The sequence below is a fragment of the Mesoplodon mirus genome (genome assembly GCF_964341445.2).
Source record: "Mesoplodon mirus genome assembly, chromosome: 2".
Classification (NCBI taxonomy): Eukaryota; Metazoa; Chordata; class Mammalia; order Artiodactyla; family Ziphiidae; genus Mesoplodon; species Mesoplodon mirus.
The window spans coordinates 199506062-199720987 of NC_138977.1; the positions used below are offsets into that span (position 1 = coordinate 199506062).

Consider the following 214926-nt stretch of genomic DNA (forward strand, 5'->3'; position numbering starts at 1 on the left):
CTGAGTGAATCAATTTCATGTTCACAGGAAGACAACAGACAATATCCAACATATTCTAAAATAACACGTCTCAGGACAGGGCAGGTGCGGCTTCCCCAGGGGCTTGTTCTAAACCATTCTCTTTAAAAGAGTGATCCAAACAAGACTACAGAACCCCCCCACCCCAAACCAAACCAAATGTCACAACTACCTAGCATCTGAAAAGCGAAGCAAGACACTGGATATTGACGTTAACATATAAAAATACTATAACAAAATGAAATACAAATATATATTAGAATCTGTTAAGTATTCTGTGTAAAGAGATGCTTTCATGGTTAGGCTAACAGCAGGCAAAGAAGAGACAAAGCCCAGCCTTTTCCATTTCCTGACACCTGCACGGGGAGCCGAGGCCACTGTCGCCTGCAGTGCTGCCAAAGCAGCAGCAACTTTGGGACTTGCCCTGCTTATGTCTCTTCAGTGGAATCAGCCGAGGACGACGTCCAAGTGAACTGGAGTCTTTACCAAAGGGGTGGCAAGGCTCAGAAATGATTTCTCAGATGATTTCGCGGTAGCCTTCTTCTGGGATTCGGCAGGCCCAAACGTGAACAGGCAAGGTGTGTGGTGATCCAGTTCCTTAGCAACTTTCGGGTCAGTGGTTCAGTTGCGGAAAACTTGATCCTGGGGCGCATGGGTCTCTTGGCCCCTTGCTGCCCTCACCCTTGTGGTGCATCCCAATCTTCTGGCTCGATCAAGGGTGAGTATGGAGCTGGGCTGGGGCGCGGGGTGCTGTGGAGGGGTGGACCGGGGTGGCAGCAAGCTCGCAGGGTGCTCCCTGCAAACCAACACTCCATCCTCTGCCCTCCCAAACCCATGGCACTGGGAGTGCAGGACTCCTGGCAGCCAGTACCTGTCTGCAGGTGCCCTTTCCACTTCTGCAGAGCGAAGAGGTCCTGCCAGACATCGCCCCTCAAGCCCGGGGAACGGTTTCTGCAGGTCAGTGAGGAATGGTGGTGGCCAGGGGAGGGTGTGTGTCTCAGGGTTGGCGGATTCCAGAACCCTCTCTTCCGTGGAAGGGGCAGGCTAGCTACACTTGAGCTTTCCTTCTTACCCAGCCCGGTGCTGGCTGCTGTCCAGGCGCCCGCAGGGGCCCAGAAAGTCTAGGTAAGAGACGGATGCTGTGCAGCCCTAGGAGAAGCCCCGAGGCCCAGGCTGCTGCCCATGAGTGTGAGGGGTGCTGTGGCCTTGCTCAGAGTTACAAGAAAATAGAGCCTGGCCCCTGGTGAGGGGCAGATCCAGCCTTCAGGACACCTCCCCAGATGGACAGGGCAGGGTCCTCTTCCCATTACAGGGGGCCCAGGACTCAAACTCACTGGCCTGAGTCCCAGGGTAGTGGAGCACACCAGGTGCTCAGTCGTAGGAGGCTCCAGGACGCTTGGTATCAAGGGCTCCGCCTGCTGCCCCCAAGCACAAGGCCACCTCAGCCCCAACACAGCACACTCCCCCGACCCTGCCTTCTGTTTGCAGACGGAAGGAGCCAGGAAAGGGACATGCTCACCCTCCTTGCCCCCCAGGATCCCCCAGGGGCACATGCTCTTGGGGAGACACTGGGACAGGAGAGCGTGACCTATCTTCCTTCCAGCCAGCTCGCTATTTAGGCACAAAGATCATCTTTCTGCGTTTTCATTCTGCATGAAGAGAAGCATCTGTAGTCACAGGGCCACATGTTCGATGACGCTTCAGACACTGAGTCCTTCCTTGCAAACACTTGGAGTAGCAGTTCTGGCCTGGGCCGGTGTCTGTGGTTGGAGCCCTCACTCGCCTCAGATCCCTTCCCAGGCATCACAGGTCGCTCCTGTGATGTTCTGTGGTCAGTCCCATCTGTCCGTGAGGGGAGAACACCCGCAGTACCCAGCCCCGGTTAGGCACATGAATACTTGTTGACGTGATTAATGAAAGTAGATCTTCTAACTCCTCCAGCTTCCCTCCTGGAGCCACAGTGGGAGGGTCTACATTGCTCGCCCCCATTTGATAGCTGAGGAGACTGAGGCCCATGAGGAAGAAGTTTGCCCAGAGTGGCAGAGCCAGCGGAGGTTTCCTGATGTCTGGACCACTGCTCCCTACTGGTCTGTGGCGTGAGGTGATCTGAACCCAGTCTACATGGGAGGAGACCCCTCCTTGGCCTAGCAGCCTAGCCCAAGCCCCCTACACCCCCAAGTCCCCCTCCTAGCTAGCAGCTGATGGCTGGCTAATGGCTGGGGAAGCCCAGGACCAATGCCCCCTTGGTGGCTAGTGTCTGGAGGTGGTGATGTTTATTCAGTTGGAACCAAGAACCCCTCTGTCCTTTTTGGTGGTGTTCCCCGCCCCGCCCCCACCAAGCAGTCCCAGCGGTTGTTTCCTCCGCATGAGCACCCTCCTTGAAATTACAGTGCTCATCCCATAACTCTGGGATTCAGAGGTCTGGTCCTAAAACCACCTCCACCCCCTGGCCCATTCCCAAGCAAGCAGTGGCTGCAGCACCGCCAGGCAGCCCAGGGGGCAGCGCTTGGTCCCTTCCTGGCCAGCAGGAGGGGGGGGCCCTTCCCCTTCGCAGCCTGGCCTACTGCCAGCAGACGCTGCGGCAGCAGAAGCTGAGAGCCAGGCCGGCTGCCCCAGCGCAGGCTGAGAGTACTTCAAGGTTATCTGCAGGGGGGCAAGGGGCTTCTGGGGCCCGCACAGGCCACAGGCGAGAGGGAAAAGCTGGTTTGGGAAGGGGCAGTCCCATCTTCAGACCCAGGTAGCAGGCAAGGAGGAGGTGTCACTAGTCTGCACTTCTCGGCCTGACCTCACGCACACATTCATTCAACAAATATTTATTAAGCGCCTATTATTTGTACAAGGCACTTCCGGAGAGGGCGGCCTGCGGCCCGGGCCACGCCCACCCGCCCCTCCCCAAGCTGCGGCGCCGTCGGCTTTAGAAAGGTGGTTCTTGCGCCCCCGCCCACGGGAGGGTCGGTAGCCCAGGCGTCGCCGTGGTGCTGGCCCGCACCCCAGCCCAGCTGCCCGCCACTCGGTCTCCGCTGCGGCCGCGCCCCCTCGCCCGCCCTCTCCCCTCCCCGTCCACGCCGGGCGCTAAGCGCAGAAGGCACAGCCACACTTGGTGGGCTTCTCCACCTCCTCGGCAAAAGAGGTCCCGTCGCTGCACTCAAAGGTGAACTTCCTCCGCTTCAGCCGCAGGCCCTGGCAGCAGCCCTGGCCGGGGCATGAGCCCCGGCACTCCACCCACGACAGCGGGCGCGTGGTCTGGCAGATGGCATAGCCCCTCTGGACCTGGTGAAAGTCCCGGACAGGGTCCCCCCGGCACTCGGACTCTGGATGGGACAGACACCAAGAGAAAGCCTCAGGGCACATCCATGGGCCAGCGCTGCCCCTGGGGAGGCAGGAGGAGGAGAAAAAGGAGGAGGAGGAGGAGGAGGGTGGGGCAGCATCCTTGGACCTCACCTCCATCCCCACCTCCTCCCTGCCAGACATGCACATGCACAGGCTTCCTCCTGGGCCCACAGTGAGGTCAGTGAAAAGGAAGAACTTTCTAGCTGCCAAGGCCCCCCAGGACAGATTGGGCTGTCAGGGTACAGTGGCCTCCAGAGGAGTGCAAGAGGTGGCTGGAAGCCTGGGAGGCGATGACATCAGAGAAGAAATTGGAGCCAGAGGGTATGGCCTAGGGGACCTGAAGGTGCCTGAGTTTTGGATTTCTCAGGCTCTTTCCTGCCCCCTTCAGCAGAAGTCCCTTGACCGTCTTGGTCACGTGGGCCAGGAGGACCTGGGAAGGGTCCCCAACTCTCAGACTTCCTGCTGCTCTCCAGGTCCCTAAGTGATGTGGCCAAGATGCTGTTACTCTGGTGGTCTCTTCTGTAAGGAGAGACCCCAGCCAGAAGGGGCACTTAGCCCAGATAAAGGGGCTACAGGGCAAGCTGGGCCAGGGGGAGATGGGCATCTGTCTGGGGGTGCGGCTCAGAGCCCAGAGGATTGGGGGCACTACAGCCCAATAGCAGCCCAAGGTGCAGGAGGGGAGAGGGGGCACGGAGGGGTTGCTGAGGCTGAGAAAAAGAAAAGTCAAGTCACTAAAGCACGTTGTGGGGAGGGACCCTAGAGAGGGCATGTCAGGAGGGGGGCCCCTGACCTTGCTCGCACAGCTCGCCCGAAAAGCCGGGGTCACACACACAGTGCGCCCCCTTGGTGGCTGAGGCCTGGCAGTGGCCGTGCAGGCACCGCAGGCCCCCACAGGGGTCTGCAGGTGCCCCAGCCTGGTTGCACAGGGCCCCCGAGTACCCATCCTGGCACTGGCAGCTGTAGGAAAGAGCATCCAGAGGCATGCACTTCCCGTGGACACACCTGGAGGGGACAGAGAAAAGGCATTGTGAGGACAGGCCAGAGCCAGCCCAAGCCCACCCGAGGGCGCCCCACACCCCCGGCCTTGGGCTAAACAGGGTCTTATTCTGTTCCCAAAATTGAAACAAAGGGAGTAAAATGTGATTCTGTTTGTCCCTAGGGTCCTTTTCCTGTTAATAAAAACAGAAAGCCAGAAAAAATTAATAAAACCCTGTGTTAGGCCACATGTTCCAATTTTGGAGTTTAAAGACACAGTCTTTCCTCACCATGGGAAAGTGGAACTTGCAGGTGGGCAGTGGGGGAGGGTTCCCTGAGCCCAGCCCAGGCTCACTTGTGGCCATGGCAGGGGCCGTCGGCTGGCTGGTCGCAGTGCAGGCCCTCCCAGCCGGCCTCGCAGTGGCACACGGGCCCTGGTGTGGCATCGGGCTGGCAGATGCCATGCAGGCAGTAGAGCTTCCGGCAAGGCTCACAGCCTGGCACCACCCCTGGCTTCATCCTCGTCTTGGTGAAGTCCTGCAACTCGTTGTTGATGTACAGGTTTCGGATGCAACCGTGGAAGCTCGTGCCATTGAGGATCTGCCACAGGCGGAAGGCAGCCGAATTCACGTCCACTGGCATCCCTGGAGTGGAGGGGAGGGGGCAGAGCTGGGCTGAGTTAGGCTCAAACCCTGCCTGGCACCCACCTCTGAGGCCCACTGGGCATCTCTGCAGTGTTCCCTCTTGCCCTCGGCACCTGTCCTTCAGTCTCTGCAACTCTGGGCCAATGTCTTTTGCCACCTTGGAGGGTCCAGACTCCTTTCCCAGAAGAAATGGAAAAGCTGCTTCCTCTGTGATCAGAGCCTGGGGGTGTCAGGCCTGGCAGCAGCCAGCTGACAAGTGATGCTCTGGGTGCCTGAGTCTGGCCGCCCTGGCCCAGGGCTCCTGCCCAGAACACCAGCTTTTACCTCCCAGAGACCCCAAAAGCAGCAAAGGACTTGGGCCCAGAACTCATGTGTATGGCACTTTGTCCCCCACTTTTGTGGTCATTCCTTCACAGCAGCCCTCTGACGTCGGAACTGCTGAAACCCCTTCGATTTCAGCGCTCAGGGACCTAAGCAAAGTTGCACAACTAGTAAACAGCAGAGCTGGGATTAGAATCCAGGGCTCCATCCCTCACACCCTCCTGGCCCAAGTCTCGGCAAGGCCCTCTGCGGCCCTGAGGCAGTCCCGCTGCATCTAGAAACCTGTCTCATCGAGACCCAGAAATGTTCTCGGGTGCTGGATGGGGTCATCTAGCCACAAAGCCTGTAAGTCCAGCTGGGAGGTCCCCAGTTGAAGCAGGGAGTCCATGCCTGGGCCTCTGAGGGACCCGAGAATGGACCCTGAACAATTGACAAGCCCCTTCTGGCCCTAAGCCAAGAGGAAAGGTGCCTACCGTGCAAAAGATAGCTGGGGAAGTCCAGGCCCCCTCCCAGGCCAGGCCAGGCCTCAAGCCCAACCCACATTTCCATCTTTCTTTGTCAGTCTTGGCTGGGCAGAGAGCAGTGCGGGCTCTAGGCAAGGTGGACAATCCGCCAGCAGCTTGGCCATTCACTAGGATCCTCCCCCACTGCCACCTTGGAATGTCCCCCACAGGGCAGTTCTCCTGAGCCTGGCAAGGCTCAGGCCAGAGAGCAACAGAGGCCCCACCTGGAATGTCTGTTGCCACTACCTGATGGAGTGGCCCGGGGAGGGCCAGCTGCAGCTCCACCCAGGCCAGGTCCTCACCTCCCACATAGAGGGGCGCCTCGCTGTTTAGTGTATAGTGTTTGCCGAAGTTGTCCATGGTCATGGGGCTGCCGCCATCGATGGAGAGATTCACCATCTGGTCAAAGGTGACCAGCTCAACGGTGTGGAACTGCCCATCATTGATCGTCTCGGCACTGGAAGAAGATGAGGTGCCCCCGCCCCAGGGAATGGCCTTCAGCTGGACCCATCCCCGCCTAGGCACTTCCCCAGAAAGGCCACTGGTCCAGCAGCTGATTCCCAAGAAACCAAATATCTAACAGAGGGGACTGTGGGGACTTGATGGCCTCTGACCTGGTCCCTCCTGCTCCCCTTTGGGCACTCTCTCAGGAAAGCTGAGAAGTTTGGGGCAGGGGTTTCCAACTAATCAGCCTCCCCTCCCCACTGAGGAGCTCCCTGTGTGGCGGGTGTGGGACGGGGAAGGATGGGACCACTGCTCAGGCCCCAGGGAGCCTCGGACCCAGCATGGGGCTGGACTCGGTGGTCTGAACGCCCTTTCCGCTTGGGCAGCCCAGGTCTCTGGTAGTGCCGATAACCACCTGCTCTTGGCCCAGGAGACCCCTCCCTGGCAGTCCCCCAGCCCCTGAGGGCAGCTGGGGGGCCTGAAGAAGCCCTCCCTACCTGTAGATGGCAGAGCTGGGGTAGCTGCCCGGGTCATAGCTGACACGTACATGGCCCTGGTAGAGCTCCACTGCAATGTGGTCGTTGTCCCCATTGTACAGCAGGATCCCATTGTCCTCTGCTGTGGAGACCTATGGCAACGGCACTTTCTCTCCCACCCCACCCCACGCAGCAGCAGCACAGGCTGGCGGGTGGGGCAGACGAAGGACCCAAGATTAAAAGAGAGGTGTGTGCAGAACTGTCCTCCCCTGCCTCCCCAAGGGAAACATCCTCCAGGGGGCGCTGGCAGCCCCCCACCACCACCACCACCCCCACTCAAATTCCATCCACAGCCCGTCTGGCCAGGGCCAGGCAGGGGAGGGCAGATGGGCCAGCTGAGGCCTGGAAACTCTGTGCCAGGAGGTAAGACAGCTTGGGACCACCTGCCCAGAGAGGACGGTTAGACAGGATGTGGGGTATCCTGTTCTGTGGGCCTCAGGGAGCTGCCTTGGGGCCAGGACGGGACCTACAGAGGACAGATTCAGGAAGACTCTCCAACAGCCAGAGCCACCCAAACCTGGAAGGTAGCACCTGTCGCTGGAGCCATGCGAGCAAAAGCTGGAACTGTGCCTTGGGAGGGAGGTGCCTCTATGACGCTGTAGGAGCCATGATCTTTTTTTCCTGCCTTGTTCCTCTCCTGGTAAAGACCCTGACCCCCTGGTCTGTAGAGCTGGCACATGGCCCAGTCTGGACCATGGCACCCCATCTCCCTGGACTCAGTCGTTGGTCCAGGGATGGGCATGTGACCTGAGGCAGGCCAATCAGAGATCTTCTCCGATCCGAGGTTGTTGACTGTTGTCCAACTAGAGCTATCGGGGAAGAGCCTGCGGTGGGGATAGCGGGATAAACTGAGCCTCTCCAAGGATGTGCCTGAGGCAATGGCTGGGCAGGGTTTTGGTGAGTTTTATTCTGTTGAGCAGTTAGGCTAGCTGTGGTCTTGCTGTGTGGACAGTGTAGTGGACAGAATTTATGAGAGGTGATCAAGGGAAGGAGAGCAGAGTGGGCATGTTTGAAAGGCTGAAAGGTTCTGAGAGAAAAGAAGGAGAAGAGGACAAATAAAGGAGAGAAGAAAGATGTGGCAGTTGGGATAAGGAATGGAATTTGGGGGAAAGAAAGGGATGACTAAAGAGGAGTTTAATTCCTTTTCATGTGAAGTGCAATGCAATCCGCTGTCCCTCCCCAAGAAATATTTAGCAAACAATGCTGCTGAAGTAGAACTTGCTTCTTTTTCCCTCAACATAACGATGTTCTGAGATGGAATTCAAGACATGAAATGGAAAATAAGGGCTCCCAGCGCTAGCTGTGGCCGTGTTCCAGCCACATGGAGAAAGCCAGTCTGCAGCATTGGAGGCTGAAGCTGAGGGGAGTCTTTGAGACAAGAGATGGTGGGAGAGGATCCTGGTAAGTTTGGTTTTCCGGATCCAGTCACCCATGAGACCACCTCCACCCCTGCCCTTCCCTGAGACTGGTTTTGTGACCCAATAACCTTTCCGACTGTGCCTAAACTAGCTCAAGCTGAGATCCTGATACCCACATCCAAAGAGTGTTGACTAACACAGGGTGCTCCCAGCTGTCCTGATACTCTGACCTGAGGCCAGGGTCCCCTGCTGCCGGACCACCCTCTGTGACGGGCGCCCTGGGCACGCACCTGCAGTGTGATGTTGGCCCGTGGCCAGTTCTGCAGGTCGGTGAACTGTAGGTAAGTGTCCCGATCCACGAAGTTGACACTGAGCAACTTCTCACACTCGGGGCCGCCAAAGCCCGGGAGGCACTGGCACACAGGCTGGCTGCCCTGGTCCACACAGTTGGCCCCGTTCTGGCACTCAGTCCTCTCACAGGGGCTCCTGGGGGCAGGCGGGCGGGGAGGGGTCTCGCAGAGCTGCCCACTGAGAGGGAAAAGACACGGGTCAGAGAAGGCAGGGCCAAGGAGCAAGGGGTCATCTTCCTCTCCCACAGTCCTGGAGAGAAACTCACTAAACATCTTGGGACACTGTTGCTTTAAAGTAACAGAAGATGCTCCTAATGGACACTTTCCCTAAGAGAATTAAGAGCCAGAAAGATGCTGAGGAACAAGGTGAGAAACAACTGTGGTCCCGGCACCAGCAGCATCCACATCACCTGAGCACTTGACAGAAATGGAAAGCCTGGGCTTCCCCGGTGGCGCAGCGGTTGAGAGCCCGCCTGCCGATGCAGGGGACGCGGGTTCGTGCCCCGGCCCGGGAAGATCCCACATGCCGCGGAGCGGCTGGGCCCGTGAGCCATGGCCGCTGAGCCTGCACGTCCGGAGCCTGTGCTCCGCAGCGGGAGAGGCCACAACAGTGAGAGGCCCGCGTACCGCAAAAAAAAAAAAAAAGAAGACACAAGCGGAGCATGGGAGGTGGGTGACCGGAAGGAGGGCAGGTGCCCTCCCCTCGCAGCCTCCCAGAGAAACCAAGATGCAAAAGTAAATGACCTTTAATGCAGGGCATATCATCAGGGGTTCACTGGGCAGGTAGGTGATGGGGCGCCGCCCAGTAATCTGTACCCACCTCCTGCTCCCTCCGCCAGTCAGGGTAGGGACCCTCTGCCTGTGCTCTGAGCTGCTGATGAACTTTCCCCAGACCACACAGATGGTGACTGGCATAGCCACGGTGAAAGCTCCCAGGGTGGCCCCTGCCAGTCCCAGAGCTGACAGCTAAGAGGAGTCAGTCACTCATGGTGCCTCCCGGGGCCGCTCACCTGTAACCCTCAGCACAGAGACAGGAGTAGCCGTTGACTCCATCCACGCACTGGGCCCCATTCTGGCAGCGGTGGTCCTCGCAGTCATCCCGGTTCTCCGTGCAGTTGTCACCCACATAACCAGGTGCACACTCACACCTGGGGTGGGGGTGGGGGGGGTGTGGGTCAACAGCCCCACACACAGCCCAGAGCTCGGCCAGGAGCCTGTGCGGCCCCAGGGCTGTGTGTGGCAGAGAGTCTCATGGCCCTGGGGGGACCCCACGAGGTCACATGGAGCCCTAGATGTCAAGATGCCCCCACCCGTCCTGAGACCATTTTCTCGTCCAGGAAGAGAGCTTATGTGGGCTGCAGGCGGGGGAGGGGGCTGCTCTGGGCTGGGAGGGTGGACACGCAGGAGCTGGAGGAGACGGGCGCTTGTGGTGGAGGACCACCCTTAGCACCAACGGCACAGCCAAGGCCAACCTTCAGCCCCTTCTCAACCTGCCCCGCTGCCCCCGCCCCCCTCCCCACCCCCAGCCAACGCATGGCTCTGAGTCACACGGGGCTCATCCATCCCTCTTCCCCAGCCTCCCAGCTGCACCGGCCCAGCCTCCCAGGCCTCAGACGCTAGTGCCCGCCTCTTCACAGCCTCCTGACTCCAGGCCAGGCCCCAGCTTCCCGGCTGGGGAAGCTGTGGCCCACTGCTCACCTGAGTCAGTCCATTTCTGCCAATTGTTTGCCCATCAAATAAAGAGCACGCTCCTCCACCCCTGTTCGGTCACAGCCCTGCCAGATGCTCCCCATCCGGCTGCCCCCATAACAAGCCACCCCGTGGTCAGACCTGCTTCCACAGGCAGCAACCCGCACCTCGCTACACTTCTCTGCCTTCACACCTGTTGATTCTGGACTACCCTCTTCTCTCTCCCTGCCTCGGTCCAGCCAGGCCAGTACCTCATCTCCTCCAGGAAGCCTCCGGTGAACACCCCTTGCCAGAAACCCTTCCAAACTACAAAATACAAACTCCACAGCTCAACCATACAACCTGGCAGGTAGGTGCTCCTGCCTGATTTTTTAACTCATTCCCAGTGTTTTTCAAGAGGTAAGAAATACCTTTGTACCCAGTGCACACACGCACACGCACACACACACACACACAGCCCGCTGCAATCAGTTTCATGCCAAAATATTTATCCTCACTATATAAAAGGGCATGATGCTCTCTGATATTTTCTGGTTTATTTTTTTAACATTAACCTTGACCCACCCAACTGATCACAATCTATTACTGGGTCTTGAGCTGCAGTCTGAAAAATGTTACAGTAGCTAAGCACCCACAGACTCGTTCACTGTCATTCCCTTATCCATTCATCCAGTGAGTGTGTACTGAATACTTGCTGGGTTCCAGGTACAACATCAGGCACAGCTGAGTGTCTGTCAGTTCCGTCCTTCCTCCAAGACCGGAAGTTGAGTGAAGGTGCACTATACGCCCACCGAGTGCTCCTTCTCTGTGGTGTGAAGGACCATCTGAGCAGTATCCAACCGGACAACGTGCAGTCCTGCTTTATTCCACCCTCTGAGGTCCAGCCCCTCTGAGGAGCATGCACGCCACTGCTCCTTGGTCTGCTGTGCCCACCCCACCTGGCAGCTCAGCCAGCAGTACAGCATCTGTCCACCATTTGGATGGAGGCTCCTGTGCGACCCCTTGACCTAGGATCTGGGCCTCAGTGTCCCCCGGCTCTCACGTCCTGCCCAGGAGGCTCTGGCAGCTCCTGCTGGACTGAGTCCCTGGGGGACTCCATCCCCTACCTCTGCCCGAGCAGCTGGGCTTGGGTCCCTCAGCCACAGACCTGAAGAAGGCCTGACCACTGTGCTGCCCTGACTGCTGGAACAGGGTCCCAGAAATGAGACTATGTTTGCAGAACTGCAGATGGGAGCAACATCTGAAAAACCCCGTGACCGTCACATCCCAGTCTTCCGGTGACAAAGCACTTCCACATATGCCAGTAACAACGATGGTGACAACAGTCAAGGACCCCTTATCCAACCCTCCTGAAGCCAGACAGGTTTTGAAATTCAGAACTTTTTGGATTTGGGAAAGGTAATACAACGCCTATAACTGTATATTATGTAACATGCCAGTTGGATCTGGGGCAGCCCCTTAACTAAACATGTTCACATTCTGCTGCAAAATCTACACATATTCCCACTACATGGGATGAATGGTGACTGTAAGTAGCTTCGTATGAGTGCAGGTCAGCTTTTAATATGAAATACATTGATCAGATCAAATTTTGCTAGCAGATGGCTTTTGGTTTTCAGAGTTTTGTGCATTTTGTAATTGGCGATGAGAAATTGTGGACCTGCAATAGTTCTTTATCGAGCACTTTTCAAATGTCAGACGTGGAGGTAAGTGCTTTTCATGCATTTGCTTATCTAATCCTTACAACCACCCCAGGAGGAAGCTACTGGTGCACCCAGTTTGCAGATGAGAAAACTGAGGTTCAGAGTGGTCAAGCCACCCATTCCGGGTCATGATGTAAACCCAGGTCTGTCCAACTAAAACTACCACCACCCTGCCCCTGGCACTGACTGTCAGGAACTGAACAGCCAAGACCAAACGCACCTGACAAGTGAGGAAACAGTCTGGGGAGGGCAGAGGAGAGGTGACATGGGGGCCCATGCCCTTCCCTGGCCTTAGAAATGGGCAACACTGACCTGGGCCCATCTGGGGTGCCCACACACTGGGCCTCGTGCTGACACGGGTTCAAATCCGAGGAGCAGAAGTCCACCAGCTGCTCACAGGCCGTTCCTGGGGGAAGAATGGGGGAGAGGCAGGAGAGAAGCTGCCTCCTGTGCTCCGCCAGGCAGCCAGCCCGGCAGAAACTTCCTGCAGACACTGAGGCAGGGTCCCAGCCCTTCCGCCCATGGAACAGGGGCTCAGGGCACGTGCACTGGCCCCCACCTCGCTGCAGATGCTCGAACCCTGCCACGCTTACCCGAGTACTGCAGGGGGCACTGGCAGGTGTAGCTGCCCATGCCGTCCACACAGGTGCCCCCGTTGGCACATGAGTGTTCCACACAGTCGTCCGTGTTTACCCCACACGTCGGTCCTTCAAAGCCGGAGGGGCAGGAGCACCTGTAGGGAGCAGGGGAGGAGGGAGAGGCATGTGGGCCCACGGCCAGGGTGGCAGCCTTCCTGAGGCACTGATGGAAGCCTGTGGCCAACGGTCAATAGCATCATCCTGGAGTTTTGGTCCCTACTCTGCGTCAAGCCCTGTTAGATGCTGGGGGTTAGAGGTGACCAAGACCAGCCCTGTGCTCCTATGCTCATGAGATCACTCACAGTCTAGCAGGGGAGACGACAAGGAGACTGGCAACCAAAGGAGAGACAATGAGTATCAAAACGTTGCGCAACTGAGGCTGGGGAGGGTGGACAAAGGGGCAGAGGACACCTAGCTCCTCCCTGGAGGGAGTGGTCAGGGCAGGCTTCCTGGAGGAGGTGATAAGTTAGCCAAGGACTCTGACAGGGGAGAAGAGGAAGGGGAGGGAAGGCGGTGGGAGTAAAAGCCTGGGGGAGAGAGAGCCTTACAGTCCATCCTTCAGGAGGGTACCTGCTCATCTAAATAGTTCAGGGCTTGGGGAGCACATACTTCAGGGATGGGGTGATAACAGGACTAGGGGTAAGCAGGAGTCAGGTCTCGGAGAGCCCTGGAGATCAGCGATCTTCAAACTGGGGTACACTTCCCCCTGGGACAACTGTGGTTTTCCAAGGGGTTTGTGGGTCAGAGAGGTCTGAGAAATTAATTTCCACATCTTCATGTTGTGCACGGAATTCCCCCCTTAACTGACCTGCCCCAGAGCTCCAGAAAGGCTCATGCGCACCTCTTCCAGCATGAGGCCAAGGTGGGCTGTGCCTGGGGCCTAAGATCCTTGGGTGCCAAATGAAGGGACAATTAGGAATATTGATGTTTCCAAAGTGAATGAACAAACACTTTTGCAAGTCATGAGGTTTCCAGTTCTGTGCATTAAAAAATAATTGAAGGAAGGCCTCATGGAACTGTCAGCTGATAGAGCATTAAAAATAATTTTTGATGACAGATCACTTGGGATTTTTAGCATATAAACTTGACAGGGTTTCAAGTAATTGAGTGACATGGCTATAATAAAACTCCTAATCTCATTGGTTTATTTATGTGAACAAACTTTCTCAGCATTTACAGCTACACACACACACACACACACACACACACACACACATTTTTTTTAAGGGAATAGATTGGCTGCTAAGCCCTCTCACACTCTATAATATTCACCTCTGGACACATAAACCAATTAGGAGAACACACACACACACACACACACACACACATTCAAACACACAAACAAAAGCTCCATCTAATTAAGAGATACAGTCTAATAAAATTTACCTTTTATGTGTAATAATCATCAAATTTTGGAATACAGTTATGTTGTTCTGATCAACTGTATATTATTGATCATTGTAATGATAACTCAATGCAAAAGAAACTTTTAATCAGAGGTTTATGGTGACAAGAAATAGTAAAAAAAACTTTAAATTTAAACTTATATACCCATTTTGGTGGTAGGAAAGTATGGCAGGGTGCTCAAGGAAAGCCTCTAGTATGAAAACAGATTACATTAGAAGAAAATCGGGGGCAGGTGAGGGGAGTAAAACAGAAATACTAGTTTGAGTAGAAACGAGAATGATGCAAGATGTTGCAGCTGTTCAAGAGGAGTTCCTTCACGTGATTTCAAAATGATTTTTCCCTGGAGAATAATAAAAGAGTGATTTAAAGAGTCATAGCTTTCATTTTAAATGTTGGGCTTCCCTGGTGGCACAGTGGTTGAGAATCTGCCTGCTGATGCAGGGGACACGGGTTCGAGCCCTGGTCTGGGAGGATCCCACATGCCGCAGAGCGGCTGGGCCCGTGAGCCACAACTACTGAGCCTGCGCGTCTGGAGCCTGTGCTCCGCAACAAGAAAGGCCGCGATAGTGAGAGGCCCGTGCACCACGATGAAGAGTGGCCCCCGCTTGCCACAACTAGAGAAAGCCCTCGCACAGAAACAAAGACCCAACACAGCAAAAAAAATTAATTAATTAATTAATAAACTCCTACCCCCAACATCAAAAAAAATGTTAATAATATGTACAGCGTTCTGGAAATGACCTTCTTTACAATGAAAAATTAAACTTACCATGAAGATTTTTAGCTGTCACTTAAGAATGTGTGAGGCAGTTTGTAGTTTTAAAAATTCGTTTGCGGCGGGGCGGGGGTGTGAACAAGAAGGTGTGAAGCCTACTGTTGCAGGCTGTGTCCTGGAGTTTAATTCCCCCTGCAAGGTGGTGGCGGATCTCAGCTAAGTCCCCTCTGGCGGGGTTCGGGGAACAACTGAGGAGTTCCTTGTAAGCCTTAGGTTTGAGGGGTTACTCAGGGAGGCACCCCTTTCGCCCAAAAGGGTCCTTCCCACAGCGCCCCCACAATCTGCAGGCATGCCAAGTGTGAGGGGCTACTCCCAGCTGCACCCCTCCCGGCCTAGCAGGGAGAGCTCCTAGGTGCGTCCTCTCAGCAGCCCCTCTCCGTAGACACGCCCCCTAGTAGTCCAGCCAATGAGGAGGGGGCTTTGATGGAGCTGGTGCGGAAGCCCAGAGGAGCACAGAGCCTATTATAAGGACGCCGTTTCCAAGGCGACACCTGCCGAGAGGCCATTTAGTGTTTTCTTTTTTACAGCTGGTAATTTGGGTTTGCAGAGACAGGTTTGGCCATTTCTGCCAGGAGATTCAACATCATTTTCTGAAGAGTCAATTTGCTCAGCTGGCAATTTATCTTCAGCCACTAAATACCATGTGCTCCTCAGAAAAGCTCTGGGTGCAGGAGAGCTCTGGGAAGCTAGGGGGCTCGTTGAGAGGCTCTGGGGGGAGCAGGTGAGTGGGGGGCTTGAGTGGCAATGTCAGCACCGGGAGGACTTGTGAGATGAGCTGTGGAGGACAGTGGGAAACTGATGCCCGTGGTGCGACCAGAGTGACCCATGAGCTGGGGGGGGAAGGCCCCCGGAGGGCGTGACCAGGACTTGCTCCACCTCGGGGCAGGACTCCCCGCCCCTGTCCTGGGGGCTCGGGGTGGACGCCTGATCCGGAGCAGCTGGCTGAGGGCCCTGCCTTCAGGCAACACTGGCCCAACAAGCAGGTGGATGGCTTCAATTGGAGGCCTTGGGGGTTAATGGAGATTACAGGAGATGAAAACACCCCCAAGCTGCCTCGTGGCACTGCCGCTGCCGCATATGCCCTAGGCTATGGACTCCAGTGCCACAGAAAGACTCTCCTGGCACCTGGCAAGAGCAGGCAGAAGCCTGGAGCAGGGGCTCCAAGCCCCAGCCCCACTGCTGCCTGCTGTGTGACCTAGGCAGCCCCTAGTCTCTGTGCTTTCACTGCCTCTGGGCAGCGGAGGCGTGGCCTGGGTGGACACGGAGAGGTCTCTGGCTGCCGTTTGGAGTGAGTGGCTATTCCCCCTGGGCCTGTCCCTCATCTCCCAGAGCTCAAAGGGCCTGGGCCATCCCATTCGGAGGAGGAAGGCTCCGAGGCTTGGGTGCCGGATCCCATTAGCACTCACCCACCACGTTCCAGCACCCCCACCCCCCAACCCGGCAACTCACGTGAAGCCGGCATCCTCGCCCTCCTGCGAGTGGCAGGTCCCGCCATTTCCACAGGGGCTGCTGGAACAGCTGTCCAGGGACACCTCGCAGTCTCGGCCCTGGGGAAGAAGTTAGTGATGGGGACCCCAGGGAGACCCAGGGGCCAGTGAGCCAACAGGGACAGCTGGCCCCTCAGCAGCTCGGCCTGCCGGTCCCGGGGGTTCCTTATTCTCTCATCCACATGTTAGGTCATGGATGAAATGCTCACTTGGGCCCCCGCTCTGAGCTCACCCTGGGCCCTGAGGGCTGAGTGGCCAACGAGACAGCCCCAGCCCTGCCCTACCACGCCCTCGAGCAGCCCTCCGCCTCCAGCCTCAGCCTGCACTCACCTTATAGCCGCTGGGGCAGGCACACCTGTACACCCCAAGGGGGTCGTTATGGCAGGTGCCCTGGTTCTGGCATGGGCTGGACAAGCAGGGATCGCACTTGGCCTGGACAGCCAGGCTGGGCGGACCTGAGGCAAGGTGGGAGTGGTGTTAGCGCAGGGAGGGGGTGGGGGGACAGGGCTGGGCATAGAGCCCCGTGGCCCCCGGCCCGGAATCCTGGCACTACAGGGACGGGTGCGCGAAGCCCTCTCCCCAAGGAGATGTTTGCCTCTCCTGGTGTTCCCTATGGATCGCGCTCACCCCCTTTCAGAGTCCACCTCTCCAGCCTCTGGACCCTCCTCTGTGAAATGGAGCTAAAAACAGCTCCTGCCTCATGGGGCTGGAAGGACTAAGTGAGATAATCCGAAAAAGGGGCCTCAGGGGAGCCCCCATGTGGCGGTCAGGGCAGGACCATCGGTGTGACAGAATCATGGTCACCATTACTGAAATCAGCTGATGTTTTCTCCATCCCCTCACACCCTCCTGAGGCAACCACCCCCGGCCCTGTCACCTGCTGGCCTGGACAGCAAGGGCGGCCACCCCAGCAGGGAGGAGACATGGCTCTGAGAGGAGGCCACGCTTAGGAGAAAAAAGGTCCATGGCCTTGAACTTGTTTCTCTCCAAGGCTGAGCAGGGAGGACCCTTTCCCGTCACCTCTCTGGCTACAGGCATGACCTTCTCCAGCCCCTTCAGGACTCACTGGTGGCCCTTCCTTGAACTTGGAGGTGGGGGAGGAGCCGGCAGCCAGGCTGCCTGGGGTGCCGCCTAGGAGGAGCATTAGGGCCTCACAGGAATAAATAGTAGCACCAGCCAGTTCAATTTGTGAAAATTCAGCGAGCCATTCATTTACGATCTGTACTTTCCTGTTATGCATGTTATACTCCAATAAAAATTTTTAAAAACACACAGACAAAAACCTTTCACCAGTACCAATCCCACCGCATTAAATAAATACTGAGCAAACGTTTCAACCTACATTGGCCTGCTCCCAGCAGCCATCAGCCAAGCCACAGATCGGGGCCCCTCTGAAGGGTCACTCCTGTGATAGCATCCTGCACACAGGGCGGCCCGGGGCTGCCTCATTAACCCCTGGCTGTCAGCTTCATTTTCCCTGGTGGTCTGTGAGATTGCAGAGGGCAGGAGTCATGCCCCACGGCCTCCTGTGCCCTCCCACAGCTGCCCCCCTGCTGGGGGGGGACACAAAGCTAGGCCTGGGCCAGCCACTCGGCCACCTCCTCCTGCTCAGCAGGGGCCCCAGGGCTTGGGCTGTCAATCAGTCAGTCAATCCCTGAACGAGTATTTACAGATGCCCAGGGTGAGGCCTCCAATCACACTCAGGCCTTGTATTTCCGCAAATGTCAGGAGAGTGGCAGCTGGGTCCAGTGGCTCAGGCGTTTAAGCTAATTGCTGAGCACAATTCCGACCAAGGGGAGGCCTGAGTGCTTGTACTGCTGAGACGCTTGCAGCTTCCAGAAACACTGCTATTTTTATTTTCCTTACATAACCCCAGGGAGGGATTAGAGCCCTTACGGCCTGGGATTTTCCGCCTGGCTTTCTTTTGTTCGTTGTGTGGCAGGACAAGAGGGCGGCAATGCTAACAAGCAGCGGGCGCCTCATTCCTGCCACCTGTTCCCCACCCAGCCGGTCACCTCGGGGACACAGGAGTGTCTAGAAGGCTCTGCCAGGGTTGGAGGGGGAAGCAGGAGGTGGGGGGAAGCAACCCGGTACCCACCATCCCCTCTCGTGCTCCTGGGCTCACCTAGGCATTCAAACTTCTTGGCAGGCGTGGTGAGGAGCAGCTTGCCCTCCATATCCGGGGGCCCGGCACAGCGGGCAATGCCAGGTTCCTTGTAGCCTGTCTTCACCCAGCTGGACAACCAGCGCAGGTGGCAGTCACAGTACAGGGGGTTGGCACCAATGGCCCTGGGTCAGAGAGTGGAGAGAAGTAAGCATTATGGCTTCATGGGGTCCTTTGCCCACTGGGTGCCAGGCATTATGCCAGGAGCTGGCAAAACCCTAACCGCCCCCATTGCATGAGCACTCACTGTGTAGGCAGTCAAGTTGTAAGCGCTCCTTATCTGTTGTCTCGATTAGTCCTCATCACACCCTACCATCCCCATTTTACATGTTGCAACTGAGACTCATAAAGGTGGAGGCACTTGCCCAAGATGCACAGAGAAAGTGGGGAAGTGCGATCTGAACTCGTGCTGTTGAGGCCAGAGCCTCTGACTGCACTGCCTCCAGAGTGCACTGGGGAGAAAGCAACCGAGATTTACTGCTGTGATGAACCAGCTGCTTCTCCCAAGTCAGTGCATCTAATCCTCTCATCAGCCCCACAGTGTAAGTTTTCTCTCCTCCATCTCAAAGATGTGGGAACTGAGCCTCATGTGGAATAAGTAATTTCCTGGGGTCACACAACCAGTGAAGGGAAGCCCCCAGATCCAGAACCCAGCGCTGTCTGAAGCTGAAGCCTATACTCTTTCTTTTTTTTTTTTTTTTTGCGGTACGCGGGCCTCTCACTGTTGTGGCCTCTCCCGTTGCGGAGCACAGGCTCCGGACGCGCAGGCTCAGCGGCCATTTCTCACGGGCCCAGCCGCTCCGCGGCATGTGGGATCTTCCCGGACCAGGGCACGAACCCACATCCCCTGCATCGGCAGGTGGACTCCCAACCACTGCGCCACCAGGGAAGCCCCTGAAGCCTATACTCTTTAATTTTTCTTTTCATTTTCAGTTAAACAAGAGGCACATGAATGCATTCTCACTGTAAACCATTTTCAGACCCGGCACACAATAGTCTCCACCTTACACAACACTGTGAATGTCCTCAATGCCACTGAGGTACACCCATTAAAACGGTTAATTTTATATTCCGTGAATTTCACCTCAATTTTTTTTTTAAAGGTACATTCCTATGTTACTGATGGGAATGCAAGATGGTATAACTCCTACGGAGGGGGATTTTATGATATCTATCTAAGCAATGCAGTTGCCTTTTGACCCAGCAATTCTGTTTCTGGGAGTTTATCTCACAGATGTGCCTGCACAAGTGTGTAAAGGCATCTGTGCAATGGTATGGATCGCAGCATTGTTTGTAACAGAAAGACTGGAAACCTCCCGTGTTCATCAGTGGGGGAGTGGTTAAGTAAACTACAGTACATCCACGTTACATGAAAGTCTACACCACTGTCCCTGCCAACCACAGGACCCATGATCACATGGTCACCACACTCAGTGCGTAGCCTTCCAATCCTTTCCCATATTTACACATGCAGTTCTTCGTGAGGAAGAGATTACGGCCCTCCAGCACACATTGTTTCTGAGCAGCCTGCTTCTTGTCATTAAACAGCATGTCTTGGAGACTTTTCCAGGTCAGCAATATGGATCCACCTCATTTTATCAAACTGCTTCATAGCATCCCAAAGAATGGACACTTCATAGCTTTTGCTGCCAGACATTCTGGTTGTTTCCAAGGTCAGTGAACACTCTGTTCATGCCTCTCTGTGAGAAGCGAGCATTTCTCTAGAACAGATGCCTAGAAGGAGGATTCAAGTCGCAGAGGAAGCGCATGTAAAATGTTAACAGCCGCCCTCCAGAAAAGGCTTATGGACTTACACTCGCCTGCGGTGTAAGGCTGTGCCTTCTCCCTCACATCCCCGCCCCACACTGACACTGCGCACCGCCAACCACTTAGGCTTTGACCAATCCCGTGGGCAAGCTCATAATCTTCTCACTAAACCACAGTGAGAGATTCAGAGACGAACTAGGCATGTATTTGAGGGAACGAAGGGGCCAGCGGTCTTTGAGCCAGCAAATAGAAAAACCAGAGCCTCCTGCCTGAAGTTCATTTCTATCAACACTATGGTGAAAACATAAGGCTGTATACTGCTCACGAGAAAGGGCACATTTCTTAAGTACCAAATGGATGTGCTGCCATTTTCCACCTGTGTCTGGGCAATACAGAGGAAGTGGTTCCCCTGGAGATGTGTTGGGTCTGATGACAGCAACAGCAACTCTGAGCAGGAATTCCCCCAGATGGCACAGCTGATGACGGCCGATCTCATAAAGCAGGCTCAACAATCTTCGACTCCGGCCCCCAGCGCAGCTGCTCACTGCCCGGGTGACCTTGAGCAGCTCACTTAACATCTCTGGGGCTCACTTTATGATTCGATAAAGAGCCTGCAATCTGGAAGGGGAAGAAAGACAAGCACATATAACCTGAAATGGGCGCCGAGGGAATAATGCAGCTTGGAAAAGAAAGCCGGTTCAACCTCCACGTGTATTTCATTTTTTCTGTCCTGATTTGCTGACAGCATCCATCCTGATTAATGGGACAGGGAATACACCTTCCTCTTTTCCCTGAACATTTATTACCAGGGCTTTTCAGAGGTAGAGGAAGCTCAGACGCTTTGATTTTTTGAAGCTTCATTGTGTTAAAAAAAAAAAAAAAAAAGACTTAAAAAAAATAACAGGAATACAAAACAGTGGTATGTTTAAAATGTCTACATTCACCAGACTAATATTTTTAACATAAAAAGTATGAGGTAATGTAATTATGTTATTCAAAAGATAAATACAGAATTTATTTGAAAGAAGGTTTTTGTAGCACACTGCAGGAGTGTGGTCTGCTAATGAGCCATGAGTTGAGAGTTTATTATGAAGGGTTTCTTCTCTCCATCTTGTAGCTCATTTAGAGAAAATGCCAAAAAGACTAAATCTGAAGCCACTGCGAATGTGGAGGCCCTTGACCGTTTTAGGATGTCACAATTCCCAATTCCTGCATAAATTTCCCCCATAAATAGCAACAAAGTTGCACCTCAAATGTAAGTGTCCCTTTCCGACTCAATATAAAAAATAATAATAGAGAATAATAAAAACTACCAAAGTCACATACAAAGCTATTCAAAACTATGCCTTCTGGCTTGACCAACACACGCTTTACTTGTCGCTGTATAGAGCAGATGGCGAGCGGCTCCTGAATTCAACATTTCAAGCTTTAATTTCTCCAAAGGCAGGGTTTTTGTGGCTACTTCATTAGTTCAAGTAGTTCATTTTCACCTGGAGTCCATTCTTCCCAACAAAAACTGCTGTGAACTCAGTGGGGAGGGGAGAGCCACAGGCCCTGCTGAGACCAGTGGTGAGGACAGCAGCCAAGCTGCTCATCAATCCAAAAGGACTGCAGAGTCAGGTTCATCCCCCAGCAGAAGTATAAATAACCCTGTGTTGTTGCTCTTTGGTATAACTTGGAAATAGTTGAAACAGTAGCTATTCGGTCTGTTCCTGCCAAGGACCGGCTGAGCTTCTTCTATTAACTTAACCAGGACAGAAATAGATCTCCTGTGGCTGTTTCAGAGGTGCCAACTAAACAGTTTAGCATACACTAAAACTTCAAAATCTCTTCACCTCAGCTATTCCTCCTCTACCCATCCTCCTCCCAGGCAATTTATTTGTGTGCATCACTGTCTTCTTCTTCTGGAATGAAGCTTCCTGAGAGCAGGAATCATTAATCCCCCACTGTGCCTGACACTAGCCGGCATCCTGTCTTCTGAATGAATGCCTGCCTAAAAGCACGAGAAATGCACAAATCTCAGTATGAAAGCAAAAGAACTTCAAAAAGAAAAGAATCATCTATCATCCCATAAATGTAACTAATTTAATTTTCATTTATTCCCTTCTAGTTCTTGTGCTCATATATATACATCACTGAAATCAGAGTACACCGTCTTCTTTATTCTGCGTTTTTTTTAAAATTAATTAATTAATTTATTGGCTGCGTTAGGTCTTCGTTGCTGCGCGCAGGCTTTCTCTAGTTGCGGCGAGCGGGGGCTACTCTTCATTGCAGTGCGCAGCCTTCTCCTTGCGGTGGCTTCTCTTGTTGCAAAGCATGGGCTCTAGGCACGTGGTCTTTAGTAGTTGTGGCTCACGGGCTCTAGAGCACAGGCTCAGTAGTTGTGGCACACGGGCTTAGTTGCTTCATGGGATGTGGGATCTTCCCGGACCAGGGCTTGAACCCGTGTCCCCTGCATTGGCAGGCGGATTCTTAACCACTGCACCACCAGGGAAGTCCCTATTCCGCGTTTTCATCAAATATAAAGAACAGTGCCATAACTATTATAATTAACTACTTGCTATTCTGTCATATGGGCATACCATGATGTACCTAATCATTCCATGTTTACTTTTCACATTGAATTCTTAATGAATTCAGAAATCTAGTTTTCCAACATGCAGCAGATTAGGGGCAACAAAATGTCAGATTATAGACATGAAGAATGATACTGGGGAGCCTTGGCACAGGATCTGGCACATAGTAAATATTTGCTGATGGATGGATGGATGGATAGACAAATGGATGAAAGATGAGCTAACTGTAAAAGTAAATATTAAAGTAAACAGCAGCAGAGATGTGCAGGGTATTGAAGCCCGAGGCAGTGACGAGTGCTCACAATCATTATGGCATGTTAGAACTATAGCGGACCTTAGTAATAACCTGTGTACAGGTGAGGAAAGAACCTAAAGAGATGAATGAATTGTCTGAGATCCCACTGCCAGTTGATGGCAGGACAAAGACCTAACGCCACATGTCCTGATTCCTAGTCTAAAGTTCAAGGGGTTTAAATACGGTGGACCTCACCCCCTCAGCACGCATGCTTGGCCCACCCCCGCATCCTGCATACTGCTGGTGAAGAGGAGAGGCCCAGGTTAGAGTCACAGTAGGAATGGGGGCATCTCTGGGAGCCAGGAACACTGGATGCTAACTCTTGGGCAAACCCTGACTTGTTACACAGCCATGGGCGCCTACTTCCCTTCAGACTGCATGTGGCCTTTGTGAAGCCCAGAGTGAATGTGGTGAGTCTATGCTATCCTTGTCCCATTCCTTGACTCTTTGTAAGTGCTCACGGAATCCTTATGGAATAATTGCAACTCTTCATGCAGAGGAAATAATGGCTACATGTGTGCACGTGTACATATATTCCCTCAGTATTACATGTGCACACACCTAAATACAAGCACATGTACATTTCCCAGGCTGCTGCCTAGTTCCATTCAAAACCCTGGGTATAAAGGGAAGAATGTATTCACGAGGTTGCTTCATAATAATGGAAGATTTCTTCTACATAGATGCTATTTTATAGAGAAATAGGGCTTAGATGCAATTAACAAACACCTCTAATCAGTAATGCTGATGCCCTGTTTTGCATTTACCACTTAACTGATCTCTACTTATTGTTTTTTTCTTTTTTCTTACAAGTTGGATCTGGCTTCTGGCCTGATGTTACTGTTATCCTAAAGAAAGTCTGAATTTATAGATAGGCATGGGCTCAAAATCTGGTTTTGCAGCTTCAGGTTTTTGTTGACACAAAACATATGTTCATTTCCCATTTGAAAAGCAAAGCCTCTAGATGTTGAGCTAGAGACAAGATCAGAATGTCCTTGAGTCTTATTCAGTTTTCACAGGGAAGGAGAAAAGGTAAAGCCCAATGATAAGAGATACAATACATGAAGGGGGGCCCCAAAGGAGGGAAAGGTGGACCAGATGCTTGAAAAGGCCTTTCCTGGCAGGGGGGGATCTGGAGCGGACACTTGGCACAGCCCAGGGGTAAGCAAAGGAGCTGAGAACAGTGTGGGCCCAGAGCAGCAGCAGACCCTGGCCCAGCAAAGACATGCACAAAACTCTCTGGAGAGAAGTATCTCCAATACAGGTCCTCAGAATTCCCAGCATCAGCAAAAAATGAGCTCACAACCGAAAATGACTAAACACAGATAGAAACAAGCCCCTGTGAGTGGGAGTCATTGAAACAGTGAACAATACCATCCTTGCCTGGCCTTTGTCCAGAGCCACAGTCTCCAGCCAGGCTCCCTCCTGCCTCATACCATCCCATCCAGCCTCCATAGGTCACCACGGCTTTCCAGGAGTTTTCACAATTTAATTCTTCCACGATTCCCTTCTATCTACAGAACAAAGTCCAATCTCTATAGCATGGCACAAAGGCCCTTCACAATGGAATTCCAATGTCCCTTTCCAGATTCTTCTCTTCCCACCCCACACTCCTCACCTAACCACACCCCCTATATCCTATGCTGGACAACACAGCATCCCTGAATATGTCATCCACTTTCTTGCCTCCATGCCTTTGCACATGCTATTCCCTCTTTCTGGAACGTCCAAATGGCAAATTCCTAGTGCCTTTTCAATGGCAGCAAAGAGGCACCTCCTCTCTGAAGGTCGTCAGACTTCCCCAGAGTTAGTCACTGCTGCCTTTGAGCTTGTTTTATAATATCCCAGATGGTCACAGAAGGCAGAAACCTTGTGTTAGTAAATTCTTCAGCATTTGACTCACTGTGGTTACTCAGGACATATTTATTGAGGCAATAAAGAATAAATAAAGAGCTTTGGAATCAGACACACCTAAGTTCAAATCCTGTGTCTGTCATTTCCCAGCTTTATGACCTAAGGAATCTGCTTAACTGAACCTGGGACTGTAAAATGGATATAATAAATCCTGCCACCTAGGACAGAGCCCCCTTACCCATTCCACTCCCAAGCAGACATAACTAATCAATCACTGCACTCTGCCCACTGAGTCCTGGAATCTTCAGTGTGGGCTCAAGACAGTCCCTGTCTTACTTGTGAAGCTGGCTCACAGCACAATAGCTACTTCCCATTTTGGTTATGGAGTAAACAAGACATCACAGATAGTAAAGTACTTGTCCCAGGAAAACTCTCAATGAGTGGCACTTATTACTATTTTACTTCCTCAAGTCTAAGATTGTTAGACGTCCACTAATTTAGCATGTTCTGGGAGGGGTGGAGAAATGTTACTTTATTAAGTACATACAGATCATTTGTAAGATATACTCTGATCTCAGAGATTAAAATGCGGAAAAGATGAGCCTTAGAGCTAAGAAAATCCAGTGAGATTGTTGAGTGAATGAACTTCAAGTAGAGATGCTGGGGACCCCAAAAGACTCCCTGATCTGGGTTTGCCTGTCCACTCGGGCCCTGGGCACTTGGCTGTGAGGCAGAGAGCAGGAGGACACGGTAACACCCCGGGTCCCGGCTGCAGTCCATCTGGCCTGAACATGACCTGGACCTACAGCCGAGATGCTAGGAAGGAATGTGTTCACTCTGTGCCTGGCCCCGCCTCCAGAATTAGGATGACCCTGCCATGGCCCATTGCTTTTATATTCCTTCATTTTTTAAATTGTGGTAAAAAATATATATATAATTTGCTATTTTGACCATTTTAAATGTACAATTCAGTGGCATCGATTACATTCACAATATTGTGCAACCATCACCACTATCTGGTTCCAAAACTCTTTTTATCACCTTAAACAGAAACGCTGTACCCATTAAACAAAAATTCCCCTTTCCTCCTCCTCCCATCACCTGGCAACCACCATTCTCCTTTCTGTAGGTATGAATCTGACTATTCTGGGTACCTCATTTCAGTGGAATCGTACAATATTGTCCTTTTATGTCTGGGTTATTTCACTTAGCACGCTTTAAAGATTCGTTCATGTGGTAGCATGTGTCAGAACTTCATTCCTTTTTATGGCTGAACAATATCCCACTTACCATATTTTGTTTATCCATTCATCTGTCAATGGACACTTGGGTTGTTTCTACTTTATAGCTATTGTGTGAACCATGCTGCTATGAACATGGGTGTACAAGTATCTGTTTGAGTCCCTGCCTTCAATTCTTTGGGGTATATACTTAGGAGTGGAATTTCTGGGTCATATGGTAATTCTACATTTAGCCTTTTGAGGAATCGAGTATACTGCTCTTTAAGAATCCTCTTGGCGCTGCCAGGTAAACAGTTTTGGAAACAAGTCTACATCCAATTATGCCAATTATACTTCTTTTGGGTAGTAAATTTCCGGAGCTTATCCCCCACCATATGAAGTCAGAGGCACAGTACTGGCATCGTGCTTCAGAGCATGGGCTTTTGAGACGGAAGACTCTCGCCTCTACCAGCTACGCAACTTTGGGTGAGCTTGTCACATTTTCTGGACCTGTTTCCTCATGTGGAAAATGGGAATAACAGTAGCTATGTTGTAGGAGAGCTGTGAGGATTAAATTAGCCGATGCACGTACAGCGCTTGGCAATCAATATATGGTCATCACTACTTTTATTATTGCTTGTGAAGAGCTGTTCTCAAAGCCCATTACTGTGACTGATTGTACACTGAATGTGTAAGAGTCTGAAACGGGGAGCATCTGAAGTTCACAAGCTAAACTAAAAGTAATACTCTCAGGAGGAGGGGTCTTTCTTGGAATCCAAGTTCCATTTAAATCCAAAGAGGTGCCGAGAATTGGGCCAGAGTTACTTACAGGTGAGACAGGGAGGTCACATCTGTGAAGATGCCCTCTTGGAGGGTGGAGATGTCATTACCATGCAGGGACCTGAAGAGAGAAGAGGCTGTCAGGACTCATCCCAAGAGAGAAAACTCAGGAACCGATGGAGGGATGCCCTCTGCTGAGAGGGACATGTCATGAGGGAGAGGGTCCCTGGATCAGAGACCCTGCGCTGCTGGCCACAGGCAAGGAGAGGGAGCCCCTAATTATCACAGACCATGCTGCCCCTCAGCCCTTCTGGAAGACCCTGCTCGGGCCATCACAACTAACTCAACATATCATGTCTGCTCACAGGACAAATGGACGTGTGCAGGTATGCAGCGTGTGCCCTCCCTAGCTTGGCTAGGGAGCCTGAGGGGGCAGGCTTCTTCCTGGTAAGGAAGCTACTGGGTGAGCCCTAGGTTGGGGGTGAAGAATGTCTCCCTGCCCCAGGCGGGCTGCCAGAGGACTCAGTGCAAGGATATTCCAGAGGCCGTCATAACAGGCATGGCAGAGGACTGTGAGCACAGGGCAAACCTCACAGTGGGAATTCTTAGAGAAGGTTCTGCATTCACCATTTGACAGAAGACTCACGTGCAAACAAGGGGCTACCTTATCTTGGATGCCCCCAGACCCTGCCTCAGCACACACATCGCAAACACAACTTGGGGCAGACAGCAACCCCCTCTTCTCGGATGGTTTCCCATTCATTCCTTGGCCTCCGTTAGGAGCTCCAATGAGAGTGGACTGGCCTTGCACTTTGGACACAGTTGGCCCTGCTGGGGCCCCGGACCTGGGGACATTCCTGCCTGCCAGGTGGGTGAGAAGGGCCCTCGGTGGGGCAGATTTGCCTGGAGGAATGAAGAGCAGGAAGACTCACAGCAGGCGCAGGGAGCGGAGCCCCTGGAAGGCCAAAGGAGGGATGCACTGCAGGGCATTGTAGCTGAGGATCCTGCAGGAAGAAGAGGGAGGGACGGAGGAAATGCGGGAGGGATTATTAAGGGGTACCACTTCTGGTGGTGATGCACGTGGTCACCACCTTGATTGTGGTGATGGTTTCATGGGCGTGAACATGTATCAAATTTTACACATTAAGGATGTGCAGTTTATTATATATTAATTATACCTCACTAAACCTACTTATTAAATAATAACAAGAGAAATGAGACATTTTTTATCACAGGAAAAGGCTGTTTCCCCTTACAGCTTCCAGGATCACCTAGCCCAGGATTTCTCAGCCTCGGCACTATTGACAGTTACTATTGACAGTTCCTTGCTGGGGGGCTGTCCTGTCCCTTGTAGGATGTTGAGCAGCATCCCTGGCCTTTGCCCACAGAGATGCAGTAGCTCCCCCTGCCCTCCTCCAGCTGTGACAACCAAAAATGTTTCAAACATTGCCAAATGTTCCCTGAAGAGCAGAATTGCCCCTGGTTGAGAACCACTGCCCTAGACCATGGCAGCTTCACACAAAGGCTTGTAAAGAAAAAAATGTTGCCTGCCATTCCAGTTCTACAAGGATCAAGCCATTAGCCACTTCAGTTGCCCACCGACAGTGTGCCCTGAGGGGAATCCAGGATGGAGAAAGACAGGGTGCATTCTGTGCTTTGAATATACTAGGCTTTAGATAGCTTAGATGCATATCTAAGGAAAAATTTCAAATGACCCCAGACTCTTACATCTTCCCATACGTAGAAAAGCACTAAAATCATTAACTTGAGATATCTGTTGTTTGTGATTAACAGTAACCTTTTGATGCTGGACCACATGTTTTTCTCAGAAAAAAAAAGTTCGTACGTATCCTGGCTCCTCCCTTCCCTCTTCAGAGCAGTTCCTCAGAGCCATCTGAGAGACTGTCTCCAGGCTATAGTCCTCTGGAAGGTCCCCGAATAAAACTTAACTCACAACTTGTGCATTTTTCTTTCAGTCAACAGGCTCGTGAAGACTTTGAAATGGAAACCAGTTGACTAATAGACCTGAGGCAGGTAAGTGCAGCACTTTGTGGCCTTGGGACCACATTCTGCTCCTGGGGGCCTGACTGCGTCAGGACCCTGTCTTTTAGGGTACTGGCTCTATTATTTGACCACAGTAGAACCAAAGGGAAAGTTCTTAAGTCCTGGGCACATCATCTGTAAAGTGAGGTATTGGGAAGGTGAACGAAATACATTCTTAAGCTCCAGGCAAATATAAATGATGCTTGTTAATACTTTCCAATCAATTGCTTGGGATATAATTAAAGCAATCATTAAAATATCTTAGAATATGGGCACAAAAATGTTCAGAGAGTAACCGTTCACAATAGTCCAAACTGGAAACAGCGCAAATATCCATCAGTGGTAGAATGGATAAGGAAAGTAGGGTATATTCCTACAAAGGAATACTATACAGCAGTGAAAATGAAGAGACCACAGCTTCACACAAACATAATGGTAAATAAAAGAAGCCAGACATAAAAGGCTACATCCTGTATGATTCAATTTATATAAGATTCAAAAGTGGGCAACATTAAACTTCATTGTGTAGAAATGCATATGTAGACGGTACTATAAAGAGCAAAGAAGTGGTCATTATAAAACTCCAGGTAGGGACTGCCTCGGGTGTTGGGGGAGAGAGGAAGAACGATCAGGAAGAGATGAGGGGACTTTTGGGGTGCTAGCTGTGTTCTATTTTTTGCCTTAGGTATTTACACATGTTCTAGCTTTATGATTATTTGTTAAATGGTACATTTATGTTTTTTGCACTTTTCCATATACACTCTGTGTTTCACAATTTTAAAAAAAGTGTTTTAAAAGTCTTTTCAGTGGGCAGGCCCCATCACCCTCCCTGGAGGGTAAGGGAGGCTACGTGGGGATACCTGCCAGTGACCGAGCCTTGGGGAGAGTCTCAGTAGCCACAAGCCTTCCCTCCACCTCCCACCATGGGACTCACAGAGTGGTCAGCTGGCTCATGTTGGTGAAAGAGGAATTGCTTAAGGAACTGATCTTGTTGTTACTCAGGTCCCTGGAAAAGACAAAAGTATCATCATTTAGAAAGAAAGAACTCCTCCCCTCTCCCACTCTGGCCATGGCCATCCCTCAGCCAGGCGGGCAAGTTGTTCTGACCGGCACTCTGGGGGGTAGGAGGTGGTGGTGGAGGGGCGCTTGGTTCACAATTATTTACAGCCCTCCGTTCTGCTCCCTGAACTCGCTCTGTGTCTCCAGGGTTTCAGGTCTCCATTTCCTCATCCCCCACCCCATGCAAGTATAGCCTGGCTCCCACCCTCCACCCACCATGGAAATGCTCCCACCAAGGGCATCAGCTGCCTCCCAACTGCCAGGTCTAGGGGGCTCTCTATCCTTTCTCTCTTGCTAGTACTTTACGTGGGTTTGTTCACTCACCCTCCCTATAATCCTATGAGGGAGATAGTAAACCCATTTTATAAAAGAAGGTGCAGGGTCTCAGAGTGATGACATGACCCACCCAGGGTCACACAGCTGGGAGGAAGTACAGATAGAGTCAAACCCCAGTCTGTTGGCCCCCAAGCCCCAGGTCACGGCAATGTGCTCTCCAAGTGACCCTTTAGCACTGGCCCAACTGACCACCCTCTTCTCAAATCTCCTCAGACCACTGTCTTCCCACGTTCCCCCTACCTCTCTGGTGAATGCTTCTTTCTCACCCACCCCTTAGGAACGGGGATCACTAAGCCCTGTCCTTGCTCTTCTTCTTCCTTTAGTCCCTCAGTCCTCAGTGACGCTCCTGGCTTCCTCACCATCGTGAGCAAATGGTGCCCTCCTCTGTGGCCCCAGCCAGACCTCTCTCACGAAGTCCCCTCCAGAGACCTGATGTCCCACAGACACTCCAATTCTTGTGCTTTCTCCCACCCGCGTGCCCCGTGCTGTGCTCTCCATCCCGGTCAGCAGCTCCAACAACCCAGAAACACTGCCCTACCCCCACATCCTCCCTCCCAGACCCTCACCTAACTGGCTTGTGCCTCTGTTCATCTGTTCCATCTGCCCGCTCCTCCCAAGTTTCTGCTACATCAAGCCACCGTCATCTCTCTCCTGGTTTCTGCCTCATCTCTCACCCACAGTTTTGCCCCCTTTCGATCCATCTTTCACATGGTGGGCACCAGGCAACCTTTCTAAGACACAAATCTGATGAGGTCACTTCTCTACCAACAAACCCACAGTGGCTCCCATTTACTTAAAGTGCAACCTCCAGACCCTTTAGCTTCACCACTTGCCAGGTACTCCAGGGCATGGCCCCCCTCCCTCACGGGTCCCCACATGCCTTGCATGAATTTGTTACCCTTCTTGAAACTCTCTTGCCCCTGGATATCCTGTTCCCTCTGCACCTGGTGAACTCTGACCTCTCCCAGCCCTTATCCGGAGCCCACCACTCCTTCTTTTGAGCCACAGCCCTAACATGTGCATTTACCTCTGTTGGAACACTCATCACTCCACACGATGTATGTGCTCCTATTTCTCTCCCTTGCATGCCCCCAGACCGTGACATTTAGGGGGAGGGCCCATGACTTAGAGGGCTTCTTATCTGCTCACTTCATGCAGTTCTTGACACAGCAAATAAAACCATGTGCCCTGCCTTCATTTTCTTTTAGTAAATGTTCCTCTAATTAATCTCATTCAAAACCACTCCATTGTTCCTAGAGACACATTTAAATACATCACCAAACTTCAAGTACACTTTGTGGTCCTTCCCCATGATAAGGAGGTGCTGGTATTTCAGCCCCCAACAGGCAGCTTCATAGTAAGAACTGCCTTCACATTAGTCCCCTCTCCCTCCCTTTCTCCTCAAGCATATCCGCACCACTAGTGGGGCTGCCTCAAATTAGACCAAAGAAAGGTTGTCTCTCTCTTTGTCACTCTATCACCAGCCACAAATCACTCTAACCACCACCCCTCACCTCCACCGTTGGAACAGTCAGTCAAAACACCATGGCTAGGTCATTAGCAAAGACAGATAAACTGGAGTTTCGAAATTCTGTAAGCCAGTGCTACTCAAAGTAGCTAGTCCTCAAACTGAATGTCCCCAAACAAGGGACTTGTGCCAAAATGCAATCACCTATGACACTAAACACACAACTTAGTTTAGCTAACATTTTTTTCATAGCAATACTTTCCCAATGAAGGAAGAAGCAATGTGTTGATTAAAATTCTGGTGCGAGTTCCTTATCTAGTTTCAGGCACATTACAAAGAGTTCTCAGGCTGCCATTGCCCCACAGGCCGCACTTTGAGCAGCACTGCTCCAAGGCACTTCAGATGAAATGTTCTCTGGACTTCATTTTGGTGCGATCTGGCCAATAGGCAGATAAAGCCAACTGAAGTGAGGTGTTAATTAAGCTGGAAGGCTAAGAGGAGCTGAACTTATTCTGAGGCTTACTTTGTATGTTTTCATGAAGCAGAAAGGTCAAAAGTGGAAATAACAGAAAAGTAGATGTTAGCCTAAAGAAAGAGTTAGTTACAGATGTGTATTTGAGGCTGCCATATTTCATATCTGGTTTAGGAGCCAAGGTTGGATCAAGAAGTTTTGCATAACTCTCTTCTTCTGCTCTGGCTCCTACCTTTGCAAGGATAACCCTCTTTAATAATAATTACCAGCCTAGAGGCTTGGGGAGATGGTGTGGGCAAAAGCACACAGGTTCCAACCCGAGAGAGCCTGGAACAATGCAATTCCCAAGAATGGCCACTAGATGGCAAAACAGTTCTGTGCACAGATGTTCCCAAAGGGATGGGGTGAAATTAAAAAACGGATCAGTACTATACAGGGAATATAGCCAATACTGTATAATAACTATAAATGGAGTATAACCTTTAAAAGTTGTGAATCACTATATTGTACACTTGTAACTTATATAATATTGTACATCAACGATACTGCAATTCAAAAAACAAAACAAAACAAAACCAAAAAATGCATCGGCCAGAGTGGCATCTGTAGGGAATTCCAGGAAAGCTGGAGCCACAATGGCTAGATTCCAATGGCCCTCCTGTCCTCTGAGACAGGCCTGGATACTCACACAAGCTGCAGGTACTTGAAGGTGGACAGCTGTCTCGGAACCAGCGTGAACTGATTCCCATCCAGGTAGCTACAGGAGAGAACACAGCAGTTAGTGCAGCCATCTCGGCCTTGGGCAGAGCCCAGTGCAGGGAGAAACTTCCCCTGCAGCCAGGGCCTTCTCACTCATTTCCTCTCCTACATGTAGACTGCACAGCTGGTCCTGAATCGCTAATTGGAGGAGAAAACACAGACATTTCTTAGGCCATTTGGGAAGATACCACTGAAACACTTGGTAAAAGCCACTGAGACATGAAGCCTCCTGTGGCTTCCTTCCCGAGCCCCTGCCTGGCCCTCTCAGCACCCTCCCTGTTGGTGGGCACCACAGGCTCAATCCTGGACCCCCTGGTCTTCCCTCTCTTCTCTCCAGCCTTCTTGGCCAAATAGGTAATTTGTAATAGGCTAATACCCACCTGCCAGGTCCTCAGCAGCACCCAGGGCCCCCCTCTACCTGCTGGCAAGGTGCCTGAGGCTGGCCCCAGACCCAAACATGCCCAAATCTAAGTTCTGTGTTTTCACACCCACACAGGCTTCCCCTGACTGCATCAGCACTACACTCCGTGTTCCTAACCATCCAGGCTCAGGACCCCAAAGGTGACTCTCCAACTCTCTTTGCAGTCAGTTCTGTGACCGACCTGGCTTCTCCCACCCACTGGTCTCTCATCATTCGCAGAGCTTGGGATTCGAAATGCTGTGACCTGCCCTCCCTCCCCCATGGCCACCAGCCATCCTTACTAAGCTGACGGGAGCACCGGGAGCTGCAGCCCCACCGAAGGCAGCCTTCAGGATGCCTTGTCCACCCCCCAGAGGTCCACAGAGCACAAATCAGGGCTTTACTCCCCCGACCCGTCACCCTGCATCCTACAGAATGACTCCCGGCCCATCTCCTTCGATCCTCTCAGCCTCCCTTGTCAACAAACCCAGTAGCCCCATTTTACAGATGAGGAAACTGAGGCTTAAAGTCTCTGAACTTCAGCATCCTCAGTCAACGGAGCCAGGCTGTCCTGCCTGTCCCATTACTCCCAGGGTTGCTAGGAGGCACCAAGGAGAGAACGGGACATATGACATTTACAGAAAACTGGGTGGGGGATGCAGCAGGAGAGTCACAGGACAAGGACTGCAGTGGTTGGTGTGCTTGTGAAGAAATACCAGCCTTGCAGGTAATGAAAGAAATACAAATGAAAACCTCACGTGCTCCGCTCAGGGAAAAGTAAAGCTCGGGGCTTCCCTGGTGGCGCAGTGGTTGACAGTCCGCCTGCCGATGCAGGGGACACGGGTTCGTGCCCCGGTCCGGGAAGATCCCACATGCCGCGGAGCGGCTGGGTCCGTGAGCCATGGCCGCTGAGCCTGCGCGTCCGGAGCCTGTGCTCCGCAACCGGAGAGGCCACAACAGTGAGAGGCCCGCGTGCCGCAAAAAAAAAAAAAAAAAAAAAAGCTCGGCTATGGAGGCCTGAAGGGACCAATCCCAGGGGCAGGAAGAGTCAGGGCCTGACCCAGGCCTTCCCTTTGGAGAGGTCTGTCAAAGAAGCCTGCTCTCCATCCCACTGTCTGCCATAGACATTTATACCCACGTCCCCACATGGGCTCAGATACCAAATCCAAATCAACAAAGAGTTAGCACCACAACAGCCAGTGTTGATGGGGCATGGGAGGGGGAGGGGGGGCAAGAAGGCTCTTTCCACACACAGCGGGCGGGAGCGCAGAGGAGACAGCTTTTCTGGAAGGTCATCAAGAGTCCCAACAATGCACCGCTCTCCGACTAGCAGTTTCGCTGAAGGGATGCTCACCTCAGTGCTATTTATGAGAGTAAACAAATTGGAAGCTTAAATACCAACAAAAGGGGATTTGTTATATAGATCACAGTAGATTCACGTGATGGAATATTATGTGGACAATAAAAACAACTTTTGTGAGCGTTCTCCTGAAGGGAATGCTCATGAGATGATGTGAAGTGGGAAAAGCAATGTAATTTCTTATTTTAAAGGCAGAGCTTAGTTTAAAGGGATGAAGCACTCGCCACAGGGGACCCCTGCTGTCAGGTGACTGCAGAGCGGGGAGGGGGGGTGGTCACAGAGAAGCTCAAACCTCCTTGGAACCAGTGTCTCCTGCAAAGCCCTAACTCCAAGCTCCTAGTCAGCTAACATCTGCTTTTGGTCGCCCTCTCTTCCTGCCACCAGGCAGGGGTTACTCACAGCTCTGTGGCATTCTTGGGGATGCCCTTGGGCAAGGCCTGCAGGTGCTTGTTGCTGCATCGGACCACGGTGTCCAGGCAGGCGCACTCCTGGGGGCACTGTGGGCGGGGCAGGCAGCCCCCCTCCTCCTGGCCTGGGGAGGAAGGCGTGAAGCCACGTCAGCAAGGGGACAGGCCTCCTCAGGGCCTCCTGCAGCCAGGGCCCAGCTCCAGGGCACCTGCGGGCAGTGGCCCCGCGCTGACACCACCTTGTGCGCCAGTAAGTCTCCTCTCAGCTGCACCCTTCCCCCACCAGGGGCAAAGCCCCTTGGACCTGTTTTGAGCTTAAAATAGGTCTTGGGTCCATCTCTTCCACCTCAGCTCTGAGGCGGACCCAGGCACTGCAGAGAAGGAGGATGGCAGCCACACCATTTCTTGAGCACCTACTATGTGCCGGACACTGTATCGAACGTAATCTCCTTAACGTATGTAAAGGGAGCAGCCGTTACCCCTAGAATGTGAGCATCACGGGGACAGAGACCTGCACCTCCTTCTCTGTTCACTGAAGGAGCCCAGCACGGAGAGCAGGGCCTGGCACACAGCAGCCTCCAAATTAGGTCAGCTGAATGAAGGAATGAAGGAACTTCTATCTTACTGAGATCGGGAGCGGTTAAACAGCTTGCCTGGGTCAGAAGGCTGATCAGAGGCAATTCAGGGTCTGTACCCAGGTCTGGCTGGCACACAGTCTGAGCCCCTTCTGTCCCACCAGCTTTCACAGATTCAATAAATAGTACTGAGTGCCCTCTGTGTGCCTTCCTTCCTTCTGATTGGGCGTAGGAGGGGCGATAAGGACACCACCATCGGAGTTGCTAGGAAGCAGGTGGCAGGGACTGTCGGTTATGGACGGCGTCTGTGTGGAGGTGCCACGTGATAAGGATGAACTCACTGAATCCTCACAACATCTCTCTGTGGATGTGCTACTCTCAGCCCATTTTAGAGAAAAGCAAACTACGGACAGAGTGATTAGGTAACTTGCCCAACGTCCACCAGCCTGGAAGAGGTCCCGCAGCCTGGAATCCAAGCCAGCTGCTTCCAGAACCTGCCTTCTTGACCACTACGTCCTACTGCCGCTCGGCACCAACACCTCCAACATATTCACATCCCTTCACTCCTAGGAAGTTAGTCTAAGGGGAAAAACTGAGTATATGTACAGAGAGTTATCTATCAGGATGCTCCTGGCAGCACGAGGCATAACAGCAGAAGTTTGGAAGCACGTAAATGCCATGCGATGCCTCCAGACAAGGGACTGTCACGTTGAGAAGGTACACGGGCAGTACTGCAAGACCCTACGTGTGTCACACATGTGCACACGAACACTCAGTAAAGATCCAGGGGGCCACACACGGAGTGCTGACAGGAGTCATCTGGGGTGGGGAAGTAGAAAGAGGGACTCACCAGTGATCTTTTTATTCTCCTTCTGGATTGTCCGTTATTTTTGGTTTTGTTTTTAAGGAAATAAAGATGCCTCACTTTGTAAGAAGAAAAATAAAAAGAAACTGTTTCTTGGAAAAAAATAATGCTTTCAGAAAACTACTTGATGGCATCAGAAAATGTCCAAAATACATAGTTCAGGTGTTTTTTTTAAAAAAAGAAACTATGATATAAAATATATATGTGAGAAGTATGGAGTTTTGTTTTGTTTATTTTAAAAGTTAGAAGCCAAACTGCTCTTAGAGAATCCATTGATTTGGTTTAGAAAAATACCCTGTCATTCTTGGCGTGAAAGCTGAAGCTCCCCACCCAGCACCCCCCTCACTGGCTTGGATGGGCCAGCCTGAGAGCTGAACTGTCCCCTGGAAGCAGACTGGAGAGAGGACAGGAGGGGCTGAAGAAGGCGGGACCAGGACTGGGCAAGACGCAAGCTTGTTCTGTCACCTTCGGTAAAAATCTGCTTCCCACAGCTGCCTGTGTGAATGATGCTCTGGGGGCCGGGCTGGAGAATGGCGGGACGGGCTAGATTCTGCATAGGTAAGGGAAGAAGGAAGTGGCCACAGGAGAGAGACGGAGGATTCAGGGGAAAGAGGACATTGGCACAAGCAGTGACCCGCGTGTGGAGGAAGGGGCGCCCCCTTGACAGTGTCCTGTTGCACGTTACAGACAGGCTGAATCCACTGTCCGGAGCGCTTAGGAATAACCAGGAGGTAGGTCTCTGGGTTAAACGTACTTACATAAAGAAATTACACTAAAATGTTAACTATGATTTTCTCTGAGTGATGGGCTAATAGGTAACGTTTATTCCCGTCTTTTATCCATATTTCCCCATTTTTTAAACAACAAGCACATTATTGCTCTTATAATCACACGAAGACCCCACCAGGCAGAGGCAGGCACAGGACTGAGTAGGTCTCCCTGCTCCTGGCCCCTCCCCCTCCACAGAGCCTCCCCTCCCCAGGCGACCCCTCCTCTCTGGGGCATGACCTCTCCCCGTCCCCCTGCCACCCAGGGGGCCATGAGTTACCTTCCTCACACCTGAAGTCGGGGACAGCCACGTCCTGCAGGGGAATCTGCCGCAAGAAATCCGGGTTCTGGCATCGCGGGTTCCCCGTCACGATCTTCCTCTTGCGCAGCCAGTCGCCCAGCCAAGCCAGCTGGCAGTTGCAGTTGAAAGGGTTGGCCAGAAGGTTTCTGGAAGAGGCGGGTGGTATGACCGCGAAGACAACCACCAGACTCAGTTGTCCCAGCAAAGCTGGCTCCTGCTCGCCACCTGCTGGCCACACGGCCACCCAACCCTCCCGGACCACCAACCCGCCAAGAGGCAACATTCTAACGTGCAAGGACCCAAACACCCTGAGTCTTTTGTTTTTTTTTTTTTTTTTTTTGCGGTATGTGGGCCTCTCACTGCTGTGGCCTCTCCCATTGCGGAGCACAGGCTCCAGACGCGCAGGCTCAGCGGCCATGGCTCACGGGCCCAGCCGCTCCGCGGCACGTGGGATCTTCCCAGACCGGGGCACGAACCCGCGTCCCCTGCATCGGCAGGCGGACTCTCAACCACTGCGCCACCAGGGAAGCCCCACCCTGAGTCTTTTAAAGTGACCACCGGAGAAGGCCGTGTCCTAAGGTGGTGGATGGGCAGGGCTCCGGGGTTCAGTTCGGATGGCTGGTGCCCAAGCCCCAGGCCCGCCTGCCCTCTGAGGCGCACTTACAGCGTGGAGAGGGCCTGGAGGGTGTCGAAGGCCCCAGGGGAGATGGTGGCAATCTGGTTGTCATAGAGCGAGAGGAGGCGGACGCTGCGCAGACCCGTGAAGCTGTCATTGTGGATGCAGCTGATGCGGTTGTTCCTCAGCATCCTGGGAGCCGGGAGAGGAGGGGAGAGTCCGTGCCGTGCCCTGCGGCCATCTGCCTGCCCTGTGCTTTGGCCGCCAGCGGCCAGTTCACAAGTTCTCCTCTTGGGGCACTGAGCCACAGAGAGGGGAGCCACAGCGCCAGGATTCTACGCACCTGGGCTCCCCTCCAGGCCTTCCCTGCCTCTGAATTGACTGCCTCTCTATCCTGCCCACACGGCCCCCATGCCGATGACCATCACCCTCACCCCATGGATGCCCAGAGCCTCCCCAACCTCGGGCCACACTCCATATCAACACCTGAGACTTTCCTAAAACTTAAACCCGGCCATGTCGCTCTCCAGCCTAAAGCCCGTAGCAGCCTCTAAACTGTCCACAGAATCATGTTTAAACTCTTTACCATGACATGTGAGCGCCTGCCCAACCCAGCCCCAGAGCAGCACCTGACCGCCTCCCCAGGGATGGACACACCCTCCACTCCTCTGTCCTTCAGGCCTGCTGCCCAGGCCTGCATCCCCACCCCTTTCCCCGGCTGGATCTCCTTCTAGAATGACCTTCTTCCTCATTTATAGCTGCAAAAGTCTCTGTTCATCCTCAAACATCTGGCTCAATTCCTTTCCCCAAGCAAAAACAAAGACTAAGCCTGACACAGAATAGGCAATTCACAAAAGAAATTAAAATGAGTGAACTAGGTGAGGGAGATTAAAAGGTACAAACTTCCGTTACAGGATAAATGAGTCACAGCATGAGATGCACAGAAATAAATAAACAAATAGCTTATGAACATTCACTGAAAAATGTTCAAATCAAGGACATTTAAGTGATAGTGAATCTTTGCCTGCCAAATTACAAAATAATTAAAAATAAAATAATAATAGTAAAGCCCAGGGTTGGCAGGAGGGTGGGAGGATGGGCACTTTCATGCACAGCTGGCAGGAAAACGACTTGGGACCTGCCCAAAGTGCACCTGGTGAGATGTGCCAAAATCCCTAAAAGGGCCCTTTGTGCTTTTACCCTGCAGGTCTACCTTTAGGGATTTATCTTTAAGGTAATAACCCCAGATGAGCACAGAATTTCATAACAAAGATATTAATCACAGCATTGCTTGTAATAAAATTAGAAACAGCCTAAATCTCTAATAATTATATAATATATAATCTTTCAAAATGATGTTGTAAAAGAAATCATAAGGATACGTAAAGACACTCACATTCTGTTTAAGGAAAAAACAGATTACTAAATAAAATGTATTCTAGGATTCCATTAAAATACATTTGTGTGTTTGCATGCATGTATGTGGGTGTACATGTGTGTGTGTGTGTGTGTGTGTGTGTGTGTGTGTGTAACTGGAAGGATAGTTGTCTATATCAACAATTAACTGTGGTCAGTGGAGGGGTTACAGGCATTCCTTTTCCTGTGCCCTCACCAGCCTTCACATGCTCCTGCAGGCTCTGTCCCAGCACCAGCCCTTCCTCTCTCCTCTGTCGACTCCAAGTCTTCCTCAGAAAGAACCCAAGTGACTGGTCGAATAGCCCACGGCACCCTCTTTCAAGGAATACTAGGCATGTATAAAAAAGAATGAGGCAGCCCTCTATGAAGAGCCTGCCACACTATCTTTACAAGTGAAAAAAAAGCAAGCTGCAAAACACAGTGCATAATAAATCCCCTGTGTAAAACAGACAAACAAAAATCCACAGGGAATGCCTCCATGCATTCATTTACCTTACACAAATGCCACGATACGTGCTCAGAAAATAAATCTATAGCCTTCCTGTGGGCTGGGATTTAAATCCAGGCTGGTGGCTTCTAGAGGTGATGTCCACAGTGTAGCCACTAGCCACATGTGGCTGTTTATACTTAAATTAATTAAAATGAAACGAAATTCAAAAGTCAGTGCCTCCGTAGCACTGGCCACATTTCAAGTGCTCCACAGCCGCATGCGGCTACCAGATTGGTCAGTGCGGATGTGGGATGTTTCTGTCCCTGTGGTGAGTCTGACGGGACAGCACTGTCTATCGGACGCTCTAAAGGTCTACCTGATCATCTGAAGAGTTAGCGCTGCCTGGACAGACAGAGGGGCTCCCTTCAGCATTCACAGAGGGCTGGATGACCCCAGGATCCCACTCAGTCCTGACGTCTGGAGAGCTCTGCCTGGGCTCTGAGTCATGGGGTCTCAGAATCCCAGGGATGGTGGGAATCCCTCCTCCCCCGCCTACACCCACTTGAGCCACCTCTGCGAGGCCCCTGACACTGTAGCACCAGCCACTCCTGAACTGAAGACACGTGCTGTGCTCCTGCAGCCTGACCACGGGGCGATGAGAGGGCACCTCCGGAAGGGCCCACCTCCCCATCCCTTCACCCGCCAGCGACCCCCCACCCTGGGGAACCAGAAGGCAGCCCTCGTCACAGTGACCAACAACTGATGACTTGGTGCGCTGCAGCCAGGGTCCTCAGCCGCGGCCCCCTCAACTCCTGCAAGCTGGGGCCAGGGAAGGAGACTCCCACCCTCGCTCTTCCCTTCCCTTTAACACAGACTGGCCCACACTCTGGCTTGGCTTCTGCCCACCCCGCTCCCCGGCCACACACTCACAGCGTCCTCAGGCCGTCCAGGCCCCGGAACATGCCGCTCCGGATGGACTCCAGCTGGTTGGCGGTCAGGTGCAGCTCGCTCACTGAGGCTGCGCCCTCGAAGGCCCCGTCTTCAATCTCCGACACCTTGTTGTTGCTCAGATTGCTGGGAGAGGATGATGGAGCTCAGGACCCTTTTCCTGCACCCAGCTCCCATGCACGGGAGCCCTGCCCCCGACAGGAGCTACCCCACCCCCAGAATTTCCCCTTCCCATCCTGACCGGCATCCTGACTGCACCTTCCCACCAACGGGTGACTCACATTTTCTTCAGATGGGTGAGTTTTTTAAACATCCCGGTGGCCTCCAGGATGGAAATCTCATTGTTGTTTAATCGTCTGTAAGAAGCAATGAAGGGAACTTATACATCCGTAAATGACAGCCATTAAAGTATCTTCCAAACTGAGACTATCTGGGACTCAAACAAAGGGGATTCCCAGAAGAATTTCTCTGGTGAGATGAATTGATCCTATTTCAGAAAAGGCTGGACCAAGAGCTGGGGGGTGAATGGGGCTATTTTTAACATGAAAAATGCCATGAAATTTACATACGTAAATGACAGGCCTGTGTAGGTATCTGTGCACGTGCATATATATACGTGCACAAATTTATATTTTTAGAGAAAGAAGAAAAATAAAAGAATGGCTTAGGCTACAACTTTAGCTGATGGAATCAGGTCCCCACAAAGAAAGCAAAAGCATGGTTGAGAGAAGCCGCCCTGGTTCAGGCTGGTGACCTGCCCTGTGGGCCAGAGACTGCCTCAGCAGGGCGTGTGGGACCGGGAGTGAGAAGCAGAGGGACCACTTCCTGCTGGAGCCAGCAGCTGGCATGCTCCCGGGGTGGGGTCTCCAGTGGTCCCCAAATAGAGCTGCGACAGAGGAAAACCCGGAGGAGGGCCGGGAGGGTCAGTGGGAGCTGGGGGCACGAGAGGATGTGGAGCGGCTGGGGGCGCTCACAGCTCGGCCGTGGCCTGGGGGATGCGCGCAGGGATCTTGGTGAGCTTCAGGCCAGAGCACTCCACCATGCTGGCCTCGCAGCGGCACTTGTGGGGACAGACCACGTCGCTGTTGCATTCGCTGTTCAGCTGGTAGTCCTCCGTGCCTGTGGTGAGAGGGCGGGGGCCAGGGCCGGAGGAGTTCCAAGCAGCCCTGCCGAGCCCAGAGTCTCCTGGGCCCCCCTGGCCTCCCACTGCCACCGTCCCACCCAGGCCGGCCTCGGTCCCCGCTCTTACCTGGAATGAAGTACTGCTCTTTGGCTGGGGAGAGAAGCAGAAACACTACAATGCTGGGATTGTCCAGGCCATGCAGGAACAGCCCAGGCCCCAGCCCTGCTGCCCAGCGGAAGCCGCCCCAGGAACCAGGCTCGGGTCACAAACCAAGGCCCCAGCGCCTACCCACCCAGCCCCTGTGTGAAGGTCTTGCTACGAACACAGGTATTCCTTGCCCAGGCTGATGCAGGGGACAGCACCACACCCAAGTAAACCTCTTCCAGGGAGCACCAAAACCACGGGAATGTTCACATACAACGGCACAGGTGAGGATGGACCAGGAGCCGGGCTCAGAAGCCGACCCACACTGTCCCCAGCCAGTTGCCGTTTCTGCAGCTCCAGAGCCTGGAGGAGGCAACCATCTCTCTGAGGAGGGTTCCCAGGCCTCCTGAGTGTCTTAAAAAGCTTGAAAGAGAACTGTCCTGGGAGGAGAGGGGCCTGGGTCCTTGCCTGTCCTCTCCGGGGTATCTTCAGCAAGCTCTACCACCTTCCCAGGCCTCAGTAAAACAAGGGGTGGGAAGCTGTAGATCCAAGTCTACACTGTGGGCCCGCACCCTCCAGCCTGGGTCCAGCGTGGTCCAGGGCACCCTTGTTGGGACCCTCCAGGAACATCACAGGGTCCCTGAGCAGACTGAAGGCGGGCGGGCGGGCGGGCAGCTACCTGAGCACCGGAACTTCTTGCTCTTGATCTGCCCGATGCGCTTGTTGGCAAGGCGCCGGGGGCTGGCGCAGCGGGCCCCGCTGGTCTCGACGGGGTTGGTGCGCAGGAAGTCCGCCAGCCACTTGAGGTTGCAATCGCAGATGAAAGGGTTCTGGGCCAGATGCCTGTCCAAAGGGGGCGGATGCGAGATCAGAGACAAGGCTGCACAGCTGTGCTCACCGCCACCTGGACGGGGCCTCACTGCTTGCTCGTGGCCAGAGCCCACCTGGCCCTGGGGAGAAATGCGCCACCTGGGGACAGCACCTGGGGATGCCCACCACCTGTGGAGAAGCCTTACCAGAGCCTGGCAGTGGGGCTGGAACTCCACAGCCTGGAGCTTCCAGCTGTCCCTTCAAGCCTCACTCTGTTCTGTCTCCTTCTACTCACCTGTCCCTCCCTCTGCCCTGTGACAAACAGGGGTGGAGGCAGGAGCAACCTAGAGCCCGGCCAGGGCACCCCTGTCCTTCCAAGGGCGAGGTGATGGAACGGACATTAGAGCCCAAGACCTCAGCATCCAGCGGCCTTTGGACCCCGCCGGTGCCATGCGTCCTGGACTGTCCCCTCCCTGTGGCTTTGGGCGGCAGCAGCCTCCTTCCCACAGCCTCTGTCAAGAAGGGGCTGGGGCCAGGGTGGCAAGGCTGGGCCTGCAGCTGGGGTAGGAGGTCTCAAAGTGCCTGCTTCAGCCCCTCAGCTTTCCATGGAATCTCCGTTCCTACCCCAGGCCATAAGGGCTGCCCCCTCTTGACCATTTTACAGGCCGTCTCTTGACACAGGAAGACTCAGAAAGCATTACTGAGTAGCTGCTTATTGGGGAACCACTCATATCTTCTTGCTGGCTCCCTGTGTTACCCGCAGGATAAATGTGGGGCGGGGGCAGCTGACAGGTGATACTAGCTGAGGGAACCCGGGTCACTGTCAGTGACCACAGGGGTGTCTTTCCCATTGGCCCTGACTGCTCTGCAGGCTCAGACCAGCCACATCTGAACCACCTAGCAGCCAGCTTGCCCACCTGTGTCTGAGCCAATGCGGCACTGCGTGCCCTGCTTTCTACACCGCGACAGCCAGGGAAAAGAATCCAGCCCCTGTCCTGGCTACTGTTCCCAAGAGCCAATGCTTCTGCATGGGGCCAGCTCAGAGGACTCGCCATGCCATGGCTACTCTTCCTCCATCTAATGCCATTAATTCAAGTCATCTACATATTGGCCTCAGCCCAGGCTCCTGCTAGGGCCACACAGCTCTCTCCAAGCAGAGGCACGAGCCCTTGCCCAGAGTCTGCACTCAGCTCAGCTCAGACCTTGGCCACTCTCTCCATCCATCCCCTCCTGGGCTCTGCCCTCTGGCCACTGGTCAGTATGCTTGGTGACAGCTTTCCCTGCCCAGCTGTCCTTGCCACTCCCCTTTGCAGTGCCTGCCCCACTTTCCTGCCTGAGTCCTGGCTCCTCTCAGCTCCACCAGGTGGGCCAGGCCCCTCCCACCCCTTCTGCATCCTGTTGGATGGTTTGTTTCCCCAGTTTAAACTGCCAATTTGCACAGCGAAGATGTGTGTGCTGACTCTCCAGGGCAGAGTTCGTAGCTAATCTAAAGTACACCAGGATTCAGGGATTGCTCTGGGATCCTTCCACCCGCCCCATCCACATCTGTTTGTGCCTTAGTACACAGCCTCTGCCTGAACGAATTGCTTCCCTCTATCACAATCTTGGCAGAAAACTCTGTTTAAAATCAACTCAGTTATGTTGTTCAGGCACGTATTAAAATGTCCAAGGGGTGCAGAGTAGAATACATCCTTTTTAAGAACAGGCTATTTTTGTCAAAAGCAACCTACAAAACTGGAATCACCCACCGAGGCAAGTGGCTTCTGTATAAACTTAAGTATCTGACATAAAGTAGAATTTTTAGAAGGTGTAAAGAGCAGGGAACTGGGGAGAGAAAATGCTCAGGAGGAAGGAAAAAAATCTGCTTGGGAAAAGATAATCATGTTAAAGGCACACCCAGAAATAGGCTGCACATGTGGCCAGACAATTATCTCCATGGACATTTCTGATAGTGGAAGGTAGAAGGGGAGACCGATTCCCAGTCTCTTTCTTGGATTAAGCATTAAGACGTCACAACTAAAAATCTTTTGGGCAGATACTCAACATCATTAGTCAAATTAAACCCACAATGAGCTACCACTTCAAACCCACTAGGATGGCTGTAATCATAAAGAAAATCGAGGGCTTCCCTGGTGGCGCAGTGGTTGAGAGTCCGCCGATGCAGGGGACACGGGTTCGTGCCCCGGTCCGGGAGGATGCCACATGCCGCGGAGCGGCTGGGCCCGTGAGCCATGGCCGCTGAGCCTGAGCGTCCGGAGCCTATGCTCCGCAACGGGAGAGGCCACAACAGTGAGAGGCCCGTGTACTGCAAAAAAAAAAAAAAAAAAAAAAGAAAGAAAGAAAGAAAAAAAAGAAAATCGATACCAAGTGTGGGCATGGATGTAGAGAAATTGGAACCTTCATAACATTGCTGGTGGGAATGTAAAATGTATAGCCACTTTGGAAAACAGTGGCAGTTTCTTAAAAGGTTAAACATTAATTTCCCATGTGACCCAGAAATTCCAAGAGAAATGAAACCCTTTGTCCTCACAAAGATGTGTAAGAAAATGTTCACAGCAGCATTATTCATAATGGTCCCAAAGTAGGAATGATCCAAATGTCCAACAGTGAGGAAGGATAAACAAAATGTGCATACAATGGAAAACTGTTTGGCAATAAAAAGGAACAAATACGGTTACTGGGTTGGCCAAAAAGTGCCTTCGGTTTTTAAGTAAAAATAAAAGACACATTTTTCATTTTCACCAAGAACTTTATTAAACAATGTATTCACCCTTTTGTTCCACTACCTTCTGCCATTTTTCAGGCAACTTCATAATTCCATCTTCCCAAAACGTTTTACCTTTTTGAGCAAAAAACTGTTCCAGGTGCTTTTTACAATCTTCCAGGGAATTGAAACTTTTTCCATTAAGAGAATTTTGTAAAGACTGAAATAATAAATGAAAATCTGAAGGCAGATGAATCAGAACTTCCCAGCCAAGCTGTAACAGTTTTTGCCTGGTCATCAAAGAAACATGCGTTCTTGTGCTATCCTGATGGAAGATGATGCGTTTCCTGTTGACTAACTCTGGACGCTTTTTGTCGAGTGCTGCTTTCAGTTGGTCTAATTGCGAGCAGTACTTGCTGGAATTAATCGTTTGGTTTTCCGGAAGGAGCTCATAATAGAGGACTCCCTTCCAATCCCACCATATACACAACATCACCTTCTTTGGATGAAGACTGGCCTTTGGTGTGGTAGGTGGTGGTTCATTTTGCTTGCCCCATGATATCTTCTGTTCCATGTTGTTGTACAGTATCTACTTTTCATGCCCGTCCCAATTTGTTTTAAAAACGGAACGTTTTCATTACGTTTCAGTAGAGAATCACATGTGAAAATATGGTCAAGAAGTTTTTTTTCTCTTAACTTATGTGGAACCCAAACATCAAAGCAATTCATATAACCAAAGTGGTGCAAATGATTTTCAACGCTTGATTTGGATATTTTGAGTATGTTGGCTATCTTCCTCGCGGTATAATGTTGATTGTTCTCAATTATTGTTTCAATTTGATCGCTATAAACTTCAACCGGTCTACCCAACCGTGGAGCATTGTCAGCAAGAAATCTCCAGCACAAAACTCCACAAACCACTTTTGACACGTTCAATCAGTCACAGCACCTTCTCCATACACTGCACCAATCTTTTTGTGCGTTTCAGTTGCTTTTTTACTTTCTTGAAATAATGAAGCACAGTAAGCCAAAAATGTTTTTGTTCTTCCATCTTCAATATTGAAATGGCTACACAAAAATTCACCAATTTTGATAAGTTTTTGAAAAAATGCACGCTGACATGACAGCTGTCACAATACAGTCTAACAAAATTGTTTCGAATGAAGTTAAAGACAACTAAGCGCCACTAGAGCCAGCTTACGGAAAAAAACGAACGCGCCTTTTGGTCAACCCAATACATACTTGCAATATGAAGGAACCTCAAAAACATTATGCTAAGCAAAAGAAGTCAGTCACAAAAGATATATCACATAAGTCCATTTTTATGAAATATCTAGAAAAGGCAAATCTATAGAGACAGAAATTAGATTAGTGCTTGCCTGGGGTTAGGCTGGAAATAGGAATTGATTGCAAATGGGCACAAGGGATTTTGGGGGGGTAATGAAAATCGTTCTAAAATTGAATTGTAGTGATAGTTGAACAACTGTAAATTTACTAAAAATCACTGAATTGTACACTCAGAACAGGTGAATTTTATGGTATGTAAGTTATACCTCATTCAAGCTTAAAAAAATTTTTTTTAATCTCTTGGGGCAAGTAAAACTACAAAATCAATACTGTGACACATGGCACTCAGCCACAGATCTTGGAGCTACAAACAAATCAAGCAAGATTTTGTAAGTTGAAATCCTCTCGGTTCTGACATAAGACTCGGCCAAGGGTTTAACTATCTGAGGCTGTCATAACACTATCTGATTGTATCTCGGATTTGCATTTTTTTTAATTCTTGTTCTAAATTGTACTTCAGTTGTCAATATATAATAGTTGTTCACGAAGTTCAGTTTTGCTTTACAGCCTTAACAATGAGGTCTATTCTTAGGGTAAAAGCACAGTTTAGGGGCAAGTCAACTAATGTCTCAGTGCCAGTGAAGAGACGCCTGAGACCAAATCCCTGCTCTACTAGATGTTATGTGACCTAGGGTGAGTCTGCCTCTGCCTCAGTTTCCTTATAAGTAAGGCAAGGATGACAGAACCTTCATTCATAGGTCACTGTAGTATTAAGTAAGATGATACACGCCAAGCACAGTGTCCTGGCCTTCGGTAAGGAACAGCGGTGACTATCGCTATTATCAGTTATTACTACTATTGCCATGTCTCCTACGGGAAACCTTCCTGTTCTAACACTCTGCTCCAGCTTTGTGCCCTACTATTGCCTTGGTGGAAGTGGCCAAGATCTCAGGGATGGTACCTAGGAGGGCAGAAGCACTCCTGAAATCCAGCCAGGTAAATGGACACAGAGGCCGCCCCTGGTGAGCACAATCCATCTGATATACTAGCTCCCCTTCCACCTTGAAAGCGAGACAGCTCCTCACATGAGACGCTCAGCCCCATTCCCCCCCCCCAAGGCTTTCCTGCGTGTGTGTCCCCGGCCCTGAAATCTCCTTAGTGCATTTCTCTCAGATGTTCTGCCAGCTTCGTAAAATAATCCACCTTTCCAATGTCTCCCTGTGACCTCTCATTTCACATACTTGGCAAGATTTCCCCGTGGTGCTCCCTCCCCCTCTCCCTGGCTATAAGTAAATTAATTAGCAGGAGTGGGCTGCCGGCGGGTATGTGGGCTCTAATGAGTTTGTCTTCATGGCTGACATCCCTGCTGACATGCAGGGTCCCAAGGGAGCAGGAGCTGTGCCTTCTACTCGATCTGTTTCACACTCATCCCAGCACTCGTGCGGATCTTAGCTGACGGAGGGCACTGCACAGCGGGTAAACAGTGGCAAGGATGGCAATGACAACAATGGCCACGGTAATATTAATAATAAATGCCCATCAGGCATGCACCACAGGACCCACGGGTCAGCACACTGAGTCAAACTGCAGGCTTAGAACTAAAGATGTGGAATGTAGTGCCTGAGTTTAACCAAATAGTAGAAGAGAAGTTTCCCTATACAGAAGCATTCCAGCTAAAAAATAAGGACTCCTTTAAAGCGTAACTGCAAGAGCATTATCAAATGAAGAAGGAATGTTAGAATTCACATATCACCATTTCAGGATCCCTAATGAACAAGTGGGTCTAGGCATTGAAATCAATGACTGCGTTTATTACAAAAAAAAAAAAAAAAAAAACAGATATCGTGAGCCTCCTGTTGAAAGTACACAATAGTATGAAGTCATCTTGCCAGAAAAATAAAAAATACCTGAACCTGACCCAAGCTCCTAGATGAAATTTTCTATCTGCAGGACCTAGAGAGAACAGAGGAACATGTGAAACTACACCACAGGGGATGCAATAAGCAAATCCAGACTGTGGGGAGCTCTGTGGATCCAGTAAAGCAGTGTCTTCAACAAATAACGTGCAAGGAAAAAGGAAATGGAGACCACACTTACAGATTAAAAACAACTTAAGTAACACATCAACCAGTATCCGCCAATTGTACTGCATATGCATTTATTTATTTGTTTATCTACGTATCTATCTGTTTATTTATTTATTTATGAGGGAGGAGATTTTAAAATGCTCTTTATTTAAAAAAATTTTTTAATGCACAGAAATCTCTTGCATTCCTATACACTAACGACAAAAAGTCTGAAAGAGAAATTAAGGAAACAATCCCATTTACCGTTGCAACAGAAAGAATAAAATGCCTAGGAATAAACCTTCCTAGAATTGTTGCTCTTTTAATTTTTAATTTATAATCAGCATTGCTGTCACTGTATTTCATTTAAGACATTATCAACTGCAAGATGCACTATTATTTTATGTATTATCAGGAAAGAACAAAACGCTGCCAATTAAACATGCCATCAATTGTAATATGCATCCCAATTCCACATTCCTATGAAGAAGATGATATCCACATTTTATGAATGAGTAAACTGAGCCCCAGAGAAGCTAATTAACTTGCCCAGGGCCACACAGCCAATAAGGAGCATAGCTGGAATCTGAACCCAGGATTGTCTAACCCAGAATCTGTCCTCTACCAGAGGCCATACCCGGTGAGCCGAAGGCACAGGCCAAGACCGCTGCCGGTACCTGGAGGCTGTTACCTCCCCAGGTCTACCTGCTGGGGTGGGCGGAGGGGGAGGACAAGAGGGCACTCACAAGGTCTGGATGGCCCGCAGGGCGGTGAAGGTGCCCTTGGCGAGACTCTGGATCTTGTTGTCATACAGGGAGAGCAGTGAGAGGTTCTGCAGGTCCTGGAAGGTGTTGGGCCGGATGCAGTTGATCTTGTTGGCATTCAGGAGCCTGTGGGCAGAGCCAGGGCCAGGTGGTGAGGGAAGAGGCACAGAATTGGACTCATCATGTCCTGGGCACCTTCCTAGGCGCCAAGCGTGCGTTATGTCAGGGAGGAGTCCACGGAAGCAGGTGCAGGGGATCGGGCCCTCTGGGTGTCCAGTCCACGCAGAGGCGCTCCGGCTGCCTTCTCTGTGCACAGGGACCATTTAGTCCCCCATGCTTCTCTCTTTCAAGGAACTGCTAGAGGTGCCCAATGGGATTCTGGGACAGCAGAGAGCACAGTGGCCAAGTCACCTCCCAAAGGCATTTGGGGGTATCCTTCTCCTCCCCTTCTGCTGGGTTTCCCAGGAGCTGAGAGGGAGCATTTGGCTTCTGTGCTTCTTGGGTCCTGGGAGAGAATCCTTGCCTGAACGCTCAGGGCTCAAGGAGGTTGACCTGGGCCTGGGTGTCCCCCTGCAGGAGGCAGCTCTGTCCCCAACCACACCGAGCTCAGCAGGAACGCAGTTCGCATCTCAGCCGCCTCTCAGCTCAGGCGTCCTGCAATCAGCTCTGCATCCACCTCTCCCTCCCTCTCTGGCCTCTGCAGAGCCCCCTAGACTCTCACAGCCTTGCCAGGCCTGCCATCCCCCAAGGTCTTTGCCTCCCACACCCCAAAGAGGCCCAAAGAGAGGCCGGAGGAATACTGCCCCCCCTCCATGGGTCCCATCCAAGGTCACTCGCATTTGGGTCCTTACAGGAGCTGTAGGGTGAACAGGCCTCCAAACACTCCCCGGGGGAGGTCTGTGATCTTGTTCCCATAGAGGACCCTGGAGAGAAGGCAGGAGAAAGGAGAGTTAGAGGACAGCCCGGCAGGCCGGGGCACAGCTCTGCAAGTCCTGCCCAAACAATGGTGCCACCCCTATGCCTTTCACACGCCAGGTCCCAGCAGTGTAGGCTTGTTATAACAGTGGCCAGCAGATGGCAGTAAAGTGCGACAGGAAGGGGTCGCCGGTCCCTAGACTGCACAAAGGTACCCTATGGGCTAGAGGCAGCATGATCCCCATCACTGCGGGAGCACCCCTCCCTCACTCTCTGCCCTCACACACGGATCCCACAGAAGCCTGCAAGGGCCCCTTCTGGGGAACCTCATGGGAAATTAACCTGGTTGGGGATCCAAAAGGAGATTGTTCAAAGAGAAGAAAATCCCAAGAGCAGGAAATATTAACATATTTTCAGGGAATTACAAGCAAAAACTGGAATGCCAGACGGCACGTGCGGTATGAGCTCCAGCACGTCAAGCGAGTCTTTCCAGCACAGACAAAACACCAGAAGGAAACAGACCCAAGTGTTAGCTGTGCTGAGATCTGGTGGCAGGATTGCTAGTGGGTTGTTTTATGCTTTAGAATTTTCAAAGTTTTCTACATGGAGCATGAATTCCATATATAATCAGAAAAAAATGCAAAGGTTCAAAAAAGACAGGCAGGCAGAAATGGGTTCAGACAGATGGTGAAAGCATCACGGGGGCCTGGGGAGGGGGGTGTATTACGCTCCAGTCTCACAAGCGGCCCCCCCAGCCACCCCTGGAAACACTCTGAGTAAAAACAGAGTGTGCCATCTCTGAGATCGTTCTTGGTGGGCGGCGTAGCAGGAGCTAAGTCGGATCCGGGTTGGCCCATGTGGAGAGCTCCAGTGTGGCTTGAGTGGAGGAAACCAATGGGAGAGTAGCTTGGATTTTACCCAGCCAGCACCAGGAAGCCTCTGAGACATCACCAGACTCCCACTAGAAAGAGCCCTCCATCTGCTGTGTGGAGAAATGCAGGGGGCAGGAACTGAGCCAGGGGGACCAGGTCAGGGCCTGACCAGGTAGACATTGTCAATGTCCACTTTTTGCATGACCTCAGCATGTAAGTTCCTATATGGTGAGAGGGCGGCTGCGACCAGATACCCATGAGCAACAGGAACCCGCTTAGGTGGGCTACTGTCATGTTCCAGTTTAGGAGGAGATTCACTCACTTTTCAGAGGAAGACCCTGCATTTTGGCAGCCACCTTCAGGATCTGACCTCTCAGCCAAGGACAGTGACCCATCACCAGGCTGTCGTGTACAGCTGTGTAGGTTGCACACTGCACAGTTTTAGGGGTGCCATTCCCAACGGCCCCACGCACTACCTTGAACTCTATTCCAAGAGAAGAGGGTGCACACAGAAGACACTGAACTAACAGCCTCCTGCACTGCCCCAGGGGGAGCTCCATTCTGTTCCACTTCCTAGGCCCCGAATCAACGCCAAGCCCATGTCCAGTGCTGCCAAGGACAGGTGAAAATCCTCATTCCTAAGACAAATGAATGGCCCCCATCAACAGGGAGCTAGCCTGACTGTAGGACACCCTGAGTTCACTCTCTATGGAGACAAAGTACCATGGGACCTCAGAGAGTGAGGGGCTTAGTGACCCTGGGAGTACGAGCAAGGGTTCTTGGAAAAAGAGATGAAGTAACATTTCCGAGATTAATTTTCAATGCCGCACAACGTTTTGTAGATTGATGGATCCCCAAGAAACTGTTGAGGGAAGGGAAATACTGGACAGGGTGGGGGAGGCAGGGGAGGCAGGAAACACTCTTCACAATCACTCATCACAACTTGAGATCAGAGCACATTTTGGACAAAAGATGTAAGCTGCGGCAGATTTCACAACTGGAGCTGGTGGTTGCCGCCATCATAGGACCCAGGCAAGGCTTAGGAGAACGGAGTGCTGGGCCTCTGTGGGGAGGGCGGGGCCAACACGAAGGCTGGGCTGAGTCAGATGACTGCCCCAAAGAAGGCTGGGAAAATCCCCACCGCAGAAGGGAGAGCATCACAGTTGCCAGGGGCAACAGCTCTGCCTAGCTTTTCCATGCACTCAGCCCTTGACTCCCTCCTCCCCCTCCCAGCTGCAGAGGATCCACAAAGAGGAAGGGAAAGCTGGGTACAGCCACCCTGGTCACTGCAGCCAGAGGGAGACCCACTGAGGCTGTCTGTGCTCCTTCTCTAGCGCCCACCAGAGGGGCTCTGAGCCCTGGGCCCTGCCGGCCTCCTTGGGGGATGCCCTGGACCACTACAGAGCCTTGGCACTGCTACTCACAGCGAGTTCAGGGACCGGAGGCCCTGGAAGGCGTCGGGCGCAATCTCCGAGATCTGGTTGTTGCTCAAGTCTCTGCAAGGTGAGCAGAGGAGAGACGGCGGCTGAATCTCTCAGTGGCCATCAAGTCCTGCCTGTCCCCACTACCTTCCAGATACCACAGGAGGGCAGGGGTTTCTTTGAAATTAGGAAAGAGAAGGGCCAGTTCCCCTATCCATCCGAAAAACCCACGACTGGCCACTATTTCCCTGTGCAATCCAAGGGTCATGCACGGGTGGGTACCCCAGCTTTCCCCTACACACACCCCTCACAGCCTCAACTGCTCCTATGGGTGCCCAAGCTGAAATGGTCAGCTCTGGTCACGTGCCAGACTCGGACTCAGCATCCTATTTAGGCCGCAAGACAGCCCTTCGAGGAGGTCGCACCACCACCATCCCCATGTCACAGATGAGCCTGGTAGGAAGGCCAGATGATGGCTTTGCTGGGGGCTCAGCCACGGCAGGCAGAGTCAGGACCTGCCCCGGGACTGTGGCCTGCCTGCTCCAGGCTCAGCCCCATGCTGACCCCCAGGAAACAGCAGGAGGCACTCACATCCTCCGAAGCTTTCTGTAGGGAGAGAAGGCTCCGGGGGGGATGGACTTGATCCCATTGAGCTCCAGGCGGCTGCAGAGAGAGAACACAGAGGAAGGACAAGGGCAGGTCCCCCCACCCCTGTCGTCCCCCAAACCAGGCCCTTTGCCCGCCAGCCCCTGCTCCCACCCTCCATCTGGAGTAGGGGGGCTGGTGGCACAGGCAGAGAAAAGGGACAGGTTTTGGAGCTCCATTATCCCAGGCTGCCATGGCTGAAAGGGGCTCACCAATGATGCTAATACTAAGAAACCAATTCTTTTTTTTTTTTTTTTTTTTTGGCCGCACCACGGGGCTTGCAGGATCTTAGTTCCCTGACCAGGGATCAAACCCGTGCCCCCTGAAGTGCAAGTGAGGAGTCTTAACCACTGGACCGCCAGGGAAGTCCCTAAGAAACCAATTCTAGCAGACTCACCCAGCTGGGCTGGACAGATGGACCACAGAGGGATACCCCTCTCCAACCCTCCAGAGTTGCCAGCCTTGGGCAGACAACTCGGCCCAGCTGAGGCAAAGCACATCTTCTCCGTTTGCACTGAGGGGCCTCAAGACAAGCCTTGGGGTAGCGCCTGCACTGGCTCTTCACTGGCCCACCACAGCCTGGCCTGGCCAGAGGGATGCATCCCAGTGCCTGCCCTGCCTGTACTCACATCTCCGTCATGGTCTCGGGCAGGTTGGCGGGGATGGCGGTGAGGCCTTTGCCACGACAATCCACAATGCCATTGCTACAGGTGCACATGGCTGGGCAGGAGCCGGAGGAAAGGGTGCAGGAGGGCACGTGCCCCGCCTCTCCCTGGCCTGTGGAAACAGTGGGCTGTGACCTCAGGGGGCCCTGGGCCAGGACCTCCCTTCCCAGATGCGGACTGCTGGATGGGGACAAGGTGCTTCTCTAGATGAGGATGAACCAGAGGAGCTCACCAAGGACCATGATATAACTCTGCGGATGCCTGGTACATAGCAGGTATTTGTTTGCTGAACTTGAATCTGAACATAACTGTGCTACATGAGCATGTGATTTGCACGCTAGGAAATCCTACCCTCAGTTCTGAGGCTCCAGGTTCTAGTCCAAGTCACTCAACACTTCTGGTCTGAGTATGAAAAGGACCATGTTTACTGAGCGCTTACTCTGTGCCACATGCCATAATCTGTGCTGTACATGAAGTATCTCGTTGAATCCTACTGCAAAGAGCATGATATCATTGTGGCCACTTTACAGGTGAGAAAACTGAGTCCTCAACATTAGTTAATTAGGGCATAAAATTCACAAATCCTCAACATTAATTAATAGCACATGGAATCTCACCACATAGGTGGTGAGATCAGGGTGAAGCCCAGTGTCTGATGCTAAGGACCCACACTTTTTAAAACCGAGGTATCACCGGTTATACCAAGTGCACCATCGTAAGTGTATAGCTGGCTGCATTTCCACATGTGGGTACAGCCACAGAACCGCCCCCCCCGACATGGAATATTTCTATCACCCAAGAAGGTTCCCTCATGCTCCCTCCCTGAGGTAGCCGCTATTCTGAGATCTATCACCAAAGATTTGCTCTGCATGTTTGTGGACTTCACATAAAGGAAACCAGACAGCAGGCTCTCTTGCATCTGGCTTCTTGCACTCAACGTAAAATCTCCGAGATTTGCCCATGTTGTTGTGTAGTTTGTTCTTTTCTATTGCTGACTCATAGTCTATTGTATGGATGTGCCATCATTGGCTAATCCAGTCTCCTGCTGGTGGACATTTGGGCAATCTCCAAGTCTGGGATATTATGAAAAACACTGCTTGGATGTTCCTGGACGTGTGTTTGGCAGAACATGTGCACATACCTAGCAGTGGAGCCGCAGAATCACGTCTCACACACACCGCAGCCCTGAGCACGGCGGTGTTCGAACGCAGTCTCGGGGGCTGCCGGTGCTGAGGAGGAGGGGACAGCCCCCCCACCCCCGAGCCTCACCCTGAGGAGAGGAGGCCGAGCTCTGTGTGGCTGGCGGGCTCAGACCCACAGGCTTGGGAGGACTGGGCAGCCCCTAATCCTCTGTCACGGATCTGTGAGCCGGTCATTCACTCAGCAAACATTCCTTGAGCATCTCTCTCTCTGTGTCAAGTGTGAGCAAAGTACTGAGAAATGGCCAGAGAACACAACACACATACCCATGTTTTCATGGACTTTGCAATCAGTCTGTGTGGGACTCCCTCTGAGGCCAGGAAAGGCCCCCTGGGCCCTGCAGGTTGAGGAGGAGGAGGGAGCCGCAAGGTGGGGAGGATGTAACCAGCAGGGAAACAGCCTGCCAGGAGGCCAGGGTGGGAGGCACCTGCTCCCGGGAAGGGCAGAGGCAGGCACGACTGAGACACAACAGTGAGGAAGCCACCAGGCAGAGGAGGCCGAGATGACCTCGTCCAGCCTCGCAGAGCTGGAGGGCAGTTTGGACTCTCCTAGGAGCACTGAAAGGCCAGGTAAGGACAAAGCAACAGTGACCAGCCCAAACCTGTGACTCTCTTTAGGTCTTTCTAGCTGCAGTATGGAGATTGGAGGGGCCAGAAAGGAAGCGGGGTGGCCAGGCAGGAGGCTCTCCCAGGACCCCAGGTGGAAGATGGAGGTACGGACTCTGGAGCCCATTTCACTTCGAACCAAGGCTAGAAGGCCCAATTTAATGACTTTTCAAGATAGCAGGGGTGAGGCAATGGGGGATGGGAGAGGGGGTCATAGGAGGGGGCAAGGAGTGGGTGGAGCGAGGGGTGGGAGGCGAGGGCGGGAGCACTGGGTAGAAGCAAAGAAGCAAAAGGGAGACATTGGGTAGAAGGGATGGGACAAGAGAGAAGTGATGGGTAGGGGACAGGAGGAGAAATGCAGGGGAGGCAAGAGGTGATGTGGAGACAGAGGTGACAGGAGAGACAACGGATGGGGAAGGAGAACAGTGAGGACAGGACACAACGAGTAGGGACAGGAGGGAACACGGGCGAGGGTAGGAGATGGGGAGATGTCCTCACCCCATCCATGGATGAGGACAGGAGGTCAGGGGAGGGCCAGACGTTAACGCGTGCTGACTGGAGGTTAGTGGGAGGGAACAGGAGGTGGGGCAGGGGGCAGGCGAAGGGCCGCCGAGAGCCCCAGCAGGGCCTGCACCCACCTGAGCAGCTGAACTCACTCTTCTGGACCTCGGCCACGTTGAGGCCGCGCAGGCTGGCAGGGCCCGAGCACTGGGTGAAGAGCCCGATGGTTGGCCGCTGCCTCAGCCACTGGGAGAGCCAGGCCAGGCGGCAGTCGCAGAACAGGTGGTTGGAGTGCAGGCGGCTGCGGGGGGGAGGGAGGAGACAGGGTGGCTCACGACCCACCTGGGCCCCCAGCCCCTGGCCGCACAGTGGGAGCCCCTTCGCCCACGGGGCAGGGGGCCGGCCTACACCCAGTCAGCTGCGCGGCTCAGCCCCGACTTGGGGGTTATCTGCAGCAGCGGGAAACCTCCCAGCAGCTGCCCCTTCCCTCCCAGCGGGCTCGGCGGGTGAGAGGGGGCACCCCTTTGGCTGGAGTGTGCCCAGTGAAGATGCATCTCACTGAGCTCACGTAGACCCACTGCCCCAATCACTTAACTCATCTTCAAACACAAAAACAAATCATTTGTCGTCCAAGGAAAACATCAACTATAAACGACATTCGACGTCCTTCCGTTGTAGCTCACCTCCCCCTCCCCCAACTCCACTCAGCCCCCGCCCTGAGGTGGCCTCCGGGGTGCAGAGGAGGCCGGGCTCCTTCCCCTCCGCCCCCAGCACCTCCCCTGCTCGGCACTGTGCTCTCGGCCGCCCGGGCTGACTCACAAGGTGCGCAGCTTGGGCATGTGGTTGAAGCTGGACACGGGGATGGTGGCAATGCTGTTGTTGTTCAGAGTCCTGAAGGAGGGAAGCCAGAGTCACTGAGCATCGCCCAGCAGCAAGCTGCGTGGGAAGGAGGGGCACAGCTTCTCCCTCACACTGTGGCTCACAGCCCACCCTCGAGGTGACCAGCCCTGGGCTGGACCCGGGGGCTACGCCGGAGAACCACCCTCAGGGAGAGCCCTGAGCTGGGACAGTGATGAAGAGGCAGCTGCACCACAGACCCCCAGGCTGGTAGGACAGGGGAGGGGGGCGCACACAGGTGAGGATGGGTGCAGGCTCGGGCTGGCCTGGAAGAAAGCGTGGGGTCTGGACAGACGGAGGGAGAAAGGCGAGGCACTGCAGCCTTGTGCGTCTCCTGAGAGACACAGCCACTCGCCCTGGGCTTCATCACGAGCAGCTGAAGCCTGGGTCACGCTGCCACAGGCATGACCCCAGGAGTACACGCCCTTCCGTCCTTAGCGACAAGACTAGGAGAGCAGAGAGCAGGCCTCTGCCCTGGGCCTGGCACCCACCTCCCAGGCCTCCCGCCTCCTGTGGGGCTTCCCAGCCCGAACGCCAGCTGCCTGGGCCTCAGCGCCCGTGATAGCCAGCTCTCCTGCCTCTGTTTCCCTTCCTATGTTTCACTTACAGCACTTCCAGCCCCCGCAGAGCCCGGAAAGCTCCTTCCTCAATGCAGCTGATCTGGTTCTTGTCCAGCTGTCTGTGAGGCAAAGGAAGGTTATAGAGAGGATGGCACGTTGCCTACAGCGGGGAGGTCCAGACATTTTGATCAACCACTGCATTAGTTTAAAAAAAAAAAGACCTGACCCCAATCATTTGTCCAGTACATATGTGTTGATCCAAATAGTAAATGTTAATAAAAGCTTAAATTCTTTCTTATGTTTAGTTAAAACAGTAAGTATAAATAAGTTATATTATACTCCTCTCCCCAACCTTGCATATTTCCTGGGGAGCAGGCACCGCCCCCACTTTGAAGACCACCTAGAGGGTGCTTGCTGTTGGCTGTAAAATCAGAGTCTGTCACAGGAGCCATGGCAGCCACAGCGGGCAAACAGATCTCAGCCTGAGTGCCAAGTGAGACCGACTCACAGTGGCTACCTGGACTGCTGCTCCCAAAATAAACTGAAGCTGTGATTGGGCTCCTTGGGAAAGAATGCGGTGATCAATTACCAATATCTACTACAGGCACGAGGGTCAGGGAGTGACAAGCGTGCCAGGCATTTGCCGTCACTATGGCAGTCAGACCTGGGGTGGGGTGGAGTGTAAGCCTGGACCAGAATAAATTTGAGTAATAGAAATAAACCATTATATTTAAATAGCATTCGGCTTCCCTGGTGGCACAGTGGTTAAGAGTCCGCCTGTCAATGCAGGGAACACAGGTTCAAGCCCTGGTCTGGGAAGATCCCACATGCTGCGGAGCAACTAAGCCCGTGTGTCATAACTACTGAGCCTGCGCTCTAGAGCCCGTGCGCCACAACTACTGAGCCCACATGCCACAACTACTGAAGCCTGTGTGCCTAGAGCCTGTGTTCTGCAACAAGAGAAGCCACCGCAGCGAGAGGCACGCACACCGCAACGAAGAGTAGCCCCTGCTCACCGCAACTAGAGAAAAGCCCGCGCACAGTAACGAAGACCCAACACAGACAAAAATAAAATTAAAAAATAAATTAAAAAAATAGCATTCAACAAAGTGTATTTATTTCCATATCTCATTTAAACCTTAGAGAAAGCTTGTGAGATAAATATGATGTCCCCATTTTGCAAAACAATATATAGAGGCTCAGTGAAGTTAGATGACTTGCAGCAGCTTATACAATATGGACCTGCAAGAAAACATTCAGACCCAGCTCTCCCCACCCACTGGAGGGCAAGGGCACAGAGACTGTCCATTGCAATGGAACAAGAACATCACCCAAGCACCCCACAGTTCATGACACTCCCTTCAACCTGGCCCCCAAAGGATGCCTGTTTCCTCCAGCCCCAGACTGTTCCAGAAGACCATGCTGGCACGAGCCATCTCAGAGCCCAGACCAGCTCCTTGGCTGCCTGGACCACAGGGCTTGGGGAGACCCATAAGGATGCTGACAGGGGTGGCCCGACAGTCCCCAAGCCCCTCTCCCTCCCGGGCCCATACTCACAAATTTTTGAGGTCTGTGGCTCCACGAAAAGCCTTTCTGGGGATGGCTTGGATGGTGTTCTCACTCAGGTCCCTGCGAGGACAAAGCCAGAGGGAGAACACTGTCAGAAAAGATTCCTCCAGAGTGCCCTGATGAGTCAGGGAGGTCAAGCAGGCCAGACAGTGCCCAGACCAGACACAGCTGTATCCCAGCACCTGGGACAGTGCTTGGCATGCAAAGATCACTGGGTAAACATTTGTCGAATGAATGAATGAGTGAATAAATAAGCTGGAACTCGGTCCCCAGCCACCTCCCCTTCTCTGGGCAGAGGGGTTGCAGCTGGGGGGTGCAGCCTGGGGCAGCAGGGATCAGCTCTGCCAGCCCCCAAGCCTGCCCACCAGACCCACTGGGGTCAGCTCAGCCCCTAAGGCATCGTCCAGGGCTGCAAAGGAGCAAGCAAAGAAGGAGCTTCTTGATGGGGTCCACAGCCCTGAGACCTGTGGTGAGTCTACCTACCGTTCCTGATCTGTTTTACTGATCAGGAATGGAGGCTTCAGAAGAAGGCACAGCTGGACCCCAGATAACCCAGCCAGTAGGTGGCCCACCAGGTTGTGAACTCCAGGCCGGGTCTGACTCCAGACTCCATGGTCTCGGGGACTGCAGGGGGCAGGGCTGCCACTGAGCCTGGATCCACACGGGGCACTGAGCGTGCTGGCCTAGGGACTGCCGTGCTGCATCCCTGCCCTGGGGCTTGGAGGGCAGGGGCCTCGGAGGACTCCATCATCTCCCCATTATTAAAGTCCTGAAGTGAGGGGGGAGGCATTGCAGGGACTCAGCAACTCAGCTTCTGCTCCCCAGCAGGATTGGGCCTCAGGCACCCATCCACCTGCCTCTCCTCCCTCTCTCAATCTTCATTGCGGACTTTTACAAACACCCCTTTGCTTCCCACCGTGCTGATAACAACCGCCCCCCAACGCCTGCACCACCGCCCAGCGCGTCACAAGTGTGAGCGCGCCTAAGCCTCGCACTAACCATGGGGCAAATACTACTGCCGTCCCCCTTTCACAAAGGACGAGAGGGAGGCTCAGGGAAGTTACACAGCTTTTTTGAGGGAACACTGGCGGGTGGCGGCTCCAGAATCTGAAACTGGCAGTCAGGTTCCAGAGCCTCCCCTCGCACAGCAGCCCTGGGAGGAACTGCGACCTCAGAGGGTCGGGGCTGCCTGTCCCCACGTGGGCCGGGCAGTTCTGCAGACCCCGGACCCTCCTCCTGGGCCAGGCCCACGGGGCTTTGACCATCTCCATCCCTTCAACCATTCAGCCCATGGGCCTCAGGGTTCACCCCAAACCTGAGAACATAGCCCACAGGGTCACTCAGTGCACTGTCCCCTGAGCTGCGGGAACCGCTCCCCTCTGCCTGGGTTTTTCTGCTGAGACAACAAAACAGAAGCATCGCAGCAGAGCGCATGGGGCCCTGACCTCAGAAAGGCATGTTCGAATCCCGGTTCCCCACCTCCTGGCTGTGCATCTCTGGCTCAGCCTTTCCCTCCTGAGCCCCAGTTTCCTTGTGTGCAAAGCAGGGGAATACAAGCCTCGCAAGGCCTGCCCCGCAAACTGCCCAAAACCCTGCCCCCTGCACAGAGTGTAAGCCAACCTCTGTGAGCTCCCTCCCCTCCAAACCCTGACCCCTCCTGTCCCCCAGCTGCCTAACCGGCCCCAAGCACCTGTGGTCCAAAAGGGCTTTGTCACCATCACACCCCCTGTTCCCTGCTCCGTCTCTCCTTGAAGGAAGGCGTCTCAAGCCTGTGACACAGCCTCTCCTCTCTCTCCTCCAAAACTACATTCCCGCTGTGTCTGGCCTCACTATAACAGGCCTGTGCCTGTCCCTCTCCCCCCGGCCTCCCAGGTTTCAGAAAGATGGAGGGTGCCCAGGAGTGGGGACCTCTGGTAGCACCCTCATCTCAGCCCTAGCTAGCAGTTCGCCCTTCAGCCAAGCCTGGGAGGAAACTCTGGGCTGACAACTCGCAACCATTATTCCCTTTAATCCTCACTACAATCCTGCAAGGAAGGTTTCTCTCTTGTATCGACTAGTTTATTGATTTAGGCCAACCTTGTTCCAGAAAGGCTTTAAGGTGACTTACAGGGATTTATAAAACAGCAAGAGAGCAGGAGTAAAAAGTAGGGCAAAGAAAAGACAAATCAATATCGGACACCGAGCATGAAGCACCACGTGATCCACACAGCTGCCTGGTCGGGACAGGCGGTAGGTTCTAAGCTTTCTGAGAGCTGATGTGAAAAGGGAAACCTGGTCAGTTAACTGCATCCCCGATAGATGTATAAATTCAAAAGAACCAGTTTCTTGGGATTAGAGCTGTTTTGGGCACTGAGACAAGAATTTCTCCAGGGGTCTTTATAAAAAATGACTGTGTGTCCTAATCAATAACGCTAGATCCTTATAATAAATGGGTTTCAAGTGTCTGTTTCTTATAATAACATCACATCAAAGTATGATTCAGGCAGAGCAATTCTATAAGGATGCACACCGGGAGCTAAGCGGGGAAGGGAGGGGCAGGAACGGTCTGTCAAAGGCAGGACGCATCGAGCCCGGCATGATCCAGGAGTAGCTGAGAGCAGGAGGTGCTGGGAAGAGAGTGTTGGCAGGAAGAAGCCTCGCAGTCCAGAGAAGGCGGCAGGTGAGACCAGAGAGGGGTGTGATCTGATGGCCTTTTAGACACGACTCTGGGGCACCAAAGCTTATAGAGAAAAGACGCTGCCCCCATTGGACACCAAGTGCCAATTATTGAGGTGAGGGTCCAGGGGTGGGTGTGGATCCACCAGGGCCAGGCCACAGTAGTGAGCCGGTGCTCACACTGTTAAAATGAGTAAAGGAAACTGAATTTGAGACCTTAAAGAGGCCAGCCTCTAGACCAGAGGGAAACAGGTGAGCCTTGGAAGGCGGAGGAAAATGCAGAGTGCTGACAGCAGAGAGGGTGGTGGAGAGAGCCCGAACTCTGCAACGGAAGGGTCTACGTTCAGTTCCTGCTTCTGCCATTTACAGCAGAAGTTACACGCCTGAGAGCTTCAATTTCCCTATTTGTAATATGGGGATTAAAATATCTACCACGCAGGGCTTTGAAGAAGATTAAGAGGGTTCATGTAAATATTTATGCTTCTGTTCTAGTACCTACATTTGGCAATATTTAAGAAATGCTGGGGACTTCTTTGATGGTCCAATGGTTAAGACTTTGCCTTCAAATGCAGCAGGTGCAGGTTCGATCCCTGTTCGGGGGGGGCTAAGATCCCACATGACTCGGGGCCAAAAAACCAAAACATAAGACAGAAGCAGTATTGTAACAAATTCAATAAAGACTTTTTAAATGGTCCACATTTAAAAAAATCTTTTAAAAAAATAAATAAAACTCTTAAGAAAAAAGAAAGAAAGAAAAAAAAGAAATGCGGGCTTTTGTCCAGCCTTAATTAAGCACAGTCCGCCTATCCCTTTGCTAAGGTTCTGACTGTTGTCTCCAGTTATCTCACTAGGGGGCGCCAGAAGCCTTCCCCGGACTTGGATGCTTGCTCAGCCATTTGGCAAACCCAAACAAAGCTATTCTTTTTTTTGCCCCGTTGATCCCCTACCTGGTCAACAACTGTCTTGTCTTTCCCAAACCTCTTTGAAATAAAGTTTCTCGTATCCATTTTCACCAGGTTGGCATGCAAACTTCAAATGTACCACCTACAACTTTTCTCATCATATTTTCCCAGGCCCTGAGCTTCCTTTTTCTCCCTGAAACTTGATCGATGTTGCCCTATTCTTCTCCCTCGGTGACCTTGTCAGAGACCCTGAAGTGAGGTGCGTGGCCTGGGGTGTGTCAGGGCAGAATGAGATACACTGATAGAGGCCATCCTGGAAGAGGGAGGGCTCTGGAGCTGGAAGGACAAACCAAAACCCGGAGCAGCTGGTGGCCCGATCCTGGCCAGGGGGAAGCACAGGGCACAGAGCCACAGGGCAGACAGCAGCGGAAGGATGCCTCAGGCAGGCCAGCGAGAAGCAGATTCAAGAGCAAGGATGCAGCAACCAGACAAGGGACCGGCTGGGGACAGATTCTATGGGAAAGGATAAGGTCCTAGATTTCTGACACGTTCCCAGGGGATACAGAGGCTGCTGGTCCAGGAAGCACACACTGAGAGGCCAGGGCATAGAGGAGAATGCCCACAGCTGAGTGTCACCCTGGAGACTTGGGTTCAACGAGCCCTGTCTCACCCACTTAAATCATGTGGTCTTGGGTGAGTCACTAATCTCTCTGGCCTCAGTTTTCTCATCTGCAAAATGGGGGTGAGAAGTGGTACCTACCTTGCAGGCTCTGATGTGATAGGCACTGGGTGCTCTCACCCCTGCCCATGACACCACATGTGCTGCCGTTCCTTCATTGCCTCGAATCCCTCCTGCCACAGGACCTCTGCACTTCCGTTCCCTCTGCCGAGACTATCCTTCCTCCACTCTTGAGGAGGAATGGTAACTCCTATTCATCCTTCACATCTCAGTCTACAGACACCTCCTCTGACAGCTCCCTCTGCTGCAGGCTCCCAGGGTCCCGACGCTTTCTCTTCTCAGCACTAATCCAGGTTTATAATGAAATATTTGTTTACTGGATGTAATAAAATACTGATTTTTGGTTAACATCCATCTCTGCTTCCAGGCAGTCCCTGGACACCTGGTGCGTTGCAGAGGCTCAGTGATTTTTAGCTGAACTGAACAAAGTGGATCCTCCCATGATTCTCTTGCTCCAATCCCTCTGCATTTTCCAGATTAAAGCAAGGAGTTAGGACAGGCCATGTGACTGAGAGGGAGAATCCGGGGCTTGGGGCAGGATGGCTGGTTCTGTGTGAACTTCGTGAGGCCAGACCTCTTCCCCGTGCGCTGGGTATGGTTGTACTTGCTCTGCCTAACACTCACCCAACGAGTGAGGGCTCTGACGGGGGCTGGGGGGAGAAGCACTTGTTGCCACCGCTGTTATAATCAACCCTGCCCTTCCCCTCACCCATCCTTACGGAACTACAATAATCACCCTCCATGGCTCTGAGGTGGTCCCAGCAGCACGAGCAGAGAGGTGGGGGAGCCTCTGAGGAAGGTAACTGACTCTCCCAGGACCCACAGGAGGACAGGGAGCTGGAGCCCCTGGGGTCCACCCGGGGGACTCGAGGTAAGGGTGCTGCAGGCAAAGATCCCCCTGCCTGAATCCCACCACCCAAGATCAAGGGCCCTGAGACGTGAGCTGCTGCCAGTACCTCCACCCCCGGGGTCTGGGACACCCCCAATGACCCCAGCTGGGTCCCCCTTCCCTGAAGAGAAGGGGGTAGCAAGCCCGCAGCCTGGCTTGGGCACCGCCCCTCCTCCTGCACACTGCCCATCCCTCCAGCCTCTGCCAGGGCTGGGAGAGGCAGGGGCTAGAAAGCCGAGGTCGAGACCCCATGTTCTCTCTGCTAATCCCCCTTCACGCTCTAACCAGATTGGGTCCTGCTGGCAGACCGGCCTGAGGGAATCATCACAGGGGGCGTGTCCAGCCAGGGATGCTGGGCACCAGCCAGAGCCAGACTCAGCATGGGCTCCTGCCCCTCCCTGCCGGCCCCAATGCGGAGCTGGGGGCCTGATCTGTCTGCCTTTCAAGCCACACGGAGGCTCTGGGCAACATGGCCTGTTCCCTCGCCTGCTGGTTACCCTGTGCTCGCCCAGAATGGGGCTGGAGGAAACCAGGGCAGCCCGACTATTCCAGGACACCTCCCCCAGGGCTCCCTTAGCGGATTAAGGACTTGGGCCTTGGGCCTTGAAGCCGGCCACGTACCTCCCCACCGAGGGACCTCATGGCAGTTTCCTAACGCCTTGAGCCTCAGTCTCCTCCTCAGTAAAGTGGGAATGATCGTGGGGTCATGGGGCTTAACTGAGGCTGTGTGTGGTGCTCTTGGCCGGGATTGGCAGAGTCAGCTGCCACTGCTAATTGTCTTCATGGGCCTCAGGGCTGGGGGGCCAGGGAGGGTCAGGGTTGAAAAATCCAGGTCTTGGAATCAGGGGGATGAGGCTGGAGGCTGGCTCTGCCACCAGCCCGCTGTGTGATCTCGGGCACGACCGGCGGTTAGTTCCCAGCCCCTGGGTCTCCCCTTCCAACAGCACTACCTCCCAGTGAGGTCGGGAGGATTAAATCACACACGGGTGGGCCCAGCTCCGGGCAGCCTCCCTCATGCTGCTGCGGCTGCGAAGCGCCGCCCAAGGACCCTCAGCTGGTGACTCAGCACCCACGTCTCTGGCACCTGAACCAGCAGCAGCAGAGCCACCTGGGAGTTTTAGAAATATGAACTTCCTAGCCCCACCTACTAAATCAGAATCTGCATTTTAGTAAGATCCCCCCAGGTGATTCATATGCATATTAAAGTTGGCAAAGTGCTGGGACTTCCCTGGTGGCGCAGTGGTTAAGAAACCACCTGCCAATGCAGGGGACACGGGTTCGAGCCCTGGTCCGGGAAGATCCCACGTGCCGTGGAGCAACTAAGTCCGTGCGCCACAACTACTGAGCCTGCGCTCTAGAGCCCGCGAGCCACAACTACTGAGCGCATGTGCCACAACTACTGAAGCCTGCGCGCCTAGAGCCCATGCTCCGCAACAAGAGAAGCCACCACAATGAAAAGCCCACGCACCGCAACTAGAGAAAAGCCCGCACGCAGTAAAATAAATAAATAAATAATTTTTTAAAAAGAAAAGTGTTGCATCTGACAGAGGGAAGCTTAAAACTCTTCCTGTCCCCAGCTAGGGCTAAAGCAAAGGGGTTGTAGCCCCTGTACCCGCCAGCTTTTCAAAGCCAGGGGCAGAGGAGACAACTCCCACTCCTTAGGGGGCGGGATGGGAGGAGACTTGGACACAGATACCCGCACTGGGTGGAGAGGGGGAAGAACAGCCTCTGACGTCACCTGCGGCATGCCACTGCCCACCTCCATGGGGAACAGAGGAGGTGCTCACCAGAGGCAGGGCAGTGACAGCCACGACATTAGTACCACCGCCCTCCGTACATTCCTGCTGGGGTTGAGGCAGGGGGACGCTGCCTGAGAGGCACTCAGCTCCTCCATGCCAACAGGAACCTGAGCTCCAGCTCAGGGCCCCAGCCAGGGGCTGGGAGAGAGCCCCAGGGGGCTGCTCTGTACCCCAGGTCCCTGCTGCAGGATGCACCCCAGGGCTGGGATGCCAGGTGCACACCCGCATCTAAGGTGCTCCTGGGATCTGGCAGGACCATCCCTCCTTTGTCTCTGCCTATCCTTCAAGCCTCCCCTCAAATCCTACCCTTCCCACCCAGGAGGGAAATTAGTTCTGCAATTACCCCTCCCCGCCCAGGCTCCCCAGCCCATGGACAATATTCAGGGGCCCCAGATCTACCCTCCGTGGGTATGTGGCATGTGCGTGCGCCTGTCTCCAAGTGACCTTCAAGGCGGGTTCCTGAGAGACATTTGGTGATAAGGACCTGAACCCTTTGTGCCTGGGCTCCAACCTCAAGGTAACGACTGGGACTTTGTCATTCATAAATCTCAGGTGCTCCCAGGAGAGCAAGCTGAAAGCTTATCAGGGGCTGATTCTCAGTGTGGATGAGTTTGTTTCATCAACTCCAGAAGTCAAGTTTGGGTCGGGGGAAGGGGGAGAGTGCAGAAGAGACCAGGGAGTAGGTCAAAGGACAGGCTGGTGGTGGGGTGAAGGCGGAACTGGTCCCACCATCCACAGCCTAGTTTCTTTTGATCTTGGGCCCTGCTCCCCTGCTGTTGTCAAAACAGAGGAAAGACACCTGCACCCCACCTGGCAGCTGCCTCTGTCTTCTCCTAAGGCTGCACTAAGTAGCCAGTTCCCCTTGCTAATCCTTGTGCTCCCCAATCCCCTCTCCTCTCCTCCCGAGGGCCAGAGTCAGGCTAGCTAGGATAAATGGCGGGGGCCATCAGATAAGCCTGTGTCCCCCAAAGGAGCCTCAGTGAGGGGAGGGTGAGGCACTGGCTGGGCAGTAGCTGGTCTGGGAGGGGAGTCAGGCGACCTGGGTTCAAAAGCAAGCTCAGAATCAACTGGCTGCCTCTTTGCACCTCAGTTTCCTCATCTGTAACAAGCTTATGATGGGCAAACAGACAAAGGTACGTGAATGTATCCCGAAGACTGTCTGGCACACAGTAGGTGGCAATCGTGTTGCCGCCAAGGCTTCAAACCACCCCTACTAATTGCTGGGTGGTCCAGCTCTGACCCCTCTCCTTCTCCACCCCTCTCCTCCTAAGGTGGTTACGACATTCATGGAATTAAAGCTCACGCATGCTCTGTGAGGCCTTGAGATTTTAAAAAGTGTTAAACACCCAATATTTTCCCAAGGAACTCCTGATGTCCAAACTCCCGTAGGTAATTTTGGAGGCTCACACCATAGATGGTGGGGCTGGAGCTTTGCAGGAAAAATGGGTTGCTCCAAGCTACCAGTGCATGCCAGGCACCGTCAGCAGGAGAGATGCCCTTCCTCTCCTGTCCACCACACCACCCCAAAGCCACACACCCTCCTGTGGCCAGCCCCCCTCCCTCTAGACCCACGGAGTTAATGTTGCAGAAACCTCATTAGGAAGAGACATTAAGGAGCCCTGGATCGTGGCGCCATAAAACCAGCCTGGGTAACATTTCCGTGAATTGGGCTGTTTGTCATGCAGCTACCGAGCATCACTGCAATCAACTCCCACAATAGAGATATCAGAGGAGGTGCACGCACCCCACAAAGCAACCACAGAGCCCTGCCAAGGAAAGCTGCTCAGAGGCTGGAGTCCCATTCAGGAGTGAGTGGCTCAAGGACAAACAGGAAACAAACCAGAAGGCACAGGTCCCAGCCACCATGGCAAGAACACAATAATGGCAATCGGGCAAATGAAGGAGGTGGGGGAATGCAAGCCCCTCTTAATTTGAGTGCTGGGCAAGGCCTTCCCTGTAATCAACCACCATGCACTGAGCCCCCAAGAAGCCCCAGGCATTCTGCTGAGTCCTGAGCAGGGATGCACTGGGGGAGACAAGGCTCTTGTCCCAGACACATTTGAGTTGTTAGGACCAATAACTTCAGAGATTCCCAGCCCAGGCACACAGTGGGGAAGGGGCAGGGGGGTTCAGCAGGAGAAAGAATCAAGATATAGAGGAAAGAACATGAGCTCTGGAGCCAAACAACCCTGGGTTTGATTCCAAGCTCCACCATGTACTGCCTGTGTGACCTTGGGAAGTTACTCAACCTCTCTGAATCTGGTTGCTCACGTGTAAAGGAGAGTTCACCACAGCTCCCTCTTGCTGGGTTATATAGTGAGGATTAGATACTACATGTGCCATTTAAATAAAGCACAAAAATAGGCAAAATGAATCTATGCTGTTAGGAATCAGGATCGTGGTTACTGGTGTGAGGGGATTAATGACTGGAAGGAGGTACAAGAGGCTTCTGGGTGCTCGTGATGTTTTCATTCTTGATCTCTTGCTGGTTATATGGGTGTGTTCACTTTGTGAAAATTCAGCGAGTTATATATATGAAAATACATAACACATGTACAGAAATTTGCACTTTCCTGAATATATGTTATACTTCAATGAAAAGTTTTTAAAAACAACATATAAACCACTGATTCCAGTGCGTGGTGCTTTGAAGGCATTCAACAAATGCTAATGTCCTGCCTCCCTGATCCTCCCCAGAGGAGACAAAGGTGGAAAAAAATCTCTGAGGTGACCAACACCCAAAGAACTGGGGCTCACAATTCTAAGCGGTGGGGAAATCCCCAGGCTGAGAGGACACTGCACAGAGGGCAGCATGGCAGAAACAGTGCCCACCCCAAAGTGATGAAGGACTGGGAATCAACATCAAACAGACAAGGAGGTGGGAAAGCAGGCCCTGTGGGCACGTGAGCATTTTGACTGTGCCGGGTGAGATGCTGTATCCCAGGGTAGGACAGCATCTGTCTCCGTTGCAGCAGTTCATGTCTGCTTACACATCTCCCTGAAGAGTAGGTACAGTGCCCTGCTCCAGGATGAGACCTCAGGGTCCAGTGGGATGGGCTGAGATGCTGACGTTGGAGGAGCGATGACCTTGGGGCCCCGCCAGGCAGGCCTGGGGCCTGGGCCAACAGAAGAGCCTTCAGAGCTGGTCTGGATTCCTTCTTTGCCTTGTTTCAGGAAGGAATTAAGGCAGTTTTAGGGATACATTATAAAATGGAGTAAGATAACAGGAACCAGAGGAAGAGTTAAAAAAAAAAAAGAAGACAAAAATGAGTAGACATATCAAACAAGAGGGAGAAGTACACCCTACAAAAGCCTTTGCATCTGCTACATATGGGCCTGGGCTTCCCCCAGCCTAGGAGGATGTGGAGACTGTTGTGCATACAATTCACCAAGTCCACAGATGAAAACAAGCTTGGGGGAGAGGCATGGCCTTTCCTGGTTCTAAAACCAAGCATAGAAGACTTCCCTGGTGGCGCAGTGGTTAAGAATCCACCTGCCAATGCAGGGGACACGGGTTCGAGCCCTGGTCCAGGAGGATCCCACATGCCGCGGAGCAGCTAAGCCCGTGCGCCACAACTACTGAGCCTGCACACCTAGAGCCCGTGCTCCGCAACAAGAGAAGCCACTGCAATGAGAAGTTCGTTCACCTCAACCAAGAGTAGCCCCCGCTCGCTGCAACTAGAGAAAGCCCTCGCTCAGCAACAAAGAGCAAATGCAGCCAATAAATAAATAAATAAACGTTTAAAATAAATAAATAAATAAAACCAAGCATGGAGGCTTCATACGGGTCCCATCAAGAGGCTGCAGCAGAACAGAAAAGCAGGACATTTCCCAGCATCCCCAAAGGAGGCTCAAGGATATGGGGTTGCCTCCTTCTGAGTCAGTTCCCCAGAAGCCGAGTCACAGACCAGCCAGTTCTCCAAAGGGCCCATTTGCTAAATTTCTTTTGTTTCCTTTACCAATTTGGTTTTAGTTGGGTTGTTTCCCATTTGTCTTCACAAAGGCCTTTTAGGGGCTGTTGGGTTTCCCTGCCCCAGCTCCTTGCGGTCACAGGGAGAGACTGGGGCTGGGCTCACCGTGGTTCAAACACCAGGAGCGGGGCCAGAGACAAATGGACCAGTCCTGAAAATACTATCATAAAGGCGAAACGCAAACCAGTCGACTCACACAAAGTAGTTTAAAAAAGTTAAGTTGGGCTTCCCTGGTGGCGCAGTGGTTGAGAGTCCGCCTGCCGATGCAGGGGACACGGGTTCGTGCCCCGGTCCAGGAAGATCCCACATGCCGCAGAGCGGCTAGACCCGTGAGCCACGGCCGCTGAGCCTGCATGTCCGGAGCCTGTGCTCCGCAACGGGAGAGGCCACAACAGTGAGAGGCCCCCGTACCGCAAAAAAAAAAAAGTAAGTCAATTTGATGAATTGGTCATTTGACAAACTGGCCATTCAGTGAATTGACTTTTGGCAAATTGGCTTTTAGCAAAATGACATTTGGTAAATTGGTCTGCTTCTGACACAGCAGTGTGTTTCACAGGGCAATTACTTATACACTGCCAGTCCAGGCTAATGGCCTGGGATCAGAGCTCAGGAGAAGTCGTTCTGCAGACAAGTCAACCCCACCCCATGCGCTGCTCTCCACTGGCCTGCCTTGAGCCAGGGTGGATTTTAGAATATTTTGAGGGATGCATGCACGCAGACCATCCTTCATTCGTATCATTTTTCTCAGTTAAGTTCATCCAGCTCTGAGGGCAGACTCTGGGTTGTCCCTCATAAGGACCCGGGAGTGGTATGGGCAGGATTCAATGTGGTTTGGGAAGAGAAAGACCCAGGCACAGGGGCAACAGGACTGGGTAAGTAGAATCCAAGCTGCACCCAGGGAGGGGGCTCCACTCAGGACAAGTGACCAAGTTGTTAGTTTGAGTTTCCCCAGGGAGAACTTGGGGGCCCTGGCCGATGAGGCACAGCAGCTAATGCCAGAACAGACGTCTGACTGAAGCCCACGGCAGGAGTGGTCCACCAAGGAGGCCAACAGAGTATCACTGAGCCCCTGAGGCATTCCCAATCCTCTCTTCCCTGGCTCGTAAGGGGAAAATGGGGTCCATTTCTTTTACCAAAGACCTCGCCCACTGTCCCCCCATCCCCTTCAGAGCAGTCCAGGCCCTGTCTGAGTCTTGGCCTTAGGAGTTTCTCAGAAGAAAAGGGGAGCTTGGGGGACTGGAATGGCACGAGGTCAGCCTCCCCAGAATATTTGCAGCCCCTCACATCCCCTCCATATACATTCACAGGGATGCCCAAAGGGTATAAGACCCTTAACTACCTCCTAGACAGGCAGAAAAACAGAGCCTTGTCATGTTACAAGGCAAGGAAGGTGTCTAGTTGGCTGAGTGTGTTCTGCAGGTGGCAACAGCAGCAAGAAAGCCCAGAAAAGTCAGGCGGAGGGGCTGGGCGCAGAGCTGTCCGTGGTGCTGAAGCCTCTCAGCAGCTCTTCTGGTCAAGGCTAAAGACCAGAATCCAAAGACCTTGGGTTCTAGCCACCTTCCACCTTACCCAGATGGCCCACACGCCAAACCTTGTATCACCAGCTTTTTTTTTTTATAAGCCCACAGAGAGTCTGGCTCATAGTATATACACGGAGGGTCAGGAGAGCACCATCATGAGCATCAAGGGACCCATTCTTAGACTCAGGAGAGGCATGTCCTGAGCACAATCCACATCACTAAGCTACTTCTAGACAGAGCTGAAGCTTGATACTGCCCCATTTCTCCAGAACTAAGACCTCCCACTGCCTGGACATAGCGCAAAGCACAGAGAAGTGCTCAGAAATGGCCTGGCCACGTCAGATCCTTGCACAAAAGCTGCTCATTTCAATCCTTAGGACCTTAATGATCATCACTGATGCTTGTATAACACACAGTTCCTATTATTGATGATGACAGCTACATATATTAAGGATTTATTATGAGCCTGGCACTGTGCTAGGTATTTCATATGTTTTATACGAATTATCTCATTTAATCCTTAAAACAGCTTTCTGAGATAAATACTCCCACCTCTCTGGTGTGGACGTTGACAGTGGGAGAGCTTACGGCATGGGGCGGGGTGGGCAAAGAGTATATTGAAACAGTCCCTGCTTTCCACTCAATTTTGCCCTGAACCTAAAACTGCTCTAAAAAATAAAGTCTATTAAAAAAAAAAACCTCTCACCATACCTGTTTTCCAGGTAGCATAACTGAGGAGTCGTAACTTTCCCAGGCTGTCTGACTGCAGAGCCCACAAGCTAACCCACTATGCTACACTGGCTCAGCACATTAGAACCATCAAAGCGATGGACAGGAGGGTGGGGAGGCGTCTAGAAGCGTACACGTGTCAGCAGTGACATTTGATAGATGAACTGGGAGGGAGGAGGTGAAAGCCTAGAAAGCAGAGTACGATAACAAACATTCATAATGTTGACAGCGAGTCATCAAGAAAAGGTTAAACTATGCTCAGGACCCTCTGTTTTAGAACTTAGATAATCGGATAATAAATTTCAGATACATCTCATCATAAATGGTGGGAGGTTAGCATGTTTTCCCTGGGCAGCCAGGCCATGGGGAGAGCAGAATGCCAGCCCCTGCTGGGATGTGCATTGCCCATGGACTTCTCCTTGCACCTGGATTCCTACAAGTATCTCAGAAACTGTCACTTCTTTCAAACCCCCGTAGGTTTGAAAGACAAAGAGGCAAGCTTTGGAATCCTGTGGTGAGGGGCTTCAATCACAAGTCAGTACAGACAGACAGCATCCCCTGGGCCTCTGAGAATGAAGGGGTTCTGGTGCAGGGGGGCACCTGCCACCTGAAGGGGAGGATCCAAGACCACCAGCCACCGGCTTCTCACAGAGTCTCTGGCGCACCCTTGGGTGGCGCACCACCCAAGAGCCCCCAGCAAAATCAATGATCACCAGGGCTCCTGTCCCCAGTCTTCATCTAGGTGTAGAAACGAGGCTAACTCTGCAAAACCTGGAACACAGAGGGCACCCAGACCTCCTGGTGTGGTGGCGGTGACCAGCTTCCGGAGAGACAGACAGAGGGCTGGCGTGGGGCGGGGGTGGCTCTGACCACCAATGTGAACACCAAAAACTGATGTTCGGGCTCAGGAACTTTCATCTCAGCATCCCAGTTCGCCCAATTCCCGATCCTCTAGGAGGGATGCAAACACCTCCAACTTCTAGGCAGCCAGCTCCAGCAGCCCTGCCCTCCCCCAGGGAATGGCTGGTGCAGTCAGGGACCCTGCTGTCCTGCCTCATCTCCTTCACAGCCAGACCAGGAGTCCCCACCTGTGGGGCTACAGAGCCTCAAGGACCATGTGGTTGTTGCAACATCTGGGCATCCTCACGCACCGCTAGCGTCATCTGCAGACTGAAGGAGAGTTTGGTAGGACCTTGGGCTCCACCTCTCTGAGCCTTATTTTCCATGTCAAAATGGGGACAGTGAGAGTCCTCATCTCAGAGAAGTGCCATGAGGATGTGGTAGGTGGGTTCGCAGCTTAAAACCAATAAATGGGAGCTATTGTTATTGCTCTTCTTACTCTTCTCACATGGGTTGTGATAAATAAGATACAGATTCAATTAAAAGCACTACTGGATTCATGAGGTCCTCTTCAAAGACATGATGTGTTTTCTCAGTCATCATGGGAACCTCATACGGGTACCTCATAACTGCACCCATGCTTTTTCCTTCTTAGCACTTACCAGAGTTTTAATCAATTGATTATTCATGGTATGATTTAGTTAATGTTTATCTCCTCAATTAAATTATGCATTCCATGAGGCAAGGGCCATGTCTAGCAAAGAGGTGGGATTCAGTAAATATTTGATGATGATTTGGGCTATTCAAAAGGTCAAATTAGCATTTGGAAGGAGGTCTACGGTGGTTTGACATTAAAAACAGGTCCCCTCCAGGACTGACAGGATAAGGGCATGAGACCCCCCGCTGTGATCCCACACATGGCTGTTGTTCCTTTGAGGGGCCTGCTGTCCAGCAAAGGGCAAAGGCTCTGAACTGGATCCACACGGAGTCTGTGACAGTTTCCGGCGGGAAGGGCCACAGCCCCCAGGGAGAAAAGCTAAACAGCGTCTCCAGCCCCACTCTGCTCCCAGCCCACCTCTCTGCTCTGCCCTCCGCCACCATCTACTCAGTCCTCCGTGTCTCGTAACACCCTCCGCTGTTTGCATCACTGCAACTGTCACATTGCATGTCTGCGACTCTCTCACGTCCTGATAATAATAATGACAGCACAGATGTCGAGAAGGATACATCTGCCCTCTGGCTGCCTGCTGGAGGAAAGAAAGCTCACTAACGCAAGAGGACAGGCTAGCATCTGGGCCATATCTACAGCCACACCACGACAGAGCAGGCACACAAAGGCAAGCCCCTCGCTCCCCGCACGCCTGCCTGAGTTTACTGTTTACTGCTTTCACCTCCTGCACCAAGGGTCCAGCCAGAAGGGGGTGACATTCCAGGTCTGATTCCAGCTTGGGGAGCCCAAGGCCTCGGGTCTAACCTTGTGCTCCAACTCAGGATTACCAGAGCTCTGCACTGGGGTGGCGGGGTGCGTGTTAGTCAACCTGGCCAATATTTCCCATTTTTCATCTTTCATTGTTTGAGAACAAAGCCAGTTTGGAGAAAGAACAGGGGAAACTAGAGCCTTGCTTTTCAAAGTGTGATCAGAAGAGGTGCAGGATGGGCATTGATAGAAATACAGAATCTCAGGCCCCAACCCCTACCTGCGGGAAAAGATCCTACATTTAATAAGGTGATTTGTTTGCACGTTCAAGTTGCAAAACACTGGATAGAGCAGTGGTTTTCAAACTTGGCTGCACACCGGAACCACCTGGGGAGGTTTAAAAAATACTGATGCCTGGGCCCCACCCCAGAGATTCTGATTTCATTAGTCGGGGGCAGAGCCTGGGCGTTGGGATTTTTCAAAGCTCCCTAGGAGATTCTTAGATGCGGCCAAGATGGAGAATCCTTTCTACACATGTGGCCACCCCTCAGGCCCCTCACCTTGCCCTCCCCCACCTGGGACCCCCTTACAGTTCTACATCCTTCTCCAATCCTTTCTCTTTCAGTATTTCCAATCCCACTGGATGACTCGTGCTAATCAATGCTGAGGAAAGTGAGCCTGGAAGAGTAGTTCATACTAGGTGGTAAATGACTGACAGCCCCAACTTCCACAAAGCACGTGCATTTTAAAAAGAGGATTCCTGGGCTTCCCTGGTGGTGCAGTGGTTAAGAATCCGCCTGCCAATGCAGGGCACACGTGTTCAAGCCCTGGTCCCGGAAGATCCCACATGCTGCGGAGCAACTAAGCCCGTGTGCCACAACTACTGAAGCCCACACACCTAGAGCCCGTGCTCCGCAACAAGAGAAGCCACCACCATAAGAGGCCCACGCACCTCAATGAAGAGTAGCCCCCGCTCGCCGCAACTAGAGGAAACCTGCGCACAGCAACAAAGATCCAATGCAGCCTAAAATAAACGCATTAAAAAAAAAAAAAGGATTCCTGACTCAGCCTTCATCAGTGGTAACATCCTATTAGTTTAAGGAACGTAAAGGAGACACTTTGAGCAGAGAGGACCTTCCTGGTCACCCTAAAATTAGCCTTTTCTATTCAGCCAAAGTTACTATTCAGAAAAAGAGCTATTTATAGCCTGGATGAAAGTTTGCTACTTAAGTCAGATGGCTGAGCAAAGATACCTGCGTATTTATCTGTGTGTATGTGCCCAACTTTCTATCTCTTACTGATGCTGGGCTGTCCATCATCATTCTGGGGTTGGAAGAAGAAAGAAGAAAAGGGGAGAGAGGAAGAGGGAACCTTAGAAGCCAGGAGCAGGTGCTGGGGGCAATGCTGGGGGTGGGAGCACCCAAAGGTGACCACCTCCACGAAAGGAAGGAAGCACCACATCTCACACCTTTGAGGTGGCTCTGGTTTAATGTCCCTGCACAAATGCACTCCCCTCATCCTCATGGATGGCCCTGAGAAGGGTCCAGAGACCAAGGGAGGGAAAGGCTGGACCAAGTTTATTTATCAGATGAGCAGAAGAGGCCAGACTAGAAGCTGGAATCCCACAGGCTCCCAGCCTGCCAGCGCGTCTTGGGCTGTACTCTGGAGGGAGAAAGTGCAGGAAAGCAATGGGCTGTGGTCCTGGGAAGGCAGCAGCCAACTCCCAGGCTCAGGTTACATGGCAAAGCCATCTATGGAAAAGCAAGGGAACCAGAGACAGAGGGATGGAGACGAGAGTTCGATAGAGAGAAATGGGCAAGAAGAGCATGAAGAAGAGAGAAGCTGGATGAGAGAAAAAGACAAAGAAAGAGAGAGGCCAAGACCCCCATGATTGGGGACGAGGCTCTGAGGCGGGAGACGGACGGGGTGCTCGGCTTTTCACAGCAGCGAGAGGTGGCACTGAGTCCAGGCTACGCCTGACAACCAGCTAAGGTGCAAATGAAAAGAGCTCAGCGTGAGAGCTGCTGGGGCTCCTCTCGGGCGCTGGGCTCTGCCACCCCGGCCTCTCTCAGGCAGGCTGGCGGCCAGGGGATAATTGGCCCATGGCTGGAGGTATCAGGATTGGATGATGAGTGTGAAGCCTGCAGGTGACCTGCCCATGGGGACACGTCCTATGTGACTAATCACCAGGCAGAGGTGAGAATGGAGTTCTGGCCACTGCAACCCCTTCCTGGTAGAATCAGATCTTGGGTGGGGGTAAGGGCTGTCCTTACTCGTAGCTGGGAAGGCAAGGGTTTTGGAGTGAGGACCTTCAGCTTGGATGGCTGTAGGCTGGGGGACAAGACATAGTAGGCACAGGTGCCATCGTGGAGGGACAGGGTCACAGGGAATGGTGGTGTGCAGGGTGCACGGTTCACGTTCTCTCATGCACACCGCAAATCCAACAAACTCTACGTGTGAGTTAAGAGCAGAAACTCTGCAGCCAGACCGTGTGGGTTTGAATCCTGGCCCTGCCTCTTACCAGCTGGGTGACTCTGAGCTTTGCTACCGGACCCCTCTGTGCCTCGCTTTCTTCTTCTGTGGAGTGAGAATAATAAATAATTCTACCTAGCTCATAGGCTGCTGTGAGGATTCAACAAGTGCGTATGTGTAAAGCGTTCTGATCAGCCCCTGCTGGCACGTGGTAAGTGCCGGGTGAGTTGGCATCATCCTTGCCGCTGAGGTTCAGGCAGCCCCTGTGGATGCTGGGCACTGGGCTGGGGACTCAGGCCACAGCGACCAAGACCAAAGAGATCCATGCTTCCGTGGGTTTCCATTCTGGTGGGGGAGAGAGAGACAATAAGCAGTACCACCCCAAACCCCCCAAGCTGATTTCAGAGATGGACGAGTGCTTTGAAGGAAACAGAACAAGGCATCACGCTGGAGAGTGACTGGGAAGGAAGGGGGCGTCTGTGGCCAGGGTGGTCGGTGGGGGCTGCCCTGTCTGTCCAAGGAGAAGCCCAATGGTGAGAAGGAGGGAGCCATGCAGAGTGCTGGGGAAGAGCATTCCGGGCAGAGGAAGCAGAAGGGGAAAGACTGTCAGGTGGGAAGGGGTGGGAAGTGTCAGGGAACAGAAGGAAGGCCAGCACGGCCAGCGTGCTCGGGAGGGAGGAGATGTGGCTGGGAACGAACGTAGGCAGGGACCAGCGAGGAGGGCTTCGTGGGCGTGGCCGGGGAGTGGGCTGGACTCTGCATGAGGTAGAGGGTGTTAAACAGGAGCTAGGCAAGATCTGATTAGTATTTTTCTAAGAGAACTGGCTGCTGGGAGGTGACTGAGTTACAGAGGAGCTGGCGGAGGCAGTGAAAGCAAGCACTGAGCCCTCCTGACAACCTGGGAGGTAGATTTTTTATGATGAGGAAAGTGAGGCTCAAACAGCTGTTGCAGGATAAAAGAGGTACAAAGAGGGACCCGAGCAGCAGCTACTATTTATTGAGCACTTACATCTCCCAGGCTCTGTGCCTTGGTACTTTCCCTGTTGCCATTTACAGAAGAGGTTAAATTGGGAATCCGAGGCCACCCAGATGGTAACAGAGCAGAGTTAGGCCCTCAGGTCAGGCTGACACCAAAGCCCATGCCCTTGACCACTGAGGCCGCCCTCTTCTGGTGTTGGGGGATGGGAGAAGACCTCTGACGGGGCCTCTGGTTCAGAACATATCCTGCTCCAATCCTAGGACACCCACCTACTTCACAGATGGAAACTCCCCACTGTGAGAGGAGGAGGGTCATTCAATCTCAGAGGTGGGGCTGGAGGCAGAAAACCTTTATAATGTGTTTGAGATCATTCATCTAAGTTGAGAAAATACCTATTTGTCCTACCAAATTTTGTTCCTACCAAAAGGTCACTCTGGTTTGATATAATTCTGTCACCAAGCCCCAGAACTCAGAATCTGTCTCCTGCAGAGGGCAAGCACAATAGATTCAAAGCACAGTTTATTTTGATTTTTTTTCTACTTAACATTAACTTTGCAGCTGCATCAGAAAACCCATCACTGTAGACCTGTTCAGACACATTCCCTGCATCATTTCTATCATCTTCTACCTGGAAGGGAGCCTCTCCTGATGTCTCTCCATGAAGTTGGCCAGGTTCCTTAGAAAATTTACCTTGGTTTGTGGCACTACTACTGATTAGGGCCTATACACTGTGAAGCTACCTGTGAACTTGTAAACTTGTGTGTTTTACAGTAGCAAATTATTGCTGTCTGGTAGAAAAGATAACTTCAAGGGTTAGTTATTGCCTGTAGGGCATTAGCTAGCTTTATATCTAACTTTTTAATTTTATTTCAACGTTCTCTTTCGTTGATTATAAGCTCTCAGCACCTCAAATTCTCCTTGGAACAACTTTACTATCCTGCTGGTTCTCTCATTAATGAGTTAAATAAACACAATCACCTTATATTTGTATGACAGTCCGATTTCTAACTTTTTTACAATCATGCTTTGGCAGTCGTTTTATCTCCGTCTTGCAGATGAGACCACTGGGGCTAAGAGAAGCCCGTGAACTAGCTGGATGCACGGGGCCAGCAGGTGTGGAGGCAGAATTTCGGACTGATGACAAAGCCCCTGCAGGTCTCACAGGTCATCTGAGTTGACAGGGGCCTTAGAATGATCTGGTCAAACCCCTATACTTTACAGGAGACCCTGAGACCAAGAGGAGAAAGAAGGCTTGCTCACAATCACACACTACCAAGCACAAAGAGCACCTTCAGCTGAAAAGATGTTTTTTTGCGGTACACGGGCCTCTCACTGCTGTGGCCTCTCCCGTTGCGGAGCACAGGCTCCAGACGCGCAGGCTCAGCGGCCATGGCTCACGGGCCCAGCCGCTCCGCGGCATGTGGGATCTTCCTGGACCGGGGCACGAACCCGTGTCCCCTGCATCAGCAGGCAGACTCTCAACCACTGTGCCACCAGGGAAGCCCCTGTTTCTCCTTTTTTAACGACTGCCTCATCTTTCTTTTGCTCAATCCTTGCCACCCACAGGGAACAAGAAAGTGCCTGCCACACAGTGGACTCACCTGCCTGCAGGACCAGCGAGGCACCTCCAGAACAGAGTCACTCCTCAGAGTGCCAGGCGGGGCTCTGACCCGAGTCCATGGAGGCCCTGAGGCCCAAAGAGCGGCTGCCAAAGTCTGTGCATCCCTAGAATTTTGTGCAAATTTTGCCTATGTGCACAGGGCATAAGATTCTCAAAGGGATAGGACTCCAAAAAGATTATGCATCCTGCTTTGAGATTGTCTGTAGAAGGGCCCTGTTAGAAGCAAAGGAGCTGGGGCTTCCCTGGTGGCGCGGTGGTTAAGAATCCGCCTGCCAATGCAGGGGACACGGGTTCGAGCCCTGGTCCGGGAAGATCCCACATGCCGCGGAGCAGCTAAGCCCGTGCACCACAACTGCTGAGCCTGCGCTCTAGAGCCCATGAACCACAGCTACTGAGCCTGCGTGCCACAACTACTGAAGCCCGCACGCCTAGAGCCCGTGCTCCACAACAAGAAAAGCCACCACAATGAGAAGCCCACACACCTCAACGAAGAGCAGCCCTTGCTTGCCACAACTAGAAAAAGCCTGTATGCAGCAACGAAGACCCAACGCAGCCAAAAATAAATTAATTAATTAAAAAAAAAAAAGAAGAGAGCCTTGTATATTGTAGATGCTCAGTACATATTTGCTGACTGAATGAGAATTGTCCAGGAGGAAGAAGACATGGCACTGACTGATGATGCCTATAAAAGCCAGGCCAAGTGCAAGACCCCAAAATAATAAGATTAAGAGCAACTAACACTTCCTGAGCCCTTTATTAGGTGCCAGGCTTTACCTGCCCCCCTCATTCATTCCTCACAATGACTCCCCAAGGACATTGTCCTATTGGGAGCTCCATTTCACATATGAGGAAAGTGAGGTGCAAAGAGGTTCAGTGATTTGCCCAAGGTCACATAACTGGGGAGCCCAATCCACAACCTGGACCAGGTCTGTCTTAATCCAGATCTTAACCAACACACAAACACTGCCCTTCCTGGGTTCATGGGAGAAGTGGTAAAGGAAAGAGCCAGAGCAGAGAGAAAGAAAACTGTTAAGTGGAGTGAGGAGAGGGCAGTGCAGTGGTCAGAAGACACGACCTGTGCTGCAAAGCTCTGCTGGGACAGTGTTTACAAGACCCTGGAAGGGTAGCAGTAGAAAGGGAAAGGGGAGAAGCAGTAAGATGTGGCAGAGGCTGCCGTTGTCCCCAGCCAAAATCCATTCTCCCCCCTTTTTCTTCTGTTAAAACTGTTTTCGGGGAGGGGGTGGTTGGCATCAATGGGACAAGAAAAAATATACATTTCCTGCTTCCCTTGCAGGCAGGGGTGGCCAAGAAGAGGTAAGCAGAAGTTGCTTATTGAAAAAGTTTCCATAAAAATCTCTGTAAAGAAGGCTGACTCAGTTGGTAGAGGTGCCCTTTTAGGGGACTTCCCTGGCAGTCCAGTGGTTAAGACTCTGCCTTTCAACGCGGGGGGTGCAGGTTCTATCCCTGGTTGGGGAGCTAAGATCCCACATGCCTCAGGGCCAAAAAACCAAAAAACATAAAACAGAAGCAATATTGTAACAAATTCAATAAAGACTTTTAAAATGGTGCACATCAAAAAAAAAAAGAGGTACCTTTTTATCTTTCCTTCCCCTCTTTCTTCCTTTTCCCTGCCTAAAACCTATATGAGATGACTGGAGCTCCAGCAGCCATCTTGAACCATGAGGTGGCCTTAAGGATGGAAGACGAAGCCCAAGAATGTTGGAGCAAAAGATAGAGGGATCCTAGGACCTTGATTCCTAGATGACTCTGTGCAGACATACCTTTTTTGTTTTGTTTTTTTTTTTGCTGTACGTGGGCCTCTCACAGTTGTGGCCTCTCCCGTTGCGGAGCACAGGCTCCGGATGCGCAGGCTTAGCGGCCATGGCTCAGAGGCGCAGCCGCTCTGCGGCATGTGGGATCTTCCTGGACCGGGACACGAACCCGTGTCCCCTGCATCGGCAGGCGGACTCTCAACCACTGCGCCACCAGGGAAGCCTTGTGCAGACATACTTTTATGTGAGAAACTCCTATATCTAATTTAATCCATTTTTTCTTTTCTTTCTTTCTTTTTTTTTTTTTAAATTTTTCTGTTCTGATGAGCCAAACCCAATCCTCCCAACTGGCACAGAAATCCACTTTGAGGAGAAGACCAGCAGAGGTATGCAACATCCAGCACTACATCTGCAGAAACATCAGATGGAGGATCTGCAGAGATGACCACAGTAGAGAAGCAAAGTCCTGAGATGAGAGGGAGATGCCTCCTTCCCACTCCAGACTCTCTCTTAGGCAGGATACAAGGGAGGGTGGGAGGACACACAGAAAAGGTGATGTTAAAACGAGAGTGAATGCCAGAGACTGCAAAGATGAAGATTTTCAGGTGACAAAAACCACCTGGGAGAAGACTGTTCCAGAGCTGAGACTGTCGGTCACTTGCTTCTGCACAAGTGGCAGCTGGGGTACAATGCCCCAGAGGGTCCTCTTCACCCCAGCTAAAAGAAAGACCAAGGCCCCAAAGCACGTTGACCCGTGGGAATATTTCTAGGCAGCAAGTTCCAGGGCCAGTGCTGGAGCCAGGCCATAGGGGACCCTTATGGGAATTGGAAAAAGATGCCCCTTCTTCAAGACACTTGCATTTACTTGGAAATTGTCAAAATAAATATACAAATTTACATCTATGATGTGAATGTGTCCCTTAGAGATGGTGCCCTTGGACGATGCACAGCCTGCACTGTACACAATGACCATACATACATATCTGGTCCCACCACACCTGTATCAACCGGCTGAATGTTATGCTCCTAAGGATGTCCCAGCCTTATTGAGTGATGGTTACATGAGGCCATGTGGACCCCAGTTAAGAAGGCAGGAGAGACTTCCACCCTACAAAAAGACATAATGCCAAGTCTGGGCACCTGTGTTAAATGCCATTCATAAGAAAAACGCAGCTGTGTGGAGCAGGTAACAGCTACACTAAGATCAGATGTTACCATATTTCTTGTCCGTGATTGTGAAAAAGACCAAGCACAGTGCCTAGGCAGAAATCATAGTCTAATAAGAATTTGTGGGCTGCATCAATGTATGATAAAATTGAATGGGGGCGTGAATATCTTAGAATTTTATTATAATTAATTAAAGCTACTTTGTGTCATTTTATTGGTTTATTTTTTCCCTTGGAGGGAAGGAAGAATTTTTACAATTTATGGAAATACTTTACATAAATAAATGTAAATGAGTATATCTCAATAAATAAATTCTTTGAATCTTAATTCCCTGCCCCAAATCCTAGTTAAACTGCAACTGTGCCTTCCAGCCAGGATCCAGCTGCTGACGTCACCACACTTTACCACTGTTCTCACACAACCATGATTTCCCATGGAATGTCCCTCTGCTCGAGCCCCCTCGTTCCTCCATACCCCCGTTGTCCCTGTGTCATCTCCTATCTTTGGATGCCAACTCTGGGACCAGAGAGGAGAAGTTACCATGTCCCAGATGAAGGAGGGGTGGGACTGAATCAAGTGCCACTGAGATTCTTAACGAGCAGCAGAGTTCCCCTAACCAGTGGCAATCCGCTCCTGACACGGGCACCCAGGGCAGAGGCAAGCCCCTGCCCTGTGGCAGGAAGAGAAATCACAGTCGTACTTGTTGAACTTGCATTTGTTCCACGCACTATACTGGACATGAAGCGCACAGGGAAGAATGCCCTGGACCCTGATTTGGAGGCCTTTGTTAATGCATAGGCCCACATTAGCTGTGTGACCTTAGGTGAGTCCCTCTGCCACTCTGGACCTCAGTGTCCCCACCTGCAAAATGAGGGTCCTGACTAACATCTCTAGGCAGTGCTTCTCCAGCTGTAATGTGCACACGCAGAGTCTTGTGCACGTGCAGATTCTGACCCGGTGGGTCTGGGGTGGGCCTGAGAGTCTGCATTTATGACAAGCTCAGAGGTCTCTCCTGGACCTGGCCTGGTGCTTTGCCTCATTCCCAGGGGCCAAGCTAAGAATCCCTCACCCTGAATGAGGCTGGCAGCTGAGCCCTCTCCTTCCTCTACCCCGGTGCCCATTAGATTTCAGCCCAGCAGACAAAACAGCCAGCTGTGGACAGAGCCCAGGGACCCGGCCAGCTGTCCTCTGCTTTTCCCTTTCCAAACAAAATTTGATCTGTCAGTTTTTTTTAAATCACAGAACAGCTGAGAAAGAGAAGCATCTCCTCCATATCCATCTCTGCTTCCCACCCCCACTCACCACTTGCCAGAAACTAGCCTTGATGTTTTCCTGTCATCTTCCCCCAGACCCCGCACATGTCAACCGAGGCTGACAGGGTCCCCCCAACTCCCCCTGCCCTCCCCACCGCTCTCTGAGCTCACCTCTGGCGGAGCCAGCTTGCCAGGCTTATTTTTAACAGCTCTGATTGAAGCTGGGATCCCGCTGTCATTTACACTCCCTCATCATTATCAGCTCGAAGCTTCCAGCAGCCAAGCTAAAAAGGCTTCGCAGAGCGTGGAGCTGTGGGGGTCGGGGGCGGGAATGAAATGTCAGCGGCTCGGCACTGCAGCCTCTTGTGGAGCTGTCCCACCACCTGCCCCCAGCACGGCCCACCCTCCCCAGCTTGACCAGGAGGTGGGAGAGGCAGACAGCCCCCGCCCCTCACCAGCCCGGCACTGAGCGACTAGGGGTCTCTTGTTCTGGTGATCACATTTTCTCTCCCAAGAATCAGGACACGTGGTGAGACTTAGAAATGCAGGGAGGTGAAAAGATGCATAGAGGCAGAAAAATTAAATCCCATTTAGTTGTGTATTTAATGAGAGCCATCAACAAGCTGGGTGGTTTTATCCTCATTCAGACAAATGCTGAACTTAGAGCCTCTCTGTTACTCTCTTGAGTTCTGGAATACCCAGAGCTCTGTTTTCTCATCTCTGAAAGGGGATAATCATCCCTGCTCACAGGGTTCCTGGGAGGATTAAATGAGAAGAGGCAGGTGCCCACGTGGTGCCCACAGCCAGGCTCCACACCAGCAGCCTGCCGTCCATAGCCGGTCCTCTCCCGCTGGAGCCTCCCTCATCCTACACATCAGACATCAAACACTACAACCACATCCCATCCTTCAAGCTACTGAACTACCGAGCCTCAGAAAGAAGAGACATGAGAGAGAGGAGCGCCCTGACGTTCCCATCTCTGAAGAAATTCATGGTCGTGTTTTAGTCTGCTCAGCAAGGTCAGAGTTCAGGGGAATGTGTCTGACTCACCACTAAATAATTTACTCAAGGGTCATAGAGGCAATAATTTTTACAGAGAAAGCATTTCCAAATCAATGCACTAAAATGTCAGTTCATTAAGATGGTGGGGGTGGGGTGGGGTTAGGAGGTGAGAACCAGGATCATGGCAATGCTTTTGCTGGGAGGAGAAGTTAGCTGTTAAAGCACCAAAACGACACACATCAGTTAGATTTCTTTTTTGTTTGTCAATGATGTCTTGCCTCTATGGATACTAATAAAAAAGCAAACAACCTAAAGGTTTTGATACTGGATATCTTAAAAAATTACAACAAAAAAAATCTCTGTCCATCTCCAGGAGCCCCCTCCAGGAAGTCTTCCCAGGTTTACCCAACTCTGGGCATTCAAGATTACTTTGCAATCTTGCAGCACTTTGCTGTATGGTCTGGTCTGCAATCCACTGCACCTCAAGCAAAACATTAAATTTCTCATTGTTTCTAGCATTCAAGGAGGGCCTTCCCCAGCCATACATTGTCCATGGGCAGCCAAGGGCCTTGTCTCTCTCCGCCACTCCCTTGAAGAGAGCTGGCAGGCTGTCTTTGGCTTGTTCGGAGCACTGCCTTCCATCCGCTTCCACACACACAGCTGTGATCACCAGCCTAACGATTTTGTTAAATTGTCATTTTGATATTACCATTGCAAGTGAATCAGGAAGCCCAGTTTATAGTTCAATTTGCAAAAGTCTGATCACACTGCCAGCTATCAAGTCTCTGGCAAAGACAAGAGCCCTGAACCGTCACAGCTGGAACAACTATTCCCAGAGTGCCTTCCACATCAAAAACATTAGCCCGATTGTGTAAGGGGGGCAAACATGCATGAGAGCACAGGCCTTGTCCTCACGAGCTCACACCCAGCACCAAGAAAACGGTGATGATCCGATACCTAGGAATGCCAGAACTCTCCCTGGGTGCTGTACACCATCACATCACATCCTCACAGAAGCCTTACATTTCAGTGCTAGGACTGTCCCCAGTTCAGAGCTGAGGAAAGAGAGGCTGAGGGAGGCGTTAACTTGAACAGAGCACACCGCCAGGAGGCACAGTCACAGAGCAGAAACCCCGGGACTGGAAGGGCTGGGACAGAGTCAGGAAGTAAGGTGAAGGCTCCCAGGGGGCAGCAAGGAAGCGGAGACGGAGGATGAGCTGCAACCCCAGTGCTGAGCATGTGCTGGGGACACAGCTGAAAGCCTGGCTCCCCAGTGGTGTGTGAGGAGAAGCAAGCCTGGTGCCAAGGGGCCCTCAAATGCCAGCGTGAGGAAGGTGGACTTGAGCCAACAGCAATGAGGACCACTGAAGATTTCTGAATATAAGAGCGATCAGACGGGAGTGATGCCTTAGGAAGGTGATGCCTGGTGCCCGAAAGGAAGCCTGGGGGTGGGAGTGGGGGCTGGAACCACTCGGGAAGCCACAATAGTCCTTAAAGCATGAGTGATGGGAATCCCAGCGTGGAGGATCTGGCTTCTCCCAGATGTGAAAACTGTCTGGGAGACAGATCAACGCGGCCATGAGCTCTGCAACTGGCCTCACTGAGTGGCCCTGGGCAGGACACCTGGCCACTCGTGTCCGCAGTTTCATGAGCATTGAAACAGGGAAAATGCTAGATCCCCACGCGGGGCTGCCGAAGGACTGTATAAGCTTGTGTGTGTGCAGTGCTGAGCCCAGCTCCTGGCTCGCAGCACCACTGCCTCATCAGCTGTTAGAACACAAGTTAACAGAAACACAGAGGCTGGCAGGTGGTCCCGGGCGGCACGGTGACTGCCTCTCCACCAAGCAGTAAGGCGTGTGAGACCGAACTAAGGAGAAGAGTCAGGGTGAGCAGTCTTGATTTGGGGGTTCCCCGGGAAAGGAAAGGCTGACGTCACAGGAGGCCGTGAGCTCTCCTGACGAGACCCCCAGAGGGAAGCACAGCGCGGGTACCACCGCATATGAGTTACGTATTTGGGGAGAGCGCTCCCAGTCTTGTCTTTCACTTTTTCCTTTTCAAGCAAATTTTAACAGTCCTTAGGCTGCTGCCCTGACTCAGGAGCAGGGAAGGCAGTCTCAGAAGAAGAGGGGAACTCTGGCAACCTCTTTTTTTTTTAAATAAATTTTTAAATTTATTTTTTAAGTTTGGCTGAGTTGGGTCTTCGTTGCTGCACATGGACTTTCTCTAGTTGCGGCGAGCAGGGGCTGCTCTTTGTTGCGGTGCGCAGGCTTCTCATTGCGGTGGCTTCTCTCGTTGCGGAGCACGGGCTCTAGGCAGATGGGCTTCAGTAGCGGTGATGCCCGGGCTCAGTAGTTGTGGCGCGTGGGCTTAGCTGCTCCGCGGCATGTGGGATCTTCCCGGACCAGGGCTTGAACCCGTGTCCCCTGAATTGGCAGGCGGATTCTTAACCACTGCACCACCAGGGAAGCCCCTCTGGCAACCTCTTTCCTGGAGGAAGCAGTAGACCCTGGGCAGTTGTTGCCCTGCAGCATCCGGTTGCCATGAAATGGAATTTAAACATGAAAATCAGGAGAGGAGCGGCCCAGGGCACCCCAGTCATGGCTCTGACAGAACTGACAGCTAATTAGAAAGCTCCATTTGAGCCTCACGTTGAAAAGCCATTTAATAATTAAATGTCTTATCTGTATTTAAATTCCTCTGACAATGTATACTTAGAGTGTGGCCAGAGAACCAATTTTCTCACTTCCATCACCCTACAAGACACAATATTTGAATCCAGGCATCTGCCCCATTGACAGTAAGTGACATTATGTCACTCGATTTGTATTAGGAGTGTTCCAACATCAGGGGGACTCTTCCTCCAGGCTCCTGGATTTGATGCAGCACAGAGAAACCTGACTCAGAACCAAGTTGACATGAATGTGTCCCTTCACAAGTCACTGAGCTGGAATGGGGTGGGCAGGGAGTGGGAGAGGAGGCCCTCAGCCGAGTGGGGTCTGGGGAGGGGCAGTGGGATCAGCTCACCTGAGTGTAGCTAAAAGGGATTCATGGTCTGTAGAGCAAGAATAACATTTTTTAAATAATAAAGTATTTATTTAAATAATAATAATAAAAGCAAAAATGAAAGTTGGTCTGCTTTTCTTTACCACCACGCACAAGCAAGTCTAAGGAACGTCAGTGAGAACATACTGCTCCCCGCTAAGAAGGAGGCTCCCGCTGCAGCCCCCGTGGCCTGCCGCTGCCTCGGCCTTAGTGACCGTGAGCACAAATGGCCTGGAAGCCACAGGGCTCCCGGGCCTGATCAGGGAGGGGAGAGGAGACCACCAGTCTCAAGGGAGGAAAGGAACTGTGCTGCTGCATATGTTTAAAGGGTGGACAGACACAGGCTGGGTTTGGCCCCATGAGTGTGCTCTGCCCGCCCTGCAGGAGCAGGGAACTGTAAGGGAGGCGACCTCTGCATAGTCCAACAAAGCTGCACCCCATTCTGCTGGCAGCAGGGGCTGTAATGTCACCAGGGTCCCCAAGTGGCCTGGGGGGCCATGCAGAGCTATGGGAGGAGGGTAAACCCCAAAGGAACACACAGAAGCCTCCACAGGGAGACCAGATGCAGGTGGGAGGGAGTCATGGACAGCCCCTTTGGGGTCACAGATGGAGCATCTGGAGAAAATAACAGAGAGAGAGGCTTCCTGGGTCCTCCCGCTGTTTGCTTACAGCTATCCTCCCAGGACAACCCAAAACGCTTCTCCCTTGGCCCCAGAACAGCCTCTCAGAGAGCAAAAGACTGTGCTTCTGTCTTCCCTTCTGGAAGTTTCTCTTTCCATCCAAAGGAGCCAATGAAACTCGCAGACAGAGAGTGCACATCCAAAGGAATAAGACCTGGAAGGGAATTTAAACATGACCTAGCTCAACTCTCTCTTCTGACAGATGTAAAAAGCCCAGAGAGGTCAAGGAACTTGTCCAGAGTCACCCAGCTGGTTAGCTGGTGCTCTTCCCATCCCCAGCCCCACCATGCTGCTGGGAAGCACTACGGTATTACAGCATTATGGTATTCGCAGTCAGCAAGTTGTGGGTCTAGATCCTGCTCTCCCCTTACAGCTGTGTGGGATACACCACACATGCTTCCGGGCCCCAGACAGCAGCCTGGACTGGCGGCTGGACTAACTGAAACAGCACCCCAGCACGAGGCAACGCCAGTCCTGCTTTGGGGTGGATGTGACTTTGCATTTCTGGGATGCTTGAGTCATGACAACCCCTCGAGTCACAGCCAACAAGACCAAGTATCTCTCTGGGACACAGGCAGTCTGATGACCAGTGGAACCGGCCCAGACAATCATCAAATTCAAGAATGTCAAGGGCCTTGGATAACACTAACTGCACCTGACACTGCTGTGATCCTGCCCTCAAGGTGCTCTCTGTTCTCTTGGGTTTACCTGTTGATTTACTGTGGTTCAACGGTGCTTCTCAAAATGTGGTCCTCAGACCAGTAGGGTCCTCATTATCTGGGAGTTTGTTGAAGAAGTGACTCTCAAGCCCGCCACCCCCGGAGCTGCTGGATTAGGATCTATATTGATGCAAGACCCCCAGGTGACTCGGGTATGCGTTAAAGCTTGGGAGGCGCTGGTCTAGGGAATGGTGGGGACACCCAAAGGTGATGACCTTGGAGACTGCCAACACTCTGCACACCGTCAGAGACTGTCACAGACTGTCCATCACGGGGCGTGTGTGACACGGTGCTGCCATCGCTGTGCTCTTGCCCAGGGGAAGATGAGAGGTTCTGAGTTTCAGAGGATGGCAAGCACAGCGTACTCCAGGATGAAAAGTCCTGATGCAGCCAGCCGTCAGGTTAGGAAATGTGCTTTGCACAGTGTCCAGGGAGACACGGGTCTGCGTGCCTGCTTTTCACCAGCGCTGGGACCTGCCACAAGCCCGTTAAGGTCTACGGGACTGGGTTCCACATCTCCCCTGTAAAGTAAGGATGCAAGGAGATTCCGGATATAAAAAACTGGCACTGGGGGCTTCCCTGATGGCTTAGTGGTTGAGAGTCCAACTGCCGATGCAGGGGACACGGGTTCGTGCCCCGGTCCGGGAAGATCCCACACGTCACGGAGCGGCTGGGCCCATGAGCCATGGCCACTGAGCCTGCGCGTCCAGAGCCTGTGCTCCACAACAGGAGAGGCCACAACAGTGAGAGGCCCGCGTACCGCAAAAAACAAAAACAAAAACAAAAACGGACACTGGCCTGTCCCTGAGAGGGGCTCTTGAGTAGTAACAGCTATGGTTATGATCTGGGGGGAGCAGGGAGACTGGATGCTTCTCCAAATAGCGGAAAGGGACAGACCTGGGCTGGTGAGCAGTGGTTGCAAGTCCCAGGACAGCGGGTTGGGATTAGTACATGGAAGATCCGTGGGCAGTGAGCTCCCCAACAGCAAATGCTCAGCAAGGGCAAGGAGGCTGTGGGGAGTTCAGGAGGGGTGGGGCGGCAAGTGAGGCCCTCTCCTCTCCTCATTTCTGCTGCTCTGAGTAGGGCACCAGCCTCCCCGGGATCCAAGTGGGATCTCCCCTTCCTGTCTCCTTGCAGCAGAACAGACAAGGACGAAGCAGCCCTGGAGTGGACGCCACAGACCTGCCCACAGCCCCCAACACTCTCTTCCCAGCAGGAGCTTCAAGCAAGTCCCACCAGGTAACCAGAAAGGAAGGCACCACTGGTCTCCTCAGTAACCATGTTCAAGGCCCCTCAGTAATCAGTTTAACAAGCTTCCAGCTCTCCCCCCAAACTGCTTAGCTTCTACAACAATCACACCCTTCCTTTCTCCTCTGAACATTCATTTTAACGCATCTGACCAGAACAGTGTGATCTCTAAACCAAGTCAGACAGTGATTTCTTCACAAAGTGCAACGCCCTCGATTAATGAACCCTCTGGGAATGAAGATCCTTTTAACAAAGACACCATTAAAAACAAAGCTGAGAGCTTCCCTGGTGGCGCAGTGGTTGAGAATCCGCCTGCCAGTGCAGGGGACACGGGTTCATGCCCTGGTCCAGGAAGATCCCACATGCCGCGGAGCAGCTGGGCCCGTGAGCCATGGCCGCTGAGCCTGCGCGTCCGGAGCCTGTGCTCCACAACGGGAGAGGCCACAACAGTGAGAGGCCCGCGTATGGCAAAAACAAAACAAAACAAAACAAACAAAAAAACCCAAACAAAACAAACAAACAAAAAACAAAGCTGAAAAAACCACACACGGCCTCTAAGTGTTTGTCACCTGTCATAATCTATGAGGGGGTGTGCACAGTGGGGGTGACGTGGATGGCTCAGAAGGGGGCAGGCTCCAGCCACTTCTGGCTGCTGAAGGAAGGAAAGGAGCAAGCCATGTGTGAACCTGGAAGAAAAAGTATTCTAGGCAAAGGGAACAGCCAGTGCAAGGGTCCTGAGGCAGGAGCATGCGTGGTGGTGTTCAAGGAAAAGCAAGGAGGTGAGGGTGGCCGGAGTGGGAAATGGGGAGAGTGGTAGGAGGGTAAAGACTCTGGCTATCAGGCTAAAGGAAGCAGGAAGCCATCAGAGGCTTCTGGACCGAAGAGCAACTTAGATTTAGAAGGTGATGCACTTAAGGCCCTAGCCACAGTACCTTGTACAGAGCGAGTGTTCAACGAACATGAGCTCTTATTATACATCACTCCCTAATTTTCTACCTGGTCTCTCCACATCTGCAAACACACACCCCACTCAAAGCCCTTCAGTATTGCCCCTCTGGCTACTGAGGTGTCCCAGATCCTTCTGTCTGGGACTCAAGCCCCTCAGTAAGGCCCAATGCACACACCAGCCACCACCCCGACACACCTGCCCAGCTACAGACTTGCTCCCCCTAGACCTGCACACCTTCCCTCTTCTTTGCTTTCACCTTCCTATGCAATTCCCTTCCTCTTGAAGGCCCTCTCCTCTCAGCATCTCCTAACATCCTCCCCAATGTCACTGCCATCGCAAAGGCCACCTCCTCCATGAAGGCTTCCTGCATGCATCCGCAGATGAATGTCATCTCTCCAACATTAGCCAAGCACACCGCGCCACTCACGGACCTTCTCATCTTTAGTGCTGGCCTCAACCCCGCACCGAACCCTACCTCCAGACCCTGCCATCACCCATGAGAGAGTTACCTACCAAGCTCTCTGAAGGGCTCAGCCAAGGCACTGAATGCACCATTACTAAAGTCAGCAGGGTAACGCAACAAATGTACAGCCCCTATTTGCCCTCATCCTCCTGACAGAGACGTGGCCAAGACTCAGGTAAGCTGTGAAGGGAGCACAGTTGGCCTCTCCCAGCCTGTCCAAGGGGGTGTGATTACAAATGGAAAGCCGGGGTTGGGGGGCATTCCTCTTCCTTAACACACAAATGCTCAACAGACAAAACAAACTTGACAACTGCTCAGTTCTGTTCACCAGTCAAGCCTGAAGGCTTTGGCCCCTCTCTGACCACAGATGCAGGTATTTCACAAGATAAAAACAGCCATGATAAAGAGGAGGAGGAGATCAAAAACCCTGCCCAACACCACACACGCACAAAAGCTTAGCATGGCTGCGCGGCCACATTCAAGCCCTTGCATCTGGAGAAAGGGCATCCGTCACATCCAGGAGGTTGCGGAGCAGGCCAGAACCTACAGCTGTCCTTGCAAGGTTAGCAGTGGGAGCACTTTGGTCACATCGCAGAGGCCTCCAGTGACCGAGGTGTAGGAGGGTGGGGAACATAACTTGCCGCCCCAGTCTTTACAGAAGAGTTACTAAGGAGCCCTGAACTCCCACGGGGTTTGCTGAAGCAGGCAGGAGAGATGCCAGATCAAACAGGGGTCAGAATCTTCTAGATGACTGCTTAACCAGAGGCAGATGAATCACAGGACCACAAAGCAGCCTCCAGAGGGTCTGAATTAAGGAACTCAAGGTGAAAATGGGGTCAAGATTCATGAACTGTTGTTTCCCAGGCCTCGCTGGGAGGCTCCCACTCCTCTCTCTCAAGCCATTTCACCAGCTTAGTTCCTGCCCAGGACCAGGAACCCAACAGACAACCAGCCAGAGTGGCAAGCAGCACCCAGAATCTGACCGAAAGACCTTTGCCAAGGGCACACTCAGTTGGATCCAGGTCCCATAAATGGCACCTAGAATGGACATCCAATGGTTTTTGTTCTGTTCTGGTTTTGTCTGCAGCATCAGTTCACCCTATTTCCCAGTGATAACCCCTTTTTTTTTGTCTGGGGATCCATCCCTCCCCTATTCTGCTCTCTTGGTCAGATGGAGATGACTCCACTTCCAACGTCAGGGCGGCCCCATCATTTCTCTGACCAGGGTGGCTGGTTTGAGGTGACTACAGAACCCATCAAAGCCAAGATGATAGATTATAGGAGGCTTTCGGGACAGAGGCTATCATTCTTTCCTGGTGGGTTGGAACTAAAGGCTGGAGCTTCTGTAGCCACCTTGGAACATGAATGGAGGAAGTGTTGAGATTGGGGCCAATGTGGAAGAGATTAGGGGAGGGAGGAAGAAAGACAAAGAGTGAATGAAGGGATGAATGAAGGAATGAATGAACTTGGGTCCTGGTATCATTATTTGAGTCCCTCATCAGGCTTCATCTGATTCAAACTTAGGTCTCCCTGACTCCAAAGGAGGGGAGGAATTTAAAAGGTATTGAGTGTTTATTGCTAGGCAGAGTGCAAATTTTATTGCATTTAATCTCCACAATAACCGTGTGAGGTAGGCCTTATTTCCCCCTTATGTTTATTTGTAAACAGGTAAACTTGTAAAGAGGTTTTTAAACTGGCTGAGGTCAGCCAATCCACAAGAAGCAAAACCACAACCAGGGGGCACCCGACCCCCATCCAAGCTTTGTGCTCTGGGCGCCACCCCTGGGCAAACAGGCCAGAGCTCAGAGAGGGCTGCAGCCCCACGGGAGTTCACATTTTGATAACGGAGCCAGAGGAGGGCTGCCAGTGAAACGTCTGCTCCAGGCGCTAGCGGGCATAATGTTCTCTGGGAGAGAAATACCACGCCTGCTGGGAAAGATCTCTCAGGGCTGCGGAAACCTGCAGAAGAGCAGCTGATAAATGTCAGCGCACACAGTCATCCTGGGGAAACCAGGCAGAGTGGGCAAGAACCTGAACTTTTTGAACAGTAGCTACTCTGAGCCATCAGTTATCATGCAAGGGGGAGCCTTGAGAGTCCTCCAGGGTGACTGCCAAGGACACAGGCCCAAAGCCAGAAAAGGCACAAATTGGTGCCATCGGGAAGGTGTCAGAAACAAAAGACACAGCATGTTATGTTGAGGAGAAAGTGTGCCACAGCTCCGGGAGATGCACGCACCTGCCCTGGAGGCTGGCACTACCACTGTGAGGCTGAATGACGCGCTCCGGCAATGCTGTCCAGCAAGAATAACCTGTCATAAAATGGGAAGCGGCGGCAGCATGTTAACTCTATGCCTAGTTTGTGTGACTCGGTCTCCTTTGTTAAAATGAAACCCTGGGCTTTCCCCAGGGAGGGCAGGGCAGCTTGTCGAGGACGTGACCTCTACTCCCTGGCTCTCCCTTCTCTCGGGTGCCTCACAACCTGACTGTATCAAGAACGCCCCCAAGGTCGGCCGATGCCCCTGCCGTTCCAGCCCGTTCGGTCAGGCACCAGGTCCTGTCCTCCGAGATGTCGCTCTTCACAGCCCAGAGAGGAATATTTGAGAAATACTAAAGAAGAAAACAAAGAAAATAGCCAGGAAACACACAGGCAGCCTCCTCCAAGGTCTGGTTGGGAAAGCTCAGGCCCCCCACCCTGCTAAGGCCCCCCACAGTGGGCTGGAAGACCCTGCCCCACCTCATGTGATGACCCCAGCTAAGAGTAGATGAACTGGTGAAGGACACGGAGCCCACTGGGGGCAGGGAGGTGCCAGCCCACTGCAGAGGGGGCCTTATGACCCCCCGCCAACCGGCCTGTTTCACCCAGGGAAGAGGAGGAGAGTTGCTAACATGAGGGTAGGGCCAGAGGCCACTATGTAAGGAGAGATCAAAGGGCGAGGCTGTGGCCTGGGCAAAAACAAGAGGCCTAACTGAGGCACCCACGCATGTACTCCCCGGACTTTCCTGCCTCAGGTACTGCACTCCTCCCCCATCTGCCCAGGAGACTCCTCCTTCGGGAAGTCCTCCAGGACTCCTACCCTCCTCCTCTCTGCACCCACCCCACCCCTCCACAAACAGAGATGGGCATGCCCTCCTCTGGGGCTAATCAGCACCCTGTAGGTACCTGCAAAAAGCACTTTCTGGAAGGTAAGAAGTGGAGGGAGTGGAGTTAAGAGGGTGGGTCTCAGTAGCTGCTTGGGTTTACATCCTGGCTCTGCCACTCTGTCACTTTAACGAAGTCACTTAACCTCCCTGTACTTCAGTTTCCTCATCTGTAAAATGGGGAGAAGAATAGTGTTGAGGGTTAAATAAACTAATTCTTGAGAAGTATCTGGCCTGGCCAGCACCTGGCTCGTGCAATAAATGTGAGTCTTCACGTTTCTAACTTGTCCTTTTCCTCCATGGAATCGAGAGCTCCTCAGAGGCCCAGACTCTGTGTCACCCTTGTCTGTGTCCCCAGCACACACCCAAATTCACCGCCTCAGTGGCAGCATGGACAGCCACCCCCCGGGGTCCTCACGGAAGGTTTGAAATGGAGTGAGGGATGCAGGTGAAGGCTGAGAGCTGTGCTCTGGACTCAGCAGTCCTAGGTTCAAGTATGGGTCCAGGGGCAGGGTGCAGTGACTAAGGACAGGCCCCTTTATTTCTCTGAGCCTCGGTTTCCTCACCTGTAAACCCAAGATAAAAATGACTCCTTATTGTAAGGAGTAAATGAGAAGATATTTCTAAAGAGCTTAGGACAGCACCTGGCACACATTAAGTCTCAATAAATGTAATGGGTTCTGTCGTTTTTCGTAATAATAATGCTGGCGTTACTATCAATAGTGAACAGTGAGTACCCTGAGGCCGTTTGCAGCCATGGCCACTCTCTGGAGAGATGCTTAAAGGAAGAAAGAACAGAAGGCAGACTGCCTCCGAGATGCTGGGGGAGGAGAAGTGCCTTCCCACTCAGGGCCCTGATCAGAAGGTTCTGGAAAGCTCCCGGCAGGGACCTTTCCCAGTGAGAAGCTGTGGGCCCCTGCTGCTCTCTGCATCTCTCCTCCCTCCAGCTCTGCTGCGTCCCTCCTCACAGTTAGCCTTTCCACACAGAGAGGAAGGCATGAAAGGATGGAGTCTGGAAATTAGCATTTCAAAGTCAGTGTTGGACGAGCTTCCTGAGTGGTCTGTTCCCGCACAGAGGAGGGTGGGGAGCGGGTCGGGGGCCTGTGATCCCCACAGCTTCTGCACCCGATCAGTCATCTCGAATTCTCCTTCTGTGGCACATTAAAGAGACACATCGCCAAGCAACCTGCCCCGGCCACGCTGAGCCAGCGTTCAAACACAGACAGCCCTGCGTTCTCTGCTCAGGCAGAGAAGCCTTTGCCTCCTCTCCTCCAGCCAGAATCTGAGGGGAGGGAACACTGGATTCAGTCCAGTTTACTCAGACACCCATGTAAGCAGCGATTAGGTCAGACAGCTACTGACCTCCCAGACCGGCCCAGACGAAGCACAGAAAAGCACCAGTCACTTATCACTGATCCACTATCCATCCAACAACTGCTGAAATTAAATTTTACTTGTGAAGTGTCTTCTGGCTCATTCTCCGCCTGTCGGGGAATCAGGCCTGGCGGGAAGTCAGGGGTGGGGACACACAGAGACGGCCTCACGGTCCAGGAACACACGAAGGTACCAGCAGCCCCTTGCTCGGCACACAGTAGAAACAGTCATGGTGACAGATTCTCCCGAGAGCCTTGAGAATGAAGCTGGGGAAACCGGTACAACCATTTTGTGAAACAATTTGCTAAGAGCCATTGCTAAGAGGTGAATATTCATTCACCTAAGAAACGCTCCCAAATGTGAAGCCTGCGTAAGGGTGTTCTCAGCAGCACTGTTTGAAGCTGAAAAACCTAGAAAAAGTCCAAACACACAGGCAAGAAAATGGATACATTGTGGAATTCCACACAATAGTGAAAACGCACGAGGCAACGCCACCCACATCATCGTGGACGAATTTCAGAAACCTAATGCTGAGTTTAAAAATATTTTGGGGCTTCCCTGGTGGCGCATGGTTAAGAATCCGCCTGCCGATGCAGGGGACGAGGGTTTGTGCCCTGGTCCGGGAAGATCCCATGTGCCGCGGAGCGGCTGGGCCCGTGAGCCACGGCCGCTGAGCCTGCGCGTCCGGAGCCTGTGCTCCGCAACGGGAGAGGCCACAACAGTGAGAGGCCCGCGTACCACAAAAAAAAAAATTAAAAAAAATAAAAATAAAAATATTTTGCAGAAGAATGTTTGGTTCTTTTTATAAAAAGTTGAAGAATAAGCAAAACTTTAATGCTTACATACACATATACATTTAGTAATACTACAAGAAAACCAAGGAAATTACAAACACAAAAATCAGTGCAATGGGTTTCCTCTGGGGCTGGGGGCTGGGGGCTGGGGGCCTTCCAACAGCAAGGTTTTGGGCTTAAATGAAAAATAGTGACTCCTATTTACAATAGCCAGGACATGGAAGCAACCTGAATGTCCATCGACAGACAAGTGGATAAAGAAGATGTGGCACATATATACAATGGAATATTACTCAGCCATTAAAAGGAACAAAATTGAGTTATTTGTAGTGAGGTGGATGGACCTAGAGTCTGTCATACAGAGTGAATAAGTCAGAAAGAGAAAAACAAATACCGTATGCTAACGCATATATATGGAATCTTAAAAACTGGTACTGATGAACCTAGTAGCAGGACAGTAATAAAGACGCAGACGTCGAGAATGGACCTGAGGACCCGGCAGGGAAGGGGAACCTGGGATGAAGTAAGAGAGTAGCATGGACATACATACACTACCAAATGTAAAACTGATGGCTAGTGGGAAGCAGCCACATAGCACAGGGAGATCAGCTCGGTGCTTTGTGACCACCTAGGGGGGTGGGATAGGGAGGGTGGGAGGGAGACGCAAGAGGGAGCGGATATGGGGATATATGGATACATATAGCTGATTCACTTTGTTATACAGCAGAAACTAACCCAACATTGTAAAGCAGTTATACTCAAATAAAGATGTAAAAAAATATATATAGTGACTCCATGGATGCTCCTTTTATTATTATGCTTTGCCACTAACATATACATTATTTATAACATTATAAATATTCTTTTGTATTATCAAAAATTCACTTAAAATATTTTCAAAAAGAGGGCTGGCAATAATATTGGTAGGACACCTGAAGGCAAAAAGTGGCTGGAACTCTGAAGAACGCTAAAGCCGAACCAGACAACCACTAATGTCCTGCCATCTAAGAGTTTAGGTTATTAAAAACCACAGAGACCAGTGAAGAATAATAAAAGCTGCTTTCACCGAGTGTCCAACATGCCATCGGCACATGCGAGACTCTAGACACAGATTATCCTAATTCTCCACTGTGCAAGATGGGTGTCATTACAGCCACGGAAAGTACGGCTCTGAGTGGTGAAGGGACAAGGCCAGGGTCACCACGCTGGTCTTGCTGCCGAGAAAGAAACCAAACGCAGCCCGTCTGTCTGCGCCTGCAAAGACTGTGTCTTTCCACGATGCCAAGCAGCCTCTCAAATATTTATAGACATAAATGGTGAATGAACCAAAGCGCAATTCAATCCAACACATATTTATAAATATTTATAACCAAATGTTTTGCCTTGATAAGGCCTATTCTCTGAAGTGCCTGGCGTCAGACAAACAGGGCTTTTTCTGTTGGAGCAGTCTGCGGCTCACCTGGGAATGTTCGCTCGTTTCCACGAACACACACTTACGTCTGCGCTCACATCTGCAACCAGATGGCCCACCGCCCCATTACTCATTGTCATCAATTTACCACACCGAGAAAATAAGACTCGGCACTCAGGGACCACAGGATGCTATGTTTGTGAGGGAATTCGTGCCTCCCTGCTGCCCAAAATCTGCCAGAGGCTCCCCACCGCTTTCAGGATGAAATCCAAACCCCTCGGCAAAATGACACGTCCTGGCCAAACACTCCCAAACTCACATCTGCCTTCTCACAGCTCACACCCACACCCTGACCAGCAGGCTGGGCTCCAGGGCAGGTTCTCGAATGCACGGTGCTGCCTGCCCTGCACAGGCTCTCAGGCTGTCCCCTCCGCCAGTCCCCTCTTCACCCGCCTCCTGGCCTGGCTGATGCCCACGGGACGCTCAGAGCCCAGCGGTGGTGCCTCCTCCTCCAGAGAGCTTGGCTGAGCCTCCTTGCTGGGCTCCCATCACTCCCATACAAACCGCTCCCCACAGCCACCTCTGGGCCAGCTCTCCGTTTACTTTTCTGGTCTATCCTCCCCAGGACCCTAAGCTCCTCATTCTGCATCTCCAGCCTGTAGGCTGGGGAGACATGAATTCAGAGCTCACTCTACATAAATGCATGCTGTCGCCTGCACCTCCTCTTCCAGGCCCACAGAAAACAACAATGGGTGGGACAGACGGTCCACGTTAATGTGCACGTGTCAGCCTGTGCTAAGCCTTACCCGACTTAATCCTCATAACCACACCGTGAGGCACTCCTATCCCTAATGTATAGGTGAGGAAACTGAGCTTTAGAAAAGCCCAGTGACCAGAACAAAATCATGCAGCCAGTCACCCAGGCCTGTCAGACCCCAAAGCCCAAGATCTGTGATTAATTTTTTGAATAAACAATTGAATGCCCTCAGAATCTGGAAATCAGAGGACGGTAGACCTGAAAATCATCTTGGGATGCAATAACAACTTTCAGTGGTCACTTCTGTGTCCCTGAGAGATTTTTATTTTTTAATCATCTGCAAAGACGCACTAATGACAACACCTTGGATTTGTACTGCACGTTGCAATTTCAAACGATTTTCCATCTGCATCAGCTTTTCTAAAATTTTCCCTTTGAGGACTTTCAAGGTGGGTTTAAGGGGTGGTCCCAAGGGTATCCTGACCTGGTATAAAGACCTGTGCACAGACATGTGATGAGTCTCACTAGCCCCCCAGGCAGGGCAGAGGAGTGGGAGCCGCCACCCCATCCAGCCTGGAGGCCCTCAGCACTGCCCGAGGCCACTGCCACCTCTCACGGGGGTCTTCCTAGCAAGGCGGGAGGTGAGGATGAGTGATGCAGCAAAGGAGCACCGCCTGCCCAGTTCCTGACCACTTCTCCACAGTGTGACTGTCCATGGTGGCAGCATTATAAGCCAGGGGACCAATGGGACAGGTGAGAACAACAATTTACCTCAACCCTCAGGGCCAACGTGGGGGCAGCCAAGAGGCCTCGAGTCCCCCACCCCCAGAATGAATGGGGCTTGGCACAGGGTGCATTAGGGCCAAGGAGGTGATGGGGTGTCTGGGGCCTGCCCAAGGGGGGCCACCTGGCCTAAAGGAGGCCCAAGTGAGCCCAGAAACAGAGACAGAATCATTACTGCACACTCCCAAATCTTTCCAATAAGGACTTCGAAGGTCCTGGGAGTGCTATAGCTGGAGTCATGCCGTAGCTCAGGCAGGGTCCCAAGGAGGCTCATCTTCCCAGCCTCCTCCCAGTCCTCATCAGCTATGGGTCTTACATAAACCCTTGGCTACTCTGAGCCTCAGTTTTCTCCTCTATAAAATGGAGATGATAATAATTCCAACCTCATAGGGCTGTTGAGAGGATTAAATAAGACAAGGCACATAAATCCCTTAGCATACAGGCGGCACCTGTTAAATGGCATCTCCTACTGTTCAATGGTTCTGCTGTTACATGCAAGATTCTTAGCCACCTGTTACGTGGGAACAGGGGACTGCGTCTATCTTGTCACCATCAGAGCCTACACAGAGCAGGTGCTCAGCAAACAGCAGCTCACTGAGCGAACCATCCGGGCACCAGAGGCCATTCGGGCTGGGAGGAAAGGGATGAATCACAGAGTGTGAGGGCTGGCCCAGCTCAGGAGCCCCTTCCTGGCTTCCCTGGTTTAGGGGCTGCCCACCCAGGCTCTGCTTGAACATGCCTGGGGCCAGAGAACTCACCATGGCTGGCGGCCCAGCAGCCACCCTCAGACCACTCTTCTTTAGAAATGACCTAAACCCACCTGCCCACGCTGATCCCACTTCTGGAGAACGTGGAATAAGCGCTCCCCCCGTGCTGGCACCCGCTCCTGCTCTCAATGGCTCTGGGGACACCTGTCCCCCAGCCTCCTCTTCGTTGGCCGAAACCTCTCCAGTTCCTTCACTGACCCCCACAGGTCGATGCCGGGTGCTCACGGGTTTGGCAAACTTTCTCTCAAGGCGAGGAGTGTGGAGCCTGGCACCACGTTCCCGGGAAGGTTTCCTCAGCAGCCCTCAGCTCCCCTGCTGGCCCCCGGAACCCCAGTCCCAGACCGGGAAGACCTTGGGAATCCTGACCCCTGAGTCTCTCCCATTCTTCTGTGAATGTGGAGGTCACTGCTGAGGGGAGGGCCAATAAACGAGACCCATCACTGGGTGCCTGGGTGTGCTGAGTCCTTTTCCCCCCAGAAATCCAACCTCGCCTCTCATGGTGCTGTGGAAACAGCATTTCTCTGCCCTTCCTTCTAAGGAGCCAAGGCTCAGAGAGGCAGCCTGTGTCAGATTCCAAGTCTTTTGAAAACTAAGGAAACATATACTCTTCCCACTCCTCTGACCTTGTGAGGCAGAATACAAGAGGCATTGGCTATGTCAATTTGCCTGCTGTGTGACCTTGGGCAAGTTGCCTGACGTCTCTGAGCTTTAATGTGAAAGGAGAATCAACAAAACACACCTCACAGGACTGCTGAAAGAATACAATGAAATAATGTATAGAGAATCATTGGCTGGCCTGGGTCAGGGCAGGTACTAAGTAATAGTGTTCAATGATGATAATGTTGATGAACTAGAAGGGGGCGGGGGAGGGAGAAATAATAATTCATCACCACACCACACCACCTCTTCCCACCCTCCCCCCGCCACCAGAGGGGACCACGTTCCTGAACTACTGAAAATCCACTACAAGCGTCCAGGTTCCTCCTTCCTATGAGGGGTCCTGAGGCCTGGGGTCAACACCCTTTTCTCACCTTGCAGAGCCTGGGAGAGAGGAGACCATGGAAAACGGGGCACCCACAGCCCACGAGCCTGGCCTGGCCTCCGGGACCCTCTCCCCAGTACCGCTGACCAGAAGCCTGTCCTCGCTCCCTTACGCTTGGTGGCAATGACGTCTCTCTCCCTGGCCTAGCTCATTTCTGGAGACAATGGGGCCAGGGGCCGGGCGCCCCGCTCAATTAACACTCTCAAGAATGCCAGCGGAGCAGCTGCGGTGGCAGCCGGACTCCCCAGGGAGAGGGGCCCAGGTGTTCCTGCCTCCTCTCCGGTGCAGGCTGGGTTGGGGGGAGAGCTGGGAGCTGCAAAAAGAGGGGGAGGTGGGTGTCTGCCTGCCAAGGGCCCGCCACCAGGCCCAAGCCCCGCCCCAGGGCATCTGGGTCTTCTCTGTAGTGGAAGGGTAGGGGGAGCATCTGGCAGCCCACGGCCCCTCTGTGACCTAAGCCAAGAGGATGGTGGCCTCTGGAACCAGAGATCTGGGACTCACTGCTCGCCCCCAGCTTATTACCTGTCTGTAAACTGACAACACACTCTGCCCCACATTGTCACAAGGTAACATGACAGCACATGGCTTGGAACTTGGGCCACAGTCAGAACCCAAACGTGCTGGTTTTCTCTCTTGCCCTCCCATCCCTATTTAGAGTGGGTAGCAAAAACATGCCAATACCTTGCTTTACAGACAAGATGAAGATGGAATCAGAAACACACACATAAAAGCAATTTTATCTCTGTGCTTCTGAGAGACAGACTTGAAAGAAAGACGCCTGATGTGAAGAAAAGCTAAAGAGGCTCTGGCATCGAGGAACCATACTCTGGAAGACCTGAGAATAAAGCACATGAGTGGGATGTGCAAAAAATTAAGCAGGTAAAATAAAAAAAGAACCAAATACTGGGAGAAAAGAACTTAGGGACAATATCTACTTAAAAATCATAAGGAAAGGGCTTCCCTGGTGGCGCAGTGGTTGGGAGTCTGCCTGCCGATTCAGGGGATGCGGGTTCGTGCCCCGGTCCGGGAGGATCCCACATGCCGCGGAGTGGCTGGGCCCGTGAGCAATGGCCGCTGAGCCTGCGCGTCCGGAGCCTGTGCTTCGCAACGGGAAAGGCCACAGCAGTGAGAGGCCCGCGTACCGCAAAAAAAAAATCATAAGGAAAAACAGTTTATTGCTTCTAATAATTTATTTGCTTATAAAATTTGCTCCGAACATACTCTCCACTTCAATTTTGATTGACGTTTGCTTGCATTTAGCTAGTTTAATAAAACTATTTATCTTTGTGTTTAAAAAAAAAAAGATTGTGACTAGTCAAGGAATAAATCCATGAGACTGTGGATTTCCAGTAACTTAACCCTCAGGGGTCCACAGCACCCTCCCGCCACCTCATTACAGGGTACCTAAATCAGAGGGATAGAACTTGAGAAGTATATAAATCTCCTACATTGCTGAATCTGAAAAAGGCCACCCGTCTTTGGCCATATCACCCACATGCAGATCACTCCTCAGTTGACAGCAACTATTTAAAAAAATCAGAGTATGGGACTTCTCTGCCGGTCCAGTGGTTGAGACTCCTCACTTCCAATGGAGGGGGCACGGGTTCGATCCCTGGTTGGGGGACTAAGATCCCACATGCCACGCAGCATGGCCCCAAAAAAAAGAACAGAGGTCCCTTCTCAGCCCTCCTTGAAGGCAACTCATTTCCAAGCTGCAACCTAACCTTCTCCTTCTCTATAAAATGAAGGTAGGGAGCCTAAAAGTTCTCTGAGGTCACTGCTGGCACTGATATTTGAAAGTTCTATGAATATATTTCAAAACCCCCAGGGGTGTCTGTCGAAGTGCAGATTTCTGGTTCCAGCCTCAGATTCTAAACTAGAATGTCTGGGGAAGGACTCTGAAATCCACATTTTTAACAAGCAGGTTTCCATCTCTAATTTGAAAATGGCTATCTCAAGCCCTTGCATGTAATATTTAAAGATGCTGCTTTATTACATCTAGAAGTTTTAAGGTATCTGGGCCCATGTGGTAATCTAACATTTCCTGAGGGCCTGAATATCACACAATACCTAATGCAGCTTTACACGTCCCCATGGTGTAAGAAGGTTTAAGGCTCATTTTGCTGATGGGGAAATGGAGGCTCAAAGAGGCGACATGAACAGTCCAAGATCACAGGCTGAGTGAGATGGGTCTGAACCTTCATTTTTGGAGTGTCCATCAGCTTCCCAAAGACCCCGGAGCCTTCCTGACTCCAAGCAAGCTCCCAGCTCTCAAGGGCTTTCTTCAGCCTTGTGGGACACACTTCAAACTCCAGCCCAAGCTAACAGAAGATCAGCATCCATGTCATCCATCAACGTGCTCCTCTGGCTCCAAAATGGTCATTGTGGGTTTTGACACTCAACCAAGAAAGGCAAGGATGGAACCACAACCTGTGCTCATCCTGTCTGCCCAGGATAACATACGTTTCTTAAGGAAGAAGAAAAGCTGGCTAGTCTTTCCTACAACTTTAACAGACAAGAAGCAATGTGCTCAATGATTCAAACCCCAGCTCTGTTGCACACTAGCTGTGTAACCTTGACAAGTTACTTAACCCCTCTGAGCCAGTTTCCTCATCGGAAAAATGGGGATTGAAAAAATTCTCACCTCATCGGGTTGCTGTGAGGATTAAATGAGATAATACAGGTAAGGTGTTACCATGGTGACTGGGATATAGTAAGTGCTCAATAAATGATGGCTTTAAAAAAAAAAGTATTCACACACACTGACAGCATATGACTTAGAGAGAAATGAAAATAAGTCTCTGCTCTGACCTGCCTGTCTCACCCAGACAGGCACAGGACCACCCAGAGGCTGGAGGGGTCCACACACACAACAGCAGTACTCACTGAGGACCGTTCTGGGCAGGCACTGTGCTAGACTCACATTTGTTCTCCTAGAGGGCCAGTTTCCTAAGCTAGGAAAGGGTTTCTGGCTCAAGTTAAAGTTAAAAAGCGTTTCCCTTCCCCACTGCCTCTCCCACCTTGTAAGCCCGCAGGAAACTTCTCTGGGGAACCCCACCTTCAACGTGAAGGTCGGGGTGTCAGCTCATCACCATCTTTACTACTACACAAGACGGCAGGCAAATCCCCTTTCCATGATCCTTTGAGGCGGAGTTGGGGGAGGGTGTCTATTTATCTTCTAATGGAAACGGGAGGGGGGAAAGCGAGCCTTCCTGGCCAACTTAACCACTGCCTCTGTGTTCTTCAATTACTGGTACAAAATGATTTGATGAGAGGAACCAAGCCGACATCTGGGTTTCAGTTAGCATCTGACATGGGGCCTCGCTAATTAATCTGGAAACATGAATTGACAAAGGCTCAAATCCGAGCGCAGTCAGGGAGAAAGCCGGCTGACGGGCCGTGAACAGAAGGTGGTGCGTGGTGGGCGGCACAGAGGTCACCAGCAGTGTCCGGGAGGACTTGGAGACGGCGCCTTGGGTTCACCCCTCCTTCCCGGCTTTGTCATCTGACCCCCAGAGGACAGGCGGGAGGTGGCCCAGCGGCAGCTGGGAGGGGTACGGCTGACACCGGCTCTGTGCTGGCAGCTAGCCAGAAAGACAAAGGGACCCAAACATTTCAGCCCCATCAGTCAGATCAGTCGTGTGTTCCCACCTGGCCCAGAGCTGACACACTGTTACATCTTCTTGGCTTCAAACCTTCCTCATACAGTCTTAAAAGTAAAAAAAAAATTCTTAATTATATATATACAGAAGTACATATACATTTAACAATCATTTATCAGTTGATCGCTTACTAGGCACCATGCATGAAGCTCAGAGCTTTACACATTATGACATTTAATACCTACACCAACCTGGTGAAGCTTTATCTCCACTTTACAACTGCACAAAACGAGGCCCAGAGAGTTTAAGCTAGCTGCCAAGGATTGCACAGCTATAGCAAATACAAAGCCAGACTCCAGCCTAGGGTTGGGCAAATGAGGACAGTGTGCCAGGCCCCCTGCTAGCACATACAGCTCTCCACACCCTCCTCTCTCCCCTCCCCCTCCCTACAACCGTCAATGTGACCCTTTGGGGGAGGGAGTGTTGGAGTCACAGAACCGCTGATGATTAGAGCTGAGGAAGGCCTAGATCATCAGTGGCAGTCCAGGTGTATCCCACATGGCTCTGGAAGCAGGCCTGAGTCCAAGAAGCACTGAGCAAGTGGATGGGGCCCCCTACCCTCCCCACAAGAGCCTTTTTATATCACAGAGTTTCATGTGAGATTTATTTTTAATAAACAAGCTGTTGCCTGTAAAATTTGTGGCCTGCTGATTCAAATCCACCACCTACATTTTATAGTGAAAGAAAAATGAAAACCTGAGCAGGTGCAGGGACTGGAGCCAAAACCCAGGCTTCCTGACCCCAGCGCTTTGTGCTTCACGCTGGATCCAGTGGGCAGCTCTGAATGGAGGTACAGTCCTTCCCTGGTACTGAGTTTTCTCGGGCTTTGCATCCTGCTAAGAGCATGGGGCAAGTGCCTCCTGCCTGGGGAGTTTGTGATTCTACGGCAGCAACACCTGGAGGGTGCTTGGCACGCAGCAAGTTCTCCATAAGTATGAACTAGTGTCACTGTTTTGCTTCATTGCTCCATGATGCCAAGATAAAGGTTCCCATCAGCCACTGGATGCTGGTCCTTCCTCCCCACCTCCCATCTCCACCCAGTGTGGGGAGCTGCCCATCTGAAATGGGAGCTGATCCGGACAAAATGCTTAACACCGTCCCTGGCTTGTGGAAGGGCTCCATCAAAGTTGGCCAATATTATAGTAACTATTATTGTATTACCTGTAAGTCTTCTCCCTCCCCGCCTTCCCTCCATGACTACAAGACATCAAGATCCGTCTCACTGGCCTGCAAGTGCCAGCATCTCACACCTTTCTCCCGACTGACAGTTGGCCCTACCCTGCATTCTCTCCTTCTGTAGACCTATTCATTGCTCCCCGGTTTCCTTCGGCTTTAGGAAATTAATGATCAGTGATTTGTTAAGTTCATTAGCTCTGCCTCTCAACAGCATGGAAGGCCTGCCATCTGGACCCATATTTTCACTTTTATGTGACTTGTTCCATAATTACACAGTAAGCGGTGTCACCCTGCACAGCCGTGCAGAACACACTCAGCATACCCCTCCTTTCTCCAGACTTACACAATCTCTCCCTAGGACAAGCAGATCTGTCCGCCCTGCTCTTGGGGCCACCATTCCTTCAAACGTGTGCATGGCCCCCGGCATTTTTCTCTTCCTAAACATTTACTGAGCCCACACTACGTGCCAGATCTAGTGTAGGTGCTGTTTGAGGTTACCATCATTAACCCATTTGCAGATGAGGAAACTAAGGCTCAGACAGATGAAGCAACTTGCTCGAAATAATGCCTAATTTTGAAGTAGTCCAGCCAAGATTTGAAGCCAAATCCTAAATCCACACCAGAAAAACCTCAGGCTGACTGTAGCATGATCCTGCAAGCCCCACCCTCTAGCTTTTTGCTAAATCCAACTTCCCTCCTGCTTTCCACTACAGCAGCTGTCAAATGTGTAGCCCTCCTAGACTTCCATTTCGTCCACCCATTCCTGCCTTATCAGCTACAGTCCAGCTCAGCTCCACGGCTTTACAGATGCCAGATTCTTGACAGGGCAGACGCACGTGAAACAATATGAAGAATGGATTCTATTTTTTTTTTTTTTTTTTTGCAGTACGTGGACCTCTCACTGTTGTGGCCTCTCCTGTTGCGGAGCACAGGCTCTGGACGCGCAGGCTCAGCGGCCATGGCTCACGGGCCCAGCCGCTCCGTGGCATGTGGGATCCTCCCGGACCGGGGCACGAACCCATGTCCCCTGCATCGGCAGGTGGACTCTCAACCACTGTGCCATCAGGGAAGCCTGATTCTATTTATTGAGCACTCACTACACGATAATGTTAAGTGCCTGGATTACCTCATTTAAGCCACTCAAGAATCTTATAGGCAAGTAACTACAGGAGTTATCATACCCATTAGACAGAAGATAGACGGAGGTATAGAGAGATAAAGCCAGTGCCCTTGCCTGCCCCGTTAGTAACTTGTAGAACCAAGATTTAAACCGAGGCTCTCCAACCTCAGAGTCCATCATTCTATCCTCCCGCACGAGGAAAGAGCCAACCACATGTCTGACAGGCTGCACCCACAGAAGGACGCTGACCATAAGGAAGACAGTCTAGCACATCATAAGGCGAGTGCAGACAGACTCCCACAACTCCATTTTAGGCAAGTAAAACCTCGTTTTCAAGTAAACAATAATCAGTAGGGAAGGGGATTCTCAGAACATTCATTCAACAAACATTTACTGAACACCCGCGAGATAGCAAGGGCCATGTCAGGTGCTGAGGACACTGAGAACACAATAGATGTGCACCCCATCCTCTAGGGACCCCAGACCCTGGACAGATAAGTACAATGTCCAAGGGCCTGATGCATGTTACAAAGAGGTGAAGTCAAGGGCATCAAGGGAGCACATGGCAGAGGAACCCCAGGGTGATGAGAGAACCTTCGCTGAGGAAGCAGCGTCCCAGCTGAGACCCAGAGGATGACAGAAATTGTCCTGATGATGTGTACGTGACTGTGAATGTGTGTATGTGTGCACACACATGTGCACCTCTCCAGGGAGGTGCGTGTTCCAGGTCAAGAGAACAGCATGTGTGAGCCCAGAGTTAAGCATGAGAATGGCACATCTGAGGAATGCAGAGAGGCTGCTACCACCTGGAAAGCAGCAGGTGATTCATTCCTTCAACAAATGTTTACTGACAGCCAGTGGTGCTCCCTGGGATTCCCTTGTCTGGCAGCTGCTTTGCTGGGCCAGCTTTGGAAGTCAGCCCTTCCAAAAGGAGCTGCCTCATTTTCTCGGTTTCTTGGCAGTCTCTTAGTCTGTGCCTCACCTGCTCATCAGCTCTCCCTAAAGCCTCCCGAAAGTCAAGCAGCTTCTCCCTAAAAACCTAGCATCTTTTACCAGCATGCCACATTTCAGCAAAACAAACATATTCCTTCAAAAGTTCCATGAAGTATAAAAGTGTGAGCCACAACAGAGGGGAAGGCAAATGACTACCTTTCATGTGGAGACTGGACAATTGGATTTCTCTGAAACATCTGGACTGTCCCCAGACAATCCAGAAAAAGTACCCACTATGTGCCAGGCCCAGTTCCAGGCACGTGTGGAGACAGAGGGGAAATCCAGTGCAGGCCCTGTTCACGAGGCGTTAACAGCTAGCAACGGAAACGCGAGACATACTTAAGGGCCAAAGCAAAGCCCTAAAGCTGGGTTCTCAGCCAGAGCTTTGCCAACCCTCAGGCAGCAAGCACAGGATGTATTATTCCAAGGAGTCCTCAGAATTCTCCATCAGACATTGTTGCCTGAATAAACAGTACACTTCTCACATGTAGATAGACTCAGGGGGATGAGTAAAAAACAAACTCACTCAAAAGCATGACTGCAAGGGAAGCCTCAGGGGTGAGGCCACACAGGATTTCACTTTCTACGTGATACGGATCCAGGGTATTTGATTTGTATAACAAATAAGTATAACCTTTATAAAATTTAAAATAATCTTTAAAAATGGGACTTCCCTGGTGGTCCACTGGTTAAGAATTCACCTTCCAATGCAGGGGCTGCAGGTTCAATCCCTGGTCGGGAGCTAAGATCCCACATGCCTCACAGCCAAAAAACCAAAATATAAAAAACAGAAGCAGGGCTTCCCTGGTGGCGCAGTGGTTAAGAATTCGCCTGCCAATGCAGGGGACACGGGTTCGAGCCCTGGTCTGGGAAGATCCCATATGCCACAGAGCAACTAAGCCCATGCACCACAACTACTGAGCCTGCGCTCTAGAGCCTGTGAGCCACAACTACTGATGCCCACGCACCTAGAGCCCGTGCTCCGCAGCAAGAGAAGCCACCACAATGAGAAGCCGGTGCACCGCAATGAAGAGCAGCCCCTGCTCGCCACAAGTAGAGAAAGCGCATGCACAGCAATGAAGACCCAATGCAGCCCAAAATAAATAAATTAAATAAATAAATTTAAAAAAAAAACAGAAGCAATATTGTAACAAATTCAATGAAGACTTTAAAAATGGTCCACATCAAAAAAAATCTTAAAAAAAATTTAATTAATTAAAAATGGTATTACACTCATGGTAGCTGTGTCTCTGTATATTTTCTGAAATGATACCTGTTCAAAAGTCCAATTATGACCTGGCAGGGCAGTGGAGGGAGGTCTATGATGTCTTTTGACATTCAGAAGGGACCGTTGGCCTTGGGAAGGTTAGGCCCCAGGGATGGGGGCCTTTCAGCCCTGCCCCCCCGACACAGTACTGCCCTCCCTCGAGCCCTGTTATTCCAAGGCTGAGGCCATATCATGCCTTATCAATAATTCATGGGTACAAACAATAATGCTGGCTGGGTAGCCTCTGTGGGTGGAGGAGGGGCCTCTGAGGAGGCTGGTGGGATAAGGCTCTAACCCTCTAGAAGCAAACATTCACCCAATCAAGTTTCAGCCTGAGAGGGCTGAGCTTTGGAAACACTCTCAAAGGCCCCCCACATTCCTCTCACAGCCAATGGGATTCCCAGGAGTACCCAGCATGATGTCCATTTACCTTCCAGGAGCACTAGGCATGGCCAGTCCAGCCCTTGTTCAGGGAGGTAGCATGGGCACTAGAAGGACCACTAGACCAGGAATCAGAAGGGTGGATTCTAGTCCCAGTTCTGCCATGTGCCTGCTGTGTGACCTAAGATAAGTGGCTTAACCTCTCTGTGCTTCAGCATACTCCTATACAAAATGGAGATGGAATAGAAAAATGGGCAAAGGACTCTAACAGGCAGTTTAGCAAAAAAGGAACACAAACAACCTTAAAAACTTTAAAAAGGGGTGCTCAAGCACACTCATAATTAAAGAAATACAAGTTTGACCTATTATACTTCAAAAACAAATAAACAAACTCAAGGAAAAAGAGGTCAATTTGTATACCAGAAGTGGGGGTGGAGGGGGTTGGTGGGGGAGGGGGGATTGGATGAAGGCAGACAAAATGTACAAACTTCCAGTTAAGATAAATAAATACTAAAGATGTAATGATAATATATGCACAATAAATATAATCAACACTGCTGTATGTTACGTAGGAAAGTTGTTAAGAAGTAAATTCTAAGAGTTCTCATCACAAGAAATTTTTTTTCTTTTTCTTAAAGTTATCCAAAATTTATTTTCAATTACAACAAAACAAACACTTGATATAGGCACCTAGATTTTTCCTCCTCATGATTTTTTTTTATAGAGCAGTTTCTTATTAGTCATCAATTTTATACACATCAGTGTATACATGTCAATCCCAATCGCCAATTTTTTTTCTTTCTTTCATTTTGTATCTATATGAGATGACGGATGTTCACTAAACTTATTGTGATAATCACTTCATGATGTATATAAATCAAATCATTACGCTGTATACCTTAAACTTATACAGTGCCGTATGTTAATTATATCTCAATAAAACTGGAAGGGAAAAAGAAAAAAGATGAATTTGAAAGAAGTTTAAAAAAAGAAATACAAGTTAAAACCAGATGCTTTTTTTAGCCCATCAAATTGGCAAAAATGAAAAACATTAACATTGCCCAATACTGAAAAAGGTGTGAAAAACAGATTTTCATATCTTGTAAGGAGGGTACAGCCTTTCTGGACAGCAATTTGGCAAAAGCCATCATAAAATAAAATGCATTTTGACTTAGCACATCCACTCCTAGAAGTTTGCCCTATAGACCTACTGATGTAAGTGCAAGAGTCAGATGTACAAGGATATTTCTTTGTAGCAGTGTTTTTAAGAGCAAAAAGACTAAAAACAATTTAATGACCTTCAATGAAACATACAATGAGAGCCTGGGGCTAAGACAAGGAATGGGCAGCTCTAAATGTGCTGATATGGAGTGAGAAGAACAGGACATGCTCCCATTTTCGGGGAGAGAGAGACGGGGGTGGAGGAGAAACAGAGAGGATAGTCTGTGATTTACATGCAGAGAGTATTTCTGCAAGTCTGGAACACATGAAGCTGTTTTAGTAACTGCATCTGGCAAAGGGACCAGGAGATCTGGAGTGGAGGGAGATTTCTTTTCATTTTATATGCTTTTGTTCTAATTAATTTTTCAAATCAGGTATTAAATTTTCAATAACTTTAAGACACTAGGATTTTGTTTTGCTTAGATGGGCAACATCCTGCCTGTGTGAAAATTAAGTGCAGTGGATGTGAGAGTGTTTTGTAAACTGTAGGGGACCACACATGTACAAAGTGCTATTAGTTTGCACACACGTACAAATTCCCACAGGCAACGTGGGTGTTTGGGGTTTTCTTAATATATAAATTTATTTATTTTTATTTTTGGCTGTGTTGGGTCTTTGTTGCTGCGTGCGGGCTTTCTCTAGTTTCAGTGAGCGGGGCCGCTCTTCGTTGCAGTGCACGGGCTTCTCATTCCTGTGGCTTCTCTTGTTGCTGAGCATGGGCTCTAGGCGCGCGGGCTTCAGTAGTTGTGGCACGCAGGCTCTAGAGCACAGGCTCAGTAGTTGTGGTGCACGGGCTCAGTTGTTCCGTGGCATGTGGGATCTTCCCGGACCAGGGCTCGAACCTGTGTCCCCTGCACTGGCAGGCGGATTCCTAACCACTGCGCCACCAGGGAAGTCCCAACGTGGGTGTTTCTTAAAGAAAAAAACCACTTGTAGGTCTAGGGGGAGCAATGAATTGGGATGGAGTACTCACTGCTTCCTAGAGTTCACACCACATTCATCCTCAGAGGTGTTTCCAGAGCCACTGGCCTTTACCTAAGAGGTTCGGGGTGGGGTGGGGTGGGGACAAACACCTCTTTGTGGATCTATTGCATCTGATGAACCCACTTCAAGGCCAGAGGCTGGCACTTACAGAGCACGGCTAAGGGATGCCTGAAGACTTTGTCTTGCCATCTGACAGATGCCAACACCAGGCTGTCTGTGAGCACCACCTGACAGCTGGAGCAGACCTTGTTCCCCAGTCTCCCTAACAGCCAGCTCAGGGCCATGCACACGGGACCCACTCGGGAAACATTTGCAGAGTGGACGAATGCATGGCCGTGAATGGGCCACCTGCTAGGAGCCCACAGACTGTCGGATCTGGAAGGACTTTCTGAAAACCTGCAAGCCCCCTGCACAGATGGGACTTGCCCAAGACCCACGGCAAGAAGGGACGGAGGCAAACCCAAGACCTGTGACCTTGCCTGGCACTTCCTGCCCTGCCCTGAGCGTGCACAGAAGTCACACTGCTCTGGGACCAACAGGCTGCCAAACACTCCTTCCACCAGCACCTTCTCAGGCTTGAGAGGTTTTTTAGGTTGGTCTCCAGTCTGACGTTTTTGTAAAGTATTCAGACCCACCAGAGCCATCAACCCAGCCTTGTAATTCGAAACAGGAAAGGAAAGGAAAGGCCCATCCCTGCCACATGCTGCACAGTCTATACTGTCCCTACAAGATGCCAGGAGGGTGCAGCTCACTGTTCCCTTAGAAGAGGGACTCAAGGTCTCTCCCCAGTAGGGTCAGATCATTCCAGATGTACAGAAGCAACCCTGCAAGGGCCTCATCAGAAACCGTGTTCTCTGGGTGCAAAGATGAGCCCAACAGGGTCTATGCGTTCGCTTGTGTCTATTCGAGCTCCGCTTTACAAAGAACCATGCGCTGAAGGGGAGCCAGGGGGCCAGAGAGTGGCTCCCGGCTCTGCTCCCACCCAGCTGGGCGGGGAACTCCTGCCACCTCTCTGGGCCTCAGTTTCCTCATCTATAAAGTCGGGACATGTTTTAGCGCCTCTCTCAGCTTCTTTCCAGTTCATATGAGACTAAAGTGATGATTCCTCGGGGATGACAGGAGGAAAGACCCCAAGACAAAGATTTTCAAAGAACTGACAAGCAACAGCGCTGGACAGACCAGCTCCCCCGACAGCCTCCTAGACAAGCCAAACCAAGACGCCCTGGGAACCCACCACGCGGTGTCAGGAAGAGCCGTGCGCCCTGGACCCGCTGCACTTCCATCCCACCACCTCGCGTGAGTAAAGCCGGCCTCAGCCCTGGCCCTTCTTTCAATCCTCAGGCCACGCTGCCCTCTCTCAGCAGATCACTGCGGTCTCAGGGCTCCGCCCTTCCCCTTCCATGCAAAGCCTGAGCCAGAGTCCCGGGGGCTCTTCATTGCGTTTGAGAAACAAGTCTTTTGAACAAACATGTATAATCGTAAAGATGAGCCCAGCAGGATAAGCAGGAATGTTCATCTCTCACCTGGCACAATGCCTGCCTCAGGCAGCCCAGGCCCGCTGTGGCCACACACACACACACACACACACACACACACACACACACACACACACACACACACACACACACACACACACACACACACACACACACACACACACACACACACACACACACACACACACACACACACACACACACCAATCCTGCTTCCCTTCAGCAGCTCACCTCACCCAAAGCTCCTCCCCCTAACTTCCCAGGTTAACACGCCCCCTCCTCCCTGATGCCCACAACCTGCACCGTGTGTGTAGGAGCCACAGAAAGTATTGCAGCAAAGAAAGGCACGCCTGGAGCCCAGAGCCCAAAGCCCGGGGATGATGGCGGTTGCTAAGAGACTGAGGATACCCAGCTAGAACTGTGACTGAGGTTTCTTGTTTGTGCAAGAACAAGATGAAGAGGGAAGGAGAGGACGTGTTTGCTGTGATGAATTTCAGCCTCTACCAGATCCTGCCGGACGGAAAAAACATCTCACTTAGGATTATACCCAATGATGTTCTGTCTCTCCAGGGTTCTGGCAGCAGAAAATGCTACAAGCCCCATAAATATATGCCCTGAAAAACTAAGCCTATATATATGTATTCATATATACACACAGACACATCCTAGGAGAGGATATAAAAGTGAGCCATTCTATTTTGTAAGGTGCAGTGCTGTAAAGGAGTAGTTTAACTTCAGTCTGTGGACTCAGCCGGTCTCCATTCAATCCAAGTTTCCCTGCTGTGCATCTTTGGGCAAATCGCTTAACCCATCTGTGCCTCAGTTTTCACATAAGTAAAACGGAGTTAATATAAGTTCCTCATAATGTATTGTGAGGATTAAATCCAGTAACCCATGTAAAGTACTTAGCACAGCTCCTGGTTCTCAGTCAGGACCCAAAGATGTTCACAACTTACTAAATGTGGGTTGTCAGAGCTAGATCATCCATGGCTCCTTATACTAAGATGAAAACTATGAACTGCAGAACGGTCAAACCAGGAGTCCCGTGACCGCCTCAGATCAGAGAGGGAAGAGAGGGTCAATTCCATGCCACTCCACCATCCCTTCTCTCCTCTCCCCTGGGAGAGGCAGCAGCCCATCCCCCCCCCCAGCCTCCCAAGAAGGTAACCCTGAGCCACTGTCACCGCAACCCACTCCCTCATCCAACACGCAGGTCCTGAGTGCCTCTACCCAGCTGGCACCCTGTCAGGCCCTGGGCACAGTGTGAGAGCAATGTGACACAGCCCTGCTCCCCATCAGATGCAGACTCAGCCCCTTCCATTCCCCCTTCCAGACCCCCAACTAGGATGAAGGCCCCTTCTCTCCTCAAAGCCCCGTTACCTCTTCTCCTCACCCGGGCTCCGTGGCGGATCCACAGTCTTGCCTGGCCCTGGCATGGCCCCTAGATCCCAGAGAGAGTGAAGACAACAAGAAGAGGAAAAACAAACTCTCCAGTGGGGCAGCAGGCAGGTCCAGGGAAAGGGGACTCGGGGAAAAAGAGAGAGGCTTTGGACAGCACCCCCAGTGGGCAGATGAATAAAGCTTCTCGATCCTAGATCAGGCATGTGTTCTGATGCGTGGATTTATTTGTGTAAAAATATGGTGTTTCCTCAAAAACATTAAACACAGAATTACCATTTGATCCAACAACCCCAATTCTGGGTATACGTACAGAAGAACTGAAATCAGGGACTCAGGCCGATGTTTGTGCACTCATGTTCAGAGCAGCAACCTTCACAATGGCCAAAAGGTGGAATGGAATGGAGTATTATTCAGCCTTAAAAAGGAAGGAAATCCTGTCACACGTTACAACACAGATGAACCTTAAGGACACTAGGCTAAGTGAAGGAAGTCAGATACAAAAAGATAAATACTGGGCTTCCCTGGTGGCACAGTGGTTGAGAGTCCGCCTGCCGATGCAGGGGACGCAGGTTCGTGCCCTGGTCCGGGAATATCCCACATGCCGCGGAGTGGCTGGGCCCGTGAGCCATGGCCGCTGAGCCTGCGCATCTGGAGCCTGTGCTCCACAACGGGAGAGGCCACAGTGGTGAGAGGCCCGCGTACCGCAAAAAAAAAAAAAAAAGATAAATACTATATCATTCCCTTTATAGGAGGCAGTCAAATTCAGAGAGACAGAAAAGAGAATTCTGATTGCCAGGAGCTAGGGGTCGGGGGAAACGGAGAGTTGTCATTGGATGGGTACAGAGTTTCTGTTTGAAAGATGAAAAAGTCCTGGAGATGGATGGGGGTGACAGTTGTGCAACAATGTGAATGTACTTAGTGCCACTAAACTGTACACTTAAATGACTAAAATGGTCAGTTTTATGTCATATGTAGTTACTACCCCCCACAGACACATACACACACAAAGCCTGGCAAGGGTTTCCAACATGATCACATTTAGCTGCACACTTAGCACAGACCCTCCTTGAAAAGACTACATTAACAGGACATTGGGAGCAGACAGAACATCTAAGAGGGTGACTTGTCACCTGTGCAATGGAGACTTCCAGGAAACAGCATTTGAATAAAGCTCACAAAGCGCCAATCCCAAGCCCCACATCCCCCAGAGTGGCTGGAGCCAGGGAACACGCATCCCTGGTCGTTGGTGGGTGAGACAAGGAAGCAGGGGGAGGTTACAGATCATTCGCAGGGCACAGGTACCAGGAGGTCCAATGCAGACGGGACTCCGAATGTCCTGCAGAAGGAGCCAGTGCCGGGACTCAAATCCCACCTAGCCAGTGACGTCACAGATCAGCTACCCTGTGGGCTTAGTGTTCTCATAGAAAAACCTGGGATAATGATCCCAATTCTACAGAAGTGTTAAGAAGATTAAAGAGATAATGGGAGAAAACATAATGTAGTGGTGAAAAGCATGAACTCTGGAGCCAGACTGCCTGGGTTCAAATCCTGGCTCTTCTACTTTCTAGCTGTATGACCTTGGGCGAGTTACTTAACCTCTCTGTGCCTCAGTTTCCCCACCTAGGAAATAAGAATAACTGCTCTTGCTTTGGAGGGTGACCGGGAGGATTAAGTGAGTTGATACAAGTCAAGCATTTGGAACAACTGTTACACGTGGAAGCAGCACCTCAGCTCTGCTGTCATGACTGGTAGTGATGGTGGTGTGGTGGCCATTCTGTCCAGAGTCAGGATGTCTGTCTTCCTTTCTTCTTCCTTGGATTTGCTCAGGGAACACGCTCTGTGGTCTGGACCCCCAAGGAGCCCGAGTTCCCTGAGTGGGTGGGACCTGGGCCACGTGGACAAATCTTATTCTCAAATCGTGGGTGGCCGGGACGTTGAGTGGAGTCTGTGGAGCCCAGGCAGACCCTGGGGGGTAAGGAAGGCAGCATGCAGCAGGCTAAGCGAGGCCATGGTGGACGACTGTGGCCTTCCCCATCAGTCAGCACCAAAGCCGGGTACTTCCTTCTGCCCCGAGGGCCGCCCAGCCAGAAACAGCCTTTCACTCTCTGTGCAGCTGTCCGTCCAGGGCCCATGGGGCGCCTCCTCACGCCCTTTTCAAATCCTGCCAACCTCTCTCACCACACACGCTCTCGTCACACACAGGCCCACTTAAGCAGCTAATTCAAAACAAATTTCGCCTGGGCGCTGGCTGCACGAAAGACCTCTCTTCGGGCCGCGGCCACCAGCCCCAGGCTGCGCAGCAGGGGTGGGCAGCAGCTCTGGGCACACAGGCCCAGGCCAGCCTGCCGGGCACTGGCCAACGACGCAGCCATCACATTCAACAAGCATGGACGGCGACCCCACAAGGGGCCAGGCACTGGGGACCCCCATCAACAACAGAGGCGAGTCCTGCCCTCTGGGGTCTGTGACATTTCCCAAAGGGCTCCACCAAAGTGCCCTAAAAGCAGAGGACAGCAGCCCAAGCACTGGACTTCTTGGAGGTCTCTTCTTTTATCTGAAACACTCTGGTCCATCCTGCATTCTCCTTGAAGTCCCAGTTTTGGTTTTATCAACAGTCATGATAATAACAGCCACTAATATGTGTTCAGAGCTGCCTTGTTTCAGGCACTGTTCCAAGCTCTTTATATGTATCACTTCATTTGCTGTAACAAGCCTATGAGGTAGGTCCCATTAGTACCAAAACTAGGGCAGGGAGAGGTCAAACAACATGCCCAAGGTTCCACATCCTATAAATGGCAGAGCTGGGATCAGGAACCCAGCCTGGGCCCCCGGGGCTCTCTGTTAACCGTTATCTAAATGTAATACACGAAACTGTTTTTAAACACTTAACTGCCCAGGCCCCCAAACGTTTTAAGTAAATCTGAAACTCCAGGACTCCTGCCCCATTTAGCCCTGTGGGTGCAGGCCCAGACTGGCTCACCGACTTGGCTGGCACCCAGGGCACCCAAGCTCCTCAAAGTTCAGGGTCTAGGTGCTGGAAACTGAGGTCCTCCTCTGAAAACCACATCCCCCTCCTCTGGCTTCCTAGACCCTGCCCTCTGCAGGCTCAAGTAATCCCAGTTCCCAGACTGAGCCGACCTGAGGCACCCCTGCAATATCCGTGCCTCCACTCCCCATCCTGGTGAAAGAATTTAGAATTGTAGCATGCCTTGTTTGGCTGCCCTTTTAGGAGTCCCCGAGCTGACCCTTACACTCCCCAGGATGCCCCAGACCAGTCCAGACCCCTAGGAGTCCCCTTGGTTCCCTGAGCCTCAGGCCACCTCCAGAGCTGTCCCCGTATAAGGTCTTGGCCACAGTTCCACAGCCAAGACCTTGGACCTGAATTCTGTCTATCTGAACTCCACCTTGGCTCCTACCCCAGGCCATTCCCCCCTCCCCTGTCCAAGTTCTGAGTCCTATCTTTAAATTCCAAACTACAATAGGACAGAACTTAAAATGTCAAATGCCCCCTCACCGTGTTTCCAAGGGTCCCACACCCCAAGTTTTCACCATGCGCTCCCCTACCTAATGGGAGCCCAGCTGCCACTGGGCTCTCCAGAACCCGCCAGAACATGCTGGAGAGTTCTGCGCCTCTGAGATGCTGTGCCTTGTCAACCTGCCTACATCCCCAGCATCGGCTGGGCCAGTGCTCCTGGCTCCCAGCCCACCCCTTCCCTGCCTGAATTAAGACCTCTTCATGAGAGAGAATGGCCACGTTGTCAAGCAGCAGGAAACATCCAAAGATGAGCATCTGTGACGGGTGTGAAATGAATCACTAACAGTCCCACTTCTGGGAGGCCTTAAGTGTTTGGATAAGGAGCAAGAAAAACAGTCACCAATTCACGTCTGCAGGTCATAAAGGAAATCAGAGTGGGGAGAGGCATGTTCACAGTAACGTTATTCACAATAGCCAAAAGGTGGAAACAACCCATTGATGGATGAATGGATAAACAAAATGTTGTGTACTCACACAATGAAATATTATTCCACCTTAAAGAGGAAGGAAATTCTGACACATGCTACTACAACATGGATGAACCCCGAGGACATTATGCTAAGTAAAATAAGCCAGTCACAAAAGAACAAATACTGTATGATTCCACCTATATGAGGTACACAGAGTAGTCAGACTCATAAAGACAGACAGTAGAGTGGTAGTTGCCAGGGGCTGGGGGAGGAGAGAATGGGGAGTTGTTTAATGGCTACAGAGTTTCAGTTTTGTGAGATGAAAAAGTTCTGGACATGGGTTGCAAAATAACGTGGCTACACTTAATACTACTAAACTGTACGCTTAAAAATGGTTGAGATGGTAACTTTCATCTTATGTATATTGTACCACAATTGAAAATCTAAAAAATACAATAGGGACTTCCCTGGTGGTGCAGTGGTTAAGACTCCGCACTCCCAATGCAGGGGGCCCGGATTCGATCCCTGCTCAGGGAACTAGATCCACAGGCATGCTGCAAGTAAGAGTTCGCATGCCATAGCTAAGGAGCCCACATGCCGCAACTAAGACCTGGTGCAGTCAAATAAATAAAAAACAACAACAAGAAGAAAATAAAAGTGGGAGAGGACTATTTTGCAAGTAGATTACACAGAGTCTATCTCCTCTCAATTCACTCTAAATCATATTTATGAGAACTGTGCTTCAGGGTTCGGAGAGGGAAAGATCTGGATATGTCATGAACCTGCTATAAAGTGACACCCCTACTCTGCCCTCGAGTTTCCTGCCCTGCCCCCGCGCTGCTGGGTCCCCTGGGTCACTCTGACTTGCCACCATTTTTGGACAGCCTAGTGTCCTCACTATGTTCTATGCGGACAGTCTCTTTGCTCTGACTGTGCCCTCGGGCTCTCTGGTCTGGGAGCAGACGTCCCACCAAGCTGTTGAGCCTTTCCTGGAGCATGATAGCTCCATCAAGCCTGGCGGGCCCCCAGCTCCCAGCAGGCGGTCCTGAACCTTGGTCAGGCTCTTCACGGGCCTTCTAAAGCCCCCGAGAGGCTGGGGCGGCCTCATTTCCTCTCCCCAAAGGGGCGTTTTGGCTCTGCTCTGGTAGGGGGACCATTAGCCTGCCCCATCACATGCCCCTCGCCCTCTCCTGCCCACCCACCTCCTCCCCAAGCCCCCGTGTCTCAACTGTCACTGGGAACCACAGTTGCGTGACAAATGATGAGGAGGTCCTGGGGATGCCATTTCATTCTGCAGGCGTCATTGTGCCTGACCTAAACCCAAATACCCAGGCCCTAGTCTCCCGGGTGACACCTGAAGGCCTCAGTTTCCTGGCAACCAGGAACAATGGCCCCTGGGAAAAGCACACACAGTTTGGGAAAGGGCAGCCTTTTTTCTCTGCGCCCCTGGGTACGACAGGGAGCTCTCCTCCACTGCAGGCAGAGTCTGGAGGGAAATTCAAGCCATGAGGGCATCAGGGCCTCCCGTGCCCAGCTCCCCACCCTAACCCTAAGTTGCAGGAAGTCTCCCAGTGCCCGGAGCTCCCCTACCTGGGACTTCATGAGCCGCCTCTTAATGGGACAAAAGCCCCTTGAGCAGCCTCGCTGCTCCTCCTTCCCCTCGGGAGCCCTTCGTTCCAAGTTCCCTGAGCTGACTCAGGGTGTTCAGACTTCTGTTCTGGTGGCCCCCAGTGTTACCATTGCAAGCAAAAGTGACATCCTCTTTTCCCTTTGAGCACCCTCAGTGGACACTGGGAGGATTAGCAAGAGCTCATGTGTACGGCCGGTGCTCAGTACAGCAGCTGTTATCAAGGCCACTTTCTGGCTTGTGGGGCGTCACCCATTTCCCAGCAGAAGCTGAAAAGCACAGTGACCAGAAAGAGACTGAGCAGGTCCCTGGGCTGACCTGTGCCCTTCACCATACGCCCCTGAAACAACAGACATCCAGGAGGGTTGAACTTCCTCGGTGCAGAATCACAGCCCCCAGGTTCCCCACAGACACAACGGGCTCCCAGGAGGATCTCAGAAACCTCCTCTCAAAACCAGGAACTGGGCTTCCCTGGTGGCGCAGTGGTTGAGAGTCCTCCTGCTGATGCAGGAGACAGGGGTTCGTGCCTCAGTCCGGGAAGATCCCACATGCCGCGGAGCGGCTGTGCCCGTGAGCCATGGCCGCTGAGCCTGTGCGTCCGGAGCCTGTGCTCCGCAACGGGAGAGGCCACAACAGTGAGAGGCCCGCGGACCACAAAAAAAAAAAAAGAAAAAAGAAAAAAAAAACCCAGGAACTCTCTAGTGAATTCTCATGTGTTGTAAAGGTTGCTTCTGTGAGATAACTCTTGCCTACGTGCTAGGGAAAGGGGATGACCTTTTTTTAAATTCACTCAAGTCCTGCTCATTTAAAAAAATTCCTTCTGACTGAAACCACAAGGCAACTTCTGCAACATCAAGTAAGTGAATTTTGAAGACATTGTTCTGCTTCTCCAGCCTTTTTGCTTTAGCTCTTGGGACTCTGTGTTGTCTCCCATCCCCAAGAGGACAGGAAGGGAGGAAGGGTGTGACTCGTATTTGAAAGATGGGGTATTGGGGTACAGGAGACTCAAGGCCACAGCATCACCAAGGGGTGATGCCACAGCTGGGACCCGGAAGCAGCCATGCACACAGAGCTGGGCCATCTTGTTGGCCCATCCGGTGCCAGGAGCAGAGGCAGGAGCCCAGAGCACAGGTTAAAGGGGGCAGAGGGTGCCTGGTCCAGAGGAGCAAGCCTCTCTCCAAAGCACAGACACAGGAAGAAGAGGGGAGCGACAAACCCGCGCTAGGCAGAAGATGCTAAGGCCAAGAGTACAGTGAAGCAGGAGGGCCGTGGGCTACCTGAGGTGCTGGTGAAGGTGGGGGACAGGACCTCAGGCATCACAGATCTGACCTCCTGAGGCTGGACGGGCACAGAGTGAGGCAGAGCAGCTCCAGTGAGCAGGAGGGCTGGGGGCTGGGCTCAAGCATCCCTGTGTCAGTCGGGAAGCCTCCCGACCCTCCCTCCAGTCCTGCCCCAGCCGGCGCCAGCGCCTCTGTGGGAGCTCCCGGAGCCCACGTCCTTCCCTTCCTAGCGCTCACCGCTGTTTCCTCACTGCTTAGAGTGCTGAGCTGATTGCCCTTCGTGACACAGTGAAGTCCTGCACCATCGGCCACCTGACGTTTTGGACAAAACTCTAACTCATGTTGACTCCCATCCCCAACAGGACCTACCAGCTCTGGAAAGCAGAGCCCATATCCTTTTTCTCTCACCGCTGCACCCCACAGACACTGGAATGAGGCAGGCACAGAAATATTTGCTGAGTGCGTTACAAATGAACGATTCAAGATCTGAGCCAAGAAAAGCCAGAGGCTGACAGCCAGCCTGGGGCAGAGCCCTGTGCCCTCAGACTCGCAGGCATGAACTTCATGAACGGCACCCATTAAGCACAGCAAAGCATGTTGTCCAAGTAACTCACTCAGGATTTTGTTCCCCTCCTCATCCCTCGAGTGCGGGCCTATGTCTTCATCTGATGGGAACCCGTCAGCACTTAACGTGTGGTTCCGAAACACTGGGGCCCAATGGCCACGCACTGTATCACCCCATCAGCCTCTCCCTGGGGGAGGTGGAAGGGACCTCTCGAGTCCATCCTCCTCCCTCGAAGGGAAGCCCCTTAAAGAGCAGTGGACCCGAAGAGCCAGGACAACAGAACAGCCCCCACTACATAGAGCTGACACCAGCAGAGACGCAGACACTGCCAAGTATGCCTCTGCACTGCCGGCACTTCACCCCGCCTCGGAGGTCCATAATCATCCCCACTTACAGGTGAGGAGATAGGCTCAGGGGCTTACACCGCGGGGACACCGTCCTGTGGCTGGAAGTGGCCACCGCAGAACTTGACAGTGAAACTGAGCGGGGCCCTGTGGGGCTCCCAGGCACAGAGGCCCTTCTGTCCCCCGTTTCTTGGAGGCAAAACTCCAGCCTCCATGACCTTGCCTGAGTTCCAAAGGGCAGATTCGAACAGTTGCTAATCAAGGGAGGAACAGCCGAGAAACCACCTGAGGCCACATGAAAGGGAGCAGAGATGCTCCTCAAGATTAGAAGACCACCTGAGACTAAGGGGGGGCAAGCCCTGCTCACACCCTGATCTTGTCAGAGACCCCACCTTTGAACCCCTGTTATAAAGCCCCTCAACAAATCCTCCTGGGTTGGGACACATAGTTTTTCGAGGGAGAAGCCCACTGTGCCCCCCTTTGCCTGGCAAAGTAACGAAGTTCTCCTTTTCTACTTCACCCAAAACTCTGTCCCCGAGATTTGATTCGGCACCGGTGTACAGAGAGCCTGAGCTTTCGGTAACAACCCCAAAGCCCTCTCTCACAAACCCAGTGCCCTGGGCTTAAACGTAGGATTCCCTGAGGAGGTGGAGACTGAGAAGCGGAGAGCCCATGGCACACTGGAATCAGCGGGGGTGGGGGGCTTGGGGGCGAGGCTGATGCCTCAGGAACTGGAGCAACAGTGAGGATGTCCTGGTGGCAGTGGCTTCTTGCTGGGCAGCAGTGAGGCCTTGGGAGGCAAAGGCCCCAAACCTGAAACCTGAGCAGAGGTAAGTCCAGGTGGGATGCAATTAGTACCTTAGCTCAGGAGGGCCTCCAGCCTCTTGGCAGCTCTCGCTGGACGCTGTGCTCCAGGCCTCACACGGACAGGCTCTCTCCCCAGAGCAGCTGCTTGTGCAAGCAGAGGGAGGGCTGCAGAAGCGCAGTTAAACACCACTGATGCGTCCAGCCTCCTGTTTCTGAAAATGGCAATGAGGGGGACCAGGTTGGGGGGCAGGTCTTCAGCTAAAAATGTTTCCCTTAGGCATCATTAGACACAATCCTGTTTTGCCTGCCCTTAAGAAAAACAACCGTGAGCTGATACACCATGCCCTGGGGAGAGGCAAGAAGCGATGGTGGCTGGCAAGGCCCTCCAGACCCCTGGGTGGGCTCCTGAATTTCTGGGGTTCTTTGGGTGATCACGGAATTTAATACTGGAAGGGGACTCTAGGGCTGGCTAGCCTCATGTGTCAGCATCTGCACTTGGCATTGGTGGTAAAGAATGTAGACACACCAATAAAACAGTATTCTGAATAAAAAACCCTTCTCCTTAAATGGAAACGAAAACCATTTCCACCAGGCTTTTTACAGAGCGCTGGCGGGCATGATGTGTTCACCCTGAAGGGCTGCTAAAACTTCGAAAAGACCAGAAAGGAGTGATGCTTCCATGTTAACAAAGCCCCAATTTGAGAGTTTGAAAGATCTAGAGGCATATTCTTGCTGTATAAGAGGCAACACAGCATCCTCGGGGCACGATGTGACACACGGCGGGGGTGGGGGGCAGTGGCTACATCATAAGGAGGTGTCTCAGCCCCTCCCTTCTGGGTGTGAACTGATACTCACAATAGGGAATCAGAACAGACTGAACAGGGCCAAGTCCTCCCTGTTAGAGTCAAAACAGATGACTATCAATACCTACACCTCAACAAAGCCGGATGTTCTCAGAGTTAAATGAGCTGTGAAGACCAGCATCGTTCTAACCTGGACCAAGTGGATGCCCAGCGAAGTCAAATAGGAGACTGTTAAAAAGACTACGATTTATCTATCAAGAAAAATACAGGCTTAATATTTCTTGCTGGTTTACCATGTGCAAAATGTGGACCAAAATCCCAGGCCCTGTCACTGGCATCATTTTATTTTATCCCTGCTCAACAATCTTGGATACGTCTTTATTATGCCCTTTTTCCAGATGAGAAAACCGAGTCTAAGCAAGATTAAGCGACTTGCCCAGGTCAACTAGGTAGTAAGCAGCAGAGCTGTTGGGATTCCAGAGTCCAAACTCTTAACTTCCGTGTTATGCCTAATCCCCAACTCCCAGTTATTTTGGCAGCAGCAGAGAATACGTAGAAAGTCCAAATGGAAAGAGCCCCATAGCTTCCCCAAGTCAGGGCCTCAGGGACACCTGCACCTTCAGAAATGCACAACCGGCACCTGCACGCACCTTCTAACACCAACAGATGGCGCTTAGCAGCAAGGGACGCACACCTGCAGGGAGCCCAGGGGACAGAGCCATTTGCAGTCTGTGGTCAATGTTCAAATAACCAGTTGTCCATAGCCTTCCCTTAGGGACAACTGAGGTCTCATGCCATCTCCAGCTGGCTGTGAAAGATGTTATTAAAAATCATTGAGAAATGAGTGCCACCCTTTGCTCACACAGTTTACTGCAAGGACCTGCCAAAAATGATTTCTTGTTCTCTGTTTCCTACCAATGGATCTGATAACTTGTAGGAAACTGGCTTGTTTTTTCTAGCTGCCTTTAGAAGAATAAGACATTCAGATGCCCAGGTGAAGTGGCCACATTTCAATGGGGAAGTTTATGTTTGAACACTGTAATTGCCGTATGTGCGTTTGTCCCTGTGAAATGCAATTGTTCATGTCTATTAGTTGTTTTTTTTCACATTCGCTTTTTTTTTTTTTTCATTTCATGAGCACTGGGAGGGAAAAAGCCAGGCTACCCACCAGCCATCAGATTCTCACAGCTTACACCCACCTCCCACTTGTAAAATCAGCGACCACACAAGCACCCGTCAACAGTCCAGACAAGCCCTAGACCATATCTAACTCATCCAATACTCCCCATGCCTGACCAATCATGGCAGGCTTGTAATAAGTTAGGTGAATGAATCCATCCATCCATCCAGAGGGGGAGCCAGGCCCACCAAGCTGGGAAGGAGGGGTGCCTCTCAGCCAGGCAGCAAGGCGAGAGGCCATCTCCAGAATTCCCACGTCCTTCAGGAGGGACACTCACCATGGGAAACTGCAACGACTCAGGAGTCTAAGACTGGCTGCTGCTCTGCAAACATCAACCAGGAATCACCCTAAGGATTCTCGCCCGCAGCAGACACCTAGGAGAGGCTCCCAGTGTGTCCCCACCTGACATGGCGCCCTTTAATAATGCTCTAGACCCATCCCTGGGAACAGATATGCCTCCTTTCTCTTCTTTCCTAAATGATTCCTAAAGCTTATGAAGAGGAAAGCTGGTCACACACACGCACATAGATAAAAAGTCATTTTGGTGTTTTGTTCTGTTTTCCAAGAAAAGAGTATTGACATGGTCCAAAATGGTTGGTCTGTGACAGAAAACTAAAATCTCCACCCACAAGCCACTGTTCTGGACTCCGGGATGCGCTGGTTGTTTGGGGAACTTCATGGAAGCCGTATAAGTCCAGATACAAACTGCTAAATGGCTTCCTCCAAAAGGGCCCAGGTAATAACCGCTGTCTCCTTTAAGAATTGACATGTCCAAAGGATGTGCTTATGGGGCATTGGGCCCTTGGTTCCCTCTGGTCGGCTGGGGACTCACAAGAGTCAGCCTGGGTGCAAAGCCTCTCACAAGTGAGGGCCCCAGGGTACCAACCACGGGTCTCAGCACTGGGCACACCACCCCTCTGCTAGGCATGCAGCAGGTGGCAGTGATGGAAACCTTCTCTATGCTCACTCCTGGCACTCAGCCTGGGGCTCTGGCTTCTGCAGAGTACAGCTCTCCTCTTCCTCTCCATCCTTTCCGGGGCCCTGCGGGGCAACGGAACCCCAGTGTGGCTTTTTCCCCTTCCAGCCATCCCTTATCCCTGAGAGCGGGAACATCTCTGGCGGTGGCTTTGGAGAGGTGATGGAGTGGCCGCTGTCTCCCTGCCAAGGGGAATGTCACGCCACCAGAATTTATGCGCCAGCTTTCCTTGTACCAGCTTTTCCCAGGTTACCTCCCCACCCATTACTACCCCATTAGTTGCCATGTGTTTTCCCCTAACTGTCACCAGCCCACACTGCCTCTTTGTTACCCCGCAGCTCTGGGGCCAGCCCCTTCCCAAGCAAGGGGCTGAGCTTAAAACTCCACATTGTGAAATATTTCCTGACTCTCTCTTGTCCCTCTTCGCCGGCCTCCCCTGGGCCCCCGAGCCTTTAGTAAAACAAACCCGCCAAAAGGCATTCTCTGCTCTGTTTGCACAGCACGAGTGGGCCCCCGAGTTGCCTGGTGCCCCTCATCTTCCACCAACACACTTCCCCTCCTTATTGGTATTCAGTCAATACCTTCCTTTCCTGACCCTTCCCTGCTTGGCCTCTGAAATCTGCCGACAGAAGGGCCTTTGTTGAAGGAGCAGAGGGGTGCAAACACCAGGCTCTGAAGACACCGTGTGGACTCCGAGGGGGAGTGAGTCGTTGCTCACTGGGGGCCCGGAGAGAGCGGCTCCTCTGAGCACCTCCAGAACCAGACTCTTCCTGAGGACAAGCCTTCCGTGTCTTTTTACAGATCCGACACCATTTCCAGAGCTATTCGTTGATTTTTTTTTTTTTTTTTTTTTTTTGCGGAACGCGGGCCTCTCACCGTTGTGGCCTCTCCCGTTGTGGAGCACAGGCCCCGGATGCGCAGGCTCAGCGGCCATGGCTCACAGGCCCAGCCGCTCCACGGCATGTGGGATCTTCCTGGACCAGGGCACGAACCCGTGTCCCCTGCACCAGCAGGCGGACTTTCAACCACTGCGCCATCAGGGAAGCCCTATTCGTTGATTTTTATTATTCCAAAATTGATTCCAAAACGTGGACCAGAATCTGGGGTCTGGTAAATATTTCGTTACACAATTCGCTGGAAGCACTTAGGTATGAAGCATGGCTTCTAACACTGGGGCTTAGGTGAGGGGCCTCCCAGCCTCCCACCGTCTGCCAGTTTCACGTGTCTGCGAGCAGAAGAACCATCCCAAACACCATTTGGACCGGGCCTGTCCCCTGCTTACAAGTCCTGTTTGTGTCCCTGGTTAGACCACTCTGCATCTAAAAGCACCCCAAGGCCGTCAAAGCCAGGCTCCCCCAGCATCTCGGGCATGCGATCCTGGCAGACGTGGAGTCAGCCCCTCCTCGAACTCTTCCAGGGATGAAGCACCGGGCAGAGCAGCCCACCCCTCAGCAGCCCACTCTTCAGGAAGCCTGCCTGATACAGAACAAAATCCACTTCCTCGTACCTTCTGCCCACTTCTGGAAGTCATGCTTCTGGAACAAATCGGTCCCTTGCCCTCAGGACAGCCCTTCACATAGATTTTTAAATTACTCTCAGGGTTCCTCTGTATTTGTTTTCATCACACCAAACAGCCCAGGCCCCTGGACTCTATCTCATATGAAACAGTTTCCAGATGGCTCCCGATGTTAGCCACCCTCCTCCAGAACATGTTTCATGTTCTCCCTGCAGCCTCCCACAATAAAACACAAATAAATAAATAAATAAAATACATAATTTTACACAATAAAACCCAAATCCTAGTACTGAACACTGTTCTCTGGATGTGCTCAAATCAGCAGAGACTAGAACAGGCCTATCCCCTCCTCTGGAGAGGACACTTTGCCTCTATTAGTTTAACCTAAGACTGCATTCACTCTTTCAGCCACCTTACTCCTGAGTCATCCTCAACTTGAAGTCACAGGCTCTTTTCATAACAAGTGCTGCTAAATCGGGTCCCCCCGCCCCTCTTCAACGCTTTCATAGTCATCTTCATATTTATTAGCATTTCATTTCACCTCATTGATTCCCACCTAGTTCATGAAGATATTTTTCAGTCTTACTTCTATCATCGTGAGTATAATGGCTATCCCTTTGCAGCTCTGTGCCACTTGCAAATCTGCTGAGCATCCCTTCTGTATGCTCATCCAATTCATTAATAAGAATGATAGAGCAGAGTCCAGAGAAATTAATGACTTGTCTAAGGGGTCAAAGCCAGATAGGGACAGAACCAGATCTAGAACACAAGCATCCTGGCTCCCAGTCCAGTACTCATTTCTATGGAACCCTCAGATGGGTCCATCCAGGACCCCTCAGATGGCTCTCTCTCCAGCCATCTATCATATCTACCTCCTTACTGGTCCATCCTGAGAGGCCCTGATTATAGATAGGAAAGTTTGGTCAGGGCTGGATTCCTGGGAGGAAGATGAGGAAACTGCCCCCTGGCTAAAGGATCCTACTTCGTTAAATCATACCAGCTTCTTGCAGCTATAGCTCTGTGCTTCTCCAGGGAAGAAGTGGGCTCTGGAGTAGCCCACCCAACAGACCAAGCCAAGCAGAGCTGGAAGTGGCAAGGAGATCTAGGGGTATTCCTTCACAAGGATGCCTGGGATAAATGGAATAGAACAAAGGGGACCACAGAGATTCTGGGGATAGATCTGAACCTTGCAAAGAATCTGTACAATGGGCAGTCACTTACAGATAGCTTCAGCCCTCTTACAAACAATTCTCACAGATCTGTCCTAGAAACATGAATGCTCCCTTGAAGAATCTGCCAAAGATAATGGCCAGTTAAAGGGCTGACCCTTGGCCCACATCCTTGCTCTAAGTATAACTCTAGAGAGCATACCAAGATCACTGGGCAAACGTGCCAGGAAAACAGGTCAAGATCGCTACAAGGATTCCTAATGATCCGAGCTGCTCACCAACAAGACTAGCTGTCTTGTGAAGTAGTGAACTCCCCATCACCAATGTGCTTAAGCGAAGGCTGGAGTATATTACTTTCATCCCACTTGATCCAAAGATCTAAGCTCCCATACCCTCTTTTCTGCTGTGACAGGTCCCTTGTGATTCCAAATAAAAAGCCATCACTGCGCCCAAATAGCCAAAACAATTTTGAAAAAGAAGAGCAAAGTTGGAGGACTCACACTTCCTGATTTCAAAACATATTTAAGAGACAGTAATCAAAACACTGTGGTACTAGCATAAAGACAAACAAAAAGACCAATGGAACAGAATAGAAGGCCAGGAATAAACCCTTTCCTATGTGGTCAAATGATCTTTGACAAGGGTGCCAAGACCATCCAATGGTGAAAGGACAGACTCTTCGACAACTGGTGTTCAGAAAACTGGATATCCACATGCAAAAGAATGAAGGTGGGCCCTCATCTCACACCATATTTTAAAATTAGCTCAAAATAGATCAAAGACCTAAACGTAAGACCCAAAATTATAAATCTCCTGGAAGAAAACATATGGGAAAAGTTTCATGAGATTGGACTTGGCAATGATTTCTTGGGTATGACATAGGCAACAAAAGCACAGACAACAAAAGCAAAAATAGACAAATGGGACTACACCAAATTTTAAAACTTCTAAGCATCAAAGGACACAATCAGTAGAATGAAAAGGCAAACTGTGGAATGGGAGAAAATATTTGCAAATCATGTATCTGATAAAGAGTTAATGCCCAGAATGTTTAAAGAACTCCTACAACTCAATAATAAAAAAAAAAATCAAATAACCTGATTTAAAAATGGACAAAGAACGCGCCCAAAAACTTTGGGCATTTTGCCAAAGATGATATACAAATGGCCAACAAGCATTTGAAAAGATGCCCGACATCACTAATCATCAGAGAACACAATCAAAATCACAATGACATGTTACCTCACACCCATTAGGATGACTACTATCAAAACCCCAGAAAATAGCAAGTGTTGGTGAAATGGTGCAACCACTGTGGAAAAGAGTATGATGATTCCTCACAAAATTAAAACTAGAACTACTATATGATCCAGTAATCCCACTTCTGGTGATATATCCAAAAGAACTGAAAGTAGGATCTTAAGGAGTATTCACAACAGCCAAGAGACGGAAGAAACCCAAATGTCCATCAATGGATGAGTGGATAAACAAAAATGTGGTGTATACATACAATGGAATATTATTCAGCCTTAAAAAGGAAAGAAATTCTGACCCATGCTATAACATAAATGAACCTTGAGGGCATTATGCTAAGCAAAATAAGCCAGTCACAAAAAGACAAATACTGTATGATTCCATTTATGAGGCACCTAGAGAGTCAAATTCATAGAAACAGAAAGTGGAACAGTGGTTACCAGGGGCTGGGGGGAGGGAAGAAGGGAAGTTGTTTAATGTGTACAGAGTTTCAGATCTGCAAGATGAAAATATTCTGGAGATCTGATTCACAATGTAAATCTATTTAACACTACCGAACTGTACACTTAAGCGTATGGTTAAGATGGTAAATTTTATGTTATGTGTTTTTAATCACAATTTTTAAAAAAGCCATCGTTGACAAGTGGCAAGACAGCCTAAAACTGGAAAGGGCGAATGGGAATTTGGGTTTCAAAGAAGCAGAACCAAGCTACAGGTATATCAGTGAAAGCTGAGGAGCCTTTTGGATATCAATACCAACCCTTTATATAACAATCTCTGTTGCCCCTGTGGACTTCTGATGCCTAAGTATAAAGTCCCAAAGTAATAAAAGTCCATGTGTATGTTCTAGGAAGGACTTTTGATGCTAAGAGGCTCCATGTTAAAGTTTAAATTAAAATTGAGATTGATACCAGTCAAGAATTAATGAAAAAGGTAACGCACCGTATCCCAGTGTTTATTTCTTTAAATCTTGCAGTATTACAGATCACGAATTTAAATGTAATGAGTTATAATTTGTGTTAATATTCACGCCAAGTTAACCTAATAAAGAGCTCTATATTATAGTCAACTCCTGGGGAATGTGTTCAGAGAAAGGGTCTGCTCCTGCCAAGCCACTGTCAGTACCAACAACTGGCCAGATAAGAGGCCTGCATCTCCTAAGCAAAGGACTGGACCCCACAGAACTATGGGAAAAAGAGCCAGGGATTTGGGAAACACAAGGGGTTGGGTTTATCAGCTCTTTGTCTGCCCTTCACCCACCCCACTCCAAGGCTCCCCGCAAGAGCCGGACACCCACGGAGCTTCCCTGGGACAAAGATCAGGCTCTGCCAAGAGGCTCCACGTTAACACTGGGGCCAAAGCCAGACTGACCATGGGGGTGAACAGCCAGGGGCTCCTTGCCCTCCGGCACATGGATGGGGGTCGGGAGGAAGGAATGGGTCCAAATAAGGCAATGGTTCCCAGCCATTTCACCAGAAGGATGCCTTTTGATAGCTCCTCCACCACACCTTCAAACCCAACATTTCAAAGATCTGAGCCATTAAAATATCTTTATTAATACTATAACTTTTGGGCTTCCCTGGTGGCACAGTGGTTGGGAGTCCGCCTGCCGATGCAGGGGGCGCGGGTTCGTGCCCTGGTCCAGCAGAGTCCCGCATGCCGTGGAGCGGCTGGGCCTGTGGGCCGTGGCCGCTGAGCCTGTGCGTCTGGAGCCTGTGCTCCGCGGCGGGAGGGGCCGCAGCGGTGGGGGGCCCGCGTATCGTAAAAAAAAAAAAAATACTATACCTTTTCATATTTTTACTATTAATCAAGAACCAGTTAATCAACTGCCAGTCAGGGCTTCCCATGAGCACCTACCAAACAGCTGCACCACCAAACTGATATATCAAAAATTAAAAAAAAAAAAGAAACATTGAGTTTACACATTTGGCCCTGTTGCACACATTGTAAAGAGCTTAAGGAGCCCCATCATTTCTTCTTTGAGCTTCTCGAGATCCCCAGACACCTGGCTGGGAATACCAAGTAGAAAACAGAACCACCTGGGCCACAGTGGTTCAGCTTAAGGAGAGGGTCTGACTAGGAGATGCCAGGTCCTGGCCCAGCGTCATCCAAGATTGAGTCAGTCAAACCCTACCACGTGCCAGTTACCATTGCATCACCTGAGTCCAGCCCTTGCCGACTCACGTCTGTCTCCACCAGCTAAAAGGTCCATGTTTCCTCCTTGAACCCCTCCTCTCTCCACTGCCAGCTCAAGCTCTTCCTGCCTCCAAGGAAGCAGGGGCTCCCTGTGACTACCCTCCACACCCCATTTCAAGCAGAGGGGTACCCCTGCTGCTTCTGCAGAGACTCAATTCAACCCACCCCCAGTAGATATTACTCATCCTACAAGCCAGCACTGGGCTCTTGAACAACTGGCTTCATGTTTCTAGACCACAAGTCAAGGCCAACGACAGATCAAGGAGAACAAGGGTCAGCTGGCAGGTACTGAGTCCATGAAGCCGGGGCCCAGCACAGACTGCCATGTCCCAAGATATCAGAGAAGGCGGGGAAGAACTAGTGAGCCCTACACAAACAATGGAAGCTGTTTACTCTCCTCTTATAGCCTTCGGGACAATGTCTGCCACCAGAAAGACACCACAGCTTGCCGGCCCTGCCGACCCCGCTCCTGTTGGGGAAACAAGGATGGGTAGGCCTAGGTCCCTGCCCAGTCTGGTAGGGGGTAGGGGAAGCAGGGAAAAGGGTTATGTGGACCGTTGTGGGGACTCTGACCAAGATATGAGCAACAGCTAAGAGGGCACCGAGAGGTGGAAACAACCCAAGTGTCCATCAGCAGCTGAATGGATAAACAAATGTGGTATATCCACAGTGGAATATATTAGTCATGAAAAAGAGTGAAACTTTGATATAGGCTACAACATGAATGGACCTTGAAAACACTGTGTTAAGCGAAGTAAGCCAGTCATGATGGCAAATATCCTACGATCCTGCTTATACAAGGCAAATTAGAATAGGCAAATTCATAGAGACAGAAAGTAGACTAGAGATTACCAGGGCCGGGGGAAGAGGGAGAACTGGGAATTATTGTTTAATAGGTAGAGAGTTTCTGTTGGGATGATGAGAACTTTGGGGTATAGATAGTGCTGATAGTTGCCCAACATTGTGAACGGAGTTAATGCCACTGAATTGTACACTTACAAGTGGTTAAAATGATAAGTATTAGGTTGTGTATATTTTACCACAATTAAAAAAAAAGTTATAGAGGAAAAAAAACAAAAAGAAGGTATTAAAGAGGCAACAGTCAGCTTTGCCAGGGGTGGGAGGAACTGAGGAACTGTGACAGGGAGGTAACACTCCAAACAAGCTAAGGGAGAGATGTGGGCCCATCTGTCCCTCCTGCTCAGGTGCAGACGGTGGGAGGAAGGGGAGGAGAACCCTCTGTGGCCCCCTGGCTATCACTCATTCCAGACTCCTCATTCTAGAAGACAGAGCCCGTCTACACCTCCTTCCAGGCCGAGACCCACACAACACTCTGTAGTTGTGGGGTCCCTGCTCATGGGGCAACTGCACCCTCTCCATCTACCTATGTCTCCCACACCCTTCAACACCTGACTTTAAACCTACCTTCCCAGAAGACTCCTGAGCAATCTCTTTCTTCTTCCTGTTTCTCTATTTTCTATAACGAAAGGCAGTACAGCATGGTGGGTAAGAGCATGCCGTGCATTCAAAACCTAGATCTGCCGACAACTAGCTATGTGATCCATTTACTTAACTCCTCCATGCCTCAATTCTCCCAACTGTAAAAGGGGGATAATAATGGCCTAGGACTGTAACAATTAAAACGAGAAAATGCATGGAAATTGTTTGGCACATAAGTGCTTAACAATTGTATTAAACTCTCTTTTTAAAAAATACTGGAATGATCGCTCAAGCATTTTTAAATGCCTTATTTAACTTAAAAAAAAAAGAAACCTCTTATCTTTCTTTGCTTTTCTCTGTTTTCCAAATGTTCAAAATCATAGCAAAATTATTTATGTAATATTTGAGATGGTTCTTAAAACATCCTCACTCCCCTAGAAGTTATTCACAGCAGCCCCCTCCTGCATGCCCCCTCTGTTCAGAATCTTCTCCATGCTTATGAATGGTTTATTCGGTACCGATTTTATCAAGCTGTAGGAGAGAACTGGCAGCTTTTCATTCCTTTGAGCCCCTGTAAAAGGTCCCCAGCAGGACACGATCCCCTGCGGATGACCCATCCACAGCTCTTGCCCCCAGCCCTCCCCCAGGCCCTGGTTTCCAGCTGGCTGTCCTTATTTGTGAAGGTTCACAAAAGTGTGGTTGTGAGGCAGTGGGGGGCAGAGCCTCGGCCGGGGCTGTGCTCAGGACATCCATCCATGCTGGGCAAAGTCAGCCATTCTGGCACATGGTCCGTCAATCTCAGGCTGGCTGCCCTCTTCCGCAGAGGCTCCTGGGCCAACCCAGTAGGACACGTGCATCTTCACTAGAGCTTTGACAGCAGGCACAGATTTAATGATTGGAAAGCACTTTGAGAGCCCAGAGTGCTCCATAATTGCCAACTCATAATCCCCAAATCGCTCTCTGCAGGGCAGCAAGAGGTGAAGCGTCTGCCCTTAGGAGGGCTTTGTTCCTGTGGCTCTCACACCAGAACCAAGTCGGGCAGAGACAGATAGGGGCTCTGCCCGAAGAGGGGTCCCCACCTAAGACTCAGCAAGCATGCTGGGGAGCAAGGCTTCTCAAAGTGTGAATCAGATGGGGCTTGACAATAATGCGTATCCTTGGGCCCTTCCACACCTGTTAACTCAGGGTCTCTGAAGATAGTGCCTGGGGATCTGCATTTTAAAATCCTCTAAGTAACTCCCACACTAGTTTGAGTACTGATGGTTTAGAGGTAGGTGCATGGGTCTGGGGTCAGGGGGACCTGAGTTCAAGTCTCAGCTCTGATCCTTATTGTCTGAGGCCTCAGCAAGTCTGACACTAGACCCACAAGATCTAGGTATTCCCTAAAAATAAAATTTTCAAGACTTTCACAGTCCTATCAATTTGGCAACACCCTACATGTCCCCTGGGGGCTTTATAGTGAGCACAAGTGGATTAAAGGGGCTGAAAGTCACTCCACAGAGAAACTTGTTTGACCTCAAACTTCCCCAAACCTTCTAACCAAGGAAACTTCTTTCTATCATTAATGCCAGAAACACCTCACAGACTTAATATCTCACAAAGCTCCTGAAATTCCTCTCTGGGAAAAGGGGAGTCCAGGGAGTGAGGGATGGCATCTTAAGGCAGTTCTGGCAGGAAGAAGCCCCATTCCTCACGCTTGGGGTCCTCGGCGGGTGGCAAGGACGGTTCGGTTCCGCAGATCTGTTGCCCGGAGTGGACGTGTCACAAAAGCGAGGTCACCTTCCTGCTTCGGGTAATTTCCCTCGGAGGCAAGACTGATCCATTTTTAACAGCTCTTCATTTCAGCAGAGAATGCCCCCTGCCTCTGATGGGGGCTGGGGACCAGGATGGGAAGGGAGGCTTTGTTCTTCTGACCAGTGCTGACAGTTTAATTAAACCCAGCTCGAGACAAGGTCGGTGGGGTCAGGCATTCTTCAACAGGGCTCCAGAAGAAGATCACACCCCCGCCTCTCCAGCCACCGAGGCCCGGTAATGAATTATCCTGGTCCTTACAGCACGGATATAAATAAGGGGGAATCAATGCCCTCGGCTGCCCTTAATCACCCACCCCACCCCTTCCAGGCCCAGCAGAGACACAAAAGGTCAATCTTGTCAGGGCACATATTGGTTTCAAGGCTAAAAAGAAACCCAGAGGAACTGGGTTTCCAGAAGCGGCTTCTGGACTAGGAAGGGAATGCAACCAGCAAGAGGCGGGACTGCAAGGCAGCGGGAGAGACTCCTCCCCAAATCTGGGAGGACAGAGCACAGGCGGCTGACACTCACGGTGCTCCCCACCCCAATGTGGATGAAGCCTCGGTTTTGTGCTGCTATAAGAGAAGAAGGCAGGTTCAAATTTGTCCCTCTAACCCTAACCTCAACCCCTATGTGCATCTGCAAAACAACATCTCCACACCCTCTCATGGGTGGCTATCAGGTGATGAAGCTGATCTTTAACCCAGGTCACCTGCCACCAGGATATAACCACCCCAGGCAGGAGATACGGATCCAGCCAATCAATCATATCCCCCCCCACCCCGCCCACTCCAAACTGTTGGTAGCTCAGAGGATACAGACTGCTTGCAAAGTGCACTAGTGATAAACCCTCACCTCCTGCAGAGACAGCGCCCCACCTAGCCGTCTTACACAGCCGTCAAGTGTTCTCAGCACCGACCACAGTGCCTGGCTCACAGGAGGGCCTCTGTAAATGTTGGGCGAGGGGGTGCATGGGTGGACGGGCAGGCAGATATGGAAGGTGAGAGGGGAGTTGGATGTGGTGAGGGGAGGAGAAGAGAGGGTGGGTGAGGCATGGGGAGATAGATGGGTGTATGGTAGGTTTATGGGTATGTTGGTAGATGCCTAAGTAGAGGGTGAATGGGTGGGCTTGGTGGGCAAATGAGTAAAAGACTGGAGGGGCAGGCAGATGCATAGGTGGGTAGGAGGGTGTTAGATGGGAGGACCAATGGCAGGAGATGGAGGATGGAGGGATGGGCGAATTGATTGACGGGTTGGTAGATGGGTAAATGGGAGCACAGATGAGAGGGAGGCTGGCTGGGTGGTGGGTAGATGATAGGTAGATGGGTGTAGGGTGCACGGCTGGGAGGGGGTAGATGATATGGAAGGATGAGCTTTAGCATCAGACAGACCAGGGTTCAAATTCACCTCAACCCCTTGAGCAGGTCACAAATCCTCTGAGCTTGAATTTCTTCATCTGTAAAAGGGAAAAATTCACTGATTTCCTGAGCATCTATTATGTGCTACGGAGCTTACACCTGACCTGAGAGGGAGTTACACCTCTCTTGAATCCCCACGAAAGGCTGTGAGGCAGACATTATTATCTTCATCTGATAGAAGAACAAACGGGCTCAACGGGGTTCAAGGAAGTGGCCCAACATCATTTATCTAGTGTTCACTTTAACTCAGACAACAGAGGTTTTCCAGTGCATATAAAAACTGCGAGGTCTCCTACCATAAAAATATTATACTCTTTTTATCCAACACCTGAGAAATATAAAAAAGAGAAAGCCACCCAGAGATAACCCCTGTTGGCATTTTGTAGTCATTTCCCTGTGCATGCTTTAGAGTGATTTGTTTAGTGACCATATTGTCAAAACAATTTTGCATCCTGGCTTTGGTATCACAAACATTTATCTGTGTTACTTTAAGTCTTTCATAAATGCCATTTTTGATGATGATACAAATATTACGTCAAGTGTATACACCAAAATTCACTTAACCATTCCCCCAAGATTGGACATTTCAGTTCTATATAGTTTTCAATATTCTATATTTCAACATTCTAAATTATGCTGCGGTGAACATGTTTGTGGTCATATTTTATTGACTTTAGGGTCAATCCCCAAATGTGAGATTTCTAGGTCAAGGTTTAAGCCCATTTTCAGACTTCTTATGGTCCCTTGAAGGCCTGGTGTCTAACTCCAACCCTATTACCAAACTGCTCTGTGGTCCAGGCCAAATTGCCTCTCTGGGCCGCAGGTCCCAAACGTGGAAAGAAATGGACTAACCCAACACGTGGAGAAACATTGGTGAGGAATAACCAGCAAGAGGATTTCAACTACCGAAGCTACACAGACAAAATCAGTTGAAACGTGGGCCACACCACCTGATGTGCTTTGTGACCACACCTTACCCTGCACATTTGGTCTCTCTCAAACTTGTTTTCATGCTGATTTAACATACGGCCTCTGGTGAAAAAAAAAAAAAAAAATCCATGATTTGCTACAGGTGGAAAGTATTAGTAATGGACCCCTCAAAGCAGAAGAAAGGTCAACAGATGAGAAGTCAGAAACGCCAAGCCCTGCATCCTCTCTTACCCTCCTCCTGACGGTAGACCCCAGAGTGTGACTGCACCAGGAGGTCCCATAGCTGCCAGCACAGCTCCTTGGCCCAGGAGTGAACTCCTGACCAAGCATGGGCCAACCAGAATCCTTCCCCAGAAATCTGGGCTGGGACTGGAGACTCGAGGAGATCTGAGCTCCAAGGTCACAGGAAGCAGGAGGGGAGTGAGCACGGTGGCCAACCAAAGTCATGGTGGAACTGAGATGTTGCTGGTAAACCCAAGACACTGGTTTGCAGGGAGGAAAGGGACAACAAGGTAAACAATCAGAAAGAACTAGAAACATCCCTCACACTCTTGGTCCCAGCTGTGCCTTACTTCCTGTCATGAGAGCCCGTGAGTCTGCTGCTTGTGCCTTTACACTACTCAGCCCACCCCAACCCACCAGCCTGCAGGGGTCCTGTTTCTGGAACCAGGAGTGCCCGAGTGCTCCTCAGCCAGACCACTGGGAGAGTTAGGAGAGATGTTTTGGAATGCCAGATGCTCAGGTCAATGGACTGGGGGTGGAGGAAAGGTAAAGAATATTAGCGGGGCTTCCCTGGTGGCGCAGTGGTTGAGAGTCCTCCTGCTGATGCAGGGGACACAGGTTCGTGCCCCGGTCCGGGAGGATCCCACAGGCCGCGGAGCGGCTGGGCCCGTGAGCCATGGCCGCTGAGCCTGCGCGTCCAAAGCCTGTGCTCCGCAACAGGAGAGGCCACAACAGTGAGACGCCCGTGTACCGCAAAAAAAAAAAAAAAAAAAGAATATTAGCAAATAAGTCTTTGAGCACTTGCTCCTGTACCCTTCCCTATAACCATCACCAAGGTGAAAAATTCAGGGCCCAGACAACAGGGACAAACAACCAGATCGATAAAAAGGTTTATTTAATCATTTCCCCCCAGAATGTGCCCTTTTTGAGATGACCTGAACTGGAGAGGCATCAGGAAGTACTGTCCCTGGTCATGAATTCAAGTTCTAGGCTGATATAAGTGGGGCATGCTGCACAGGAGTCCTCCCCAAAGTCCCATCAGCTTGCACTCCTATGCTTAGAGGTGGGCTTAAGAAATAACAAGAGGAAACAAAAAGACAACCTACAGACTGGGAGAAAATATTTGCAAACGATGCTACTGAAAGAGATTAATTTCCAAAATATACAAACAGTTCATACAACTTAATATCAAAAAAACAAAACACCCGATCAAAAAATGGGCAGAAGGGCTTCCCTGGTGGCGCAGTGGTTGGGAGTCCGCCTGCCGATGCAGGGGACGCGGGTTCGTGCCCCGGTCCGGGAAGATCCCACATGCCGCGGAGCGGCTGGGCCCGTGAGCCATGGCCGCTGGGCCTGTGCGTCCGGAGCCTGTGCTCCTCAGCAAGAGAGGCCACAACAGTGAGAGGCCCGCATACCGCAAAAAAAAAAAAAAATGGGCAGAAGACCTAAACAGACATTTCTCCAAAGAAGACATACAGATGGCCAACAGGCACATGAAAAGATGCTCAATATTGCTAATATTAGAGAAATGCAAATCAAAACTACAACGAAGTATCACTTCACACCAGTTAGAACAGCCGTCATTAAAAAGTCTACAAATAGGGGCTTCCCTGGTGGCGCAGTGGTTGAGAGTCCGCCTGCCGATGCAGGGGACACGGGTTCGTGCCCCAGTCCGGGAAGATCCCACATGCCGCAGAGCGGCTGGGCCCATGAGCCATGGCCGCTGAGCCTGCACGTCCAGAGGCTGTGCTCCGCAACGGGAGAGGCCACAACAGTGAGAGGCCCGCGTACGGCAAAAAAAAAAAAGTACTGTATATGGTTGTTCTAGGTACTTACAGAAAGCAAAGCAGAGAAATCATAATTAGAAAGCAGATTTAGGGCTCAAAGTTAAGAAAATGTTTCTAATATGCAGATCTGTCCAACAATGGAATTGGTTGCCCAAGGAGGTGGTGAACTCCCCATCACTAGAAGTAGCCAAGCAAAGATTAAAAGACCATACATACCCTAAGGAGCTGCAGAAGAGAGTCCTCAGGTAATCTCTAAGGTCCTGTCCTACCCAAGATCCCACAAAATGAAATGTACAGGAGAACAATTACAGACATATCTCGTAAATCATGGAGCAGCAGAATTGGCCACTCCCTTTTAAACTTGAAAGAAGTACATTTACAGCAAATACAAGTATGACTTTATGCCACGGTTAATAAGCTCACAGACCTCATTACTCTGAGCTGAAAACAGAAACAGATCCAAGAAGGGCTTATGTGAATGAATATTCCACCCAAGGCAGGTTACCAAAGGCAGCGAGAGATGCATGAGTACGGTCCTCCCCGTAAAGTCTGCCATCATAGCTGACAAGCTTGCCCACCCCAAGGACATTCCCATACCACACTGTCAGGGGCAGCACACAGAATTGGATAGACTGCCAATTCTGTCAAGCGTTTGCCATGAAGAAAGGCCCCGCAAAGCACCTTCCCACAATAAGCCGGCCTTTGATGCCCTGAACGATGCCTGCCAGGTGAGGAGCACATGGGTCACGGTCATGGGAGAGTCCAGGCCCCACTGACCACACACTGCCCCCTCAACTGGGTGAGGGATAAGACCACAGAGAGAGCTTTCTCCCATGAAGCGTCACTCACAGCCTCGACAGAGCCTGGTTATTCTGGAACAGCAGTTCTGGTAATGCGTACAGCTGGTTCCGGTTGAGCCGTCTGAAAAAGAGAAGAGAGGAGGAGTTGGAGCTGGCCGAGCTGTCCGGGAAATCCAAGGGGCTTTTCAGAAAGCACTGGATTCAGAGTCAGAGGGCCCAGGGCTCAAATCCTAACATGTCACTGTGTAACCCCAGAGAATCCCCTTCTCTGAGCCTCCGTTTCTTCATCTATAAAGTGGGAATTCTGCCATCCAACCCTCGGGGAGGACCAGAATAGAACATCTCTGAAAGCCCCTCAACCAAGGACCTGACGTGTGGGGGCAGTCAGTAAACAGAGCCTCCTTCCTTCCGTTACGCCCTCCCATACCCATCATCATCATCAGTTTACATTTGCAAGGTCCCGTGTAATTAATCCGCACTGATTCAAATATTATCTCAGTTTGTGAGCTGGATACCTGACTACCCTTGAAAAGTGAGATACACCCTAATGGGATAGGACTGGCCACGGGGTTCTGATTCTTTATTGCTTTCATCCACATTTGGCTCAGTGGTGACTCAACTTTTTTATTGTCTGCTTTGGGTCTTTTTTCAGAATGAAAATACCTTTATTGATTTTTTTATTTATGAAAATGCATGCTTAATATTTTTAAAAGCCTCAAATAATAGAAGAAAAAGCATTCGGCCACCTGCATTTTCCTCACACAATTTGTAGATGTCTTTCCATGCCAAACAACAGAGGATGACACTTTTAATCATTTTATTTTTAGTATGTCCATCACTTTTTTTTTTTATTGGAGTATAATTGCTTTACAATGTTATGTTAGCTTCTGTGGTACAATGAAGTGAATCAGCTATATGTATACCTGTATCTCCTCCCTCTTGGACCTCACTGCCCCCCATCCCACCCCTCTAGGTCGTCACAGAGCACTGAGCTGAGCTCCCTGTGCTATACCACAGGTTCCCACTAGCTATCTATTTTACACCTGATGGTGTATTTATGTCAAACCTAATCTCCCAATTCATGCCACCCCCCCAGTTCCTCTATTGGGGGACAGACAACTAACTATTCAGTATTATAGACACAGGCAGGAGTGAGAAGTCTGGTTCTGGAATGTGGCCTGAAAAGACAACGCAGAGAGGACTCAGACTTGTCCCAGGAAGGCAGTGAAGTTTAACCAGACTCATCTTGCCACCTTAGGCAACCAATTCTCTGACACTGAAGTGTAGCACTCCAGCCCAACTGGGGTGGGGGGCAGTGACACCTATAAAGTATGGAACCTTGCTAATCACACTGCGTCTACGGACCACCTGCAGGGACATCACCAGGGAGGTGGTAAGAGCTGCACTATCCCAGGCTACCCCAGAGCTGTTGACTCAGGATCTGCATCTCAACCAGGTCCCCAAGTGATCTGGGTGCACGTCAAGGCTGCAGAAGCACTAGTGTAAAATGCAGCCCCTGCCCTCCAGTCTACCGTATACATTTTTTTTAATTTTTATTTATTTTATCTTTGGCTGTGTTGGGTCTTCATTGCTGTGCGTGGGCTTTTCTGTTGTTACGGCGAGTGGGGGCTACTCTTCGTTGCAGTGCGCGGGCTTCTCATTGCAGTGGCTTCTCTTGTTGTGGGGCATGGGCTCTAAGCACGCAGGCTTCAGTAGTTCTGACACATGGGCTCAGTAGTTGTGGCTTGCGGGCTCTAGAGCGTAGGCTCAGTAGTTGTGGTGCACAGGCTTAGCTGCTCTGTGGCATGTGGGATCTTCCTGGACCAGGGCTCGAAACCATGTCCCCTGCACTGGCAGGCAAATTCTTAACCACTGCGCCACCAGGGAAGTCCCCCTGGTCCACTCTTGTGTCACAGAGCCCACCACAGTGTCTAGCACATAGTAGGCGTGCAACACATTTATTTGCCAAATGAATACATGACATTAGCTGAGCTCAGCTAGAGGCACAAGAGAGGTTTGGGTAAAGCTTTGGGGGGTCTAAGAAGATGCCCCCACATACGGGGGCTGTCAGAGGGCTATCTTTTTATTTTTTTAAATAAGCTCATCTTTAGATATGTAACCAATTTTCTTTCTTTTTTAAAAAATATTTTATTTACTTATTTATTTGCTTACTTATTTTGGCTGCGCCAGGTCTTAATTGCAGCATGCGGAATCTTTAGTTGCAGCATTCGGACTCCTTAGCTGTGGCATGCAAACTCTTAGTTGCAGCATGCATGCAGGATCTAGGTCCCCGACCAGGGATCGAACCTAGGCCACCTGCATTGGGAGCGTGGAGTCTTACCCACTGGGCCACCAGGGAAGTCACCATCAGAGGGCTATCTTTGATGAGAAGGTGAGTTTTTGAAAGTAAAACTGGCAAAGTAGATTGGGAGCAGATCCTGTCTGGCCTTGAGGGCCCGGCTAAGGGGTCTGAATTTTTTTTAAAACTTTATTCTATAAATTTATTTATTTATTTATGGCTGCGTTGGGTCTTCATTGCTGTGCACAGGCTTTCTCTAGTTGTGGTGAATGGGGGCTACTCTTTGCTGCAGTGCATGGGCTTCTCATCGCGGTGGCTTCTCTTGCTGTGGAGCACAGGCTCTAGGCACACGGGCTTCAGTAGTTGTGGCACACAGGCTCAGTAGTTGTGGCACACAGGCTTAGTTGCTCCGTGGCATGTGGGATCTTCCTGGACCAGGGCTCGAACCCATGTCCCCTGCATTGGCAGGCGGATTCTTAACCACTGCACCACCAGGGAAGCCCTAACGTATACTTTGAATTTCTCACAACCATCTCCTTTAACAGTTCTAGAGGACGATAAACCAACTGGACAAAAGCTTTCTTTTGCTGGGAAGGAGGAAGACATATAATTCGATGTGGCCAGTAGTAACTGGTCTGTGGTTACCTCCTAGGAGGTCACTTTTCATCTGATAATGTGAGAAAGGTACCATTTTCTAACACGGTACAATTAGGGTTGCAATTTTAGACAAGCTGTAAGAAGTTTACTCTAAAGGGCAGGCTCCTAGGGAAACACATCACTGCCTCGGAAAAAAAGGGACCACCGATGTAATCTTAAAGCAACAGGAGTAGACATCAGATCGCTCCAAGTTCCTTAACCTCGTCTAATAAATTAATCCTGTATTTACACTGCCTGGAAATCATTGGGTTTTGTTTTGTTTTGTTTTCCCCCAAGACCTTCTCATTTTTCTGGCTTTAATTTCTGAAAAACACTTAAGAGGAGAAGGGACTCAATAGCTAGTTTAAAGTAGAAAATCAAAGGAAGGACCCAGCGTGGTGAGGGACCTACAGGAAGCTAAGAATAACGACAATAGTAGTGAGTCTCAACTAGCCTTACCTTACTCTGTGCCAGGCACCAGAATAAATGCGTTATAGGCATTACCTCACCATCAGAGGGAAAGCAGAATGAAAAGGTGGGCTTCTCTCTCTTGAGTACGAAGCATCACGGTCATGCACATACCCTCCCGTCTCCTCCCAGAAACAACCCCAGGGCGACGGTTTGACCACCACCATCTCACCACGTGGCTGGGCTCTCAGTTCTCAGAATACGTTTGTAGACTTCGTTGAGCTGTCTCTTTGATAGCTGAGGGGACTGAGATGCCCAGAGGTGAGTGGCTCACCCAAGTCACCACCGAGTGGGAGAGGGGGGTTCTGAAGCCTGCCTTTCCCCGGCTCCCACCTCGGCAGCCTCCACGTTACACGGTCACCCTCAGCCAGCCCAGGGTGACCGAGCGCCCCGCCCCCAACATCAGACAACCGATGCCTGTGACCCACGAATCCTCATGGCGGGCAGCACCGCACACTTCTGCTTCTGCCCTCCAGTCTGTAACTGCGCACAAGAACCAATCATGTCTGTTCCCAAGCTGTTTATGCCAGAGGTACTTATAATTATATAATTGAACTGACGATTACCTAAATGAACGAAATATCAGTACTAGCGTGAAAAGAGAGAGTCATCTCTACAAAAACTGGTTGAATGCCTTGGTAAGAGTCATTAAAAGGAAAGCTGTTAATTAAAGAGTTGTTGAATTAAGTAAAAGACTGGGCGGCAGGGGGCGAGCAGAGGAGTCATAAAAGAAATTCAGAATTCTCCTGCCAGATTGCTTCCAGGGGCCTTCTAAGAATCTCATTCCACCTTAAAGAAACCAAAACCAAAAATCGTAAGCAGGGTATATGTGTGTGGTTTAGGCGAGGAAAATAATACAGAACTCCAATCAGCATCTCACACTAAAAAGTAAGACCTTGGCAAAAAAAAAAAAAAAAAAAAAAAACGGGGGTGGGGCGGGGAGGGTCAATAAATGCACATTATATGTTTTAACATAAAATGAAATGTTTAGAGTATGTATGGGTTTTATGACTCCCCACTTTATCCAACTTTTATGATTAACTGATCCACCATTGGTCTCTGACAAGTCAGAGGAGAGGGCCATCCACGGCCAGCACTGGACGTCCCCAGGGACAGAGCAATCACACACCCCAGTAACTGTCCACCACACAGTTGCTGGTGACCCACCCCGGAAGAAAGGAACTGGAAAAGGACAGAAGGGACAAAGCCTGCAGTGGCACGTTATGACTCAAAAGGAAGGACCATGCCCAGCCTTGGGTGGCAGCAGATGTGACATGGGCCACCAGTCATGTCCAGACTCCCTCCCACCTTTTCTCCTTCCCCAGGGCATGGCGGCCCCGGAGCTGGAGTCGGAATGGGTTAGGACCAAATCAGCCCCTCATAACCAGGTCGTGAACACGTATTTTGTTCTGAGCCTTTTAAAGAAAATTAACACAGGATGAATTATCTGTTCTAGCTTTGGGCTCCTTAGGGCTCCATTTTAGGCCTGGATGAGGAAAAGTTCAACTTGGTTTTTCTCCAGGCAGCAGGAAGGCAACGAGACAACCATATTCTTTCCATTTATTTAATACCTTATTTTCTTTGAAGTAAAAGAGAAAAGTAAGGTATTAGGTTACAGCCATTAAGAGCTCAGGCTCTGGAGGCAAAATGATCCGGGTTCTAATCCCTGTTTCTGCACTTAACCATTTAATAATTCTCTCATAAGGCAAGTGCCTTAACTTCTGTGCACCTCGGCTTCTCATCTGTAAGACACCACCGACCACAGTGTTGTTTTAAGGATTAAATGAGATATTGGAGGACAAAGCACTTATCTTGGTGCCTGGCATAGAGTAAGGCAATCAATAATAGCTATAATTATATCATAAACTCACTGGGAAAAAATCCACAAAAAAAGAAAAGCACAAAGAATAAAGTTAACTGTTATCCCACCACTCCAGGTGATGAGAGTTAATAGTCTCCATTATTTTCTTCCTCCTGTATTCTGTACATATACAAGTTGATTTTATTTACACAAATGTAAATGTGTAAATAAAATCCTGCCTTTCATTTATTAAAATCCTGCCTAGTATAAATGTACTTCCTGCCTTTTCCACTTAATGTGATATTGTAGACACATTCCTATGGCCTTAATAGTTCTTCAGAAATGTGATTTTATATCTTATATCTCCACCAGAAAGGGTGTTTCCAATTTTTTTGTTGTGTTTAAATAATGTGCAATGAAGATCCTGATATATAAATTTTTAGCCATGTCTCTGATTATTTCCTTAAAATCAAATGGACTTTCTGGTTCAAAAGGCAGGAACTTTAGAACTCTTGACACCTACAGCCAAACCAAAGCAGAAAAATGAGGCCGGTGACCACCATGAATGTGAGTGGCCATCACCCACCTCACCCATACTACATTCTTTTTTTTTTTTTTTTCATTATTACCAATCTGAAATCTGGCAAAAACTGATCAAGACCTATTTTCAAACTCAAAAGCCCCCTAAGGAACAAATGATGCAAATCAGAAAACAACACCTTCAGTTCTGTGTTGTGGCCTCAAGCACCCAAGACACTGCTCCTAAGGGCTTCCCTGCAGTTGGTCCCCCGGGCACACTAGTGCTTCCTTTAAAGCCACACAAATCAATAACAGTGGTTATGCCTGGAGTATAAGATTATAGGAATAAATTTCACTTCCTCTGCACTGTGTGGATTTTTTGCCATGATGCGTTCTCAGGGAAAAACAACAACGATAGCTGTGTTTAGAATATGCAGTGAGGACTTTGCCGTCATCTCACGATGACGCTGCGACCCCTTCCACGGCTACAGCTGCCCCTGGCCCCATTAGCAGGCGGGAGGCAGGCTGGGCGTGCAGTCCTGTCCCTGAGCACCCCCTCCTGCCACCAGGCTCAGCCTCTCGAGTCCACTCGGCGCCAGTCCCCACCGCCCTCCTGAGCCTGTGCCCACAGATACTCACAGCCGCTCCAGTTCCTTCATGTCGTCGAAAGCCCCACGTTCCACCACTCCAATCTGGTTCTCCATCAGCTGCCTGGGGAAGAAAAGAGACAAGAACAGCTCTGGGACGGTGGACAAGGACTCCTAGAGACAGCTGGCCCAAGGGAGTGAAACAGGAGCAATGCCCGAGACGCACACAGATCCGAACCCTGGCCTGAGCCAACAAAACTTCCTCACAGCTTTGCAAATTCCCGACACAGGCTCTTCAACACATCCAGCTTCAGCAGCAAGATGTGCTTCCGGCCCTACCCCATGCTGACCCTCTGAAGCTGCCTGCATGGCAGAAGGCCACGGGCCACCAGAGCACCAGGCCATCGCTCCAAAGGCATGCTCGGGGAAGCCCACACCCCGAGCAGCGGGGGTGGCAGCGGGGGCTGGCTCTGTGCTGCTGGCGCACGTGCCCTTCTCTGGCCCAGAGGGCACGTGTCTGCGGGTGCAGAGCAGGGGAGATCGGCCAGTAGCGGGGGGAGAGGAGCAGGAACCAACGGGGCCCGGCCCACACGTGCGGCAAACACACTCTGCGGTTGGCAGACAACACCCCCGCTGCCTGCTCCCCCGCTCCGCCTGGCCACATCTGCTGCCAACTGAACCACCTGGCTCTGGGGGACTCTGCCCCTCCTTACCACCAACGCGCCCTGAAACCCAGAACATCCAGCTGGCAGGGCGGCACTCTTCACCGGCAGATCACTTGCTGCGTGGTAAATTTTGAGCTCATCAAGTATGTCTTTCTCCCGTGTTTTCCCCTCCCTACTCTCAAGCAGGTGGCTTATGTGCTCCTGCAAGGGCCTCAATTGAAGTTTGGGGCTGGGCAGGGGGCAGAAGCTGCCACCAGACACTTCTCTTCCTCTGCTTTGTTTCCAAAAACGCTGTGCTGTTGAGGAGCTTATGCCGGGTGGCGTGCAGGGAGGTGGGGGGAGGGGTAACACCAGGCAGGAGGGAGGGCTTCCCCAGACTCAGAAGAGATTCCTCAGCCTGGGAAGTGTTCCGAAGTCAGTGGTTCTGGAGATGCAGAGACCCCTTCCCCAGTGACTGACAGCTACAATCCCAGAGAGGATCGACCACAGGGTCACCACCTCCTCCAAAGACCTTCCGAGCTGCAAAGTCCATAGTTCTGAAAGAACTGAGGCCCCAGGACCCCTGCATTACCCTGGGAATAAGGAATGAGGGACCCTATGACTGTCTGCTAGTGAATTTCCTGCCAGCCAGGTGGGATGTGGGCTCAAAGTCGAAACTGACGCAGAGAAAATTTAAAATGCCCTTCTTCCCTGCACACCTGAGTTTGTGGGAGGAGATAACCTCACATCAGAATGCACGCAGGTAGGGGTGTCTCTGCACCCCAAGATCAACAGAGCAGGAGCGGGTGAAGGGACCCACCCCTTCCCCTTGCTCCTCACCCCTGCCCAGCCTGACAAGGCAGGTGCCATGGATGACTCCTTCGCTGGCCGGTGGCCACCCCGACAACGTCATGCCTGCCACCTCCAATGTTGGCCACTATCAGGCACCTGAGGGGAGTCACCTCTGTCCTCAACGGCTCCCAGTCACTTCCTCCTCAAGTCAGGGGGTCTGTGGCCTTGCTGGGAAGTCTTTCTGGGGCACAAGTTCAAAAGAGCTGCGGAGACTGTTATAGACTGAATTGGGTCGTCCCCCCCGCCCCAAAATTCATACACTGAAGTTCTTACCCCCAATGTGACTGTGTTTGGAGATAAGGTACATAATTAAGGCTAAATGAGGTCGTAAGGATGGGGCCCTAATCTGATAGGATTGGTGTCCTTGTAAGAAGAAGAGACACCAGAGATCTCTCTGTGTGCACACACAGAGGAAAGGCCACATGAGGACACAGCGAGAAGGTGGCCCGGAACAGAGGCCTCCCACAAACCAACCCTGATGGCACCTCAATCTTAGACTTCTAGCCTCCAGAACTGTGAGAAAATTAATTTCTGTTGTTTAAGCCACCCAGTCTCTGGTCTTTTGCTACAGCAGCCTGAGCAGACCTGGTCTTCCTTCACCCCAGGAGCCAGCCAATGGACAAGGCAGCCCCATCTTCCCAGGTCCTGCCAGGCAGTGACTACTGGTGCCCACTCCACACCCAATTTTCTCAGCCATATGGGAGACAGTGGCCACTCTGGGTCAGGACTTGGCACACCTCCACCCACCTGCTCACGGCACCCGAAGACTGACCGCGCAGGGGAGGGGCCCAGCTGGCCTACAACCCTACGACCCACAGCCAGGGCTCTGCCGTGAGACCACCGCTGAGGGGAGGGGGCAGGAGAAAGGTTACAAGCGGCAGCAGCATGCCATACTCACAGCACCCGCAGCTGCTTGAGTCCCGCAAAGTCATTCTTGTGGATCCGAGTGATTTTGTTGCCGTTGAGTTCCCTGGGGGAGGAAAGGAGAGAAGGAGATGGTGAGCTGCCTGGGGTGCCCCCAGGCCAGGGCTCCGCTCCGAGCTCCCTCTCCACGTGGCTTAAGTCAACCATCTCACCAACGGGGCTGGGCACTTCCCAGCCAAGCCCCGGGACCCCCAAGTCTGTGTCGTCCTAACAAGCCGGGACCTCTTTGCAGCAGATGTTCAACCAACAGGAACGCACAGGGCACGGACTCACTGCTGGGAGTGCTGTGGAACCCCAAAACGTAGCTTTTGCCCTGAAAGAGCTCAGTCTCGTTGGAGAGACAAGACATTCACACAGGAAAGAATTTAGAAACTAGCCAATTAGAGAGGCTCTTCAGGTAGAATCCTTGCTGAGCCTCAGTTTCCTCATCTATAAAATGGGGATAATAACTGTCTACCTCACAGGAGTAACACGAGGCATAAACAAGCAAAGAGCATGGCCTGCACTTAGAAAGGGGTCCCTTGGGGATACCGATGCCATCATCTGGTGGCACTGGTTCCCATAAGCTGTCCAGATTCCAAGCAGGAGAGAGCAGGGAGGGCCATGCCATTTAAGGGGACTGAGGAAGTGGGACTCAAGCTGAGGTCCAAAAGACAAGGCAGATCCGTAGCAAGAGGGATGGAACGGACACTCTGGGGAAGGAGAAAAGCCGGAGTATCTGGAGGGCTGGGAGCCGTGGGAAGCAGGGTTGGGGGAAGGTGGGTCCAAGCCAGAGGGCCTCAGAAAGGAACCAGAGGAAAGACAGGGAGCCAGTGAGGCCTCCGGGCAGGAGCTGCTATGAGGCCAGTCCTGCAGCAGGGACAGGAAGGCAGGGCCCAGGAAGGGAGGCCGAGCCCCACAGTGCCTCGTCCCCTCACACCACCAGGGCCTCCAGTCCTTGCTCCCTCCCAAGACCACGTGCTCCTCCCTCAGCCCTTCCAGTCATGCCCTGGGCACCTTGGACACGGACCCCACCTCCCGCCCCCTCCCACCCAGCCTCTGCTGGCCACTCCTCTTCACAGGAAGCTGGCCCAGCCTTGGAAAGGCAGGCCACTCCAGGGGTCAGGCACTCCACTCCCCAGAAAGTTCTTCCACTGAGCCACACACAGCGGAATCTCACTCAGGCCCAGCTCCAAACCCAGCTGTCACCTCCACATCTAACCTGGCTTCCTGTGCAGCCCCGTGTCCACAGCCACCCTGCCCCCTCCTCTTCCTCACCATCATCGCAGTCCCCCGTACGCTTAGCAATAACTTAACTGTGCTCGCGCGCACACATCCACACACACAGATACGCACACGCTCTACCTGCAGCCCAGTCTCCTCATTTACCAACTTTGGTCAAAGATTCCAGGTGTTTCCGCCATCCCAACCCAAGTCCAAGCTACTTTGAAAAACAGCAAGTTCCCTTTCCTAACAGTGTTTCAGAAGTGTGATGTTCTAGAGCTGCTTCCACTAAGAACAAAATGTTATTGATTGCCACACACTCTGGGAACTGGGCTTTGCATACATCGTTCAAGATGCTGGAAGGTAGTTATCGCGCCCATCTTACAGATGAGGAGAAAGTGTCTCAAAGAGGTCTTCCCGAGGTCACCACCTGGTAAAGCACAGAGCAGGGATCTGGACCCATAGCCGTCTGATCCTAGGGCCCAGGCTTCTTCCACCAGGACAGGCTCTCTCCCCAAGTTGACAAGCTGATAATTTATCCAACTCATCACTGTCTCTGTCCTTCCCCTGGGCCTGGCTCCTGATCCTTTGGAGCAGCTGGAAAAACTCATTCCCCGTTCCTCAGCTCTTTTCTAACAGGATCTCTCTGAGGGGTCTGAGGCCTCTCCAAGGTAACAGGGCCATGGGTGAGAGCACCAGACTGAGCCCCTTCCTGCCCTAAATGCTGGGAGGATGCCTTCTCCACGTAAGATGGGCTCTTTTCAACGTAAAGGCCTTTTTTGTTGAACGAAATATTCTTCCCCGAAACGGCCACCTCTGAGCCTCTCTTTGCTGCTCCCCCTGCCACACGACCTCACTTCAAACAAGAATATCATCTCAAAGCCCTGAAAACTCACTTCAAACAAGGAGAATGTCATCTCAAAGCCCTGAAGACTGGTTCCCTCCACAAGCAGGCGGTTCCCTCTGGGCTATCCTGCTCAAACTTTCACCCCTGAACCCAAAACCACAAGGAATTTGGGGTGTTTTTAAAAAAGATTTATTATTTATTTATTTGTTTATTTTATTCATTTTTGGCTGTGTCAGGTCTTAGTTGCGCCGGATCTTCGTTGAGGCAGGCGGGATCTTTCGTTGCACTGCACAAGCTTCTCTCGAGTTGTGGCGTGCGGGTTTTCTCTTCTCTAGTTGTGGCCCACAGGTTGCAGAGCGCATGGGCTCTGTAGTTTGCAGCACGTGGCTCTCTCGTTGAGGTGCGCGAGCTCAGTAGGGGTGGCACGCCAGCTTAGCTGCCCCGCGGCATGTGGGATACTAGTTCCCCAACCGGAGATTGAACCCGCGTCCCCTGCACTGGAAGGCAGATTCTTTACCACTGGACCACCAGGGAAGTCCCGGTTTTATGTTTTTGATTATAATGTATGTCAGCATTGATTATAAAAGCAAAAATACTAAGCTTCAATGCACGTCGACAGAGCCATGCTTAGTTAAATTTCAGTACATCTGTGAAACTGAATGCCATACAGCCATTTAAAACAGTACAGATCCCTTTGTATTGACAAGGGAAGATGTCCCTGATACAGCCCCTGGGAAAAGGGTTTCAAGACAGCTTGTATGCCCCTAGCTCACTTATGTTAAAACTCACAGGCATATCAGTAGAGGTATATGCATAGAACGAGTTTGCTGGGAGCTGTTCGCTGCATGTGAATGCCTGTAACCACTGAGTGGTAGGACTTAAGGGGACTTCAGCTTCTTTTTCATACTTTTCTGCATTGTTTGAAATTTTTTAAGAGACATCTATATTTTTAAAGTCAATAAAATAGGCAAGTTATTATGCTGAAAAATACGAGTCATATATGTACATTATTGAATTTTTTCAATTACCTTAAGAATAAAGAAAAATCACACATTAGCTCATCACCCAGAAAGAACCCCTTGTTAATATTCTGGAATATCTTCTCTCAAGCCTGTTACCTTTGGATATAAGTTTTATCGAGTGGAGATAATATGACAAATATTTACTGAAGACTTGCTATTTGCAGAGCACTTTGCAAGGTTCTGAAGATACAAGAGTGAATGAGACATAAATGGTGTGCACGCCTTCTGCAATGTCATTCCCTGCTCGTTCTCCATTTACGATTTTAATTGGCATAAAGGATCCCTTCCATTGGATATATCAAGTTACTGGGCATGCCCTGATTCTCTGTCACTGGAACATCTGAGCTGTTTTGGTATTGTTCGATTATAAATAATACCGCATAAAGCTCGGTGGGCGTTTGGGAGGAATACGTTCCGAGAAACAGAATTACTCAGTCAAAGGTCATGAGAAATCTTGCATTTTACAATCATTCACTCACTCCTTCTCATGGCAACCATGGTTCATCAGGCAATTGACTACAATAATTATTCAATTCACAGACGGCAAAACTGAGGCAAAGACAGACGTCAAGACTTGTCTGAACAAGGCAGGGCCCAAATGGAACTCAGGAATCCCTGAGGATGGAATTCCCATAGGTGGGCAGGGTTGGGTGGGGAGTTCGCAGGGACTTCTGATGATACGCGCCATCTACCTGCCTCTCTTCTCACCTTTGGCACCAGGCTCCACTGGGCAGACGCTGGAGCGCATTCCTTAGCCATCAGTGGATTCCAACCCCTCCCCCTCACTTCCTGTACCCCACTCCACCTCCACTCAAGAAAAGACCTGGGACAGGCAGGCACAGGAGGACAATGGTATACAGACAGCAGAGCAAACACAGCCCCTCTCTCAGGAGGCCCTGCTGGTGGCTTCCAGGAATGTCGATGGAAGCCCAAGCCCCCCCAGCCCCCAGCCTCCCCCATCAGCTTTGGTCTCTAACCCGGAGCTAAGCTAAGCGCCTCCTCTCAGGGGACAGCCCTCGAGAAGGCAGCCTGTGAGGCAGAGGCAGCTCTCATCGGGTTCGCAGGTCCGGGGCGGCAGCTTAAGGAGTCATTAGCGCCACTTAGGCTGAGAGAATGGCCTCCACGGTCCCCTCCCTCTCCCCTCAGCCGGGCAGCCCACCAGGATCGAGTTTCCAACCTCGAGGTGGCCCGGCCACCTCCCCTCAAACCCTCAGCACAGGCTGCTGGATTGAGGCGAGGAGGTCATTTTTCTCCGGTGCCTGATTCCTCCAACAGGTGGTCCTTGAGTGTCGCCATGGAGACCCCTCCCCAGCAAGCCGCCTGGGAAAACCAGAGAAGCTGCTGTGACCTTCAGACCTGTGCAGCCAGAGCAGGCAAGTGGGGTGGGCCCTCTGGGGCAATTCCCGGCCTCGCTTCTCAGGAAGAAGCCAGGATCCAGAGCTACCCTGGGGTCCCTGAGGTTCTTGCCACCAGGGCCCACATCCACCACTTCTCTTTATTGGGCGCCTCTGTGTGCAGGCTCTGAGCCCAACTCCAGGCATGCTTCATCTCATCTCACCTGCACAGTAGCCTACGAGATGAGTCAAGTTCTCTCCATCTTGCTGATGAGGAAACTGAGGCAGAGATTGGTGAAGCCATTTGCCCAGTGCCACCCAGCTCATAAGTGGTGGGGCCAGGGCCAAATCCCACCCAGGCCAACGTGAATCCAGGTTCTTTCCCCTTCATCACGATGCCTCGTGTTGCTGGATTCTGTCGAGCCCACCCCTCACCCTGAGCAATCACGCCTTGGAAAGAGCCGAGGAGCAACTTAGACAGACATCCTGGGGCCCTATAAGACCGTGTGCTCTGCCCATACAACAATATCAGGGCAGCTCCCCAGCCAGCCGAGCTTGGGCTTTAGAGCCAGACTATCCGGCTTCCAATTCCTACTCTACGATCACTAGCTGTGTGACCCTGGGCACAACGTTTAACTTCTCTGCGCCGCAGTTTCCCCATTTGTAAAATGAAGATAATGATCACACCCACCTCTTAGAGATGTGGTGAGGTTTAAGTGGCTTAACCATTTCTAAAGCACCAGGAGCAGTGCCTGGCATACATAAACGCTCTCTGTATCAATATTACCTGCTGCAATTATTTTTACTACTACTGATGTTCTTCTTTTGTTTCCCTCAAGGACCATAGCACCACTAGAGGGGTGGTGTCCCAGGCTCAGCTCAGGCTGCTGCTGGGCTGGCTTTGCCACGCTGAGCAGGGAGGAGCTGGCTGCTCCTGCCCTGCAGGCCCCAGGATGCTGAGGCCCAGGGAAGATGCCCTGAGATGATTCTCTCTCTTCCAAAAGTGATGACTCTGCATCCATCCTTCTCCCCAGGAGGAAATACACTCCAGTGGCAAATGGCCCTGACTCCCATCCGTTCCTGTGTGGTCCTAACCTGAAAGAAAAAACCTCGGTGGTGAAAGATTCGGGAGAAAATCCTCTGAAGCAAAATTACTGAGGAAAAAACAAAAACACATCAGGGTTTCTCGAATCCTCTCAGGAAACAAGAATCTGATCCCCAGCATCTGGGTGTTTGTGATAAACCGAAAGAAACCACTGGATTTCCTAAAGCTGTAGGAATAAACACCCTGGGCCCCTCTTGGGGTGCTCCGGGGGCTCCACGCACTTCACAAGCATTTCTCACGGTTGGGTGGGAGGGCAGCCGCTCCTGGTGCTGGTTCCTCCCCAAGGGCCCAAACCTGCAATGATGATGGGGAGGCTCAGCTCCCCTCTAAATTTCCTTCCTGCCAGGTCTCCAAAAAATAAACACGCACACTCTGACTGTGAATGAGACTGGCCTCTGGGCTGGGGAACTGTATTCCTCAGCGCTGTCCTTTGAAATCTTACCCTGGCCAAATCCACAGCACTCAGTGTCTGCAAAGTTAGACAGGAGAACCAAGGGAATGAAGAATGTCCCTAGCCAGCTGCCGCCCGACAGAGGTAGAGGGGCCCACACCCCAACCTGCAGGTGGACCGGCTGCATGGAACGTCCAGAGCCACCTAACCGGGCTCCCCACCTTGCCTCTGGCTCCCCTCCAATCTGTTCTCCAGGCCACAGCCAGAGTGATCTTTTCAAGATGCAAATCTGATCATGTCACTCCCCACTTAAGCCCTTCAATGAATCCCCATCACTCTTGGAATCAAGACAAACTCCCCTTAACACCGCACAAACCCCAGGTGGCCTGCCCCACTCTCCCTGTTCTGATTTGCTCCCTCTGGTGGCAGGGCCTTTGAACTTGCCATCCCCTCTGCCTCCACTGCTCCCTCCCTCCACTTTGCCTAAGTCACTCCAACTGTTCCTTCCAATTGGTCCAACCTCCCTAGCACAGGCCCACAGGGCACTCTAACCCTCTCCTCTGCAGCACAAATCAGGGGCAATTTTATATGGATTTGGGACCTTCCTTGACTGATATCTCTACCCCTCCCCATGTATAAGCCCCTCGAGGACACGGGCTGTGCCAGTTTTTTTTCATTATTGTATCTCCAGGGTCTAACGTAGTACATGGCACCTGTTACCTGATAGATGTTTTAGTAAGTATTTCTTAAAGGCAAGAATAAATTTGCATATTGAAACTGACATATTCTAAATAGCACTGGGTTGGGTGGGTTTTCCATGTTTCCTTGCTCCCTGACTCAAAAAAAAAAAAAAAACCACAGTAATTAAGAAATGCTCTCCCCAAATGGACATCGGCCAAGGAAAGCTTCACACAGAGAGGACGCTGCTGTTTTACCAACAACCATTCCATAGCCCACAGGTTAAAAGACTGATTTTTCCTCAGTTCCCTTGTTAGGAAAATACCAGCCCCCAGGGCTTCAGCCACCCTGCTCCTTCACTTTCAACAACCAGCTCTTCTGCCGCAGGGCCTTTGCCAGTGCTGGCTGGGCTCTGATCCAGAGCCCACAGGGTAACCCACAGCTGGCTTACTCCTAACATCCTTCAGGCCTCAATTTAAATGTCCCCTCCTCTAAACCACCCTCCCCACAGGTGTTCACTCAGCTCCTCCTCCAGAGCTGGCATTTCGATTTGTGTGTTTAATATGAGGTCCTTTGGGGGCTTCCCTGGTGGCACAGTGGTTAAGAATCCGCCTGCCAATGCAGGGCACACGGGTTCGAGCCCTGGTCCAGGAAGATCCCACATGTCCTAGAGCAACTAAGCCCATGCTCTGCAAAATGGGAAGTCCGTGCACCACAACAAAGAGTAGCCCCCGCTCACCACAACTAGAGGAAGCCCATGGGCAGCAACGAAGACCCAACATAGCCAAAAATAAATAAATAAATAAATAAATTTTTAAAAAATTACAAAATAAAAACATATATATGACTGGCCTTAAAGGCCAGTCTCCCCTGCCAGGCTGTGAGAGGCAGAGCCACATCTGTGAGCCAGCACCTGTGAGGGTGCCTGGCACACCGTAGTTGCTCAGTAAATATAAGCTGAACTATCCTGCCCACGGAGCCCGGCTGCCGCCAGCACATCGCAGCCGAGGCTGGCGCATGCTCCCATCAGCCCCAAGCCTTCCTCGAGCCTCAGTGGGTCATGATCCAGAGGCTCCTCCACCCCCTCAGCAGAGCCCACAGGCCTGGCACCAACCCCAGGGCTGGGGTCACCCTCCACCGTGTGATGAATCAAGAAGCCCCAGGGATGAGTAGACAGGGGCCTCACACCACAGCAGATTTCCTACGGATCCTGCTCTGTCCAGGCTCCTGGGCTCCCATCTTGTTTCCTTGGCTTGACTAGTAATATCTATACTATCACAGCCAAGCCAGCTCACTTAAGCCTCATAATACCACCTGGTTCAAAGATTTGTTATCAGTCTTGATTTACAAATGAGGAAACTGAGGCATAAAGAATTTAAGTAACCAGCTCAAGTTCAGTCAGCTGGTAAGTAGGTTGAAAAGGCAAGACTTGAACCCTAGCACGTCTGACTCCAGGGCCCAGGTCTTTTTTTTTTTTTTTTTTTTACTTTTTAATTGCTATAAAATACACATAACAAAATTTACCATTTTAACCATTTTTAAGTGCACAGCTCAGTAGTGTTAAGTACATTCACACTGTTGTATGACAGATCTCCAGAACTTTTTCATCCTGCAAAACTGAAACTCTGTACCTGTTCAACAGTAACTTCCCATTCCTCCCTCCCACAGCCCCTGGTAACCACCATTCTACTTTCTGTCTCTACGAATTTGACTATTCTGGGTACCTCAGATAAGGGGACTGGCTTATTTCACAATGTCCTCAAGGTTCATCCATGGTATAGCATGTGTCAGAATTTCCTTCCTTTTTAAGGCTGAATAATATTCCATTGCACGTCTACAGGTTTTGTTTATCCATTCATCCATCAATGGACACTTGGGTTGCCTCCACCCTTTAGCTATTGTGAATAATCCAGCTATGAACATGAGGGTACAAATATCTTTGAGACACTGCTTTCAATTCTTTTGGGTATATACCCAGAAGTGAACTTGCTGGATCATATGGTAATTCTATGTTTAAGTTTCCGAGGAACCTTCATACTGTTTTCCACAGCAGTCGCACCATTTTACATTCCCAGAAACAACACACAATGGTTCCAATTTCTCCACATCCTCGCCACCACTTGTCATTTCCCAGTTTTTTTATAGTAGCCATCCTAATGCGTGGGAGGTGATCAGAGCCCAGCTCTTAACCCCAACTCCATGGTGCATTCTGTTCTGAGGCACGAACTGCACCTCCGTTCCTTCACCACTGAGGCCTGGCCTTGCTCTTGCCAATACCATTCTCAGGTCTGGGGCCCACCCCAAAACCACATCCCTACAGACAGGCCCCACTCCCTGGTGGCCACCAGGCCTCCATGTCCATTGCCTGCCAGCCCCCTCTCCACTCACTGCCCACCCCAGGCCCCTGAGAGGCCACCCACCAGCTAACTCCCTGGCCCTGACCTCAACCTGCAACACCACCTCCTTGTATCCCCCAACTCTGCTCACCACCCCCCACCCCTAGGCTGGACACCCCTCCCTGTGCCAGCCTGCAACTTGGGTCCGCCCTGTAAACACATGCAGGCAGGAATCAATCTTGGCCAATTTCCCTTTATGCCCTAGTGCTAAGCCCCGACAGAGGTTCTGTAGGTGTTAAATGAATGTCTGATGAATGAATGAATGAAGCCAAACCTTATTAAGATGTGTGGAGTGGTAGTCAAATTTAAAAATTAAACACAGGGCTCCCCTGGTGGCACAGTGCTTAAGAATCCGCCTGCCAGTGCAGGGGACATGGGTTCGAGCCCTGGTCCGGGAAGATCCCACATGCCGCGGAGCAACTAAGCCCCTGTGCCACAGCTACTGAGCCTGCGCTCTAGAGTCCGCAAGCCGCAACTACTGAAGCCCACGCGCCTAGAGCCCGTGCTCCGCAACAAGAGAAGCCACCGCAATGAGAAACCCGTGCACCACAACCAGGAGTGGCCCCCGCTCGCCGCAGCTAGAGAAAGCCCAGTGCAGCAACGAAGACCCAACACAGCCAAAAATAATAAATAAATAAATTTATTAAAAAAAAATTTAAACAGAAACACATCTCAAAGCCTCAAGACTCAGAGCATCACTTACCAGCTGGCTGTTTAACCCAGGGCAGACGGTTCCACCTCTCTTATCTTCTCCTCATCTACAAAGCAGGGGCAAGTGCAATAGACTCTTATCCCCCTTATCTGGGGGATCCACCACCACAGATTCAACCAATCATAGATCAAAAATATTCCACACACAAAAAAAGATTCCAGAAAGTTCCAAAAACCAAACTTGAATTTGCCCTGCTCTGGCAACTATCCGCATATCATTTACACTGTATTTACAACTATTTATATAGTATTTACCTCTTATTAGGTATTATAAGTAATCTAGAGATTATTATAAGTATAGGAGAGGATGTGAGTAGGTTATATGCAAATAGTACGCCATTTTATATAAGGGACTTGAGCATCGGGAATTTTGGAACCTTATTTGGTGCTGGGTGGGTGGATGTCCAGGAACCAATCCCTCAGGGACCTGAGGAGGACTGTAATGCCTTCCTCCCAGGACTGTTATGAGGAGTGAAAGAGTGACGTGGGTAAAGCATGTGGCTTGGAGCCTGCGTACAAAGTAAGGATTCTGAATGGTGACCACCAACACCATCACAACTCCCTCCTTGATGCTCTCCATCTCTGCTCTTTGACCTGTCATAGGTCCTCCCCTCCCCAACCCACCCAGGGCTCGGGCTCCTCTTTCCCACAGTCGCCTCCCACCCCCTCTCCCCTGAGTGGGACTCCAGTCCACCTGCCCCTCTGCAAACAATCTCTGAGCGGCTCCCCTTGGAGCTCCTGCGCTTGTTCTCTCCTCCCGCAAACTTCCTCACCACCCACTCGCTCCCGACCATCTGCTTCCGCCTTCCACTTCTCCCAGGAAAGCGTTCTGCCCAGCTTTGCCAGTGACCCCCCAGTCGCAGTTCCAGAAGCGTTCCCTGGCCCTCATCCTCAAACAGACTGGCTGCTCTCCACACTGCTAACCCTCCCCTCACCATCTCCAGACGCCTTCTTTGGCTTTAGTAGTAACTGCATCGCCCAGGTTGCAAACCACAAACGTCGGGCCAAGGCTCCCCTGTGGACGGGAGCTCCTCCTGCCCCTCCCCCAGCTGCTGCCCCTCCTCCAGCTCCTCCCTGGTGGCCCTCCCTTCCTGCTGCCCTCTTAATGTGGGTGGAAGCCAAAGGCAGTCCTCCTGCATCTTCAAAGGACGTACTTTCTTCACCAGGAAACCCCAGCACCAAGCAGTGTTCCTCAGATTGTGTCCTGGGCACCTCCCACATCTGAATCACCTGAATGGCCTTTGCCAAAGACCTGCTGACTCAGCAACTCTGGAATGGGCCTGGGGATCTGCATTTTATACCAGCTTCCCGGGAGATTTTTATTCCCAGTGACGTCTCTGTCCCACTGCCCTCGTGGGTCCCACTACTTCCCCAGGACACCCTCCCAACTGTCTCTCCAGCCTGAACACTCAACAGAGGGACCATCCCCTATTCCTACCTCGAGGGTCATTTTTTCACGTGGCTGTTTATTGGTAATGCAAACAAAAGAGGCAGAAGCTAACTTCATGGCTTCTCCTCCAGGATCAGCCACCCTCCCAAGTTTACTCTGCAAGATCCTCCTCCCAGCCTCGGGCCACAGGGTCCCCTGTGACGTTCCCACTTGCTCCTTCTGCACCCTCTGCCTCCGTCCAGGCCTGCTTCCTCTCATGCCTTGGCCTCTGCTGTACCCTCCAAACTCTGTGAGGACTGTAACAGTTGCCTGCTGCTGTTATAACACATTGCCACATACTTAGTGGCTTAAAACAACACAAATTATCTTACGGTTCTGGAGATCAGAAGTCAGAAATCAGTCTTGCTGGGTTAAAATCAAGACACTCCCAGGGCTGCATTCCTTTCTGGAGGCTCTAGGGGAGAATCCATCTCCTTGCCTCTTTCATGGAGAGGCCGCCTGCATTCTGTGGCTCGTGGCCCCTTCTTGGCATCACTCCAATCTCTTGCTTCTGTCGTCATATTTCTCCTACTACTGACTCTGACCCTCCTGCCTCTCTCTCTCTAGGGACCCTTGTGATTACGTTGAGCCCACCCAGATAACCCAAAATCATCTCCCATTGCAAGATCCTTAACTTAATCACATCTGCGAAGTTTCTTTGGCCCTGTAAGGTAACATATTCATAGGTTCCAGGGATTAGGATGTGGACATCTTTGAGGACCATTATTCAGCCTATCACAATGATCATATTTTCTAAGGCAAGGATCAGAATCATGAAATGTCTTACCACAGGTTTAAAAAAAAAACAAAACTCATTGAACACACATTTTTTTTGAGCACCTACTATGTACGAGGCGATGGAAATACAAAGATACATGAGACACAGTCCCTGCCCTCAGGAAACTCAAAACCCAATGCACCCATCCAACAAACCACCTTCTTAAAAAGAAATAAGATTTTCTTCCCTACAGAAGAATTCCAATTAATAAATGTAGAACGAATGAGGGAAATAGAAAAGCAAAATTGGATAATAATGGTTGCAGGCAAGATCCATTAATGAATGCTAAAATTAGTAGGTGAGAATTTGAGGGCAAAAAGGATATTACATACTCTCAAAGTTATCTCCCCCCGCAAATATTTATTAATTGCAAATGGAAAGATAATGTTTATAGTGGAGAAACCTGGCAGACAACAACTTAACCAAGAGATCAAGGTCAACATCATCAACAATGACACATATCAATGTCATCTACCCTCTGATAGGATGCTCTGGGAAGGGCACATCACCTCTGTGGCATTCTTGCCAAAAATGCATAACCTGAATCCAATCATGAAAAAACACCAGAGAAACACAAACCAAAGAGCAGTCTACAAAATAACTAACCAGCACTTTCTACAAATGTCAAGGTCACAAAGAACAAGGAAAGACTAAGGAACTGTCACAGGCTGAAGAAGACTAAGGAGAAATGACAATTAAATGCAATGTGGGATCCTGGATTGGGTCCTGTAATAGAAAAAGGACATTGGTGGAAAAAAAACTAGTGAAATGCAAATGAAGTCTATAGCTCAGCTAACAGTATTGTACCAATGTTTATTTCTTGGTTTTGATCATCGTGCTATGATTAAGAAAGATGTTAACATTAGGGGAAGCTGGGTGAAGGGTGTATGGGAATTCTCTCTGCACTATTTTTGCAACTTTTCTGTAAGTCTAAAATTGTTTTAAAATAAAAGTTTTTAAAAAAAATTTTTAAAGAGCAAAAATACAGCAGTGATAGAAAAACTACTGTCAGAAATCACAGTCACCATAACCAACTGGTCTCCCCACCACCAACCAGTTGGTCTCTCCCTCCATTTATTGTCCATACCAAAGCCAGGAAACAGAATATCTTAAAACACCATTTTGCACTTGTTACTCTCCACTCAAAACCCCTGGAGGCAAGTGCTTAAAGGGTCTTGTCAACGGGACATGGGAGCACCTTGAAGAGGTCCCACTGGCCAAATGTGGGACACTCTGAACATCAAAATAATGTAGTAACGTTATTACAAATTATAACCCAATGAATAAAATAATAATCCGCAAGTCCATGCTGTTACAAACAATCAGGCAAACAACAAACAGATGGAGGAGAAGGTAAAGTTCTTTCTTACGGTAGAACGCCAACTAATAAATAGAGAAGAAATGGTGGAGTTACAAATTTCTCATCAGTGGAACCAAAACTAGTGAATGAAAGTTTGATGAGTAGGATATTTACATGGCCTCGAAGTATCTCCCTGCAAGTCAATTATTAATAACAAAGGGGAAAATAGTAACTTTTCAGCGGAGAAGCCTGGCTGACACCAAATTACCAAGTAATCAAAGCTAAAATCACCAATATTGGGACAAACTGACATCATGTGTCTTCTGACACGACCCACTGAGAAGGGCACAACGTTGCTTATTTAGCATTCCTGCCAAAAGTGCATAACCTGAACGCAATCATGAGAAAAAAGCAGATGAAGCCAAATTGAGGGACATTCTACAAAATAACTGGCCAGTATTCTTCAAAAATGTTAAGGTCAAGAAAAACAAAGAAAGGCTAAGGAACTGGTCCAAATTAACAGAGAATAAAGAGCCATGACAAGTAGATGCCATGTGTGATCCTGGACAGGATTCTGAACCTGAACAAAACAATAGCTACAAAAGACATTATTGGCACAATTGATGAAATTCTAAAATGAACCATGGAGTAGATAATAGTATTGTATCGACACTAAATTTTCTAACTTTCATAGCCTTATTGTCGTTAGAAAAATACACACCGAAGCATTTAGAGGAAAATAGTTATGCCTCCAATCTATTCTTAAATGGTTCAGGAATAAAAGGTGTGTGTGCATGTGTGTGTGTATAATATATGATAAAGCAAAGATGGCAAAATATAAACAATTGAGTCTGAATAAGGGATATACTTTTGTTGCAACTTTTCTGTAAGTTTGAAATTATAACAAAATTTAAAATTACAGTGAACACAAGGAATCTTTTTGGGTGATGAAAATATTCTAAAATTGGACTGTGGTGATGTTTGCACAACTAGATTTGTTAAACATCGCTGAATAGTAAAAAAAAATATTTAATATAAAATTTTACACACACACACACACACACACACACACACACCCTCGGATGGCTCCCCATTCCCCAGCCACATGGCCTAAGCCTACCCGCTACTTTAATCTCCTCTCTCAGAACTCACCAGCACAAACGTTCACGCCACCAGCTAGATCTCCTTCCCAAATGTACGGCACTCACCTCTGGATGGCCCCAGATTCCCTTGCCCTGGCTTCACCACTCACTCACCTAATTCCTGCCCAACCTTCAAGGCCCAATTCAAATCCCACCTCCCAATCACTGTAGGGATACAACTCCTCCTCCATGTCTCACTCCCATCTCCTCATCTCTAACATTGATGGAGTACTTTCTACGTGCCAACGTTATTCTAACCATGCTACATGGACAATTTCATTTGAACTCACAGCCCTACAAGGTAAATGCTACGTTGCTCCCATTTTACAGATGAGGAAACTGAGTCACTCATGAGTCAGCCAAGATCTCTCAGGTGGTAGTTGATGAAGGCGGGATTCAAACCGGGCCATTCTCACAGCAAAGGCTGCGCTGGTAGCCGCTGTGCTCTACGTCCCTACGGGCATCCTTACACATTTGTTCTTTCGCAGACAGACCTTTCTCCCCACCAGGCCGCAAGCTCCCAGAGGAGCGAGTCCATACCCTGGTCCTCTGCAGACACTCTGCACATGGCAGGTGCCCAACAGCTGTTTGTCCACGGCAGGCTGGGATCCAGAGAGAAGGGGAGGGAGTCTCGAGCTCAAAAAGAGGAGCCAATTCTCCACCCCGAGCACAGCCCAGCTCCCTGGCTACTGCCCAAGGCCCGGCCGTCATCTGCTCTGGGTAATAAGTATTTGTATGGCGATAATTACAGCATTTGGGAAGAAAATCCCATTAAGCAAGAGCCCTGCCGAGCTGCTAATGCCGGCACAGAACTCAGACAGCAGCTCCGCCAAGCCCCCGTCTGCTCCCAATAACGCGGGGGCCGCCTGTCCCCGCCGCCCTTCAGCCAGCCCCCAAAGAGCACAGCCGCCCCTGCTGGCAGCCGCGGGCAGCCTGGGCCACCGCAGCCAGCCCCTTGCCTCCGAGAGGGGGCACCGCGCAAGGGGCAGCTCGGTCTCCGTGTGCCCCAAGGTTCCCCGGGGATCCAGAGCGCCCAGTGGCTGCCTGATGAGGGAATAGAGAGCAGGGCCATGCTGGGATCCGGCCTTGAGTGGCGCCCAAGTTCCTTTCACAGCCCTGCAACTCTCTGTCACCGAATAACAATAATAATACTACCATTTACTGGGCACTTGCTGTGTGCCAGGCCCGGTACAAAGTGCTTCTCTCAGCATCACCACATTTAATCCTTAGGACCACCCTCTGAAGCAGGTCCTGTCATCATCCCCATTTTATGGGCAAGGAAATGGGGGCCTGAGAAGTCACACTTTCCTCCAGGGCACTTATCCCAGTTTGCAATTACGTGATTCTCCTCCTATTGTGTCATTCATCTCCATCCCTCCTGCTGGACTAAAACTCGGAGAGAGAGGCGCGGTTTCCATTTCTGTCCGGGACTATTCAATCGGCACCATGCAGACCTTCAAGAGACAGCTATCTGTTGAATGAGTGATTTAAACCCCATACCTTGCCCAAGGTCCCCCCAGCTGCTGAATGGCAGAGAGGGGCTAAAAAGCCAAGCAGTCTGGCTCCAGAGCCATCCACCCTGCCGAGACTCCCCGCATGACACTGACCTGTGCCTTGTCTCCAAACCCTAAGGGATGCGGGACAGTCCAGGGAAGGAGCGTTCTGAGAGCCAGACCCCAGCTTGCAGTCCGGCCAACACTCAAATGCTTGCCCCCCACCGCTCTCTCTCCTGCCCCACCGGAACCCTCAAGTCTTTAGCCTGAGCTTCTCAAATAATAAAAATAAGAGTCACAAAGCATGTTCACACACATAGAATGAGTGAATCCTGGCAAAAACCCTATGAGGTAGTAGGTATCACTCTCCCCGGAGGCAGAACACCCACCATGTGCCAAACATGCCTGCAGGCCCTCTACATGCATGCACTCACTTAGTCCTCACCATCAACCTGCAACCGTCATCCCCTTTTACAGATGGGGAAACTGCATCTTAGGTCACATGGAGGGGCAGCACCGGGCCATACCACCAGTCACTCAGAGCCCAGCAATAAGCCCAGTGCACCTGCTACTGGAGACACGAGCTTCTCTAGGAGGCAACTCCCCCTGTACCACGTGGGTCTCTACTGCAGGAGCCCATCGAGTCCTGCTCAGAGAGCCCAGGCCGGCCAGGCCCCGGTGGCAGACGTGGCTTCTGTCTGGCCCTCTGACCCCTCTCACCGTAGCCACCATCCAATCATTGTTTGGAATTCCAACCAGGCTCCCAGACAATCAGCCTGGGGGTGCCCTGGGCAGCCTTCCTTGGTCAAAACCACCTACCCCCGTTGAACAGGGCCTCCAGACTCGGGGCTAAGCTGGGAGAAGGCATGGGCTTCCCAGGCCTCAGCAGCGGGCAGGGAGCTAGGGCAGTGGACAAACTGGCCAGGAGGCAAGGGGACATACCGAGGAAGGCAGGAGTGTAGGCCCCCATGGCCCAAAGAGCAGGAGAAAGTGCTGGACCTGGAGGCAAACAGAAGCCAGCAGGCCTCCCAGGGCCCTCTCTCCGTCCTCAGGCCTCTCTCCTCTCTGCATCCTACACCCACAAGGGGCATCCACGGCAAGCCTGGAATACAAGTGTCCAGGGTAGAGGGGAGAAGTGGTGTCCACACATACTGCACTCTCTCATCACACTCTCCTAAACACTCTAGTCCAAAAGATTTTTTAAATTAGAAAAAAAAAAAATCCAACTGAAAGGTCCTTGAGTGGAAGAAAAAAACGATAGTGGCCATGGCTGGGCCCCTCTGAGTCTGGGCCCTGCCAAGAGATAAGCCCCCAGGCCTCCTCTACCACACTCCCAACCTTGCCCTGGACTTCAGTTGTTCCACTGCAGTGAATTATTCAGCATCCCTTCTCCACCCGCCCGACAGCCCCACAGTCCCTCTGGCTGAACCAATTTCCTCAACAGCTCTGGAGCCTGCACAGCCTCTTCCCAGAAGTGCCTGTAGCAAACTAGTGACAATTTCTTCCCACTTGGGGAGATGGACTGGACCCGGAGTTACGGAATATATCATCATAAAGTTGCTGGGCCTCACAGGCTGCCAGAGAAACTGCCCAGAAGACAAAAGGCGAACGAATGCACAGCTGCGGTCTATAAAAATTTCACAGCCTCGGAAGAAGCCACTGTTTCAGGCTCTGATACTGCACGACACCCATATTGATTAGAGACAGCATATGCCACAGTTATTTTGAGCCTGCCCAAGGCCTCTATTCAGGATGTTCTTTTCCTCTTCAAATGGCTCTTTCGCGGCCTGCCTGTTGAAAAGGCAGGCTCCCTCTGCTTTCTCCAGCCTCTCCCAATCCAAGAAGTTTTGCACACAGCAAAGGTCAGACCTGATGACTTACCCCTGGATCTGAACCCTGAAGTCTCTAAAGGAAAAAATCCAGATAGAGAAAGGCCTTCCTGACCCTTCCCAACCTTCCCAGTCTCAAATCCCATCACATCCCACTCCACAGCATGTTTCAGCCCCGGGGCAAAGCTGGTCCGTTCTCCCAGCAGGCCGGCCACACTCACATCTTCAAGCTTTTTGCTCCTGCATGCCCTGTCTGGGCTGCCTGCCCTCTCTACTTGGCAAAATCCAACCCAACCACTGTTGAGTCCCAAAGTACCTTCATAAAATGGTAGGTATTGAAGCTCCTTCACCCCAGAAAAGGGCTTCTAATCCCAAAGCTTCCTCCCCACAGCCCCATTACACTGCCAGAGCTTACAGTTAGGTGCCCCTGCCCAGTCCTCTCAACTGTACATCCCTTGAGGGCAGGGACTTGCTCACTCCCAGATGGAGCCTCAGCACCCAGGGCAGTTATGGGTTCCACAAACACTTGCTGAATTACGTAACAAGACTCTTCTCCTGATCCTATTATAATAATGGCTCTCACTTAGCAAGCATCATAATGTACCAAGAACTTCCCATACATTCCCTTCAGTCCTCACAAGAACCAGAGACCTTACGTATCAGCAGCCTCATTTTCCTGATAGAAAGCAACTAAGGCTCAGAGAAGTTAAGTCACTTGCCCAAGGTCACACAGCAAATAACTGACTTTATACCAGGAAATTTCACTTCCATCTCACTCTGATTGCAAAAGAGCTCAAGAGTTCATCAAAGTCAAAACAGACACTACCCTCAAAACTAAAGGTGGAGAGAGAGCAAGAAATGAAATGACTTCAAAATTCAGATCCAAAAGCAAAGGAGAGGGGCTAAAATTCTCAGACCTAGGCCACTACCAGGGTAACAGCTGCAGGAGAACTGCCCCGAGGACAAGGCAAAGGAACAGAGATGATGAGGTCCAGAGGGAACATGGAGGGTGACCCTGCAGCCTCAGGCGTCCTTTAGACAGATTTCTGACCCTCCGTCCCTCTCCAGGGCCACACAGGATCCCCAAGGAATCTCTGTTTGTTCCAACCTCTCCCCATGCAGTGCCACAACACACACACACACACACACACACACACACACTCTGATTCCCATCTAGATTGCATCTAGATTGCAAACTCCCTGACACCTCCACGGGAATTTTTCAGTCTCAGCCAAGAAGAGTCTGGGGCAAATGTGCTAATTGCTGACCTTGGTACGGAGTTTGATCCAGGAGACAGTTCTTCCCAGGGTCAGATTTCTGCCTCTGACCAGCTGAGAGTCATGAAAATGTGCTCAAAAGTTCTCGAAATCTGTACGCCTTTCCTGAGAGCCACTGCAGGGACCCAGGAGTGTGAGAAGAAGGAGAAGGCAGATTTCAAAGGGGCCAGCAGCCTCCTCCAAAGTCCAGCTCAAAAATCCCCCAAGGTAGCCACCTCCGCAAGCGGCACAAAGGCCTTTCATGAGGGACTTCCCTAGCAGCGCAGTGGTTAAGAATCCGCCTGCCAATGCAGGGGACACGGGTTCAAGCCCTGGTCCGGGAAGATCCCACATGCCGCAGAGCAACTGAGCCCATGAGCCACAACTACTGAGCCTGCGCTCTAGAGCCTGTGAGCCACAACTAGCGAAGCCCATGTGCCTAGAGCCCATGCTCCGCAACAAGAGAAGCCACCACCATGGGAAGCCCTGCGCCGCAACGAAGAGTAGCCCCTGCTCGCCATAACTAGAGAAAGCCCGCACGCAGCAACGAAGATCCAATGCAGCCAAAAAATAAATTAATAAATAATAAAAATTTTTAAATAGAAAAATAAAAGGCCCTGCATGAGACCAAAAATCTACACACACAGCCCACGTACATGGGCTCTCCCAGGCTCACACTACTGAGGTGACACCACAGATACAATTCATGCAAACACACATTCTGCAAGGGAATCTGGGAAAACAAATTATATATGTCTATAAACACACACACATGCTAATCCCACCCCCCCACACACACACACACATTCTACAAAGCTTGGTGAGTCTAGAAAGGGCCAAGTTTTCTCAAGAATTTAGAAGTGAGCGACAACAGGGTAAGAGAAATGATGGTTTTTATGACTTATCATGGTCAATATCTTTAACCTCGTATCTCCCACTCCAAGCTCCTGACCTCTCAGCATTATTCATGGGCTCCTTGTCCAGGTCATATCTACCCCTCTCTGGGTGCTGAATGTAACATATCCCAAGGCTCAAACCCAAATCCCTCAGGTCCACTGTCTGCCTGGGTTGGGGATGGCTGGATGTGCAGTGGGGGACAAATGCCTCACATCTGGAAGGAAAAAATTCTTAAGGCTCTGGGGCAAACAATGGGGAGAAAGGGGGACACTAGGACCTTCAACTCCATCCCATCCTGCTGCCCATCCCCAGCCTACAAGCCCTCAGAGCCCAAATGCACACCTCCCACTCAGAACACAGCCCAAGCCCCATGTACCCAGAAGGAGACACGGTGCCTGGTGAGTGTGAGCTTCCCTCCTGGGTGCCAGGAAGGCTTTCTGGCACCAATTCCCAGGCACCCTGGAGAAATAAAGTGCTGGCACAGTGGGAAGGCCTGCCGTGCGGAGCGCAGGGTGCAGGTGTGAGGATGGGAGCTGGCAGCCCCGCGAGGGCCCTCTGAATCCCAGGAAAGGGAAACATTGGCGCTCCTGGCTCGGGAAGGACCCTAGCAAGCACTGACTCATTTATTGGCTGCAGAGCCCAGGCCCCTACGGTCCTGTCCCCACCTTTAGCCCTGAATTGCACCGGGGTGGGAGGGCAACCTCGAGGCTCCCAGCGGGCTGCGGATGAGGGCCATACTCACAGGCGCTCCGTGTTCCGTGGAATGTTCTTGGGGACGGCCTGCAGCCCCGTGCCGTGGCAGTCCACCGTGGTGCCGGTGCAGGTGCAGAGGGCGGGGCACGCCGTGGCACCCAGGCGCCACGCGGCTGCCCACAGCAGCAGCCAGAGCTCGGGCCGGACAAGCCCCGCCGAGGGCCCCCTCCAGGGCGTCAGCGCCATGGTGCCCTCACCGCGTCCCGCTTGCGTGCCAGACGGCGGCAGCCGCTTACCATCCCCGTCCGGGGTGGCCTCCAGGTGCAGTCTCGGGGCAGAGCCACCGAAGAGACCGCGGGTTTGTACGCTGCGCCCTTGCGGGCTGGGTGGCACCTTGCTCCTCCAAGCGACGGCGCCTGTGCGCGGACGAAGGGAGGGCGCCTCGGGCGGAGGGCGCTCGGCTCCTCTCCGGTTTCTCGCGGGCTGCGTCTCCCTCCCTCTCTCCAGCTCCCAACTGACTGCTGCGAGGAGGAAAATGGGCAGGCCCGCGCGCGCACGCACCCCGCGCGCACGCACGCACACACACACACACACACACACACACATTCACACTCACACCCGCACGCTCGCTCCCACCCAGCAGTCATCCATCAATCGAAAAGCACATAACCCGAGCCAGACTCCTCCCCCCCTCCCCGCCCCCGCCTCCCGACGACCACTCGGCTGCCGCCTCTAGCCGCGTACACTTTCAAAGGTGGAACCTCCGAGAGCGAGCAGGGGCTGCGGGGGGAGGGGAGCCCACAGTTGGACCCGTCAGGTCGCGACCCTCTCCAGCTCTCCCTACACACACACACACACCCCGAGGATGCGCACACTTAGATGCACGCACCCGGCTCCCGCAGTCCCAGCTGCTGGTCCAGAGAGGGGGGAGGGGATCTTATTTTGCTGCCTGGACCCCTTCCCCAGGCCACAGACACGCTCTCCCCGACGGCTGAAACGGTTCTAGGGCCCCACCAGACTTGTTTTTTCAACTCTTGGTGAAAGGAAGCCCCGAGCCCCAGGTGACCTCTCCAAGCCACCTACTTCACTTAACCTGGGACCTTGAGGGTGGAACAAGAGCACTGGGCGGAGGGGGCTGGGGGGTGGGCGGTGCACCAAAGCCCTAGGCCAAGCAAGCCTCCTCCCCTCCCTCAACGCAGTCTCTGACGAGATGGCAGCAACCCCACTTCTCCAAGGGGAGTGCGGAAGTTAACTCCCCCCAGAGTGATAGTGACCCTGATTTGAACAGTTGCACAGCCGGGAGATGTTATTTCTGCCCGTGGGGCTACCCTGGCTTCCCAGAATATCAGTGGGGTTTGGAAATCCAGCAGATACCTTAGTGCGCTCACACCAGGGTTCTTCCATTTGTGACAGGTGGAAACAGCTGAAAACGAATGTTCAGTCCTGTCATGAAAGAACCACTGAGAAGGCCAGGAAAGGGCTTGAGGAGAAGCACCACAGGCCACCCACATCAGACCCTGGGCTTTTACAGTCCTCTAGTCAGGCACTTTGCTCACTGTAACACCGAGGTGGTCATGGGTGTGAACAGGAAATCCAGGTGGAGAGAGGATTGACCTCAACCCAGAAAAGATAAGGACCTCCCCCAAATCAAGGAGAGCTGTGGTTTGTTGGTACCATAGGACCCATACATTGTTTGTCCATCAGTTGGGGCCCCTGATTCAAGGCTGCTTAGAGCCCAGCAAGAAGAGTAATTGAACAGGTCAAGAAGCACTTCAAAGTCAGAAAGAGAAAAACAAATACTGTATGCTAACGCATATATGGAAACTAAAAAAGCGGTACTGATGAGCCTAGTGGCAGGGCAGGAATAAAGACACAGATATAGAGAACGGACTTGAGGACACGGGGCGGGGGGGAAGGGTAAGCTGGGATGAAGTGAGAGAGTGGCACTGACATATACACACTACCAAATGTGAAATGGATGGCTAGCGGAAGCTGCTGCATAGCACGGGGAGATCAGCTCCATCTCTTCTTTGTGACGACCTAGAGGGATAGGATAGGGAGGGTGGGAGGGAAGCTCAAGAGGGAGGGGATATGGGGATATATGTATACATATGGCTGTTCACTTTGTTGTATAGTAGAAACTGACACAACATTGTGAAGCAATTATACTCCAATAAAGATGTGAAAAATATAAAATAAAAAGTTTTGGGAAGATGGAAAAAAAAAAAACAGAAGCACTTCCCCTCACAGGTGGTGGCTACCTGGGTTTCTCCTTGGGGAAAAAAAAAACAGAAAGAAAAGGTGGCTGGTCCAGGAGGTGCCAGGAGTAGGCACAGCACAGTACAGTCTGTCAGAGCTGGTGGTACGGTACTGAAAGACCCCACAAGATTAAAGCTTTCTCACCCACCAGGTACCAAAAGCCTCAGGGGTTTTCTTCATTTTTCTTTTCCATCTTGATGAAAAATTTGCAGTATCTCTACTGTCATAAACAGAACCGGGGCCAGTACGTCATAACTAATGTGGCTGATTTTATGGGCTTCTGACAGTTCTTTTGAAAGTTTTCACAGTCTTATCCATGACCTCTAACTAGGGCCATGGGTCCTGGAGCACCAATTCAATGACAGTTCAGGGGGAGGGGGCTTTCTCAGGCGTCCCTGTGCGGTGTGATCTTAGGGAACCTTTCCACAAGTCAAGCCAGGGCTGCCTGCCGTCTACAAGGGCCTCCTCTCCCCCCTCCTTCACGAATTCCTTCTTCTCCTCCCCCTCCACAGGGCGCTCAGCCCCTTTCCTCTCCCCAGCCCTCCCCAGCTGCCTCAGGCAGAGTTAAGTCCCCGTTCCTCTGAGCCTGCTGTTCTGTTTATCCCCTCTTAGCTGGAGCTCTGTTTACACATGTGGCTCCTTCCCTGACCCTCCTCCTGGGGCAAAGCCTTCCCCCACTCCCCACCCCTCACGGCTTCCTCATCTCCTCACTTTGGCACTTAACCCAGCACCTGGCACTTAGTAGGCCTGTCACAGACAGCACTCAGACTGTCGAAGGCATCTGGTCTCCAACCTTCGGCTCCAGCGGTGCCTCCCTGGCCCCATGACCTCAGAGGGCTCCTCGGAAGCCAGGACCCATGTGGGGAGGACGAGAGTGTTGATTAATGGGCAACGTGCCCTGGGGGCTTCAGACTGGCAGGGTGGAGGAGTGGCAAGAGGGGTGGGAGCAGACGGGGCGGGGGGGTGCCCTGCAAGATTAGCTCTGCCAGTGGCTCCTGAGAGCCAGCCGCTGCCCTAGAAGCTTCCAGACTAGGATGGACAGTGAGTCCCAAGCAGGCCTTGAGCCAAATTGTCACCGCCTGGCAAGGCCTGGCCTTTCCTTTAAAGGGGAGAAGGAAGGAGGGCTCCTCAGAGCCAGGACAAAGACTCCCCCTGCCAGCCCATCATGGGAGGCCCTGCCCCAGCAGCCAGGCAGCTCCCCAACTTGGCTCCTGTCCCCAGTTCCTCCACCCCAGAACCTGGCCGGCTCCCCAACCCGGGAAGCAGATCACCGTGAATGAACGCAGCTCATTAACGTTCCCAGCACATTTCCTCCTTAAACAGCCGCCTGGCCAGCAGCACCCCGCTCTGGTCCCACCCCCCTTGCTTTTTCAGCTTCCTCTCACATGCCCCTCCCTCTGTTGGATCTCCCTACCCTCTGCCTACAGCCGGGCCACCTGCTCCCTCTGCACGGGTGGGGAAGAGGCAGACCTGTCACACTGCTTCTGCCAGGAAGGCCCCTCCAAGCCCCGCTCTGCTCACTGGCCACCAGCAGGGCAACTCCTCAGGGGAAACTTGGGGCTGGGTCTCCCAACCCAGGGGTGTGAGCCTCCTCTGCATCCCCTCAGCGTCACATGCTCAGGACTTGAGGGGCCCCTCCTGCCTGTGACTCAGGGAGAAAATGCCCTCCTTCCAGCTTTCTGCACCACCAGCCCCTCTGGAGCGCAAGAAGGTGGAGAGCCTGGGTGAGGCTCACCTTGGATTGGATTTCCAAACTACACAAGGCAAGAATGAGACAGAATGCCTGCTATTTGAGCATTCATTGAACACCATTTATTGGCTATCTATGTACTATGTACATTGTACTGGGACTCAGCAATTCAACAGGGAATACCAATGGCCCTGGCCCACAGTGAGCTGACGGTCCAGCAGGGGAACAGAAAGAAAACCCCACTCAGCATGATAAGTTTGGTAACAGGGAATGTGGAAGTGCAGAGAAGCCAGAGTGTAGGACATGGGGTAAGGCTGGAAGACTTCCTGGAAGAAGAGGCAGTTGAGCTTAGTCTTGAAGGATAAATAGGCATTGGCGGGCAACAAACAGGAAGAAGGGCTTTCTGGCCAAAGAGAACTGCGAGAGGTAAGGCACATAAACAGCAGCAGCATCCTCAGTGGCTGAGTTGCAGCAAGTTCTGTAAGGCTGGTGCACGGCAGGGGGTTTAGGTGGGGAGTGCTGGCAGAGGTCAGAGAGCTGATGCGGGCACATCCCAGAGGCCCTGGTGCAGCCATTCTCTGGTTTATTGGGCTTTCAGAATCTCCTGGCCTGTCCCTGTGCCCAAGCACATGTTTATATATGTGTGTGCTTGGAATGCACTATCCCTCAAATGAGAGACAGTGGCTTCCAGGGAGAGGACTGGGTAGAGGGAGGGGACTGGGTAGTGGTAGGGGGATAGTTTCAGCACATGTCATTGTTGTTGTTGTTTTCCTACTGTTTGGATTTGTTTACCTGTGTAGTATGACCTAACCCCCCATTACCACCTATACATTGTTTTAATCCCCAGGGATGCTTATTATAAATGCCTATTCTTAGGACCCACGCAAGACTTTAATCAGAATCTTCACTGTTAGCAAGCTGGAGGGTGAGGCAGTATGATGCTGATGCAGGTGGTTCCAGAAACCATGCTCTAAGAATCAAGGCCTAGTGTGCTGAGTTAATGAGTTTGAACTCGGACCTGAAAACTCTGGGGAGCCATTGAAGGAAGGGGCCTGGCAGGAACAAAGGGTCTGAGGCCTGCCTGCCTCCCTCCTCCTCTCCAGCTTCCACACACTTTTAGTGAGGATGAGACACATCAAAGAGGAAGATAGCCACAGGGGAATGGAGAGGGACAACTGGAGCCAGGTGACACTGGTTACACTAGCTTCAATTGCAAGATGCCAGAGCTGGAAAGAGATTAATAAATGATCAAATCCAAACACCACTGACCAGCTGGTGGCCCAGAGGCAACCAGCCTAACCTCACAAAGGAGTTGCAGGGGTGAGCCGTGAATGAGGCTGGATCTTGCTCTGCTAGGCCCACACCTGGGTAGAACCCGGCATCCACTCCATCCTGGGCTCTCCTCCTGACCCTGTCACTCTCACAGGGACTGAGGAAGCAGGAGTCCCTGGAAGGTCATAGCAGCAGAACTCAGGATATTTTAGCTTTCATCTCTAACTCCCTTGAGATACTCAAGTTTGAAGGAGGCTGGACCACTTGAGGTTGTCAATGACAAAGCCTGAAGCTGGGACACACTCCTAGACTTGAGATCAGTGGCCTTTATAGAAGCCACCATATGCATCCAGGACAACTCTGGCAGATGAGAAGCACTGGGGGCGAGAGAAGCAAAGCGGGGAGGGGAAGAGAGAAGAGGAGAGGAAAGGGAGAAAGCAGAGTGAGAATCTGTGCAGGCAGCAGTTTGCTCACTCATTCATCAAACATTGATTGCTTGCCAACTGTGAGCCAGGCTTCAGGAATATAAGAGATTTTTGCTTGGGGTTCATCGGGCTTCTTGTATCTGGTTCACAGTTTTTATCAAATGTGAAAACTTTTCAGCCATTGTTTCTTCAAAAGTTTTTATGTTCCCCTCCTCTCTTTTCTCTCCTTTGGGGACCCCATTGACACACATATTAGGCCACTTGAAGTTGTCCAATAGCTCACTAATGCTATGGTCTTTTTTTTTTTTTTTTTTTTTGCAGTACGCAGGCCTCTCACTGTTGTGGCCTCTCCCGTTGTGGAGCACAGGATCCGGATGCGCAGGCTCAGTGGCCATGGCTCACGGGCCCAGCTGCTCTGTGGCATATGGGATCTTCCCGGACTGGGGCACAAACCTGTGTCCCCTGCATCTGCAGGCGGACTCTCAACCACTGTGCCACCAGGGAAGCCCTATGGTCATTTTTTTTAGCCTCATTTTTCTCTGTGTTTCATCTGGGTCAGTTTCCATTGCTGTGTTTTCACGTTCATTATCTTTTCTTTGGCACTGACTAACCTGCTGTTAATCCCATCTAGTACAATTTTTATCCGTGACTTTGTGGTCTTCATCTCTAGAAGATCTATTTGGGTCTTTCTTTTATCATCCATGTATCTTCTCATGTTTCCCTCTACCTTCTCAAACATATGGAATACAGTCATAATAGCTATATCTGTGAATTCTATTATCGGTATCATTTCTGGGTCAGTTTTGATTGATTGCTTTTTCTCTTCATTTTGGGCCATATTTTCCTACTACTGTGTATCCTGGGAATTGTAGACTGAGTGCCAGACATTGTGGATTTTACCTGTAGGTTGCTGGATAGTCTTGTATTTTTAAAAAATAGTGTTGGGCTTTTTTCCAGAACAGAGTCAAGTTACTTGGAAACAATCTGATCTTTTGAGGCTTGCTTTGAAGCTTCTGAAGGCAAGACCAGAGTAGTCTTTAGTCTAGGGCTGATTTCCCCACTACTGAGGCAACGCTCTCTGAATACTCTACCCAATGCCCTGTGAATTTGGCGGCTTTCTGCTCTGGCTGGCGTGAACACCAACTCTGTGGGAGCTCCAAGGATGGTTCTGCACTAGGGGTGGGATGGGGCACCACAGGGAGGAACCATCTGGAAATCCCTGGTCACTCTCTCTCTCTCTCTCTCTCTCTGTGCAGCCATTTCCTCTCCCGTCTCCCCTGAGAACTCTAGCCCCCTTCGGCCTCCCGAACTCTCCCCTTCGACTCTGCCAGGTTCCACCTGGGCGCACCTCTTGCTCTGTGGCCTGGAAACCCTCTCCGGGCTGTAAGCTAGGGAACAATTACAGTGCTCACCACACTCGTTTTCCCTCTTAAAGGAATCATCATCCCATAAGACCAGTTGTCCAATGTCCAAAACCGGTTGTTTCATATATTTTTGTCTGGCTCTTTAGTTGTTTAAGGTGGGATGGTAAGTTTGGCCCATTGCTCCCTCTTGGCCAGAAACAGAAGTTTGTGAGAGATTTGTAGCAATCCTCTGTACCCTCCAAACACTCCCAGTGTGCTGTGGAGAGGGAAGCAAACAATCACATGATTCTGATGAGTGCCCTGAACTGGCCAGAGAGGAAGTGGCTTCAGCCTCGAGGGGCTTCTTTCAGTTGAAGAAGCACCTCCCACTCTCTGTGCGTGACAGTCCCTACGCTGGATGCCCTTCCTGTCGTTCTCAGCCTGACTGGGTCCTCCTCATCCAAAGCAGCACCTCCTCAGGGAAGCCCTCCCTGACCTGGTTAGGGGTTAGGTCAGCCCCTGCCCTGTCGTGTGATCTCCTGGCTCCCTGCACCTCCCCTCAGAGCACGAAACTGTCATTTGTAATTACTTGTTTTTCTGTCTCTCCTCCCGCCTAGGCTGAAGCGACAGGTTTGCATCTATCTTGTTCCCTAATGCCTGTTCAGGGCCTGGCACATGGAAAATGCAGGGAATAAGTATTTTTTACTAAAGTGTAGGGGCGTCATTCTGGAGAGGGGGGATCTTGAGAATAAGGTGCAGAAAAGGGAGGCCTCCAAAGTCGGAGCAATGAAGAGGCACATTTGTTCTTCGGGGTGGCACAAGATGGGGTGGTGGGGAGAGAGTAGGATGCTGAGGGACTGGAGGCCAGGCTGAGACCCTGGGATGTTATCCTGGGGGCATTCATGAGCCAGTGGGCAGCTGCAAATGGTCAGTACATGACACAGGTTGGGTTCCCTGGGAAGAGCCTCTGGGTTGGAGAGGAGCTTGCGGAGTATTTATTAGGGAATGCTCTCAGGGTCACTGCCGTGGGAGGGAGGGGAAAGGGCATGGTCGGGCAGAGGGCAATGCTGAGCTGTGATGCTGTTTCAATGGCAGCTTTACAGGAAGTTCTGAAGATGAGATGAACCTCTGGAGCTGTTCCAAGTGTGGCAAGAGTGCTGGGCCTTTATCCAATGGCATTGACCAGACACTGGACGAGGGCTGCCCCTGGAAGGAGGTGTAACCTTGGGTAAGGCAGTATTCTTCAGCTAAGGGCAGCCCCCAGTGAGGGCTGACAGCTGATGGCCATCCTTGGGCAACTCCTCCAGCAGCTGGGGGATACGTCCTTCATTTCTGGAGGCAGATCCAGGCACTGCATCACAGCATCCACCACTCCACCTGTACAAGTAGCATTTATGGGGCAGTAGGGGGCCGAGGGGAGCCCACAAGAGGGACAGTTAACTTAAGAGACCAAGGAAGACTTCCAGTACTGAATAAAAGCAAAGATCTAAAGGATGACTAGGAATTAGCCAGGCCAGCAGAAGTGAGGGGAAAGTGTTCCAGACAGATGGAACAGAGTAGGAGAAGGCCCAGAGGCAAGAAGAGACACAGGGCCTCTTGGCATGATTGGAAGAAGATTTTTCAAGAGGGAGATGAGACTGGGGTGGTAGTCTAGCAGAGGCAGATAGATCCTAAAGGGCTGAGTAAATCTGTTAAGGAATTGGGCTGAACCCTGAGGGGACTTGGAAGCCACCTGGGGGCGTTAAACAGAGGAGTGAAATATGATTGCTTTTCTCTCCTCTGCTTGTCCTCTGATTCAGCCCCTTCTGCCTCCTGTGGCATATGGGAGAGAGAGGGCCCTGTTTGGAAGCACATCGTAAACCCCAAACACCCACATGAGAAGGAGGAGGCAGCCTTCTCTACTGGAGCCAGGCTGCAGTCCTCCAAAGTCCAAGAAAATGACAAAAATTGTCATCTGGGAGCTCATTAATCCCCTCGTGTCTTGGAGGCCTCATCTGTAAAGAATAATCCTAACAGCTAACACTTCCATTGTGCCTATAAATTCTAAGGGCTTATACTGTTTCAAGAGCTTTGCATACTAAATCATTTAATCCTTCCAACAAACTTATGAGGTAGGTACTATTTTTACAAATGAGGATGTCGAAAGCACAGAGAGGTTTAGAGACTTACCCAAGGTCACACAGCACATGGGTGGCAGAGGTGCGATGTAAAATGGGGATAAGATCCACCTCCTAAAGAGGGTGTGGGAATTAATGGAAAGTACATACAAAAGTGTCTATGCTGTCCTGGCACGTGGAATGTGTGTTCTTTTCAAAAACACCCAAAACTCGTAAGAGTTTTAGGTTAGGGAAAAGGTCTGTATAGAGAAAATTCCTTCGACAAACACTATATAATTAATTTTGTAGGACTGCCTTCTCTCCTTTTTCCTCAGCTCCTTCTGCAAATGATGCTTTCTGGGTCTGCTTAGCAATGTAACCGACACAAAGTCCAGATATTCTTCGAGCTTTCCTTGTCTTCATAGACCGTGGGTGGCGTCTTCTAATCTCAAATGTAGTAATCCTTCTCAAACTGAACAAAAACCTAAGTTCAGCAGCTCATAGCCTAAAAACATTAATGCATTTCATTGTAAATCTAATTTCTTTTTTAAAAAACACCAAAGTGGGGCTTCCCTGGTGGCGCAGTGGTTGAGAGTCCGCCTGTCAATGCAGGGGACACGGGTTCATGCCCCGGTCCGGGAAGATCCCACATGCCGCGGAGCGGCTGGGCCCGTGAGCCACGGCCGCTGAGCCTGAGCGTCCGGAGCCTGTGCTCCGCAACGGGAGAGGCCACAACAGTGAGAGGCCCGCGTACAGCAAAAAAAAAAAAAAAAAGTAATTACTAAATCTGTAATTATTGCCTGAATAAAATTACCATTAAGTTTAATATACCAAGTCTAGATTTTATGAGCAAATAAATGCTAAATAACACATTTTACATTCTGCACTGACAGAGCTGCTATAGATCTGCAGAGGGTGCTTAAAAAATATGTGATGTTTTGTATGAAATATCTAGAACAGGCAAATTCATAGAAACAGACAGCAGACTAGAGGTTACCAGGGGCCAGAGGGAGAGGGGACGGGAAGTTACTGCTTCCTGGGCAGAGTTTCCGTCTGGAGGGATGAGAAGTTTTGGAAATAGCAGTGATAGTTGTGCAGCATTATGGGTGTAATTAATACCACTGAATTGTACACTTTAAAAAATGGTCAAAATGGCATTTTAAACAATTTTTATATATTTACCACAACAAAAAATAATAAGTGATGGCTCAGTTAAGGGAGAAGATGTGGCCCAGAATGCCCTGTCCTCCCGCTGGTCCTTGTCTCCTGCTGCCCAGGATGGGCCCAATAAGTGATAAAAACAATAGTGATCACTAACAGGGACTGCCACCCAGAGATTAAATAACTTGCTCACCATGGATCACCCACAGGGTAGGGGACTTGGACTTGAACGGAGGCAATCTGACTCCAGATGTCACACCTTCAACCACTTCTCTGCACTCCACCATGACAGCACTATCTGCTGTAGATTTCCCACATGACATGAATCGTCGGCAGGTAACCCTGCAAGGGAGGTGCTGTTATCCCTACGTACAGACAGGATCCGAGGCTTAGAGCGAGCTGCTTGCTGGGTTATCCAGCTGGGTGCGGCAGCGGGGTCAAGGCTGCATTCTCAGCCCCCCGCCGGTGGGTGGGCTCGTGTCTGCAACAGCCCAGACGACAGTGTAAAGGACCCATTGCGAGTGGAAACAACCTGCGCGGTATTTAAACTGTGAGGGACTAGGGGAGGGGGAGTAGGAAAGGCTTGAAGGGGTTTTCAGGGAGGGCAGGACAATTTTTTAAACTGATCGTTAGGCTGCTTTGCGCTTCTGCCAAGCCAGTTTGTGTCCTTGGAGGGTCTCTCAGCGTCTTCAGTGAACATTCATCAGCTGGCCTGGGCTGGCCGGGGCAGCGGCCTGGCACCTAGGGTCCTGGGAGGGCTCAGAGACACTTGCCCCCTTTAGGCTCTGCCTGGCAGGAAGCGCATGGGGCGCTGCCGTGGGTTCCCAGGGCAGAGAGAAGGGCGAGGGAGGCGGGACGTGCAAGGGCGGGGTGGGGCCTTCTGGACCGACGCCTGAGGGTGGGGACGTCTGCTAAGCGGGGCTCGGAGCAAAGCGAAACCAACGGCTTTTGTTGGATCCAGCAGAACAGCGCCTCTGGACGAACGGGGGTGGGAGCGGGCGGCACAGAGCCCCTCTGGGAGATTTGAGGCACCATCTGCGTGGGGCTGAGGGCACACCTGCACCCAGGCAAGCTCCGGGTTGGTCCAGCTCTATGAATAAGTCTAGCAGCCCAGCCACTCTGTCCTGTTTCCCTCGGTGGGGACAGATGCATAGCACTGCAGCATAGCACGGTATAACACTTCTCCAGAGATAAGCAGTGCAATGCCCCCATTTTACAGGTAAGGAAGTAGAACCCTAGAGGAGAAGTAAGGGACCCAGGTCACGAGCTGATGGGGACAGGGGAGAATGCCCTCTCCTTAGCTCATCACAATTTGTATATTGAGGGTGTGTCTGCCTTCCCGCCTATCTAATCAGCTTTCATGCCATTCATGTTTACAGTCTAGCACCCACCCCGGCACCTGGAACTTAGTTTATTGCTCAATAAATGTTTGTGAAATTAAGATGAACTGGGATAGGAAATTCAGGTCCTCAGTCTTTGAGGAAAGACAAAATTTAGAAATCCAGGAATAATAACAGTTGTTCCCAGCCAGAGCAGCTAGAGTCTGGATAAATAGACCCGTCCCAGCTGTCTGCGTTCAAGTCCAAGTCCCCTACCCCGTGGGTGATCCATGGTGAGCAAGTTATTTAATCTCTGGGTGGCAGAGATTAAATCATCACTATTGTTTTTATCACCCAGGCAGCTCCACTCCTTTTTGCAGTGAAAGTAAATTCTGCTGCCTCTGGCTGCCCACCCCCAGGGGCTTCGGGTGAGAAAATCACCTGAGGGCTTTGCCTTAAAACCTTAGAGTTGGGCTTCCCTGGTGGCGCAGTGGTTGGGAGGCCGCCTGGGGACGCGGGTTTGTGCCCCGGTCCGGGAGGATCCCACATGCCGCGGAGCGGCTGGGCCCATGAGCCATGGCCGCTGAGGCTGCGCGTCTGGAGCCTGTGCTCCGCAATGGGAGAGGCCATAGCAGTGAGAGGCCCGCATACCGAAAAAAAAAAAAAAAAAAAAAAACCTTAGAGTTGGAAGGAGACTTCCATAGCCTCTATTTCAGTCTATGTAATGTTTTCTTAAATTATTTTCACTAAGTTCATTCAATTCATATTTATGTGCATCTACCATGAACAAGGCCCTGTATTACTGAAACAAGAAGTGTGATCCTTGTTAAAATTAGAAGCAAGTTTATAAGTCAGGAGTTTTCTACAGCCGGAAGTATTTAGTCAGCAAACACAAGCCTTCAATACAAACTGTCCATACAGCAGCAATTATTTCAAAAAAAACAAAGAGCTAAGGTTAAAGATCTCTTTTTTTTTTTAGAGAAATTATTTGCTTCTGAATGGGAAAAAACAATTTCTAGGCACAGAGAAATGATCAGTGGAGTAGGGAGGTATCTCAAGCCTTTTTCCAACAGATATAGACAAGGTCAGCTCTAGGACAACTAACTGGGAGCTGAAGATTTGACATGTGGCAAAACAAGCCTAGACAAATCCCTGAAAAATCAGGAAAGAATTAGAGGGAATTCAAGAATTATTCAAGCCTGCAGAAAACCAAAGCTCAATTAAGTAATTGAAAATAGGAAATATTGCAAAAATATGAAAATAGTGAAAGGTTAGAGGATGAGCTACCTGGTTGTATGGGTGTTTGCTTTTCTTTAAGTCTTGCTCCTGATATCATACCTCAGAGTCAGAGTCTGAGTTCAACAGCTCCCTGAGGGAGACTGTTCATATTTGATGCAATTCAGTGCTTTGTGAGTAGAAATCCAGCTAAACATTCATGTACCCTATGATCCAGTAATTTCTCTCCTGGAGATATAGATATAGATATAGATTACTGTCTTAGCTTTGGCAGCTATAACAAAATACAGTAGACTGGATAGACTGGGTGGCTTGAACAAGGCATTTTTTTCTCACAGTTCTGGAGGCTGGGAAGTCCAAGTGCAAGTGGTAGAAGGGCAGGTCCCTCTTCCTGGCTGCCTTCCTGCAGTATCTTCACATGGCAAATAAGAAGGTCTGGTGTCTCTTCCGCTTCTTGTGAGGACACTAATCCCATCTTGGGGGCTCCACCCTTATGACCTCATCCAAACCTAATTTAACCTCCACCTCCTAATACCATCACATTAGGGGTTAGGTCTTCAACACATGAATTTGGGGGGACACAAATGTTCAGTCCATAACAATACCTAACAGAAATGAAGGGTGTAGTCCACCAAACAATGTATACAAGAATATTTATAGCAGCCTCATTCATAATAGCCCAAGCTTGGAAATGATTCAAACGTTCACCAACAGAATGGATAAATACATTGTGGTGGATCCGCACAATGGAATAATGAGCAAAACAAACCACACAGAAACATGAATGAATCACACAGGCATTATGCTGAGTGAATGAAGCTAGATACATGAATACATAATGTTTAATTCAATTTACATGAAGCAAAACACAAGCAAAACTAATCAACGGTGATAGAAATCAAAACAATGGTTGTGTTTGAGAGAACAGTGACGAAAAGGGGCATAATGGAGACTCTGGGCTTCTAGAAATATTTTGTATTTTGATCTAAGTGGTGGTAGTGTGTGTGTGCGTGTGTGTGTGTGTGTAAAAATACACCAAGTTGGGACTTCCCTGGTGGCGCAGTGTTTAAGAATCTGCCTGCCAATGCAGGGGACACGGGTTCAAGCCCTGGTCCGGGAAGATTCCACATGCCGCAGAGCAACTAAGCCCGTGTGCCACAACTAATGAGCCTGCGCTCTAGAGCCCGCGAGCCACAACTACTGAAGCCCGTGCACCTAGAGCCCATGCTCCACAACAAGAGAAACCACTGCAATGAGAGGTCTGAACACCACAACGAAGAGTAGCCCCCACTCACCGCAACTAGAGAAAGCCCATGCACAGCAACGAAGACCCAACGCACCTATAAATAAATAAATAAATAAATAAACTTTAAAAAAACCCCACCAAATTATACACTTAAAATTGTGCTCTTTCTGAAGGTCATACCCTAATAAAAAAGAAAAAAATCATTTCTATCAGGGATGACAAGTATATGGTGGGCTTGCTACCAAGGTCCCTTGTCCATTAATTGCCCATTAATATTAATTAACCACCACACTCCTTTTCATTGAGCTCAGCCCCGGAACTATTCTCAATTCAGCACTCCAGCCAGTCTGCTTTGAGACAAAAACAATTGATGTTCCTTCATGTATACACAAGTATCTTAATTAAGAGAGAAAGTTTGATGCTATCATCTTCAATTTGCTTCTCCACACTTTGCGGAAGCCTGGTGGCAGGCTCCCTGAATTCCAGGCTCAGTTCCCAGGAGAAAGTGGCTTTGGAAGAGCAGATTTGGAAGCTGGAGAACGAGGGTGTGAGGGGCACACAACAGGAGGAAGCCCCCTGACTGAGGGCTGGGGGATTAACTCAGTACCACAGGTAACAGTGGGGCCCAGCCAAGGCGAGAATTTGACTGAGGCCCACTTTCTACCACATAGAACAAACTGGTCTTTCTCTACTATCAGAGAATGAAGAAGGAAGAGGAGGGAGGGAAAGGCTGGACTGCAGGAAATAACACCCTCTTGATTTACCCAAGGTCCTCTGGCAGCTGGAAGCATAGCCGCCACGTCAGCAGTCACCCCAGCTCATCTATGTATTTTCAGGGATGCTAACTCTTCCTGTTCACTCTTCACAGCTTACAAAATCTTCTGCATCCTCTATCACACAACCACGTGATCCGGACAAAGTGGAAATACCTCCCCTCCCCCCTGCATCTGAGGTTTTAAAACTGAGGTTCAAAATGCTGGAGAGGGAGTGGAGAAAAGGGAACCCTCCTACACCGCTGGTGGGAATGTAAATTGGTGCAGCCACCATGGAAAACAGTGTGGAAGTCTCTTAAAAAACTAAAAATAGCACCTGTCACACACAGCACGTTCGTGGGGAACCTGGTGCAAAACCATTTGTAGACGATCTGCTTCTGGGTCAGGGTTTCATACATAGCAGAGCAGCTCCCTTGCTGCGAGCTATTGAAAGTCATCCCTCAATACAGGGTTTGTTAAAAAAAAGGAGGGGGGTGGAATTTTTTAAAAACTAAAAGTAGAGTTACCATATGATCCAACAATCCCACTTCTGGGCATATATTCAGAGAAAACTATAATTCGAAAAGATACATGCAACCCAATGTTCATAGCAGCACTTGGAAACAACCTAAATGTCCACTGACAGATAAATGGATAAAGATGATATGGTATATATATATATAATGGAATATTACTCAGCCATAAAAAAGAATGAAATAATGCCACTTTCAGCAACATGGATGGACCTGGAGATTATCATACTAAGTGAAGAAAGTCAGAAAGAGAAAGATAAATGTCATATGATATCACTTATATGTGGAATCTAAAATACAACACAAATGAATTTATTTACGAAACAGAAACAGACTCACAGACATAGAAAACAAAGGGGAAAGGGGGTGGGGAGGGAAAAATTAGGAGTTTGGGATTAGCAGATACAAACTACTATATATAAAATTAATAGGGCTTCCCTGGGGGCGCAGTGGTTGAGAATCTGCCTGCCAATGCAGGGGACACGGGTTCGAGCCCTGGTCTGGGAAGATCCCACATGCCATGGAGCAACTAGCCCCGTGAGCCACAGTTACTGAGCCTGCGCGTCTGGAGCCTGTTCTCCGCAACAAGGGAGGCCGCGATAGTGAGAGGCCCGTGCACCGCGATGAGGAGTGGCCCCCACTTGCCGCAACTAGAGAAAGCCCTCGCACAGAAACAAAGAGCCAACACAGCCAAAAATAAATAAATTAATTAACAAAAAAAAAATTAATAAACAGCAAGGTCTTACTGTATAGCACAGGGAACTATAATAAACCATAATGGAAAAGAATATAAAAAAGAAAATGCATATATATGTATAACTGAATTGCTTTGCTGTATACCAGAAACTAACACAACCTTGTAAATCAACTATACTTCAATTTTTAAAAATTAATTAATTAACTAAAAGAACAATGATAAAGACAAAAAAAAAAAAACCAAACCCTGAGGTTCAGAGATATTGTGTAACTCATAGACACCCTGCTAACCAAGTTACAGATTCAAGATTGAAACCCAGGCCTGCCTTACCCCCAACCCAGGCTCCTTCAGTTTGAGTTTTTATTTTTCATCAAAACAATACATGCACAAAAATGGTCGTATTCGGGGACTTCCCTGGTGGCACAGTGGTTAAGAATCTGCCTGCCAATGCAGGGCACACGGGTTCGAGTCCTGGTCCAGGAAGATCCCACGTGCCACGGAGCAACTAACTCCATGTGCCACAACTACTTAGCCTGCACTCTAGAGCCCGCGAGCCACAACTACTGAGCCCACGCGCCTAGAGCCCTTGCTGTGAAACAAGAGAAGCCACCGCAGTGAGAAGCCCGCACACCACAACAGAGTAGCCCCCGCTCACAGCAACTAAAGAAAAGCCCATGTGCAGCAACGAAGACCCAACCCAGCCAAAAAATAAATGAATAAAAAATAAATAAATTTATTTTAAAAGGTGGAATGCTTCTAGAAGATTTGTTATGAAAATAGCAGGTCCCGCACCTCCCGTCCCGTTTGCCTTCCTTGGAGCCAACAACCTTGACCTCTTTAAGCTGACTGATTTGGAATTTATGTCCACAATGTATGGAAAATAGATTCACACCATGTTGAACCACTGTGGGGTTTCAGCACACTGAGAGCACAGAGAAGATCCTACAAGCTTCCAGAAAGAGTAGACATAATGTCACCTACAAAGACCTGGAAATTCGAATGGCCTTGATCCTGTCAACAGCAACACTGACGCACAGAAGGCAGTGAAAAATACCTTCAAAATTCTCAATGAAAATGATCCTCAACTTAGAATTCTATACACAGCCGAACTATCAATCAAATGTGAGGGTAAAATAAAGACATTTTCAGATATTAAAGGTCTCAGAATATTGACTTTTCCTGTACCTGTTCCCAAGAAGCTTGTAGAGAATACCCAATCCCTTACAACTCACCTTGCATTTTACTGTTAGTCCTTTTCTGTTTTCCCTACTCTTATAGGTCTTACACCTTTAGAAAAATCCTTTTTCTGTCAGTTTCATAGGATTTTAAGAGAGAAAAATCAGGCGGACTCAATCAATTACCATTACCCAGAAGTTCTCTGCTCTTTTTCATTTTCATAAGCAATAAATGCTTTTTCAAACAAAATCTTACGCAAAAGACAAATATCTAAGACACACGAAAGCCATACATATTGCATTGGTTGCAGCAGGGTTTCTCTCCATTAACTGTTCAGAACGTGGCTGCAGCTAATTAATGGAAAAGGAATGATCGAATTAGAACAACACTACTTTGTACCAATAAATTAGTTAATGGATCTAGGCATTGTGTACCAGCTGCTGTTAACACCACCCCTACAGCACACACACAAAATAATAATGAGACATTGTGTGTGTCTTTTGAGGAGAGAACATGCCACCACCTGGAGTTGCCAAAAAATCAAAACCTGAATTGATCAAGCCTCTGGATCCAGTTATCAATTTACTAGAAACACAGAGGACAGAAGGACACACTGAACGGCATCATCAGTGTGCAGTCCGCAAAATCCAGACTGGGCAGCGTCGACTGTTCAAATGCCCTGGGTTCCTCAACATGTAAATTAAAAGAGGGAAAAAAGGGATGGAGGAAGCATCTTCGGATTAAAAGAGATTTAAAAGATATATCAAATAAGAAAGTGGGTAAGTGCACACCCATGTTCATAGCAGCACTAGTCACAATAGCCAAGAGGTGGCAACCACTCAAATGTCCATCGATGGACGAATGAATAAACAAAATGTTGCACAGACGTACGATGGAATGTTATGCAGCCTTAAAAAGGAAAGAAATTTTGACACTCGCTACAACATGGATGAACCTTGAGGACATTATACTAAATGAAATAAGCCAGTCACAAAAGGACAAACACTATGATTCCTCTTGTATGAGGTACCCAGAGTAGTCAAATTCAGAGAAAGAAGGTAGAATGGAGGTTACCAGGGGTGGGGGGGTGGGGAAGAGAAACTTGCTGTTAAGCGGGTACAGGGTTTCAGTTTTGCAAGATGAAAAATTCTAGAGATTTGTTGCACAACAATGTGAATATACTTAACACTAGTGAACTGTATACCTAAAGATGGTTAAGATGGAGAATTTTATGTTATGTTTTTTACTACAATTAAATTTTTTAATTTGACTTTCAAAAATTTTGAAATTTTTTGGGCTTCCCTGGTGGCGCAGTGGTTAAGAATCCGCCTTCCAAAGCAGGGGACACGGGTTCGAGCCCTGGTCTGGGAAGATCCCACATGCCGCAGAGCAACTAAGTTCCTGTGCCACAACTACTGAGCCTGCACCCTAGAGCCTGTGAGCCACAACTACTGAAGCCTGCGTGCCTAGAGCCCGCGCTCTGCAACAAGAGAAGCCACCACAATGAGAAGCCAGTGCACCGCAACGAAGAGTAGCTCCCACTTGCCACAACTAGAAAAAGCCCAGGCGCAGCGAAAAAGACCCAATGCAGCCAAAAATAAATTTTTTAAAAAAGAATTTTTTAAAATTTTTTACTACAATTAAATTTTTTAATTTAATTTTCTTTAATCTGCCATTTAACTTTAATGGCAGATTAAAGAAGGTGCCCATGGTTGATTACATTTTACAGAAATGCAAGGAAGTGATTACAATAAAAGTTGGGATGAGAGCTACTGGGGGGAGAAGAAAGGATTTGCATACTGGGACAGGACATGAAGAGGCTTCTGGAGCCCTTGACCTAGGTGCTAATTGACCAGAGTGGTCACCTGATAATAATTCATTATGCTATATATACATTTGTCTCCTGCAGCTTTCTGTATCTGTTTTGAATACAATTAAAAAGCAAGACAAAAACACTGAAATGAAATAAAGCTGCTGCCGTCCTGACTGTCAGCATATCCTGGTCAAGCAACCCTTTCATCTGAATTAACAGAGGAGAGTTCGGGAGTTAGGTGGCCGGAAGCTGGGTCTGCCTCACCTCTCCCTCCTAGAGTCCTTTTGCAAAGCCCCGTGCTGCCACGTGTCTCCTCCCTGCCTTTGAAGCCCAGGTTCTGCACACAGCCCGCCCACAGGGACATGCTCACAGAGCTACAACAGCTGAGCTCTGCCTGGGGTCACAGAGGGAAACAGGACCGGGCAACATGACAGCCAGGTTCCCACCCACATGAGTGCAGAAAATAAGACTCGGACGCCTTTGTTGTCAGCTGTCAAATTTCATCTTCTGGTTCCCAAATTCTCTAATGTGAATTCTGCTAAAATCCTTGTGCCACCGTAATGTGCCATCACAGGGTCAGGATTGCATCAGCTTTCTGTCAGTCTACGCAGTGGGTGTCCCAGCACAGAGTCCCTGCCAAGCAACAGCGTGCCCGGGAGACTGCTTGGGGGTTGTGGTTAAGAGTACAGCTCTGGTTCAGGCTGCCTGGCTTGAAATCTGGGCTCTGCCCCCTGACCTGGGGTAACAGCTGATGGTCTCGGGGTCTCTGTCTCCCCACATGTAAAGTGAGGTTTGTAAGTATTTATTTCCTAGGGTTGTTACGGGGCCTCAAGCTGAAATTTGTCAAGTCTTCAAAAAGAAAGGCTGGGGCTTCTGTGGTGGCGCAGTGGTTGAGAGTCCGCCTGCCGATGCAGGGGACATGGGTTCGTGCCCCGGTCTGGGAAGATCCCACATGCCGCGGAGCGGCTGGGCCCGTGAGCCATGGCCACTGAGCCTGCGCGTCCGGAGCCTGTGCTCCGCAATGGGAGAGGCCACTACAGTGAGAGGCCCGCATACCGCAAAAAAAAAAAAAAAAGAAAGGCTGGCTCAGGGTAAGGAATTGGTACTTATTATTGTTATTATTCCATTTAAAGGATGCAGCCCCAGGCTCACAACACCAGAGAGGGAAAACAGAGAGGAGAGAAAGTTCTCCCCCAAACTTTCCTTACGTCCTAGGGGTGGGAGAGCTTGTGAAGTTTTGCTGCCTCCATACCTGTCCATCTGACTGCCTGCTTGACACCCCAAACTCAAGAGGACTAAACCCCAATTCACGAGCTTCCCCTCCCCCTCCCTCCAACCCTGATGCCCTTCTGGTGCTTTCTCTCTCTCTGGGATTTCCCTGGCGGTCCAGTTGTTAGGACTCGGTGCTTTCACTGGAGGCATGGCAAAAAAAAAAAGGAAGGAGGGAAGGAAGGAAGGGAGCGAGGGAGGGAGGAAGGAAGGAAGAGAAGAAAAAAAGGAAAGAAAAGAAGAAAAGGAAAAGAAAAGAAAAGGGAGATTGTTTCCGCCATTTACGTGCTGTGGCCCAAGGGAGCCTTCTGCAGCACTTGGGGTCCTCCATACAGGAGCCGCACGACTCTCCCCACCTAATCCTCTCCCCTTCACCCTCCTTGCCTGCTCCTCAGGCCAGCGGGGGTGGACCTGGACCAGGATTGTTCCCTTGAACTGAGGCAGCCATGGAAACCTGGCCCTCTGGCCCCACTGAGCCAAAACCTCCGCTGCAGGTCTCCGCGCCCATTCCTAAAGAGCCTCTGAGTCTTCCCCCGCGGCTGGAACAATTCTTAAAAACATGTGGCCCATCATCTGAGGCATCTCCTCCACTCACCGGACTCCGAGGCTAGTGCAGAGGGTCACTGCACAGTCGCTTATCCAGTGAGTGCTTATTGAGCACTTGCTCAGTGGACCTGCCACTGAGCAAGATGGTTGGGCCACCTCAGTGAACAAACACAGTAGACACAGCCCAACAGCCATTCTCCCCGTCCGCCTTGCTAACAAAACCAGTTTTGTTCAAACTCCCTTGGAGTATTTCCTAATCACTCAAAACCCATCATGGTACTTTATTCCCCTTGTCAATGCTTGATTTAACAATGGGCATTTCTAGCCAATGGAACTTAAGGGGACAGCTACTGGGGAGCTGCCGGAAAGGTTTTCCTCACTCTCCTCAAAGGAAGATAAGGAAGAAATACCTATGTTGGCTGATGCCTGGAGCTGGGGTAGCCATTCTATGGCCTGAAGGGAAATAGGTGACACTCTGAGAAGGGCAGAGCTGAAAGACAGAAAGAAACTAGATCTTTGATAATGCTGTTGAGCTTCTGAATTCACCACCCTGGAACTGCCCTGCCCCTGGTTTTCTTGTGGATTGCAATGATAAAGGCCCTCATTATTATGATTTGTTTTTTGAGGTATAATTGGCATATAACATTATATTAGTTTCAGGAGAACAATGTAATGATTCAGTATTTGTATACACTGTGAAATGATCATAATAAGTCTAGTTAACATCTGTCACCTATACATAGTTACAAAATTTTTTCTTCTGATGAGAACTTTCTTTTTTTTTAAATTTATTTATTTTTGGCTGTGTTGGGTCTTCGTTTCTGTGTGAGGGCCTTCTCTAGTTGCGGCGAGCGGGGCCCACTCTTCATCGCAATTCGTGGGCCTCTCACTATCGCGGCCTCTCTTGTTGCGGAGCACAGGCTCCAGACGCGCAGGCTCAGTAGTTGTGGCTCACGGGCCCAGTTGCTCCACGACATGTGGGATCTTCCCAGACCAGGGCTCGAACCCGTGTCCCCTGCATTGGCAGGCAGATTCTCAACCACTGCGCCACCAGGGAAACCCTGATGAGAACTTTTAAGGTTTACTTTCTTACTTTCAAATATGCAATACAGTATTATTAACTATAGTCACAATGCCCTACATTACATCCCCGTGACTTATTTATTTTATAACTGGAAGTTTGTACCCTTTGACCTCTTTCACCATTTCGCCCTACCCCTACCAGTCCCCCTTCCCCATCTCTGGCAACCACCAATCTGTTCTCTGTATCTATGAGATTAAGGTCTTGGGGTTTTTTTAGATTCCACATATAAGAGATCATACGGTATTTATCTTTCTCTGTCTTATTTCACTTAGCATAATGCCCTCAAAGTCCATGCATGTGGCCACAAATGGCAAGTTTTCATTGTATAGTATTTTCATTGAATAGTATTCCATTGTATATACATACCACATTTTCTTTGTCCATTCATCCTTTGATGGACACAGGTTGTTTCCATATCTTGGCTATTTTAAATAATGCTGCAAGGAACATGGGGGTGCATTTATCTTTTCAAGTTAGTGTTTTCATTTTCTTCAGATAAATATCCAAAAATGGAATTGCAGAATCATACAGTAGTTCTATTTTATTTTTTTTGAGGAAACTCCATACTGTTTTCCATAGTGGGCGTACTATAAGCCCTCATTGTTTAAGCTGATTCTGGATGAGTTTTCTGTTACATGTAGCCAAAGCCACCTACAAGGGTGAGGCAGGCAGTTAACACTTCCGAGCAATTGCCAGATACCAGGCACCAAATCCCAAACCTTAAATCTTTCTCAGGACCCCCACTTCCATCCTATGAGTTGGAAATAATTATGCCTATTTTACAGCTGAGGAAGCTGAGACCTAGAGATGGTGAGGAAATTCTCTGTCATACACTGAGTGACTGGTAGAGTTGGAACCAAAACCCAAGTAGTCTTCAGCTCTTTCCACTACACCGACAGTGGGGATGGGTCTGAGCATCATGTTCATAGGAGCTCTCCATCACAAGGCTAAGGGATGTGAGCCAGGCCAGCCTAAGCTTCAGAGGACATGTACTGGTTCTCACCTCTCTCTCTCTCATCTTTGCTTCTCTCTGACACCATGCCCTCAGACCAGCTGCATCACTAGGCTAGAATCACAGCCATCAGCAGCCTTAGTCTCATATCCCAACAGTCAAGGGCCAAAAAGGACAAGGGTCACATTTTCCCCAGCCTGAGTTTTATTGGCCAAACTTGGGCCACATGCCCCGCCTTGGGCTACTCACTGTGTAAGTCTGAACCCTGGTGCCACCTCCTGGTTCTGTGGCTTGGATGACCCAACCTCTCTATGCCTCAGTTTGCCCATCCTGAAATGAGGAAAATAATAGTACTTGCTTCACTGGGCTGCTGTGAGGATCATTCATCCATCCAAAAAATACTTAATGCATGCCAACTACATGCCAGGCAGTGTGTTAGGTGCCAGAGCCACAGGAGGGGACAAAGAGACCCCTCCCTGCCCTCATGAAGTGTATAGTCTAGCAGGAAAGACAGATATGAAACAAACAAACACGTGAATGAATATCTCTATTATGTTGTGAAGTCTTGTACAGAACAAGAATAGAGCTCTGTGGGAGAGAAAGAAAGGGGACCTAGCTCCTTTGAAACGAGGAACGTTTACAGAGCCGGACACTGGGCATGGTGCAGAGTAAGCATTCAGTCCACACTGAATATAGGGACATATATATACACACACACATATATGTGTGTGTGTGTGTGTGTGTATATATATATATATATATATATATTTTTTTTTTTTTTTTTTTGGCTGCGTCAGGTCTTAGTTGCGACACGTGGCATCTTCGTTGAGGCATGAGGGATCTTTTTTGTTGCGGCGCCCGGGCTTCTCTCCAGTTGTGGCACGCAGGCTCTCTAGTTGAGGTGCGTGAGCTCAGTAATTGCCGCGCGACATGTGGGATCTTAGTTCCCTGACCAGGGATCAAACCCATGTCCCCTGCATTGTAAGGCAGATTCTTTACCACTGGACCACCAGGGAAGTCCCTGGTGGTGTTATATAGGTTTTTGCTCGGCATCTTCCCAACCATCTGGCCTCCCCACAGCGACTTCCCACGAGGAGAAGAGCTGGTGACTTGCCGCCCTGCTCTCCATCTCTATGACCAATTACAAGCCACCTATGGGATGGAGAGAAAGTATGACACACATGCTGGGACAGCAGAAGTGCGGCAGGTCCCAGGGCAACCCGTTCCTGATGGGCGACACACACCCAACTCTCGCCATCTCTGCTCATCCAGAATGGCAGCCCCTTCCAGCTCCAGCTGAGGTCCCAACCAGGAGGCCTGCAGAAGCCCAGGTGGCTTCTCAGGCTCCAGGGTCTCCCAAGCTCCTTCCACTGGCCCCGAGTCAAGCCCTAAATGAAGGAGTGCTGGAGAGAGATTTCCTTCGTAACAAGCCAATTTTCCACTCACCAGGACCGGGCTCTGCTATCTCCACAGCTCCTGGCCAGAGGGATGAGGGCCTGCCCTGCCCCAAGCCATGGGGCTGTATCATCGTTTCCTGGTGACCGCCTCTGGAGGGACCATTTGCAAAACTCTTAGTGACCCAAGATGTGTCTGTGGAACACACTGTATCGCCACCAGGCCCCTCTGGGGCTCTCTTCCCATCCCTCCTGTACAGATGTGCTGTTTCTTTAGGGAAGAAGGTCCGAGAGCTGCTGGGTTGGATTAATTGCCGCAAACACTGACTCTGTTCCTGCACCCCCATTGCCACCACCCTGATCTCTGCTCAAGGCCTCATGATCCTATTCAGGACCCCAGTGTTAGCCCATCCAGTCTGCCGGCCCCCTGGCTCTCCTTTCCCACCATGGACGGCCAAAGGGGCTGCCTGGAGCACACGTCACTCCTCCATTTGCCACCTTCGATGGCGCCTGGATCTGAACAATCCAAACCAGTCCCCTTGATGTGGCCAGCACGCCCCTGTGCTCTGGCCCCCACCTTACATTTCCAGCTGTGCCTTCTCAGCAAGCCAAATGTATCATGCAGGCTTTGCCCAGAATGTCATACACTCTTTTCATCCAAGATTTTCCCAATATGTGCCCTCCTTGTGCATTAATTTATTCATTAAATAATGAATGCCTAGGGCTTCCCTGGTGGCGCAGTGGTTGAGAGTCCGCCTGCCGATGCAGGGGACACGGGTTCGTGCCCCGATCCCGGAAGATCCCACATGCCGCGGAGCGGCTGGGCCCGCGAGCCATGGCCGCGGAGCCTGTGTGTCCGGAGCCTGTGCTCCGCAACGGGAGAGGCCACAGCAGTGAGAGGCCCGCGTACAGCAAAAAAAAAAAAAAAAAAAAAAAAAAAAAAAAATAATGAATGCCTACTATGTGCCGGCCCCTGTGCTTGGCTCTGGGATGTGATGGTGAGCCACACAGCCACTCCCCAGGAGTTCATGGTCCAGTGAGGGAGGCAGACATCACTGAAAAACCAAGAATCACCAGACTTTATAATAATCACCCATAGTGAGAGCTGTGAAAGAACCATGTGGATGCTGAGGGATTAACAGAGAAGTGTGACTCTGCTGGGAGTCCAAGAAGGTGTCCCTGAGACATGCTCACCCTGACATTAGATAAAGAGTAGGTGCCATGTGGACAAGGGCTTGGGGGAGGGGGAGAGCTTCCAGACAAAGGTCCTGAGGCCAGAGGGCACCTGCAGGCTCTGGGATCTGAGAGTCTAGGTGGCAGGTGGGCAGAGAGCACCGAGATGGGCTGGAGAAGGAAGCGGCTACAGCCAGCCAGCCGAGAGATTGCCCTTGACCCTGAGGGCCTGGGGGAGCCCTGAGGGCTTCGAGGAACTCAAACAAGGCTCAAGCCCTCTGGACTAGGAGGGGTAAGAATGAGAACAGAAAAGCCCGGTGAGATATGAGGTGAGATATGATACAGGCTGGACTGACATCGCCACAGCAGAAATGCTGGGTCAAAGGGGACTTTATTTTTTAACTTTGTATTACGGAAAAATTTTCTAATATATAAATGTGGAGATAACAGTATAATGAACCGCCCTGAACCCCTCATCCAGCCGCTTCAGCAATAATCAACCCAAGCTTGCTTCAGCTACACCCACCCACGCCGCTCACCCCCACTGGATTATACTGAAGCAAAACCCAGATGCTGTATATTTCACCCATAAATATTTCAGTATGTATCTCTACAAAAAAAGGACTCTTCTAAATCATAACCACATCATCACACCTAAAAAAAATTAATGATAATACAAAGGGAAAATTTTAAGGCTTGATACTTATTGCCAAACTACCATTCAGAAAAAAAGTCATCCCCCCCATCTCCTTGCACCTTTGCCAGCACTGGGCGTTAGAACAAAGAGATTTCCACACGTGGTTCATCCTAAAACCTGAGAGCTAAACCTGCAGATTCATTTCATGAAAGGAGGAAGCTACATTAACAAGTCTGTGGAAATCTAATGCACACAGCCAGCTGATATCCACGTGTGGCCAGCAAGCAGGGGTTCTCAGGACAGGAGGTGGTGCATCCCCACAGCCCCTGCTGGCTTCCCAGGGCAGGCCCAGTGCACAGCCTTCCTCTCCCACATTTGCCAAAGTGGCCCTGAGCCAATGCGGCAGATTGAGAAAGGGCTTCCTTAGAAGTGAGAGAAGGACTTCCCTGGTGGCGCACTGGTTGAGAATCCGCCTGCCAATGCAGGGGACACGGGTTCGAGCCCTGGTCCGGGAAGATCCCACATGCTGCGGAGCAACTAAGCCCGTGCGCCACAACTACTGAGCCTGCACTCTAGAGCCCACGAGCCACAACTACTGAGCCCATGTGCCACAACTACTGAGCCCATGCACTGCAACTACTGAAGCCCACGTGCCTAGAGCCCGTGCTCCACAACAAGAGAAGCCAACACAATAAGCCCGTGCACCACAACGAAGAGTAGCCCACGCTCACCACAACTAGAGACAGCCTGTGCGCAGCAACAAAGACCCAACACAGCCAAAAAAAAGAAGTGAGAGACTCCAGAAATGGTCAGGTCTGCCCACCGACACCTCCACCTAAGGTTTTCCTATTTGAGCTGAAACCCAGGGACTCCCTGTCTTGCCCATCCTCAGGTTTGTTCTCTCTCCTCACAGTGAATCATTGGCCTCATGTTCACTCAAATATACAAAATATACAACCTGCACAGATGGGTTTCCAGGTTCAGGGAACGGTTCTATCTTCTGCAGTGCAATGGCAGCATCCGCAATTCCAGAACTCTCTGCCTAGTTCCCTGAGCTGCCTGAGCCCTGGTGTTATCCAGTCAGTGTGGACCTCCTAGTACAGCCATCTATCCTCAGCCCCCGATAGAGGCTGCTTTCCTTCTTCCATGCCCTCCATCTATTTACTGAGCCCTGCTATGTTCCAGGCATTGCGCCAAGCCTGGGAGATGCAAAGGTGAATTAGACCCAGGCCCTTCGTGGAAGGGGCTCACCATCTCCGAGAGAGACAGTCATATAAACACGGTGCAATTTGATCAGAGAGAGTTGCATTCAAGGTGCTGTGGGAGTTCAGCCGTGGAGCAAAGAGCTCTGTCTGTGAGAGGAAGGCTTCTTGGGGAACGTATCTTTTAAGCTGGGCCTTGAATGACACTGGGGAAAGTCAAGGTAGGGGAACTTGCCCCACGGATCCAAAGTGAATTAATGCTCTTTGGACACGAGCAGCAGAACTAAATTACGAACGCAGAACATTGTATTTCTTTGATCCTGCAATTCCACTTCTATAATTTACCTAATAGATTTACTCGCTCACATGTGAAATGACGTATGTTCAAGGCAACTTAATACAGCATTGTTTGCAAAGCAAAAGATTAGAAATAATCTAAATATCCATCAGTGTGAAGGTTCATTTCCTGTAGCTGCTGTAACAAAATCTACAAACTTGGTGGCTTAACTCAACAGAAATTTATTCTCCTGTAGTTCTGGAAGCCAGAAGTCTGAAACTAGTATCGCTGGACTGAAATCAACGCAATGGCAGGACTGTGATCCCTCCAGAGACTCTAAGAGAGAATTCTTTCCTCGCCTCTTCCAACGTCTGGTGGGGTTGCTGCTGGCATCCCTTGGTTTGTGGCCACATCACTCTGCCTCTGTGATCACCTGCCTCCTCTTCTTGGTGTCAAATCTTCCTCCTCCCTCTTTACAAGGACACATGTGATCGCATTTAGGGTCCACACAGATAAGCCAGGACACTCTCCCCATCCGAGAGCCTTAATTTAATCACATCAGCAAAGTTCTTTTTTGCCATAAAAATAATATTCACAGGTTCCAGGGCTTAGGATGTGGCTATCTTCTTGGGGGCCATTATTCAGCCAACCACAGGATGCACCCACACAATGGAATATTGTGCAGACATTAAGAAGAATGAGGTATCTCTCTGTGTACTAATGTGAAATGGACTCCAAGGTATATTAAAAAAATTAAAATTTATATAATTTAAATATAAAGTTTAAATAATTTTTTAAAACTTAAGTGAGAAAAGCAATGAATTTAAAGGATTGTGAGTAGCTCATAGAATCAAGAAAAGAAAAGCAAGTACAGAATAGTTTGTATGGTGCACTACCAACCTATATAAAAACTATGCTATGTGTGTGTGTTTGTGTGTCAGCTCCAGAAGCACACACAATACATTGATAATAATGGATACTGCTGGGGAAGGGAATGCGGAAGTGGGGGAAAAAAGGCAGGGAGAAGATTTTTCTCTGAATCTCTCTTTTTTTTTTAAACCAGCTTTATTGAGATATAATTTACATACCATACAATCCACCCATTTAAAGTGTACAATTCAATGGCTTTTAGTATATTTGCAGAATTGCACAACCATTACCACACTCAATTTTAGAACATTTTCATCACCCCAGAAAGAAACCCCTGACTCATCGGCATTCACTGCCCATTTCCCCCAACGCCCTGCCTCCAGCCCTAGGAAACACTAATCTACTTTCTGTGGATTCTCTTGATTATAGATTTACCTCTTCTAGACCTTTTATATAAATTGAATCATATGGACAAAGTCCCAAGAGTCACTGTATCCATGTCCGGCCAACAGTCACAGCTTCCATCCCTGAAGGGGTTAGACTACTTCTCAAATTCAATGCCAGTCCCCCTTGAGAACATTTGTAAAGTGAACTTACAATAATATCCACATATAAAATAAGAAGAAAAGAGGAGAACAAAGAAATTAGTTAATACACTAACAAACACACAGAGCAAGTAAAGGGAAAATATGTGCATGGCTGCTACATAGAGTCCCCAGTCTGCGACTGGTCGCAAGTCCATAGTTGATATTCATAACTTCCTTCTTCCTTTACTCATTCATTTGGGTTCCCTTTGCTGCCTACCAATACCTCAGCTGGTCAGGGTCCTTTACTTGGTGGAGTGACCCAAACCTTCATTGCTGAAAAATCTGAATCCTCAGTGGCCCCATCTTTTGTAGGTTGCTATAGTTTTCCATTAACTTCTACAATTTATGTGGAAGTACTAAGAGGTGCCCCCAAAGTTGCAGATATAGTTCTTCTGCCCTATTGCATAGCAGCACCCAATTTTCCCAATTTTTTGGTTTGAGGAGCCCAAAATGGCCAAGTGGCAGACTCAGTTCAATGGAATCATTGTGGTGTCCCCTGATGGAAGCATTCTGCCATCAGAACTAAGGCCTTCAAACCAGCAGAACTCAAAGTTACACAGATAGGGGGAAACAACTCTGCAGGTAAGTTATTAGATGTAACAGGGAGAGGAGACCCTCCCATTCCCACCCCTTGACTACTGCGGAGAAACAGCCACAGATTCAAAGCACATGGTGCATCCCGTAAGACAGAACCCCAACTTTTCAGGCCAACTGGTAACATAACCGAGTCTTCAGTAGGCCATCCCATAGTTCCATCAGGCCAACTGCTTCTGGGTTTCATGGCACGTGGTGGGACTAGTGAATTCTTATGTGTGTGAATCTGTTGCTGCACTTACATTGCTCTGAAATGTGTTCCCTGGTCAGAAGCAATACTATGTAGAAAGAATACCAGGACAGTGAATGAAGTTTGCTGTGAGCACACAGATGGCTGGGCTGGCAGACGTATTTCAGGAAGAGGTAGCAAATCCATATCCAGAATAAGTGTCTATTCCAATGAGTACCAAATTGATGCCCCGCCATGATGGAAGAGGTCCAGTGTAATCAATCTGCCACCAGACGGCTGGCTGACTGGTTCCCTCACCTCCAGGAATGGTAAGCTTCTAAAATGTCTGGACGGCATCCTTTCCTTTTTCACTCAACAATTTTCTGAGCCCCCCGTGCCCAGCCGGTAAGTGGCACTGCAGGGGCTGGGCTCTTGGCCACTGTGCCAAGCTCAGGGTTTTTTTTTTTCTCATGTACAAAGGGATATGAGAAACAGTATGGCTGCAACTGCCACGGCTCAAACAGAATGGCACAGCGAAAAGAGCACTGAACAGGGAGTCCAGAGCACCTGACTTCTAGTTCTCGGTTGGCCATCAGCACCCGTGGGATGTGAATTGCGGCAAGTTGCCTCACTATGCCTAGTTTCCCCATCCTTGAAACAGAACAAAAGCCCCAGGATAGCAGGTACCACTGGTAGACCAAGGGTGTGATGGTTGGACCAGCTCCCCTTGGATGCAGGCCACAAGGGAGTCAGTAGTCCACGGAGGATTTTTTAAATTGTCAACTATGGGGAAGGGGGAAGGGTAAGCTGGGCCGAAGTGAGAGAGTGGCATGGACATATACACACTACCAAATGTAAAACAGATAGCTAGTGGGAAGCAGCCACATCGCACAGGGAGATCAGCTCGGTGCTTTGTGACCACCTAGAGGGGTGGGATAGGGAGGGTGAGAGGGAGATGCAAGAGGGAGGAGATATGGGGATATATGTATATGTATAGCTGATTCACTTTGTTATACAGCAGAAACTAACACAACAATGTAAAGCAATTATACTCCAATAAAGATGTTTAAAAAAATTATCAACTAATAGTTGATGTGCTTTTTATTATCACCATATACCTGCAGTTCTAAAGAACGTCAATGAGAGAATACTCCTCACCAAAAAAGCCTTTTGTTTGCCTAAGTTCTAAACAATTGCTACCATTACTATTGTTTTACTAACATATGTATAAGCTTTAAATTAGCGTGCTTTTACTACTTATCCTTTAATAAACATATTTTACATGGATATTAACTTGGAGAACTCCCAGTTATTCAATTGCCCCAGACACACATGGACCCAGCTACATGTGTTTATTTCTAGAGTAAGTTTATAATGGAATCTTTTCAGCTTACTTCTGGCTAAAATTTAAACAAAGACGGAGATTGAAGAGAGGCTCCCACCCACCTGAGCTCTAACTCCTAAGGCATTAACTGGGGGAAGGTCACCTGCGCCATCTGGTGGCCGAAATGGTGATTACAGGCACATGTACCTGGACGGTCTTATCCCCGAAGGCAGCTCAGGGGAGTAGTGTAGTGAGATGTGGTGGCTATTGAGCTCTTGAAATGTGGCTTATCAAAATTGAGATGTGCTGTAGGTGTACATAACATACTAGATCTTGAAGACTGAATGCAGAAAAACGTAAAATATTTCACAATTGTTTATAATGATTAAATATTGGTTTTGTATTTATTGCATGTTGAAATGATAGTATTGGAGCAGGGAGAGCAGCAGGGAGGTTTAATTAGACAAGCCAGGCCAGGGCTGATTGCATCCCAGGTCTGTCTAGACAACAATGAGCATGTCCCTTCACTTCCCAGGGCCTTATCACATTTAATCATCAAAATCATGGGATTTTGATGATTAAATGTGATAAGGCATATAAAACTCCTCAGGTGCAGTGGGTGCTCAATAGAAGTTGGTTTCCTTCCTCTCAGAGCTGATCAAAGTGCCAGGAAAACTAGAGGAGGTGGCTTCCCCTGAGCACCAACAGAGGCTCTTGACTTGTTTCTCTTTTCCCACATTATTGCTAAGTTGCAGGTGCCTTAGCTGAGTAATCAGGCTCCCTAACTGTGGAGGACCAGCTCCAGCTGTGGCCCTCCTGGGCAGCCCCCAACCCTTGGCACCAACTAGGCACCCAGCACCAGCTCACTCTGCACCCTGCCAGGCAAGACCGAGTCTGCCTTTCTGCCTAGGTGTCTCGCACTCCACACACCTACTCCTCCCCTTCCCACAGTGAGCTGCCCCTCCCCTCCAGCCCCTGCATTCCACACCCAGGACTGGTCACAAAGTGCTCACTCACTGCCACCTCTACATCAGCAGTTCTCAGTGTTGTCCCTGGTCCGGCAGCATCAGCATCACCTGGGAACTTGTTAGAAATGCAAACAGACCGACTGAATCAGAAACTCCAGGGGAAAAGCCCAGCAATGCTGCAACTCATTCTCCAAGTGATTCTGATGGTCAAGTTCAGAGCCACTGCTCTACAAAACCCTGCTCAGCCACCAGGCCTGTTCTTCTCAGCTCCTATGGTCAGGTCTCACCTTCTCCCCTGCCACCCCCTCCATCCTGTGACCCCCATTCTATTGTGGAGAAACTCTCCCAGTACTTGAAACTATCCTATTCTCTTCCCCTTCACCACCTTGCCCACAGTAATGCTGACCAAACCTCAGTCATAGCAAACCTCTGTGTTTCTGTCACACAGGCCGGTCACTTTTCTATTTCTTACTCAACAGTTTTAAATTTGACACTAGTTCAAATATACACTTTAGGGACTTCTCTGGTGGCACAGTGGATGGGACTCCGTGCTCCCAATGCAGGGGGCCCAGGTTCGATCCCTGGTCAGGGAACTAGATCCCACATGCATGCCGTAACTAAGAGTTCGCAGGCCACAACTAAGGAGCCCTGGAGCCACAACTAAGGAGCCCTCCTGTGGCAGCTAAGACCCGGCACAACCAAAAATAAATAAATAAACAAATATACACTTTAGCCTGGCCCTAAAGAATCTATAAATTCAGACAGAATACAAGTTATATTTTTCTGTTGCACATTAAAATAAACACTATAAAATTTGGAGAGTTCATCCAAAGTACCACCTAAAAGTCGTTTTGGGGAAGCAGTGCCTTAAGTGTGGCCTGGCTCTCCCGAAACACACTCTACCCACCCTGCCCATCCCCCAGAGCCTCAATTTCTCCTTTGCCTCTCATCTACTCCACGCTTCCATCAGTACTACCTTCCTGGACCACTTAGTCCCACCCTTTCATCCACCCACCCATGACTCTGACATCCCTGAGGACTCCCCATGAAACATCACCTGCCCAATAAATACATACGGGATGACTGAACTCTGGGCCACCAAGATGTCCACGTCTGCTCCACAGCACCCCAGACCCCCATCCTTACATACTCTGCTCTATGCAGTACCTCCAGGAAGTGTCCCTGGGCCTCCCTGCCCCAGTCTTTTCACCTTCTCTCTAAGAGCTAAACCCTTAAATCATTAGTACCCAGTTAAAAATAATTTCCTTCATGCCCCTCAAAATCTAGTCCAGGCTGATCTGGACTAGACACACACACACACACACACACACACACACACAGATTTTCTATTAGGGAATAATATACATTGAGAAAAGCACACATAAGTGTACAGTTCAATGAATTTTCACGAACTGAACACACCTCTGTAACCAGCACCTGAGAACTTCCTCTTTCCCACTTGCCATTAATTACTGCCCACCGTCCACTCCCACCCGAGAGTGAGCATTCTATCTTCTAGTGGCATAGATTCATTTTGCTCATTTTTGTATTTATATAAATGAAATCATATGGTATGCACTTTTATGTCTGGTCTTCAACCATATTGTTATACGTAATTATAGATCATTTGTGTCATGGCTGTGTAGTGTTCAAAATTCCACTGTATTACTTTCCTATTCCTGCTGTAGCAAATTACCACAACTTTAGTGGCTTAAAACAACACAGACTTATTATCTTACGGTTCTGGTGGCCAGAGGTCAGAAATGGGTCTCCTTGGGCTAAAATCAAGGTGTCAGCAGGGCTACATTCTTTCTGGAGGCTTGAGGGAAGAATCTATTTCCTTGCCTTTTCCAGCTTCTAAAGGCCACCCATACTCCTTGGCTCCTGGCCCCTTCCATCTTCAAAGCCAGCAATGACTGGTTGACTCTTTCTCATATCACATCACCCCAACTCTGATCCTTCTGCCTCCCTTTTCCACATTTTAGGAATCTTATGACACTTGGCCCACCCTAGTAATCTAGGATAATCTCTTTAAGGTCAGCTGATTAAGCCCTTAATCCATTTGCCACCTTAATTCCGCCTTGCTATGTAGGATAACATATTCACAGGACGTGAACATCTGGGCGGTGGCCTTATTCCACCTGTCACATCCACCACACATCTGTCCATTGTACTGTTGATGAGCACTTGGGTCCTTCCACTACGAGACTGTTGGTGAGCGTATTTCTGTTGGGTATAGACATATCAGTGGAATAACTGACTTAGAGGCTAGGTGGCCAGCTTTAGCAGACACTGCCGATTTTTCCCAAAGTGGTTGAACAGATATAACACTCCCACCAGCTACATATGCATTCTACTTGTGGTCTGTGTTGCAACACTTGGTATTTTCCATGGCTCTCACAGACACCAGATGCTTCCTTGCCCCTCTGCCTTTCTTCGTGTCTGCAGGGCCCAAAATGTTTCACCCCCAACCAACCATGCATTTCCATTGCTGTTTCCAGGAAGCAAAACATTGTTGGAGAAAATCAGGCCATTTTCTGACCCAAATCACAAATTTGTGTGGCTACCTGTGGGCACTTATGACCATTCAACAAGCCTATTACTTATAGAATCTTATGATGACAGCAACTTCAGGGGCCACGTATACTCCATCCTCCCACTCAGAGCAGTTATATCACATGCACCATGGTTGGTCTGTCATGTGCCCTCCACAAAAGCTTCCTCAAATCTCTCAGCTGGACTCTGTGCCCCCCTCTCTGCTTCGACAGCACTCAGCTCTACCTTGCCACCTCCCACATCACATCAGAATCCACTGTCTCTCCCAGTGCGCTGTGTCACAGGGGCAGAACCCAGATGATTGGACACAGCTCCTACCCTTGCATCTATCGCTCAAGGCAGGAAAGCTCAAGTTCTCCTGTGTTCCTTAGTGACAGGCACCACCACTCTCAGCACATTTTCATCCAGGAAGGAACCAAACAGCTTTCCTGACAGATGATCTTTCTATTATTGGACAGGTCTGATCCAGTTCAGTACATTTACTAAGAGCCTCCACTGTGCCAGGTGTTGTATGAGGCATTGTAGAAACAATATGAAGAACAGCTCCTGCCTTCAAGGAACTCAGGTCTCCAAAAGCCTCACTCTTCTCATTTCCTGCCATGGGCCCCAGAAACACAGAAACAAGGGTCCTCCCTCCTCCACCTCGAAACAGATACAGTCAGCTAGGGAGTGAAAGAAGGCAGAGCCAACGCACTAACTACAATTTAGGAGATGGGCTTAGTGACAAAAATAATCTCCAGTGATAGAAATGAGATGGTAGCCCGGGGCAGGCACAGGGAGACTGACTGTAAAGTGGCACAAGAGAACTACCTGGAGTGATGGGGATGTCATACCTCTTAATTGGGGCGTGAGCTACAGGGATGTATACATCTGTCAAAACGTATCAAACAGTTCACTTAGTAGAGTTGATTTTAAAAGAGAGATGGTTTCAAGTCTCCGCACTGCCTCTCACTGCCACTCACTGGATGGATCATCTCAGCCCCAAGTCACCGTCTTTCCAAATCTCTGTTTCTGTCTGTAAAACATCGTTTGTGAGCTAGTTCAATGATTTTCAGGACTGATTTTTAAAAATCTTACTCTAAACCAGAGACAAGGGAGTTCCCTGGCTGAAGCGGGCATGGGGAACCTGGTGTCCTCAGACCCCCTTCCCTCCTCACAAGGACCCTGAGGGGGCACCATTACTGCTAAGTCCCAAACAGATCTGACTGGCTCTGATTCTATGTCTGTCTCTGCTTCAGACTAAATATATCCCCTTTTCCTCCAAACCAGATGGCTTCCATATTCCTCTGGAAAGAGCAGACTTGGGAGAGGGAAGCAGAGACCAAGAAGAGGACTATCCTCTCCTCTCCCTCTCCTCCTCTTTCCTGGTTCATTCAACTCAATACACACAGCAAGTGTTCAAGAAGTGGCTGCAGTACAAGACCCCTCATTAATGGTCAATTTCAGCTACATTCCAGGACTTCATAAAGCCTGGATTACTGGGGCACGAGGTTTCCACTAAATCCCAGGGGCTTTTCATCAGGGAGAGGCAGAAGGCCCTGGCCCTGGGCCTCCCAAGCTGAACAGAATGACTAATGGGTCCTTATGCCCAGGACAGTGGGTCATGGAGGAGGGAGGTTACATTTTTAATGTTTTCTCTCCTTTTCTGACTAGCACAGCTTCCCTTTCTGCTTTCAGTAGTTCCCTGCATCTAGAAATAGAAAAAGCCTTCTTTTTTTTTTCTCCATTAGACCTTGTCAGTTTTATTCCAGTGGGTTTTTTAAAAAATGAAATAACAACTTTCCTGAGATATAATTCATATACCATACAATTAACCCATTAAAAATGTACAATTAGGGCTTCCCTGGTGGCGCAGTGGTTGAGAGTCCGCCTGCCGATGCAGGGGACACGGGTTTGTGTGGGAAGATCCCACGTGCTGCGGAGCGGCTAGGCCCGTGAGCCATGGCCGCTGAGCCTGCATGCCCGGAGCCTGTGCTCCGCAAGGGGAGAGGCCACAACAGTGAGAGGCCCGCGTACCGCAAAAAAAAAAAAAAAAAAGTACATTAAATTTTTAAAATATATTCAGAGTTGTGCAACCATTGCCACAATTGATTTTAGAACATTTCATCATGCGCAAAAGAAACTCCATGCTCATTAGCAGTTATTCCTCATTTCCTCCCAACCACCCCAGCCCTTGGCAACCAACCACGAATCCACTTTCTGTCTCTATGGATATGCCTATTTTGGATATTTCATATTAATGGAATCATACAATATGTGATCTTTTGTGCCTGGCTTCTTTCATTTAGCATGCCTTCAAGATTCATCCATGTCATACAGTATATTAATACTTTATTCCTTTCTATTGCTGAATAACAGTCCATTGCATGGCTATACCACATTTTGTTTATTCATTTATTTGTTGATGGACACTTGGGTTGGATCCACTTTTTGGCTACAATGCATAATGCTGCTTTGAAGGTTTGTGCACAAGTTTTTGTGTAGACATGTTTTCATTTCTCTAGGGTATATATCTAGGAGTGGGGTTGATGCATTATATGGTAGCCTTATATTTAACCTTTTTTTTGTTTTGAAAAATCCTTCTTAATACCCACAAATTTCAGTTTCCACACTTCATAGCTACATTTTCATCCATATGAAAATACAGGACACACACACTACCTACTGTGAATTCATGAACTTAAAAAATATCTTGATGGATCACAACATGGACAAACACTAAAGGGCAGCACCCCTCTGGGAGAGAGGCGATGCTTGGCATACACCCTAACAAAGTCCCCTTGCAGGAACCCCACTGCCCCCAGGGCGGCAGCCCACTGGTACACACCTGTGAGCTGGATCACACTGAGGATTCCCAAAGCCAGCCATGAATGGCAGGAGCCAATCCCAGAGAAGCCAAAGGATAAACTCGTCACTGCTTTTCCTCTGTCCTCCCCTCTCCTCTCCAGGGCAGTCTCAGGACTAAAAGAAAAGAGAAGATGTGGCCACAGAAGCTGATGGAGTTGAGGAATAGGTTCTGGGGGAGAAAGGACGGCCTAGGATTAGAGCCCCAGGGGGTGTGGAAAATAGTAATATGTCATATATGTAATTTAATATTTTCTAGCAGCCACATTAAAAAGATAAAAAGAGATAAAATTAATTTTAATGGTATAATTTTATTAACCCAATATATCCAAAATGTGAACAAGTAATCAATATAAAATTATTGAGACATTTTAATATTTTCCTTTTCTTAGGAAGTCTTTGAAATCTGAGTGTATTTCACACTGAGAGAACATCTCAGTTTATATTGGCCACATTTCAAGTGCTCAATATCCACATGTGGCCAGAGGCTACCATATTGGGCAGTGCATATGGGAGAGCAAAGAAATGAGGAGACTCTCCCTGAGTAGCGCCCAGCAGTCAGGGGGGCGCAGGGAGGTGTGTTTCAGTGGACGCCCACCCTCCTGTGTCTGAACACCATTCCTGGAAGGCACACAGATGCTGTCATCCCAGAGCCAGCACTGAGCAGCTCTGGAGAACGTCCTGTGCAGAACTGGGACCCAGCCAGAAGCAGCACAGCAGTGTGCAGATGCCACGTGGGGCTCGTGGGCCAGATCCCGACTCTGGAGGACTTGTGTTTGGCTCCCATGTGTTTTTAAATCTCTTGAAGTGGTTGTCGTTTTCATGACTTTACATTTCCTCCCTGGCTCCTGTAGACATTGGGGTGTGTAACCCCTGCATAAGACCATGGCTCCTAAAGTTGGGCAGCCCTGCATGTTAACCTTGACTCTACCACTTTTTAGTTGACAATAGATACATTAAACTCTTCATATGTGTCTTTTACTATAAAATTGGAGATAAGAATACTTCAGAGATGTATGACTTTAATGAGACAAGGAATTAATTGGCTAGTACAAAGCTTGGTGCATAATAAGCACTCGATAAATTGTGGCATTCATTTCTCATTCACAGACATGAATTCCTTAGAGTCCATACTATATTCCTCTTCCAGTATTGGAAAACTGGGAAGTACATGCGCAGGAGGAGTTCTTAAAAGCATCCCCCACTTCTGTACATTGACACTGAGGAATGGCTTCTGTGCTCACAATTTTAAGGCAGTCTGTTTCCCTTCTCTGTTGCCCACCCGTATGGCTCTACTAAATTAAGCATTCCTCAGTACCAAGGCATTGAAAAGACTGATTCCAGGAATAAAAGGGAAAAGCTAACAATGACACCAAGGGCCCCTCCTGCTAACCTCCATGCTGGTTCCAAGGTCAAAGTCTCTGGGGATCTGGGCATTGGATGCTGCAGATAAAGGATAAGATATTATTAATGATCAACTTGGATCAAGACTTGGCCATTGTTCAACCCCAATTTTTGCTTTCTGTTTTTGCTTTTTATGGGGAAATTAAGAGTTTGGGACTTAAAAGAAGCATCTAAACAAGCCTGATGGTCCCATCATAACTCTCTAGCCTGGGGCTCAGACTTCTTCACCATTCCTACCCCCCACCCCCACCCCCCACCGTGTGCTTCTAATTCAGGAATGTAAGTGGGAGTAAAAGTGGGCAGCCGGCCACAGGGCACAAAGGCCCTGGAAGGGGGAAAACTAAGGAAGAGTCTTTCTTCCCAGTTCTCTCTTTTCCCATCAGCCCTTCCCACTGTTTTTTTGTTTTTGTTTTTTTGCCGCACCGTGCGGCACGTGCGATCTTAGTTCCTCAACGAGGGATCAAACCCACGTCCCCTGCATTGGAATCCCAAAGTCTTAACCACTGGACTGCCAGGGAAGTCCCCCACTTCCCACTGTTTAATGCATGTCTGCTTCTTCATTCCTTTCTGTGATTCATTATTAATGATTATGTGCTCAGCACTGTACTAGGCATTTTGATCCTCTTCCTGCTTTTCAGAATAACTCCTGTCCCTCCACCCCTTTTTCTTTTGCATAACTCTTGTTTTCCGTGTACTATCTGTAAGAGTCACTCCACATTTCACTCTGAAAGAACAGAACTGGCTCCTTCTTCTCTAGTATATAATACGAGTTGGTCCTTAGGGGATGAGGAGAAAAGGGACAGTCTGAGCAGCACCTAGGGAGCTAACACAGCTCAAGAGGAACACATGGGCAGGTAATGGCGCAAAGAAAGCAGCAGAGTTTTTATTTCTATTCCGAATTTAAGTAATTCCTTTGTTATCAAAAATAACTATGTCAGCATCAATAAGCTGCTGATTATAAAATGTATCCTTGGCAGAGAGAGAAAGAATTAACATTTAATGGATACTTGCCATCTGCCAGGCACTGTGTAAGGCCAGTGGTTCTCAGTATTTAGTGGTCAAGGACTCCTCTGGGATTCTTGTGGAAGCTCTGAAATCTCTCCCTTAGAAAAATTCAAACATACACAAAATTTTACATAGAATTATAGGAGCAAAAGATTCCTGAAGCACAATCACAGACTCCAGATTAAAACCTTTTATGCTAAGTCCTTACCTCTGAGAGCATGGCATCATTGAGACGATATTGTTATCCCCACCTTACAGAGGGAGGAACATGCCCAAGCCCATATACATAAGTGGCAGAAACAACATTTCAACCAGAGTTGTCTAAACACTACAACTTGCTGGCCTAGATGAAAATGTCACTTGGTTTTTACTGTTACTATAAATATCACTCCTTATTTTTAAACGAGGAAATAAAGATTATGTGTGAAACTAAAATCTGTGCAAAGCATTCCAGACTCAGCCAAGGGAAATCAGGAAGCTCAAAATTCCCGGAGGTTCCAATCCCGTTTCCTATCAGCCAAAAGCCCTACTCCCCCTGAACCCACCCACCCAGCTGGAAAACAAACCAAAGACGCCCTTTTCTTAGATTTCATATTCCTCAGAACAAGAGGCAACCTCTATCATAATAGCTCAATTAAACTCAAAAAAAATTTTTTTAAGAGGCAACCTCTCTTTAAAATAATCCATCAGGGACTTCCCTGGTGGCTCAGTGGTTAAGAATCCGCCTGCCAAGGCAGGGGACACGGGTTCGAGCCCTGGTCCCGGAAGATCCCACATGCCGCGGAACAACTAAGCCTGTGCACCACAACTACTGAGCCTGAGCTCTAGAGCCCACGAGCCACAACTACTGAAGCCTGCGCACCTAGAGCCCATGCTCCGCAACAAGAGAAGCCACCGCAATGAGGTGTCCGCGCACTGCAACGTAGAGTAGCCCCCGCTCACCACAGCTAGAAAGCCCACACGCAGCAACAAAGACCCAACACAGCCAAAAATAAATAAAATAAAATAACTTTATTAAAAAATAATAATAATCCATCAGTCAAATGTGAATTAAGAGACCAGTCAAAGCCTATAGATATGAAACAAATTTAATTTCAGAATATTACATGAATATAAAAGAAAAACAACACGTTTCTTTACAGTTACATATATATATATAAATATATATATATGATATAGTTGAATGAGAATGAAAAATAAAAAATGGTTAGACAGTTAAGAAACCTTGTTTCTCTTGTTGAGCAAGCTTGGGGATAGCGAAAAGGCAATCCTTGCTATGAAGAAAGGACCCTGGGGCAGGAGTGTTTTTTCCAACCAGTTCTGCTGGTCCCCAAACATGTCTGGGGGAGTGCTCAGTGGCTCTTTAGCACCTGCTGTGGCCACGCACACTCCAGTTTCCATGGTAACCCAAGCACTCAGGCTATTAAGTACTTACTCCACCTCCTTGCTAGCCCACCCATCCACTCTCCACCTGTGGAAGGAGTTCAGCATTACCTGTCTAGGAAAGCCAGCTCTCCTATAGTGAGTTTTAGACTGGATTAATTACCACTGGTCTGAAAAGCTTGTGCATCTTAGAAACCCAAATCTTCCTCAAATTCTAGAGCAATCCTGCCAATTGCTAGTATCCAGTTTGGATCAAGGTCCTGTCTTCAGTACCAAGGCTTCCAGATGCAGGAGGGCAGGGACAAGGCTCTCTCCTGGGGAAAGGAGTTCTACTTAGAAAAGACTTCAGAATGAGAGCCGTCAGTTTCAAGCATCTGTGCGAGGCCCTGTATGAAGGAAGCAGATAAAGTCTGGAGAAGTCATTCCTAAGATGACTTCCCCAGTTATGCATGGCCACACAGCTAGTCACTCTGGGACCACAGGTTCTCCTAGAAGGCAGTGTTTTAAACCGTATCTTAACATAGGTTTCTGTGAGAAAAGCTGAACAGAAACACTGCTGTTCCAGAGGAGAGAATGGCCCCGCTCTGACACTCTGGAACCACTGGCTTTCTTACAAGCCAGCAAAACAGCCACCTCTGGAACACCCAGTGGTCACTGCCGTTAACCCTATACTACTCCATCTCCCAAGGGTACCCCCTCGTCATTCCTAACACTGGAAAGACATTCAGGGTAACGAGCTTGTGGAGGATCAACTGTGGTTTCAGTTATGATTCGTTAGATACCACCTCCTTTAGCACTCAGGTACAATCAGTATCACCTAATCCTCTTTCACTGCTGCAATGGAGTCTTTCAAACCAGATTCATTGGTCCCAGTGCAAAAGTCCACCATTGTAAAAGGTTAGCAACTCCAGTGCCCATGGTTTTCACTGATTCAACCAGTACAGCTCGCCCAGTACAGATGTGAATCAAGGAAGTGGTCTGCATTTTTTATGCTTGAGCCCTCTGGCATAAATACACTGCCCCATATTGATATCACATCAAAACCCATTGCAACTGACCCCAGAAAGAAATGAAAATTTAAATGCAACAAGAGGCACTTCCAAAAAGATTGTTCCAACACAAAAAATAAACATAGAAAACAGATTTTTAAAATACTATAGATTTTAAAAATTGTTAAATACTGGCTCAAAAATATCTGCCCACCAAGTCAGAAGGGCAACAGTACCCTTCTGTAGCAAATGCTAAAGGGTTTTTGTTTTTGCAAAGATTCCGCAGGATTAGGACAGTTACATATTATAAGGCAGAAGGTTATGCTGTTTATTTCTCAAATTTGGATTCCAACTAGTTCACAGCTTCCGTTAAAAAAGAAAAAAGAAGGAAAAGACCTATCATACCCTTACAGCAAGGGAAATCATATTTAATAAATACTTTAATGAAACACACATACCCAAATACACAAATAAGCTGCCCAAGGGGGCAAGCTATATAAAAGCATGTGACAGACATCTCTCACCACCCCAGAACACGAACCTGGATTACCAGTTGCATTCAACCAAAGAAAGTCTCCTAAATCTCAGCTACCTCCCTTAAATAGAACCACAGAACAAACTCGATGACAAGGAGGTATCAGGTCACTGCTCTGCTCTCTCCACCTATGCCAGACCATGTTTAACAGACCACACCACCACGGAACAAGACACCTAGACAAATAAAGAAAGCAAGTGTCAGGTTAAGGGGGAACACACTTTAGCCTGGTCATACCAGAAGGGGTCTCTGTTTGAACTCACTGACAGCTGGTGCAAGGAATTTTATAACAAAAAAGTCAAATAGAAGAACCCTACACAAATGAAGTTGCTAATAAGTATTTTTAAGAATGATATAAAACTGCTCTAGAGAAAGGGGCTTCTGAGCAGTTTTATACTCCTAACCATTTATTGTCACAATCTATCAAGTTGGACGGCCAACTTTTACATTTTTCTCTACTACTG

General features: G+C 50.4%; 1 protein-coding gene across 1 annotated transcript; it reads right to left on the minus strand.

Moving 5' to 3' along the window:
- Positions 1 to 3090: 3090 nt before the first annotated feature.
- SLIT1 (slit guidance ligand 1) lies at positions 3091 to 172072 on the minus strand (the record flags this gene model as incomplete). Its single annotated transcript, XM_082611351.1, has 37 exons — positions 171732 to 172072; positions 151152 to 151223; positions 148810 to 148881; positions 142497 to 142568; positions 59794 to 59865; positions 58284 to 58355; positions 57599 to 57670; positions 56917 to 57080; positions 54438 to 54585; positions 53755 to 53826; positions 53167 to 53238; positions 50807 to 50878; positions 49938 to 50081; positions 43004 to 43167; positions 42307 to 42330; positions 42032 to 42176; positions 41339 to 41413; positions 41040 to 41183; positions 38312 to 38455; positions 37627 to 37793; positions 35131 to 35263; positions 32901 to 32969; positions 29812 to 29883; positions 27767 to 27838; positions 26884 to 26955; positions 18304 to 18467; positions 16509 to 16633; positions 16141 to 16238; positions 12465 to 12604; positions 12184 to 12277; positions 9490 to 9627; positions 8420 to 8657; positions 6733 to 6863; positions 6094 to 6248; positions 4679 to 4967; positions 4139 to 4350; positions 3091 to 3329 (listed from the first exon to the last, which is right to left on the minus strand). The coding sequence occupies exons 1-37, from the start codon at positions 171926 to 171928 to the stop codon at positions 3091 to 3093; spliced, it is 4605 nt and encodes a 1534-aa protein (XP_082467477.1). The 5' UTR covers positions 171929 to 172072.
- Between the last annotated feature and the right edge of the window lie 42854 nt (positions 172073 to 214926).